The sequence below is a fragment of the Monodelphis domestica genome, chromosome 1 (assembly GCF_027887165.1).
Source record: "Monodelphis domestica isolate mMonDom1 chromosome 1, mMonDom1.pri, whole genome shotgun sequence".
NCBI classification, from domain to species: Eukaryota; Metazoa; Chordata; class Mammalia; order Didelphimorphia; family Didelphidae; genus Monodelphis; species Monodelphis domestica.
The window spans coordinates 352,198,038-352,470,279 of record NC_077227.1 but is presented as its reverse complement, the minus strand read 5'-3'; the positions used below and the strand labels follow the sequence as shown (position 1 = coordinate 352,470,279).

General features: G+C 40.6%; 2 protein-coding genes and 1 pseudogene across 4 annotated transcripts; 1 reads left to right on the top strand and 2 right to left on the bottom strand.

The window, feature by feature from the left end:
* Positions 1-41,768: 41,768 nt before the first annotated feature.
* FAT2 (FAT atypical cadherin 2) lies at positions 41,769-170,563 on the top strand. Of its 2 annotated transcripts, none has more exons than XM_003339561.4 (24): positions 41,769-42,364; positions 70,793-74,052; positions 74,515-74,829; positions 85,963-86,021; positions 87,905-88,216; positions 96,711-96,921; positions 97,430-97,569; positions 106,027-106,305; positions 111,398-111,608; positions 114,540-118,595; positions 121,057-121,253; positions 126,629-126,782; positions 129,808-130,041; positions 132,673-133,056; positions 144,154-144,368; positions 151,169-151,306; positions 151,729-151,872; positions 153,312-153,509; positions 156,725-157,535; positions 159,512-159,657; positions 163,193-163,637; positions 165,048-165,201; positions 166,861-167,345; positions 168,921-170,563. In XM_003339561.4, the coding sequence occupies exons 2-24, from the start codon at positions 70,803-70,805 to the stop codon at positions 169,439-169,441; spliced, it is 13,059 nt and encodes a 4,352-aa protein (XP_003339609.3). In that variant the 5' UTR covers positions 41,769-42,364; positions 70,793-70,802; the 3' UTR covers positions 169,442-170,563. The 2 variants fall into 2 exon arrangements, with proteins under 2 accessions (XP_003339609.3, XP_056667468.1); XM_056811490.1 differs by having other exon boundaries at positions 41,769-42,368.
* Positions 75,131-75,459, bottom strand: LOC100024736 (protein S100-A1-like; annotated as a pseudogene).
* A 3,856-nt stretch (positions 170,564-174,419) lies between the features above and the next one.
* On the bottom strand, positions 174,420-242,516 carry LOC100024692 (proton-coupled amino acid transporter 1). Of its 2 annotated transcripts, XM_007473909.2 has the most exons (12): positions 242,394-242,460; positions 227,281-227,399; positions 214,024-214,171; positions 212,216-212,306; positions 210,524-210,612; positions 209,659-209,754; positions 208,202-208,286; positions 206,910-207,128; positions 201,022-201,120; positions 197,292-197,458; positions 194,970-195,139; positions 174,420-179,100 (listed from the first exon to the last, which is right to left on the bottom strand). In XM_007473909.2, exons 3-12 carry the CDS (start codon positions 214,164-214,166, stop codon positions 178,826-178,828), a joined length of 1,434 nt encoding a protein of 477 aa, XP_007473971.1. In that variant the 5' UTR covers positions 214,167-214,171; positions 227,281-227,399; positions 242,394-242,460; the 3' UTR covers positions 174,420-178,825. The 2 variants fall into 2 exon arrangements, with proteins under 2 accessions (XP_007473971.1, XP_007473970.1); XM_007473908.2 differs by lacking the exon at positions 227,281-227,399 and having other exon boundaries at positions 242,394-242,516.
* Positions 242,517-272,242: the final 29,726 nt, after the last annotated feature.

The window sequence follows — 272,242 nt, the reverse complement described above, 5'->3', positions numbered from 1 at the left end:
TTTCTAATCAAATATGGGTCCAGTTTATTGTCCCTATGAAGGCATTTGTCTAAGATATGTTTATTGATCAGTCAGGTCTATGGATTGTTCATCACAAACAATAAGCTGGAATCTTGTATTCTGTTGTAATTAACCTTTCAGTCAATTAAAAATCTGTAAAGATATGGTCTACTAAAAACATTACTTGTAAAACATTTCTTCCCATACTTTCATTAAATATATCCTCCATATGTATGGAGATTATTCCCACATAAGATTTTACAAGCAATAATTAACTACTTACCATGTGCCAGTCACTGTGCTAAGCACTGAGGTTGCAAAGAATGGCAAAAACACAGGGACTTTGACCACCTGGTAACCTCCAAAGGAAGGCATTAGCAGTGATTGGGACCAAGAAAGGCTATATGAGTCAATAGTTATTAATATTGCCATAACAGCCTTTTGTGGGGAGTGGGTAACAAAAAAGGTTTGTGATGTTTTCCAAGCATTTTTTCATATATCTTGAAAATCAATGTCTCAATGATTTTTCACCTTCAGAATAGATGTTAGCTGTGTATATACTTGGTTTGGTTCCATTGTTCTTCTCACATTTGTTTTAGGGTCATTTCTATTGCATGAGAAGATAAATTTGTTTTCTAAATCAGTGTTGCCTTTTATAGCGGGCTTGTCTAGGGTCCTGTTCAAGGTCAGGGGCAATGTAACATGAAAGGGTTTAGAGAAATGACACCTGTCACCAGTAGGCTTCTCAGTCTTTATTCTGTAGTGTTCTCCAACAGGCTTCAAGCTTCTACTTGCTCTCTCAGGCTTATGCTCTTCCATCCCCTCAGCCAGAAGCAATGTGTATATGTATATGTATACTCTCTACAAAAGGTGGCTCATTAAGGGAAGCAAATGGTCAACAAAAATAATTTTGACCTCTGGAGCCAGGGAAGGAGTTTTCTCTCTGCTTTCACATCATTATAATCAAGGTTACATTGCTTTTTTCTCTGCACTAGTGTCCTCTTTGTGAACTTACAGATAAAGGAGGTAGAGTTCAGGGGGGATCTAACCCCTTGGTCCTCCACAGCCCTTCATTGCCAGATTTTTCTTTTTGCAAGAATCAAAAATGTGTGCTGGCTAAACTGGTTTCTATTTTCTCTTGGTCACTTGATAGTTTTGGATCAGTTAAATTTCCTTTAAAAATAGCTATGGGGCACTAGGTGGTAGAGTGGATCAAGCCCTTCTGACGTCAAGTCTGAGTCAGAAAGACTTAGTTTCAAATCTGACCTCAGGTGCTTTCTAGTTTTGTGACCCTGAACAAGTCACTTGCCCCCATTTGCCTAGCCTTGCCTGTCTGTCTTAGAGTTGTTAGTAGGATAGAAGGTAAAAGCTTAAAAAGGAAAGAAAACAGCTATATTCTTTGTCAATGTTTGTTTTTTAATACATCGCTCTTTTTTTTTCTGGATTAGAATCCTGTTTAAATAGGTCAGATTGGAATTCTCTCCATTTGGTGTCATAGCTACTTCTCATTTTTTTTGTTCTAATTTAGCATTGATTTGGATCTTTTTTCTAACAAGTGCTTGATTACACAGACAGCTGATGTGAAAATGACTCCACATCAGCAACCAGTCATTTCCTATCTGTTAAAATAGTATCAGTTTATTTTCCAGTGATGTTTTTCAGTGTTTACTATATCTGGTATTGCCCAACTCTTCGGAAAGAAAATATTCACTATATGTAGGCATAAGGTTTCTTCTGTAGAGTATAAAGGCCTTTGGTCTCTCTGATTTTTATTTCTGAACCGTTTCCCAAAATATTTGATGCACTCCTTTGCACTGAAGTAATTAAATATTAAAGTTCCTTTTGATTTAATTTAGGGTGTTCTCTCTAAGAGATCAGGGAAAAAGGAAAAGAATTTGTATGTTCTAAAATATTTATAGTAGTTCTCTTTGCTATGGCAAAGAACTGGAAATTGAGGGAATATCCATCAATTGGGGGAATGGCTGAACAAGTTGTGGCATGTGATTGTGATTGAATACTACTATGTTGTAAGAAATAATGAGCAGATTAATTTTTTTAAAAATGTGGAAAGACCTACATGAAATTTTGAAAAACAAAACAAGTAGAACCAAGAGAACATTTTATGCAGCTATAGAAACTAATGTTTGAAGAATACCATGTGAATTTCTATCTCTAGAGAAAGAACAGATAAATGTAAACATGAAAAAAAAACATAGTTCATGTATACTTTTTGCCTTCTCCAGTGCAGGGAGGAGAAAGAAGCAGAGGCCTGGAAATTTTGATGTAGCCAATAAATAAATAAACGAATAAAATGTTTAAAAGTATAATTTGGAGCATCATATCAAATTCTTTATAAAATTTATTTGCCTTATCTGCAACAAATATTGATTTGGGAGAATGAATGAATTAAAAACATTTATTAAGTACTTAATATGTACCAAGTAAACCCTGGGGAAACAAATACAATAGCAAGACTAGTAGAAGCAGACCATACATAAAAGGGAGTGGTGACCAGAGGAAGACATTTTGGTATGAGCATGGGAAGTCACTAGCCTGGTGAAAAGAGCCATAGGACAGTTTGTTGACAACTCCTTTCTAGAAATAATGGTAGTTTTGATGTGATTGATATTCCCAGAGCAATGGGTGGAAGGTGGGAGAAGGTGGGAGGATGGCACTCATTGCAACAGGCCAAATGACTGGAGTAGATAACTGGATGAAGTGAAGCATGGTATGAGATCTAGGCTGTCTATATATAGAGGACCATGAATTTTTCTTAGCTAACTCACTAGTCGAATAACTCCGGGAATATGAAGAAGTGTAAAATCAGTCCCTTCCCTCCAAGAGCTCATATTCGAATGGGGGAGAAAACATGTAAACAGCTGTGCACATGCAAGATAGCAACAGTATATATAAGAGGGAATCTCAGAGGGAAGACCAATCAGGAAAGGCCTCTTGCAGAAAGGAGGATTTCAACTGTCTTGAAAAAAAGCCTGGAAGCCAAGAGGTGGAGCTGTTGGTTAACCGATGAAAGAAAAAAATGCAGCTATCAATGATCAATAATCAAATGAGTTTTTATATATGTAGTATATGTATTTTATATATGTAAAGTGTTCTGTAAATTTTAAAATGCATATAAATACTAATAGTTTTTATTTGTTAGGTGGTACAGTGGATAGAGTGCCAGGCTAGAAGTCAGGAGCACCTGAGTTCAAATGTGGTCTCAGACACTTACTAGCTGTGTGACTTCAGGCACTTAATCTCTTGGTTTAAGAGGTGAAATCAACTAAACTCTGAATGCCTTGGTCTCCCCATCTGTAAAATAGAGATAATAATAGCACCTATCCCCTAGAGTTGTGAGGATCAAAGGAAACATGATTTGTCAAATTTGTGCAGTGCCTGGCACATAGTAAGTGCTACTTATTCAGTTGTTTCAGGTGTGTCTGACTCTCTATTTGAGGTTTTCTTGGAAAAATATTGGAATGGTTTGCTATTTTCTTCTGTAGCTCATTTTTACAGATGAGGAAATTGAGGCAACCAGGGTTAAATGACTTGCTTAGTATCACACAGCTAGTAAGGGTCTGTGGCCAGATTTGAACTCTGGAAGAGAAGTCTTTCTGATTCTACCTCCACCCCTCTATCCTCTGTTTCACCCAGCTGTTTACATAAATGTTAGCTATTAGCTATTATTATTTTCATTATCATCATCATTACAGGAATCTTTCTGCAAATGCTTATCATGAGTAGTGCAATAGAAGATGACCACTAATCCCATGAAATGAGTTTTCTTTTCTTCTTCTTCTTCCTCTTCCTCTTCCTCTTCTTCTTCTTCTTCTTCTTCTTCTTCTTCTTCTTCTTCTTCTTCTTCTTCTTCTTCTTCTTCTTCTTCTTCTTCTTCTTCTTCTTCTTCTTCTTCTTCTTCTTCTTCTTCTTCTTCTTCTTCTTCTTCTTCTTCTTCTTCTTCTTCTTTTTCTTCTTCCTCTTCCTCTTCCTCTTCCTCTTCCTCCTCCTCCTCCTCTTCTTCTTCTTCTTCTTCTTCTTCTTCTTCTTCTTCTTCTTCTTCCTCTTCCTCTTCCTCTTCTTCTTCTGCCTTTCTAAGGAAAATATGTGAACTAGTTCTCCAACTCCCTTCTGTCTTCTAGATGAATGTAAAGGTTGATAGAGTTTAGACCCATTGCCTCATTAGTATATCCACTCATTGATCACTGGCCAAAAGTCTCACATTTAGGGTACCGTCATCTATAATGTGTGCAGATGGTCTAAAAGCTGTCCATTTTAGTATCTTTTGTGCCTTTAACACTCTACCACTCTTACTGTTCAACACTCTACCACTTTTATAGCAGTGGAGGAGGATGCAACCCAGGACTGAAGGCTGGTTTGAACTGTCCTTTGTTTCATAGTTTGCTATCATTAAAGATTTAATCTCTAAGTGACCAGCTGACTGTCAATGGGTTTAGATAGGTTGGTCCTTGAAAAGCAGAAATAACTGGCTATTGTAGCTGGACTAGAGGCCTTTCCAGGATGGCAGAATCAACCAGAACTTACATTCTGATGTCACAGCCTTCAAAGGTTCAGAATCACTTCTACATCACACTCAGGCATCAAATAGAACCTGATGGAAGGGAACAGATATTATAGAAGTAAAAGTGACAAGATTTGGGAGCTGTCTGCAATAAAAGAAAGCAAAGACAGAGATGATGGAGGTTCCCAGGTTAGCCAACTCAAAAGACAGTGATGACACAGTAGAAAGAGGAAAGTTGAGAACAGAAGAGTTCTGAGGAAAAATGATGAATCTATTGGTAGCATGTCGAGGTTCAGGTACTTATGGGACAGTTATCTCTCAATGCTTCCATCCCTAGGGGTATTTTCAGGGGATGCCTGTTGTAGGCAAAAAAACAGGTCTTGCAAATAAAACGCTAATAGAATTTTATCAACGGAATAGAGAAAATACAGACATACAGGGCACTGGGAGACTCCTTCAAGAAATCCCACAACCTCCCTTCCCCCTTCAATTTTCAATGCTCAAAAAAGATTTAGAAAGTCCTTAGGAACAATAGTTAACTTTTATTAACATTGGTCTTGCAGATGTACTAATCTACATTTCTGGAAATAGCTGTTGGTTTTGGTAGCAGAGTAGCAAGGACAAAAGTAGAAAGCTTTTTAAAATACAAGGACAGGGGCAGCAGGGTAGCTCAGTGGATGGAGAGCCAGGTCTAGAGATGGGAGGTCCTGGGTTCAAATTTGATGTCAGACACTTCTTAGCTATGTGACCCTGGGCAAGTCATTTAACTCCAGTTGTCTAGGCCTTTACTACTCTTCTGCCTTGGAATCAATATGTAGTATCACATTCTAAGACAGAAGATAAGGATTTAACAATAAAGAAAGTGTGAACAATCAAGGAGTTACATGCTTCTTCACTTTAGGCTAAAGGGAAGATAGTTTCCAAGAAGATGCCCCCTCCACAGGGGGTAGAGCAATTTGAATGCTTCAAAATGTAAATATCAGTGTAGCTTTATAAAAATAATAGTCTCTTTCTCTCTCTCTCTTTCTCTCTTTCTCTCTCTCTCTCTCTCTCTCTCTCTCTCTTTCTCTCTCTCTCTCTCTCTCTCTCTCTGCCTAACTCTCTGAATAAGAACTGGATCTATGCTTTCATATAGAGAATCTCCCTTTACCAATGCACATCAGCAACTTTTTTGCAACTTATAGGCTTAAAGAGTTTTGCAGATCTCCCTGAAGTTAAATGACTTGTCCAAGGTCACAATGTCCAGTCACAAGACCAATATATGTCAAAGACAGAACTTGAACCCAGGACTTCTTATTTCCAAGGCTAGTTTTCTATATCATATGATACACATATACATATTATATATAGATATACTTATCTATGATATACATATATAATATATACACAAGTAACTCCATTTGGAAGATATCCTCCATTTTATAAATTTTAATATATTATATATAAATATATATAACCTTCATGCATAAAAATACCTATGTGTATGTCTGTATATGTATATATATACAAAAATTATACATACACATAGATATACCTAATATATAACTGTAAAGCTTGCAAACTTTACAAATATCTCATTTGCATTTTTTGGTTTTGTTTTATTTTTTGCAAACAAGATTTAGTAACTTACCCAGAGTCATACAGCTAAGAAGTGTCTGAGGTCAGATTTGAACCCAGGATCTCCAGATTCTTGGTCTGGTTCTTTATCCACTGTACCACTTAGCTGCCCCTCATTTGTTCTTTCCCCATTTTATGGCTGAGGAGGCAGAAGTTTAGAGAAGTTAGTTGATTTGCCCTTTGGCACACAGCAATACGTATGTTCGGAGACATTCACACCCAGGCTTCTCCTGTCTCTCAGTTCAGTACTCTTTCCAATATCCCATGCTGTTTCTCTTTGTTCCGTACTTGCACAACTCAGTGACAGGGCAGGTGCACACAAACCCATCTTAACTTTATCTTAATCTGCCCTACATTAATTGTCACTGCCAGGACACTTAACATGTCTTCTCTTCCTTTCCCTTTTGTCTTATCCCTCCATCAGATCTAATCTCCTCACAAAAGTCAGAGTTTCTTGCAAAGATGCAGTTAGACAATGAGTGCAAATTTTTTTGTCTCTCTGATCCTTAAGATTAAATTTCATTGTAAACAGGCAAGGAAGACAAGCTGTGCCTTCACTGTCATCCTGTTTAATTTATTTCCTTGAAACCCTTCCCTGTGTACCTATCAGCACCTGAGATTCTCTGAGATTCCTCAGTCCTATTCAGGATTAAAACTCATACTGCTCCATGAGACTGTGGATCCTAATCCTATCCCAACACTAAAAAACCATGACTGCCCCTTACTCTGTCCCAATAACTGTACAGTCACATATACGACATGTATGTACATGTATGTGTATGTATATACACACACCTTATATATGACTGTACAGTTATTGGCGTGACTTGTATAGAATGTATGTGTATATAACAACACACACATAAACATAACTACATATGCTACCTGGTAAGCCATTTGAAATGTAGGCATGGGACCATATATTCAGTATCCTACCCCATGGTCTCTTAGTTCTGCAAAATGTCATATATCTTTTCGGGGGGCCAAGGTTGGTCATCATAATTCTGCAGTATGCAATTCCTATTATTTTAGTGTTCTTTGCTCTCTTTACGTTGCTTTAGTTATTGTGTATATTATTTTTCCAGCGGCTTACTCTGCTTTGCATCAGTTCACATAAGTTGTCCTGTGTTTCTCTGCATTCATCCTATTTTCTATTTTTTAAAATAAAGAATTCTTTATGAATTTGCCTGGTAGTCTTGCATGTTAATTTTCTCTGTATTGTTCCAATTTTAGCATGTGTTGCAAAAGCAAGCAGTCCTATTTCCTTTTTAAAGAGTTAATTTAATTATTACCAGTTATATGTAATAAATTTCCACATAAGTTTTCCAAAGTTATGTGATATACATTGTCTCCCTCCTTTCCTTCCTTCCCCTTTCCCAGAGCTGGCGAGCAGTTTGATCAGAGTTATATATGTCTTATGCAAAACACATTTCCATATTGTTCTTTTTTGTAAGTGAATAATCATATAAAACCAAAACCCACCTATTTCACATAGTATAGTAATATTCTGTTATATTCAGGTTTCCACAATTTGTTTAGCCATTTCCCAACTGATAGGCATTTACTTTGTTTTTATTTTGTTGTTATTAAAATAAAAGTGTCCCCATAAGTAATTTGTGTCTGTGGGGATTTTCTTTCTATCCCTGAAGTTTTACTCTTTTAATTAGACTGGAGTCTTCTTGTGGTCAGGGATTGTGCCTTTGATGTTTTCCTGACTCAATATTGTCTGATACACTTTACATATAATATATTAATTTAACATATTAACACATATTATATAAATTAATATATATTTAATAAATTAAATGCTACTCCTGGGAAGGGAAAGATCAGAGAGCTGTTATAGACTTTATGGACTCTCATCTCATTCCTGATAGGGATTAGATTGCCCTGCAAGGAACTAGGCTTCCCCCAGGAAGGACAGTGAAAATCAATTGTATTATAATGAGCAATATGGAAAATAAGCCCAATAAAAGTGTGAAGGAGAGATAGATCCCTGTGGATTAGACTGCCCAGAAAAGGATTAAAGGGCAGACAGGATTTGAATAGACAGGAAAGCTCATAAACCAAAACTGAAGCTAGAGCCCAGCTGTTACCTATGTGAATAGGTAAGATTTGGCCTTTTGTTGACATGGTTCACTCTTGTCTGACTCTTTGTGATCCCATTTGGGGTTTTCTTGGCAAAGATACTGGAGCAGTTTGCCATTCTTTGTCCATTTTATGGATGAGGAACTGAGGCAGAGTTAAGTGATTTGCCCAGGATCACACAGAGAGGAAATGTCTGAGACTGGATTTGAACTCAGGAAAATGAGTCGTCCCGACTTCAGGTCCAGCACTCTACCCACTGCACCACCCAGCTGCCCCTGGTTTTAGGTGAGACTAGAGAAGGTCTCAGAAGCCAAGCAGAAGAGCTAGTATTTTGGAGAGTTTCATCTTTCTACACAGGGCAGGGCAGGGTCCTGTCGGAAGGCTGATCAATGGATGTGCTCATTTCTCCCACTGTCCTTAGTGCTATCTATTCTCAGTGTGGCCAGCAGAGGTCAGTGGAAAGCAGGAATTAGGAACAAGGTCTTCATGAGCTCACAGGTTGGAGAAAACCTTGGCCTGGAACATCCGACACAGTCTAAGGTACCTGCCCGCTGACATTCCATGCTCTGTATTCCAAGATCCCTTCCAGCTCTGTTGTACTATCCTGAGAACACATTCGTAATAAGAATCCACATTTACACAGCATTCCAAAGCTCATAAAGCATTTTCCTCATAACAAGGATGGAAGAAGGCACAAGTAATTGCCTTCCCCCATTTTATAGGCAAAGAAACTGAGGATAAGAGGGCTTAAGTGGTTTGCCCATGGTTGTAAAAATTAGTAACTATGCAAGTCCCAACTCAAATTCAAATCTTCTGGATCAGGGATTTCTTTCTTTTTAAGTTTATTGTCATGTAAAACCCACTTCCACATTGGTCATTGTTATAAGAACACACTCAGACAAGACCAGAACCCCAAAATAAAAGCAAAGCTACACTGATGTGAAAGATGACTCCAGCAGTTCTTTCTCTGGAGGTAGAGAGCAATCCCTGTAATGAGTCTTTCAGGATTGTCCCAGAGCAGTGCATTAGTCAGGGATTTCTTAACATTATTAGCCAGTCAATAAATATTTATTAAGTTCCTACTATGTGCCAGGCACTGGGGTTACAAAGAAAGGTAAAAGATATAACAAATCAAATGGGAGAGGATGTGCAAACAATTATGTAAAAACCAGACATTAGCAATGGGAGGCATCAGAAACCTAGAAAAGATAGAAAACTATCCCAAGGTCCCTTCCAGCTTGAATATTCTGGGATTCTGTGAGGCTAAATTCTTTGATTTCTAAGAGGGAAGATGGAGAGGAGGAACAATCCCATAATCCTGTCTTAGAGACAGAATGGGAAAGGGGGGAGGTAGTGGTGAGGAAGATAGAAAGACAGAGGAAGAGAGACAGATAAAGAAAAGGAGATAGAGACATAAGGAGAGAAACAGAAAAACGTGAAGAAAAAGAGAGACAGTGGAGGGCAAGAGACACGAGGGAGAGAGAATAAGAGAGAGAGAGAAAGAGAGAGAGATATTGGGAGAGAAAGAGAAAGTTAGAGAAACATAAGGAAGGAAAAAGAGGTGTCAGGAAAGAGAAAGTGAAAGAGAGAAAAAAGACAGCGAAAGAGAAAGATATAATAAGTAAGAGACAGAGAAAATGGGGGAGAAGACAAAAAGATACAAAAAGAGAGCAACAAAAGGGGAAAGAGGGACAGATGGAGAAAAAGAGACATAAGGAGGGAAACAGAGACAGAGACAGACAAAGAGAACATAGTGAGGGACAGAGAAATGGAGATATTGGGAGAGAAAGAGAAAGACACTAATACATAAAGAGAGCTAAAGAGAGAGAAGCAGAGAGAGTCATAGGGAGAGAAAGAGAAACAGAGATACAAATAGAAAGACAGAGGAGACACATACAGACAAGCAGTAAATGTGAGAGCTGGGGAGATGCAATAATACTATGCTCTGGCTTAAAGATCACCCAGAGATTCAGACCTCAATAGCTGTACCAGAAGAAGAAAGGCTCGAGCTTTCTCCATGGCATCTGTTAGCTAGGCTTCCCTGAAAGGCTGTGAGGACATCCAGAATTTCATTCCACAAGGCCCAACCACATTCTTGTGGGAACTAGGGAAGAAAGCCTGCCTAATAGTTCCCTGCCTGCCTCGTGCCCTGGCCTGTGCCTGCCTGTTTCCAGTTGAAGGGAGGTTGTGTCACAGCCAAGGAAGTAGAGGAAAAAACTCTTTCTAGTTGTCCCAGCCTGCCGCCCAGGCCATAAAATCCCTGCTTGCTCATGAGCCTCTTGTAATTTGCTCTCATTAACTGGCCAGCTAGAGGTGAAGGAAAGGTGGTAGATGACAGGCCAGGTCATGTCCTGCTAGGTTCTCCTTCTCCGTGCTTGCTCCAGGGCTCAGGACTTGACGTTTTGAAGTTCATGGAGATCCAGGCTCTCTGAAATGAGACCAATTTAGTGTCTTCAGACTCAGGCCAGAGGAGGAGGGACCATCATGAAAGAGTGCCATTACCCTGGGAATGTCGATAAAGTATAATAGGCTGGCAACCACTTCAGGGCTGATTGCTTTGTGATCTGGGGGTGAGTCACTTGGCATCTTTGTTCCATCTAAAATGACAATAGCTCACAACCACCTGGAGAGGTAAGCAGAATACGATTTCTATTGCCTAATTTTAAAAAAGGGACAGCAAGGTGCACAGGGAACAGAGTGCTGGGCATGGAGACAGGAAGAGTTCAAATCTTGTCTTTTACTACCTTACGAGTGAGTGTGACACTTATCAGCTGTGTGACTCTGGGCAAATCACTTAAGCCTATTTGCCTCAGTTCTTTATCTGTAAAATAAGCTGGCGAAGTAAAGGGCAAACCACCCCAATATCTTTGCCAAGAAAACCCCAAATGTGATCACAAAGAGTCAGACATGACTGGACAGCAATGACAAAATTCTTAAAAGGGGAAACAGGCTCATTGAGAGCAAATGCTTGTATCTAGTGCTCCTTTTTCAAAATTAGTTTTTAATTGTCCTAATCTGTGGTTTCAACACTCAGTGAGGAACTTCCCTTTATTAAGGAAGATAAGAGAATTGCCCCCGGCATTGAGATGTTCCATGACTAGCCAAGGGTCACATAGCCAGCATGTGTTAAATTTGGGACTTGAACCCAGGTCCTCTTGGCTTCAAGGCACCTTCTCTATCTACTATCCCACAATTCCTCTCATGAGGCTATTCTACCATATTGATTCTCAATAGTAATTCATGTGACTTTTCTTTTCCTAACCACTTAGAGGAGGTAGCATAAATGTTATTGTCTATATTTCACAAATGAAGAATATGAGACTCAGAGAGAAGAAATGACTTACTCAGTCACAGAACCAGTAAATGGCATTTATCTGGAACTCCAATTCAAATCTAGTCCTAATCTGTAAATTATATATGGGGAAAGAATGTTCTATCCCAAGAGGATTAAAACACCGACTTGCTAATGAAGATGGTTAATAACATCAAGATAGCATTGGTAGGAGCAGTGAAATGACACACCAGGCCTGGAGTTGGGAGGACCTGGGTTCAAATCTAGCTTCAGACACTTTTTAGCTATGTGACTCTGGGCAGGTCACTTAGCCTCATTGCCTACATTTTACTCTTCTGTCTTGGAGCTGTTACTAAGATAGATGGTAAGGGTTAAACAATAGCATCTATAATCTAATAATAAATAATTCAGTAATGTTAGTGGGTCAAGGCCAAGACCTCTATGATCCCATGGAATCCTTTGGTAAGGAGACAATGCTAAGTATTAAAGTTTACTTGACATTTTGTTTGTTGTGGTTATTCAGTCATTTTTGACTCTTCATGATCCCATTGGGGTTTTCTTGGTAAAGATCCTAGAGTGGTTTGCCATTTCCTTCTCCAGTTTATTTATAGATGAGGAAACTGAGGCAAATAGGATTAAATAATTTGCTCAGGGTCACAAAATAAGTGTTTGAGGTTGGATTTAAACTCAAGGCAATAAATGATTCCTGATTCCTGATCCAAAGTCCAGTGCTCTGTCCACTAATCTACTTCACTGCCCTTGCCTGGTATTAAAATGAAGAAAGCACACTCTCCTAAAACCCCATGGGGCACAGACTCTTTCTTGAATGAATTTTGGATCTTCTCCATTAACTTTAGTATATTCTATCTATCTATAAAAATGATGGATATTTCTTGATGAGCACAAACAATGCTGGAAAAGTTTTTTATGTGTTTCTAGGAAGGAAAGAAACATGTATTTATTAAGTGCTTACTATGTGCTGGGAACTGCACTAAGCACTTTGCCAGTATCTGATTAGCACCTCACAACAACCCTGGGAGGTAGGTGCTATTGTAATTCCCATTTTACTGTTGAGGAAAGTGAGGCAGACAGTTAAATGACTTGCCCAGGGCTGGTCACAGCTAGTAAGAGTCTGAAGTTGTATTTGAACTCGGGTTTTCCTCAATCTAGGCCCAGTACTCTCTTCCCCCTCTCTATGTGCCTCCTGCCTGCTAAGAGGCAGAGAACCTAAGAGCCTTGTACTTGGGGACTCAAAAGACCCTTCTCTGAATCTTCCTTCTTAGGGCCAATCAAAGAATCAATAAATAAATATTTATTTTTTAAAATAATATTTTATTTTTCCTCTGATTACATGAGAAAACAAATTTTAACCTTTTTTTTTTTAAATTTGAGCAAAATTCTCCCTCTCCTTTCCCCTTTCCTCCTACCTCCCTGAGACAGCAAGCAATATGGTAAAGATTTTACATGTGCAATAATGGAAAACAATTTTCCATATTAGCCATTTTATGGAAGAGAACTCCAACCAATAAAAAAAGAAGAAAGAAAGTGAAATATCACCTGTTTCAGTCTATATTCAGACTCCATCAATCTTTTCTCTGGAGGTGGATGGTATTTTTCATCACGAGTCTTTGGAAATTGCCTTAGATCTTCACAATTGCTCATTATGCAATATTGCTGTCAACAAATATTTATTAAATGCCTGCTAAGTGCCAGGCACTGTGCTAAGTACGAGGGATACAAATGAGATAAGAAAGCTAGTCTCTGCCCTCTAGGAGCTCACAATCTAATGAGTTTAATGAGTCACAGAACTCAGAGCTCAAAGGGACCTCCGGGACCAATTTCCCCAATACCAACCTGAGCAATAATCCTTTCTACATCATCCTCAGCAAGTGATCATCCAGCCTCTGCTAGGACACCTCTAGACATGGATAACTCGTTACCTGCTGATTCAATCCATTTCACTTTTCCCCGGTTCTGATTCTGAGGCTTGTACTGCAACTGGTCTTTGTTTTGCAAGTTTTGCAGCTGCTTTTGACCCAAAGCGTTAATGATTTGACCTTATCTGAATGACTTGTGTAGACCAGTCAACCTTCCTCTCTAAAGCACACTTCCTCCTCCCTCTCTCCGAATCCTTAGCTGTGACATTTTGGGTTCTAAGGACACTTTTAACTCTGCCACTGAAGAGAAAAGGGTTCATCCTAAGGGAAAATGTCTAAAGACATGGGATATCTAAAAGTTGCCTTGGGAGGTGGCATCATCGAATCCTTAGAGAACTTCAGTTAAGAGTTGACTAAGCACTATTAGGAAATGTTATGGAGGGGATTTCTGTTAGGCTGGGGTCAAATTAGACAGCATTTGGGGTCCTTTTTGTCTCTGTGATGTCCTAAAGTCCATCCAGCTCAGATGATCTAGGTTTCAAGTCTCCTCATTCCTTTCTCCATCTCCAGCTCTCAGATTCCATTTCCTAAGTCCCTTTCTAGTCCAGACATTCTCTGATTCTTTAGAAAGAACATCAGGTCCCCAATAAAAAGCCTGATGTCCATGTCCCCTGCTCCAAAGAGTCCCTCTAAATTTTCCTCCTCCTTCTCCTCCTCTTCCTCCTCACTACCACCCTTTCCCTTCCCCCTCTCTGCCCCCCCCCCCCCAGACATGTGGGAGCAAAGCTGTGGTGTAATTACTGGCTTTCTGATTGTTTACTCTTCATTAACCACTGTCTTTTCTCACTTAATTGGGCCCAAAGCTTGGGCATGAGTAACTGTGCAGTGAGTTGGCAGAAGGTTAGCAGGCAGTAACTCCCCACAATTATTTTGCAGGCAAGACTTCCCTGCTTGTTCACCTTGATATTAAAACTATTTGCACTGCTGGTAGAGTGATGATGGAGAGCTAGACAATATTATTGCATGGCAGGCCTTTGATATTGTTCATTGTGTCCCAGCAAAAAGTCCACTGTGTGGTAGGTGTCAATCCAGGAGCAAGGCTTCAGAACTTCCTTTGGAGAAGGGTTCAGAAACACTAGAGTGCTCAAAGGACCTCCCCACTTCATCTCTGCTTTCTTTAAACTATCCTGTACAGATATACAAGCATCTGTCTAGTGCATAGGTTTGATGTTACTCCCCTGCTTGAGAACTTCTCTCACTCCCTATTGAATGAAATCCAAACTTCTCACTGGTATTCATATCCCTCCATGGCCTGATGGGACCCTGCCACTTGGACACCTGTACAGAATGCCTATTCCTGCTTCTGTATTGTCATAATTCATTTTGTTCCTCCCAGAATCCCTTTAGTACTGGAAAGGGTCTTAATGCATAGAATGCTGGGATTGGAAAGGACTTCAGATCATAGAATGTGAGAGCTAGAAGGAGCCTCAGAATATGTAAGTGACATATCAGAACTGGATGGGAGAGCAGAGAGCATCTCTATCCTCTGATTTTAGAGATGAGGAAAACAAGAATAAAAGGCATAGAAATAACTCATTCAAAGTCATGTAGGTTGTTCGTAATGGTTGCTAGGACGGAAGCATAAATAGCTCTTCAGTCTCACACACCAGTCCTTTCTTCCCCACACTAGGCAGTTTCCCAGACCTCTTGGTGCCCAAGATGGTGAATACTGGAGAGGATAAGGATCTCTCCCTAGGATCCCTGGGATCATTGGTTCCTGGAATCCTTGGGCCTATTCCTATGGAGGCAGAGTGCAAATATATGAGGTTTTGTGTGATAACTTTAACAGCAGGTTTGATCCCTCAATTTTGAAGGAATTAGTTGCATATTAAAGTCATGAATTTGTTAGCAGGTTGAGACAGAATGTGTTGGAAATTAGGATTTGGGGAACCCAGGCAAGTTGTTAGCTGTTAGGGATCTAGGCTCCCCCTGAGAGAATTGGTTTGGATACAGCTCTGTTGCATTCTCCTTTGGGAGATCAGGAGTGGGGGATGCTTTTCTCAGGAGCCTTTGCTTCCAAGGTGTCCAGTCCCTTTCCTTAATGTCTCTCCACCAAACAGCTCCCACATGTTCGCTGCTTTTCCCAGGATGGATTCTGATCGCTTTCTGCCTGGGTATAGGTTGCTGGACTGGCAAGAAAGAATTTCCCTGCCCCTGTAACTAAGTCAGCATTCTTTGGCTACAGCCCCCACCCCTCAGTGGCTTCTCCTAAGTTTGGTTCCCAGGGCTGTTCACTGCCTGCTCAGGTTAGGTGAGCCTTCCTTTCTTTGTGTGTGTGGAAAGAGCTAAACTGTAGCAACATGCCCTGGCTCTTCCCTAGGGCAAGAAACCTGAAGCTGCTATACTTGGTAGGGGTGGGGGAATGGGGGGTAGAGGGAAAGGAGGGTGGGCGGGCATCCCCAAGCTATAGAACTGGAAGGAACTTGAGAACACAGGACTGTTAGAAAACAGAGTTTGAACACAAAAAATTAAACCGAAGGTCTGTGCCCTCCCTCTGCCCTTAGCAGATAGGAACCTTGACTCTTACATATGCATAGAGCCTGGGTCAGATCAGACCAAGGCCAAATCTCCTGGTCTGCCATCTAGGAGAGCTGCCTCTGATGAAGGGAAGTATGAGGGTCATTGGCCAGGAGAACCATCCCCTAATTGCTCTCTGGGTTGGGAGTGAGCACCCGATCTCCGTTCTCCCTGAGGTTAGAGCGATCATGCCCAGGAAGCCGCTTTGGTTTTGTTTGAGGAGTTGAAGCTGAAGAGGAAGGAAGAAGCAACAGTCCTTGAGCCCTGGAATGGTGAGAATTATCCTTAAGAATTCTAGCATCTTGAAGCAGGGCTGACTTGGGCCAGGGCTCATCCTGCTCTCCTTCCTCCTCCTCTTCCAAAAGGCTTTGCTGTTTTTCATCAGCAAGCGTGCACACATGCACATACGCACACACAGAAGTGTATTCTGTACGTGGACATGTGTATGCTCATATACACAAATAAGATATACTCAGGTATACACAAAAGAGCAAGCACTATATATGTGATTATATACACAAATGGGGGTGCAAATGAACAAATATGTAGCACATAAAACACTTGGGCTGTGCACACATGTCCAGACATACAACATACACATGTATGCATGTCCATATACATGGATCAGTCATGTACCACATCTGCACATAAAGAGCTATATTCTGTCAGAGTACCTTCCCTTCCTCCACTTCAACCCCTACTACCCAATTCCTACTAGACAGTAGGTTAGCCATTCTTTTTTATCTTCCTCTTGGAATCCATACTAAGTATCAGTTCCAGGGCAGTAAGGGCTAGCAAGTTGGGGTTTATTAACTTGCCCAGGGTCACACAGCCAGGAAGTATCTGAGGTCAGATTTGAACCTAGAACCTCCCATCTCTAGGCCTGGTTTTCCAGATAGTGAGTCACCTGGCTACCCCTAGATGACCCATTCTGACTGGATGCTGAGACTCCATGTCTATCCTCAAGGAGGTAATCCAGGACTCCAGCATCCCTCTGGCCTTTGGGAGTGCTTACCCTCTCTCAAAAGTCATACCACTTGGATGAGCAGAAAGTCACCATTTACAATCCTTCTTATAAGACTGCGAATGACTAGACTTTTCTTCTCATCTGCCCTGCCTCTACAACCCAAGACCATCAGACCTTCCAAACTGCTCTGGAGCTGAACCCTGTTATGTGTTTTCTCTCCCAATTAGAATATGAGCTCCTTGAGAGTAAGGATTGTCTCAACTCTCTCGTTCTATCCCCACAAAGAAAGTATTTAATGACAATTTAAAACTAATTTATCCCCATGTATGCACAGAACATAGTGCTGATGTATTCATAATTATTCATATTTATTATTATCCATTTATTTATATCTGTGCTTGCAGATACACTCTATTGCTCTGTCTGTCTTCTTTCTCTCCTTCCCTTTCTTCTTGCTTCCTCCCTTACACCTTCTCTCTCTCTCCAGACACACGTTGACATACTACATATATAAGTATATTCAAACATGTATAGATACAAAGTACCCATGCTTGTAAATACATAATGCATACATGTCATTCTAAATGAAGGTGTCATTCCCCATAAGTAAATGCTATTTTTTAAACCATTACCTTCCATTTTAAAATCAATACTGTGTATCGGTTCCAAGGAATGCAATAAAGTCTAGGCAACGGGGGTTAAGTGACTTGCCCAGGGTCACACAGCTAGGAAGTGTCTGAGGACACACTCAAACCCAGGACTTCTTGTCTCTAGGCCTGACTCTCAATTCACTAAGCCAGGGGTCCCCAAACTTTTTACACAGGGGGCCAGTTCACTGTCCCTCAGACTGTTGGAGGGCTGGACTATAAAAACAAAACAAAACTATGAACAAATCTCTATGCACACTGCACATATTTTATTTTAAAGTAAAACAAAACAAAACAAAATGGGAATAAATACAATATTTAAAATAAAGAACAAGTAAATTTAAATCAACAAACTGACCAGTATTTCTTTTTTTTATTATATTTTATTTGATCATTTCCAAGCATTATTCATTAAAGACATAGATCATTTTCTTTTCCTCCCCCCCCAACCCCCCATAGCCGACGCGTAAATCCACTGGGCATTACATGTTTTCTTGATTTGAACCCATTGCTATGTTGATAATATTTGCATTAGAGTGTTCATTTAGAGTCTCTCCTCTGTCATGTCCCCTCAACCGCTGTATACTAACCAGTATTTCAATGGGAACTATGGGCCTGCTTTTGGCTAATGAGATGGTCAATGCCTGGTTCCACATTTGTCACTGCTAGCCATAACAAGTGATGCAAATGTGCATCAGTTGGAGATTTCAGATGTTTCATTCTGGAAAAAGTCTGTTCACAGACATAAGTGCTGCCAAAGATGGTTACCATTTTGAGTGCATGGTTTCTGAGATTAGGATATGTCTCAGAGGGAAGAGATGCATAGAAATTCGGCAAGCTGCTTGACTTGAATGTGTCTTTCAGAGTCACAATTCTGCAGTTCAGCCAGTTCCATTTGGTAAATTGTATCCACATTTTCAATGTCAATAGAAAATGGGTTACAGAAAAGCTGTATGACCTGTTCATGGAGATGAAGCTCTTTAAATATGAATTGGAAATCCTTTTGCAAGTATTCCAGTGAATTCACACATGTTTCTTTTGGAAATGCAATCAAAGGTTTTTCCACTACCAGATTTTGAGTTAAGGGGAGATGGCAGAAATTTTACTCCTTCACTTGTTTGATAAGGAGGTCTAATTTTACTTCAAATGCTTTCACATGTGATTGCATATCACAGATGAGCTTTCCTTTTCCTTGAAGTTGCACATCAAAACTGTTGAGTAGCTCTGTTACATCTGTCAGAAAGGCGAGGTGCCATTTCTATTCTGTATCATTGAGCTCTGGTACTTCTTTGTTTTTTGAAAGCATAAAAGCTGTAATCTGTGGAAGTAAGTCATAGAAATGTCTCAAAACTCTCCCCCAACTCAGCCAGCAGACTTCTGTGTGGTACAGAACATTTTCAGAGGCAACATTTAGCTCAGACAGAAATTCCTGAAATTGTCTGTGGTTTAGTGCATTTAGTGGTTTAGTAACACAAGATACCACAATTTTCATAGCAGAGTGTTCAGTGATTTACTATATAGCAGTGCTTGTTGGATGAGGCAGTGTATGGCTATTGGATGAACATGGTTACATTTTTCCATCTCTTGGTTAATGCGAGCAATTACTCCTTTCTTAGACCCCACCATGCTAGGAGCACCATCAGTTGTCACACTGGCTAGTTTAGCCCAGTCAAGCTCCAAATCCTTTACAGTTTGGGAAACCTTTTGATAGATATCCTCTCCTGTAGTTGTTCCTTTGATGCTTTGCAGTGCAGCAAGCTCTTCTGTGACTTTGAAATTGTCGTTTGTCCCATGAATAAAAATTAGAAGTTGTGCAGAATCACAAACATCATTGCTCTTGTCAAGGAAAAATAGGAAAGTTTTCTTGCGGAGTTTTGCAAATGCTGATGCAAATTGTCTCCTATTTTTTCAATGCTTTGTGTAATTGCAGATCCTGAAAGACTAACTGTACTAAATAAGTCTGCCTTTTCTGGACACATCTCTTTGGCAACAGAAAGAAGGCACTCTAACAAATTCTCCCTCCATATATGGTCTGCCAGTGCATGCTATTAGCTTCACAACTTGAAAACTTCTTGAAGTGATGAAATATTTAGCTGCTTCTGCTTCACAAAAGTATTTTGCTGAGTTGTCAATGTATTTTTCAGTTTTAATATTTTATTTTTTCTCACATCTCCAACCAAACAATCATATTTACCTTTATGTTGAGTTTGATAGTGTCTATGCAAATTGTATTCTTTGAACACAGACACTATATTCTGGCATAGCAAACACACAGCTCTTTCCTTGTACTGCATGAAAAAGTAACCATAAGTCCACTGTTCTTTGAATATCCTATGCTCTGAGTCAATTTTTCTCTTTCTTGAGGTCATTGTTTCCTAGGGATTCCAAATTGCTATTAGTGAAATATCTATCTATCTATCTATCTATCTATCTATCTATCTATCTATCTATCTACACAGCCCTACAAAAACAATACACCAACAATAATTTTGCCCACACAGAGGCATACAGACTGCACTGCCCATCAATACAGTCTAATCTGTGTCCATCAATGCAGCCTTCCCAGTCCACATCATTTCAGTCTCACCAGTGGCTATATTGGTGGAACTCCACTTTTACCTCAGGCTCACACTGGTGTGGTGCGGGAACTGGCATGATTACAGAGTCGGTTCCTCCATCACCTTTCCATTTCACACTACCCTGTGAGAACTGTACTGCAATCTATGAACTCATACAAGAATCTGATCGCATGGGTAAAATCCATGTGATCAGATTCCACAGCAGGAAAACAGAAGCACGACACTAGTGTGTGTTCTCTTGCAGTCCATATTTATGGATATGTAATTGTAGACCATAATACAAAAAACACATGCCTCACTTCCCCCACATAGTACAATGGCAGCCATACTATAACCTCTCTTTGTCCAAAAGTCTCTCCACATTACTACACAGTACGATGGCCCTCATACTCCCCCAGGTGCACAACATAATGGCCCCTATGATAGGGGCATCTAGGGGAGTATGAGGGCCATTGTACTACAGTGTTTCCCTGAAAATAAGACTCTGTCTTATATTAATCTGACCCCCCCAAAACAGGGGGTGTCTTATAAAACACTCAGTGGCAGTGGTGGGTTTCTCTCAGTAGAGGCCCACCGCTGATGTCACAGGCCAGATCACTGCTATCTGATGCCTGTATACAGTAGTGGAGGTCGTGCTGGGCCTGTGACACTGTATACTGCTGTCTGGGATAGCGGAGGCTGCAGCACTGGCTGTGATGGGCCTGTCACACCTTGCACAGGCCCATCACTGCCACCACTGTACCGGGCAGCAGTATACACAGTGCGGAATCCCTTCCCCCAGATTGCCTCACCATGCTGATGTCTTCCATTGTGCAGCCACATAATCCTTTATGAGGCTCCTCGTTCTGGTTCAGTTACTCTCAGAACAAGATGCCACACAAAGGATTATGTCACCGGAAGTGGTATTGTATGTGAGCAACGCTGTGCTTTGAGGTGCTGCCACATACAGTGCTTCTCTCACTAACCACCAATGAAAGAGGTGCCCCTTCCTGAAGTACAGTGGGGGCCAGAGAAATGGCCTTAGGGGGCCGCATGTGGCCATAGTTTGGGGACTGCTGCACTGAGCCATCTAGCTGCCTCCAAGTAAATGCTATTCTTGAGGAAATGAGAGAAACCAAACTTGTTTTCCCTTTCCTTAAAAATGGCTCTTTTCACTGGGATAGGAGCTTGGCCAGAGCTTCTCAATCTCGGTATAGCTGAAGTTGCTGACTTGGGTCAAATGGTAAGTAGAAGGAGCTACTATGGTGGGCCGCAGGTCCACTCTGGTCCCTCTCAGAGGAACCCAACTGCTTACTTGGATCCATGAGGGAAGGGACTGGGTGTAGCTGGGATTCGGAGGCTTGAATTTAGCCTATGATGATTTGAAGCGACACAGAGCCGGGCTGCAGCAGGTTGGAAACCTACCGATGCGGGGAAGTCACTCATTGGGCTGAGAGCCCAGAAAAAGGTATGAATCAGGAGCTGAAGGGATTCTGGGAATTTGGGTCACGGACTCAGACTGAGGCAACCAAGAAAAGTACCAAGCAACCAGCAGAAAAAGGGGCAAAATATGGGGAGGAAATGGGTAACCCAAGTCTGTACAAAATAATAATGCTCTCAGATTCCACCCCAAAGTTCAAGGACTCAGAATGCCAAGCTGTGTTTTCTAGGCATGGGTTAGTAGAAAGAGGACTGAATTAAATCCAAGTTCTACTTCTATCACTTACTGTGACAAAGTTACTTCTTACCAATCTTAGTTTCCTTATCTATAAAATGGGTAGAATAATGATTGCTTTTTTGACCTCATGGGGATGTCCAGAAAATCAAATAACATAATGAGTATTATAACAACTGTGAGCTATTATTGGTAAAGTATAAGATGTTATATAGTAAATTGGGGTGAATAGGGAGGTAGCCTGTTATAGTAGAAAGAACATTGGAAAGAATGTCAAGACACCTGGGTTTTCTGTTCACTACTAACTGATTGTATGATTATGAACAAGATTTAGTTTCCTTCTCTGTAAAATTAGAACTTTGATTTCTGGACCTCAGTTTATAGTTCTGTAAAATTAATCAGTTGTATTCTATGGTTTCTAAAGTCCCCCTTTTAGCTCTGGAAGTCTATGTTCTATATTTTAACATGAGAAGACCTAGCTTTCCCACCTACTACCTGAGGAAATTTAGGCAGGTCACTACTACCTCCCTGCAATTCAGTTTACTCATCTGTAAAATGGGGATAATTATATCTGCATTGACTATCTTGAGGGCTTTTGGGGACATCCACTGAAATTATACTAAAGCACTTCATAAACATGCATGTGCTATTTAAATGTGGACTCTTGTTATTCTCCCATATAGCTCTGAAATTCTTTGCTGGGGCTTCTTAGGCCATTTCTCGGTTCCACGAACCATCTGAGTCATTAAAGTGAACTCAGATTATATTAAGGAATGTAGCCCCCATGTGAGCCAAGCCCCAATTGGGATTCCAAGTCTTGACTCATCCACGGATATTACAAGGAGAGTATTCAGAACTGGGCTCAGGATTGCCAGTGGGAAGAGGGATCAGGCTTCTGCATCTTCCTCCTTCCCAGAATGATCCCCACATGTTGGTATTAGCACAGGAATACATACCTCCAGATTAGTAGTATGTAAAACTATTGCCCATTCCTCTCTTCTCTTCCCCCAATTCCTATGCTCTGACTACACTTAACTTGTACCATCTCTCCATCCAGCTCAAGTTTTACATCTTCTAGGAAGCCTTCAGTAATACAAGGTAGCCTCTAAGGGATATAGATTAATATTAGTCCATGATTCTTCAGGTTGGAGTGTGTAAGACCACCTCATTCCCAACCCCACCTCTTAATTTACTTAGGAAAGGGGAGAGGCTGGAGGCCAGTGGCCAGCTAGGAGTCTGAAGAAAGCTAGGAGAGTATTGCTGTTGTGTTTGTCCTTTGTTTTTGAAGAGGACCAACAACATCTCAAAGGAGATATCCTGACTTTCAAGTGAGTTGGATTTAAGTAAAGATTTAAGTCCTCAGCCTCATTTTCTCTTCCAGTCATCAATGTCCAAGTGCATGACAAAAGTCAAGATGACTGGCAATGACCTGGGATTCAGTGGATGGCCTTGGTGTCTCTGATGTCTGACCAAGCTCTAATGGCCCCACGCACAGTGCCTACATCAGCTATCTTCATGGTCATTGAAACAAATTGTCTCTCCCCTGCCCCAATCCACCAGGGGAAGTCTTCACATGCCTCGGTAGACATTCTGGGTGAATATAAGGGAAAGGACATTTCCATTCGTCTATCATGTTTCCCATCAAGTCTGTTGGGGGAAAAAGGGCAAAGAGTATTTCCCGAAACTCAAGTCAGCTGCCAGGTCAAGCCTCAGTTTGGGAGCAGCAAGATGCCTCAGGCACCTTAATCTGAGATCAGCTGCCCCAATAAATACTTCTTAACCTCCACCTAAGCCTGGCTCTCCTTAACTGACCTGGAATCCCTTATCTAACCAAGTCATGTAGGCGCACAGAACCTACTCATGGAAAAATATACCCCAATCACCTGGAACTGAGACTGAGCTTTGAGAGGATGAGGTAGGAACTGGGAGATGTCAGGTGTGCTGGGGGAAGGTGACCACAGGGCAAGAATTTCAGAGAACTCATTCTGTACCAAAGAGCTGGGCCTGAGTCTGTACAGACATATTGAAGGCTGAGGTTGAGGTCTTTACACAAAAGATTCAAAGTTTAAAGATAGAAAGTTATAAGGGAAATGTTGTATGAAATCCAAGGGGGAGGAGGGTCATTAATAACTAAGGGCCTGAGCAAACCTTCATACAGGAGATGGCATTTGAGTTGGGCAGGAATTCAGCATGCCAAGAGGAAGAGGGAGAACATCCTAGTCCCAGAACAGTCCATGTCAGGGCTCTAAGGCAGAAGAGCAGAGTACACTCTGAAGGCAGAGAGTTGTCCAATTTGCCTGAGTAAAAGGGAATAATAAGAGATAAGGCTAGAAAGTTGCATGGCATGAGATTGTGGAAGGCCTTAAATGGAGAGCGAGTTTAGGACTGGCTAGAACAAAGTGAAAGCCAGGGTTTTTGTTTTGTTTTGTTTTTGCTTTGCATAAGAGAGGACTCTGGGCTGGAAGGCCAATAATTTTTCCCTTTTTTGCTCAAATTATTTTTTATGCCAATCAGAGAGGATCTTGGGAATAAGGAAGATTTAGTGCCCCTAGGCTCCACACACAGCTCTTGGGGGCATTGAGAAGCAGGGAACAGAATCCTCAAAATAGGTTTTTGGGGGCACAGGAACCCCATAAGGGACTTTCTACTCTAATACCTAGAGTTGTCTAGATTATATATTTTGAATCAGCACCAGGGACAAACACTTAAAAAAAAGTTAACTCTCATCTGGTGTGCTGTGGTTGGCTTTTTGGGCAAGGTTCTTAGCTAGAAGTGTTGGTCCATAAGCTCAGCTGTAGACTAGAGAACTGTTAGCTGACACTTTTCAAAGAGGAGCTGTCTTCCCATTGCAGCTTAGCTAATGAGAGTGAAAATGATCATGGCATCTATAGAGAGGCCCATTCACTTTTTTTAAAACTCATACCTCCTTATCTTAGAATCAGTTCCAAGACAGAAGAGTAGCAAGGGCTAGATAGTTGGGGTTAGATGACTTGTCCATGATCACAAAACTAGAAAGTGTCAGATTTGAACCAGATCTTCCTAACTTTAGGTCTCACCTTCTATCCAGTGTATTAGCCAGCTGTATCACTCTCATTTACTTTCAAGAGCAGAGATACAACATTCAGGAGAGAAGCCTTAGCTGTGAAGCTGAGGTGTGAATTGACTGTCACTATGTGTGGCCCATATTTGTGTGTGTGTGTGTGTGTGTGTGTGTGTGTGTTTTCCAGCCACAAGTCCTGGCTACATAGTTTGTGATGTGTGCCTCTCCCTACATGTTCCTTGACCACACTTATTACCTATATGTGCCTTCTGTGTATGCTCTATGATCACAAGTGTTTTGCTTTTTGAAATTGTTTTTATTTTGAAATTTAATGACTAAATAAATGGGCATTGCTATATTCACTATGAAACAGGAGGGGATTGGACCTGGAATTGTGAATCTCTATTACATGTCAGTTGCTTTTCTTTTTAAGTATATGATAAATTCAACATGCAAACTACAAAGATATTTGATTCCCTGATTCCTTATGGCACCCTTTGTTCTCTTCTCTTTTCTGAGAAGGAACCCTAGCCCCTTACTTCCACCTCACCCTACCCAAACCCACTTCACTGAATGGACAAAGCAAACAAAAACTCTCATACCAAATATGCATAGTCAAGCAAAACAAATTTCCACACTGGCTATGTCTAAAAAACATGTCTTCTGCATCTTGGGTCCATTGCCTCTATCTCAGTAAGTAGGTAGCAAGCTTCCTTTGGAACCATGTCTGGTCACTGGATTGATCAGAGTTTCGAAATCTTTCAAAGTGCAGGGAAAGCTAGCTGGCAAAGTAGACAGAACACCAGGCCTGGAGCTGGGAGGACCTGGGTTCAAATCTGAACTCAGATACTTCCTAGCTGTGTGACCATGGGGAAATCACTTAACTGCATTTGCCTAGCCCTTGCTTACCCTTCTGTCTTGGAGTTGTGACCAAGACAGAAAGTAAAAATTAAAAAAATATCTTTCTGAGTGTCACCATCTTTTCCCATGAGGGTATCCTCCTTCATGAGTGGTATGATAATTTAAGAGAAAGTCTATTACCTATGTGAGTGTATGTATGGGGAGAGGAGAGGAGTTAGGATCTCATCACTTTACTTGCTATGTTGTTTGAATAAATGCTGATAATTTGAACATGTAATGGGATATTTCATAAAAGTAAGCATGCAGTTAGGGGATTGGGGGGCTATGTTTCTTTCATGAATGCCTTGAACCTAGATTAGCTTCTCTGAGAACTGACATGAGATGAGGGTGCTTCAGGTGCTACACTGAGTAGAGGAAACTGACCCTCATTTGGCAGGCAACTGAGGAAAGAGGTCAGCCCTATCTCCTCTCTCCCAAGCACCATGTTGTTGGAAGCTGACAGCAGGGCCTGTGGGGTCTGCTACAGGGGGTTGTTTTTCTTCAGTGCCTCAGAAGATCTTCGTGCTGATGCCAGAACACCCAGACTCCTATCTCCGCCCCAATATTTATCCCCACCAGTCTCAGAGATAATCCTTTAATGAATTAAATGGAACAATTAGAGGCAAGTTGTGGGGATTTTGTTATATTCTTATTTTAACCAACTTGGCATCAATGTGTAGTCTTCATACTTACTGCCAATTGTGTGCTTACCCCAAAGCCTCTTTTCAAAATCCTCTCCATGTGTCTCTGGATCACTGATAGGATATCTTATCACTTTTTCTTGATCCAAAAGGGGTAATCAGTTAGGTCAGGAGGGAGTCAGTCAGCCAATAAGCATTGAATAAGCATCTTGTGTGTGTCAGGCATTGTGCTAAATAATGAGGATACAAAGAAAAAAACAACAACAAAAAAGTCTGATTTTTTTTCCCCTCAAGGAGTTTACATTCCAAGGGATGAGACAACATGTAAAAAACTAGATGCACACAAGAAATATACAGAGAAGAGATGGAAGGTAGTCTCAGAAGTTGCTGTGGTAGTTATTGTTTAGATGTGTCTGATTCTTTATGATCCCATTTGGGGTTTTCTTGGAAAAGATACTGTTACTATTTTCTTCTCCAACTCATTTTACTGATGAAGAAATTTAGGCAAACAGGGCTAAATGACTTGCCCAGGGTCACACAGATAGTAAGTGTCTGAGACTGAATTTGAACTCAGGTCTTCCTCCTGAGTCCAAGCCCAGTCCTCTATCCAATGTGCCACCTATCTGCCCCTAGGAAATCTCAAAGAGGAAGGCATTAGTGGTGGTGGTGGTGTGTGAAGGTGGGCTTGGGAAAGGCAAAACAGAAAGGAAATAAGGAGATCAAAATGTGCTGATTTTAGCTCTGCCATTAACTGGTTCTATGAATACTTCTGGGCCTCAGTTTCTTCATGTGTAAAATAGAAAGAATAATGCTTATACTACCTATTTCAGAGGGTTTTTGAGGAAAGTGCTTTGTAGACCTTAAAGTGCTCCAAAAATTGGAGTTGGAGTATAATTTTCTTCTTTGTAAAATGAGGGGAATGGACTTAAAAACCTCTAGGGCTCTCCTAGCTTTGATATTATGCATCTTCTAAGGTCCCTCTCTTACTTAGCTTAATGCTATAAGAGCAGCAATATCATATGTTTTTATATCCCTTCCAGTTCTAAGATTTTATGTTCTAAGGTGTGTATCTCATTTGATTCTACCAGCAATTTATTTTTCAATTTATTTATTTATTTCAAACATTTATTTTAAAAGTTTTGAGTGCCTTCCCTCAAATTCCTCCCCTCACCCACTGAGAAAGTAGGTAATATGATACCTATTCTACATATGAAGTTCTATATAACATTTCTATTTTAGCCATAAGGGCAATTTTTGAGATTAATTGGACAGAGGTTGCTATCACTATTCCAGAGGAGAGAAAATTGGGATTTAGAGATGAAATGACTTGTGGGAGATTATACAGCCAGTGGGGGATAGAGGAGGTATGTGTACGGGTGGGGTGCTTAAACTTTGCTCACCTGATTCCAAATCCAATCCTCTTTCCACTCTCAAGGAATCAATTAACTATTTGTTAAATGTTTCTATTCACTGTGCTATGTGCTGGTTATAAAAAGAAACAATTGTTACCCTCAAAGATACATTCTATTGGAGGAAATAATATGGATACAGATAAATATACTGTATACAAAGTTTGTTATTGTTAAGGCTTTTCAGTTGTGTCCAACTCTTCTTGATCCCATTTTAAGTTTTCTTAGCAAAGACATTGCAATAGTTTGCCATTTCCTTTTCCAGCTCATTTAACAGATCAGAAAACTGAGGCAAGCAGGGTTAAATGGCCTGCCCAGGATCACACAGCTAGTATCTGAGGCTGAATTTGAACTCAGATCTTCCTGACTCTAGGCCCAGCAGTCTATCCGTTTTGCTACCTAGCTGCCACACCATGTTAAAAAAAAGACATACTAGAAAAGGAACTTTATGAGGAGGCACTAGGAATCTCTTAGAAGAAATCACAAAAGGCCTCATGTAGAAGGTAGTACTTAAATCAAGCTTAGAATCAAATGCAAGATTTTAAAGACCTGGAAATGAAGAGGGAGTGGGTTTTAGACATGGGGATAGGTTGTACAGAGGCACAGGGACAGAGGATGGAATATGATATGTGAAGAAGAGAAAAGCTAATTTGGTTGGATCTTAGCGAGAACAAAGGAGAATAATGTAAAATAAGTCTGGAGAGGTAGGTCAGTGCCAGGCTGTGAAGGGCTTTAAATACTTGAGGAGTTGGTATTTGATCTTAGAAAAATGAAGGAGCTATTGGAGTTTAGAGGCAACTCAGTAGATTTAGAAATATCACTATGCCAACTGTGTGGATATGGGCTTAGAAATATAAGAATCATTCCCCCAACAGAAAGACAAAGGCTATGAAGAGAGAAGCTTCCCCCCTCCCCCCACGCTCCTACCCCATAAGAAATCCAAGTAATTAGTAGCCCTCTGAAAAATACTCTAAAACACCATCAAAGAAAGAAATGCCCATTAGAACAACTCTAAGGTTCTATCTCTCACACCCCGTGGGCTAGTGAAGTTGACCAAAAAGAGAAAATGACAGATTCTGGAAGGTCAGTGGACAAACGTGTATTATTGCACTATTGGTAGAGCTATGAACTGCTCCAGCCATTCTAGAAAGCAGTTTGGAATTATTTCCCCCAGAATGTTAGACTGTGAATATCCTTTGATTCAGGGATATCACTACTAGGTCTGTATCCAAAGAGATCAAAGGAAAAGGAAAAGGACCCCATATGTAACAAAAATATTTATAGCAGCTCTTTTTGTGGTAGCAAAGAATTGGAGTCTGAGGAGGTGCATGTAAATTAGGAAATGACTAAACAGGTTAAGGTATAGGAATGGGCTAGAACATTATTGTTCTAGGATGAATGATGGAGATGGCTAGGATGGAGAAACCTGGGAAGACTTGTATAATGCAGAGGGAGGTAAGAAGAACAAGGAGGACCATTTATGCAATGAAAATGTAATGTATTTTACAACAATATAAAGACAACTTTAAAAGACTTGGGAACTCTAATCAATATAATGATCAACCATAGTTTGGGAGGACTCATGAAACATGCTATGCATGAGAGAGGTGATTGACTCAGAGCGAAGTCCGAGACATTTTTTTTTATCAATTCTTTCAGAATTGAAAATTTTTATTTAATTAATTGATTTAGAATATTTTCCCATGGTTACACGTTCTTCCCCTCCTCCCATAGCCAATGAGTAATTCCACTGGGTTTTACATATGTGAAACATATTTTTCTGGACATAGTTAAATCTGGGAATTTATTTTGCTTGATTTTATATTTTGTAATGGGAGCATTTGATTTCTCAATTGGGGGAAGAGAAAAAAAGGATGATGGGAAGGAAAGAAGGTGGCCCTTCTTTTGAAAATAAAATAAAATTTAATTGAAAATAAAGAAAGCTATAGATGATTTTAGGACAAATAAAAGAAACCCATATCTGATTGCTGTGGTAGGAATATGACTATGACCATATAATAAAACAACACTAAAGGCTATTAGAATTCAGATTAAATATAATGCCTAATCTTGGTTTTAGAGATTTGATGATGAAACACACCTTTCTCTTCAAAGTAATTCAAGGGATTTTTATTTATGCAAAAAAGCACCTCTTAAGGGAGTTTGGTTTTTATCTTTGTAGCACCAGGGGATAGTATATAGTAGGTGCCTACTTAATGCTTGTTAATTGAAAGGAAAAAAGTTATGTAGAGTGATTTGACAAGATTTCATAACTAATATTAGAGGCAGCTAGATGGTACAGTGGATAGAGCACTTGGGCCTGAAATCAGAAAGACTTGATGTGTGACCCTGGGCAAATCACTTAATCTTTGCCCCAGTTTTCTCAAGTGAAAATCAAATAAAATCTTATTTATATCATGCTTAGCACACTGACTGGCATATAGTAGATGATTAATAATTTTTTTCCTTTCCCAATTATTCATTTTCCTAATTGGATATGAGGGAGAGTCAGGAATCAAGAATGACTCTGAACAGGGACAGCTAGGTAGCGCAGTGGATAAAAAGGTAGGCCTGGAGACAAGAGGTCCTGGATTCAAATCTTTCCTCAAATCTTTCCTAGCTGTGGGGTCCTGGGCAAGTCACTTAACTCCCATTGTCTAGCCCTCATCAATCTTCTGCCTTGGAACCAGTACTTCTTTTTTTTTTTTAAACCCTTACCTTCCATTTTGGAGTCAATACTGTGTATTGGCTCCAAGGCAGAAGAGTGGTAAGGGCTAGGCAATGGGGGTCAAGTGACTTGCCCAGAGACACACAGCTGGGAAGTGGCTGAGGCCAGGTTTGAACCTACGACCTCCCGTCTCTAGGCCTGATTCTCAATCCACTGAGCTACCCAGCTGCCCTGGGAACCAGTACTTCTAAGACAGAAGATGAGGGTTTAAAAAATGCCTCTGAGGTTGAGAATATGGGAAACTGGAAAGATGATAGTAGCTCTAGATGGTTCAGAAAAGGACCAAGTCTTGGAGAAATGAAATTTATGTTTTAAATATATTAAATTATAGATACATATAGGACAACCAATTTACCCCAGTAAAGCTGTCTGGGTAGGCAGGTTAAATCAGATTGAGGGTAATTGACTGGCCTCAAACCCATTGATGAGTTAGGCAGATGTCTACCCCAAGCATGTGAAGACTTCCCTCATCAGAACGTGTGGATGAGAACAAATTGTTCCAATAGCCATAAAGGTTGCTGAAGCAAATACTGTGGAGAGCTTAGAGCTTAGTCAGACATGGAAGATGCCAAGGTTATCCACTTCATCCTAAGCTGTTGCCAGCTATCTTGACTTTTGTCCTGCCATTGGACTTGAAGCTTGAATCAAGACCTCACTCCAGAATGTCATAGGACCTCTTTGAAATGAAGGACAAACAACAGTTTAAAGTGTTTAACAGAGAGATAATATGAGAGAAGCTCAGGGGAGAGGCTAGTGGGGTGCATAGATAGGATTGGGAGTCATCTGTAGAAAGATTGATAATTAAGTAACTGACTGATAAGGTATCCAAGAAAGAAAATAAGGCTTAGGATAAAGCTTTAGGATAAAAATTCGATTAGAAAGTAGGATATAGCTGATTATAAAGCAAAAGAGACTGATAAGGAATGGTCAGACATATAGGAGAACTGAGAAGGAGAAGTGGAAAAAGGAAGTAGTATCTAGGAGGGAGACTTGGCCAACAATATCAAAAATCACCGATAGGTCAAGAAGAATGAAGACTACAGTGAAATGGGATATGGCAATTAAGAGATCACTGGTGGTTTTGGAGAGAATTGTTTCATTTGAGGGATGAGGTTGAAAGGGCTTGAGAATAGAGGGGAGAAGAGTGGAGGTAAGGAGAATAGATAGTTTTCCCTAGAAGTTTAACTGTGAAAGGAAGGAGAAATACAGAGCAATACCTTAAAAGAATGTAGTGATGTAGTGAGGGTTTTTAAAGACAGAAGATACTTGAGCAAATTTGTAGAGAGCAGAGAATGAGTCAGTAGACAGGGAGAGATAAAATTTAAAGAGGTTCAGCTATATGGCACTGGACTTAGAATCAAGAAGACTCATCTTCATGTATTCAAATTTGGCCCCAGAAACTTATCTGGGAAAGTTACTTAACCTAGTTTGCCTCAATTTCCTCATCGGCAAAGTGATCTCGAGAAAGATATGGCAAATTCTAGTATTTTCGCCAAGAAAACACCAAACGGAGTCTCAACGTGTGAGACATGACTGAGAAACTACTGAACAACAAAAAGACTAGAAAGTGGAGGGAGAATTTTGAGGGCAATATGCTGGAAGAGACCAGATGGGTTTGCTTTGTCAAGGGAGAAGGACTGTGAGAGGCTAAAGTAGGAGAAAGTGGAGGAAGATGTCAGAGAATTTTGATGTAAAGTAGGGGAGAAGGATAAATGACCTTGGTAAATGACCTCTTTCTCCCTCTGTAAATATGAGACAAAGTCCTCTTTTGAGAGATTGGGGAAGGACTGTTGTTATGGTAGGCTTTAGGAGCAATGAGAAGATTTGGAATAGTTACTGTGGGCAGTGCGATGTGATTCAATTCATACCAGAAAGGAGCCATTTTGGACACACTGAGCCTGAGGTTTCAGATATTTAGAGATTATATTAGGGAGGAAATTAGGGACAATGATCCCCTAAGGCAAGTCTGAAAAATGACCTTGTTCTTCTTGCTTCCCCTGAGAACATTCTCAGTCTTGGATTTCTTACCACCCACCGTGGTTTGGCTCAGCTCCCAATTCCCTCAGTTTATTTGTTCATTTGTAGGCTTATAATCAGCACCGCACCCCCTAAACAATCACGAAACCACCATTATATTTGCTGAGACCCTGGTACACTTGACTGTACACTCCTGTGATCCCTAATCAAAGTGTCAACTAGTCTTAATTCATAGGATCTAGAGTCTAAGGGGACCCTGGAGATCATCTAGTCCAATAATCTTAATTTTACAGATGAGGGGAAATAAGATCCAAAAAGGACATGCCCAAGGTCACACAAGTAACAAATAGCAGAGCCATGGTTTAAATCCAAATCCTCTGGCTCCAAGGCCTGCGCTTTTTCCACCAAAAATGTTTTAACAGACAGTTGTTCAAGACCAAAATTAGGACAAGCAATACCTGGCACCAATTTCACTTCTCAAGTTCATAAAGGGAACTTCTTCATAGGGATTATCGTTATCATCACTTAAATAATTAGAAAGATTTGTGTGGTTCATCTGTGTGAGGGCTCTACTCATCACTGGATCTGCCCTCTATTCTTTAGTAAACTACCTTAAAAAAACCCAAAACAACCCTACCTTCTGTCTTAGAATCAATACTAAGTATCGATTCTGAGAAGAGTGGCAAGGGCTAGGCAATTGGGCTTAAATGACTTGCCCAGGGTCATACAGCTAGGAAGTGGCTGAGGCCAGATTTAAACCTAGTTCCTCCTGACTCCAGGCCTGGTGCTCTTATCTACTGAGCTACCTGGCTGCCCCAGTAAGGAAAGTAATTCATCACCTGTGTGGTCAGCCTTCTATAAGCCTTTCTCTCAATAATGCATTCTCTCAATGCAGAAAGACAACTGGTTGAAGTTTCGATCTTACTAGGGCTCCACTGGGACAAGCTTTGAGAACCCCGAGTTACCACTCTACCATAGAGGGCCATCATAGGTGACACTGGAGGCAGCTAGGTATCACAAGTGTATAGAGTAAAGGACTTGAGAGTCAGAAAGACCCAAGTTCAAATTCTTCCTCAGATACTTATTAGTTGTGAGTCCCTGGGCAAGGCATGTAACCTCTTTTTGCCCAAGTTTACTCATCTATAAAATGGGAATAATAATGGTATGATATCTCAGCAGGTCATCTGCAGTGATCTATATAAGTTGCTTTGTGAACCCTAAAGTATTATGTATATGTTAACTATTCTTATTATTAGAGGAGGACTTATGGTAAGTCATTATCATCATGGCTTGTATCATATTACCCTATTTGCCCTGAGATGCCAAATGGTTAGAATGGAAGTAGCATGGTGGTTGATTTCAGCTCAACAGGAAGAAGAATTTCTCAACAAAGTCCATCAAATTTGGGATGGGCTTCCTTGAATTTTCCCATCATTGGAAGTCCTCCAGTAGAGACAGGATAACCATTTATTGGGGAATTCATGAAGGTGATTTTTGCTTGGATAGAGGTTGTGTCCTTGAAGATCCTTCTTATTCTGATAATCTGATTTTATGTGTTTCTTTCCTGGTCCAGCTAGTCCATAGTTTCAAGGGAAGGGTTCTGTTCCACAGCACAACAGGATAGAGGCCCAGAAACTTTTTACAGTTGGCTTGAAAGAAATGGAATTGCTTCCAGGGAGGTGGAGAAAACAATCTCTCCAAAGCACCCCGTTTTTTTCTGTAGGAAATTATTAGCCCTGGGACTCCTCCAAGATTTGCTACCTCTGGCTAGGTGTCAGTAACAGAGCTGCTATCACTTGAGTCTGGAGCCAACTCCACAGAAGAGTGAGAATCTTATTAGATGTAAATGATCCCCTAATTCTGAAAGAATCTCTTAACCAGCCTTATATAAGCCAGACAGCTTAGCCTGAAATCCCCAGGCAATTTGGAAGACTTGCTCAGGAATTTTCCATCTAATTCAATTAAATAAATGCTTACTAAGTACCTACTGTGTGCAAGGAGTGCAAGAAAAAATAGAATTCTAGATCTAGAAAGAGTCTCATGATGCAAGGGGTAAATTCTAGCATCTCCCTGCCTTTGGACACAGAGAGAATTTGGAGATGAGTCCCTGATTCTAGTTCTGGTTCTGTCATGGATACATTATGTGATCTTGGCCAAGTCACTGTATCTCTCTGGCCTCAGTTTCCTTTTCTGTAAAATGAAATTTGGTTGGATTATATAGTCTCTAACATCCCTTCTTTCTTTAACATTCTGTGTTCTGTGTTATAGTAGTCTACATTCTAAAACCTCTCTCCCCTCCATATAGCCTATGGTCAGCACTTTCTCTAGACCAGCCCACACTAATCTCTCTCCTCTAATTCCTATAGTGCTTACTTTGTATTATCCAATTTCAACTTTAATCTCACCATGCCTGGCTCTCTAATTGTACGAGATTCGTAAGTTTTCATTTCCTACCAGCCAGTGAGCTTCTTTTTGACAGGAGCCTCATCTTCTCTTGTTTCCTCCAAGCTTCTAATATGGGATTGGGTATGTGCAGTAGAATCATCACTCCATATAGTGTCAGAGCAAGATCCAATTTGATCCAATAACTTGATTTTCACCAATGAGGTGTAGAGAGGGAGGAGGAGAAAAGAACAAAAAGAAAATTAACATATTTTCCTATTACTCTGTGTCCATTTCTTTAAGAAAGCTCCCACACTCCTAGTCCTCTATATCAGTTCCAAGTTAGAAGAATGGTAGGAGCTAGGAAACTGAGGTTATTAAGTGACTTGCGCAGGGTCACATAGCTAGGAAATATCTGAGGCCTTTACCTTCTTTTTCAATGAACACAGAGTCAGTATCCCTAAGAGCTCTTGTTTAAATGTATTAAGATTGGAGTTGCTTAAATTCAAGGGCTACCTCACCAGTTAGATCAACCAAGCTCCGTGTTGGGCCTGAGGGAACTCACCTTCCAAGGAATCAAGGAAGCTAGTTAGTGAGTCAGTTCTCCCCTGAATGACATCAGGCTAGCCAGCTACTTGCTGGGACTGAGTTAAGGAGTGGCCCTGATAATTAATTATAGGGGCAGGGAGTAGAAGGGGGCCATCCAATTTTCAGGGGAGCACTTTGGCCAGGAAAATGAATCCTAGGAAAGTGAACGCACAGGCCAGGCTGCCAGGAGGGTATTCTAATGACTGACCAGGACAGGAGTTAAATTCACATAATCACAAAATCTTAAAGCTGAAAGTGAATTTCAGTGGTTATCTAGGCAACTCATCCATGAACAAGAATGTTCTCTATCACACCCCGACAAGTGGTCATCTAATCTTCACTTTCAGCGATAGGGAACTCCCTATGTCAGAAGGTAGATGGTCTAGGTTTTCCCATAGGAAACACCTTTGGCTGGATGTTCAGCCTAAGAGAAGGGTTTTCTAGGAATGGGTCCTAAATCCAGCACAAAGAGAGAACTGGAACATTTTAGCGAAGAGCAAAATGACCACAAGATCCTTGGGAAAGTATATTGCCCCTAATTCTATCACTGGATATTTATTCCTATGAATTAAGATGTTTTTGCTCAGTTAAGATGTAAGTAGTTGGGGGAAATGATGCTCTTATTAAGCTATAGAAGCAAAACAAGAAGGGATTTTAAGACAAGGGTTATAGAATGTTAAAATTGCAAGAGAGCCTGAAAGATAAAACAATGTCAGGTTGAGAGGAGGCTCTGGAATACAGAAAGATAGGGATAAAACAAGGCCAGGTCTAGAAGGGACCTTAGAAACTAAAATATGAATGGTTAATACTGGAAGAACCTTTGAGAATTTGTTTTCAATTTTTGAAAAAGTTGTTATATTTAAAAACAAGTATTTTACAATAGGACAGTACAGAACAAATACTACTTGCTGAGAGGAAAGGTTCCCAAAGTCTTGCCTTAGGGCACTACAAGATCTGAATCTGTCATTGCCCTCACTGGAACCAATTGAGACCCTGGATGTACACTGTGTACCTGTTACCACTGACCTGGATATATCTGGTTTCCTCCCACATGCTCACCACTGTAGCAGAGTGGCCTGTGGGTAGATGAAACTCCTTTCCCTGAAATTGAAGCCAATAAAGAAGAGTCCCAAATCCTTAGCCAATCTCTGCTATAGCCATAGCAGCCATGGCTATGGTGGTTACTATAGCTTTCCTTTCTAGGATCTGTCTCAGCCACTTGATACCTGCTTGGTGGTCACCAAACTGCTGTTTCAGAAGCAGCCCACCTTCTTTGGGGCAAAAAGACATGCTTGGAGTTGGAAAGAGTTGGTCTGCGGGAGACTGGGAAATGGAGCCATTGGATTGGTCAAAAGTGAGCTCATTAGAGAATCAAGCCAGCGGATACTGGGTTCCTGGGCCCAGCCTTGCTCCTTCTGGCACATGACAGCCTGTCCTGTCAGATATGCCAGTTGGGGGTCCGGATGAGATGGAAGGATGGAAGGTGCCCAGATGCCCACAGCCAGCAGGTCTGCTGAGTGGTTGATTACATTCCTGGCCTCCCCCCGGGGCCTTCTGTTAGCCTGAGTGCTGACATCCCCCTTCCCTGGCCCCTGCTGCCCACCTTCTGCTCACCCCGCTTTGGTTAAGCCAAATGGCCTCAAGCCTTGATTACTTCATCTCCCTTAAAGGCATACCATTTCTCTAGCAGCCAGCCTAAAGTCTTCCCAGCCTTGCACCTCCAGGGAATTTGTCCCTTGGGGCATTGTGGGTCTTCCTAGGGATGCCCACTTCTAAAGCTTCCTTGCAAATAGCCACTAGCCCATTCACCTAAAATTACACTTAGAACTACAGTGTTTCCTTCCAGTTCTTTCTTACAGGTTTGAAGCCCTGTTCTAGGTTGGAGGAGCTCTCTTTGTCCTGGATCACCCTTTGGGCTGGGGAATCCCCTTTGCTCCTAAGCATCCCTTTGTTCCCCTCCTGGTTCTTCCCTCAAGTAGGATTCAGCTCCGTGTTAACATTTTTCCTTTCATATGTTTAATGGTGGATTTGACAACAAACTCAAATTCATCAGAAAGTCAACCCATCTTTTTCTAATATGTTTACAGCTCTGCTGGACATTGATGAAGCGACAAAAGAAAAGACATGGTTCCTGCCCTTCAGACAGTTCACTGTCCAACTGAAGAAATAAGATTGAGATATGAAAGAGTTAGTTAAGCAATAATACCAGGCAGTATTTTCTCAGTGCCAAGAAGGAGTGCGGATATCATAGAAATATGGACTATCAGGATGAGAACACGACACAGAATGTCAGAGTTGGAAGGGAGCTTAGAACATGTTAGAATGTTAGACTCAGAGAAACAGGTTTTTTAAAAGTAATTTTCTAGGTATTGGAGTTTTTCCATAAGAGAATAGTCTTTCCCTGGAGGTAGTGAGCTCTCTGTCACTGAAAGTTTTGAAGTGCAGTTTGGATGCCCTTATCAGAGATGTTGCAGTAGGCATACTTGCTTTAGGTAGCACCTCTGAAGTCCCTGTAAATCCTTGCTATCCTATGGCTTAAGCTCTAGGGAACATATTAGGTCTTTTCCAGTTGGAATATCTTAAAATTCTACAAAGTACACCCTAATTCCATTAACCATCTCTACACCACATTCAACAAACACCTACAAGGGAGCAGACAGTCCCAGGGATCTATACTAGAATCAGACAAAGGCCAGCCCAGAAGGAAAACTGTCTCCAGTCTGCACATGAATAGTCAAAGGCCCACTGGGTTTGCACCATGACACTTGGGGCATGCAGGTTAATCATTCATCAGACAATCATCCAGGGACCTCAGTAGGTAGGCTCAGTGGAGCAGGTAATTGCCTGTATGCAGCAACTTCATTAGCTGCTGCATATGAGGGGCTGCATCCCTATTGGCTCTTAGCCAAGTTATTCCTTGGCCAAGCCTGGGACCACTATGACTCTCCTGCCCTAGTCTGTCTCCTACTGTGCAAATTCATCCAGCCTTCTGGCTTTGGTAACACCCAACTTCACCTGGACATCAGCTTCTCTCCTTCCTCTCTAGATGGCAAAGCTTGGTCACAAATATGCTTGTAGCTTCTTGGGCAAGTCACTCGACCTTACTGAATCTCCCTTCTCTATAAAGGAGGGACAATAATACCTGCCTTATGAATTTCACAAGGCTGATGTAATCAGCAGCTGAATAAAGGTATATGAAAGATAGATTCATTTAAGGCCCCAATGACCCTTCTGAACTCCACTTTGGCATTTCCATTTACTTGCTTTTATATCTTTATGGTAACAACTGCTAACAACTCAAACTCAACATACTTCAATTGCTGAATTCATCATTTTCCTCCCCAAGCTGCCCTTTCTTCTCCACTTCTGTTTATGCCATCATCATTCTTGGCACCTCCAGCTCCCTAGGCTGGAAACCTCAGAATTACCTTTGGATCTTCTCTCTCCCTCACCCTCTACATCCAAATAGTTGCCAAGTCCTACTGATTATACCTTCACAGAATCTCTCTTTTTGTTGTTCAGTCGTGTCTGACCCTTCATAACCCACTCAGAGTTTTCTGGGCAAAGATACTGGAGTCATTTGTCATTCCTTCTCCTGTTCATTTTAAAGATGAGGAAACTGAAGCAAACAGGGTTAAGTGACTTGCCCAGAGCCACACAGCTATTAAGTATCTGAGGTCACATTTGAACTCAGATCTTCATGACTCCAAGCTTGGCAGTCTATGCACTATGCTATCTAGCTGTCCCAATATCTAGTCCCCTTTTTTTCCATGCACACTGCTATCACCTTAGTACAGCCCCTCTTCACCTGAGAGATTGAAGTAATCTGATTTCCTGCCTATCCATTCTTATAAAAATAGTTCATGTTTATAAAGCATTTTAAGTTTGCAAAACACTCCATATGCACAATATTCACTGTTCACAGCTTTGCGAGCTAGCTGCTGTTGTCAATCCCATTTTACAGATGAAAAATTGAAGTTTGGAGATATTAAATGATTTGCCTATGGTGTCACAGCTAATAAGTATATCATGCAGGATTTGAAGCCAAGTATTTAAGTCTGTAAACCAGCACTCTATCCACTATCCCTATCTATCTATCTATCTATCTATCTATCTATCTATCTATCTATCTATCTATCTATCTATCTATCTATCCATCCATCCATCCATCCATCCATCCATCCATCTATCTATCTATCTATCTATCTATCTATCTATCTATCTATCTATCTATCTATCTATCTATCTATCTATCTATCTATCTATTCCCAGAATAATCTTCCAAATGCCCTGACTACTTTGATCATATCCTTTGTCTGCTCAAAATCTTTCACAGGCTTCCTATTGCCAAAGGATAATAGAACTTCATTATGGCATTTAAGGCCCTTAACAATATGTCCAATTTCCCTTTGCACCTTTATTTCAACATATGTCCCCTTATTACTTCTAGGATTAAATGTTATTCTTCTACTTGTCTCTTGAACACTATTCCTGGCACATATTAGGCACTTAATAAATGTTTGCTTTGGTTTTACAACTTGGTCCTAATTTATACACATTTCTAGCCTCATTGTATACTACTAATTCCCATACTCTATGATCCAGCCAAACTGGCCCCTTTTTGTTTCTCACACATGACACTCATCTCCCATCTCTGTGCCTTTGCATTGGCTGTTTCCCATCCCTGGAATGCTCTCCCTCCTCACCTCTGCCTCACAGAATCTATCTCTTTCTTTAAGATGTAGTTTAAGCATGACCTTCTTTATGAAGCCTTTCCTGATCTCACCAACTGCTAGTGCTCTCCTTTCCAGGCTACCTTGTATTTACATTTGCATTTCATTTGTGTTTATTCTTTTTGCTTTTGTTCTGCATATATATATATGTATATATAATACTTGTCACCCCTATTAAAACACAGCCGTAAGCTCTCTCACAGTGAGATTGTTTCATACTCTGTATTTGAAAGGTAGTTGGTGTTATAGTGCTGAGCCTGGAATCGGGAAGATCTGAGTTTAAATCCCATCTCAAACACTTATTTACCTATATGATCCTGGGCAAGTCACTTAACCACTATTTATTTGCCTTAGTCTCCTCAACTGTAGATTGGGGATTATAATAGTACCTACCTTATAAGGCTGTTGTGTATTTATAAAAAGTGATTAGCCCATATCTGGCATATAGTAGGCACACTGTAAGTGCTTATTCCTTCCCTTTTGTATCCACAGTGCCTGGTGCTTTCTAGGTACTCAAGGAATGCTTGTTGTTTGATTTACATACTTTACCTTGATCTAAACTGGCACAAAAGTTATCCCCTAATTCCTTCTTGCCTTATTGGATTCACATAGACCATTTCCCAGGTCTGGAATGTGTTTCCTATTCTTCTTTCCCTTTGGTAATTCTTCTCTTTTCTGCCTTCAAGGCCTAACTAAGGTTCCCCCTCCTCTATGAAGTCTTTTTCCATTTCTGATCTCTCACTCCAATTTTCTTCTGAAGTTTTGTTTAGATTACTTCTCAACCCATACTGCTGGAGCAGTCAGTCTCTCCTTTCCCTCTCCGTATGACTTTCTTGAAATTCCTTCACATTTTTTACCCCTCTCTGCAATAGAACTCTTTGATTGGATTTAGGACATTTCACTGTATCCTAATGAAACTATCCTTCCAGTTCATGTGGCAGTGGATTGTGCTGGATCTGGATTCTAGAACTCCCGTGCCTTCAAATTCAGCCTCAGACACTTATTCTCTGTGTGGAATTGTGGCCTCAGTTTCCTCATCTGTAAAAATGGGGAGAATGATAGCACCTGATAGGGCCGTTGTTCACATAAATGAGATAATATGTATAAAACCCTTTGCAAACCTTACAGTTCTATTTGAACGCTATTTGTTATTCTTTCCTCTTTGATGAGGACAGAACTCAAACTATTGCCCTCCCTCTAAGTCCCCTTCTACAATATCTCTGAGGAAATAGCCCTTCCAGCACCCCTCGGCTAGCACAGTCAAATTTTTCCCAGGGTCTAAATTAACACCACCACTCTCCACCACTCCCCCTTCCCTTGCACAGCACTAAACTGCCCTTCAGAAATGGAGGTAGGGAAGGGTGCTTTGTTGCTGAGTTTGTGGGACACTAGAAAGAGCATTAGATTTGTAATTGGGGCTACTTGCTGGCTGTGTGCCCTTGGGTAGGCTACTTCTGGTCCTCATTTTCCTTATCTGTAAAATCGGGAAAGGGGGAACAGATAACCTCTAGAGCCGTTTCCATTTTGGACAGTTGGGGATCTGTTAGGTCATCTGTGCAGCCCCAGCAGGTGAATGTCCTTCGGGTTGGGGGACAGGTTGTGTCCCCGATCCCAATACCGTCCAGTTGCGGGGCTACCCACCACCCCTCTCCAACCTCAAAGGATCCTTCTTCCCAGTGCAGGTGCCCTACCTAACCCCCTGTCCAGCCCCCCGACGTCTGGGCTGGGGTGTGGGGGTGGAGAACGTGGGCTAGCGGGGGAAGGAACGGTGTCCGGGACCCCAGCGGGCGACAAACCGGTTCGTCTCTCCAGAGAGACAAGGCGGGGAACCGGGAGCAGCCCTGTCTCCTCCTCCTCGCCCTCTCCCTTCCTCCCCTTCCTCCGCCTTCTCCTCCGTGGGGACACACCTCCTCCTCCAACTTTCTCAGCTAGTGCTTTGCTTGTCCCTGCGCTGGCCGCTGCCGCCGCTGCCGCCGCTGCCTGCGCCTCTTTGCCCTCAGCGGCCCCCCACCGCTAGCCCTTACTCCCCTCGGAGCTCGCCTCCCTCCACCCCCATGGAGGCTCCCAGGTCCCCCTTGCTACTCCGGGTTTGAAAGATCTGCGCCGAGTTGCTCCAAGGAAACCCCCTTCCCACGCGGGGCACCCGCCGGTAGGTAATAGCCTCCGATCGGGCATACCTGCGCCATCGAGGTGTGGGCGCGGGTGAGGGGTTGGGGTGGGGGTACCGTGGCGGTGAGGGTGACAAATGGGGCTGGAGGTTGAAACTTGGGAAGGGAGGCAGAAACCTCTACGGGCTCCATGCAGTGTAATGAAAGCTGATTTCTGGAAGGCGTCAGAAAACCGAGTTCTGCTACTAACTAGTCCTATGAACTTATGCAAGGCACTTTCTACCCCTTCTTCGCCTCAGTTTCCTCATCTTTAAAATGAATGAATTGTAGTGTGTCGGCTCTAAATTCTATTCCAGTTCTGATTCTGTGTTCTAAGGGCTCTTCCAGGCCTGACTGGGTTCTGCAGACCCTTTCAACTTTGACATTCTAGGAATCAATGGAGATATGAGGTGAGGATGTGATAGAATAGTCTGGAAGAAGTTTCTGTCTCTTGGAAAATTTTGCACATTTTGCAGGAGAATTGTTTTCTTAAGTGGTTTTTCTGGGCCATAACAATAGTGAATCTGAAATCAGGAAAACCTAGGATCAAATCCTGCCTCATTCACTACTTGTGTAGCCCTGGATAAGTCATTTCTCTTGACTTTAGTCTTCCATTCCTTTCAGATAAATTTGGGGAAGGGGTTGGGAGGAAAGAGAAAATGTTCTTGGAAACTTGAGGCTAAGTTTGGGAACTGGAAGACTTTTGTTTTTGTTTTTTTTGTTTTTGTTTTTCCCTCTGGGGATTGGGATGCCTCCTGGTGGAAAACAAGCAGGGATATTTTAGCTCAATGTGAGCTCCTTGAGGGCATATTATTATGTAAATTATTATATATATTTTTTGGTGGGGGTTGTTCGTTTATATTCAAATTGAATATAATTGACTTGCACAGTATGGAATGGGGTAGTTATGCACTTAGGGATTAGAACGTGGTTCTCTTGATTTCATTGATACAGGGAATTCCCATGAGGAAACCCCAACCAATGCAGATCAGCAGCATCTTGTTGGCAACTTAGAGTCTTGCAGAGTTGCCTGGAGCACCATGAAGTTAAGTGACTTGCCTTGGACCACCCATCCAAGTGAGACTTGGATCCAGGCCTTCTTGACTTTAAAGCCAGCGCTACTGCTATGTCATGTTGTTGATGTCTTTAATAGGCACTCTTTTGGATCAGATTAAGCTTTGCATACCTGGTAGAAAGGAAATTTTAATGTCAGAACTGGAAGAGACTTTAGAACATGGAGGATCAGTGCTTAAGGAATATTTGAACATAGAATGTTAACTTTGGAAAGGATTTTAAAACATAGAACAGAGGCAGATAGGCAGCACAGTGTATAAAGTGCCTGGCCTGAAGTTGGGAGGAACTAGATTCAAATATGGCCAACAGATACTCCCTAGCTATGTGATCCTGAGCAAGTCACTTTACCTTGATTTCCTAGCCCTTGTTGCTCTTCTGTCTTAGAATTGATACTAAGACAGAGGGTAAGGGTTTAATAAATGAAAATATAGAACATAAACTGTTAGACTTGGAAAGGACCTTTGAACATGTAATGCTAGATATGGGTTTGAACATGCATGAAATTACTTGTCTCAACTGAGTGTTGCTGGGCCAGCACTCAGGGTGGGGCTTTATGGGATATGGGGGGGGGGACTGGCAACTAGTGTCCTTAGAGATTCTCTGCAGTGAGTGTGGTGGTGGGGGGAAGTGTCCACCAGGGGTTGTGAGTCAGTGGAGAAATATGCTTTAACTCTAGGTGCTGATAGACAGGTGGGGGCCATATTGGAAATATTGGGGTTTGAAATGCCAATGAATCTAATCAATGTTTGTTGAGTGCCTACTATGTGCAAGATACTATATGTTTGGGGGGGGAGATGCAGAAGGTACGCTTGAGCTTATGATACTAGATAGAGCTGCTTGCTTTGTCCAACTAGACCAAGGATGCTTATGGTTATTGAACACTGATGTAGATCTCCTATATTTCTGAAGGAGGGAAGGGGCAGACAGCCTGTAGCCACAGGATCTGATCAATTTCTTCCCAAGATTGGAGATTCCAGGGAACAAGTTGGGGTATTCAATGAGACCTATTCATTTCTGCTAATACTTGGGCTAGTTGACTGGACTGGTAAGTATTATGTCCTAGAAGAAGCACACCTGCTGTGTTTGCTAATAACTCAAATGGTTTCTCCTCTATCGTGAGCTACTGGACTTAGCAGTCTGTGTTTAGATCTTTGGGAACTGGGGTGGAATGGAGGGCTGGTTATTTATAAAAAGAATGTTAGGGCTAGAAAGGACCTAAGAGATCATCTAATCCATTCACCCAATCCCATTTACAGAAGACGAAACTTCAACCCAGAAAAGTTCTCACAATCATAAAGAATATAAAGTATTATTATTGTTACCACTGTGGGATCACTTTCTCCTTGCCTTCTGATGTACTCATGGCCATCTTTCCCAAGTTTTCCTCTCAGACGTTCTCAGAGTAAGGTTAAGACTTGATTGTGCATCAAGATGCTTGGGCTTCCTTCAGTTCCTTTCTACCTTGCTGAGCTTCCCCAGGACTTACCCATTTCTCAAATAGACTTGGACCATCCTGGAAGTAGTGGCAAGACTGTTTCCCCCTTCTCTATTCCCTGGAGATCCTCTTGAAATGGTTCCGGCATAGTGGGTACTGACTTCTACAGTTCTGAAAGCAACTAATCATTGTTGTTGACCAGTGATTTTTTGGTTGTATATGATTCTTTGTGACCCAATTTGGAATTTTCTTGGCAAAAATACTGGAGTGGTTTGCCATTTCCTTCTCCAGCTGATTTTACAGATGAGGAAATGCAGGCCAATAGGGACTTACCCAAAATCATACAGCTAGTAAGTGTCTGAGGTCAAATTTGAACTCGGGAAGACTCATCTTGACTCTAGGCTTCCTACCAATCCTACAACTAGTCATTATTCTGCAACTTTGAGAGAGAGTTGGCTACTCCTATCCTTAGGCAACTGTAGCTATAGCTATTTGATGCTCTTTGGCCTGGCTCTGTAAGTCTTCTCACTTAGGGTTAGTTGTATTAGAATTGACTCTCAAGGCAAGGTTTGGTTGTGGGCAGGGGTGACAGTAGGAGAAGTGCAAGAGTTGAACTAAGGAAGAAATGGTGAGATTCCAACTGGGATGCTTTACAATGGAAAACGTACTGAATTGGGAGATAGGAGACCAGAGTCTGAATCTAGGCTCTGCTGATAATTTGTGTTAGTTTGTGGAAGCAAGCTGCTTCCCCTCTCTGGGTGTCGCTTCATTTCTTCCTCTGTAAAATGGGTATAATAATACCTACTCCTTCCTCCTCAGGGTAGTCATTTAGCTTAAACAAGATAATGGATGGGAAATCAAGATGGAAAGCATAAAATCCTATAAGATTTTAGTGTCTTACTGCTACTGTCATTGTGGGTTTGCTTTTCCTATGATTCATGCTGAACTTATAGCCACCCTTTCTAGATCTTCTAAGTTATTCTTTTTTTTTTTTAATCCTTACCTTCCGTCTTGGACGTACACAATACACAGACAATACTGTGTATTGGCTCCAAGGCAGAAGAGTGGTAAGGGCTAGGCAATGGGGGTCAAGTGACTTGCCCAGGGTCACACAGCTAGGAAGTGGATGAGGTCAGATTTGAACCTACGACCTCCCGTCTCTAGGCCTGGTTCTCAATCCACTGAGCTACCCAGCTGCCCCCCTTCTAAGTTATTCTTAAAGTGAGCTTAAGATCTGGTGTGTACCAAGGGAACTTGAATTCTCTTTAGTCCATTTCTTCCTAACCCAGCTCCTTCAAGATTTGCCCATTTCTTAAAAGGGCTTGGTTCATCTTGGAGGTGAGTCACCTTACTGTCATTCTACCACAGCCAGGGAAAAGTTTCATCTATCTGATGCCTCTGACTTGCTTGCTGAGGTAAGGGATTCTGTAGAATTGCTTCCTTTTTGTAACATATACTCATCATTATTTTATGAGGTTTTGAACTGGACATGAGTTCAAATTTCCTCAGACATTTATTAGCTGTATGCTTTGGGCAAGTCACTTAACCCTATCTGCCTCAGTTTCCCTGTCTGTAAAATGAGTTGGAGAAGGAAATGGCAAACCACTCCAGGGTTTTTCTCAAGAAAGGCGTGAATGAAAAAATAAGTGAACAACTTTGAAAGAGTCATTTAGGCCTCATTACCATTTATGTGGCTTATTATAGCTCTCTATTAAAAAAATTTTTTTTGCAACAATCTCTTTTTTATATTTTTTAGTTCTAAATTCTCTATCTCCCTCCAGCTCACATTGAGAAGGCAAGAATATGATGCCCCATTATATACATGAAGCCATGCAAAATATATGTCCATATTAGCTATGTTGCAAAAAAATCCAAACCCCCAAAACAGGAAAAATTAAGTGAAAAAAATATGCTTCAGTCTGTACTTGAAGTCCTCAGTTCTGTCTCTGGAGGTGGACAGCATTTTTCATCCTGAGTCCTTTGGAATTACCATGAATCATTGTATTAATATGAGTAGTTGTCTTTCTCATTTGATCATTGTTTGAATATTGCTGTCATTGTTTAGAGTGTTTTCTTGGTTCTGCTCACTTCACTTTGCACCGCTTCATATAGGTGTTTTTCTGAAATCGTCCGGCTCCTCATTTCTTACAGCACAATAGTATTCCATCACAATTATATACCACAGCTTGTTCAACTGTTCCTCAATTTATGGGTACCTCCTCAGTTTCCAATTCTTTGCCATCACAAAAAGAGCTGCTATAAATATTTTTGTCAATATATGCCCTTGGCCTTTTTCTCTGATCTCTTTTGAGTACAGACTTAGTAGTGACATTGTTGGTCAAAGGGCATGCACAGTTTTATAGGGCATTCACTATAGGTCTCCTAACTAGTCTTCCTGTTTCCATAAGGCCCATTTCCATCCTGTCCATCCTATATATGCTACCAAAGTAATTTTCCTAATGCTGCTCTCCTTTACAAACACCATCATTGGCTCCCTGTTCAGCCTATAGGATAAAAGACAAACTCCTTCTTCTGGCCTTCAAGGCCCTAATGATCTGGCTTGAAACTACTTTTCCAAGTTGATCTCATATTAATTACCTTTGCATACTTTATGTGATAGCTAAACTTAACTCCTTACCACTCCTTGGGCTCCTCCTGTTTTCTCCTGCCTGCAAGTTATGTTGTATCCCATTCTTTATCCCTAGACCCGTGTTGGCGAAGCTATGGCATGCAGGCTGGAGGATGCCAGAGAGGGCTCCTCCCTTCCCCGTCTCCACCGACACCTGAGGACATTTCTCATATGACCCATCTCTCTGTCCAGCTGCCCAATGGGAGCGCTTCCTCCATCCCCTGTCTGGGGTAAAGGGGAGGGTCACATATGGCATGAGGGTTGCAGTTTGGGACTCCATCTCTCAGGTCTCTAAAAGGTTCTCCAGCACTGCCCTAGACTATGGTCATTTGACATTTCTATTTGCTGATATCCTTTTCTTTTGAGGTCTAGCTCAGATGCCGGTTCCCTCATGGAACTCTGCTTGATCTCAGTTCCCATGTCTCATCTCAAAGTGCGATTTCTCCAGTCTTTCAGACTTCTCTGCCTCCTCCTGTCACATTCTATGTTGTATGTCTACTTGTCTTTTTTCTATTATTATTATTAGTAGTAGTAGTAGTAATGACAATAATTGTAGCTGACATTTATGTCGCTCTTTAGAATTTACAACATCCTCAAAATCCTGTGAGGAAGGAAGTACAAATTCACATTTTGTGGATGAGAAAACTGAGGTTTGGAGAAGTTTAGTGATTTGCCAGAGTCACATAGCTAGCAAATGGTGAAGCTAAGATTCAGAGCTAGGTCTTTGGACTTCGGTCCTTAGGACAGCATAGTGCTTAGCACATAGTTGGTACTTACTAAATGATTGTTGATTTGACTGGGTGCCGGGTTATTTTTCACCTGTAGATTTCTAGTCCTTTTCACTAAGGGATCTTTTAAATCATTCCAATGCCTTCATTTTGCATACAAAGAAACTGAGACTCAGAGGGAGGGAGGAGTAATAATTGATCATCCCTTTTCTAGATGTAGGAGCTCCACAGAATACAAGAGGCCATATGGCTAATTCCTTATTTGGAGAAATGAGAATGGTTTATTCTCTGTGTGAGTGTATGTGTGAGTTAGTGTGTGAATGTTCGTGTGAGCATATGAATGTGAGTGTGTGAGAAATAGTGTGTGTGTGTGTGTGTGCTTGCACTAGTGCCCTTGTGGTGAGAAAAGGGGGAAAGGCTGAATAGGACTCCCAGGAATGAATTCATGGGAATTCACATTCGACTCCAAAGCCCACGGCAGTTGGCTTCAGTGCAGGTAGAACAGGACTGTTCATGCCAGTTATGTGGTGATGTTCACATGTGCACGTGGGCTGCTGTGTCCATGGGCATCTAAGCAGTTGGGTTCCTCTCAAGTCTCTCCTATTATGTGAATAACCAACAAATCACTGGAGTCTTTCAGAAAGCCAGTTTGCTTTAATCGGGTCCTGGGGTCCCAAGTATGGGAGAAGTAACTGCAAAGGTAGTAGTTGTAGAATCTTAGACTCAAAAGTATTTCAGGGCCATAAGGAACAGTGAAAGACCTTGAATTCAGCATGTACCTGAGCTAGGTGGCTCAGGGGATAGAGAGGCAGGCAAAGAGATGGGAAGTACTGGGTTCAAATGTGGCCTTGGACATATCCTAATTGTGTGACTGTGGGCAAGTTCCATAATCCCCATTGCCTAGCCCTTATTGCCTTTCTGCCTTGGAGCCAATACACAGTATTGATTCTAAGATAGAGGTTAAGGGTTTTAAAAATTAAAACCAAATGAAACGAAACCAAAAACATGTACCTGAGTAGGAATCTTCTTTGCAGTATTCCTCAGAAGTGATCATTTCTCTTCTTGAAAACCTTCACTGATGAGGAGCTCATTACTTTATTAGGCAGTCTATTCCACTTTGGAACATCTTAAATTGTTAAGACACTTTTCATTTTGCCAAACCCAAATCTGCCTCTTTACAAATTTCATTCACTGCATCAGCTTCTCCCTTCTGGGGTCATCAGAACCAAATGAATATTCTTCCATAGGTCAGCTCTTTTGAGCTTGGATCACCTTTCCTTTTCTGGAGTCTTGGTCTGGTTTGGTATGGGCCTATTTTTGGTTCCTAAAACCAAAATGTTTCTTCTTCCTGCTTTTGTAGAGCAGCAGGGCTGTGATCAGAACTCTGTTGTTACATGACTGTGGGATGTTTGTTTCTTGATGAATTTTCATGACCACGAGTATTTATTGCCAGTAATACATGACCACTGGAATGGGCCCAGGGAGATTGGCATCCAAGTCATGGAAAAGATAAAGATCTGCTGGTTGGGTTGAAGATGCTGAGGAATAGAGAGATTACAGAGATAGGTGAGGGATGCCTCCAGAATATCAGAGGAAGGGAAGACCTCACTGACGTATGGTATAATGGGAAATACCCTGAGGATCAGGGTTGTAGTTGTGGTTTGGCTACTCACTTGCTGTGTGTGACCTTAGGCCACTCACTACCTCTGTCTGGACTCTGGTTTCCTTATCTGTAGCATCAGGAGTTTGGATTAGATGATTTTTAATGGCTTTTCCAATGTTAGCATTCTGTGATATGTCACTTTGGGTTTGCATATCCTATCACCCCAACTAGGTGTGAAGTTCTCTGTAGGCATGGGACTTTATATTTCTTTAATGTTTCTCCTCCACGCTGCAACTTTTCTCTAGCTCTGCCTCCGGTGGTGGGGCTGTGAACAGACTGAGCTGTTAATTATTGTCATAGACAGGACGTCTACCACTAGACTCTAAGCTCCATGAAGGCAAGAACTGCATTTTATACAAACTTTATATCTTTCCCCAGTATCTGGTGCTGACTTCCTCATATCATAATGTGCACTCATTGAATGTTTGTCAAAGAGTCAAATAAATGGAAGCAGCTAGATGACTCAGTAGATAGAGAGCCAGGCCTGGAATTAGGAGGTCCCATGTTCAAATCTGGCCTCAGGCACTTCCTAACCATGTGACTCTGGGCAAGTCACTTTTCCCCCTTTGCATAGCCCTTACCACTCTTCCGTCTTGGAACAGATACTTAGTATTGATTTTAAGATGGAAGATAAATGGTTAAAAAAAGAGTCAAATGAACAAAATAATAAACAAGAGGGACTGTAGACAAGGACACCTGTTTCTAGAGTGCTTGACAACATACAGAGTAGTTTCTCATCTAGTAGGCAGGTAATATAAGGATTATACTCTAAATGAACTGAAAAATGGAAATATGGAAGCCATAATCTGTATATATCTATATCTATATCTATATCTATCTATCTATCTATCTATCTATCTATCTATCTATCTATCTATCTATCTATCTATCTATCTGTCTGTCTGTCTCCCAGATGATGCCTTCTATGATTTGGGGAGGGGAGGTTGGGGTTGAGACACTTGTAAATAAATTCTATTAATTAAAAAAAAGAGAATTATACTCTCTGCTTTACCCAAGAGGAAACCATAACTAAAGTGGTTTAGGATTATGGCATTTAGAAGCCGGAAGGTATCCTAAAGATCAGGGAGTCCAACTTTCAGATTAGGAAATGTAGGCCCAGATGAGGGAAGTCATTTGTCCAGTCAGGCCACAGAGATTCACAAGCTATCATGTTTTGGAGCCAAGATTTAAATCTGTGTCTTCTGACTTCAGTTCTTTGTTTATCTCTTTATGCCACTCTGACCTTTTTGAAGGAAAGAACAACTATTTATTCATCTGAAGTCTTGAGATCACTAGAATGGGGTTGAGGATGGTGCTGACAAAGAAGTCTTTGAGAATAATGAGCCAAGTCAACAAGTCAACAAGTATTTATTGTTAATAATAATGTTTCTGTTTTCCAATCGTTTCAGTCATATTCAATTCTTTGTGACCCCATTTGGGGATTTCTTGGCAAAGATATTTCTTGGCAAAGGAGTGGTTTGCCATTTCCTCTTCCAATTCATTTTATAGATGAGTAAACTGAGGCAAACAGTGTTAAGTGACTTGCCCAGGGTCATATAGCTAGTAAATGTTTGAAGCTAGATTTGAACTGCGGAATCTTCCTGACTTGAATCTTCCTGACTTGAAGTCCAGCGCTCTATCCAATGAGCAACCTAGCTGACCCATTAATAATAGTAGGCAGTGTAGATGGCTCAGTAGATAGAATGCCAGGTCTGGAGTCAAGAGGTCCTTGGTTCAGTCTGATCTCAGACACTTCCTGGAAGTGTGACCTTGGGTAAGTCAATTAAATCCACTTGCCTTGCTCTTACTGCTGCTCTTTTGCTTTGGAAATGATACTTAATATTGATTTTAAGAAGAAGGTAAGGACTTAAAAAGAATAGTGATTATAATAATAGCTAACATTTATATTGCACCTATTATGTGCTAGACACTTAAATTCCATCTCATTTGATCCTCATAACAACCCTGGGAGCTAGGTGTTATTATTCTCTCCATTTTACTGTTGAGGAAACCAAGGCAGGCAGAAGTTAAGTGTCTTGCTCAAGGTCACATAACTAGTACATGTCTGAGGTGGGTTTGACCTCAGATCTTCTTTACTCCTGACCTAATGAGCTAACAGTGGACCACTTAGTTGCCACCATTTATTATGTTCCAGGCACTATGCTAAGGGCTGGGGATACAAAGATGCAAAAACATGATCTCTGCCCTCAAGGAGTAGAGATTCCCCTATTCTAATAGGGGAGTCATGAGTAACAGAAATACCAGATTTATACAGTGAAAGTGGGGGTTACTCTGAGCAGGGACGGCATTAATAGCTAAGAAAGCAGAACCATGGAAAGGCTCTTGCAGAAGGTGGGATTTGAGTTAAATCTTGAAGGAAGTCAGGGGAAGGAAGAAGTGATGATGAGTGACTTCCTCCATTCCAGACATAGGGAGTTGGGGAAGAGGGGAGAAAGCCTTCATGATAGAAATAAGCAAGGCATCCTTTTCTATACATATAGATCTTTTAAAATAAAAAAAAATTCAATTACATGTAGAAATAATTTTCGACAATCATTTTCTGACATTTTGTGACTCAGATTCTCTCCCTCCTTCCCTCCCAACTCCCAGAGGCAGTAAATTGTCTGATACAGGCTATACCAGTGCTTTCATGTAATACATATTTCTATGAAAGAAGACACATATCACACATTCAATAAAAAATTCAGCATACATACATCTTTTTGTCAAATAGAGCCTGCTCTAATTGGGGGAGGAGAAGGAGGGAGACACTTGGAAATTTTAATGGAACTAATTATTATTTTTTAAACCCAAAGGCATAGAGACAAGGGATGATATGTCATGTTGGCAAAATGAAAAGTTAGGCTAGTGCTGCTGGCATTTAGCGTTCATGGAAGAGAGGAGAGTTTAAGGAGCTTGAAAAGGTAGGAAGGGGCCAAGTAATAAAGAGTTTTTAGTACCAAATACAGGAGTTTATATTTGATTCTGTAGGTAACAGGGAATGAGTAAAGTCATGGGCTGGAGAGAAGGGAAGGTGTGATTTTTTAAAAAATAGTAAAATCACTTTGGTAGTTGAGTAGAGGAATGATTTAGGGGGAAAGAGATTTAGAAGGAAACTGAGGCAGGGAGCCCAGGTAGAAGGCTTTTGCTAGAGCCCAAGAAAGAGATTATCAAAGTCTGAGTGGAGAGGAGAAGATATAGCAGAGAGATGTGAAGACAGAAACATGTGTCCTGCTGAATTCCTAGATAGAAATCCTAGGAAATGTATCAAACAGGAGAAAACCTTGTAGACTCTCCTAGGCAGGGAGGGTGAAATTTGAGAAAGACCTTGTATAGGCAGTGAGGAAGGAGAAGGGGGTGGCATTCTGAGGGCCAGGGTTGAGAGGGGCTCTTCCCCTCTTCCTTTCCTCTCTCTTTACATTGATGGATCTTGGAATCCAACATGGGGATTGTCTGATTAGAAAGCTGTTCCAGCTTGCCTCAACTTGTTTGTTTGCCTGGGGTTTGCCCTAAGCTGCCCCAACTCTCCTACAACCTGGCACAGGGGAGCCTATAGGCTCCCCTAGAGAAAACCAAAGGGGAAGGGTGGGAAAAGAGAGGGACCTGTTTGAGGAGCTGAAGGACTCCACTTAAACTTTCCTCCTCTTTCCTTCTTCCCTATCTCCCTTCCTGAGAAGTGAAGATACAGGGCAGGGGAGGGAGAAGAAGTAGGGCTTTCAAAGCTCTAACTATAATCTAGTGAAACTAGGCTTAGATTGGGAGTCAAGAGCAGAAAGAACTGTAACTGGGAATCAGAATACTCTAATCCTGAATTTACCACTGACAGGTTGTGTGACTCTGGGCAAGTCATCCACCTCTATGCTTCTCAGTTTCTCCATCTGAAAAGGGAGAAGTGAAGGAATTTGTTTAAAGTGGATCACACAACCTGTCAGTGGCAGAGCTGGGCTTAGAACCTAGTTCTCTTGACTCATAGTCTAGGTTCTTTCTGTTATTCTAGACTGCCTCCTCCCCAGGAACTTTCATAGTCCCTGAGAGAACATTTGAAAATGACTCATGAATGTTCATATTGAGCTCTGGGTCCACTTCTGCCCATCTTTGTCACTGACACATTCTTCCTTCCACTGCCGGAATAATCTTTCCCTGTAGTTGATCATGTCACTTCTCCTTAAAAAACTTCAGCAGAGGGGCAACTTGAGAGCACAGTGGGGAGAGCGCCAGGCCTGGAGTTGGGAGGATCTGAGTTCAAATATGACCCCAAATACTTCCTAGCTGTGTAACTCTAGGCACCTAATCCCATTGCCTAGTCCTTACTGCTCTTCTGCTTTAGAATCAATATCAGACATGACTGAAATTACTAAACAGCCCAAAGGTGATTGGCAGCTCTGAAATTTTAAGGTGAAGAAGGTGGTGTGGGGATAAGACCCTAATCTAGTAGTACTATACAAAAGGAAGGAAGGCACAGTGGATTGATTCCTGAGTAGCCAGGCACCACTGAGTAGTGTGCCTAGAACAGTATTCTCACCTTCCTACTCTTCTCCTTTGCCTAATTTTCCTCTAGACTCTTTTGAGTCAGATGGAACTCCACTCCCTCTCCCACCTTCGTGCCATCAGCCAGCTAGCATGCCATTGTTATTAGGTTCACCTACTCTTTTGGCCTGTGATGATGCATGGGATGGCAGCAAGGCAGACACCCACCTTATCACTCAGCCCCTGCCAGAGTTGACTAGTTCTTAGTTGACTCAGAACATGGTCTTCCTTGATCCATTATGGCCAGGGAAGGTCATAACTATTATTTATAAAGTCAAAAGGAAACTTAGAGGCTAATAGTCCAACCACATTTAGAGATGTCAAGAGGAAGACTTAGAAAGGATGAATCTAAGGTCACACATACTTTGGTGCAATTTCCATTGAAAGTGCTGGGGAGGCAGTCTTGTTTAGTGGCTAGATCTTCAGAATGGGCTTCAAGACACTTGAGTTCTATTCCACACTATGCCGATAATAAGCTAGGTGACATTGTAGTATAATGTGAAGGCTTTGGACTCAGAGAACCTGGGTTCAAATCATGACTCTGATCCTTACTAGCTGTTTAACCTTGAACAGGTCACACAATCTCTCAGGTCCTCAGTTTGCTCATCTGTGAAATGGTGGGATTGGATTAGATCTCTAAGGTAGCTTCTTCTAGAGTCCTGTGACCTTGAGTAAAGTATTTCACTTTTGTGGTTCTCAGCTCCCTTATCTGGGAGCTCTTTCATTTTTTAGCTTTAAAATAGCAGGTAATAATACTTTCATGACCTATAGCCCAGGACTTCAAGGCAAGAACTTTGTGAATTGATTTGTAGAGATTTATAATATTAAAAGTTTCTGTAGCTATCCTTATACAACCTCTTGAGTTCGGCGATGTATAAGGATCATTTTGTTGAGACCTGTACTTTCATTGCTATAAGAAGGTCCCAGTGTGGTTGCATCCAGTGATGAAATTTGATAACTGGTCTCAATCAATCAATAAACATTTATTAAACACCTACTATGTGCCAGCCAGTGCTAAACATTGGAGTGACAAAAAGAGGCAAAAGACAGCTCCTGCCCTCAAGGAGCTTACAATATGAGACAGACAGCATGCAAACAAATATGGACAAACAAGCTATATACAGGATGACTAGTAAATAATTAACAGAGGGAAAGCACCAGAATTAAGAAGGGGAAAGCTTCCTGTAGAAGTGGGATTTTATTTGGGACTTAAAGGAAGCCAGAGAGGTCAGTAGTAGTAGGAGATGAAGAGGGAGAGCATTCCAGGCCTGGAGAACAGCCACAGAAAATGCCCAGAGTCAAGAGATCTTATTCATGGAACTGCCAGGAGACCAGTGTCACTGGCTCAGAGTCTGTGTCAGAGAGTAAGGTGTAAGAAGACTGGAAAGGTAGGAGGGAGCTAGGTTTTGAAGGTTTTTGAATACCACACAGAATATTTTATATTTGCTCCTGGAGGCAACAGGAAGCCACTAGAATTTATAGAGCAGAGGAGTGACTTGGCCAGACTTTAGGAAAATCACTTTTGTGGCTGGAAGGAGCCTGGATTGGAGGACAGAGAGACTTAAGACAGAAGAGACCCACAGCAGGCTTTTATAATAATCCCAGGCTTAAATTGATGAGGACCTATACTGTATTAGTGTTAGTAGTAGGGTAGTGTTAGTCTCAGGGGGTATATTCAAGAGAAATTAGAAAGGTAAAATCAACAGACCTGTACACAACTTAGAGTCTTCAAGACTGACCCAAAGTACTGACAAGTTAGGTGACTTGTTCATGGTCACATAGCTCTTATGTGTCTGAGGCAGGATTTGAATTCAGGTTTTCCGAGTTCTAGTTCTTGACCTCTATCAGGGTATGATACTTCTCCTGTAAATATTATTATACCTGTTATATTGAAGAGGAAACCAAGGCTTAGAAGGTGAAACAACTTGCCCATGGTGACAATGGGCAGTATCAAGGACAGGGACTATAAATGTGAGCTTATTGCTGGCTCAAGAAGAAGGAATTTTCTCCCCCTTAAGTGACATTTCCCATTGTTAGCAGGTCGGTGACTGAGCTGATTGGAGGCGGGGGCTCTAGCCCATTGACTTAGGTGCCATTCTATTCCATGACATTTTTTCACCCAACCCTCCCTCCCTCTCCCTTGAGGTGTGAGTGAGGTCATGTCTGTTACCTTTCTGAACTCATTTGGAAGGAAGGAGTGAGAAGAATAGAAATTATTCTCATTATTTTAATATTGCCTCAAGTTGGAGCATGAGTTTTGCCTTCACTACCTCTATGGAAGCAAAGAAAAGGGAGGAAATCTTTTGTTCCTTGGAGCACGAGTTGTTTGGGGCTCAGGGACACAAGCAGGCCTGAGGAGGGTATATAGAAAGAGGAGCATTCTGTGTTCTGTGTTCTAAGGGCATTTCCTACTCTGCCATCATGTTGTGCAGTATCTAGCTTCCTGCTGTGTTCTAAGGTCCCTTCCAGCTCTGACATCCTATGATTCAATGAGCATAAACTAATTTTTATTGAGAGCAGCCTGGCATTTGGCTGGTCATTGCTAGCCCTTACTCTTCCTGAAGTTTGTTGACATCTCTTCCATCTCCATATTCTCATCAAATTTCCCTTTTGGGACTAATTTAACTCTTTAATATTGCCTTTGTATAAAGAAGGAAAAGCAGGGGCAGCTAGCTAGATGGCACAGTGGATAGAGTATCAGACCTTGGAATTGGGAGGTCCTGGGTTCAAATGTAGCCTCAAATCCTTCTACCCATGTAACTTTGGGCAAGTCACTTTATCTATCTCTTGACTTTTTATTTAAGTTTAATTAATTAATTAAGAATATTTTCCCATGGTTACGTGATTCAGGTTCTTTCACTCCCCTCCTTCCCCTTCCAACCCCCTCCTGTAGCCAATGAGCAATTCCACTGAATTTTACATGTGTCACACTGATCAAGACCTATTTCCATATTATTAATATTTGCACTAGGGTGACCATTTAGAACCTTGACCTTTTATCTTAGAGTTATTACTAGGACAGAAAATGAGGATTAAAAAAAACAAATAAATAAGAAGTAAGGGCAACACACTTTGTATTTGGCTCCAGTATCACCACACCTCACCCCAATGATATATGGGATGGCATTTAGCAATCTGGTCCTCCTTTATACTTATGACCATCTAGCACACTTGGCTGGGCACTGTCATAGCCAGAGTAAATCCTTCATCTTTCTGGAGCTCTCTGGCTAAAAGTATATTTCAAAAGATTGCACCCCTTTGGCTTTTAGGCCCTTGCCATAAATAACCTTCATAAAAACCAACCTTGTCTTTGGCAACTTGAGAAAAGAAATTTCCCAGCTTTCATCTTCTGTCTCTGAAAACCTAGAATAGCCAACTACAGCAGGATAGTGGGTTTGAGATGAGAGAAGAGCTCCCTAGAGTGACACAGATGAGATAGTATGCAGGTAGGACTGGAGTGAGTACAGAATTAGCTAAAAGGTCAAACTCAAAGACTGTTAATTAATGTATGGATGTCAATCTAGAGGAACGTTTCTAATGGCAACCACAAGGTTCTACTCTTGGTCCAGTGTTGGTCAACATTTTCATCAGTGCCTTAGATGAAAGCATTAATACCAGAATTCTCAGATTTCCAATGACAAGAAGCTAGATGGGATATCTAATGTCTTACCTGATGGGATTAGGTATCTCAAAGAGCTCAAAGTATATGTGACAATGAGCGCTGAGTCTTAATTTAGGAATATTCATCTGTGTGAATTCAAATTCAGTCTGAGATACTTAGTAGCTATGTGACTTAACCCTATTTTTCTCAATTTCCTCTTCTGTAAAATGAATTAGAGAAGGAAGTTGGAGACTACTCAGTATCTTGCTGAGAAAATCCCAAATAGGGGCATGAAAAGTCAACCACGACTGAAATGATTGTACAACAAAAAGGAATGCAAGCCTAGAAAGAAGTTCATATAAAAAAGATATGGGTTGGGAGTTTTGGTGACTCCAAACTCAGAATGAATCAGTAGTGGTGGTGGGGGGCAGTCAGGAAAGGGTGGTAAGGATCTTAGGCTGCATTAGTTGAAATTCAAGGTCTAGTATGAGGTAGCTGACAGATCCACTGACCTCTGCCTAGGAAGGACATTGACAAACTGAAGTAAGAGAATATGAAGATCAGAATGGTGAGAGAACTAAAACTTATCTTTCAGATGTTGAGTAGCATTCTTCATTATAAGTTCTAGGTAATCATAGTTGATCATTGCACTGAGCAGCATCCTTAAGTCTTTAAAATCTTTAAATTATATAAAATCTTTAAAATATTCATGTTTATAATATTGTTGTAGTATGATTTGTTCCTGGTTTTGTTCATTTCTCTTTACATCATTTCATACAAGTCTTCCCAGGTTTCTTTGAAACCATCTATTTTTATTATTTCTTATGGCAAAGTAATATTCCATATTTGTACAAAAATAGTCATAGAAGTGCCCTTTGTGGTGGCAAAAAATTTTGGAAAATGAGGGGGTGTTCCTCGATTGGGGAATGACTGAACAAATTGTGGTATCTGATGGTGATGGAATACTATTGTGCTTGATTTCTATACGAACTGAAAAGACTTCCATGAACTGATGTGGAGCAAAATGAGCAGAACTAGGAGATCATTGTACACAGAAAATGAAACATTGTGTAATGATCAAATGTAATCGACTTTGATACTAATAGCAATGCAATGATACAGGACAATCCTGAGGAACTTATGAGAAAGAACGCTATCCACATCCAGAGAAAGAACTGTGGGAGTAGAAACACAGAAGAAAAAACATATGATTCATCACTTCTTTATATGGGTATAGGATTTGGAGTTTTGGTTTTTAATAGACTACTCTATTACAAAGATGAATAATATGGAAATATGTTTTGAACAATGATACATGTATAGCCCAGTGGAATTGCTTCTTGGCTCCAGGAGTGTGTGTGTGGGGAAGGGTAGAGAAAGAACATAAATCATGTAACTATGGAAAAATATTTAAAAAAATAAAATAAATAAAGTAGTATTCCATTATATTAAAATGTCATAATTTGTTCATTCTTTCCCCAAATGATAGCTACCTTCTTGGTTTCCAGTTCTTTGTCAGTACAAAAAAAAATTCTTTTTTAGACATATAGGACCTTTTCTCTCTTTGAGTTCTTTTGGGGGTATAACAGTAGTATCACTGAGTCACAGAGTAACATTTTCTATACCAGTTTAGTAACTTTGGAGTCATAGTTCCAAACTATACTAATTCAGAACTCCACCAGTGTAGTGTGCATCAGTGTGCTTGATTTTCCATAGACCCTCCAACAACTATCATTTTCCTTTTCATTCAATTTTGCCAATCTAATGGGCAAGAGTGGGTAACTGCAAAGTTGTTTTAATTTGCATTTTTCTAATTATTAGTGACTAAATGATTTTTTCATGTGGCTATTTAGAAATTGGATTTCTTCCTTTGAAAACTGCCTATTCATACCCTTTTTTATTAGTTGGGGAAATGATTCTTATGACTAATTTACAAATGAGAACTTTATTAGGCAAACTTACTCAGTGCTCTACCCTTCTAGTTAGCTATTTCCTTCCTAATCTCATCTGTATTGGTTTTGTTTGTGTGAAATTTTAAGAAAATTTAATTTAATCAGAATTGTCTTATTTTATCTTTTGTGAGTCTCCCTATCCCTTGCTTGGGCATAAACTCATTCCCTTGATAGAGATCTGAAAGCAATTTCTTCCCTGTTTCTCTACTGTGATTATGATTACATCATGCTTTTTACATACGGTATGTTGTTTGAGCTTCACAATGCATTCCTCCTGTTATTATCCCCATTTTACAGATGAGGAAAATGAATTAAGCTTAGAGAGGTTCATGGTTTCCTAGTTTGTAAATATCTGAGGCAAGATCTAAACCTAAGTGTTCCTGGATCCAAGTTCAGTGCTCTTGCCATCAGCCCATATTGCTTTTCTCCTGGAGAAGAGATGATTTAGGGAAATATAATAATTGCTTTAAAAAATTCTTAGATCAGATATGTGGAAAGGGATTTGACTTATTCTACCACAGGAGAGAATCAGAGACAATGGTGGGAAGTTTCAAGGATGCATATTTCACTCAGCATAATAATAATAATAACGATGATGATGATAATAACCAACATTTACATAGTGCTTACTATGTGCTAGGCACTGTGCTAAGTGCTTCGCAATTATTATCTTCTTATTAATAATGATAGCTAACATTTACATAGTGCTTATGATATGCTGGGCACTGTGCTAAGTGGTTTACAATTATTATCTTATTTTTATTATTAATAATAATAGCTAACATTTACATAGTGCTTACTATGTTAAGTGCTTTACAATTATTATCTTATTAATAATAATAATAGCTAACATTTATTGTGCTTACTATATGCCAGGCATTGTGCTAAGTGTTAACAATTATTTCATTTGATGCTCATAATAGCTTTGGGAGGTATGTGCTCTGATTATACTCATTTTACAGATGAGGAAACTGAGGCAAACAAGGTTTAAGGAACTTGTCCAGGGTCTTACAGCCAGTAAGTTTCTGAGGCCAAATTTGAAGTTGAATCTTCCCCTCCAAGCCTGGTGTATGGAAGAATTTTCTAACATTCAAAGCTATCTAAAAGTAAATGACTTGCTTTGGGACATATTTAAGCAGAAGTTACATGATGAATTGTTGGGGTGCTATGGAGAAGATTTTTACTTTGGTGAGGAGGTCAGACTTTGTGATCACTGAGGTATGTTTGAATTCCTTGATTTTGGTGCCCAAAACTAACAGGCAGTATGGATGCTGATAAACTAGGGAGGCTTAGCTGAGAGAGGCAAGTTTACTTGGAAACTCAAGATTCTCAACTTTGACACCTAGTGAGGTGACCTGTGTTTGCCTCTGGAAAGAGTAGCCCGATGGGATGCTCTCTTCGGCTGGAGGGGTGGAGCTATCCCCTCCCAGCCAGGGAGCCCAGTACAGAAGAAATTTGAGCCTGGCTAGATCTGGAAGCTCTATCAAATGGTTTATCAAAGACAGAAATGTGGGCAGAGGTATCAACAGGGCCTAGGCGTAGCCCCATTCAGGGTAGGATTTAAGGGTCTAGGAAATTTCCTGGAAAGTGTCTTCCACCTACCCACACAATCTGATTTAAAGGTTTGAGAATTCTCCCCCCTCTACATTTGAGATTGTACTGAGAACTTTGTTCTTCTCTTTATTTGCTAGGGGAAAAAAAACCAAATATATTACACACCACTATTTAAATGATGATTTGTTAGAGTTCTAAGATCCCTGGACTTGGAGTCAGAAACTGGACTTGGTTCCAGTTAGGGCTCAGATACTTACTAACTACAAAACCATGAACTCCCCCCTAATTTCTTTGTGGCCCAGTTTCTTCCTACTTAAAATGAGGAATGAAATATTTGTACTACTCACCTCATGAAAGTTGTGAGAAGGCTCTGAAATGCCCTAGAAATGTAAGATATTATCGTGTTTCAGTCTTTGATTCTCATTAAAATGCATATGCATCTCTCCCACTTGTGCTAGAAGCTATTCTTAGTCATCCACACCTTAGTGTGATTGACTAATGGAACTTTTTGTGAAAATAGTATTTGTTGGGGGAAGCTAAATGGCTCAGTGGACAGAGAGCAGGTTTGGAGAAGGGAGGTCCTGGGATCAAATCTATCCTCCGAACTGTGTGACTCTGGGCAATTCACTTAACCTCCATGCCTAGCCCTTGACCACACTCTTCTGCCTTAGAACCATACATAGCATTGATTCTAAGAAGGATGGTTAAGTGTTTTAAAAAAAAGAAAAGAAAAGAGTATTTGGTGGAGGAAAAGGAGGGCAGAGCAGAGCAGAGCAACTGATGAGGCAAAGGCAGAGGCAACTTCTACCAAAGAGGTGGAAGGACTTTTTCAAGGGAATGTGTAATTTTCAGTTCTGCATATGAGGGAGAAGAGTCAATAGAAGTGGGTTCTAGGGACATCAAAGACAAGCGGTACCTCTCTTGAGACTTTATTAGGTCTAGCCTAATGTTGGGGATATCTTCTGGTCTTCTGATCAGGGCAGAAGACCTGCCTAATTTAAGCAAGGAGCTCAGAAGCCATGGTTGTTCCATTTCTAGGATTCACAGCTGATTTTCCTCCTCAGGCGTTTTCCCAGAGTTATGGCAGTTCTCCTCCACCTTCTCCCTTAGGAAAATGTAACCTGGTAGTAGATGGTTATGAATGGCTGGATGGCATAGTGGATAGAGTGCGAGGACTAGTGTCGAGACGACAAGTTCAAATCCAGTTTCAGACATTTACTAGCTGTGTGACCCTGGGCAGTCACTTAACCCAGTTTGCCTCAATTTCCTCATCTGTAAAATGAGCTAGAGAAGGAAATGGCAAATCACTCCAGCATCTTTGCCAAGAAGATCCCAAATGAGAAGGATACAGTTAGTTGAACATTCCTAAATAACAAGGCAGACAGTGATTGCTTGGCTCTGAGCTGGACAGGGTCAGTCTTACTCTTGAACAGAGAATGCAACTACTTAGTTTTGAGGATTTTAGGTACACTAAGAAGGACACCTTGCCTAAAAATAATTGGGGGCAAGCTCTTCAGGTATGCTATTAAAATTCAGTTCTTCAATTATTTCAGAAAGTGTCTCCTCTAGTATCTGTAAAGCAGTACTTTCATCGTTGGGAATGCAAAGATGAAAAAAGTGTCTCCTTTGAAGGAGTTTATAGTCTTTAGAAGGGATATACGATATATACAGATAATCAAGATACATGGCAGACTGATGGGTTCAAAGAAGCCCAGGCAAAGGGCTATAAGAAATTTAAGATAAGCAGAACCAGGAGAACATTGCAGAGTAACAGCAATATTGTATGATGACCAACTGTGAAAACTTGGCTACTCTCAGCAATGCGGTGATCTAGGGACAATCCTGAAACACTTTGACAGGGAATGGTACCCACCTCCAGAGAAAGAACTGTTTGAGTCATCAGTGTATTTTGAGGTTTTGGTTATGTATAAGTTTGCTCTTACAACAATGACCAGTGTTGAAGTGGATTTTATATGAAAAAAATTTAAAAAAAGAGAAATTGAAGAATAATATTCCTTACCATCATAAAATATAGTTTTTAAGCACTTTAAGGTCAACATTTTCTTAACAAAAATCAGGTAAGGTAATATAATTTTGAGCAGCAAGATGACTCAGTGGATAGAGTGCCTGGCCTGAAATCAGGAAGACTCCTCTTTGTGAGTTCTAATTCAGCCTCAGATATTTATTAGCTTTATGATTCTGGATAAGTCACTAAACCCTGTTTGCCTCAGTTTCCTCTTTTATAAAATGAGCTGGAGGAGGAAATAACAAATTACTCTAGTATCTTTGCCAAGAAAACTCAAATGGAGTCACAAAGATTTGGACATGACTGAAAACAACTGAACAAAAAAAATATAGTTTTACAGGTGATAAAACTGAGGCTCAGAGTCAGGTGTCTTGCTCCTGGTCACACAGAGAACAATTCCAGCTATGTGTGTTTATTTGTGGCTGAGTGGGGGGTTGGGGGAGGTAAGATGGATTAGGAAGTAGTAGTCAGGGAAGGCATCAAGAAGGAGACATCGGCTTCCTTGCTGGGTGACCCTGGGTAAATCACTTAACCCCCATTGCCTAGCCCTTACCACTCTTCTGCCTTAGAACCAATACCCAGTACTGATTCTAAGACAGAAGGTAAGGGTTAAAAAAAAAGAGGCAGCAACTGAGTAGGGAATGAAGGAAGGGATTTCAACAGTAGAACTACTATTGGCCCTAAGCAGCTGGGGCATTGGATTAATTTAACTGACCACAAAAAAGAAGCCTGTTTATGGTGTATGCACGTATTTGGTAATCACCAGGTTCAATCCTGGGGAAGCTTCTATGAAAACCTGGCTCATTAAACTCCTACTTCATTATCTTGAGTATTTCAGTCTAGGCTGGGATGACAGGAAGCTTGGAATAAAAAGGTATTTAATGAACAATTTCAATTAGGTATGGGACAGATATTTATTTCCTCTGTACCAAGAAATGCTAAAAGAGACATAGATTTCACACATTGACAGAATGCCTTAAAACTGGATTTAGTAACTTGATTTATAACAACTGTTATAATCTACTGAGAGAAGAGGTTGTTTGATTGCATTTAAACATGAAGCAGTTTGCAGAACTGCTGATAAGGCATTTACTTTTCACATCTCCATTCTGCATTCTTTCCTCTTTAAAGTATATGCCTTTGGCCAAACCACACCAAAGGTTTGGCCTCTTCCCCTTGTTGGAGATTATTTTCTCCAGCGCAGAAGTTTGGCTTGTTTCCAGTGAGCTCTGCTCATTAGACCCACAATCTCTGGAACTCATGAGGTCACCAGTGTCATGGGGCAAGTGAAGACCAAGTGATCACTCAGATTTTCAGCACCATACCAAAAGGACAAGTCTGGTGCTATGCCACGACATGGCCAAAAACAGCCAGGAAGTTTGTTGTCCCCAAAGGCCCAACAACTGAGTCATTCCCAGCAGGATATGGTCAGAATATATGTGTATGCTCCACATAACCTACCTTATGTGGATTATGTGAGCAAAGGCAGAGAGATGGCAGAGGACACACTAAGATCTGGATGATGAGCAGCTCAATTTAGTTGAAGCATAAAGTATTGTTACTCCTATTTTTAAAACTTGAATGTTTACAACACTCTTCTTAATGACCTTGGGAGGCCTTAGGGAGTATAAATATAATAATTTCCCCTGGAGCAATGTCCTTTGGCTTTACAGATGAAGAAACTGAAGCTCAGAGAGAAAAAAAAAACCCAACACATTTGCTCAAGGTTACACAATAAATGGCTGAGCCAAGATTGAAATTTTAGCTTTCTAACTCCAACTCTGATAGTCTTTCCAATATATACCACAATGGACCTCTACTAAAGGAAAAGCAGTGAGCTAAGATGGGAAAAGGACACTGGAGTCAGATTGTAGAGAACTTTGAATGCCCAGAAGAGATTCTCATTTAGCTATTATCTGTCACTGAAAGAAGTAGATGAGCAGTCCTGAAAAGGGCTCATCATGCCCTCACACTAGAGGTGCTAGTCCTCCGTGAATACCCCATATGCCCCTGCTCATCCCTGTTGGTGTCTACCTTTCACTCACCTGTGGCTCTAAGAAGCTGTAAGAGTGCTCAGTGGCTACAGCCTGGTAAAACTATCTTGGTAGATGGGCTAAACCAGGTTGACCTCAAACCAGTCAGCAAGTTAGGAGGTGTCTACCCCAAACATTTGAAGACTTTTTGTGGTGGAATAATGGATGAGAACAGTTTGTTCCAGCAACCACGAAGCTATGAAGGTGACTGGCTAAAGCAGGTCCTGTGGAGTGCTTAGAACTTGGTCAGATATCACAGTCTCTAAGAATATCCACTGCATCCCTGGCCATTGCCAGGGTTAGTTACCTGATTTTTCTTTTACCTCTGAACTCTGATGATGTGGGAAGAGAAAGTAAGGCTGATGACTTTATGCAACTCTGCCTCGCTTTAGTTCAATTCACTCAAAAGCTAAGACATCACCTCTTAGGGTCATTGGTCCTCTTAGAAAACTGAGGATGAGCAAGTCTGCCATAGATATCTCAGTGTGAATAGATTTATCAGCTATTTTCCTGAGGCAAGATTCACTGGGTGTTGCATGATAGAGAGTATAGGAGGGACCTAGACCTGTGGGATGGCCTGAAGGAGAAGAAGGGGCACCAAAAGGGATGTTTGGGGTCATGGACAACCAACTTTGCCCTTATTGAGGGAGGAGGGCATAGATTTTTCCTGATTCATTGGGCAGGCAAACAGGCCCAATAATGTATTTGGTCCTTCAGGTACTTTCATGACAGTATCACCAAGTCTCAAATATTTTATCTCAATGATACTACAGCCTGGGAAACTTGGAGGAACCCAGGTTTCAGGAACCTCTAAGTGTCTGATCTTAGTGACTCTATGGGTGGCCTTGGGCAAGCCATTCAAATCACAGTTTTCTTATCTATGAAATGGGCATAGAAGGGCAGATGTTTCCCAGAGGTATTGTGTGGGTTACTAATTAATGCCTGGGAAATAGGAAGCTCTGATGATGGAAGAAAGGCTATTATTACTGGTGAAGCTGAGAATGGCCCAGCTGTTCTTTAGAATTCATGTGAGTGATGGATAAGGATGTCTTTCCTTGAATTCAAGATTTCTAAAACATTTCATCAGGAGCATCTCTAATGTAAGCATAGTTTGATCTTTAATCAAGTACATTCCATTTGAAATCTTTGGACTTGTTTCAAATCCTGGCTCCACTTTTTACTAACTGGGTGATTTTGGGAGAGTTATTCAATGAGTTTGGGCCTCAGTTTCTTCCTCTCTGCAGAATAAAGGAATTGGGTTCAATATTTCTTAAGGCTCTTTCCAGTGCTAATGGAGTCCTATCATCCTGTATCCTTTCTGGCAGACTTAATAGGCCAAGGTATTTTGGCAAGACACATGGCTGGCCAATAAGAAAGGATTCAGGATTCATAGTGGACAGCATGAATTCCTGTCTTCTACAGGACAGACTGTGGTCACTCAGTTATTTCAAGTCTTTGTGACCTTATGGGCCACAGCTATCTTCTTGGCAAGGATACTGGAGTGGTTTGCCATTTCCTTCTCCAGTGGATCCTCTTGTCAGTCAATCAGAGGTTAAGTGATTTCCCCAGGATCATATAGCTAGGGAGTATCTGGATCTGAATTTGAACTCGGGCCCAGTGCTCTTAACTACCGAGCCACAGCTGTATCTACTGTCCAGGAATTATTTTGAAAAACAAACATATTCAACTAAAATTTTTCTAAGCTTTTAATTGGTTGATATGCCATGTTCAACCAAACATTGACTTACTAAACTATCAGAGACCAGTAAAGATGTTTTAAAGGCAAAGAGAAGGCTCAGTAGAAAAGATTAGGAATGAGGACACTGGGTTTAAGTACTGTCTCTGTCACTTAAGGTCACCATGTGACCTTGAGCAAGTCTCTCTGCCCCTTTGGGTCTCAGTTTCTCCATCTATAAAATGAAAGGGCCGGATCAAGTATTCTCTGAGCTCCTTTCAACCTCTAATTCTTTAATTTTTTTGAATCCTTATCTTCTGTCTTAGACATTCTACTAAATATTAGTTCTAAGGCAGAAGAGAGGTAAGGGCTAGTCAATTGCTGTTAAGTGACTTGCCCAGGGGCACATAACTAAGAAGTGCTGAGACCAGATTTGAACTCAGGACCTCCCCACTCCAGGTCTAGCTCTCTATCCTTGGAGTCATCTAGCTGCCTCATATCCTATAATTCTTTGAATATGCATATTTACATGTGGGTGTTCTTAAAGCCTTCAGCTGTACATGATTTTATGTAGATATATATTAACACACATATATAGGGTCATACACAAACACCTCCACACATGTGTATACACAAATACTTACATACTTGCATAAAGGTACATGTATTCACCTAAGCTCACCTTTCTTTCTGGGTCTGAAAAGCCAACAGAGCGTTTTGCAAAGCCCCTGAGAAGCTTTAGAGTGTTGCTGGGTGGGTATTGCCTCCCTCTATTGCTAGTGGCTAGGTGAGGGCCATTTGCCAACTTAAATTGTGGCCATTAGCCTGGCCCTGTCCCTTGTTCAAGGCTCAGATAAGCCTGGAGTTGCCCCAAGTTTCCAGCTCTGATATGTTCTAGTCACGGGGTGGGCTCCATGTGCCATACAGAGAGAGAGTCAGAGAGGTATACCTGCCTGTTCACATTCAGTGGGCTTAGATATGGTGGTTAAAGGGTAGTGCACACTTATTCACAGAGGCAGGCTTATATGTACGTGCGGCGCTGCAATCCCAGGCACTGGGTCCTCTCCTCCTCCCATCTCCTACTGAGCCCCTCTCCCTGTCCCTGCCTCCCTACACCACCATCCTCATAGGAACTGCTCAGCAAGGTGCGTTTGTTGCAGCAGCAGCTGGAAGGCTGAGCCTGTTGAAGCCTGCCCAGTAGGGCTGATGACCTGGGCGAGGGGGAAGATTTTCTGCATACCAGGGGAGGCAAAGAACTCTAGGGGAGGCTGTTCTTGGGCCAAGTTCTATCCTGAGTTATTGAGAGTGTGCCTAAGACTTTGAGGAGCAGAGAGATGGTGCCCAAAGGCTAAGGACCTTACCCCCAGAATCTGCTTCCATACTGCGATGAGATAGGATAGTAATTCCAACTGGGGGAGGGTCTCCTCCCTTCCTTGTGCCCAGAGAATAGGCAGTGCTGCTCTCAGTTTAATTTGGGCCATGTAGAGGGTAGTATGAATTTGACTTTGTCCCTATTGATTCTCTTGAGGTTGGGGGTTCCCTAAGTATGTGTGGTGATGGTGGTATGTATTTGAGTGGGAGGGGAAGGTATGTGTAAGAAATTCAGCTCTGCCACAGTCTCTAGGGCATCTTTGTAGGACAGTCTCTACCTTTACCCCCACCCTCATTCTCTGTGGCATGCTCCTGGGAAGATGGTCGTTGCTGGCAGCCTCTTGGATTTGAGGCTCGCCATTCCCTCTACCTTGGAAATTAACTCTTCCTGGTCTCTGAAGACAAGAGGCACCTGGAGAAACAAGTCCTTCCTGTTTTACCCAGGAATGCATTTAACACCTGGAAGGCCACTCTGTGCCAACCTGGATAAATGTCAGACCATACTCAGAGGCAGCACCCACTTTGGGACTCCCATTGAAAATACCCCCCCAACACTGCCCCAGGGATATTTAATCCCATTCTCACACTCAACTGCCAAGGACTGGAGACCTAGATCCTAATCTTGTTTCTATCTCTTACTGGTTGTGTGACCTTGGCCAGATGGTAACAATAGCACCTTATACTGGGATACTTTGTCAAAACAGTTTCGTTATCATAGTTGACTCTCACAGCACTCTGCAAGGTTGGTGGGGCAGATATTTTTATTTCCTTTTTATAGGAGAGGCAATAGGTGCTGAGACTGCGATTTATCACAGATTACCCAGAGGAAGCAATAGATCCAGGACTAGAACTCATGGTCCATGGCTCCTTTCCATTATACTGAAGGAAAATATTTCAGAGATAGAGATGTGAAGGACACACCAGGAAGCTGAAATTTCTGTCCCTGAGTTCTTTTCAACCCAGGATTAGGTGTAGTCTTGTCTCGAAGACAGAAACAGGATAACTTCCAAATATTCCAGCCCCAGGATTCTGCCATGTAAAGATTTGCCAGGTTTCCCTTAAGACTTTGATTTTATTTAGGGAGTAGGTTTAAGTGGCATTGTTCAGGAATTCAATTCCGCAGATATTAATTAAATGCTTACCATTTGCCAAGCCTATTCTAGACAGTGGGAGATACAAAATTGTTTTGTTTTGTTTTTTCTTAAAGCTCAACAAACGACTCAGCCACTTCCTTTATAATTTAATAAGGGGGAGGGAGAATACCATCCATACAAATTAGAATGTTACCAAGTAGAAAGTGATGGAAGAGGGGAAAAAAGAATTAGACAATTTGAGGAGAGATCCTTTTTGGTTGTAGTGATCAGGGAATGTTTCCTGGAGGAGGTGGCACTTTGGAGGAAAAGATGAATGTGAACAGTTGAAGATGGGGGCAGGGCATTTTAGGCACCTACATGCTTAAAGTATATGCAAATGAAAGCACACTGGAGTGTCTTCACAGAATTGTAGACTGAGATTGAAAGGAGCTTAGTGGACATTTGATTCAACCCCTTCCTTTTACAGACATGGGGAAACTGAAACCCATAGAGGGAGAGAGACTTGCCCAGGGTCACATAAAGATTAAGTGACAGGACCATTACTTAGATCCAGGTTTCCTAATTCCTGGTCCTCTTGCTCCTCTGTAGCTTCTCTTTGCCTTTAAAGCATCCTTAACTGGCTTCTGATAGTTTAGCAAGTGAATGTTTGGTTTAACAACTCATTAAAAACTGAGGGATTTTTGTTGTTGTTGTTGTTGTTGAATAGAGTTGCTTCTCATGGTTATTCTTTACAGATTCTAAGAGGCAGGACATTGCAGAACAGGATCGAGAAACATCTAGTATTGTCCAGTGTGGCTAGAGCAAAGTCCATGAAGAGTAGTGGGAGATAAGTTTGGATAGGTAGATGGGAAGCAGATTGTGGAGGGTTTTGAATGCTAAACTGAAGAGTTTATATTTTATCCTGTAAATTATGGAGCCAAATTATTCAAATGAATTTTGTAATGTCAAATATTGAATGTTCTTGTCCATTACATCTTTCTCTCCTTTTATTGCATTTGATTTCATGCTAATTTTTTTCCCACTGGGGCTTTTCTCCCTTAACTCATATCTATTTCTATTTCTACTCAGGTGACTCCTCATGATGGCCATCATAGAGTTAGGTTTTGCACTTCTCCTGCTTTGCTGCTTGTCCTTTCAGAGGCTCCAGGAGGGCCCCAGTCCATCATCTTTGCACTTCACTCACCCTCTGTACAATGCCACTATCTTTGAGAACTCAGCCCCTAAGACCTACGTGGAGAGTCTTGGCAAGATGGGTGTCTACTTGGCAGAGCCCCAGCTAGTGGTGAGATACCGCATAATCTCAGGAGATCTGGCTGGTGTCTTTAAAACTGAGGAGTACGTAGTGGGCAATTTCTGCTTTCTGAGGATAAGGACCAAAAGTGGCAACACAGCAATTCTGAACCGGGAGGTACGTGACAGCTACACTCTTGTCATTCAAGCCACAGAACAGACTTTGGGGTATGAAGCATCAACTCATGTGCTGATCCACATCTTAGATCAAAATGACTTAAAACCATTGTTCTCTCCCCCATCCTATAAAGTTGCCATTACTGAAGATACTCCTCTCAAAAGTGCCATCTGCATGGTAAGTGCTACTGATGCTGACCTAGGCCAGAATGCTGACTTCTATTATGCCTTCAATGCCCGGTCAGAGCTGTTCACAGTCCATCCAACCAGTGGTGTAGTGACTGTGACCCGAAAACTCAATGCTACCTGGAAAGGGAGGCATGAGCTTCAGGTTCTGGCTGTGGATCGCATGCGAAAGATCTCTGAAGGCAATGGATTTGGCAATTTGGCCTCACTGGTAATCCAGGTGGATCCATCTCCCAAGAAGCCACCAGCTATTTCTTCAGTGGTGATGACATCACAGGATGATGCTGGGGACAATGCCCATGCCACACTCTTGGTGGATGCAAATGGCTCAGAAGCTGGGGTTGAAACAGTGAACATTGTGGATGGAGATCCAGGGAAGCATTTCAAAGTTATCAGATCATATGTTGGGAGCAACAAGTTTACATTAGTATCCATCAAAGACATTGATTGGTTAGAATATCGTCATGGATTCAACCTTAGTCTTCAGGCCAAAGGTTCCGGAAAGCCACCTTTGTATTCTCAAATCAGAGGCATCCACTTACCTCCTTCCAAGTTAACCTCAGCCAGGTTTGAGAAGGCCATTTATAGAGTCCAACTCAGTGAAGTTTCTCCTCCAGGCAGTCGTGTTGTGATGGTTAAAGTCACTCCAACCTTCCCAAGTCTGCAATACATTCTGAAGCCTACCTCAGAGAGCTCAGGATTCAAGATTAATTCTCGAACTGGCCTGATAACCACCACAAGGTTGATGGACTTCCATGATCGAGCCAGATACCAACTACACATTGGAACTACTTTGGGTCAGGCTTCCACTACTGTGGTCATTGATATCATTGACTGTAACAATCATGCCCCTGTATTTTCTCAGTCTTCTTACCATGGCACATTTGATGAAAATCTTCCTCCTGGAACCAGCATCCTAACTGTTACTGCCACAGATCAAGACCATGGGGAGAATGGCTTTGTCACTTATTCTATCACTAGCCCAAGAGCTGTCCCTTTTAGTATAGACCCCTACTTGGGGGTCATCTCCATCACCAAACTGATGGATTATGAGCTCATGCAGAGGCTTTATACTTTCCGGGTCTGGGCATCAGACTGGGGATCCCCATTCCATCGGGAGAGTGAAGTTTCCATCTCACTCATGCTCAACAATCTAAATGACAACCAACCAATGTTTGAGAATGCCAACTGCAGTGGTACCATCCCTTGGGACTTACGGGTGGGAGAAACAGTAGTGACCCTCTCAGCCATAGACATGGATGAACTTCTGAACCTGAGGTATAAGATTGTGTCTGGCAATGAGTTGGAGTATTTTGATCTGAACCATTTCTCTGGAGTGGTTTCCCTCAAACGTTCTTTTAAGGGCCTTCCTCCTGGTCAGCGTTATTTCTTGGAAATAACTGCCTCAGATGGGGATAATTATGCCTTGCCCACATCTTTAAATGTCACTGTGGTGGCCTCAGGCTCTCCAGTCCATGTGCAATGTGAGGAAACAGGTGTGCTGAAGCATCTCACAGAGACCATCATCCACTCTGTTGGATCTCAGATCCAGGAGCCTAGTTCTGAGGAGTTTACCTTCTTAAGCACGTATCACATCAACCACTACAGCCCTCAATTTGAGGACCACTTCCCCCAGTCCATCGACATCTTGGAAGGTGTCCCTGTTAATACTACTCTTGCATACCTGGCTGCTTCTGACCTTGACACTGGCTTCAATGGAAAACTAGTCTATGTCCTTGCAGGGGGAAATGAAGAGAGCCGTTTTAATGTAGAATTGGAAACGGGACTGCTCAAGGTGGCTGCTCCCTTGGATCATGAGACCACCAGTTTCTATATCCTCAATGTGACTGTGTATGACCTTGGCACTCCCCAGAAATCAACTTGGAAGCATCTGGCAGTGAATGTTGGGGATGAAAATGATAACACACCTAGATTCCCTCCTGGTGGATACCAGGTAGAGATCCGAGAGGATATTGAAGTGGGAACCACAATTGCCCAGATGAAAGCAGAAGATGCTGACAGTGATGATAATGGAAGAGTCTGCTACACTCTGCTGAGCCCCACAGATAAATTTTCTGTTCATGCTCTCACTGGTGAGGTGGTGGTCACAGGGTCTTTGGATAGGGAATCACAGCCTCAATATGTGCTCAAGGTAGAGGCACGAGACCAGGCAAAGGTGGGTCATCAGCTCTTTTCTATCACTAACCTAGTGGTGACACTAAGTGATGTCAATGACAATACTCCACAATGCATCCCAGAACTGAGTCAAGTGAAAGTCCCTGAGGATCTGCCCCTGGGGACTGTCCTGACCTTTCTGGAGGCCTTTGACCCAGACCTGGGCCCTGGGGGAGAGGTGAAGTATACATTGGTGGATAATGCTCAGGGAACTTTCGGCTTGGATCCACTAACAGGAGCGTTGAGCCTGGAGCGAGAGCTGGACTTTGAAAAGAGGACCTGGTACAATTTGAGCCTATGGGCTAGTGATGGTGGAAAACCCATGGCCCGTGGGGCATCTTGCCATGTACAAGTAACAGTTTTGGATGTGAATGAGAACTTGCATCCTCCTCGATTTGCCTCCTTTGTGTACCAGGGCCAAGTAGAAGAGAACAGCCTCCCTGGAACACTAGTGATGTCAGTCACTGCTCAGGATGCTGACTTTGGTCAGGATGGGGTAATCCAGTACTTCTTACGTGATGGCACTGACCTTGACACTTTCAGCATTGATCGGGACACAGGTAGGCATCACAACATAATAGAAAGGGTCCTGGGCTGGCAGTTAGGAGGCCTGGCCTTGCCAGGTCACTTCCAAACTGTGGGTCTTAGTTTCCTAGTCTTGAGATGGGAGGGGATTGGAATAGATTTGTTTCTAAGGACCCTTTCAGTTCTATTGATCTCTACTTTCTAAGTTCTACCCCAGCTCTATTGTTGTGTTTTCAAAGGCCCCTCTCAGCTCTGATTCCATGTTTTATACTCCAAGTTTCCTGCTAGTTCTAGCAGCCTGTATTCTGTATTCTAAAGACTCTTTCAGCATTGACGTTCTATTACATAAAGTTTCTCTTCGACTTAGCATTCTATATTCCATATTCTAAGGTTCCTTTCTACTCTGATATTTTATAATCTTTGTGATATAGCTTTGTGATTCCATGACACCTAATGCAAGTCTAGGTCCTGGTTGAAGACTTTCACTTATTTCCTAGGGATGATCCAAACCATGATGCCTCTGGACAGAGAGTTCTCCCCTCACTACTGGCTGACAGTATTAGCTGTGGATCAAGGATCTGTGCCCCTCTCCTCTGTGACTGAAGTCTATATTGAAGTCATGGATACTAATGACAACCCACCCCAGATGTCAAGGCCTGTCTACTACCCTTCGGTCAAAGAAGATGCCCCCATGAACACTTCTGTCCTTCAGCTTGATGCCTGGGATCCAGACCCTGTCTCTCAAGGGAAGCTGACATTCCATATCACCAGTGGGAATAATTTAGGATTCTTTGTCATTAACTCTCTGACAGGTAAGGACTATATACAATTTGACCAACCTAGCTAAGAATTTTGGGATCCTCAAGGCACACTTCTCCCTGGGGTAGGATAAGGTGGCACATTGCCTTATTCTCTTTGGGAACTCAGCAAAATGAAGTAAATTAAAAAAATTATTGGGAGAGGAGCCTTTAACGAATAATGGAGCAGTACACCTCAAATGCTATGGCTGATCCTGGGACATGAATTGAGGGAGTCTGAGGGTTAGAGGGAGGGCCATGTGGAGAGAGATGATGGGAACAAGGGAGAGGGAAAGGGCTTTTTGGAGCTGGCTAGGGCTATGTTGCTTGCTCAACTGTTCTCCCAGAAGAAGTTGTTGCAGGTCACAGTGAGTGCAGCCACCAGCACCACGTACTCCTAGAAGTCAACTTTACCATCACCGCTCTTATCTAACTCCTTCATCACTTTGTCTACTGCATCGGCATCCTTCTGGGTATCCAGGAAGCCAGAAAGTTCAGCTTGCAGTAGCTCCTTCAGCTCCTTCTTGCTCAGTTTATACTTATCCCCTTCCTTGCCAGAGTGGGCGTGGAACACATTGATGAGGGATTCCATGGCAGTCTCCAACTCCGAGCCCATGGCTGCAATACATGGGTGGGTTTGGGGCAGAAGGGAGGGTGCAGATGACAGGAATGAAGCTGTGTGTCCTGTGGCCAGAGCCTGAGTCAAATTTAAAAAATTTAAATGAACTAAACCCAGTGAATTAGTCAAACCCTTGCCTCAGGTTCCTTATCCCAGCCTGAATTCCAAGCCCTGGCCCCATATTGAGCCCTAACCCTTATTCAAGCATGAACCTTAACCCTTGCTTCAAAATGAGCCCTAACCCTTGTCTCAGAATGAACCCAAACTCTTGCTTTAGATTGAGTCCTAAATCCAGCCAAAGATTACCTTAATCCTGGCCATATGCTCACATGTCAGTAATAGTTCAGAAACAGATTCGAGAGTATGGATGACTCATTGTACCTATCCCTACTGTTAGAGATGACTAAAAGCTTAGTGAGGGCAGGTTATTGTAGCAAAGAGAATAAATGTATGTGGTTTTCTTCCTCATCATGTTCATGATCATCCTCACCATCCCTCATCATTTTATAGCACTTTACAAAGTACTTTCTTCACAACAGCTCTATACAGGAGATGCGGCAAATTCTGTCCCTAGTTCACAGATGAAGAAACTGAGGCTAATTGAGAAGTGACATGTCCAATTTTATATGGCGAGTAAATCACAGATCATGAGATTATATCACAGGAGTATAGATTTAGAGCTGGCAGGGGAGAGGTCACCTCGTCCAACCCACTCATTTTGCAGATGAGAAAGCTTAAAAGCCATTACAAGTTTATTTACCATCCCGTGGGCACACAGGTAGTCAGTAGGAGAGCCTGGATTTGAACTAAGATCTCCTGGTTCCAAATCTAGACCCTCTTTCTCCTCTGCCATGCTTCCTCCTGAAGGGCAGCACAGCCCCAAAGGAGTCCCTCTACCCTCCTGCAGCTTTTCCTGGGCTCTGTCATTTCAGGGATTGAATTAGTGTCCTGTCTTGGTCTTGGTCTTCCTCTAGAGGAACATAAAAGAGTAGTATGAGAGAAGGACCAAACATATTGGTAGAAATTAGGCAACCAGTCTTTTAGCCTGGCAAACATTTGTTAATTTTACTCAGTAGGCAATAGGGAGCTAATGGAGATTTCTGAGCAGAAGAGTAACATGACTAGACATATGATTAAGGAAGATTATTCTGTCAGCAGTTCAAAAGGTAATTTTAAAGAAGGGAGGGTGGGGGGAAGCCTACAGGCAATAAGATCTATAAAGGAGGTTCTTGCAATAGTTAAGGCAAGTAGCCAAGAGGGCCCATGCCAGGGTGGTGGCAGGAGCAATGCATGGAGGAAATAGACATTAGAAATAGAATTACTACAACTCGGTAACTGGCTGGATACTAGGCGTTCAATGAAGAAAAGGTTCCAAAAAACGTAGATTTTGAACATTGGAAACCTGGTGAACAGTGCCACCATAGACAGAAATGAGAAATTCGAAAGGAAAAATGAATGAGTTTTGGAAAGGAACATCAGTTCGGTTTGGAATGGGCCCTTTAGGGTCTTCCAGGCTTCTTGATAGTCTTACCCTACACCTCCTCTTCCTTCCACGGGGTGGGGAAGATTTCTTACTTGTGAAACTGGGGACCGTTCATTCTCCCCAGCTCCCCCAGGGCCAAGTTCTGTTTACTGTCAACAGCTCCTTGACAGGGGTGTTTGGCACAGCTCCCTGCAGGGCAGTGATGTTCCTGGTCTTCTTCCCACCCAACTGAAATGAGAAGGGGTAATCTTCAGGACATTACCAAAGGGTGTGTGTTTCAAAATGCAATAGAATCTGCCCTGAACAAAAACTCCAACGTGCCATCAGAAATGGATTTGGAAGATTCGTTGCCTACCCCTAGGGGCTGACATAAAAGAACATGTTCCCATCCATCTTTGCTATCATCATAATTATTCCAAATCCTTTATTGACTATCCATCAAGCTTATGTCAGACACTTACTATGTGTAAGCCCTGTGCTCTGGGGTGAGGGGGATATCATGATCAGCTGGACATGGTCCTTCATCTTGAGGAGCTTAATGGGTCAGGACAGGGTTTATTTACCCTTTTCTGCATCATGGGCTTCTTTGGCAGAATGATGAAATCCCCAGCACCCTCCTTAAAATACTACTTTTTTTTTAAGCCCTTACCTTCTGTCTTGGAGTCAATACTGTGTATTGGTTCCAAGGCAGAAGAGTGGTAAGGGCTAGGCAATGGGGGTCAAATGACTTGCCCAGGGTCACACAGCTGGGAAGTGTCTGAGGCCAGATTTGAACCTAGGTTCTCAATCTATTGAGCTACCCAGTAGCCCCCTAAAATACTGTTTTTAAATGTATAAGATAAAGCAAGTGTCCAAGATAACCATAAGGGACTCAGGATGAAAATTTGATTCATAGCCAAAGAAGGAACTATTGAAGACTGAGTACAGAATCAAAGCATGCCACCTTCTGCTTTATTTCTCTCATGAGATTTTTATTGTGTGTGTTATATGTGTCTAATATCATGACATGAACGATAAGGAAATACGTATTGCAGGAGAATACTGGTATAACCTATATTGGACTATTGACTACCTCAAGGAGGGGTGGGGAAGGGAGGGAGAAAAACTGAATCCTAAAATGTCAGAAAACAATTATCAAAAATTGCTTCTACATGTGACTGAAAAAATAAAGCAACAACAAAAAAATTAAAAATGTGTAATATAAAAACTAAGATTGCAAAGGAATCTAATGATGTTAAAATATAGTTATAAAAATAATTTTTCAAAATCCATAGCTCCCGAACTATGTGATCCTAGCAAGTCACCCATTCCCATTTGTTTAGGCCTTGCCCTTCTGTCTTACAGTTGTTATGAAGACAGAAAGCAAGGGTTTATAAAACAATCATGGATCCCCTCTTAAGAATCCTTGGTCTAAAAAGAAGGACAAGCTGTGCATAAAATAACTGTAATACAAGATAGTGAGCTAGAACACTTAGGCAGGACATGATCACTGGCTTTGGCAGTAGAAGTACTACCATGAGTAAGGGAAACTAGATGTTTTCTCTTTGGCCTGAGAAGGCAGCTCTTTGGACTAATTGGTAAAAGTTGAGGTGAAGCAAATTTAGGCTTAGAATTAGGAGAAAAAATTACCTAACCATTAAAACTGTTCCAAAGTGGAACTAGATAATTTCAAGGTCCTTAGTGTAGGCCTTCAAGTCAAAGCCTGAACCACTTACTTGTTAGAAGTGTTACTGGATGGGGGCAGTTGGGTAACTAACTCAGTGGATTGAGAGCCAGGCCTAGAGATGGGAAGTCCTAGGTTCAAATCTGACCTCAGACACTTCCCAGCTGTGTGACCCTGGGCAAGTCACAGACCCCCATTGCCTAGCCCTTGCCACTCTTCTGCCTTGGAGCCAATACACAGTATTGACTCCAAGACGGAAGGTAAGGGTTTAAAAAAAAAAAAGGAGTGTTACTGGAGGGATAGTTCTTAAATTGTGGGATGAGCTACATGGCCCCTGAGGTCTCTTCCAACCTGAGATTCTGTGTTTTTGTGATTCTAAAGTACCATTAAAGGAATGAAATCAAAATGTTTTGGAAGTCATGAAATTGTAGGGATCTTCTAAGCCACATTGCTTAATTAATTTGTGCCTGGGCTGTTACTTCTTCACATACCAGTAAATAGCTATCTATCCTTTGGTGACCAGCAGTTTGCTAACCCTTGGGATGGATGAACCATTCTACTTTTCGATATTTATGTTAGGAGCTTTTTCCTCTAAAAGCACCATAGTAATGCAGTGCTGCATAGTAACTTTGCCTATGTAAACATGGGCAAATCATTCCTTTCCTTAGTACCTCGTGTATAAAATGAGGGGCTTAGACTAAGTGGCATCCTAGTCTTTCCATCTGAGACCCCAAAACCCAAGTCAAATCTCTTTTGCAGATGAGAGCTCTTTAGACAGTCCTAGTTCTAATTGGATGATTTTGGCCACTTCGCTTGACCTCTTTCCTTTTCTCTTCTGTAGAAAAGAGGATAGAACTTGATGCCTTTGAAGGTTTTTGGGGGTCCTGACTTGCTATGATTCTGTGTGTGTTTGTAGGGGGCAGGTTAGTGTATAGATTTGTATGTGAGTGTGTCCCTTTGTGTTTGTATATGATGCAATTAAACATGGAGGTGGAATAAATGGACAGTTGAGTCGTTGTTTGGAGGATCAGGCAGTGGCATAGACTGTGGTCTTTGCCCTTTGCCTATCTCATGCCATAAACCATTAGACCCTCAATGCAGACCAAGGCTTGGGGATTTTTGATGGTGTTGGTGAAAGTATATATGTTCCAGGTGCATATATGTCAGACACCATCTCTTCAGAGTATACTTTATCCTTGTACCTGTGATTAAGGAGACATCAAGCAATTCCTCTGTCTTCCAACTGACAATGGCCCCGCTTCTGGCTTAGGGACCAAGAAAACATCTCATAAAATATCAAATGTCACATTACTGCAGGATGGTTTTAGTAGAAAGATCAGCAGGCTGGGAGTCAGGAGACCTGGATTCTTAGTCCCAACTTTGCAGCTAATGTACTTGTGCCTGAAAATTAGCTCATCTGGGTGGACTTGTTTGCTCATCTGCCTCAAGGAAAGCATGAGCCTTTGGTGGATTCTAGAGATGCAGAGGATTCTTGTGGGTGTGAATATCGTTCTGATGTGATTTAAGGAAACAGACCTCATGACCTCTACATGTTCCATGAAGGTGGTCACACTGGTCCTGAAGTCACTCCCTTCCCATGAGAAACAGGAAGCATAGGGTTTTCAACTGGGAGTCTGAGGACTGAGGAGGGTAAAACTGAAGAGAGAGGAGTATGGTGAAGATGGGGCTCTTTGGATCCCTGTTCTAGGGGCCAAGTGGGCTGGGAGGAAGTTCTACCTGGGCTTTGCAGGCTATTCCCCAAAAGCAGAGAGTTCTCAAGGAGCAGGCATCCTGCTGCTTTTAGCCTAACTTCTTTTCTCTGTTCCCATTCCCTGCAAAAGACAGTCTTTTTCCCTCCATGGGGTGACCATGGACGTGCCCCTTTCTGGGAGTTGGAAGCAAGTCTAGATGGTGGCACCTGAGTGACAGATAAAAATTGTGAGTGAAGTAATTGTGGAGAAAGAGAGTGAAGAAAGGAGAATGGGCAGAAAGAGAAGGGGAAAAGGCTAGATGAAGATAAGGAAGGAGAAGAAAAGAGATGAAAAGGAGGAGGAAGGACCAACAGTGGCCCCACTGGACAATTGAGTAGCTACTTTGAGGGTCAGAGGGTGGCTGTAGGCTTTGGTCTTTGCCCCTCGCTCATCCAATGCCATAGACTATTAGACCTCTGTACAGAAGTTACAGAGAACAGAGGGAGATGAAGGGAAAGAGATAAAATAGGAAGGAGGAGAGAGAAAGGTGGGAAGAGAGCTATAGGAGCAATCATTAGGCCCTGGAAAGGATGAAGACATATGTGTCCATCCTGTGGAGCTCTTCCATGCCGCACTCCTCAGGCCATAACTGCAGAACTTCCACAATCCATCCTTCCGTCAGCCTTCCCCTCCTCCTCTCTGTCTCCTCCCCCTGTGCTCTGAGATGGGCTGGGCTGGGTAAGGTGATCTGGGAACAATGGGCCCGATCTGTTTCAACTTGATATGTTCTTCCTTTTCCTTACTTCTTCCTCCTCTCTAACAGCGACCCCAAAGCCTTGGAGCTGGCAGGGAGACAGGAGCTACGTGCCTCTCCCACTGCCTTTTTCACCTTGGACTTAAGTATGCAGGATCCAGGCCCCCACCCCATCTGGAAATGATGGTGGTAATGGGCTCTGTCAGTCTTGAGGGCAGAAAGAATGAGAAGAATGCCATTTTAAGATATAAATAAATCGTATCCTAAATACTTAATCTCATGGACTGGCATTGAGCCCTCCATCACCCCCTTTTAGTGAACCTTTATTATTGTGGCTTGGTGACCAGAGTGCTGAACTCAAGAGTCAAGAAGCCCTGGGTTTGAAGTCTACCTCAGACGTGAAGTAGCTGTGTGACCCTGGCCAAGTCTCTTAACCTCTCTGCCCCAGTTTCTTCATCTATAAAATGGAGCTAATAATATCATTTCCTGCATATGACTGCTTTGAGGATCAAATCAGATGAAGCATATAAAGTACTTTGCAAACTTTAATGTGCTATATAAACCTGAGCTTCTCTTGTTATTATTCACTGAGCCTCCTTTCTCCCCCTGAACCTCCACACCTCTGCTATCATCTCTGTTCTATGGTGGAGGTGGAGGGGGGAATTCTCTTTTCTTAGCATCTAATCCCAACAGCCTTGATACCTGCTCTTAAGACCCTGGACTCTGTAAAAAAGTAGTGGAGGGGGCAGTGAGGTGGCTCAGTGGATTGAGAGTCAAACACAGAGACAGGAGGTCCTGGGTTCAAATTTGGCCTCAGATACTTTCTAGCTACATAAGTAACCTAGGCAAGTCCTTTAACCCCCATTGCCTAGCCCTTACCATTCTTCTGCCTTGGACCCAATACACAGTATTGATTCCAAGACAGAAGACAAGGGTTCAAAAAAATTAGATAATAAATATAAAAATAAAGAGTCTTTGAATGGTTAGCACTTAAAGATGAAGTTCATTCTCATACTCGCATTTTATTACCTTCCTGCTTTCTTGCCCCTTCTCAGGCATGGGGTCACTGTTCCTCCTACCCATTCGCAGCTTCACTGACCACTTTTGTTCAGCAGGGAAGTTAAGGTTAGTTGTAAAACACAGGGTGGTAGGGTGGGAGGATACTTCCTATTACATCTGTGTTGAGAGATAGTATCAACTCTGCTTGGAACCAAAAGAGCTCCTTGGATTCCAGAATTGATCAAATACGGAATCTCAGCCCCGGAATTCAGGAAGAACTCATTCTAAGCTCTACCCAGACTGCGAATTGTTTAGTTCTGTCAAAGTCCTCCTTGAAGGACAGTCAGCCACAGACAGATTGCCCAGAAGCACCCTGATGTTTTCCCCTCATCTTCACCAACTGAGATAACACTTCCCAGTTCAACCCGCTCTTAGAGGCTTAGCTTGCTGCTGGGGGTCGGGGTGAGGGGGGCACTTGAATGGGGTTGCAAATTGCCTGGGCTGGTTGTAGTGAAAACAGGCCAAGATGGGAAGCTTTGAGCCAACCTCCCCCGGGCCTTTACCCTGGGTGTCTGATGCTGCCTGAGCAAGTACGTGCATGCACTAACATTTACACTCACAGTTACATACACCCAGGCACACAAAGCGTGCTCAGAGACAGGGATGAAGCGGTTTGGGCTGTGTCAGGTGGAGAAATAAGAAAGTGGTCTCACTTATTTACAGACTCAGCACTTTCAGGCTGAAGGTAGGAGAGGGCACCCCTTGATACAGAAGTGCTAGATGTGCTTGTAGAACTCTGTTTGTCCCTTTGTACATGAGCTCTACCCCGAGAGCTCACCCAGACTCTATGATCCCAAAGCCATTAGAAATTAAGTGAATGGTCCAGTGGAGACAGTGGTGCATTTGGAGTCAGGAAGACCTGAATTCAGATCCTATTTTGGATAAGGATCTAGCTATGTGACCTTGTAACATGACCTCTCTCAGCCTCAGTTTCCTTATCTGTAAATGAGAAAATTTGCAAGACCTCTTAGGTCCCTTCTAGCTTTAAATCTATGATCTTTTATATATATATGTATATATATACATGTGCACATATATATATGTATATATAGGATTTTTATATATCTGCTGTATATATACATATGTGCATAGGATATATATGTAGATGAGAGAGATGGAGACAGAGACAGAGAGAAAAGAAAGGAGGGAGGAGAGGGAATGTTGGAGAGAGAGGGAGGGAAAGAGGAAGGAAGTAGGAGAGAAAGAGAGAAAGGGAGAGAAAGAGGGAGGGAATGGAGAGAGGGAGGAAGAAAGAGAAAGAGAGAAGAAGGGGAGAGAGAGAGGGAGGAAGAAGGAGAAAGAGGGAGGGGAGAGAGGGAGAGAAAGAGGGAGGGGAGGGAAGAAGGGAGGGAGGAAGGGAAAGAGGAAAGAATTAGGAGAGAGAGAGAAAGAGAGAGAGAGAGAGAAAGAGAAAGAGAGAGAGAGAGAGAGAGAGAGAGAGAGAGAGAGAGAGAGAGAGAGAGAGAGAGAGAGAGTGAGAGTGTTAGGCCTTGAGTCAGGAAAACTTATCTTCCTGAGTTCAAATTTGATCTCAGACACTTACTAGTTATGTGACCCTAAACAAGTTACCTAACCTTATTTACCTCTGTTTCCTCATTTGTCAAATGAACTTGGAAAAGGAAATGGCAAACCAGTCCAGTATCTTTGCCAGGAAAACCCCAAATAGGGTCATGAAGAGTCAGACACAATTGGACCACAACGACATATATATGTATATAAAATCTATGGTCACATATATATGTATATATATATAAAACTCATCCCTTCTTTCTGTTCTGGGGAATAGATTGGGACGGGGCAGAGATATGTTTGAGTCCTTGTTGGGAATTGTCTGTTATATCAAAACAAAATGTATCAGTAAATTTATAATAGAAGGAAGACATCTAAGAACTCCCATTCGCAGGCCTGCTTTCTCATGGATAGAAAACGTTTATGGGGAAAATGACTTCCATGAAAATACAAGTTGGGGATCTGTAGGCTTTCACAGGTGATTTTCTATAGCTGACCGTATCCTTTAGGACAAATAACAAATTGAGAGGACATATGGAATGGGGCTGTCTTTCTTTTGTGAACTTTGAAAGATGCCTGGCTTAGGTTTCAATATTTTGGTTTTGAGGTCATGGGAAATGGCTTTGAAAATAAAATTCTCATTTGCATTTCCTCCTTTGTCTTTTGGTAGGGCAGCTGCAGTTAGCTTTCTAGTTAGCTAAGGGTTTACATAAAAATAATGGGGTGGATTCACACACCCTTCTTGAGTGGCTAAGCATCAGCCTGCAATTGGAAGAATTAGTCATTGGACTAAGGACGTGGCTTTTGAGAGCCTAATTGGGTGAATCCTAAAATCACTTTAGGGGAGAAGATATACATGTCACAGTGACTTAACCCTGGTCTAGGGGAAATCAAGATGTCCAAGCTAAGCCTTGAGAAATGTTGGCAGAGGATCTTTAGGAAGTTTGGGGCTGCGTGGTCTGAGACTCATAGCTATTTTAATATGTATATTCTAATGACCTCCTGGTTTGTCCATTATGAACTTATGTATTCTTTTCTCCTCTGACTAAAATCTAGAGAATGAAAACAAGGAATGATTGGTTGTTAGGAAAAGGAACCTAGTGGGGTCAATAAAAGAGGAAGAAAAAGTTATGGTCAGGGATGCAATAGATCACTTAAATCAAAGGACTGAGTCGATTCTGGGATCAGGAAGATCTGTCTGGGAGGCTTGGAATCTCTAGGTGGATTTCAAGGATCTGTGGAATCTGAGGAGACAGAGCCCTAGCCCTGAGGGCAAGTCCTCAGGATGGGCTCTGAGAAGAACTGGGGCCCCTGAATTGCTAGCTACAGGAGAAGCTACAGTCCTCACTAAGTTGAAGGAAGAACTCAAAGGTTTGGGAAGTCACATGCCAACTCTGACTAAAAAAGGAGGTGAGCTCATCATGGAGCTAGAATGCAAAGATGAATAGTTCATGTTGTGAGAGAGAGCAGATGGGCAGCAAAGTGTTTGACTGGTAACCCAGAGACAGTAATGACTATTATGTGTGTGTGTGTGTGTGTGTGTGTGTAGCTAAGAGTCCATCCATGTAGCTAAGATAAGACCATCATCTTATCTTGTTGGGTGGATCCTTTGTGGAGCATAGGTGGGAAAACATGGAAAAGAACTAGACAGAATGAGATGGTATGAAGGGATTGCAACCTATACCAGTAGAGGGATATCTAAGGAAAGTGGGTATCTTTTTTAATACAATTTAAAATATTTTCAGTTCTGAATTCTCAATTTCTTCCCGCTTGCTGCCCTAACCATTGCAAAAGCAAGAAAGACAAGACCCATTACAAATATGTATCATCAAGCAAAACAAATTCTTAGGGAGCTTTCAAAGCCTACGTATCTATAAGTATAGATACATATGCTTGTATTCAAATAAAACATGTATATTAAATATTCATAGGCATGCACATATGTACCCATAATTATGCTTTCAGGTTTCTTTGCTCCTTCTTTGATGATGGGATATCATCAGTAATGAGGGATCACCAAAGAGGTTTAGTCACTATGGCTTCTGGATTCTATGGTCCCTGGCTTGTTAATGCTTTTCACTTTCATGGCCCAGAATCCAAAGCCTCAACCCTTTGCCTTCCTTCCAATGTATTGTTTAGTGAGAAGTGCACTCCTGATAAAGGGGCAGAGCAGCTATTTCTAGAACCTGATTCCTTGGGGAGTTTTCCCTTCCCCCTTTTCCTTCTTTTTTTCTCTGCCTCCTGCCAGCTCTGGCATACCAGCAGAATTCCTCCTCAGAGCTTGGTCTGGCTTTCCCAGCAGTACCTCTAAGAAGGGAGTCCCAGTGCTCACAGGATTACTTTCTATCTCCACCTCTTCTTCCCCACCAGGTCTCCTTTCCACAGCTCGACAGCTGGATCGTGAGAACAAGGCTGAACATATCCTGGAGGTGGGTAATAACAAGGAGAGTAATTAAGTAGGATTGATTTGTAGAATTCTTCAGGGGATGGGAAAGAAGAGGCCAGGCTAGGACATGTTGGAACTCTGAGTGGGGTCAGGCAGGTCCTGAATCATCACAACTAGGTTAGATCCTCGGGTACCTCTGGATTGGAGGAGGGGGAAGATTGGGACCAGGCACCCTGGAGGCTAAGGAAATCAGCAGAAATTGAATCTCTTGGGAGGGAATCTAACCCAGCAGAATTTTGGGAAGGAAACAACCCATCCCCATTCAATCTCTACTGATATTCTTTCCCCTCTCTATCTATAATGACCTTTATCTTTGACATGTCCTGGGATCCCTTTAGCAAGTGGAATTCTCTTTCCTCCTTATTCTTTACTCTCCATCCAATTGTCTTTTAGAATCATAAAATCACACAGTTGGAAGGGTTCTCAGAGGTCATCTAGTGCAACTCCTGTGTGCAAAACTTGCTGCAAAAGCAGGACAAAGAATCTATACTTGAATACATGTAGTGATGGGGAGTTTACCATTTCAAAAGACATCGAATGAACAAATTAATATAGGTAATAGTGTCATTTTTATTTTATTGACTTGCCCTATTTATGAGCCATTAATTTTAAATGCATACTTATTATAAGACATTTGCTTTTATTTTTTTTTTCAGTGGGGTAGAGGGTAGGAAGGAGAGAAAATAGATTTCTGCTAATTAAGAAAATTGAGAGGTGGGGAAATGGTACTGCAGATGTGATGCTTTGCATATACTTTCAGATGAAAATACTGATTTTTATAGAAAAGATATTGATAAACTGGGGTGTATTCAGAGCAGAGCAGTCAGGATGGCCAAATCAGCAAGTATTAATTAAGGGTCTGGTATTATCCATGTGGTACCATGTACCATTCATCATACTAAGTGCTGGATGGTGAAGAGACTGAAAACCACATTCTATGAGAATATTATTCTGTTAAAAAGAATAGATAAATTATTTGCCTGGAGAAGACTTGGGATGGGCAAGGAACATGTTAACTTGTCTTTAAGTATTTAAAAAATTTTAACATAGAAGAGAGATTGAATTTTAGGAGAGACCTTAGGTGTCATTCAGCCCAACTCTTTCATTTTGTAGGTAAGAAAATTAAGTGAGAGGTTAAGGGCCTTGTCTGAGGTCATACAGATGAGACATAGCCAGTACTTGAATCCAGATCCTCTGACTCCAAAACCAGTATGCATTCTATGGTACCATCCTACATTTTAAAAAAATGTTTTTTTTTCTGCTTGATTCCAAAAAGTAGAATTAGGGGCAAAGGGGCTTATTTGTACTCAATACAAGGAAAGCCTTCTTAAACCTATTAATAAGACTAAACAAAAAAAGGCAAAAACTAATCACTGAGGAGACTAAAAAAAAAATGAATGGTAAGCAACCTTTTCTCCTGTAGGTCTGCTTTGTTAGAAAATTCTTCCTTGTGGTTGAAGCACAGACTAGCAGCACAGACCTTGGAAGTGGCATGTTTTCCATCATTGGATTTCTTCCAGTGAATCAGAGAGGCTCAGTAAGAGGATAGACTTCCTAAAAATAAAGCTCCTATCAATGGAATGCTTTATGATATAAGGCAGTGAGATCTCCATCACTAAAGTTTTTCGAATGGAAATGAGGATTCATTCATAGGCTAGAAGTTGGACCTCAAAGCCTCTATCCATGTCTAGGAATCTTTGATTCTATGTAGTTCCTTCTATGCCTCATCCTGCTTTCTTTCCTGTTTCCCTGCTACCTAATTGCAAGTTGTCAAAAATAGTCATTGCAGATTTGAGAAAGATACAAGATAAGCCTACTGCTTTTGAACCATAGGTACTGAGTAATTCCATGCCTATCTGCTTCCAGGTGGCTGTACAAGATAATGGCAAGCCCAGCCTGCAGTCTACTTCTAGAGTAGTAGTGCGTGTCTTGGATGTCAATGACAACTCACCCACCTTCTCCCACAAACGCTTCAAAATCCGTCTCCCAGAGCGGCAAGACTCTTCTGTACCACGGCCTGTGTATAGACTAGTGGCCTCTGACCGTGATGAAGGCCCCAATGGCAAAGTATCCTATAGCATTGAGGAGAACTATGAAGAAGCCTTCACCATCGATGCTGAGACAGGCTTGGTGTCTGCCAGTGTTAACTTCCCTGCTGGCGAGTACAACATCCTCACGGTGAGAGGGCAGGAGTGATGGTTAGAGCAGGGCAGGAGGGATGGTTAGAGGAAGGCAGGAGTGATGGTTGGAGGAGGGCAGGAGTGATGGTTGGAGGAGGGCAGGAGGAATGTTTGGAGGAGGGCAGGAGGGATGGTTAGAGCAGGGCAGGAGGGATGGTTGGAGGAAGGCAGGACAGATGGTTAGAGCAGGGCAGGAGGGATGGTTGGAGGAAAGCAGGAGGGATGGTTGGAGGAGGGCAGGAGGGATGGTTGGAGGAAAGCAGGAGGGATGGTTAGAGCAGGGCAGGAGGTATGATTGGAGGAAGGCAGGAGGGATGGTTAGAGCAGGGCAGGAGGGATGGTTGGAGGAGGGCAGGAGGAATGTTTGGAGGAGGGCAGGAGGGATGGTTAGAGCAGGGCAGGAGGGATGGTTGGAGGAAGGCAGGACAGATGGTTAGAGCAGGGCAGGAGGGATGGTTGGAGGAAAGCAGGAGGGATGGTTGGAGGAGGGCAGGAGGGATGGTTGGAGGAAAGCAGGAGGGATGGTTAGAGCAGGGCAGGAGGTATGATTGGAGGAAGGCAGGAGGGATGGTTAGAGCAGGGCAGGAGGGATGGTTGGAGGAGGGCAGGAGGAATGGTTGGAGGAGGGCAGGAGGGATGGTTGGAGGAGGGCAGGAGGGATGGTTGGAGGAGGGTAGGAAGGATGGTTGGAGGTGGGCAGGAGGGATGGTACCATTCCCATTTTTACTCTACCCATAAGGAACCTCAGAGGTTGGGGTGGACAAGGAGGGGAGGAAGAAGCCTAAAAATCAAACCCCAAAGGAGATTTAAAAGTGGGAGAAAAAAGCCATGTGCATAGACCAAATTCAACTCCCACCCTTGCCTGCACAAACATTTTCCTTTGAGCCTATCTCAAGGTCTGCAATGACATTTTTTAAGCTTTCTCCTTTGGGTTAAGGCAGGAGTTGGCATGCTTTTTTTTATGAGATAAGATTCATTTTGTGTAATATTCTTAGAATTTACTTTTCAAAGAGACATGTTTTACTTTAGACATTAGTTTTTCTTGGATTACCAAAGAGATCTCATACAGATTACATTTATACCAGTTCATCTATTATTTTATTTCATTATACAAGTTGGTACTTAACATATGTTTTGGGGGTTTACAGTGATATAGTAGAAAGAACAGATAGCAATTATTGAAGCTTAAAGGAGGGGAAATGACCTGCCCAGGTTCACGTAGTTGGTAAATGTTGGAGCCAGGCCTGGAATTCAGATCTTTTCATTTTAATACAGCTGAAGCTCCTTTGTGGCCTAGAAAGTGAAGAGAGGGAACAGGGAGCTCCTACCACCTTTCTCATTAGTAGGTTTGTATAGTAAGTGGAACAGATTAGCTATTTATCGCCTTGGAAGGCTGAAAGAACTTGGCCCTGGGGGGAGGAGGGAGGAGGAGAGAGGAGGAAGCATTCAGCCATAAACCCTGGGGGAATGGTTGCTGAATGCTGGGAAAAGCCTACAGAGAAGAAGCCCAAATCAGGATCTGTGTTTTGGCCAGGGCTCCTTGGCAAAGGGCGTTAGATCTCTGGGCCTGGGCGAGCATTTTATCGCATGTTTGTGTGTTAGTGAAATGAATCAACAGACTGGTAAAGACTCATTCAAATATGTATTTTGGCTAAAGGCAGTATGAATGGTTAAAGCCAGTCAGCTAACATTTTTTTAAACCCTTGCCTTCTGTCTCAGAATTGATACTATTGATTCCAAGGAAAGAGAGCAGTAAGGGCCAGGCAACTGGATTTAGTGATTTACCCAGGGTCCTACAGCCAGGAAGAACCTGAGGTTAAATTTGAACTCAGGCCCTCCCAACTTCAGGCCTGACTCTCTATACACCCAGCCACCTAGCTATCTCAAGAAGCTAGCATTTGTTAGGTAGTAGGGATGAAAAGAAAGACAAAAACAATATTTGCTTTCAAGTTGGCACTCTTCTGGGGGAGACAGCATGCAAACAAATGGACATAAACAAGGTTTATACCGAGCAATTTGGAGTTAGTCTAAGTGTATTTAAAGAATCTCATGTGATTTTCAAGTTTGTCTTTGCTGACCCTGGGGTTCAGGCCTTATTCCTGGCTAAAATCTTGGCTCTGTCACCAGTTAGTTGTGTAACATTTGGCAGATCTCTTAAATACTCAAAAAAATGGGAACGCTAATAATAACAGGTACTTCACCAACTCATAGGTTTGTTTTTTGTTTTGTTTGTTTTTTGTTTTGTTTTTATTTTTTTCCCACTTGAAAAAGTTTATTTAGTCAATTTAGAACATTATTCCTTGGTTACAATAATCACATTATTTCCCTCCCTCCCCTCCACCCACTCTTCCCGCATCATAGGTTTGTTATAGGAAAAGTGCTTTGCAAAACTTCCAAGTGCCATATGAATAAGGTGATTCATTGTTGTTAAGACAGAGATAGGGACTGGACCTGGGATTGCACTGGTCTAGGTCAGATGCCTCAAACACTCAGCCTAGGTAGCATGGGCCAGTCTCACTGTGGAATTCATCCCTGAACTATAGGCGTCAAATGCAGCAATAACATTCCCAATATGATTTGAACAAGATGCAAATGCCATTGGGAAACATTTCACACACACACAAAAAGAAAGATACCATAGAATATAGTTAATGCCAACATATGGTTTTTGAAATCAATATGTTGCTCCCAGGGTTCCTTACGTACAGTTTAGTGATCCCTATTTCTGTCTGAGTTGAACACTAATTGATCTAGAAAATTCTAGTAAGGAAATTCTTATTACCAATACCGATCAGCATCTTCCATGTAACTTATAACCTTAGAGAACTGCCAAGAGCAATGAAGAATTAAATGACCTCCCCAGGGTCACCCAGACTGTGCAGCAGAAGCTGGACCTGTCTAAATCTTTCTGGGTTCAAGGCCAGCTGCTCAGTGAATTGTTAAAGTGCATAAGCCCTTGGGAATGCTGACTTTTGGGAACACAACTCGAGGTCCATTGACAAGTGAGAAGCCTTCTGCCTCCAGCTTTAATAATGCACCTTTCATTCTGGGCTCACAGGAGGAAGCAAAAGATTTGGATTCCAGTCATTATTTTGTGACTAACTTGCTTTGTGATCACGGTTAAGTCTCGATCTATCTCCAGGTGTCGACTTTCTTCTCTAAAAATCAGAAAAGGGTAGAGTAGCTGCTTTGCAACTACCTTTTAGCAGTGAGAGTTTTTGATGGTCTTTGAGTTGATCATCATTCTGGGAGTTCTAAGTCTAAATCCATTCAAGGGAAGAGGAGTAGAAACTAAATGAGTAAAGGTATCAATATGGGACAGGTCTAGAGTACAATGAGGGGAAAGGAGTACTTTGGTTTTAGAATGTCAGTAAGGCAACTGTAACAGTTAAAATTTAGGGGAGACTGAGGCAGGTAGAAATTAGTTTCTCTCTGCAAGGAGTATTATATTTTTTAGAGGTTTATTGAAGGTTAAGGATTAAAGGAAATACAGAATAAGAAAAAACACGTGCCTAGGCCAGAGGCCTAGGCAAGATAACCTCACATCACGGAAGAGACGCATCTGCTCCAAAATGGAAGTCCAAAAGAGCCAAAAACCTTTGCCATCAGCTTAAATACCTTCCTCGATCTTGGCCCACCTCAGAATTGTGTGAGATTACAAAGCATTCTGGGGAAGTGGAGCAAGGGCTTGTGGGGATTGAAGTCCAGAGTTCAAATCTCAATTTTACACAACCAACATTTACTCAATAAATACAGAGAGGGAAAAGAATAAGAGACAAGACCAGAAAGGCAGACTGGAACCAGATTGTAGAAGGGATTAGGAGCTAGGTGGTACATCCACAGTCAGCCAGTAAACCTCCTATGTGTCAGGCACTAGAATAAGCACCAGGGATACAAAAGGCAAAAGATAGTCTCTGTCCTCAGGGAATATACAATCGAATGGGGGGAGACAACATGCAAACAAATCTGTACAAACAAGCTATATACAGGCTAAAGAGGAAATAATTGAGAGAAGGAAGGCACCAGAATTAAGAGGGACTGGGAAAGGCTTCCTAGAAGATGATGTTTTAGTTGGGACTTAAAGAAAGCCAGGGAAGCAGAAATGGGGAGGGGAAAATACTCTAGCCATGGGGGTTAGCCAGAGAAAATCCCCAGAGCCTAGAGACAGAGTTCCTTGTTTGTGGAATAGCCAGGGGTCTGGTGTTACTGGATCCTAGAGTGTGTGGTGCCAGATAAGGTACAAGAAGACTAGAAAGGTAAGAGAAGTGGGGCTAGGTTATGAAGGACTTTGAATGCCACAGAGATTTTTTTTGTTTGATCCTGTTAGGTGATAGGGAATCATTGGAATTTTTTGAGTAAGAGGTGACATGATCAGACCTGCCCTTTAGAAAATCACTTCAGTGGCTGAATGGAGGATGGATTGGACTAGAGGGATACTTGAGGCAGACAAACTGATGAGCAGGTTATAGCAATAACCTGGATGTGAGGTGATGATGGCCTTTATCCAAATGGTAGAAGTGTCAGAGGAGAAAGGTGTGTGTGTGTGTAAGAGAGGGAGGGGGAGGGAGAAGGATGAAGAGGGAGACTGAGAAATACAGGATGACTCTTAGGTTGTGAGTCTGAAAAATGGGAGGATAGTGTTGCAGTAACAGGGAAGGCAGGAGGCTGGGAGAGATTTAGGGGGAAAGAGAATGAATTCTTAATTGAATATTTATAGTTTAAAAAAGCTACTGAAAATCCACTAGGCAGCACATAGAGAGCTGGACTCAAAGCCAGGAAGACCTAAATTTGGCCTGCTACTTATGTGACCCTGGTAAAGTCAGTTAAACTTTTTTGATCTCAGTTTCTTCAACTGTAAAATGTGAATATTGATAGTACCAACTTTCCAAGCTTATTCTGAGGATCAAACCATACACTGTAGGATTCTACAGTGTATGGTTTGATCCTCAAAGTGTGTGGTTTGACCCCTGGCTGTTCCACAAACAAGATACTTTGTCTCTTGGCTCTGGGAATTTTCTCAGGTTGACCCCCATGTCTAGAGTATTTTCCCTCCCCATTTCTGCTTCCCTGGCTTTGAAGTCCTTTGAAGTCCTCCTATGTGTCAGGCACTAGACTAAGCCCTGGGGATACAAGAGGCAAAAGACAGTCCCTGTCCTCAGGGAACTCACAATCGAATGGGGGAGACAACATGCAAACAAATCTGTACAAACAAGCTATATACAGGATAAAGAGGAAACAATTGAGAGAAGGAAGGCACCAGAATTAAGAGGGACTGGGACAGGCTACCCAGAAAATGATATTTTCATTGGGACATGCTTTCTTTTGTAGGAAGTAAAGAGCCACTGAGAATTTTTGCCTGGGGTCACATTCTCAGAGCCATGTGTTAGAAACATTACTCTAGCAGTGGAATGTGGAATAAACTAGAGAGAGGATAAAGTAGGGGCAGAAAGTCAGGTTAGGAGAGGAATTGTAATGAAAGCAGAAAGGAAGGGATGGATGTGAGAGATGGTGTGGTGTTACAATCGACTGCATGTTTGAGGTGAAAGTTGGGGAAGAGCCCAAAATAATTCTAAGATATTTGAGCTTAGGAGACCAAGTGGATAGTGATGCAGAAATAAGGAACAGAAAACAGGAACTTGAGAGAAGGGATAAGTTTTTTGGTAGGAAGATAATGAGTTCAGTTTGCAATATGCTGACCTTAAAAGATATGGGGGGAAATCCCACTTTTTATTATCAGGCAGTTAGAGTTATGGAAACTCAGCTCAGGAATGTTCTGGGCTAGAGTTATTCATTTGGAAGTTATTTACATTGAGGTGATAATTGGATCTATATGAGTGGATGAGATCACTAAAGAAAGGATTATATAGAGACAAAAGCCAAGAACTAAACCTTGGAGGGATCCATGTCCAGGTGTAAGAGTAATATGAGGTGCCAGCAAAAGAGAAGATGAGCAGTCAGAGGGAGGAGAACCCTGATGACGGACTGCTTCTGAAGCCAAGAGAAAAGAGGGTATCAAGAATCTGGAGGGGTGGCTCTAAGTGTTGAATGTTGAAGAGAGTTAAAAGAAAAGGAGGGCAGAAGAATGCCATTGGGAAGGTCATTGGTGACTGAAGAGAGCAGTTTTCGTCGTATGGTTGGGATAATTGCCAGACTGCAAATGTTGAGAAATGAATGGGGGGTGTGGAAGTACACAGCAACAAGTATAGACTACTCTTTTTAGAAGTTTGACAGTGAAGGTGAAGAGAGAAATAGCATACTAGCTTAAAGCAATACTGTCAAATTCAAATAAAAATGGAGGCCACAAAACTTTATAGAAGGCTTCCTTTGGATTGCATATTGACTTAGAAAACTATGTTTATATATTTCTCTTTTTAATATAAATACATCCACACATTAAAATCAGTTAGGGACTACATTTTAATCTGCTTTGGGCTACACTCACAAGTTTCATGGGCTGTGGGTTTGACTCCTTTGCTTTAAAGAACTGGTGGAGTCAAAGGAAAATAATTTTCAGATGGGGAGGCCAGAAGATTTTTTTTTTTAAACCCTTACCTTCCATCTTGGAGTCAATACTATGTATTGGCTCCAAGGCAGAAGAGTGGTAAGGGTTAGGCAATGGGGGTTAAGTGACTTGCCCAGGGTCACACAGCTGGGAAGTGTCTGAGGCCAGATTTGAACCTAGGACCTCCCATCTCTAGGCCTGACTCTCAATCCACTGAGCTACCCAGCTGCCCCCCAGAAGATTTTTAACACAAGGTTAGAAGGATGGAGCTGAGAGGAAGAGATTGAAGATGCAGAGTAGAAGGGATAATTGATTAAGGAAGATCACAGAACAGGCAGGAGAGAATGTGCTTCAGGGGATATCATTGTGATACAATTGAAGGAACAACTAACTTTGCATCTTAGGATCTGAGTTTGAATCCCAGTTATTCCACTCGCTGTGTAGTAACCTTTGGCAAGTTGGTTGACCTCTCTCGGCTTCAATTTACTCCCCCACAAAATGAGAGGGATGGACTAGATGATGTCTGAGGTCCCTTGTAGCTCTAAATCTGATCCTATGATTCCTGACCACAGTCTCTGAAACTGGATAGGAGAGGAAGAATGAGGACAGAGAGTTGATGAGAATGGGAGGAAACAAGTTGAGGAAGATAATTTCTGATGTATCACCTATGAATAAAATAGATGATAATGAGAGTGAAGGGTAAAGGAATCAAATGGGGAGCTTTGGGGAGAGAAGAGAAGGTTAGGAACTTCCATGGTGGAAATGTGCTGGTGTCAATAAGAGATGAGCAAAAATATAATTGTACAGCAGTGAGAGGCGAGTTGAGGTTAGACTGCAGCCATTTGTAGTGGAGTGGGAAGGTACTATTTCATGATTGATTTCATCAGTAATACTTACCTTGAGAGAGGAAGTGTAGGAGTTTGGTGATTAGAATTGGCCAGGTTGGAAGATTGGAAATGGTAAAGACTAGTTATAAAAGAGACTGAGGTCAGATCAGGCTTGATAGATTGGGAAAATGAAGGAATCACAGCAGCAAACATCCCAATAAAGGTGATTCTGGTATTGAAGATTGACACATCTGGTTCTTTCAGCTGTCCTGACATTCTTCTGGAGAATAATAACCCATTCAGCTTCTGATTAGTCCCATGTTGCCAATAAAGAAACAGAGAGAGAAAAATAAGGGTCATGGGTAGCAGGATTAGACAGAGGCATAAGGGCTCTCACTTTCTGTCAGGAATTCAGGAACCCTCCCCTTGCCTTCCCTGTAGGTTCTGGTTGCTTTTTGTGTTTTCTACATTCAACAACTCCAGTGGCTTTCAATTGCCTGTAGGAAAAAATATAGTTTTTAAAGCCTTCCACAACCCAACTTTCCAGCCTCATTGGACATTATTTCCTTTTCTGCACTCTACAATCCAGGCAAATTGGCCATCTCTGTTCCTCACACATGATACTCCATCTCCATACCTTTGCACGGGCTTTGCCAAATGCCTGGAACACACTCCTTTTTTTCACTCTGTCTCACAAAAAATCCCTTTTCCTTTTAGGTGCAGCTATTGTACCATCTTCTGCAAGAAGTCTGTCTTTGCTGATTCCCTCAACCCCAAGTGCTAATGCCTTCCCTCCCCAACTACCTTGTATTTAACTATTTTGTATATATTTGTACTTGCTAGTTTTATTCCTGTTGCTTGCATTTTTAAAAAATTCTTACCTCCTGTCTTAGAATTGATACTCAGTGTTAGTTCCAAAGCAGAAGAATGGCAAAGGGGATTAAGTGACTTGCCCAATCTAGGAAGTGTCTGAGACCAGATTTGAAACCAGGACCTAGGCTTGGCTCTTTATCCACTGAACCCCCTAGGCATTGCCATTCTCACCATTAGAACATGAGCTCCTTTCAATTAGGGACTTTTGTCACTCTTTGGACTCATATCCTCTACACTTGGCGTATGCGAGAAACTTAATAAAATTTGTTGATTGATGGTTTGATTTGCAGATCCAGGCAGTAGACAGTGGGCAGCCCCCACGCTCCTCCAGCGTCAGACTGCATATAGAGTGGATCCCTCGACCTAACCCTTCAGGAAAACTGTGGGTCTTTGATGAGCCCCACTACAACTTTGATGCTGTGGAGACTGACCCGGTGAACCACATGGTGGGCATGGTCAGTGTTGAGGATCCACCTGGCCTGTTGTGGTTCAACATCTCTGGTGAGGTGGGATCTGGGACCCCTTTCTACAGGCTGATCCCAAACTTCTTGGGGCAACTCCTTTCTACTACATCCTAGGTGTGGCTGAACTAACCCCACTGAAGGAAGGTCTTCATAGGTTTTAGAGTTGGGAGGGAAGGATTTGTCTCTCTCATTCACAAGGGATACTAGTGGGTTTGACTTATCTTTGTCTCATTATCCGAGTCTCAGTTTGACAGACTTACAGGATAAATTTGCTTCCTCCTGGATGCTAGGGAAGAGTACTTGGGTAATACAATGTCTCCTTAGGGGCATTTAGAATTTCTATCAAGGCTTCTTTAAAAGTTGTATTACTTCCTTTTCTTACTCTACTCTTTACTTCCACATTTTTACAACAACCTCCTCACCCCCTCCCCCCCACTGGGAGCTTGTTGGTTGGAGTTCCATGGTAGTGAAGAGTCTAGTTTTCTGCTGACCAGAGCCCATGTATCTTGTTTCTGTCTTACTCCCCACTCCTTCTCTATTCTCAGGTGGTGATGAGAACATGGACTTTGACATTGAGATGACCACAGGCAGTATGGTTATTGCCAGGCAACTAGACTCCAGGAGGAAGGCAAATTATAATCTGACAGTGGAGGCGACGGATGGCTCCCGCACGATCACTACCCAGGTGAGAGCTGGCTAGATCCTTTGACAGTCAAGGCTAGGTAATCCAGGGAGAGGGAGAGGATTGAAAATTGGACTGGTCATACCTGAGGAAGTGACAGGTTAGGCAAGCATGCCTCAGATTGTTCTTGCTGCCTTACAAGATCATAGAATCTTTTATTTTAAAAAGTCTTTTTTTATATAGCACCAAAAATTTCCTTATTATCCATTTCCTCCACAGAGAGCCATTCCATATAAAATATAATTTTAATATTATCAAACTTTCCATTTTTTCTTTCAGATTATCCTCTACTTCTGTGAATTTGTTTCTTAATCAATTGTTCTCCTTTTGGTTTCTTTGTTGAGGTTTTCCATCATGGATACAAGTTTTTCTATTTTGCTAATAATTTCTCCTGTTTTAGAGTTTCTGTTAGTGTTCTGTTTTCACAATTCTTATTTATCTCATGAACCATTTGGGAACATCATATGTGGTTACATATTCTCTGGAGGTTTCTTGGTCCTCTACCTTATCATGTATTGAATCTTTTTTTTTTTGTCTTACAATATTTATTCTTGAATGTCTGGACTTGAATGTCTTAGACGATCTAGAGGCAATATTCCCTTTTGTTTTTAATATCTAACCTGATGCTCATGTAAATCTTTCCATCAATCTCGTCATCATATTGATTGTTTTTTAATAGCATAGAAATTTTTCATTACATTCAAGAGTAGTCACTTTCTAATCATTAGATGCCTAATTTGTTTCCAATTCTTTGCTCTCACAAAAAGTGCTATTATAAATATTTCACTCTTTATAGATATTTTCTTCTTATCAAAGACCTCCATGGGATATAAACCTACTAGAGGAATACCTAGGCTCTAGGGTATGAATATATTAGTCACTTTATTTGCATAATTTCAAATTGCTTTCCAAGAGGTTATACTGTGTAAACCTTAAAATTTCTTAGACTTATAAATGTTGGAAATTTCACCATTGGGAAATTTCATACTTGAAAAATTTCCTACTGATAGTCTATTGGAATGTTAACCCCCTTGGCATGGGAGGGTCTTTCTCCTCCCTACTTAAGATTACTTTAGGACAGAAACCTTTTGCTGAACAATGGAAAGGGCTTTGACCTATGCTTAAGCATAGAGCAGGAAGTTCTTTGAGTCATGATTGATTTTAGAATTGATACAATAGAGATACTTGGAATGACAGAACCAGGTCTTGGAAAATACAATTTCCACCCTACTCAGTCCTAACAGGATTTAGGAAGGGCTGCAGCATAGATCAAAATTTAATTATTTGAGAATATGACCTTCAACAGACATGTGCAAAGGGGCAGACCTCTGGGCGGTCCTGGGTTAAGCTAGAGCCACCATTGGCACAGGGAAGACATGGACAGTGATTGGTAGATGTGAGAACTGAGGGGAGGGAACTTAGATGGGTTCCTTAAAGATAGCGAGGTCTGAGGACTGGAGGAGGTTTTGCTCTGAGTGAGGTGGCTCTGGAGGAGGTTGGAGAGGTTTTGCTCTGAGAGGTTGTGCTCTGAGAAGCTTGCTCTGAAGGAAGCTGGAAGTGGAGGCCCCTGAGACTGTTTCTCCATTTTGGTCACGTGAGTGATAGGGACTGATCTCTTTTCTTTGCCTCAGCTATCTAAGGGCTTGGGCCTTTTGGCCCAGCCTAAACAGAAGGGGTATTTAAGCCCTATTCCCTTCTCTCCCCTTTCTCTCTCTCTCTCTCTCTCTCTCTCTCTCTCTCTCTCTCTCTCTAATACCTTTCTTCCTCCTGTTTGTAATTAAACTCCATAAAAGGTTGACTGCTGACTTGAGTTTTCATTAAGGAATTACATAGCTGAATTCCTTGGCGACCTTAAATTAATATATATCAGTCTTTTAAAGTGATTTCCTTGTCACATTGTGGCGACCACGAAGGGACCCGAACCCTCAGTCTTCTGATTTATAGCTTTACCAACAATGAACTAGTGTGTCTATCTTCCCATAACCCCTCCAACATCAATAACTCCCATCTTCTGTCATCTTTAATAATAGTTAACATTTTACCATTTTTGCCAATTTTCTGGGAGTGAGGTAGAAATTTCAGGGTTGTTTTGATTTGCCTTTTTCTTATGATAGTGATATGGGGCACTCTTTCTTATGGTTGTTAATAGTTTGCAGGTTTTTTTGAGTCATATTTGTGCATATACTTTGACCACTTATATATTGTGGAATGGCTTTTGTTTTACACACACACACACATTAATTTTTTATATAACTTTGATTAGAAATCCTTCAGAGAAATTTGATTCAAAGATTTTTTTTTCCACCTGATTGCTTCCCTTCTTGTCCAGGTGCATTAAGTTTATGTGTGTGGAAGCTTTTCAATTTCATGGAATCAAAGTTATCTGTTTCATCTTTTATAATTGCCTATATTCCTTATTTGATTAAGAATATATCTCTCACCTATAGGTGAATATCCATTTAGAATGTATTATGGAATAGAGACCAGAGAATCCTTTTCTAGAGATTATTGTGTATTTCTATAAATGTTGTTTTGTATTATTTTCCTTTCTCTCCCACCTGCCCCCTCTAATTATGAAGGCAAGAAATGTGATATAAATTAAACATGTGAAATAATGCAAAACATTTCCCTATTAGCCATATTTGAAAAAAAAAAGCAAGAAGAACAAAGAAAGTGAAAAAGTTATGCTTCAATCTGCACTCAGACTCCATCAGTTCTTTCTCTGGAGATGGATAGCATTTTTCATCTTAAATACTTCAGAACTGTCTTGGATCTTTGTATTGCTGAGGATAGCTAAGTTATTCAGAGTTGATTATTGTAGAATATTGCTCTCACTATGTATAATGTTCTGGCTCTGCTCATTTCACTCTGCATCAATTCATATAGGTCTTTTTGAAATCCTCTTGCTTATCATTTCTTAAAGCTTAGTAGTACTTATGTCACAATTTATTTGGCTGTTTGCCAATTGATGGACATTCCCCCCCCCCCCAATTTTCAATTCTTTGCCACCACAAAAAAGAGCTGCTATAAATATTTTTGTATATGTAGGTCCTTTTCCTTTTCCTTTGATCTTTGTGGGATAAAGAGCTAGATACCTAGTAATAGTAGTAGTATTGAGACCATAGACTCTAGTGATAACCTGGGAAATCAGCAGCAGCAGCAGTAGCAGCATTTTCATCATGAAAGCTAGCATTTATATAGCACCTACTATATGTCAGGCACTAGGCTAAGTGCTTTATAAATATGATCTTATTTGATCCTCACATAACCCTGGAAAGACAGGTGCTATTATTATCTCTAATTTATAGATGAGGAGACTGAAGTTAAATGACTTGCTCAGGGTCACACAGCTAAGAAGTATCTGAGATTGGATTTGAACTCAGGTCTTCCTGATCTTCAGATTCTATGCTACCAAGATGCCTGTGAGCTATCCAAGTCATCTAACTAAAACCACCCTTAAGCAGGAACTCTCTATGGAATAGTCAGCGTGTAGCCATCTAGCTTGTATATGAAGACCTTTAAAGAGGGAAAGCTTCCTTTCTCCAGAGTCAGCCCATTCTGCATTGGGGCCAATTATTGGGAAGGTTTTTGTGTTTGAAATAGAAATATGCTTTGTTTCCACTTCCACCTAGTATTTCTATTTCTGTCCTCCAGGGTCAAACAAGACTCGTCTAAGGCTAGAGTAGAGACAGCATGAGGTGATAGAAAGAGAGGTGTCAATAGACCAAGATTTGAATCCTGCTTCTGCCATTTCGCTAGCTGTGTTGTTAGAATCTTCTCTCTAAAATGATTCAATTGGACTCAATGACCTCTAAGGTCTCTTCTAGCTCAAATCTATAATCCCTAAAGTCCAGCCCATCAGATTGGGGAAGACATCAATGCACAGTATTGATTCCAAGATGGAAGGTAAGAGTTAAAAAAAAAAGATTGCTTCTAAAAGTCACAATAACTTCCTGGCCATTAGGACTAACTGAGGTCTGAAGGGGTAAGAGGGCCTGCCCCTTTATCCCATAAAATATTGCCTCTTGGCCCAGAGCAGTGACGTGGCACAGCAGATAGAGTGCCGTGCCTGGAGTCAGGGAAACCTGAATTCAAATTTAACCTGAGACACTTATTAGCTGTGTGACCCTGGGGAAATCACTTCACTTCTGTCTGCTTCATCTTCCTCATCTATAAAATAGAGATAATGATAGTGCCTACCTCCCAGGGTTATGAGGATAAAAGAAAATGCTATTTGGAAAGCACTTTGCAGACATTAAAGAGCTATATAAATGCTAATTATTATTATTATTGTTGTTACCACTAGATATTCCTTCTTTGAGTAGAGGAGGCTTTGTTCTCTTTTAAAACTCTAATTTCTTGGGCAGCCTGTCTCACACATTAAGTAGTTATTAGTCATTTGCACTTAAGTGTAAATGTATTATGTCAGAGAGAAATCTCTAGTGGTGTGTCCTAAAGAAATGGGGAAAGGCAGAGAATAAGCATTTGAATAGCAACCTACTATGTGCCAAGTTTGTTTTATAAATATTATCTCATTTGATTCTTACAGCAACCCTACAAGGTAGATGCTGTTACGATCCTCATTTTATAGTTGGGGAAATTGAGGCAAGCAGAAGTTGTCACTTGCTCAGGATTTGTCTTGAGTCAGGCACTTGGGAACACTTTTATCAATGACTTGCATAAAAGCAAAGATCACATATGCTTATCAGGTGCACCGAGTATGTATTTGCATTTAAGAGTGATACATTGGGGGGGGGGGGGCGGGGAAGCTGGGTGGCTCACTGGATTGAGAGCCAGGCCTAGAGATGGGAGGTCCTAGGTTCAAATCTGACCTCAGATGCTTCCTAGCTGTGTGACCCTGGGCAAGTCACTTAACCCTCATTGCCTAGCCCTTACCACTCTTCTGCCTTGGAGCCAATACACAGTATTGACTCCAAGACAGAAGGTAAGGGTTTAAAAAAAAAAAGAGTGATACATTGGAGGACAAATTTAGGACCCTAAAAGAGCAAATGAGCAGTTCAAAACAATCGATTGAATTCTGATAAGATGGGATTTAATAGGGACAAATAATAAATAAATAAATAGGGACAAATGTAATGTCGATATTGAAAAAAAATCTACTGGGAGGGGCAGTTAGGTGGCTCAGTAGTTGAGAGTCAGAAGGACCTGGGTTCAAATCTGACCTCTGATACTTTCTAGCTGGATGACCCTGGGGCAAGTCACTTCCTCCTAATTGCCTAGCCCATACTTCTCTTCTGCCTTGAAATCCATACTTTGTATCTAGTTTAAGACAGAAGACAAGTTTAAAAAAAGTTTTTAAAGAGTTTTTTTTTTAATCTACTTGGGCAAGTACAAGATATATATGTGAAAAAAAATGGGTATTTGGACCACCAACTCTGGGCAGCTAGGTGGTGGAGTGGATAGAACACTGGGCCTGGAGACGAGTTGGAGTTCAAATGTGACTTCAGAAACTTACTAGCTATGTGATCCTGGGCAAGTCACTTAATCTCTGTTTGCCTTGGTCTGTAAAAAGGGGATAATAAGAGCATTTACTCTTTGGGGTTGCTCTGAGAATCAAATAAGATAGTCATTGTAAAGTGAACAGTGTCTGGCATGTAGTAAGTTCTATATAAATGTTAGCTATATAATAAATAATAATAATAATTATTTTTTCAGCTTGAGTCAACAATGTGGTACAGTAGCCAATAAAAACACCCTCCTCAAAAAAACCCCAACAACAACCCAATGAAGAGGCGATATTAATAGAGGCACACAAAAAGGGACATAGTAATTTGGCCAGTCCATTCTGTAATGCAATATGTTTTTTTCCTGTATGAAAAACTGACAAAATGGGGGCAAGTCCCTAGAAGTATGTGACCAGGAGAGTGAGAGGGCTGGATGCCATGTTCTAGGAAGACTGAAGAAACCAAGAATATCTAGAATGGTGAAGAGAAAATGTGTGGGGAACATGGTTGCCGTCTTTCGGTATCCAGAGGGTTGTCACGTGCGAGAAGTAGAATCATTTTGCTCAGTCATAGGGAGCAGAACCAGGGGGAAAAGGGTGGCTGATGCAGAAGCAGATTTCTGCTCAAGATTAGGAAAACCTTTCTAATGACCAGAAACATTCACATTATAGAGTGGATTTTTGCACAAGAAGGAGCTGGATTTGCTGATCTCTGATATCTTTTCTTGCTCTGAGGTTCTTTGGTTTCTCAGGGGGTTTTCCTGAGAAGAGGGTTTGATTGGAAGAAGGGAGAGAATATGAGGGTCCAGGGCACCCATTGGGAAGGAGAATGGGAACAAAAACAGTGGATGGCACTGAAAACTAGGAGCCAAGGCCTCTGGTTGGCCCTGCACCTCTTCCAACTTGTAGCTCAGGCCACACTTTCTTACCTGTCTGTGGGCATCACTCCAGTATGCGGATTGTGGATGTGACTCATTAGGCTAGAATTCACAGCTGTAACAAATCTCTGGCCACAAATGGAAACTCCCAGGAGGAGACTAGTGGGAGAATGGGGAGTGTCAGCATGAGGAAGAATGTGGTTAATAATGGATTCTCCCAAGTGCACAGGTACCACCAAAGGGGTCATCGAGTTCAACCCCTTGCTTCTGGGTGAGTGAACTCTAAAATCATCAACATATATGGTGGCGGTTGGAGGAACCATTACCAGACCACCAAGGAGGAGACAGGTGCTAGTTTCAGGGTTAGGGCTTACTTTTGCCCTTAAGTGTTGGAATCTCCAACTCATGAAGGACTTGACTTTTATCCTGGGAGTTCTAGAAGGCAAAAATATGACTTAAAGGAAACACATTACTGAGTCATTTTTCAATTCAACTTAAGATACCCTATACCAAGATAAGTTCAAAATGGATATATGATTTAAATATAAAGTGATATTATAAGTAAATTAGGTGAATATGAAATAGTTTACCTGTCAAATCTATGGGAAAGGAAAGACTTTAAGTCCAAGCAAGAGATAGAGAACATTACAAGATGTAAAATGAATAATTTTGATTATATTAAATTTAAAAGGTTTTGTACTAATAATCAATGCAACCAAAATTAGAAGGGGAGGAACAAACAGGGGGGAAAAATTTATAAACAAAATTCTCTGACAAAGGTCTAATTTCTCAAATATACAAAGAATTAAATCAAATTTTAAGAAATAAAATCATTTTTGTTTGTCCAAATTGTCCAATTGACAAATGATCAAGAGATATGAACAGGCAGTTTTCAGATGAAGAAAGCAAAACTATCAACAATCATATGAAAAAATGTTCAAAATTCCTCCTGATCCTCTGATCAAATGCAGATCAAAAGAACTCTGAGGTACCACCTTACACTTAGCAGAGTGGTTGATATGACAATAAAAGAAAATAATAAATGTTGAAGGGGATGTGACAAATTTGGGACACTAATGCATTGCTGGTGGAGTTGTGAATTGATACAACCATTCTGGAGGGCAATTTGGAATCACACCCAAAGGTCTTTAACAGAATGCATGCCCTTTGATCCAGCAATACCACTCCTGGGTTTATGTCCCAAAGAGAGAAAAAAAAAACTGTGCAAGGGCCTGTTCATACAAAAATATTTATAGCTATGCAATTTGTGGTAGCAAAAATTTGGAAAATGAGGGGATGTCCTCCGATTGGGGAATGGCTGAACAAATTGTTGTATCTGATGGTGATGGAATATTATAAAGAATAAATTGTGCTATAAACAATGATGAATTGATGGATTTCTATAAGAACCGGAAGGACCTACGTGAACTGATATGCAGTGAAATAAGCAGAACCAGGCGAACATTATACATGGTAACTGAAACATTGTGGGAAGATCAAATGTAATTGACTTTGCTACTAATAGCAATACAAATGATTCAGGACAATTCTGTGGAACTTATGAGAAAGAACAGTATCCACATCTAGAGAAAGAACTGTGGGAGTAGAAATTCAGAAGAAAACATATATGATTTATCTCTTGCTTATATGGATATGTGATTTGGGGTTTTGGTTTTAAAGGATTATTACAAAAATGAATAATATGGAAATGAGTTTGAGTGATATTATATATCTATATATCTATTATATCTATATATGTAAAACCCAGTGGAATTGCTTGTCAACTCCAGGAAGGGGGATGTATAAGAGGAGGGAGAAAATATGAATCATGTAACCATGGAAAAATTTAAAAATAATAAAAATAAAATCAATTCAACTTAAGGAAGAACTTTACAATAGAGCCTCTGAACAGTGAAATGGGCTCCCTTGGTAGGTAGTGAATTGTCTATCTTTGAAAGTTTTCAGGCAGAGGTGAGATGGTCAGCCTGCCAGGGAGACTGTAGGGAAATTCCTAAATTGTTTGGGAGGTTGGGCTAGAGAGTGTGTAAAGTCTCTTTTGGCACCTAAGATTCTATAATGAATGTTTGTCTCTATTTCTTACCCTACCACATTTTCCAGGTTTTTATACAGCTGATCATTATCAACCAGCACCGACCCCAGTTCCTGGAAGCTCAGTATGAGGTGAAGGTACCCCAAGGCACTCCCCCTGGGCTAGAGCTCCTCAGAGTTCAGGCCACAGACCAGGACAAGGGCAAGAATCTTGTGTACACAATCCAAGGAAGTTTGGATGCCCGTAGTACCAAGCTTTTCCAGCTCGATCCAAATAGTGGCTCATTGGTGACTGTGGGAAAACTGGACATGGACTCAGGGCTTAGCCGCCACATACTGACTGTCATGGTGAGTCCTTTGAGACAAGTGGGCATACTTTTAAGGACATGTTTATTTGAAAGTATGACTAGATGGAGCCTCTTGGAAAATTGTTGACACATGAAGGATGCATTTCCTGATAACAACAGCAATAACTGAGTTTTATTTTTTCAAGTATGTGTAGAAATAATTTTTGACAATTGTTTCTGACATTCTGCTATTCAGATTCTCTTTGTCCTCTCCCTCCCCAAGGCAGTAAATAGTTTGATTTGGTTATATCAGGATAGCAGCAATAATTATAATAATACTATAAAATTTCTATATTTTCTATATTTCTTTGTCCTTTACAAAGTGTTTTTACCTCTATTATCTCATTTAATCTTTATGCTACCTCCATAAGGGAGAAGAATAGGTGTGATTGTTCTCATTTTAGTAATAAGGACACTGAAGCACAGTAAGGTAAAATCACACTCTAGTGGTAGATCCAGGATGGGAGCCTGGGTCATCTATCCCATAGTTTGATTCTCTTTCTATACATATTATCTTTCATGTGAATAGTAGAACTCTGAAACAATTGAACCTAGAGCCCTAATCCAGGCACAGTTTGAGGCAGTGGGTCTTGGAATGATAATCTTTCATTTTCATGAAAAATTAATAGAAATAGGTTTTGAGTGATAATATATGTATAACCCAGTGGAATTGCTTGTCAACTCTGGGAGGGGGCAGAAAGAGGGGAAGAAGAACAAAAGCCTCTTTAAAAAGTAGAGAAATCTTACCATTTACAAAGATGTACTCTTAAGCAGCTAAGTGGTACAGTGGATAGGGCATTGGGCCTGGAGTCAAGAAGACCCAAGTTCAGTTTCAGATACTGGCTATGTGATCCTGGATAGGACACTTAACCTCTGTCTGCCTCTGTTTCCTTATCTGTAAAATAGGAATAATAATAACATCTACCTTCTGGGGTTGTTGTGAGGATCAAATGAAATAATATTTACATAGTGTTTTGTAAACCTTAAAGTGCTATTATTATTGTCTGAGGTGCAGTGGAAAGAGCACAGGACCTGAAGTAAGACTCATCTTCCTGAGTTTAATTAAATCTGGCCTCAGATTTACTAGCTGTGTGATACTAGGTATACTAAACCCTGTTTGCCTCAGTTACCTTATCTTTAAAATGAGCTGGAGAAGGAAATGGCCAACCACCCTATTATCTTTGCTGAGAAAAACCCAAATGAGGTCATGAAGAGTCAGACATGACTGAAAAATGACTGAACAAAACCACAAATTATTATTGTCTACTATTGTTTCTGTCAAATGAAACAGACTCAATATTAGCACACACCACCCCCTGGAACTTTCTACCTGAAAGAGAAAGAAAAAGACCAAGGAGATTCTAGGATAGTGATGGTGAACCTGTGGCACAGGTGCCAAAGATGGCACACAGAACATTCTCTATGGGCCTGCTCCCCCCATCCCCTGAGTTTGTTACTAAAAAGGCAGAAGGACTCGAGAGGAGCTGCTCCCTTCCCTCTCTCCACCATGCCTGATGACATTTTTTTACATGCTGTGCCCTCCTGCCCAGCAGCCAAAGAGAGCACACAGGGTGTAACGGAGGTGGCTCAAAGGCAGCAGAGCTGGAGGGGAACAGAGCAGTGGAGCCACTCCTCTCCTCTCTCCACTCCTTGGGGGCATTCCTCACTTCAACCATCCTTCTGCCCAGCAGCTCAATGGGAGCTCTTTCTCCCTCCCTATGTATAGGTGTATGTGTTGGGGGGGGGCAGGGCATACCTAGCATGTGTGTGTGAGGGACATGGCACTCAGTCTCTAGTGGGGTGAACATGGCACTTTATCTCTAAAAGGTTCACCATCAATGTTCTAGGATATGGTGATGTTTGCTGTCATTTTCCATATTAAGGACAAATTTTCCAGTGTTTTTTCCAAGTTACAATGCCTGCAATTTGGGCATGTCACCACAAGGTGGACAGTTATAATTAAACATCACAGCACATTTCAGCTTTTTAAAATATAAATTTTTATTCATATTTAAATTTTTAAAATTAAATTTTATTTCTAAACCCATCAGTATTCTCTACAAATAAGCAAACAAGGGAGCATAGAAGCTACAGTGATTAAAAATAGATGCCTAACAGTCTAGTAGGCCAAATGACAATACCCTTTTGGCCACTTCTTATGAAAATTTCAGTTGTGTTAGCATTTATTTCCCTAGGAACCAGAAAAAGTTTACTCCAGACTGTTTAGGCAGTGGTGGCAATAGTGACTCTACCTTAGACTTTCAATGATATTCCCCAGTTTCAAGAATCCCCTATGGGGCAGCTAGGTGACTCAGTGGCTAGAGAGCCAGACCTAGAGATAAGAGGTCTTGAGTTTTAATGTGACCTCAGACACTTCCTAGCTGTGTGACCCTGGGCAAGTCACTTAATCCCTGTTGCCTAGCCTTTACCATTCTTCTGCCTTTTAAGAGGGAAGGTAAGGGTTTAAAAAAAAAGAAAAGAGTTCTCCATGAGCTGTCAGCTCTGATGATTCACTTAGTTGGGACTCCTCTGGCATCAAAAACATCTATTATAGGGGATAGCTGGGTGGCTCAGTGGATTGAGAGCCAGGCCCAGAAATGGGAGGTCCTGGTTTCAAATCTGGCTTTAGATACTTCCTAGCTGTGTGACCCTGGGCAAGTCACAACCCCCATTGCCTAGCCCTTACCACTCTTCTGTCTTGGAACCAATATACAGTATTGATTCTAAGATGGAAGGTAAGGGTTTAAAAACAAAAACAAAAACATCTACTGTATGTTAGATAGAACCAGTCACAACCCTTATCTCATGCCTTCTAAGCCATGAAGCAGCAGAGTGTATGGGAAAGATAATTAAGTTTGAGTTAAAAAACCTGGGCTTAAATCATGGGCACGTTACCATTCTTGCCTACTCTCTTTCCTAAAACCTAACCTTGGTCATCAGTTTTCTCATCTGTAAAATTAAGAGGTGGAGATCAATGATTTGTAAAGTCTTTTCCAGTTTGAAATACTTAAGCAAGACCAAAACTTGTGAGCCAACTTACAGATCCACATAGAGGGAAAAAAAAATACAGAAAAAACTAGAATTTCTGTTAGGCAACAGTCTGTCTTTACCCCACCGTCCTTCCCTACCCCCAAACCTCTAAGCCTAAACTATATATCAGTCCCCAAAAGAAATTCCCAGATATCACAGACACTGCTTGCTGTCTTTCTCCCCCAAAGCCTTCGATAACACAATGTGCCAAGCTGTGTTGCATGAGGAAAGCAAGTTCTGTCTTTTAATCAGTCAGTCTACCTCTGACTATATTTCCAAGTCAAACACAAATAGTTCTGATCTGTTCTCTTTTTAAAAATTTTTTGAAAATCATTTGTTTGTTACATTAAAATTCCTAGATATCTCCCTCCTTCTATCCCCTCCCTGTACTAGAGAAGGCATCATTTGACAAAAAGATGTCTGTATATATAAAACTCTGTTGTTCTCTGGAGGTAAATATATACAAGTCATTCTTCAAATATTATTTCTATTGATGTATAGAATGTTCTCTTGGTCCTGCTTGTTTCACTCTTCATCATTGCATGTAGGTCTTTCTTTCCATGTTTTTTAGAAATTAACCTGCTTGTCACTTTTTACAACACAGTAGTATTCCATCCCAATCATATGCCATAATTTGTTTAGCCATTCCTCAATTGATAGGCATCCCCTCAATTTCCAATTCTTTGCCACAATAAAAAGAGCTGCTATAAATATTTTAGAGCATAGAAGTTCTTTTCATTTTTCCCTGATTACTTTAGGGAATAAATGTTTTCTTTTTTTCTTTGACATAGAAATGTACAATGTTGGGGTTAGAATATTAGACAACTAAACATTTAACATAGAATTTAGAGACTAAGATGAAGAGCAGAGAGTGTCTCTCTTTCTCTCTCTCTCTCTGTCTGTCTCTCCCATGTCTCAGGTATGGAAGACAGTATGAAGAAAGGCACATAGATAGAACAAGGCAATATGAAAAGGGGTAGGTAATGTGGGCAGCTAGGTGATGCAATGGCTAGAGCATCAGGTCTGGAGTCAGGAAGACCTGAGTTCAAATGTGGCCTCAAACATTTACTAGCTGTATGTCCTTGGGCAAGTCACTTAACCATGCTTACTTAAGTTTCTTCACTCTAAAATGAGCTGGAGAAGAAAATGGCAAACCACTTGAGTATCTTTGCCAAGAAAACTTCCATCACAAAAAGTTGGACATGACTGAAATGACTCAACAACACCAAGGATGGTAAATACTAGTTTGACTGGATTATAGAATATGTGAAGATGAATAGAAAATGAAAGTAAGATTAGAAAGGCAAGCTGGATCCAAATGATGGAGGGCCTCGAACATTAGGAAAAGACAATTAGGCAATGGTGAACCACTAAATGTTTCCAAGCACAGAAATTATATGATCAGAGCAGTGTAGAACAGTGATTAGAGTAAGTCATGAAGAGATTTTTTAAAAACCATCAAACTTTCACTGTTGTTAATCAATGTTTAATTTAATCCCACTTTTCACTTAGATGTAATTACTCAAATTCACTATGTACTTAATGCATTGGAGTCCCTTTTGGATGTGTTCACTGCTATTTTGGGAACTCCTTAAGACAACATGGCAACATCACATACTCTCAAAAGTGGTTTCTATCCAGCCTTTGCCCTCTCTCTAGTAAAACATGCATTCATTTCATTTCAGAGGGAAAGCTCCTTTCATTTCTTTGCTTTGCTTTCCTTTCTTTTTTATTTTGTTTTTTACAAGTTGAACTTATATGTCTTTTTAAAAAATATTTCCCCATGTTTACATATTTCATCATCCTCCCTCTATTGCAATAGAGCAATCTTTTAAAACAAAAACAAAAACACCAAATCACACATCCATATAAACAAATAAGAAGTCATTTGTTTTTCTTCTGGGTTTCTACTCCCACAGTTCCTCCTCTGTTGGATAGCATTCTTTCTCATAAGTCCCTTGGTATTGCCTTGTAGTATCTGCTTCCCTTTCTTATGGTCCAGCAGAAAGAGATATCTCCTTGTCTTCTGCTATTAATCAGATCCTCCTTCTTTGGACTTACAGGTTCGAGATCAGGAAATACCTATCAAGAGGAATTTTGTATGGGTGACTATCCAAATAGAAGATCGTAACCTCCATTCACCTAGTTTCATCCAGCTCCACTATGAGACAACTACTTCCACCATAGCCGCCCTGGGCACAGAACTGTTGCAAGTCAGAGCCCTGGATGCGGACCGAGGATTTAATGGCCAAGTTCAGTACTCTCTCCAGGCAGGTGAGCAGCTTAGTGAGAGGCTTAAGAGTGAATGGATCATGGGGCAGCTAGGTGGTTTTGTGGTTAGAGCCACACCTAGAGATGAGAGGTTTTGGGTTCAAATCTGGTCTCAGACACTCCCTAGCAGTATATCTGTGGGCAAGTCATTTAACTCCCATTGCCTAGCCCTTACTGATCTTCTGCTTTGGAACCAATAAACATAGCATTGATTCTAAGATGGAAGGTAAGCATTTTTTTTAAAAAGCACTATATAATGTTAGTTGTCATCATCATTGTTAATGATGATGATGATGTAGATAAGAATATCTACCCCAGGGGGCAGCTGGGTAGCTCAGTGGATTGAGAACCAGGCCTAGAGGCAGGAGGTCCTAGGTTCAAATCTGGCCTCAGACACTTCCCAGCTGTGTGACCCTGGGCAAGTCACTTGACCCCCATTGCCTAGCCCTTACCGCTCTTCTGCCTTGGAGCCAATACACAGTATTGACTCCAAGATGGAAGGTAAGGGTTTAAAAAAAAAAAAGAATATCTACCCCAGTCCATACTGATTTCTTTGCTTCTATGATTTCCCATCATACTTAATTCTTACACAACTTATACAACTAATATTGCAAGTTAGTAATTGATTTTTGCATTCCTCTTATCTCCCCAGCTAGTCTTGTGGGTTCCATGAGGGGAGAGACCGTGTCTTATGTATCTGTTCTCCTCATAGCATTGTGGACATTCTAGGTACTAAAAAAACACCCAAGGGGCAGCTAGGTGGCTCAGTGGATAGAGAGCCCAGGCCTAGAGCTGGAAGGTCCTGGGTTCAAATCTTACTTTATATACTTTCTGTGTGTCCTGGGGTGAGTCACTTAACCCCAAATGCCTAGAACCCTTACTGCTCTTCTGCCTTAGAACCAATACTTAGTATCAATTCTAAGAAGGAAGCTAAGGGTTATTTTTTTTTTTTAAAGCATGGATGGATTCCTGGAAAATCAGCTAAGTTCTTGCTCCAGAATCTCAGACTTAGAAGCAAGTCTAGAATTAACTTGAGCTAAAGGGAACCACAGGTGCTTGAGTCAGTCAATACACTTCTGAGCCAATAGTAAATGACAGCACCAAGGCAGTCTTTGGAATCAATAGGGACTTGAATGAATACTCCTACGCCAATAAAAATCCACAAATCCTCGAAGTATTAAAATAGGCATCCACTGCCTCTTTGTGGCATGCTGCTGTGCCAGTGCAGCTGAGGGTCTGGTGGGTTCCAAAAGGAAGGGCTAGCAAGGCTGTGAGTATGGGCCTGCCCACAAAAACCCTACCAGTTGTCTGAGGGACAAGGCCAGATAAGTTCAGAGGAGTTATGTGCTGCCTTGGTGGAGGGGGAATACCTCACTGACAAATCCACAAAACCACAGACCCTTGAAGTATTTGAAATTCAAGTACAAAAAGTGAATACACACACATACATATTCATATATACACTGGAGTGCTTCCAAAGGTGGGCACCATTGAGACAGCAGGGTGATGCTGAGAATAGAGCACTGGACCTGGAGTCAGGAAGACCTGAATTCAAATCTGAATTCAGATATTTCTTAGTTGTATGATCCTGGGCAAGTCACTTAACCTTTGTTTGCCTCAGTTTCTTCAGCTGTACATTGGCAATAATAATTGTACCTATCTCTCAAGGTTATTGTGAGGATTAAATGAGATAATATTTGTAAAGCATTTAGCACATTGCCTGGGCTTTAAAAATACTTAATCCCTTCTCATTGAAATGCCTTTGTGATTGTGATTTTCATGCTAATTAATTCCCTATCGTTACTGCAAAGATTCATGACAGCTCTGGTTCTTCAATATTACTTAATTAATTCAGGACTTTATATCCCAGCTCCATACAGGGACCCGGGACAGGCACTGGGGGTGCTATAAGTAAAAGTCAGATTCCTTAGGCTAGCATTCAAAGCCCTCCATAGTTTGGTAGCCTTTGACCATTTCCAGCCAGACTTCCTTTTTCTTTTCTTTGTTTACTTTGCCTCCTAGCCAAAGGAAATGATCCTGTCTCCAGACATGCTCTGGCCCTTTCCCATTTTCCACCTTTGCTTATGCTGTTACTTATGCTTGGAATGTCCACTGCCTTCCTCTTCTCCTGTTGGATACGTCCTCATTTTTTAGCAGCCTTCTCATACTTTTTGATCTCTCCAATGCTCTTATCATGTACTGTTTGGCATATGATAGGCCCTATCATTTGTGGGCATGATGGATATCTAGGATCATGCCTTGCCCCTCTAGTAAGCTTTGTATTTCTCCTAACACTAAGGAGGGGAGGAAGGGAACAAGCATTTATATAGCGCCTATTCTATATCAGATATTATGCTAAAATGCTTTACAAATACTTCATTAGATCCTCACAACATCCTTGGGACACAGCAGCTATCATTATTCTCAGCAGCTTCACTCAGACAGTGTCCTCAACACATAATAGATACTTAGCAAACATATATCAAATATTTTTTGAAGGGGTAAAACACATAGGGTACTGGTCTTAGAGAGTAGTTAGAGAGAAGAGTTTTCACAGATATATATATATATATATATACAAATTAGAATATGGTAAATGCATACAAGAAATGTGAAAGGCTTTCAGAAGAGGTCTTGCTTGAGTTGAATTTTGAAAGAAAGGTTAGTTGACCCCAGCCAGAGATGTTAAAAAGGAGAAGATGTTCTTGGAATAGGGAACAGTTTTTATTAAAGGTATGGAGGCTGTCAAATGTAAGACATATTTACAGGGGTAGGGGAAATCTTGGAAGCCTTAAGGAACTGGGAATGATTCGATATTATTTACCCTGGGAATGCTCAATGGCCCAGTTTACTTATGGCGTCTTCTGTAAAGAGAAGTCACGATTGCCATTTGAAGGCACAGCAAGTTTCATGTGGTCTTATCTTTTATTTTAGGGAACAGTGAAAGTCTCTTCACCATTGATCCCCACCTGGGAATCATCACAGTGGCTCAAAAACTTGACCTGATGCAGCAAGACCAATACATGCTAACAGTGAGGGCTGAAGACCAAGGGTCCCCTCCACTGCATGATGTGGCCACAGTGACCATTCACATCCACCCCTCTGACTACAGTGCCCCTATCTTCTCTATGGCTGAGTATTTTGCAGAGATCCCTGAATCAGTTGCCATCGGCTCTCCTCTCCTCTTAGTTTCAGCCTTAAGTACCTCTGAAGTCACCTATGAAATGAGGGAGGGAAACAAAGATGGTGTGTTTTCCATAAACTCCTATTCTGGCCTCATTTCTACCCAGAAGAATCTGGACCATGAGAAGGTCTCTTCTTATCAGCTAAAAGTCCGTGGCAGTAACATGGCAGGGGCCTTTGCCGATGTCATGGTGCTTGTGTACATAATCGATGAGAATGACAATGCTCCCGTGTTCATAAATTCTTCTTTTGTGGGCCAGATCAGTGAAGCTGCTCCAATCCACAGCATGATTCTGGGTGAATACCACCACCCTCTTGTAGTCCGTGCAACTGATGCTGACACAGATGCCAATGCCTTGTTGGTCTATGAGATTTTAGAGCGGGAAGCCTTAAAGTTTTTCAAAATTGATCCCAGCATGGGGACCCTCACTACTGTGATGGAGATGGATTATGAGCACATCCCTTCTTTCAGCTTCAGTATCCACGTCCATGACCAAGGAAGCCCCATTTTATTTGCCTCTAAGCCTGCCAGAGTCACAATTCATGTTAAGGATGTGAACGATTCTCCGCCAGTGTTTTCAGAAGATGCGTATGAGGTAATGGTCTTGTTGCCCATCCATCCAGGGATGGAGCTCCTCCAAGTGCAAGCCACTGATGCTGACTCAGTGGTCACTTATAGTATCATTGCTGGAAATGCTGATGATGCTGTCTTTATTCACCCACTCACTGGTCTTATCTCTGTGGTGGATGTGGCCCTTCTAGGTCATTCTCGTGACTTCACTGTGAAGGCTTTTGATGGCTTACACTACGATACCTCAGTGGTAAAAATTAACCTGACTGAAGCTCTTGTTACCACATTAAAATTTGACCAGGATGTCTACACAGTAACTGTGAAAGAGAACTCCTGGGACACACAAGCTTTGATCATCATGGGTGTTCAGGGCAGCCAACTGAATGATACCCTCTCTTACTCTGTTTTGAATGGAACAGACATGTTTCAAATGATCCAGTCAGTGGGTGTGCTTCAAACAAAGGGTGTAGCATTTGACCGTGAGCAACAAGATGCTTATGTAGTGGCCGTTGAAGTGAGGGATGATCGACACCCCCCAAGGGTGGCCCAAGCTGCAGTTAAGATCTCCATTGAAGATGTCAATGATAACCCTCCAGAGTTCAGGCATTTGCCATATTATACAGCTATTCAAGATGGTACAGAACCAGGGGATGTCCTTTTCCAAGTGTCTGCCATAGACCTGGATATAGGAGCCAATGGGGCCATCACATATGCATTTGCAGAGGATTACATGTATTTCTGGATTGATCCCTATCTTGGAGACATTTCACTCAAGAAACCTTTTGATTATAGAGCCTTAAATAAATATACCCTAAGAGTCATTGCTCAGGATGGTGGTAACCCATCCCTAAAGGTTGAAGAAAATGTGCTTGTCACAGTGAGGAATAAATCTAACCCACTGTTCCAGAGCCTTCATTATAAAGTTCGAGTACCTGAGAACATCGCACTCTATACTCCCATCCTTCACACCCAAGCTCGGAGCCCAGAGGGACTACGACTGATCTACAATATCATGGAAGAAGAATCCTTGACACTGTTTACTGCAGACTTCAAGACTGGTGTACTGACTGTGACAGGTCCATTGGACTATGAATCCCAGACCAAGCATATATTTACAGTCAGAGCCACTGATACAGCTCTGGGGTCCTTCTCTGAAGCTACAGTGGAAGTCCAGGTAGAAGACATCAATGACAACCCTCCTGTTTTTTCCCAATTGGTCTACAGTGCTTTGGTCTCAGAGGGCTTGCCTCCTCAGACCCCTGTGATCCAACTATTGGCTTCTGACCAGGACTCTGGTAGGAACAAAGATGTCTCTTACTGGATCTTGGAGGATGACTCTGAGGATTCCTCATTCTTTCAGATTGATGAAAGTTCAGGGGAGATGTCCACAACTCAGGAACTGGATTATGAAACTCAGCAACAGTTCTATGTGAAGGTAAGAGCTGTGGATAATGGGGTACCCCCGCTCAGTGCAGAAACTCTCGTCATTGTCAATGTGTCAGATGTCAATGACAACCCACCTGCTTTCAGACAACCTCAATATGAGGCCAACGTAAGTGAGCTGGCAACCTGTGGGCAACTGGTGATTAAAGTTCAGGCTCTGGACCCTGACAGTGGGGACACCACCCGACTAGAGTATTTGATTCTCTCAGGCAATGAAGACCGTCACTTTACCATAAACAGCACATCTGGAATTATTTCCATGTTTAACTTCTGTAGGAAGCACCTAGACTCTGCTTACCTCCTGAGGGTGGCTGCTTCAGATGGGGTCTTCAGAACTGCTGTGCCAGTGTATATCAACACTACAAATGCTAACAAGTACAGTCCAGAGTTTCGTCAGCATATCTATGAGGTTGAATTAGCAGAAAATGCTGAGATAGGAACTAAAGTGATAGAGCTGTTGGCTGTTGACCCAGATGATGGGCCCTATGGCACCATAGATTACACCATCATCAACAAACTGGCTAGTGAAAAGTTCTCTATCAACTCCAGGGGCCAGATAGCTACCCTTCAGAAATTAGATAGAGAAAACCCAACAGAAAAACTCATGCCCATTAAGGTCATGGCCCGGGATGGTGGGGGCAGAGTGGCTTTCTGCTCTGTGAAGACAATCCTCACAGATGAAAATGATAACCCACCACAGTTTAAGGCCTCCGAATATACTGTGTCTGTTCAGTCCAATGTCAGCAAGGGCTCCCCAGTCATTCAGGTGCTGGCATATGATGCAGATGAAGGTGCTAATGCAGATGTCACCTATTCGGTGGATTCAGTGGAGGACTTGGCCGACGAAGTCATTGAGGTCAATTCAGCCACTGGTGTAGTCAAGGTCAAAGAGAGCCTGGTTGGATTGGAAAATCAGGCATTTAACTTTAAAATCAAAGCCCAAGATGGTGGACCTCCTCACTGGGATTCTCTTATCCCTGTAAGACTTCAAGTAGTTCCTAATGAAGTAACTTTGCCCAAATTTTCTGAGCCTTCCTATACTTTCTCAGTATCTGAAGATCTTCCTGAGGGGTCTGAGGTTGGGCTAGTTAAAGCAGTTGCTGAAGATCCTATCATATATAGTCTGGTGAAAGGTACAACCCCTGAAAGTAATAAAGATGGTGTCTTCTCCTTGGACCAGGAAACAGGAGCTCTAACGGTAAAGAAGGCTATTGATTATGAGACAACAAAATGGTACCAGATCGATGTGATGGCTAATTGTTCCCACCAGGAGACTGGCTTAATCTCCTTGGTTTCTGTCAACATCCAAGTGAAAGATGTCAATGATAATAAGCCTGTCTTTGAAGCTGATCCATACAAGGCTTTCCTTACAGAGAATATGCCAGTGGGAACCACAGTCATTCAGGTTACTGCCAATGACCAAGATACGGGTGTCAATGGTGAGGTAACATATAGCCTGGCTCTTGAACAGGGAAATGCTGCTGCTGAACTATTTGCCATCAACAGTGAGAATGGCTGGATCACCACACTCCGGGAACTGGACTGTGAAGTGCAAGAAATGTATAGCTTTTATGTGGTGGCCTCAGATCATGGTCGGACTATACAGCTGTCATCCAAAGCCCTGGTGGAAGTCACCATTACAGATGAGAATGACAATGCCCCTCAGTTTGCCTCTGAGGTCTACAGAGGGTCAGTGATTGAGAATGGTGAACCTGGAGAACATGTGGCCACCCTAAGGACTCTTGATGCAGATATTTCAGAACAGAACAGACAGGTCACTTGTTACATCACAGGTAAGGTCACCATGCCTGACTCTGAAATTGGGCAGTGTGGTGGAGAGAGCCTGGGGTTAGGAGGCAGATGATCTGGGTTCTAGTCCTGCTATTGCTACTAATTCATCATGGGACAAAGGAGTGGGGCAAGTCTCTGAGCCTCAGTTTCTTCCCCTATGAAATAGGATAATGATCTTTGCTCTGGCCATGTTATAGGTGTGTAATGGAGGATATAATCAGAAAGTAGGGGCAGCTAGGTGGCACAATGGATAGAGTGCTGAGCTTGGAGTCAGGAAGATTCATCTTCCCAAGTTTAAATCTGGCCTCAGACACTTACTACCTGCATGACTCTGGGTAAGTTACTTAACCCTGTTGGCCTCAGTTTCCTCATCTGTAAAATGAGCTGGATAAGGAAATGGAAAATCATTCCAGTATCTCTGCCAAGAAGACCCTAAATGAGGTCCTAGGGAGTCTAACATGGCTGAAAAATGACTGAACAACAAACAACAATCAACTAGTGGAAGAGATGGCATTTTTATTGCTTTATTCTACCTAGGACAGATGCTATGCACATAGCACATTGCCCCCTCTCTACATGGCCATTACTGTTTTTACTTGTGATACTTCTCCTGCTTGAAATCCTCTCTTCTCTCCTTTCTTCTTCTGTTTTTCTCTCCTCTCCTTACTTTGCCCTTCTTTCCTCTCTGCCCTAAGTACTTTGCAGCTGTTGTCCAGGCATTTTTCAGTCCTGTATGACTCTTTGTGACCCCATTTGGGGTTTTATTGGCAGAGATACTCGAGTGATTTGCTATTTCCTTATCCAGCTCATTTTTACAGATGAGAAAACTGAATCAACCAGGGTTAAGTGTCATGCTCAGGATCACACAGTAAGTGTCTGAGGCCAGATTTGAAGTCAGGAAGAGTAAGTCAGAAAGCTGACTCTTGGTTGGCACTTTATCTACTGTGCCACCTAGTTGCTCATCCTAATTTTGTAGGTCCTTTTTTCCTCTGATTTCCTAGAGACCTTTCTGTCTATACCTCATGGTGTGCCTCATAACAAAAATGGCTGTATTCTCAGAATATAAGCTACATGAGGACAGGAACCATTTCTTCCTCAGTATCTTTTAACAGACCAGCAAAAGGCTAGTCACATAATAGATGCTTAATTAACATGACAGAAATCCTTAAGATTTAAAGGCATGACTCCCTAACAATGGAATCTTGTTTTACATGATTTGCATAGGTTTTTTTTTTCACTCATGGTCTCATTTATCCTTACAACACTTACATGAGTCAAGTAGAACAGAGATTATTATCCTCCCTCTTCATGTAAAGATTCGGAGGGGGAAGTGGTTTGCCTAAGGTTACACAGTGAGTGATTCTAACTCAAACCGAGTTCTCCTGAATTCCTAGATCATGACTTTTTCTATACCTCTGAACCATACTGCCTTAGTTAAAATGCTTATTTCCCCTCCCATCCCTACCACCTTAATGATTCCACTGAGGATATTCTTCCTCCAGTGTAGAACCCCAGTCTCCCCAGTAGTGGAAAATATCCTTCTAGCACTGAGCCTGATTACGAAACATCAATTAGAGTTGTTCTACTTGGTTTTTCTCCCACCTTTTTCTACCATTACTTAGGCTTTGAAGGAAGGGCCACATTCAGTGCTCAGGCAACCTCAGACTGGCCTGACTCTGTCTAGACCTGGGTTAAGGCTACTTTGCTTCTATCTCCATCAGCCCCAAATGGTACAGCCTTCTCTGATTTAGAATTTCCTCCCTTCAGATCCATCTCAGAGATTAGACACAGGACAGGGCAGAGGTATCTGTCTTCATAAGGAGGAGGGGACCCTGGCTAGGAACTTGATTTTTCTCTTGAGACCTCCCATTAGCAAGAATTTATTTGTCACAACCAGTCACACATAAACTGAGCAAAATTAACCTGTCATATTCTTGTAACCTTGTTATAAAATGACCAGAATGTCTACATGGTAACTGAAAAGAATGTATGTATCTTGAATGTATCCTAAGAGAAAATTCCCAGGATACACAAAGCTAAAGCTGAACGAGACCTCAGAAGCCATCTAGACCATCTTCCTTAATTTAAAGTCGAAGAAACTAAAATTCACAGAAATCAATTTGCTCAAAGTCATACAGTGAGCTTTGTAGGTGGTATTTGAATCCAGTCAATTTGGGCTCTGACTCCAGTCAATACTCTTCATTGCTTCACATTGATCATCCTTGGTATTCAGAGTTGTTAGATGAATAACTCTTTTTTTCTCCTTAGTCTTGAACAGAAAGTCTTGAAACTGGAAAGGACTTAGACTCAAATGAATGAAACTAATGGTAGAAATTTGGGCACATTGACACACTCCTAAAAATGGCAATGGGCAATTGAGCACCTTCATAAAGTGAGCTTAGTCTCTTCTCTTTCCTCCAAGCATTGCTGCCTGGTTCATGAGGTCCTCTCTTGTCTCTTCAGAGGGAGATCCGTTGGGCCAATTTGGCATTAGCCAAACTGGGGATGAGTGGAAGATCACCACCAAGAAGACTCTAGACCGGGAACATATTGCCAAGTATTTGCTCAAGGTGACAGCATCTGATGGCAAGTTCCAGGCCTCTACTCCAGTGGAGGTGTTTGTTCTGGACATCAATGACAACAGCCCCCAATGCACAAAGGTAAGAACCTCCAGAAGGAAGAGAAGATGGGCAGAGGAAGAGTCAAGGGTGAAGGGAAAGGATGGGGATTGGTAAAAAAAAAGTAGGAAGAGGGAGGAGGAGTAGGGAAGAAGATATTCTTGAGTGGAATTCCAGGTTCTGTCCCTTTTTTTAAACAATGACTTGGATGAAGACTGGTATGTTATGGTTATTAGATTTGCAGATGACATGAAGCTGAGAGGGCTGGCTAACATGCTGAATGATATAATCTGGTCCAAAAAAGCTTGAGAGCTTAGAATGATGGATCAGATCAAAAAGATGAAATTTAGTAGAGAGTATTTTAGGTCCTCACTTTGTTGTTTTTTTAAAAATAATATTTTATTTGATCATTTCCAAGCATTATTCATTAGAGACAAAGATAATTTTCTTTTCCTCCCCCCGCCCCCATAGCTGACGCGTGATTCCACTGGGTATCACATGTGTTCTTGATTCAAACCCATTGCCATGTTGTTAGTATTTGCATTAGAGTGTTTGTTTAGAGTCTCTCCTCTGTCATGTCCCCTCAACCCCTGTAGTCAGGCTGTTGCTTTTCCTCGGTGTTTCTACTCCCACAGCTTGTCCTCTGCTTATGGATAGTGTTTTTCTCCTAGATCCCTGCAGATTGTTCAGGGACATTACACCACCACTAATGGAGAATTCCATTACGTTCAATTGAACCACAGTGTATTAGACTCTGTGTACAATGTTCTCCTGGTTCTGCTCCTCTCGCTCTGCATCACTTCCTGGAGGTCGTTCCAGTCTCCATGGAATTCTTCCACTTTATTATTCCTTTGAGCACAATAGTATTCCATCACCAACATATACCACAATTTGTTCAGCCATTCCCCAATTGATGAGCATCCCCTCGTTTTCCAATTTTTGGCCACCACAAAGAGCTCAGCTATGAATATTCTTGTACAAGTCTTTTTCCCCATTATCTCTTTGGGGTACAAACCCAGCAGTTCTATGGCTGGATCAAAGGGTAGACATTCTTTTATCATGGTTTCTTTTTTTAAATCACTACAAGATGAGAAAAGTATGGCTAGACAACAATTCATATGGAAAGATTGTGGGCAGTCTGAAAAACTGTGAGCCCAAATAAAAGAACATGGAGACCAAAATGTTAACAAAGTAGACTTTATTAAAAATATCTATATCTATATCAATATCTATGTCTATATATATACCCAGAAATAGCAAGGTGGCTCAGTGAATTGAGAGCAAGACTGAGATGGAAGGTCTTGGGTTCAAATGTGGACTCAGACATGTCCTAGCTTTATGACCTTGGGCAAATGACTTGACCTTAATTGCCTAGCTCTTACCACTTTTCTGCCTTGGAACCAATACTTATTATTGATTCTAAGTCATAAAGTAAGGTTTGTTTGTTTGTTTTTTAAGATATGGGGGGCAGCTGAGTGGCTCAGTGAATTGAGACCCAGGCCTAGAGATGGGAGGTCCTAGGTTAAAATCTGGCCTCAGACTCTTCCCAGCTATATAACCCCCATTGCCTAGCCTTACCACTCTTCTGCCTTGAAACCAATACACAGTATTGATTCCAAGATGGAAAGTAAGGATTTAAAAAATATATATATGTATATATATATATATATATATATATATATATATATATATATATATATATATATATATATATATATATATATATATATATATATATGTGTGTGTGTGTGTGTATATATCCAGAACAAGTGATATGATTATCCCTCTGCTTTGGTCCCTGGTTGTACCATGCCTAAAAATTCTGGGTTCCCACATTTTGTGTTCAGTTCTGGGTACCACACTTTCAGAAAGAATTTGATAAGTTGGAATGGGTCCAGAGAAAGGCGACCAGGATGGTTAGAGGTCTGGACACCCAAATGGTGAGAGGACTGGGCACCAAGGGATACAAAGGTAGGTTGAGGGAACTTGACATTAGGGAATAAGGGGAGATCTGACAGCTGTCTTGAAATATTTTGAGGGCTATCATGTATAAGAGAAATCACAATCATTCCATTGTGATAGAGAAATCACTTTAAAAGACTGATATATATTAATTTAAGGTCGCCAAGGAATTCAGCTATGTAATTCCTAAATGAAAACTCAAGTCAGCAGTCAACCTTTTTATGGTGTTTTAATTACAAACAGGAGGAAGAAAAGTATTAGAGGGAAAGAGAGAGAGGGGGGAAAGGGAGAGAAGGAAATAGGGCTTAAATACCCCCTCTGTTTAGGCTGGGCCAAAGGCCCAAGGCCCTGGATAGCCGAGGCAAAGAAAAGAGATCAGTCCCTATCACTCACCTGACCAAAATGGAGAAACAGTCTGAGGGCTCCTCCACTCCAAGCACCAGGCTCCAACAACCTCCTTTCCTCCACACAGGAAGTCCCCAGACTCCTCAGCTGTCCTCTACCTCACTTCCTGTGTTTCCCCTGTGCCAATGGTGGCTCTAGCTTAACCCAGGACCGCCCAGAGGTCTGTCCCCTTTGCACATGTCTGTTGAAGGCCATATTCTCAAATAATTAAATCTTGAGCTTTGCTGCAACCCTTCCTAAATCCTGTTACCCTGAGTAGGGTGGAGATTGTAGTTTCCAAGACCTGATTCTGTCATTCCAAGTATCTCTATTGTTATTGATCAGGAAATAGCCAAATCCCGTCCTCTAAGGAATGGTTTGAACAGGGTTGAGTAGTTTTGAAATTCACACCACTTGGCCCCAAAGAACGGAACTGGGACTTACAGTTGGAAGTTTCCTAGAGATATTGTGACTGAATAGAAGGAAAAACTTGCCCTTATGATATTTTGTCAAGAGAAGTAGATCTAACAGTTTGGTTTGGGGAACCCATTATACTATTAAAAATTATCGAGGACTTCAAAGACCTTTTGTTCATCTGGGTTATATTTGCTGATATTTACTATATTGGAAATTAAAACTGATACTTTAAAATGTTTATTAATTCACTTAAAAATAATGGTAATAAACCCATTACATGTTACTAGAAGCTAGTGAAAAATAATTATATTTTCCATGAACCAAAAAATAATGATAATAAATTCATTACATGTTAACAGAAACATTTCTAATGAAAAATATGTTTTCCATGAACCAAAAATTTTTGTGAAAGAAGTGGCTTTTTTACCTTTCTTGCATATGTTTAATGTTTGGCTTTCTAGAAGACAGCTAGATTCTCATACCTACTTATGCATTCATTCTGTTGGGATATGTTGTGGTTGAAGTAAATGAAGAAAATCTGACCTAACAAAGATTAGTAATTGGAAAAAAAGTAGTTTAATAGGGGCATAATTTATTATTATGAAAAGCTGTACTCCTTGGACTTCCTGAGTCTTGAAGATCCCCTGAATGGGTCCTAAAGACTTCCAGTGGTCCAAAGACCACACTTTGAGAAGTGAGAAGAGAAGAGCTCTAGCAAGAGACAAAAGCAAGAGAGAGAAGAGGAAAGGATGGGAAGAAAGGAGAAGGGGGACACAGGAGAGGAGAAAAGTAAGAGGAAATGGTTAGAGGGAAAGGGGTAAAGGGAGAGATTAGGAGTAGAACAGAAAGTAAAGAAGGTAAGATAGAGAGGAAGAACAAAACAATCAACTAGACCTCCTTCCTTAGAGCCAAGTGATCATTCATTCTCTCCCCCTACTATTCCTTAATCTCATCTGACCTAGTGGGGCATCTTAGCTTCTTGGACACTTTGGTATCCATGAGAGCCTCTCCCTAGTCATCCATCTGCTGATCCGTTGTCCTGAGGGCTTTATCTATTTCCTCCTTTGCTCAAGATTTATTCCTTCACAAACCATCGAAAACTACTTCCTAGTTCCTCAGTCAGACTCTGTCTGGGACGCAGCTGGGAACTGGTCAGGATACTTCAGTGATGGGAGCAGAGTAAGGTGGAGAGTAAGGAAACCCAATGCACTAGCCTAGCCCCTATCTAGCTTTCTACTGGTCAAATCATTCATCTGTTTGTGATGTACCTCTCAGAATTCCTTACTCATCCTCAACCTGGGCCTTTAAGCCCATGTTAAATAAGACTTCCATACTTGCCTTACCTTGAGTGCCTCTCCTTCTCTCTCCCAATCCCACCCTTTCCTGAATATGGAATATTTTGTAATTGAAGGATGGGGAGGTTCCAAGGCCACCCATCCAGCCATCCCTGAGAAAAACAAACACTGTGTATTTTGGGTGAAAGGGAATGGAACTTGGGGAAGACATCCAACCTTTCCTTTGAGAAAGGAGGCCCCATGGACTTGTTGATTTATTTATTGAGTTATTGTTGATGAGCATTCTCTACCTCCAGCCCGTCTAGGCATGGAATTGCCAACCACAGGGCATGTGAAGGCAGTGGTGGTGTCCACCTTGTGCTCACCCAATGCCTACCAGGTGGAAGAAAAGCCTGGCTGGCAGGCTATTTGTGCCAGGGGAATGATGTCCAAGAGAAAAAATTGGGTTCTGTCCAAGCTTGGCATCCATCCCATACTGATGTCACCCAAATCTCCCTGGGCAGTGCCAATTCCTAGTGTTCATTGAGCATGAATTTAGGACCAGTCAGCCAAGTGTTTGGTTTTGCCATATTGGCATGGCTTAGGACCAGTTCTGGGGAAAGCTGTAGGCCTGAGCACTTGAGGTTCAGCTAGGCAATGAGGATGGATTGGGGGGATGGAGACTAACTCTTTGATGGAAAAGACCATTGTTTGGTTTGGAATATCTTTGTCTCCATACCTGGAGGTATAGTTCCACGTTATTGCCCTGTCTACCTTATAAGTATTACCTATGTTCCCTTCCTCTTTCCCTAACTCTCAGTGGGCCTTTTGTGGGGTTGGATAGTGTTTCTCCCACACTTGGATAAAGCATTCTGTCATGTGTTCATCACAATATGTTGACTGGACCAGTAATAAATGCCTTTCTATCTCCCTCTGTCCTCCTCTTCTCCTTCTCTTCTCTGTTCTCTACTCCTGTCTTTATTCTCTATTTCTCTTCTTCCTCCTCTATATCTCTAATTTTCTCTTTCTGTCTCTACTCTTTCTCCTCCTGACTCTTTTTCTCTGCCATGTTTCTCTTCATTCTCTGATTCTTCCTTCTCTCCTCTTCTCTCTTCTTTTCACTCTCCCTTCATTTTCTTTTTCTTTTTGGTCTTTTGCTTTCTTTTCTTTCCCCTCCTCTTATATTTTTCTCCCTTTCTTCTCTTTCTTTCTATCCTCTCCTTTTTCTCTATTCTTTCCTTATTCTTCTTTTTCCTTGCCTTCTCTCCTCTTATTTTACCTCTCCATTTCCTTTCCTTTTTTTATTCTTTCTTTTTTCTCCTCTTCCTCCTCCTCCTTTTCCTTCTCCTCTTCCATTTTCTTTATCTATCTTTATTTCAGATTCTCTACTCTAGCAAAGTTCCAGAAGATGTGCTCCCAGGACACTTTATTTTGCAAGTTACTGCGACAGACCTGGATACTGGTGTTAATGCCCTGGTTACATACTCTCTTCATGGCCCTGGTGCTGATGAGTTCAAGCTGGATCCTTATACAGGTGGGATCCCTGTGTTAGAAGGAAGAAATCTGAACCAACACTTATTGAACACATACCATGTACTTAGAAACCATAAGATGGTTTCATTGTCTTTCAGTAAGTGCAGCCCAGATTTATCCCCAGATTTATTCTGTTACTCTTCTGTTCAGTGGTTTCCTCTTGTTGACCATGGAAAGTTCAGAATCTTTTGCTTGGCATTCAAGGCCCTCCATATCTGTTACTACCTTACCTTTCTAGCTTTATCTCATAAACTCCATCTATGTCACTGGCAAACCAAACTATTCATTTTTTCCAGTAATTTTTCCATATCTTCTCACCTTCATGCCTTTACTCATACTAGATCTTATACCTAGAATGTTTGTGCCTCATCCTCCCTCTTTTTCCCAACCTCTTGATATCCTTCCCTTCCTCCTAAAGTTCAGCTCATATATTATCTCTTCTTTGTGGCTACCCCTCCCCCTGACCCACTGCTGTCCTAGTCAGTCATGATTTTTCTTTGCTTCTATTTCTTGTAATAATGATTGTACAAAGAATAGCCAATATTCACATTGCACTTTAAAGTTTGCAAAGAATTTTCCATATATTATCTCATGCGATCCTCAGAACAATCTTGTGAGGTAGGTTCTATAATTATCCCCACTTTACAGATGGCAATAAATGAGGCTGAGAGGGGTAAAGTGACTTCCTTAGGATCAAGTAGTTAATCAATATCAGAGCAAGGATTCAAATCTAGATCTTCTTGACTTCAGTTCTAGCACACTATCTGCTAACACCATCTTGTTAACTAATACATTTATCATGTACTATTTTTCATCATAATTGCATGCAAATATATTTTTGTCCAGACCTAAGATTTTATTGCTACCTTATATATTTGCTGTATTTTATTTTGCATTATAATTATTTGTCAAAAATAGTCCGGACCTATGATTTTCTCATTCTGGGGAACTACTGTCATAGCAACTCTGTCCCTTGATACAGATGCATGAAATTAATATGAATAACAATAGCTAGTATTTCTATAATACTTCAAGATTGCAAATTGACTTCTATGCGTTGTGAGCTCCTTGAAGGCAAGGAGCATTTCTGATCCAAACTTTTGTACTCTACCCTTGCCCCAAGCCTCGTACCCAAAACAATGCAGAGTCATTGGAGTAGGTGCTTAATAAATATTTGTTTTAATTGGACAGATGAAAAAATGCACATGAAGCAAGGGTGTTTAATTAATGATTAATAATAATAATACATAGCATCTATTATGTGTCAGGTATGCTAATAAGCATTTTTTACAAATATTATCTTATTTGAGCCTAACAACCCTTCGCTATAGGTGCTCTTATTATTCCCATTTTTATAGATGAGGAAACAGAGGTAAACAAACAGAGGTAAAGTAACTTGCCCACACAACTAGTAAGTGGCTGAGGCCATATTTGAATTCAAGTCTTTCTTCTGGTTTCAGGCTTAGCACTCTCTCCACCAAACTGCCTAACAGTATGAGATCATACAAAGATAATGTATTATTAAGAGCTGAATGCTATGAACGTTATATTTGATAGGAGTTCAGTAGAGTGAGAGGTAAATGCAGGTGGGAAAAATAAGAGAGGCCTCCACTGAAATGATGGCCTTTTACATTTTTTTATTCAATAATGTTTTATTTTCCCGATTACATGCAACAATACTTTTCAACATATACTTTCCAAAATTATGAGATCCAAACCATCTCTCCCTCTCACTTTCTTCCCCCTTCTCAGAGATGGGAAGCAATTTGATCTGGGCCATACATGTATTATCATGCAAAACCCACTTCCATATTGGCCATTGTTGTAAAAGCCCACACTCAAACACAACCCAAACCCCAAAATAGAACTGCAAATTCACTGATGTGAACAATCATATGCTTTGATCTGCATCTGACTCCAACAGTTTTTTCTCTGGAGGTGGATAGCGTTCCCCATTATAGTTCTTCAGAATTGTCCCAGATCATTTAATTGCTGAGAGTAGTTAAATCTTTTAAAGTTGATCATTGCAACTCCAAATCTCTGCTTCTTTGAACTAGATAACCTCTAAGCTTCTCACCAGCTCTAACATTCTATGATTAGGACAGGCAGAAAATGGTACGGTAAGAAATGGAATCTCTTAACCATGATTCTTCCTCTTCCCCTTCCCCTCCAATGAATGTGTGGACTTTTAACCTATACTAATTGAGATACCTTTGCTGTGCTATTATTTCTTCAGCTAGCTAGAGCTTAATAATTTCCATTTTTAAATTTTTTTAAAATTTAATTCATTTTTTAGAAAGAAAATTTTCTCCCTCTCATTTCTTCCCCTTTGATTAAAAAAGAAAGAAAACCATCATAACAAATTTAGTCAAGTAAAACTAATTCTTGAGTTGGCCATGTCTAAAAATAAAATAAAAGACATTTCTCATTCTATGCCCTGAGTCCATATTCTCTTATCCTTTCTTACAGATGAGGAAAATGAGGCATCATTTCATGCTTATACACCTCCTATACTTATCTTGCATTACTTTTATTATAGATATTGATTTAATAATATTGATGGTTGCTGACCTTGATGTAGTGCTTTAAGGTGGGTCAGCAGGATTTTTGAGATGGTGAGTGGAGAGAGAATGTTCTCCTCAAAACTATCCAAGCCTAAGGCAACCAGATAGTGTAAAGGATAGGGTATCAGGACTGAAGCTGGGAGAAGCTGGGTTCAAATGTGGCCTCAGAGATTTCTTAACTGTGTGACCCTGGGCAAGTCACTTAACCCTCATTGCTCAGCCTTTACTGCTCTTCTGCCTTGGAACCAATACTTAGTATTGATGCTAAGAAAGAAGGTAAGTTTTTTTGTTTTTAAACCAACTATCAAGGCCCATTCCCCAGGAGGCAAGCTCTCTGGGATTTTAGCCATTCTATCCTGAACAAAGACCAGTAGGACTGGTTATCATTTTCTCCCCAGACTTTTGTGGCACAAACCCTGTTGACCTCTGGGAAAGTTCACCAGTTCCAATTTTGCCTGCCAGGGGAGCTGACCACCCTAATGCTTCTGGACCGAGAAGAGAAGGATGTGTACTATCTGGTGGCCAAAGCCACAGATGGAGGGGGGCGGTCCTGTCAAGCAGATGTGACCATCCGGGTAGAGGATGTGAATGACAACGCACCCAGGTTCTTCCCCAGCCACTGCTCAGTGGCTGTCTTTGACAACACCACTGTGAAGACACCCGTAGCTGTTGTTTTTGCCCGGGATCCAGATGAAGGTAAGTTACAATGGAGCTGAAGGCCAATTCTTTTGGGGTACACCATCAGCCCCAACCATGGAGGACAGCCAGAGACCCACATTTAGATACTTTATAAATAGCATGGATAAGTAGCAGCTTTCCTTCTTATACAAAAGAGGCAGTGATAACTTTGGCACTAATTGTATTATTAAAAATATGGACAATTTAGAAAAAAAAGCCAGAAGTGTGTACTTAACACTGTACTAGATTGATACCAAGAAAATAAAATCTTTGCCCACAAGAGACTTACAGTATACTTGAAGTGACACAGATACAGGTGGGCACACACACAATCTAACTTACATCTAGGGGAAAACCATGTTTACAACCTGAGCACACATCGTTAAAGGGCTGCAGAGTAAAGGAATGATAAGGAAGTTGGTAGGATTAATCTACGACGGCTTCTCAGAGGAGGTATTTGAGCTATTTAAAAAAAAAAACTATTATCTTCCACCTTAGAATCAATACTAAGTTCCAAGGCAGAACAGTGGTAAGGGCTAGGCAATGGGGGTTAAGTGACTTTCCCAGGGTCACACAGCTGGGAAGTGTATTTTTTTTTAATAATCCTTATTTTATGTCCTAGTAACAACTCTAACAGAAAGGCAAGTCCTGGACCATTTGGATTAAGTGACTTGTCCAAGGTCATACAGCTAGAAAGTGTCTAAAGACCAGATTTGAACCCAGGACCTACCAGGTCCAGGCCTGATTCTATCCACTTTGCCACCCAGCTGCCTCTTGAGCTAGGTTTTTAAGGAGGGTGGGGGTGTGGATTATCATGTATTGTAATAGGGTACCTGGCTAGTGTAAAGGCAAGGACACAGGAAACACCTTGTGTGGGAGATGCCAAGCAGATTGGCTTGGAATGGAAGGACTTTAGTGAGAAGGAAGGAGAAGATTAAATGGGAATCATCTGGTAGGGGTGGGGAGTAGGGAGGAGAACTCTGATTGTATGATGAAATGATCCAGAAGGAAAGAGAGAGTTCTCATAGCTGAATTTTAGACCTTATTCTCTAGGATGCCTAAATCAGAGCTGCTAGGTGATGCAGTGGATGGAGTGCCAGGTCTAGAGTCAGGAAAACTCATCTTCCTTATTTCAAATCTGGCCTCAGACACTTACTAGCCATGTAACTCTGGACAAGCCACTTAACCTTGTTTGCCTCAGTTTCCTAATCTATAAAATGAATTTGAGAAAGAAATGACAAAATATCTTTGCCAAGAAAACCCCAAATGAAGGATTGGATATGACTAAAATGACTAAACAACAACAAATACCTGTACCAAAGAGGCAGCGTGGAATAGTAAATAGAGATCCAGCCTTGGAGTCAGAAAAACCTATATTCAAATTTTGCCTTTGATACGTAACTATTGTGTGACTTGAGAGTGTATTTAAAAGGCTTTTGTTCCAGAGAGGGATTAAGCTTTTTCTGCTCATATACTTGTAAGCAGAAATAGGACCAAATAGGTAGAAGTTAAGAAAAGAATGATTCTTTGGTTCACTTTAAGGAAAACTTTTTCTTAAATTTATTTATTTATTTAATTGATTTAGAATATTTTTCAATAGTTACATGAATAGATACATGGTGATCTTTCCCTTCCCTCCTCCCACCCCCCTCTAATAGCCAAAAGCACAATTACACTGGGTTTTACATGTGTCATTGATCCAGGGTGATCATTTAGAGTCTACATCCCCAGTCATATATCCCCATCAAACCATGTGATCCATATGTTTTTCTTCTGTGTTTTTGCTCCCACAGTTCTTCCTCTGGATGTGGATAGTGTTCTTTCTCATAAGTCCCTCAGAATTGTCCTGGGTCATTGCATTGCTGTTAGTAGAGAGTCCATCTCTGTGTACAATGTTCTCCTGGTTCTGCTCCTCTCACTCTGCATCACTTCCTGGAGGTCGTTCCAGTTCCCATGGAATTCCTCCAGTTCATTATTCCTTTGAGCACAATAGTATTCCATCACCAACATATACCACAATTTGTTCAGCCATTCCCCAATTGAAGGGCATCCCCTCATTTTCCAATTTTTGGCCACCACAAAGAACGAAGCTATGAATATTTTTGTACAAATATTTTTTTAAACCCTTACCTTCTGACTTGGAATGAGTACTATGTATTGGTTCCAAGGTAGAAGAGTGGAAAGGGCTAGGCAATGGGGGTTAAGTGACTTGCCCAGGGTCATACAGCTGGGAAGTGTCTGAGATCAGATTTGAACCTAGGACCTCCTGTCTCTAGGCTTGGCTCTCAATCCATTGAGCTACCCAGCTGCCCCCACAAGTATTTTTTAAGGAAAACTTTCTAACAAATTCTCACTGTTCAAAAGTGAAGTGGGTTGTTTTTCCAAGTTCTCCAATGCTATAAGTCTTAAAGTAGAGGCCTGATGATTGATTATTGGAGATCTTTTAGAAGAGATTTTTGCTTCACACAGGAGTTGAGCCAGATGGCCTTACAGGTCACTTTCAACCCCAAGAGTCTTATCTTTCATAGAGTCACTACATAAGAATTTTCTCCATTCCACAAACCTAGGAAGAGTGATTTTTTTTTTTTGCAGAGTATATTGAAGGCCAGCCCTAGGAGCTTGATGTAAATATTGTTTCCCTCCCAACAGGTATTAATGCCCAGGTGTCCTATTCCCTGGTGGGTTCAGCTGATGGTCACTTTTCCATAGAGGCCACCACAGGAGTGGTCCGTCTGGAGAAGCCACTGCAGGCAATGCAGCAGGAGGTCTTGGAACTGATAGTAAGGGCTTCAGACCAAGGGACTCCAACCCCACTGTCCACACTGGGCACAATCACGGTCTCTGTGGTGGACTTGGCTGACTACCTGCCTGTGTTCCTAAACACCGAGCACAATGTGCAGGTTCCTGAAGATGCCCAACCAGGCACTGAAGTCTTGAGGTTGAGCCCACTCACCCGTGAAGGTGCTGAGAAGATGGGGTACCAGATTGTCAGTGGAAATGAGCGGGAGAAATTCCGACTGGACTACCATACAGGTGAGGATATAGGATGGAAGCACTTTCCAGGGATCTGGAGATCTGTCCCCCTGGGGACTTAGTGTTCAATGGCAGGGACATTTTGAAAAAACAAAAAACAACAACAATAACAACAACAGACAGTAGGAATCAAGAGATCTGATTTCCAGCCTGGGCTCTGAGTCTGATGATCCCTTCTCTTCCACTGACATAGAGAGAGGATAAGGATAAGGATTGAGAAAGGAGAAAGAACAAGAAAAGAGAAAGATGGAAAGGAGGAGGGATAAAGGAAAGGCAGAGGAGAGAGAGTTAGAAAGAAGATCAGAGGGAAAATGGAAGAAGAACGTTGAGGAAGAAAAAGAAAGGGTCAAGGGAGAGGCAAGGGAAAGGAAAGAGAAATTCTAGGCATAGGTGTCCTAGGGCTAGATAGCCCTTGGGTGGTGGGAGGAGATCACATCCTTCCCCCAGCCCTAGCCCAGTGTTTCTCAGCCATCCTTTGTCACTGATCATCATCTCTGCTGATGTGAAAGCCTCTTGCTAGGCTGTTGTTTTCCTTTATGGTGTGGGGTGGGGCGGCGTGGTGTGTGTGGCCAGTGGGCGGTAATTCATGAGCTGGAGAACCACCTTCCCCTCCCTTCTAGGGCTGTTCCCAGCACTAATATGACTTTGTTGTCAGATCAACAAGAAAGTGAGCATAAGGAGGTGAGGGCAAGTGTATCTGATTGAGGAAAAGTTAGAGATAAGAGGGAGGTTGGGGAAAGGAGGTGAGAGAGAAATCAGCAGGTTCCTATAGAAGTTTCCGACTACAGAACATTTCACAACAAATGCAGGCCTCTATAGGTATCATTCAGGTACAGATTGGGCACAGCAGAGAGTAGAGAAGGGGTCCTCATTTAAAGGAACATAGTTTTAGAGCAGCATCCTTTATCCCAACCTACCCTCCCCATTCTCCGCCATTTTACTGATGAGGAAATGAATCCCAGAGAGGTAAATGACTTGCCTGATCTTAGCCAGGGAGTAAGTGATAATGAAGATTCAAATACAGGGTGTCTTGTCTCCAAATCTAATGTGCATACAACAGTAGCACATTCTCCTGATGCCACAGCTATTGTTTACCCATCCCTGTCCTAAGGAGAAAGGTGAAAAGCTATCTTGTGGGGCATAGAGAGGTTGTGCCATCAGCCAGAGAGGTCCTGGATGGCTCCCTAAGGAAATAGGTGGCCCCTTGGCTTCATGTTGTGTTTTCTTATCCTAAAGAGGTTGAGGAAGAGGCTTGGGGTGGGGTGGAGAAGGAGGAGAGATTTCTGGGACTTTGAGAGGAGAGAAAAGGAGGCAACTCTCTTGTAGACTTGAGACAACTTCTTGGCAGGCCTGATGGCCTTCTTAGCTATGGGATCTTCTGGGAACGGAGCCATGAGGGATGTGTGTGGAAGAGCAGGTTAGAACAGGGAAGTAAGTGAGGAGCCTTCTGCCTACATTTGAGGGTGGTGGGGAAATTGGGGGACGGGCAGAGAAAGGGTACAATGGTCTAGAAACTCTTGTTAGTCTCCCTCAAAGAAATGGGGTTGGGGGACTGAGGGAAATGAAAAACGAGCATCTGGCAGCCCCTCACTCAAGCCTGGCCTCTTAGCTTCTTCCCATGCCCCTTCTTTAAGAGCACCGCGATTCTTGTTCCTTTCCTGCAGCTTGAACTTGGGGCCTCTCCTAGCACCTCAGTATTGATTGTCAAATGCTCTGACCTACTGTTGTATAAATCTGTGCTGGGTGTCACGGGGTGGCAAACAAAGAAACAGTCTCTCCCTGAAGGAACTCACAATCTTCTCTATGCTAAGATACTGAAATCATTCCACTGGTTAGGCGAGACACATTCGTCTTTCCATAGGAATGCTACCCAGATATCCTCCCATCCCCACTATATGTCTCACTTCTTTGCCCTTGTTATATACGTATGTGTACTATTTTTATTATTAATTTAATTATTGATTATTAATATTTAATTAATTATTAAACCAACATAGTATTAATTATTAATCATTATTTAATATTAATGCTGTCACCCCATCAGAGAGATAAAGGGTTTTTCTTCCCGGAGCACACAATCTGTGTCCCCTGTCCTCTCAGCTAACCATTTAGAGTTTATATTCCATATTAATCCTTAAAAAAGGATTCTCAAGGTACAGGCAGTTGTGCTGTAACAATTTATGTGTTCCCCAGAATGAGTATGCTATGCAAAATTGTCCAATAAAAACCATTGGGCTTATGGAAAAAATGGTGTTGGGGCACAATTCATCAATAATATATAAAAAAAGATAAGATCCCCAAGATGATAGCACAGTTTTATACATATTAAATCAGGGGTCCCCAAACTTTTTACACAGGAGGCCAATTCACTGTCCCTCGGACCGTTGGAGGGCCAGACTATAAAACAAACTAAGAACCAATCTGTATACCGCTGTCTGGGATAGCAGAGGATGCAGCACTGGCTGTAATGGGCCTGTCACACCTTGCACAGGCCCATCACTGCCACCACTATACTGGGCAGCAGTATACACAGTGCGGAATCCCCTCCTCCAGATTGCTGCTCATCATGCTGACGTCTTCCATTGTGCAGCCACATAATCCTTTGCCTGGCACCTCGTTCTTGTTCAGTTACTCTCAGAACACAGTGCCATGCAAAGGATTATGTCACCGGAAGTAGTACTTTACATGAGTGATGCTGCACTTTGTGGCACTGCCATATACAGTGCTCCTCTCACTGACCATCCATGAAAGAGGTGCCCCTTCCAGAAGTGCAGTGGGGGCCAGGTAAATGGCCTCAGGGGGCTACATGTGGCCCGCAGGCCATAGTTTGGGGATTGTGTTAAATGGTTAAAAATAGGCAGGTGGCTCAGTGGATAGAACGCCAGTCTCAGAGACACAATGCCTTAGGTCCAAATCTGGTCTCAGATCCTTCATGGCAGTGTGACTCTGGGCAAATCACTCATTGGTTCTAAGACAGAAGGTAAGGGTTAAAAAAAAAAGAAAGGAAACCCTTAAATACTACAATAGCATTTTATTTTATTTAAAGTATTTAATTTAGTAGTAATTAAATAGTAGCTATGTCTGTAGTCTTCAATTGTTGCTCATCTTTGCCTACACCCCAAGCATGTTGGGCAGGCTTAAATTCTGGGCTTGTGGGAGGACAAGGAAGAAGGTGCTTGGGGTAGGAGCTGGATCCTTTCCCCACCCTCATTTCACAGCTCTGATTGCATTGGAAGATAGTCGGTGTGAAACTTTACCTGGATAGAGACTCAAAGTTTACTTGTAGAAGTGGCCATTGGAAGGGTTACAGCCACTGAATTAAGTCGTGCAATTTTCTGCATCCTTGCTATTTCTGGAGAAGAAATTTACAGAAGAAGCAAACTAAAAATTTGTGTCAAACTCAAAATGTCCCCAAATATATCAATCACTTTAGAACAAATTCATGTTTTTAAAACACACATTAGAACAGAACTGATTGTATGGTCTTTCTCCACAAACAACATGAAAGGGTGAAACTAGCCCTCAATTCTATAGTCTAGGTACTTCCTAGAACTGCCATTCTATGGTTCTATAAAGCACAACTACTCATATCAGTCACAGAATCCACCTTTGTGTGCCGAGACATATGTCCGGCTCTCAGTTCCAGTGTTACCCTTTTGGCAATTTCTCTTAGCCTTCAGGACTTGAGGGATGACTTTCTGTTTGGCTGGGCTTTTTTTCCAGTGGTCGCTTCACTACCCTGAATCTTTCATCCAGAAATCTTTCCACAAGTCCCCCTTCTCTAGTCCCTCCTTACCTCAGGTAAAATTCTATAATAGATTCCTCTTTCTTGACATTTTATCATGTGCTTTTCCTGTTTCTTTTTTAAGTTAATTTAATTCTTATGGTTACATTTTGAGTTCCAAATTATTTCCCTCCTCTCTCAACCCTGCATTAGGAAAGGCCATTATCTGATAAAGATATATATATATATATATATATATATATATATATATACATATATATAATTATACAATATATACTTTCATATATTAGTTCTTTCTCTGGAAGTGAAGAGCATTTTCATAAATCCTATATAATTGATTTGAATAGTCATATTCCTTAGAATAACTGTCTTTTACTCCAGTTACTCTTTGAATAGCCTTCCCCATTTCTAAGACTATTCTTTGTCTCCTCATCTATTCCCCCACCAATTTGTACTCTCTGACCTTCAGTTCGAAAAGAATCCTAGAATTTCAGAGTTGGAAAGCACCTTAGAGGTAGGTCTTAGTCCAACCTATCCGGAGGCAAGAATCCCACTGATAATATCCTGTCTTCTAGCTTCCAATTAAAACCTCCATATATTGGGAACTCATAATCTAATGAGGAGATTGATCCCATTTTGGGATGCTTTATAATGTAGTCATATTTAACCACTGGGGATGTTGTAGACCATTTCCCTGATTTTGCTCAACAATAGGGATCAAAGTAGCTAGCTTAAGAATGAAGGGTGCCATTTGTATAGCAATGAAGCCTCTGAGAGAATAACGAGATCCCGAAAAAAGGCTAGAACATGTCAGTGTGGTGATATATGTATAAATTTATTTTTAAATTAGTTTCTTACTTTAAAATTTTCAGGTAACTCCCTTTCTTCCTCTCCTCCCCACATTTGAGGAAGCATCATTTAACAAGTATGTACATATAAATGTATATATAAAACTATATCTTGCTTATTTCTATTTATTAGTTCTTTACCTGAAGGTGGACACACACAAGCCATTCTTCAAACAATATTTCTGTTGCTGTATATAGTGTTCTCTTGGTTCTACTCATTTCACTCTTAATAATTCATGTAGGTATTTCCATGTTTCTAAAAAATTAACCTGCTTGGGGGCTGGTAGGTGGCTCAGTGGATTGAGAGCCAGTCCTAGAAAGGAGACGTCCTGGGTTCAAATGTGGTCTCAGACACGTCCTAGCCATGTGACCCTGGGCAAGTCACTTAACCCTTGCCTAGTCTTTACCACTCTTCTGCCTTGGAACCAAAACACAATATTGATTCTAAGATGGAAAGTAAGGATTAAAAAAAATTAAGTTGCTCATCATTTTTTACAACACAGTAGTATTCTATCACACACCTATGCCAAAACTTGTTTAGTCATTCCCCAAATGATGGGCATCCCCTCAATCTCCAGTTCTTTACCACCATCAGGAGAGCTGCTCTAAATATTTTAGAACATAGATTCTTTTCTTTTTCCCTTGATTGTCTTAGGAAATAAACCTAAAAGTGGCATTGCCGGGTTAAAAGATGTATCTGGTTTTAGAAATCATCGGACATAATTCCAGGTTACCCTCCAAAATGGTTGAATCAATCCACAGTTCCATCAATGATGTGTTAGTGTTCCCATTTTTCCACATTCCCATCAACATTTGTCAACTTGCCATTTTATTGTTTTATCCCTATAAGATCAGTAGTGAAACAAAGATGCCATTTATCACCAATATTATTTAATGCTGTGTTGCAAATGCTAACAATAGCAACAAGAGAAGAAAAATGAATTGGGCAAAGAGGTAATAAAACTATGTCTTTCTGCAGACAATATGATGGTACATATTGAAAATCCTAGAGATTTCACTAAAAAAATTAGTCAAAACTATCAAAATTTGAGCAAAGTAGCAGAATATAAAATAAATCCACATAAATCATTAGCATTTGTATATTTGTAAATTCGTTAGTGTTTATTAGTTGAATTGGGGGAATTGACTTTGAGAAGGAGCAGCATCAGGACAAAGTTATGGACCCTGCACTTGTCCTGGCCAGGCCAGGTATTTTACAGAAACAGAACAAAGAAGACATAGAGCTAGGGATGGCCCATGGTCACATATAAAAATTTCCAGGAGTTTCTCTTGCTGTTTACATGTACTCAAGGTAGTTTATATGCTCTCTGGAGTCATAGATCACATTCTCATACTTTGATTCCCACTATACAACTAGGTAGTGTGGTGTGTAAGACACAGGGACTAGGGCCAGGAATATTTATCTTCTTGACTTGCCCCCAACAATTACAAGCTGTGTGACCCTTGGCAAGTCATTTCACCTCTGTTTGATTCAGTTTCCTTATCTACAAAATGGGGCAAATAGGGGGCAGCTGGGAGGTTCAGTGAATTGAGAGCCAGGCTTAGAGATGGGAGATCCTGAGTTCAAATGTGACCTCAGACACTTCCCAGCTGTGTGACCCTGGGCAAGTCACTTAACCCCCATTGCCTAACTCTTACCATTCTTCTGCCTTGGAACCAATACACAGTATTGATTCTAAGATGGAGAGGTTTAAAAAAAATAAATAAAATGGGGCAAATAAAAGCACCTAATTATGAGGATTGTTATACAGATCAAATGAGATGATAATTGCAAAATGCTTAGCATGGTATCTGACACATAGTAAGAGCTATATAAATGTTAGATATTGTTATGATTTATTATTATTATTATTGACAGTATCTTGATGTTTAATCATGGATCTTCCACCCAATACCAAAAGGCTTGGGAAGGAGAGAAATGCCAAGCTTTCCCTGGTTCTCAGAGAACTGGTGACCTCTTCCCCCTAGCTCTGCCTCTTTCAGTGGTAATAGGGTTTGTCATTTTAGTCTAGGGACATTGTTTGTAATGAATTTATCCACTGAGTCTTGGCTCACTCCTCAACTACTGGGAAAGCCTCCCCTTCTTCCCTTCATAGCTGTTTTTCCATTCAATTACATTAGAAAAGCATAATAAATCAATCACGTAAGCTTGTCAGAACTCAATAGCCCTTTAGTCATAACCATAGAAGCAAAAGAAAGAAAGTAAAATATATTCAAATAACCACTCCACTGGGGAAGGTGCCTACAACTCTTCTCAGACTTGCGCAGCCCAAGCAAATCAATAGGTTTATGGAAAAGAGTCCAGGTGCTTAGACAAAGATCTTCTCACCAGCTAGAGCCATGGGAAGCTCAAAATCCTCCCCCAAAGTCCTTCACTCATGCCAGGTTTGCAGAGGATCTCAGAACTCAAGGCATCTCCCTACTATTTTTCCTTGGGACGTCCTGATCCTGGCTCCTGGGATCTGGCTGCTGGGCTGTGTGGCTGGCTCATTGAATGGACAGTAAAAGCTCCTTGCTGCATAATTATCAATCACTACTGGTGCTGCGGAGGGGAGCTTAAGGGTAGGTATGGACTTCTCTCTCACCTACCATTTCTCTTGGAGTAAACTGTGCCCTGGCTATCTCCTAGCTTTCTTCAGTCCTAGGCTCTTTTGTTCTTCTGAAGCTTCTGCCATTCTTCTCTCCTCTTTTTTTTCCACTTATCAGTCTAAGCAGTTCCTTCTCTGTTAGGGCTAGGAGGAAGCAGAAGGAGGATTATATACACATATGATGCATTTGTACACTTCAAAGGTTTTTTAAAGTGGTGCAATGGATAGAGCTTTGTTTTTCAGTTGTGTTCAACTCTCTATGAATCTATTTGGGGTTTTCTTGGCAGAAATGCTGTGGTGATTTGCCATCTGAAGAAATTGAGGCAAATAGGGTCAAGGGAATTGTCCAGGGTCACATAGTTAGTAAATGTCTGAAGTGAGATTTGAACTAATCTTCCTGACTCCAGGCCAGGAACTCTATGGATAGAACACTGGACTTGGAATCAGGAAAACTCTTCTTCATGAGTTCAAATTCTGGCCTCTCACATTCACTGTGTGACCCTGGGCAAATCACTTGATCCTGTTTGTTTCAGTCTTTCATTTGTAAAATGAATTGGAGAAGGCAATGGAAAAGTACTCTAGTATCTTTTGCCAAGACAACCCCAAATTGGGTCATGGAAAATTGGACATGACTGAAATGATTGAACCATAACAAAAGGTTTACAAAAAAATTTTTCTTTTAATAACCCATGTAGTAGTACAAGGAATATTATTCCCATTTTACAAATGAGAAAACTGACTGAAGTGATTTGGTCAAGATTCCTACAGCTAGATTAAGTAGTAGAACCTCAGTTCTCCAAGTCCAGTACTCTTTCCACTATGCTTCATTTGTCAAGGAGGTTTTCCCCTCTAAAGTGAAGAAAAAAATGAATTCCTCATTCTCAAGACAGTCCTTCAAATATTTAAAGACTACTGTCATGTGTCCCCCAAGACTTCCCTTTTCCAAGTTAAAGAGAGAGAAAACAATTAAACAAAACTGATTAATCAATTGGAAAAAAACCCTGACATTGTATGCAGTGTTCAACTGGGGGGGACCCTTAGATCCTTGACTTTGCAAAGGAATTGGGGGGAGATATTATCCTAGGACCCTTCACTATCTGAGTCTTTCCCTGGATGAACTCTAGTTTGTCAATGTCCTACCTAAAATATGGTGGTCACATTTGAATGTAATCGTCTGGATGTTGTTTGGCAGGACAGGGGACAACAGGACGATTACCTCCTCACTCTGGGTACTAGCCTTTGGTCCAGGCACCTTAAGGTCCAATCAGCCTGGACAAAATTAGGGATGACTGATTCCTGATTACAGGAAATTTATTTTAATTTGTAGTAATGACTACAGCTTTCCATTGCCCTAAAGTGAGGGATACTTAACAACAACAACAACAACAACTAACATTTATATAGCTCTTACTATGTTCCAGGCACTGTGCTAAGTGCTTCACGATTATTAGTCCCTTTGATTCTCACAACAACCCTGTGAGGTAGGTGCTTTTATTACCCCCGTTTTATAGTTGAGGAAACTGAGGCAAACAGATGTTAAACAACTGCCCGGGGCACCTAGCCAGTAGGTGGCTGAGGATGGATTTGAATGCAGGTCTTCCATATTCCAGGCCTGGTGCTCTTTATCCACTGGGCAACCAAGGTTAATTTCAAGAAGGAAATATTAAAAGAATGAATCTGAGTGTATCTTTAGCCCTTTCAAGAGTTATAGCCATGAAAACAGATTTGCAAGGATTGGGATAGGAACTGGCCCTGTGATTTCATTGGTTTAAGGAACTCATGGTGAAAGAACTCCTTCTCCCAATGCAGGTCAGGTCTCTATAGTCCTTTAAAAAACCCCCACCTTCTGTTTAAAAAAACCCTTACCTTCTGTTTTAGTATCAACTCTAAGGCAGAAGAGTAGCAAGGGCTGGGCAGACAGGGTTAAGTGACTCGCTCAGGGTCACACAGCCAGGAAGTGTCTAAGGCCATGTTTGAACCCAGGACCTCCCAAATCCAGGTCTGGCATTATCCTCCCCCCTCATTCCCCCCTTCACTGCCTCCCTACACTCCCTAGCTGCCGCTACTACCTATGGTCTTAGGAAGTTTGCTTAAGCATTCACCCAGCCAGTATGTATCAGAGATGTGGCACAGTGGACAAAGAACACATAGAGAAAGCATTTTAATATTTACAAAGATTTTTTTCTCAGTATGGCTTGAGATGGAAGTAGTGCAGGCCTTCTTTTCTACATTTTACAGCAGAAGAAACTAAGGTTCCTCAAGGACTTGCTCAAGATCTCCTAGTGAGTAAGTGATGGAGCAGAGACTTGAACCCAGGTCTTCCAACTCCATGTCTGGACCTCTCTCTGTTGGAATGTGCTGCTTGTTTTTGATTTCCTATTTAAATGAGAAGAGGAGAGATTTGATGCAGACATGGGGACCATTTTCTGTACCTTAGAGGAAATAACCAAAGACAATGGAGAGATATTTGGGGAGGGGGGCATAAATAGACCATGGCCTATTGCCACCATGACAATGTGCATATAGGAAATGGCACTAAGACTATTATCACCCAGGGAGATACCAGTGTAGGAATGTAAGTAAGGGATAGAGTAAATTTCATAGATTGTCTTTAAGAGGAAAGGAGGAGAATTTGTATACAAGTCCTGAGGGGAAGGATTCTGGAAAGAGAGGAGGATCTCCAGATTTGATTGGTTTTAACTGGCACTCCTGATTCTGGCTGAGCTGGAAGGAGGTTCTTTGCTCTGGCATTCCCCTGGAAATCCTGATCTTGTGGAAAGATTTGGATATTCCAGAGTGGGAGACCTGCCTCGGAGGAGACCTGCTTTTCCTTGGAGGACTGAGATTCACCTGTCTGAGAGCTACTGGTCAAAGACCACTTGGCCAAGGTAATCCCAAGGTTTTGTCACCTGGGACTCTGGGTTACCTAGGAAGCCAACCCCAGACTTGAGAGGGGATTCAGGCTGCTAGTGAGTCCTGACTTCTTAGCCTTCTTAAAGACATTCTGGGTAGTTAGGTTAGCAGCTAGTCAGATCGCGTTTTGGGCTTTTAGGTAAAAGCAGGGAGTAAGCAATGAAGAGTACCGCTCTCGAGGTGCATAGAAGGTGGGTCTGAGTTTAGATCTGTAGTTTAGGACCCTTCCCCTTTTCCCCAGTTATCCAAATAAACTTGGTTTCCAAAGCCCACAGGTTTTGTGCTTTGCTGGCCCTGGGGAGTTCCCTAGGTGGGTGTTTCTCATCTCATCTCCCATCTAGACTTTTCCCCAAACAATCTACCTCTCTTTGGGGGAAGATTTTATTTCACCTGTCTGGTAAAGGAGGTGGATCAGCCACCTAGAAAGAGTAAGCAACAGCAGATAGCCAGATTGCTTGCCTACATCATGTTAAAGGACTTTGAGGGGAATAGCTAGGTGGCTTAGTATATTGAGAGCCAGGCCCTGGAGACAGAAGGTCCTGGGTTCAACTGTAGCCTCAGACATTTCCTAGCTGTGTGACACTGGGCAAGTCACTTCCCCCATTTCTTAGCCCTTACTGCCCTTCTGCCTTGGAACCAATATACACTATTGGTCTAAGATGGGAGGCAATGGTTTAAAGAAAACAAACAAAAAAGACCTTTTAGGAAATTTCTCCCTTTGAAGGACTTAAAGGAAGATTTGGACAAGTACTTTCCAGCGGTCTCATCTGCAAAATGGGGAAATATCCTTTGAAAGTTTTTCAGGTTGGGAGAGATACACCTATATGTAAACCACTTATTTGAAGCTATCTGGTCAGAGTGACTTTCTGGAGGTTCTTTGCATCTACAGGTTGCTGGTTTGTACCTGAGAGGGGAATCCCTCCCTTGCTTCTGTATAATTCCATTTGTCTCATCACTCTTGTTTCCTCTTGCCCCTAAACAGGGATCCTGTACGTCAATGGGAGCCTGGACTTTGAAACCAGTCAAGAGTACTACCTGTCCATCGAGTGCAGCCGAAAGGGCTCCCCCTCCCTCAATGATGGGACCATGGTTGTAGTCAATGTTACTGATGTCAATGATCATCCACCCAAGTTTCCCCAGGATGTGTATAGTGTGGAGGTTAAGGAAGATGTGGCTGTGGGCGAGACCATCCTCACGGTAAGCCCACCCTGACCCTCTACTCCTGACTGCTGACCTAGGAGGCATAGATTCAGGGCCAGGTTCAAGGCAACAAGGTAGATCACCACATCAGAGGGCAAGATTAGGGAATGGGACTGGTCTGGGTGGCAGGTCTCAGGGTCTTCGGTCCATGTCTGGCACTTTGTGGGCTCTGGTAACTTCTTTGCATTGGTTCTGCCAACACCAACCTGACTGTAGTTCAGAGCACCAGGAAGTGAGTAAGTAAGTGAGTAAGTAAGTAAGTAAGTAGGTAAGTAAGTAGGTAAGTAAGAGGTCAAGGATGGTGATGTTCTGTAGGGAAAGGGGAGAAGCAAGAGGCAGACATAAAAGGGCAGTGGGACCTTCTGGGCAGAAATGGGTGGTCCTGGACAAGGCACAGTCTCTCTCAACCTCATGTAAGAGCATCAACTTCACAATGTTGTTTTGTGAGATGACATGTGTGAAGCCTTTTGTAAACCCTGGCATGCTGCACAAATGCTAGCTGCTGCGAGACTACATGTGCATATTCATTGTATAACTTGTAATTAGTGTCATCCATCTGTACTTGGATATACACAATAGCTAACAGGATACAAGAAGAACAGGAAGGAGTACAGTGCTTCATAAGATAATAACAATCTTAAGAATGCTTTATTATTTCTAAAATACTTCCTCACAATACTCCCTGTTAGGGCAATTAGGATCCCCACTTTACAGATGAAGAAACTGAGGCTCCAGGGGGTTAAATGTGACTTACCCATAGTCAAAGAGTCAGCAGGAAAAGGATTCAGGACTTGAATCTAGGTCTTCTATTGCTTAGTCCAGTGTTTTATTCCCCTCTGTACGAGGACTATATTAGCCGATAGTTTCAGTGCCTAGGGACCACAAAATATTTTTCAATTCTGCACTAAAAACAATTGTATTATGTAAACACCAGATCTTTTCTTGAAAGTTGTGTGTTTGAACACATGTAGCAAGGCTGTAAGAAAGGTAACTACACAAAGAGCCGTTAGATCTATTTTTATTTTCATAAAGTGAAATAAGTTGATAGTGTACTAACCTTTCTTTCTTTTCAAAAAAATGTTTTACTGAGGCAGCTGGGTGGCTTAGCAAATTGAGTCAGGCCTAGAGACAGGAGATCCCAAGTTCAAATCTGGCCTCAGACACTTTCTAGCTGTGTGACCCTGGGCAAGTCACTTAACCCCCATTGCCCAGCCCTTACTGCTCTTCTGCCTTGGAACCAATACACAGTATTGAGTATAAGATGGAAAGTAAGGATTTTTAAAAATGTTTTACCAATCCTTTTTAAACATTCATGACTGATTGTTGGAGTTGGCCTGGAAGGAAAAAAAACATCCTAGTTAGGCATTCTACAGCAATGTTCTTTTTCTTGCTTTAAATATACATACATATATGTGTATTTGTATATATAAAAATTTATTATTCTTAACTTATCCCCCCTCTCCCCAGGATTTAAACATATACACAGCAGAATACAAAAGGATTGTATATGGAATTTTATTTCCATATGGCTTGCTTTTTTGGAGTTTATAGTAAATTCAAAAGGTTTCAGAAAACCAAAATTAAACATTGATGACTAGAGTAGCCAGGTAGTACAGTGGATAGAGCACCAGGTCTGGAGTCAGGAGGACTTGGGTTCCAATCTGTCCTCAGACATTTTCTAGCTATGTGAGCCTGGGAAAGTCATTAATGCTCTCTGCCTAACCCTTGCCACTCTTCTGTCTTAGAATTTCTATGCTTCTAAGACAGAAGGTACAGGCTTTTAAAAAAGTAAAAAATAAACATTGATGACATGGCCCATTAACTGCTTCTCCTCCTCATAAAATTCTCCCTTATAACAAAAGAAGAGAGTTAAGCAGAAAGACACTGATCATATGTCATCACATATTCGTTCCATGCTGGTAGTCCCTGCCTCTGCACTGAGAGGGGGGAGGGAGGCATTGCTCAATTGGAGTTAAGGCTCACTGTGGCATGGATCGGAGTTCTGAGGTCCTTTGCTTTTGTTTTCACATTATTTCCCATTATATGCCCATTGTAGATGTTATTCTTTTGATTCTGCTTAAGACTGCATCAGTTTGTACAAATCTTCCCAAGTTCCTTTATGTTCATGATGTCCATCGTTTCTTACAGTGAAGTACCACAGTGAGGTCAGTAACAAACAAGGGGTAGCTGAGTGTCCTCTTTGTGTCCAGATTTTTGGTTTCTTAGCAGGTGCTGCTATAAACATTTTGGTATATACATATGTATATATGCATGTATGTGTATAGATGTGTTATTGGTACGTAGACATTGGAATATAGACATAAATAACACTAAATATTTTATATATGTATATGTGTGTATTTATGCATAAACAATGTCATTTTTTCTAGCATAACTCCAAAATGTTTTCTAGAACACCAATTCACACATCAACCAGTAGTGTATTAGTATATCTGTCTTCCCATAGCCCTGTGAAAAGGGAATTTGTGTTTTGATTTAATTAATCAGGGATTTGGCCTTCCCTTCCCTTTGTTTTAAATTTATATCAATTAGTAACCTTTTCAGTCAGAAACTTGAAGACTCTTTACCCTGGATTACAAGTACAAACACACCCCTGGAGACAGGAAATTGATCCCACAGGCACTGTCCCCTGGGTGGTACCAGGCAAATTGAGGAACTGTGATTGGTTCCTGGGAGGTGATGTGGGAGAGCTAGTGGGTGAAAAAAACTGCTTATAAGTAGAGACCCAGCAGGAGGGAGAGGATGAGAGGACTGAGACTTAGATTCAGATACAGACTCTGACATTGGTGACTTTTATTTACTTTTTCTAGGGTGTTCTTTCTAGGCAATTCTTTACCTTCTTCCTGTGTTTCTCTCTTTTTACTATATCTCCATTTTAATTAAATTAAATTTTTAAAGCTACTAACAGCCTCATGAATTTATTTTTAAATTGGCGATCACTCTTTTAACTATTATAGCCCTTAAACATCAGTTACTTCCATGGAGATGAATTTTTCAAGATTTTTTCATTATTCAATCAGACACTTTAAAAATGGCCGGCTCGGTGGATTGAGAGTCAGACCCAGAGATGAGAGGTCCTGGGTTCAAATATGGCCTCAGACTCTTCCCAGCTGGGTGACCCTGGGAAAGTCACTTAACCCCCATTGTCTAGCCCATACCACACTTCTGCCTTGGAACCAATACACAGTATTGATTCCAAGACAGAAGGTAAGGGTTTAAAAAAAATGGCGTCCACCAAAGAATGTATGGAATAGATGTGCCTAGGATCTACCTGGCCCAGAGTCATACCATTCTAGGAGGATTCACATGGTATTATATAGCCTAGGTCCAACTCAGGCCCTTCTAGTACTTCAGGTTCAGACATAGACCATTTGACAGGTAATAAAGGGTCTTTCTTCAGCCACTAAGAGGAGAGGATCCTCAACAAGGCTACAGCACCGAGTTAGGAAGACTCAGCCCCAGGTATATCCATATAGAAACTTGTTTGTTTAGAAAGTTGAGTTGACTCATACAGTAAGGGAATATCCTTCAGATCTGAAGGACTTTATCTCCTCTGGGACTGGCCTTTTATGCCCAATGTGCCTGGGAAACCATATCAAAGGTTTGAGCCTTAGAAGCCTAGGACATTCAAATCTCAGGAATAGTGTCCTAGCCCAGCTTCCATAGCAGGGGCTTAGGAAGAGGAAAAGGAAAGGAATGTGTAGATTCTGTAGTGCCTGCTATGTGCCAGGCACTCTGCTAAGAGCTTTACAAATACTCTTTCATTTGATCTTCACAAAAACTCTGCAAGATAAGTACTGTTATGATCTCCATTTTATGGGTGAGGAAACTGAGGCAACCAGAGGTTTAGTGATTTGCCCAGGGTTACACCAGTTAGTAGGTGTTGAAGGAAGTTTTGAACTTAGGTCTTCTTAACTCCAGGTCCATCACTCTATCTGTACTGTGCTACCAGCTGCCTTGGGTGACTGAGAAGCCATGCTAATGGCTTGATCCTTACTTAGCCCCCAAGACCCATCAAATCTCAGGGACAAATTCCCTTATAGGAAGGGAAAAAACCCCAACTATACTAGTTTACATGTCAGATAGGTTCCTACCACACATGGGGACTAACTAGTAAGGAAGCTTTCATTCATGTGAAGCCCTTTGGTACAAAATGGTAGTGTAGTTTAGTGAGAAGGGCTGAGTAATTGGTGTCAGAAGACCTGAGTTAGAATCTCAGCTGAGCTCCTTACTTTGTGTTTATTTTTGGAAATTTGCTTCTACCTTCTTGAGCCTCAGTTTCCCCAACTGTAAAATGTAAAAAGTAATTTGGGGGTAAGAAAGACTTTGGAGGCAATACTGGGGTATGTAAAGAACAAAAGACCTGAGTTCATTCTGATTTGCCATTTACTAGCTGAGTGACCTTGGGCAAATCATTTAACTATTTTGGGCCTCAGTTTTCATGCATGTACAATGCAATAATTAGTTAGGCATTAATTAGTTAATTACCTTAATTAAAGAATAGTTTCTGTTTAGAAGAAGAGTTTCCAGCTTAGGGAAAGAGTTTTAAAGTTCATCTTAAGAGAGAGAAGAATGTTCAGGGGTGTTCCTTAAGAAGAATTCCCAGAAACTCCTAGGAAAGGACTGTTGGAAAATGGATCACTCTCTGGAGCTTCTCACTGGGAGTAGGTGTCTAGGGAGTTGGCTCTTATCAATCTTTGAAGATTTTGGTGGTAGATAGTGTGAAATTTAGATTACTCCACCCTACTTAGATCTTACTTTATGGAGAAGATGAAATTATAATCTCCTGATTGAAGAATGAAGGTACTTATTTCTTACTTTATAGTGAAGCTAGAACTTTAAACTAAGTCTATTTTTAGATCTTAATACAAAAAGGTTTTAAGTACTTATAAAAGGGTAAATTAATCATAAGAAGGTTAAGTAACTAACAAAGGTGAACTCAACAAAGAAGTGTTAAGTAACTCAAAAGATATAATCCAATCAAAGGAGACGAGAACTAAAAAATGGGCAGTCCTAGAGAAAAAAGCCTCTGATGTGATTGGTAGACATGAAAATTTAGAGGAGGGAACACAAGAGTAAAAGCTCTATATATTTGGCTCACTTCCTGTCTCTGGTACCTTTGGTGGTGGAGAGGTGGCTGGTGGCAGCGTGCTGGGCCTTTCAGCATCTTGGCGTGGCTACAGCTATTGTCCGGTTCAGTGGTGAGTTTCTGGCTAAGTTTTTCCTCCTTTACTTTCCAAACTTTATCCTCTTAGAAGCCTCAAATCTCTTTCAGAGACCTAGTAGCAGAGATCTTGAACTCCCCCTGGCACAGGCCAGGCGGGAGAAATCCTATACCCTCTTCCCTCTTTCTCCTTAAATCCTTCCCTCTATATTAATCAAAATTACCATAAATTTCCAGACTGACTTGGGTATTTTATTTGGGATTTTCCCCTGGTGACCAATTAATTTAGATTTTAAGTCACAACCCTAAAATTATCTTTACAATAACTTTGGAAAACATCTTTATAACTGAGAAGACTGTGAGAGTAATTCAATTGAATAATTAGTGGCTGAGGCTGTTTCCTGGAACACCACAGGGGGCAGAAGACAGCAACATATGTGAAACCTGTCAGGAGTTGAATCTCTGAGTCTGGGCAGATAGAGAGTTACTTTCAATCTGCCAATATCTAATATACAAGGGAAGAAGTTTAAGGAGATTTATAAGTAGATTAGCTTAGTAAGTTAGATATTATATTTATTAGATAGTAAGGGAGTCAAGTTAGGTTTGATTTTCATCAGGCATGAAGAAGTCCCTTGAGGGACAGAGGGGTTTGGGGTTTGGTTAGAAATCTTAGTTTTAGGGTAATATATCTCTTAATCAATTTCTGTTTCCTTATACTGTCCCTGATACTTCTTGTAGTTATTAATAAATAGGTTTTTGTAGTAATCTGTCTCCAGCCAGTTTCATCTATCTCCAGAACCAGCTAGGCCCCTAACAACTTTAACGGAATCTATACCACCTAATCAATACCAAATGACAATTAACTGGCCATAATCAATATCAAGATCAAATATAATCATAACAACAATGAAGTTAGAACAGATGATTGCCAAGCTCCCTTTGAGTTCCAAAACCCGTGATCTTATTAGACCTAAATAATCTCTAAGATCTCTTCCAATCCCAAGACTGTATGATCTTTTCTAATTTAGTCTAAAAAACAAGGTGCTGGTTTCTATTGCTAGACTTTAGTATCTTATGACAAGCTCTCTCAATGATTTGGCAACTTCGGAAGTTTATTTTTTGCCTTCTTTCCTTTAGCTGAAGGGAAAATTCACTTTGAGTTCAGTGGTGAGGGAAAACAGGGATTGAGTGAGTGGCAAGATAAGTTCTGGAGTCAACCATAGAGAGTGCAACAGAATTCAGAGGATGGACATTTGTAGAGCATTTCATTCTGAAAAGGGTTTTGCATATATTGGTTCATTTGAGCCTCATGACAACTCTGTGAGGTAGGTACTACTATTATTCTCATTTTATAGATGAGGAAACTGAGGCATAGAAAAGTTAGGTGACTTTGCCCACGGTCACACTGCTAGTAAGAATTAAAGTTAGGATCCAATATATCATGATTCTTCTTCAACTGACAAGGGCCATATCCCTTCAAGGGTTTGGGGGAGTTCTAGGGAGTTTGGGGGGCTTCAGAAAATGGAGAGAATAGCAGCCCCAACCTTTATAATCCAGGGTAGTGGAATGTGGTTAGTCTCTTCCTTCCTAGAAGGTCATTTCTCTTTTACAGGTATCAGCAGTTGATGGGGATGGACCCTTAAACAGTGCCATTACCTACAGCCTAGTGGCAGGTGACCAACTGGGCCACTTCACCATTCATCCTAAGAAAGGAGAACTCCAAATTGCCAAGCACTTGGACTGGGAGGAGGTGAGTCCCATGGTGAAATAGAAGACTATTTAGGAAAATTGAAAAAAGAGTTATTACCATTATACCTTCTGAGTTAGGCTATAAAAGTATCAGGACTGGGGCCAGTGCTTTTGCTCCCTAAAATCAAGGCCATGTTCAATTCATCATCATGCCTCCTCGGAATGCTAATGTGGAGGTAGGGGGATAGACTAAATGATGTCTAAGGAGATCTCTCCTTTGATGGAATCACCAAATGATCCTGATGAAGCTCCATATCCCAGGTGCTCTGGGTCCCAGTTCTGGGAGTCTACCCAGCATGAAAGCCCCAGAAGCTGGTCACCTCTCTAAATAGTTAAATCCTTTAAAAAATAATAAAAAGAGGACTCATCAGGGCATCCTTCTCCACTGCTGACACCCTCTGTTCTATACCTGCATTGGGCCAGACTTCCAGCTACTCCCTGACACTTCGGGCCACAGATAGCGGGCAGCCGGTACTGTACCAGGATGCTGTTGTGAACGTGGAGGTGGCAGATGTCAACGACAATCCCCCTCGCTTCTTCCAGCTGAACTATAGCATTGTGGTCCAGGTAAAGATGAACTTCTGAGTTACCCTGAGCCCAGAACCCCATCAGCCTCAGCTCCTAGGAGAAGCACAGGATCTCTGACCTGGAAGGCTTCTCTGAGGTAATCTCTCTAACCCTTCCCTATCTGAAGCAGGAGTAAATCCCTTAAAGCTGTGTTGGTGAACCTATGGCATGCAGGGGGCAGTTCCTCTCCTCCTCCCTACTGCACCTGAGGACATTTTTCATATCCCTCACCCTTCTGCCCAGCAGCCCAATGGGTAAGGGGGCAGCTTACATGCAGTGTGAGGGTGGCAGTTTGGGCACTTGGTCTCTAAAAGGTTTGCCATCACTGTCTTAAGAGTATCTTTAATATGTCTGGACCCTGCTGTAAAAATCTCCAATAACAGGAATTTACTGCTGCTTCCCAATGTCTTAGTGGAACCCTTCCCACTTTTGGACAGATCTAATTGTTAGGATATGAAGCTGAAATCTGCCTCCCTTCATTCTCCCCCATTGCTCCTACTTTTTGCCCTCTGGGGTCAAAATAAATGGAGTCAATTTCTTCATATGACAAATCTTCAGATTACTGAAGACCGGGATGATGTTCCCCTTAAGTTTTCTTCCTTCCTTCCTTCCTCCCTCCCTCCCTCCCTCCCTCCCTCCCTCCCTCCCTCCCTCCCTCCCTCCCTCCCTCCCTCCCTCCCTTTCTTCCTTTCTTTCTTTCTTTCTTTCTTTCTTTCTTTCTTTCTTTCTTTCTTTCTTTCTTTCTTTCTTTCTTTCTTTCTTTCTTTCTTTCTTTCTTTCTTTCTTTCTTTCTTTCTTTCTTTCTTTCTTTCTTTCTTTCTTTCTTTCTAAAACCCTTACCTTCTATCTTGGAGTCAATATTGTGTATTGGCTCCAAGGCAGAAGAGCGGTAAGGGCTAGGCAATGGGGGTCAAGTGACTTGCCCAGGGTCACACAGCTGGGAAGTGTCTGAGGCCAGATTTGAACCTAGGACCTCCCATCTCTAGGCCTGGCTCTTAATCCACTGAGCTACCCAGCTGCCCCCTAAGTTTTCTCTTCTTAAATGAAGTATTAACTTTCCCCCCCTCTCACTGTCTTCCTTTTTCCCCACATTACTTATTGTTTGCCCTCTGGTAAGTCACTTCCCCTATCCTTAAAGTTCCTTAAAGTTTCTATGATACATGCAATGAATGAATAATTATCAACTCTATTGATTTAACAATATAATGATTAAACCCCTAACCTTCATTAGGAGTCTCCCCAACACTGTGAGCTGTACCTAAGAGAAGCACCTTATAATTTTATTTTATATAGTTTTAAGTGCTCTTTGAGCTTCTAGTAATCATAAACTCATTGACCTTTGGGCAGCCAGAAGATAAGTATCAGTGTCCAAACTGAGGTTCAAAAAAGAATTTTGACAAGGAAGTCCCCACTCTCTTAATCATGTCTCCAAATATCAGGAAAATGCTCCACTTGGCAGCAGAGTCCTGGAGCTGGTTCTGAGTGACCGAGATTCCACAAAGAATGGGCCGCCATACTCATTCCATATCACTGAAGGCAATGATGGGTCTGCCTTTCGGGTCACAGATGATGGATGGCTAGTGACGGCAGCAGTTTTGAACCGAAAATTCAAAGAACAGTATCTGCTTCAGATCCAGGTGAGAGTCCTTTAGGGGTGTGTGTGGGTGTGTATGTGTGTATGGTTGTGTGTGTGTGTGTGTGTGTGTGTGTGTGTGTGTGTGTGTGTGTGTGTGTAATTTCTATTGTTTCCCAGTGTCCTAATGGAGTCTATTCCTCTTTTGGACAAATTTAATTGTTAGTATATGAAGCTAAAATCTTCCTCCCTGCATTCTCCCCATTGCACTTACTTTTTGCCCTCTGGTGTCAGAATAAATGGGATACTTTCTTCACACAAACAACAAGTTTTCAAGGGAAACAGAAGACAGGGATGATGGTGCCCTTAAGTTTTCTCTTCTTAAGATTAACCCTAGTTAGTTCCTTCAGCTGATCTTCATAGAATGTGGTATCCCATCCCTTCATCATCCCTCCTTTGATGCATCCCAGTTTGTCAATGAAATGTGGTCCTTAGAACTAGATACAATCATCCAGATATGGCCTGCCCAGATGTTGTTGTTCAGTTGTGCCTGACCCTTGATGATCCCATTTAGGATTTTCTTGGCAAAGATACTGTAGCAGTTTGCCATTTTCCTTTCTGGCTCATTTTACAGATGAGGAAAATGAGGCAATTGGGGTTAAGTCATTTAAGTGACCTGCCCAGGGTTACACAGCTAATAAGTGTCTGAAGTCAGATTTGAAATCAAGTCTTCCTGACACTGCAGAAGAAACAGTCTGAATAGAGGTTGAGACTCACCATTCTTCACTTTATTTCCTCCTGAATTTTTTTCTAGTGTAAGCAATATTTGTCTCTTTTTACAACATAGCAAAGAAATATGTATTATATGATAATATATGTATGACCTACATCATATTATCTGCCTTCTTGGGGAGGAGGGAGAGGTGGGAGGGAGTGGAAAAAGGAAAAAAAATGGAATGAGAGATTTTTGGACATAGCTAATGTGAGAATTTGTCTTGGATAAGCATACTTGTTACAATGTATTACATATTTGTAACAAATCATACGTATTATATTATTGTTCTGTTACACATTATATTATATTATATATTTTTAAATTGTAGCAAAAAAAAAAGCAAGAAACCAGATCTTCCTAACTCCCTAGTCACTACGTCACCTAGTTGCCTAGATTAAGAATAGAAGGAGCCAAGAAAAGAAAATGCAGCCTTTAGATAACCAGGTGGATAACCAGGAGAGTGTGGTGGTATTTCTAAAGTTAAGAAAGAAGTCAAGAGGAGAGTGTGATCAGCAATGTCTGACACTACAGAGGGGCATCAGATTCAAGGAAGCCAGGTTATAAGAACTCAGGTGGGAGTAAATGCTATGGAAGCAGCATAAATAACATTTTAAAGAAATTTGACAGTAAAGGTAAAGGTGGGAGATAGTCTAGTGGTTAGATGGAGCAGAAGGGTCAAAGGTAGGCTTTCCTCAGTTTGGTTAAACCTAAGAATGCTTGTGGATACATGGGTGCAATAGCAAGGTGGAGAGTGAAGGTGCATGAGAGAAAAACAATCCAATAGTTCTGGATCAAGGTTCTGGTGGAACCCAAAAGACTGCAATCAAGTACAAAAGGTGACAAGATTAGCCTTATGGGAGAGTTAGTGATACCTCCTTTTCTGTGACCAAGAGGTTCGATCCAGAGATTGGATGAGTAAGCTGAAAAATGTTGAGGAATGTAGGAAGGCAGTTGAGGAAGCCAATGGCAGATGAATTTTTACTGGCTAGAAATGTGAAGTTGTCTGCTATAAGAATGGGGAATTGAGGCTAAAATGAATTAGAAAAAAGTTTTGAACTGTAGAACATTTATTTGTTGTGGACAAAATGAGTTTGATGTTCCAAATACCCCCTTGATTCTAGTGCCTTCCTTCTATTGATTATTTCCCATTTATCTTGTATATCATTTTTTGGGGTACATAGTTATTGGCATTTTTTGTTTCTCTCTTTTGGACTATGAGCTTCTTGAGAACAGAAATTGTCTTTTGACTTTCTTTGTATCCTCAGTGCTTAGAACAGTGCCTGAAATGAAGGATTTAATAAATGTTTACTGACTGACTGATTTCAGGGCTTTATCCATCAATATTCAACAGCATGTGAGCAGGAGAAGTTGGATGATAGTGTGTGGAGAGGGGGATATTCAGAAATGAGGAACAGCAGAAGCAAAAGGCAAGAAATTACAGTAGCTAGTGAGACTGGGTGGACCATGGGGCCAGGACTGAGTATGGAGACAAATGTACTTAGAGTTGTTAAGATGGACTTGGAGAAGAGGAACGACAGTGGTAAGGGTGAGGTGTAGGTTAACTGGGTCAATGAGTGAGGTAGAAGGAAAGAGAAGAAGTTGTGGCTAGAGAATGGAATTTCAAAGTTCTAGATTTGGTAAGAGGTATGTGAAGTTCTTTTTTTTTTTTAGCCTTTACCTTCCATCTTAGAATCAACACTAAGGTAAGGGCTAGGCAATGGGGGTCAAGTGACTTGCCCAGGGTCACCCAGCTAGGAGGTGTCTAATGTCACATTTGAATCCAGGACCTCCCTTCTCTAGGACTGGCTCTCAATTCACTGAGCCACCCAGTTGCAGGTTGTCTCCTTACCCCAGCCCCCAGCATGTGAAATTCTAAGAGATAATGAGATCAAAGGTGGGCCCATGCTGGGTATATTGCAGAAATGGATGGAAAAAGAAGTCACCTCAGTAGAAGAAATTGAGGGATTGTGTAAGAGCAGAGACTATGTATTCATCTTTGTGTCTGTGCTAGCATAGAACAAAGGTACTTGGATGTTCATGAAGTATTAATTGTTTTGTTGAAAAATAAAAATAAAACTTTATTCATATATGTTCTTTTTCATAGCACTTATATTTTTGAATGTATTCCTTCCCCTCCAAGAGAGCCATCCCTCGTAATAAAGAAAAAGAGAAATAAAAAGAACTTGAACAATTTAGCAAAATGAATTGACCCTTCAAAAAAGTCTGATATTCTGCAGGGTTCCATGCCCATAGTTTACAATGTCTGCAAAGAGAGAACTACTTTCTTAATGTGTTCTTTTTGGACAAACTCAATCATTTAATAGTATCCAGTTTCAATTATTTTGCTGTCATTCTTTCCATTTACATCATTGAAGGCATTCTGCATATTGTTTACTTGGCTCTAGTTTCTAATTTCTACATTTCATCCAAGCCTTCCCATGCTTCTTTGCTTCTGTTGTATCCATGAGATCCAATCCTAATGTGTGGTTGTTCTTTCCTGACAGGTAACAGACAGTGGAGTTCCTCCTCTCTCTTCTTCGGCTTTTGTCAATGCCCAAGTCACAGAGCAGAGTCAATACCCACCTTCTGCTCTCCCTCTAGAGATCTTCATCACCACTGGGGAGCAGATATTTCAGGGAGGCGTGGTGGGGAAGATTCATGCCACTGACCAGGATCCCCGTGATACTCTGACATACAGGTTAATGGAGAAAAAGCCCATCCGTAGCCATTTTTCAGTGGGTATTGCTGATGGCAAGATCATTGCCAATGAGGGGCTACCCCATGGCCACTATAACCTCAACATCAATGTCAGTGATGGGACCTTTGTGGCACTGGCTGGAGTCCATGTCCATGTGTGGCATGCAGCTCCAGAAGCCCAGGCTCGGGCTGTCCTACTGCAGTTCCGTCATCTCTCTCCAGAGGAGTTTGTGGGTGACCACTGGCGCAACCTCCAGAGGTTCCTGGGCAGTGCCTTGGGTTTTGAGCGTCAGCACATCTACCCTGTGAGCCTGCAACCTGCAGAGGAGATGGTGGGAATAGACATCCTCCTTGCCTTCGAGGAAGCACTTGGCTCTTTCCATGAGCCCCGAAGCCTTTCAGATTCCATTGCCCGCCTGGCCAGAGAGATAGAGCACTCTGTGGGAATCCACATGACCAAAGTGGCACCTGTGGCATTATGCCAGGGCCCTGGCTGCCAGGAGCACATCTGCACAGAGACCCTCCAGCTGGACTCAGGAGCTATGTCCACCTATAGCACAGCCAGGATTAGCATCTTGACCCCCAAGTACAGCCTGAGAGTGAACTGTTCTTGCAATGGTGAGAGACTCTCCTTCACCTTGGGGCAACACCTTGGAGTTGGCCTAACACCTTAGGATTAGAAACCAGACAATTTGCTCCCATTGTTGCATCTGTGTTCTAGAGTTTAGACTAAGTGTTAATTGAGTGGAACCCATTTGAATTTGATCACTTTTTAGTTAGTTGTTACTGGATATAAAGCACTGAATGGGATATTGGAAGAGAGTCCTCCCATACTAATGGAAGCCAAAATTGTATTCAGTGGATATGAGACTTACAAAGATAATGATAAAACAAGCATGTTAGAAAAGTGTATGGCTTAGTGATTTGAGATCTAGGTTCTGAGACAGGAGTTCCTGGCTTCAAATCTGGCCTCAGACACTTCCTAGCTGTGTGACCCTGGGCAAGTCACTTAACCCCCATTGCCTAGCCCTTACCGCTCTTCTGCCTTGGAGCCAATACATAGTATTATTCTAAGATGGAAGATAAGGGTTTTAATTTTTAAAGATAAAGAAAAGTACAGAAAATAGAACTATGTGGGGGTCTAGACTAAGAAGGGAAAAGTTACTTTTGAGAAGAATCAGAAAAGGCTACTTTGGTTACTTTGGTGAAGGTGGCTTTTGAGTTGGACTTTTAAGGATGTCTAGAAATTGGAGAAAGCAAAGAATGGGATGGAGATATTCCAGGTAGAGGAAACAGTGTGAGCAAAGGCATGAATACAGGAAAAATTGATGATATATAGAATATGACAATCCTGTGCTCTACTGAAACTGCTCTCAACAAGGCAGCCATTAGTTGGTTCAAGATCAGAGACTTTTTTTTTTTTATTGTGTGTGTGTGTGCCCCATACTTATTACTTCCCACTCTTTTCCTTAGTGATCTCATCTACTCCCCTGGGTTCAGTGATCTCTGTACAGACACCTTCCAAATCATATATTTAGCCCTAATTGCTCCCCTGAACTCTAGTCCCTGTTACTAGCTAGAAGCCCTGCTGGATATCCCATTGGCATCTCACAATCAGTATGTCCAAAAATGTGTCCTAGATGGAGATATATTGTGCTGGGGTACAATCGGTAACAGATTGAATGGGGAAAAGAGGAAGGGGCATGAGGAAGAGAAAGGGATCAATGATGATGCCCAGCCTAGGCATCTGGGAAGATAGTGGCAATATAAACAGAAAGGGAAGAAGGTAGGAGGAAGGGTGGATATTTTGAAGGGGGAAAGTTGAATAGTTCCATTTGAGACATGTCCAATTTTAAGTACCAGTAGATTATCTGAGTTAAGATGTCTAGCTGGCAATTGGAAATATAGCACTAGAGCTCAGGGGAAAGGGGATGGGTTGAGATATAGCTTTAAGAATTCTCTAAAACATATGAAGTTGAATCCATGGGAGTGAGATCATCTAGGGGAGAAGTATGGAGAAAGAGAAGACCAAGTATAGAATGCTGGAAAAGAACTCTCTCTAAGGGTTGGGAAGGAGATGAGAAGCAAGCAAAGGATATAAATGGAGTGGCTAATGAGATAAGAGAATAAGGAGAAAAGAGGTTTCTAGGAGAGGGGAAGCAAATTATATAGAAGGGGAAGAAAATCATAGAGAGGAGTCAGGAAGGATGAATACAGAAAATGTCCTTGGATCTGCTGTTTAGGACATTGATGAAAGCAATTTTAGTTCAGTGGTAGTAATGGAAGTCAACTTAACAGGAGTCTGAAGAGAGATACAGAGGTAATGAAATGGAGACAGCAAGTGTAGACATTTTTTCCCTGTAGAAAAGGCCACCGTTCTGCGCTAGTATGGAATGCTTTTCTCTAACCACGGCCCCTGATTAACCCCCATCTCTGTTTCTGAAGTCTTGCTATGAACCCCCCCCCCAACAGTCCCTCATTGAGCTTTGGTCCATGCCTATGCTCCCCCTAACAGGGGTCCCTACTTCCCTGAGGAAAGAAAAAAGTCCTGATTCACCTGACTGGTATTAAGGTAACAAAGCTTGTTGTTGCAGACACAGCCGCCAGGTTTAGCAGTCAGAGCTCAGTGCAGTATCAACGCCCTTTTGCCCGGGACTGGCATATACGTTTCCAGCTGAAAACTCAACAGCCTGATGCCTCGTTGCTATTCCTCAACTGGTCTACAGTGGCCTTCCTGGAGGTAGGAGCTTATTTTTTGTGAATTAAGGGGAAAAGGGGCCTGTCCTGTTGGGCTATTAGCTTTCTGGCAAAGGGATCCTTACAAAGACTGTTTAGAGCTAGAAAGTTAATTAGAATATAGGGCATGAGAGTTAGAAGGAACTAGGTGGCACAGTAGATAGAACACCAGGCCTGGAGATGGGAGGACCTGGGTTCCTATACTTCTTAGCTGTGTGACCCTGGGCAAGTCATTTAACCCCATCTGTCTTACAGGTACTACTAAGAAAAGTAAGATTTTTGTTGTTTTTTACAACAAAACTTTAGAATGGAAAATGCAATGTCAGGGATGGAAGGGATTCAGAGTACAGCATGTAAGAGCAAGAAGGTGGCTCCAACATTATCTCATTCAACCATCTTATTGTGCAGTGAAGGAAACTGAGGCCTAGAGAAACTAAGGGACTAGATCAAGAGCCCCCAGAGAGTGAGAGCTGAGTCTTGAACAGAGGTCATCTATCTCCCAATCTAGGGTTCTTTGTGCTTTACCACGACACCTAGGAGAAATAAATTCAGATGCTCATTATGACGTTGTTCAGTCCTGTCCGACTCTTGGTGACCCTGTAGTTGGGATTTTCTTGGTAAAGATGCAGAAGCGGTTTGGTATTTCCTTCTCATGCTATTTTACAGATGAGGAAACCGAGGCAAAGAGGGTGAAGTAACTTGCCCAGGGTCACACAGCTAGTGTCTGAGGTCAAATTTGAACTCAGGTCTTCCTGACTCTAGGCCAAGCCCTGTACCCACTGTGCCACCTAGCTGCCTTTAAGATAATTAGATCATAAATAATTATTGACTCTACACAGGTAAGACCTACAAGCTGGTGAGGTTACAGGGGTAACTAAACCTTGGTTCTGCCTGCAGAGTGTATATGATCAGGGCTTGCCCTAAGCAAACTGGTAAAGCCAACAGAGCCCATATCCCCTAGTGACTAACTTAGGTGCACAGAACCCAAGTCCAGACCTTTCCTCTTGAATTTACTATCCATGTCTGCTCTCTGAACATCTTTTGTATTGTCTCATCTCTTCCCACCAAGCAAGGTACCTAATAGGTCCTGGCTTCTCAGGATGCTTCAGGGTATTTGAAGACAATTAACTGTTTCACACCAAGTTATTACTGGCTGAGGGTAATAACATTTCCTGCCAGATGGTAATTTCTTTATGTTTCCTGTGTTTCTTCTTGGATATGCTTTTGCTCCTCTTTTTTGCCAATCTAAATGCTATCCATTCTTCATGGCTTGGTTTCAAAGTCACTTCCTCTAGGAGACTTCCCAGTGCAAGAGACTCCTCCCTTCTCCCCTATAACTCCTTGAGCCCTTATTATTTCTTTTTGTGTTCCATGTCATTTTACTCAGATCTCTTGTGGTCTCATGGGTAACATTCCTATCTCACAAAGTATGTAATATTTAAAGGGATTGTAGGGATATTGAAGAGGTACAGGGGATATGGAAGGTTTTGTAGCAGGGAATGGATGAGTTGAAGGGAGAGAGGGAATATGACTGCCAGTGAGGTAAAAGGAGATACCCCCTTCTAAGAGGCTATCTTTGAAAATTGGGGTTCCCAAGAAATGGGCCACAGCCTGAGGGGATGTCTTCTCTATTGATTGATGTTGAAGATACCCAGAGCAGTTAAGCATGGACCCCCCCTGAGGGGAAAGCCTTCCCCCAGACCGAGGTCACCCAGCAGGGGTCCGATAAGGACCATTTATGGTTGAATGGCTGTCCTTCAGTTCAGCTCCCTCTATGTCCCCTGAAATGACAGTCCTCTTATCTGACTGTGGGTTATTTAACTCGAGATAAATTTAATAACAAGTTTGGATTGGGAGGTATCAGGGAAGAGGGAATCGGGATTTCCCTAGATTAGGTTTGAGTCTCTCTCAGCTTTTGAGCTAAGGCCAGGCCTTGCAGGCTGGTGCAGGGTTTCTTTTATTCCTGTCTAAGCTAATCTATGCTAGTTTTCTAAAGTTCAAGTCTTAGCAGTAGACAGCAAGAGGAAGAAAAAGTTCTGATTTTCAGAGCTGGTTGGGCCTATCTCTTCAGGCTGACACCCCTGAAGAGCCGCCTTACAGTTCAAACTGCTCCCCTTAAATCCTTTTGTTTGATGACATGATCACAGGAATCCAGGTAGAGCACACAATTGGAAAAATCAGGAATAGAGAGAATTCTTTCCAGAGACAGGGAGAGAGAGCACCTTCCAGTCCGAGGGCCAGGAAAGAGAGTCTCACGAGACCAACTGTCATTCTCCAAGTTCCCCTCCCCCCACCAACTGTCATTCTTGTCAATATCTTCTCTCTAACATTCCAACTGCTGTTTGTCCACCTGAGTGGCAGAAATTCTAAAACTTGCTTCAGTTTTCCTTTCCACAGGTAAAAGCTCCTGAAGATGCTTCCCTCTTCCACTGACAAATATCCCAACCCATTCATCTTCTCACCTTCCTTATCTTGCATGATTTGCATCCCATGTTTCTCCCATGAATCCTTCTCAAATGACTAACTTGGTGCTTCAAGCAATGCTTTGAGCATTCAAATGAAATAATAACATATACTTCACATTTATATATATATATGTACATATATATATATATACACACATATATATATGACTTTGTTTCATCCTGTTTGCTTCTTGTCCATATCTTTCTATAAAACCCTCCCCAGAGAATTCATTTAATATGCTGGAAGCCCTTCTCTGGTTCCTCTGTGAACCTGGGTACTTGGGCTGTCTGATTTTCTTGCCTCTCATTGTTGTTACATGACCAACCCATTTCCTTTTCTGGTCATACCTGTCCTGTTTCTGATGTCTTTTCTGGATTGTCCTATATGCATACTATGCTATAGCTTGTGTACACCCACCATGAAGCATTCCATCACTGTTTGGGTTACTTGTACTTGTGGCTATTCAGAAATTATGGTGTTTGATGATTCATAGCCATATAGATGGCACCAACAGGAGACCACTGGGTTTAAGGGGTTGGGCTTTTGCAACAGGAAAGTGCTTGGGGCCATTTAATGCTATTTCTTAAATGAGGAGGAGCGACTAGGTGGATTGGTGGTTAGAGAGCCAAACTTAGAAATAGAACTTGGGTTCAAATCTGGCCTCAGACACTTTCTAGCTGCATGTCTGTGGGCAAGTCATTTAACCTCTATTGCCTAGCCCTTACTTCTGCCTTGGAACCAATAAACACAGTATTGATTCTAAGATGGAAGGTAAGGGTTTAAATATTTTAAAAGTTCATTCCTATTACATACAAATTGAGGATATAAAATAACTTAGAAAACTGGTTAGGAAAAATCAGTTATGCCTACCCTAAGGTTTCAATCAATCAGAAAGCATTAAGCACCTATTATGTGTCATTTCCCTTCCAGCTCTTACTCCCAGTCCAAGGGAAGAAAGGCAATCATTCAGTCTGCTCTCTTCTCATTACATGGCTGGTGGCTATTTGCAGAGGTGAACTGTAGGGCCAGCTGTTGTTGTTCTCCACTGATGGCTTTCTGGGTTTGCTTTGCAGCTGACTGACGGGATGCCACATCTGGAGTACCATTGTCCAGGTGGTTTCCAAGGAAACCTCTCCTCCATGTACTTTGTGAGTGACCAAGAGTGGCATTTGGTTCTGCTGGTGGTGACAGGGGCATCTATTCGTTTGCTTATTGACGGCAAGGGCAATGCCTCCACTGTTCTCCCAGAGCATTGTTGGAGCCCTCAGTTTGGGGGAGATCTTTTTCTGGGTGGCCGTATCCGTCCTCACCTGCTTCAGCAGACATCCAGGGCTTTTCGAGGGTGTGTGAATGATATCACAGTCAATGGAGAAGAACTGGAGCTGCTGTCCAATAAACAGAAGAAGGGAGCAGGCTTTCTGAAAGCGAAAGCTCTTACCCAGTGCTGCCCTCAGAGCAGTGTCTGCATGCAGAATCCCTGCCTTAATGGTGGCCAGTGCTCAGAAACCTATAGAGGAGGTAAGGAGTTGCCCTCTCACTATTTTTCCCCGTATATAATAGTAACCTAAATCTCCCAGGTTTCTTCTAAATCAGAGTTCTTGATGTGGGGACTGTGGATTTAAATTTTTATTCTGTACATTTAAAAACATTATCCTTGGAGAACAATCTGGAATTCTGCCCAGCGAGTTCTAAAACTGTATACACCCTTACACCCGGAAAAACCACTATTGGGTCTTTATCACGGTGATCAAGATCAAGGAAAATGGAAAAGAACTTATATGTTCTAAAACATTTATAGCAGTTCTCTTTGTGGTGGCAAAGAATGGGAAATTGAAGGAATGCCCATCAACTGGGAATGACTGAACAATTTGTGGCATGTGATTGTGATGGATGACAAGTAGGTTAATTTAGAAAAACAGACAAACAAAACCATGGAAAGATCTACATGAAATTATGAAAAGTAAAATGAATAGAATCAAAAGAACATTATATACAGCTACAGAATTAATACTGGAAGAATAACTTATGAATGTCTACCTCCAAAGAAAGAATGGATAACTAAAAACATAAAAGACATGGTTTATATATACATACATTTTTTTTTGTCAAGTGATGTCTTCTCTAGTATGGGGAAGAGGGGAGAGAAACACTTGGGAATTGTAATATAACCAACAAGCAAATAAATCAACAAAAATAAAAAAAACAACAACATTATCCTAAGAAGGAGACTTCATCAGATAGACAAAAAAAGTCCAAGACACAGAGAAGACCCCCTAACAGACTAAAAGAACAGGGGTAGTCTTCCTTCCTGGGAAGGCTTCACTTCATATGCATGTTTAACTTTTCTCTCTCAATTAATCCCTCTTATTTTAAGACAAAAAAAAAGACTAAAGAACATAGAATGTTAGAACTAGAAGGGATCTCTAAACAGAAAATGTCAACACTTTCAGGGACTTTGGAAAAGAAAACTTAGAATGTCAAAGTTATACGAAGACTTGGTTTCACAGATAGAAGGGAGGACAGGGGTCAGAAAGACCTAAATTTGAATCCCTTTTCACACAGTTACTAGCTGTGTGACCCTGGGCAGGTCACTTAGTCACTGTGGGCCTCAGTTTCCTCATTTATAAAATGAGGTGTTTGGACTCAATGACCTCTAAGTTTCTTTTCAGTTCTAAAAAGGTATGGTCTTATGGTCTAGTCATAACTTCTTATTGTACAAATGAGGAAACTGAGGCAAAGAGAGTTGAAGGGACATATAGGAGAGACCAAGTACAGGGCAATAGGGGACAAGCTCTCTGCATATGGCCATGGCTCCATGAATTAAATGCAGAGGGAGCCCTGACTGGGAGAGGCAATATAGAGGGTTCTCAGAAGAGTCAATAGTCAGTCTTGGGCTGCTTGGCCATTGAGCTGTTTCTCTCCATCCAGGCTATAAGTGCTTGTGTCCAGCATCTTTCTCTGGGGATCACTGTGAGCTGGGCAGAGGGAGCTGTGAGTCCAGACCTTGTCTGAATGAGGGAAAGTGTCTCCTCAAGCCTGGAGGAGCCTTCTGCAGTTGTGTCTATCCATATACAGGAGAAAGGTAAGGCCAGTGGAGTTGGATCCCCTCTCTCCCCTCTAACTCCCCAGGGAAAGGGGGTTCAGTGCCAGTCTTTGGATCCCTTGACTGGCACCAAAGGCAACTTAGAGGTTGAAAGAATCTGCTGTGAGGTCAGACACATGAAGAAAATCTGTCATATTGGCCAATTCTTGTGAAATGGCAGGGGTTCTTTGCTGAGCCTTTGCTGGGCTCCCTGGGCTGGCCTTCTTGGAGAAGGTGCTTCTACCCTGACACTACCTAGATAGGGCGGCCCCCAGCACTCTCTGAGCATCTCCTGTGTGGCTAGCATTGTGTTAGGATGTGGAAAACAAGAGAGCAAAAACAGAATGTTAAAACTGTGGCCTTTAGAACGTAGGATTTAAAAAAAAAAGATGAAAATGATCTTAGAATATGAACCATGAAAGCTGGAAGGGACTTTAGAGACAATTTAGTCCAACCCTCTCAGCTTCCAAATGGGAAAACTGAGGTCACACAATGGTAGAATTGGTAGAATTGGGACATTCGGCTCCATGGCCAACGTTCTTTCCACCTTTCCTGATTCTTGGACTCTAGTGGAGGCAGGCACTACTTCATAGAGGTACAAAAGGGAGTTCAGTGGACAAAGTTCTAGACTCAGGAAGTGAGGACTCAGATCTCCATTCTCTAGGAGAACTCTAGCCTCATTTGTGGAATGTTAAGTGCTTATTATAGGTGCAAAGCAGCAGAGGATGGTGGAAAAATAAATGAGATGATCACTGCCCTTAAGGAGTTCATAGTCTGGTTGGGAGAGATAAGATAAGTACCTAGAATGGGATAAGGATCAGACCTGGGATTTCCTCCTAGTATGGTACTTCCCGCACCAGGGCAGGTTGCTGCTATCTTCTCTAAGCTTGGAGTCCTGGAGAACTGTCCAGAGCACTGAGTGGTTAAGTGCCAAGGGTCACACACACAGCCAATATGTGTCAGAGCTTCAAGAGAAATGTAAAGCCAACTCGGATGAGTATGTAAAAAGAGAAAAAGTCAGTATGAAAGAATGGATAACACTGGCCTCAAAATAAAGCCCAAGTCTGCTGGGCAGGTGGGTGCTTCAGTGGATGGAGTCAGGAATATTCTTCTTCCTGAGTTCAAATCTAACCTCATACACTTGCTAATTGCATGACCCTGGGCACGACACTAAACCCTGCTGGCCTCAGTTTCCTCATCTGTAAAATGAGCTAGAGCAGGAAATGCAAACCACTTCAGTATCTTTGCCAAGAAAACCCCAAATGGGGTCACCAGGAGTCAGACATGACGGAACAGGGATCCAAGTCCTATTTCTGAAATACATCCTGTCTGTATGATCCCAAATGGGCCACTTAATACTACTCAACGCTCTAGGCAGTGCTCTGAGACCAGAGTGCAGAGAAGGCCTGCATTGATGGAACATTTCCTTTTAGGAATTCTCTATCCCAGTGAAATCACAGGCCCATACCCCATGCCTATCTATAACAAGGTCAGAAAGTACAGTGAGATCAGACGAAGCAGAGCTCACTTCCCTGGGAAGGATCAGGGTGGGCTTCACAGAGGAGGTAACTTCTCTTTTGAGAGCACAGAACATAGCAGGTGAGGACATGAAGTCTGCTCAAGGGAAGTCCCCTGACCGCACTTTTCCTTTCTCCCAAGGTGTGAGGAGATGGCCGAGTGCCCAAATGGGCCCTGTGAGACCACGACCCAGACCACGGCCCACCAGGAGCGGGGCTATGGGCAGCAGGAGATCAAGGTGATAGCCGTCGGGGTAGCGTGCGCCGTGCTGATCATCATCGTCTTCATGGTGCTTTGCTACTACTGCCACCCAGATAAGACCCACAGGCCTGTGGCCAAGGATGACCCCGACCTCTTTGCCAAGAGCGTCGGGGTGGACACTCAGACCATGCCCATTGAGCTTAACCCTCTGGACACCGGCTCCCACAACAACCTGGACTGCGCAGGGCCCGAGGCCCACAAGGCGTCGGTGGCCCCCGAGTTCCTCACCTTTGGGCCTGGCCCTGGCCAGAGGCAGCGAAGCATGATTGTGTGCAGTGTGGCCCCCAACCTCCCCCCTGCTGCACCCCCTTCCAACTCAGACAATGAGTCCATCATCAAGAGCACCTGGGCCGGAGAAGAGATGGGTCAGTGGCTCCCCGCCCTGCTGTGCAGTCCTTTCTCTAGGGAGGGTTGGGAGGAGGACCACAGTGGGCTCCTCCAAGGGCCTGGCAGCTTTGTTTGCTTGGAGGAGTTTCATGGGGGTTGGCATTCTCCATTTCCCAAAGAGCATGAAGGCCTATGGGTGGCTGGGGTGGGGTCAGGGTGTCTCTTTCCCCACTCGAAAATGCTGGGCTTGTGGTGGTCATCCTTGTAGTCTTCCTTGCTACCATCCCCTCCCTCTATCCTGGACACCTCATTTCCCCGTCCCTCCTTGGGCAAGGCCGGGCTTCTCCCTTATCTCCTGCAGGTCTTTGCTCCAAAGGGAAGTGCAGAGTTAGAGTAATATTGGGGAATGGGGGAACTATGCCAGGAGCCCAGGCTGTTCTGGTCCTCCATGGAATGTGGCCTGGATCTTTCTTGCCTCCAGCCCTGCTCCCAGATGCCGCCCTGCCTCTGTGACATGGAAGCTGGAGTTGGCTCTAGGCCTCTGGCCAAGGCGGATTTGACTGGAAAAGCCAGTGTCTCAGCCCTCTGAAAACCAGTTTCCCAAACATCCCTAAGGGGAAGTGGGCTGTGACAGGGCCCAGCCCCCCTCATCCCTCTTCTATCCCTCTGGCCTTGGGTGTAGGAGCCCTGACTGGAACACAGATAAAAACGCAGCTTGTATCCTGTAGCCCAGGGGTCCCCAAATTTTACACAGGGGTCCAGTTCACTGTCCCTCAGACCATTGGAGGGCCGGACTATAAAAAAATCTATGAACAAATCTGTATACGCTGTCTGGGATAGTGGAGGCTGCAGCACTGGCTGTGATGGGCCTGTCACACCTTGCACAGGCCCAGCACTGCCACCACTATACCGGGCAGCAGTACACATAGTGTGGAATCCCCTCCCCCAGATCACACTCACCATGCTGACATCTTCCATTGTGCAGCCACATAATCCTTTGTGCAGCGCCTCCTTCTTGTTCAGTTACTCTCAGAATAAGGCACCACAAAGGATTATGTCACCGGAAGTAGTACTGTATATGCGCGACTCCACACTTTGCAGTGCTGCCACACACAGTGCTCCTCTCACTGACCACCCATGAAAGAGGTGCCCCTTCCGGAAGTGCGGTGGGGGCCGGATACATGGCCTCAGGGGGCTGCATGTGGCCTGAGGGCTGTATTTTGGGGACCCCTGCTGTAGTGGAAAGGACACTTCGGTTTGGACCCTGTCTCTCCTCCTTACTCATTTTGAGATGGAGAAGCCTCTCTCTGGGACTCAGTTTCCTCATCTCTAAAATGTGGGTCTCTTCTAGTCTATGATCCGTTCTGAACCCTGATTCCCAAGTAGATTCAATAACATCAAACTCTCGGATCCACCTGCCACATGAGCACTCCGCTTCATCACTGCCCAGACCTTGCCATCCCTAGCACATGCCCTCCTGCATCTTCTGCCCTTCTCCGCTGTGCTCTCCTCATCTTTATCTCCCATCCCATCTTTCGTGGTCACTTGTTGGTCGGAGTTCGTGAGGAGATCCTGCAGGGCTTGGTACTGACTCTCTTGCCTTTTCCTTCCAGTGTACCCGGCAGAAGCCACCTTCTGGGCCCCTTCCTATGCACCAGCTGAGCTTCAGGAGTACTCCCGTTACGAGGTGATGCAAGGCCCAATGCCAGCTTCTCCCCATCGTGGTCCGCCTCCTCCTGCGGACCCCGAGCCACCTGCTCTATATGGAGGCTTCCCCTTCCCACTGGAGTCAGCTAACAAGCGGGCCCCCATACCACCCCGATACAGCAACCAGAACCTGGAGGACTTCCTGCCCCTGCAGCCCCCCAGCCCAGACCCGAGAGAACGTCCACATAGCCCTTGCCCCAATGAGTACACGGCCATCAGCTACTACCCTTCTCACCTCCTGCAGCCCGGGGGCCCCCTCTACCCCACCGAAGGGGCCTACAAACGGGTGAGCGTTCGGCTCAGTGTGGCCCAGCCCTCCTACGCAGACTGTGAGGTGGTCCCCTGCCCGCCGGGTCGCCCGCTGCACTACGAGGGCTCGGACATGGTGGAGAGTGATTACGGCAGCTGCGAGGAGGTCATGTTTTAGTGGCAGGGCTGCAGAGGAGGCCAAGAGCAGGGCAGGAAGGGGGACGGGGACGCGGCCCTCTGGACGCTTTCCTTCCTTTCTCAAGGGAGCCCTGCCTCCTCCCGATAGCACCTACCCAGGGGCGTTAGGCGTTACAGCTCCAGAGGCGGCCCCCGCCCCTAGAGCACCGGGAGCGCACCGACCGGCTGGGTTGGAGGAACAAGTGTTGGACTCAGGCTGAGGAGGCAATGCTTTTTTCGGTTTTTCTCCTCAGCCCTTAAGGCAGATGAGTTTGGCCCCGAGTCTCCCGTTTAGCTCTTCCTTTTTAGATGCTCCACGGCCCTAACTAATATCCTTCCTCCAGGATTGTGGCAAAGCCAGGTGCCAAGGAGGCCTACAAATACTAGTGTGTAAGGAGGGCACTGGCCCCGCTCCCAGGCCCAGGAATGATATGAAAACCTGTCCTGCCTTTCTGGCGCGGATGAAAAGATGGAGGGATGGGGATGGCCCAGCTCTTACATCCCTTGCAGCTATACCCGAAGGGTCCATCTCTTCAGGAAGCCACGAAGCCAAAAAGACAGCCTGGTTTTGAGGCACCTTTCTGTGCCCTTAGACTCTCGGGCCTGCTGCATTCATGAAGGCGGGGTCGAGGACACCCGTTTGGGACAGGGATGGCCACAGAGGCCCGGCCAGTAGTCTCCCTCCCGCCCACTGCTCTAAGGCCTCACGGGGCTCTCCAGGGCTGCCTGCTATTTCCAGACCCCTCCTCTAGGCCTGCCAATCCCAGTATTCTGTGCGGTGATGGCACACTCATGCATGGAGGTGTCAGAGTGGGTGTGCACGTGTACACATGTCCATTTGTGTCTAGTCGATGTGTATAGCTGGGAGAAGGAGTGGGGATGGGGACTTGGGCCCCTGGCTGCCCCCCACCTCCCATCCCTCACTAGGGTCCGCTGCCTTTTCGTGTGTTGTCTCTGGAGGCGAAGAACATAGGGGCTTCCACAGAGCATCTTGCGTTGATTGCTGTGTCGCTGTGGAAGTCTACCTTGGAATGCAATAAGTGGGATGTGTGGGAGTGTGTCTGCTGATGTGTGTGAATGGGTTTATTTTTTTTTTTTACAATAAAAGAGAACTTTTATTTTACTTTCTGAAATTTCTTGGCTTTTCTTGCCTGGCTTGAGTTAGGCGAGTGGGAGAGTATATGAAGGGCTCTGACAAGCATGATGGCGCCTCCTTGGTTGGCTCTGGAGGCCATGATGCAGATTCCAGTGGACCACACCGTCCGCCTTCAGTCTGACACGCATCCATTTAGTCCTTGTGCGGGCCCAGCCCTGGGCCAGGTTCCGTGGCAAGAGGGAAAGACAGTTTGTGGTCTCAGGGAGCCCGTAGTCTCTCTAGGGAGGTGAGTGCATAAGCCCATGAAAAGGCAACAACAGCAGGCAGTGCCTGATGACTGAGCCAGAGGGGAGTGGTGGAAAGGGTGCTGCCTTTGGAGTTAGAATCCTGGTTGTGCACCACTGTGAAATTGAGGATGCCATTTTTTTTAACCCTTACCTTCTGTCTTGGAGTCAATAAAGCAGAAGAGCGGTAAGGGCTAGGCAATGGGGGTTAAGTGACTTGCCCAGGGTCACGCAGCTGGGAAGTGTCTGAGGCCAGATTTGAACCCAGGACCTCCCATCTCTAGGCCTGACTCTCAATCCATTGAGTCACCCAGCTGCCCCTGAGGATGCCATTTTTTACTTCACTGGGCCCCAGTTTTCTCATCTATAAAATGGGGGTAATAACACAATTTTTATATTCATAAACCTTAAAGTGCTATAGAGAAATGTGAACTTTTCTTTGGTTTGACTTGATTTACACTTTGAATGGCAGGCAGGATTTAGTGATGGAGGAATACTTCCGTAGAGGGAATGGAATGATGGAGCAGAGGCCTACATTTCTCTGGACCAGATCTGGAGAAATGAATGAGACTCAGGGTGTGCCTGGGAAGGAGTAAGGACAAGAGGAAGGAGGCTGGTCTTGTTGGAGTGGACAACAATGGGTATATTGAGGGAAAAAAAGTTAATCCTATTACTATACTTTGCAATTTAGGTTAGTCTGCCAGAAGCAGTTTAACTTATTTTTAATTTTAGCCTGGAGTCAGGAGGACCTGGGTTCAAATGTGGTCTCAGACCCTTCCTAGCTGTGTGACCCTGGGCAAGTCACTTAACCCCCATTGCCTAGCTTTTACCACTCTTTTTGGAAACCACACTTAGCATGCAATCTGAGATAGAAGGTAAGGGTTAAAAATTTTTTTATTAATATATACCTAGGTCATTTCTAAACTGGAGAGAGAAATGTTCAAATTGGAAGAGTCTCTCCCTTCTGCCCCGCTTCCTTCTTTCCCTCATTACATGTCTAACCCAAGATAGTTTTAGATAACATTTATAAGAATCTTGAACAAAGAAAAGTCAAGTCAAAGAGCATTTACTATGCACCTACTATGTGCCAGGTAAAAGTGCTGGAAATACAAAAAAGGAATAAAAGGGCAAAAACAGTCCTTGCCCTCAAAGAACTTACAACCTGACAGGGGGAGACAACACGCAAGCAACTGCCTACCAAGGAGATACAGACAGAATAAATTGGAGGTGATTTCAGAGACAGCACTGGCTTTAAGAGGGATGGCAGAAAGGACCCCCATCCTTATCTAAGGGACCCCTATGGCAGCCACACCCCTAAGATTTTTTTAAAGCCAACTTCAGGGAGCATTTCCTCTTCTAAGCCCCAGGGCTTAGATGGAAGACGAGAGTCCAAGCCTTCTGGAGTCAGAAGTGGCCTATGTAGCCTTATGAACACAAGACACTCCTTCGGGAGCCACTGAGGCAAAAGGCAGCCTCTAAGACCTATGTGCCAGGGTCAATCTGTCATATTGGCTGCTGTAGTATGGCAATTCTGCCTTTGGTTATCCTCACAACCTCCATCCACTTTCTGTGTGCCCTGATCCTACCCACCAACACCTCCAGTCTCTGACCTAAGAACATGCTCCACTCTCCAACTTTACCATAATCAAGGATAATGTTTCTGTTTGGCCCCCTAAATACATTGAGAATCAATGAGCAGGAGATACGAGAAGACTGTTTCAACTCAATAAGGAAGAACTTTCTAATGCTTATGCTATCTATTGATGACACAAGCTCCTTAGAGAGGTTTGCTCCCTACTGGAGGGAGGAGTAGCCCCAATCAGGGATGCTGTAAGAGTACAGGAGAAGGTCTTATGGACGTGAATTCCAGTTCTGAAGTTCTAACAGCTTATTGGTGGTCACAATCGCCTCCCAAAAGTCAGCGATAGATTTAGACCATTGTGTCTCTACCTCAACCCTCCACCCCCACATCCTTTTAGAGTTAACCAAAGAGCCTGGCCAACAGAGGACATTTGGATCACATTTGGAATATTGTGTTCAGTTCCGAGCTTTACTTTTAAAGGAGGACACTGATAAATTGAACTCTGTGCCCAGAATGGAGCAATCAGGGTGACAGGCTTGGTAACCATGACATATTCTTGTTGACCTGGAAATTTTTATCCTAAAGAGGAAAAGACTTTGGGGAAACTCAGCCTGCTGTCTTCAAGTAATTGAAGGAGTCATACGGGGGAAACATTAAACTGATTCTGCCTGACTCAGAGGACAGAACTAAGAATAAAGGGTGGAAGTTGCTGGGAGGCATATGGTTATAGAAAGGAAAAGCTTTATAAAATGTGGAGCCCTTCAACAATATAATGGATTGCCTCAGGAGGCACTGAGATATTTGTCCACTGCTGGAGATATTCAAGTGGAGACTAATTAGTGGGGAAACTATAAAGGGAATTCCCAAAGGGGAGAAATTTGGCCCAGCCTACCTCTGAGGTCCCTTTTCCCTTTGGGACTCTTGGAACCTGGAGACCTCCCACTGTGGACAGAGAAAGAGTCCATAGACAAAGAAGAAGAGACGAAAGAGGCCTGAGGAAAAGAATGGTAGTCTAACCCAAGCATATGCTCTCTCTTTGACCTGGCTTTACTTTGTTTAAGTCATATTTCTGGGATGCTATAATTAGAGAGCATTCTCACATATATCATCTTAGATTGATTTCCTTGCTCTTAGTCTCTCCCTTTTCTAATCATCTCCCAAAAAGCTGCCCTGATAATCCTCCTAAAAGTATGTGTCTTATGTAATACTCAGTGGAATTGTGGGTCGACTACAGGGGGGGGGGGAGGGAGGGAAAGAATATGATTCTTGTAAACAAGGAATAATGTTCTAAATTGACTAAATTTAAAAAAAGTATGTATCTTACCATGTTACTTAAGAATTTTCAGTGGCTCCCTCCTGTCTTTAGGATAAAAAAAAAACACCTTGTCATTTAAGGCCTTTCATAATTTGGTTCTATTTCATCTTTGCAGATTTATTTCACATTGCTCCTCTTCTCATATACTAGATCCCATCCAAAGTGGAACCACTTGCTGTTCTCCAAAGTTAGTCCATTTATTTAGTCTCCTGGCTCCCTGTCTTGGCCTTGTCCATTTCTCGTTGGCTAGAATGCATTCTCTGCTTTGCCATTACCTTCTGGAATCTTTAGTTTCCTGTGAGGCTCAGCTCAGGTGCCACCTCCTACAGGCAGCCTTCTCAAATCTTCCTCTAGTTGGCAGTGCTCTCCCTCTTTCAATGGCTTTGCATTTACTTCTCTGTGTCACTACCAGAATGATGTAACCTCTTTTAGGTCAAGAACCGGTCTTCATTCTGTTTTTATCCCCAATGTCTAGTACGTGCTTTAGGTGCTTATGGTACCAAAATAGGAAATGTGATTTGATTCCCAAACTCATGTTTTTCCTATTGTCCCACATTCAGTTCCATTTTCACATCTAGCTCCCTACAATCAGTATTTCCTCTGGTGACATTAAAAAGAAGCCAAGCTTGGTAAGGGATTTGCACTAGGAAAAAAAACAAAAACAAAAAACCACAAACACAAAGCCAAAGACCGAAACTTCTCAAACTTAAAAAAAATATCTCATTTATTGAAAGGAAAAACAATAAATTGCAGAATCAAGTTTAAACACAAGATCTCCCACAAGCTCCCACGTGAGACACATCTGTACTTATTCATAAACATACAAGGCACAAAACATTCACAAGATCATTAGCTCCTGGTGGTGCATTGTTCAGTGGTGTCCTGGCTACTGCAATCTGCCATATGGTGATTTTCCATTGGTTTAGGTTGGACAGTGATAAACATGATTGATTTTTCAGTTCAGTCATTGTCAGACATCAGATTTAATCCTCTGATATTTCCTTCCCCAGCCTCTCTTCTTGATGTTAACAAAACCCAATTATTTCTGACTGTGCTCCCTGACTCTTATCCTAGTCCCAAGCCCGGTACAAATCCAATAAGGGACTTTGACGGCACCATGATTTAGAAAAACCAAAGCTATTAGACCACTTTGGAGCAAGAGATAAACTGCCTACACCTTTCTGCCCAAGGATTCAAAGGCAAAACACCCTTCCTACTCCCTTCTCTCCCTCTGCCAGCACAACAGTCTGAAATGTTTTTCTTTGTGCTTGTAACAGTCATTAGATCCTTCCTGCAAAATTCATATGTGTGGAAATTTGGTTGTCATCAAATCAGACCACTTTTACTTTACAGCTAGCTCTCTTGAGAGAAAGTGGCAAATGTGTGACTCTTTGTAGAGTGAGTAGCATAATGTTCTGCCCAGGAAGCAACACCAAACGCTGACCCTCTACTACCTTATTATACAGACTAGACATTGAGACCAATTTATTTACAGTAATGAATAAGAAAAAAAAAGCTGTAAACAATGAGTTTGAGATTTAACTGCTATACTTGAAGAAAGTATGAGCACATAGTGTTATATAAAGAAGGCATTCTTCTACCTAACCGGTGTCTGGAGGAGTGGGAGAAAGAGGAAAGAGGTTTCTCTCAATCTACCAGCCCAGTTTTACTACCTTAAGAGTTTCACGAAACTAGAAGGTTTTCTGATGGGGAAGATCATATAGAGTTTTAAAGGATGGGATTTGGGGACTAAGCATATCCATTACTAACTAGGGTAGGGAAGTTAGATCACAGAATGGGAGGCTATAGACTACAGGGTCTAGGCTAGCATTGGCAAAGGTTTTCAAGTTCATGTGGCCAAACTGCAACTTCAAGCTGTCTGTGAGCCCTCCTCCCCTGCCTCCTCCCCCCATTACCTCAGAGAGCAAAGGAAGGAAGTGCTTACTTTGGGCAGCTGGACAAAGGGGCAGGGTATGCAAAAAATGTCCTTGGATGCTGGGAATAGGGGGAATGGAGCAGCTCCCCCAATGTGCCGCCTTAGCACACATGCTAATATTTGGCCAATGCTGGTCTAGTCTAACATAAATAAAACCATTTCTGCTCAGGGTTTGTGCGTATAAAGCAGTGCTTACCAGCTCAACAGCTGGATGGTGCTAAATAAAAATAATGCCCTTGTGCAGAGAAATGTTACTAGGGATTGGGGGCCTGAATTCAGCATACTAGGATAGACCTGCTCCCAGTAGATTTAGGAATTTGCCTGTGCCCGCTACCCAGATCAGTAGGAGTGTACTTTTGTTCTGTGAGATTAGGAAACCCAAGCTTCTAATTCTAGTGTCACATGATGAAACCCAACATACATCAGTGTACCCTTGGCTAAGATCAGCCCAACTTAGGCAGTCTAGGGAATAGGCAGAAACTGAGTTCCTTGAAGTTAAAACCCTGGAATATTTTCAAACAAGGAGATGCCAAAGGGAGGAAGAAGTGATAGGAACATTATGGAGGTGGGTGGAGAGCCACTCCCTAGAGGGTCTTCGGGGCTCTGGTTCTCTACTCAGAGGACAAAGGGGTAAAAAAAGTTCCTCTTGCCTTTAGGCCTTATGTCTTCTAGCTGAGAGAACTCATGGAACTATTTCTCAGGAAAGCCAAGCACAGGCAGGGCTCTTGTTAGAGAAGGTCACAGAAAACTTCTGCAGCCTCAGCAAGGTGATCCCATGAGACATGAGATGCCTACTCAGGACCCTTCAGAGAACAGAGCTTCTACGCCAACTTTTACAAAGTACAAAGTTGAGGCACTGGTCCCTTAAGAGATCTCTAAGCCAAAAGCTGGTATTATGACCTGCCCTTTGCCCCATAGCTAGGAGGTTTGGGGTCTCCGTCACAGAGTTCTAGGCCCTGGGGGTACAGCCTAGTCAGACAGAGCACTGATGCAGAAAGTGTACCATAGAGTTCAGAGGAACTGAGGACTATTCTGGATAGACCACTAGGCTAACATATGGATGGCTACATAAATTCTAGCAGCTTGGACAGCAGAAGGGGAAAAAGTCCCATTAAATTTCCTTCAGAAATTTAAGAGCAGATGAACCAGAGGCAGCTCCTTGTCCATTCCAGTTTGTATTAATTTTTCAAGCTCCTTGACTATCCCTAACAGCAGAACAGTTTGGGATGGAAAACAAAATTCCCGTCAACAGGAATCAAGTTATAAATGGTTATATGCTAGAGTTTTTAGGCATCTCTTATGCATCATTGTACATTATAACAAACAAAACCCTTTTTCAGCTCCTTCATCTGGTATTCAGCTGTATTTAGCTTTGAAACAAGAAGGGAAGTGGAACTCCAAACAACCTGCAGATTCCAGATGCACAGGGTGGTCACTCCTGATGCCTTTCTCCTTGGTCACTGCATTGACCTAAGCACCGAGTGCTCACATAGAAACCAGAGCCCTCCTTGAAGTTAAAAAGGCAAAGCAAAGATAAAGAGATGGACTTCCCTTACTCTTCAAGGCACCTGAATTTCCAGGGCCACAAAGCACTTAGTGAGGGAATAGAGAGGTGTGAGAAGCACCAGACAGACCTTTTCTGGAACCCTCTGGTCAACACATACAGCTGAAGAATTTGTTAATGCCCTTTTGAATCACTTCTGAATCACTGATCTAGAAGGGCGAGGAGACATTAAAGTTAGATGAGTGAAATTCATCTAATATACAATAGTTCAGCTCCTTCTCAAGTTCAGGGCTTGGGACGTGGTCCAACGTGGCTTCAGATCCATAACAACTAATGTCCCTAGCATATAATGAAACTTCATAGGGAGAAAATGATACAGACATCCTCATAATAGTGTTACCAGTGTCCCAAGTAAGCATGCCCCTTAATAGGCGACATGAAATATGTGTGTCAGGAGAGTGCTGTGAAGCTAATGAAGATTATACTTCCCAGAGCTCTATGACTTAATCCTTAAACTATCAATTGCCATATACAACTTCATCTTACATCGTAGAAATTCCTCAATTGTTTTGTTTCTATACAACCTCAAGGAGTAGGTTTGTTGACTCTGACTTCTCATTATGTCAACGGGACGCATATCCCCCAGCCAGGGAGGAAAATGAGGCAGGGACACATGCTGCTAATTTCACTATACATGATATCAACAAGGACACTGTTGTACCTTTCAATTCATTCTCATAGAGAATGGGGAACCTGGCTTACTTCTAGTGAATCATTTTCAAACCCATTGTCTTTTAGTCTCATGCTGGCCTCAAGTCTTGTCCCAAGTGCATTAATCTTCTCTTAGAAGATGATCACAAGAGCAGTAGACTGTTTTCCCCATCTTTATGCCAAATGTGCAATAAATGCTGAGAATCATTAGTTTAAATCAAGTCACGTTCCTCATAGTGGGAACAAGGGTAAGGTTACATGAGAAGAAGGTGGCTTTGATGACCCCAGCTACTGTAGATAGACTCAGAGGGATTTCAGGAGCCAAAACCTAACTCAAAAGAAAATAGAAATGTTCTGAACTTAGGTAATACTTAACATGTTCAAAGTGCTAAGTGATGAGGAATGTGCTCACATTTGTCACCCTGATGTCATAGTTTCTGAGGGGAAGATGCTGGCTAAGGTGCTTTAGAAAATAACCTGGATCAAGCCAGGATCAATTCTGTCACCTGAATTCCTCTGCTGAAACCAATTTAAGGCGCAAGTCCCCTTGAAGAGTCTAAAAGGCAAGAAAATCAGAGGTAAAAGAGTAGGGGTACTAGTCACACAGACTGACCATGATCTTGTTTTGTGGAAGCTTAGCCTAGAGGTCAGGAAACTATCCAGGTAAAGCACTGAAAAAATGAAGAGAGCTGTGCTGCACTATGATCAAAGCCACAAAAAGTAGGAGGGGAGGGAAGAGGTGGGAAAGTGTTGGGTTAATCAAGTACAGAGGAAGTACCATCACTATTGGGATTGTCTTTAGTCTAACCTGTTCCACTGGCCTGCCTATTTACTAGTCCCCGATCGACAGGGAAGACCATTCCCCCTACCCAGCCTGCTCAATCCCAGGCCTCACCCGGGACCCTGGTGACAGACATATGATAGGGAGATCTTGATGTAGAGAACGTACTCCACAGGTCATTGAACAAAGGCACTAGTAACATTGGAAAAGGTGGGAGATACATTTGGCTGTATCAGCTCATAGATTGCTTGGTAGGTGCCCACCACGAACCCAACAAAGCCAAAGAGGCTGATCAAGATGTCTTTAGTAATGATGATGGGGCTCATGCCTTCTGAGTAATACGTAGTGATGTCCAGGAGTGGAGGGATGATCAGAGCCAGTGCACTGCTGCTCACAGAGCCCACCAAGGAGATGACAAGGTCTAACCGCGGGATCAAAATGGCCAAGGCACCTGCAGAAGGAGAAGAAACTTCTATTTATGATCAGCCTATAAAAGAATAAGGAAACAGTATTTGCCCCCTTTCCTTGCCATCATCCCTCACCTTCTCTCCTATCTCCTTTAAGTAGATTGTTCCTGCTATCATCCTCTTCTTCTCTTTCTCATCTTTTGTCTCTACCTTTCTACTGATTCCTTCCCTATGCCCATCCCCACTTCCATCTTTGAAAACTCTCAATAGACACTACCCTTCCAGTGACTGCCTTATCTTTCTCCTATTTTCCTTAGCCAAATTCCCTAAAAGTGTTGTTGCTATTGTTACCTTTACTTTCTTTCCCTCTCTTCTAACTCCCCTATAATATAGTTCCCAGTCTTATCACTCAGCTGAAACAACCTTTTCCAAAATCACCTGGGATTTCTTAATTTCTAAATCTGATGGCCTTAATCTCAGACTTCACCTTTCTTGACCTCTTAATGGGCAGCATTTTACCTCAGCCATCATCCTCTCTTCTTGGATACTCTTTCTTCTCTGGATCTTTGTGATCCTGTTCTCTTTTGGTTCTCCTCCCAGCCATCTGATTTTTCTTTCTAAGCTTTTTTTGGTGAATTGTCAGTCACAACTATACCTCCTAAGTATATGTACATCCAAAGGCTTTAGATTTGGTCCTCTTATCTCTCTATACTTCCCCATCAGCTCACATCACAGCTTTATGCTGATGACTCTCAGCCCTAGACACTTACTAACTGTGATCATGGACAAGTCATTTAACCCTATTGGCTTCAGTTTCCTCATCTGTAAAATGAGCTGGAGAAGGAAACGGCAAACTATTCCACCATCTCTGCCAAGAAAACCCCAAATGGGGTCATAAGAGTTGGACACAACTGAAACAGCTGAACAAGAACAATTCTGCTTTAGATACAATACTAGGCACTAAGATAATGATACAAAAGTGAAATAAATCTTGTCCTCAAGGAACTTACATCCTACTGAAGGGAAATAATATATACACAGATGAGTCAATACAAAATTATATACAAAGTAATTTGAGGGTGAAGGCATTAATCGTTGTGTGAAAGAGAATTCTTTACTGTCTATCCTGAGTTAGCATTAACTTAAGAACCTCACTAGATTGTGAAGACAGGATTAACTCTTTTGTCTATCTTCTGATTGAATCAACACAATCTGAATCACAGAAACTGTGAACCCTTTCGATGAGTATTCACTCCTCCAGAAGGTGCGAATTGGTTCCCACAATTACAATTTGGAAGCTGTGATTGACTCCTGTGAAGACAGGAGGAGACAAGAAGCCACTATAAAAGGCCCTAAATTTCTGAGGCTAAAGGTTCAAGAAGGAGCTGGACTTCAAGAAGTAAGTCAGCTCAAGGAAGAAGGTCGGCTCAAGGGAAATAGTCGGCCTTAGGAGTCACCTTCAGCTCAAGTCATTGTCTTGACCTGCCTCTTGGAGGGAACTTGGGTGAGTGGATAGCTGGCTTTCCCTTCCTGTCTTCTGGATAGAATTTAATTCTGGTTGAAGGTCAAGAAGTCCTGGTTGAGCCAAGCATTGGAACATTAGTTAGATAGGTTAATGTTTTCTCTACCTTTTTGTATTTCTCTACTTTCACTCTTTCCATCTTTATATTTTAGTCAAACCCTTAATTTTAACCCTTACAGTTGGGAATATCAGGAAAGGCCTCAAATAGAAGGTGGCACCGAACCTGGGCGTGGGAAGGAAGATATGAATTCTCAGCACTGAAGGTGAAGAGGGAGTTGTCCTAAGTGTTCAAAGGTCCTTTCTAGCTCTGAAATTCTCTGATCCCAAGAAAACCAAAAGGAGGAAGGAGGAACAAGGAATATGATGTTTTTTCTCCTATGTTTTCATTCTCCTGCAACATTACAACTTGCCTCAATAAAGAGAGAGAAAACACAAAGTTCTTTCAGGGAGACAGGCTACAAGCCTCATTTCCCAAAAAGCTTCCATGGTCCCTGATGGGGATGTCATTTATAGGGAAGGAAGGTGCCTCTAATGGAAGATCAGAGAGAATTGCATTCCTGGATCACAATAACCTTACTGTTTATTGCCTGGTTGCATTTGAGACCCAGCTGAGGTCATCTGAAGGAGGTACAACTCATTTCTCCTTGAATCATTTTGATTTAATTAAGATTCTCTGCCAACCCTGTTATGTTTCCATATCAAACCTAATACTACACAAATTTTCAAGGAAAATGTTATTAATGTTAAATGGGAATAGTGGCAATATCTGTTGTAGACATACAAGGTAGACTTCCTACTTTTGATTATGCTTAGACCTCTGTTGATTCTTTTTAAAAAATTAAATTTTATTTAATTTTTATGAAGATGTACTTTTCCTACTTTCCTTTTCCCTCCATGCCACCATTCCTGCTGTCCTCCAATATAGAATGCAAGAATAACAAAACTCCAGTCACAAACATATATAATCAAATAGAGTTGGTGGCAGCTAGATGATGCAATTTTGGTCTTAAAGTCAGGAAGACCTGAGTTCAAATGCAGCCACAGACACTAACCAGATGCAAGACTTTGGATAAGTTACTTTACCTCTATTTGCTTCATTTCCTCAACTTTAAAATAAGGATAATAATAGTACCTATCACCTATGGTGGTAGTGAGGATTAAATAAGATATTTGTGAAATACTTAGCACAGTGCTTAGGACATGGTGGGTGCTATATAAATGCTAACTATTGTTATTATTATTAAAGCAAATTCTTGTACTGGCCATGGTCCCCTGCCCCCCAAAGTGTCTTAATTTGTGATGTGAATCTACTCTATCTGGAGCTTGGTAACATGTTTCATCATGAATCCTCTAGAATTGTGGAAGGTCACTGCTGTTGATTAGGGTTCTTAAATCTTTCAAAATTGTTGAGTCTTTTCCAATATTGTTGTTATTTTATAAATTATCCCCCCAGTTCTGCTCAGTTCATGTAAGTCTCCTCAGATTTCTCTGAAACCAAGACTCATCATTTCTATCACATTTATATACCATAAACTGTTTAACCATTACACAATTGATAGACATTCTTCAATTTCAAATTTCTTGCCACCACAAAAAAAGAGCTGCTATAATCACTTTGGTACAAATAGGTCATTTTCTCTTCCTTTGATCTCTTTAAAGGTATAAATAACTCTGTCTATCTTCCTGAGTCCAACTTCGGAGCTTATATGTTAGATAAATCCTTACACTCTCCCAAGGGCTCCTAACTGGTAAGTACCGTGTTGTCTGGGAAGACGAAATAATTTCTTAGATAGCAACTTGGTGCAAAAGAGAGAGCCTTGGACTTAATGTCAGAAGACCTGAGTTTGAGTCCTAGTTCTAAAATTATTAGTGTGTTACATACATGGGGCAATCACTTCCTCTCTTAATTTTCTGTTCTGTAAAGTGTGGATAACCACAAACATGAACTTGGATAGACTTCAAGAGGCAGTAGGGGATTGAAGGACCTGGCATGTGATGGTTCTGGGAGCCATGAAGAGTTGGTCACAACTGAATGACTGAACAACAATGGGTAACAGCACTTGCATTACCAAGGTAAAAGACTGTTGTAAGAATCAAATTTGGTGACATGTATAAAATGTTTTGGAAACATAAAGGTACAAAAATAATGGATTATAACAATAACTAAATGGGCTGGTTTGATTTGCCTGTTCCCCTCCTTAAATATCCTCAGGTGGAGAGCCTAGAATCCAGAATGTCAGTGACAGAAAGGCCTTCAAAACACAGAAAATGTAGACAGGACTTTTAATTCAACATTTTAAGAGTGGGGGAAATAGGCCCAGAGAAGATCTTAAAGTCATATTACCAAACAAGTCAAAGAGGTGAGAGACTAAAGCAGGTTTTGTTACTTGGTTCAGCATTCTTTTCCTGTTTCATGCTGGGTGGAAAGAGGGTCTCTAAATATTTTCCCCAACAGTTTGTCCCTAGATCCTCTGGTTCTTATTCCCTATTAGGTTCAGAAAGTGTAAAATGCAGGAGATGGAGCAAAGATCAGCTTCTGGAAAGCCAAGAAGTTGGCCTAAAGGCCTTTTTACTAGAGATGTTCTCACTTAGCAGAAAGTTCCTTAGATGAATACTCCTACCTATTCTGCTGTGGTAAAGGATTCAAAACCAACTTCAAGGTCTGAGAATTAAAAGGGAGTGCAGAAACTTATATAAATGCTCAGATCTGCCATGGGCACATCTGTCCCCTTAGGCAAATTCCCTCTTTTCTTAGTCTATTTAGTAGACATAGTGGTATTGGTCCTCTTTTTATTAGCTGAAATGGGAATGCATTAATATCTTTAAAAGGTTCTGAGGCTCCAGGGTAAAGCTTCAGAAAGAAAAAGGTGTACCTTGATCTGCTGTTTCAGCCTTCCACTTTTATAAAACCTGAGCATTAGTCACAGAATATCAGAGTTCTTAAAGGTAAGTCAGTTCAAGCACTTCCTTTTAGGACAGAAGAAAATGAAGCTCATAAAGGGGGAAGTATTTTGCCCACAGTCATATAGCAAGCTAGTGGTTAGTGGCTGAGATTAAATTTCCATGTTTCTAATACACTTTCTTCCTTTCTTTTTTGTGATAATCCTTTCTTTCTTAGTATCTGTTCTAAGCCAGAAGAGCATCAAAGACTAGGAAACAAGGTTAAGTGACTTGTCCAGGGTCACCCAGTTAAGAAGTGTCAGAGACCAGATTTGAATCCAGGTCCTCTCAACTCTGGGCCAGGTGCTCAATCCACTGTGCTACCTAATGGCCCTTACAATGCACTTTCCATTTTATTATATGACATCCAGTCTCTAAGGTTGGATCCAGAGAAGAATGAAAGAATGAAATAATTGACGATCAATTAAGCCAGTCTTATCATTTGATGGCATGATGGCATTATTGAGAGGCTGCTGGCCAGGGAATTAGATTTTAGTCCCAAACCTAATTAGTCATTCCGGCTTTGGTAAAGAAGGGCCTTTTGCTCATTCTGGTGCTTCAGCTTCCAGTTGTCCAATGTCTACCTAACATTGGAATTGTGAGGCCATCAGTTTTCTGTAAGTAGAGTTGATGAATTAGGAGCAGGAAAGAGAATTAAATTTGGAAGCAGAGGACCTGAATTCAAATTCTTATTTTGCTACTGTGAAACCTCAAGGAAGCCAGTCAGGGTCTTCGAACCTCAGTTTCTATGCTGTAAAATTAAGTTGTTGGGATTACATATGGCTCTAAATCTTATGTTTCCAGGTGGAGATAATTGTTTCTGTCAAGGATAATTCCAGACAGAACCAGTTTGGGCCACATTCCCAAAATAGTATGCCTTCTGAAATAACCAAGCTCAGTTAAGTAGTTAATGTTGTAGTTATGGAGGGCACTGAGAGAGAACTTGAAAAGGGCACACTCCATTCTATTTGGTTTTCTAGGGTTAAAAGGATAACAAGTAGAATCTCTTTGCACCTTTTACCAAGTAGAGTTAACTTCCGAGAAGGCAAAAAGAGAGTGGATTTATGGATGAGATGGACTCTATGACAACTCCCAATTCTCTCCAGTTCTACAAAATGCTTTCTCATTTCCTCTTCCATTAGCTGAATGAATAGTTGCTTCATTGTGACCCTTATTTTAAAGCTACTAGGATCTTTGATTTAGAGCCAGAAGGAACCTTAGATTTTGTTTAGTCCAGGGCTCTTTTTTTCTAGTTGAGGAAACATTGGCCCATAGAACTTGTGCTCCAGGTCACACAGGTACTAAATTGCATAGCTAGAATCTATTTTTTAAAAATTATTTAAAACCCTTACCTTCTGTCTAATGAATTGGTTCCAAGGCAGAAGAGCCATAAAAGGGTAGGTAATGGGAATTAAGTGATTTGTCAAAAGTTACATAGCTAAGGAAGTGTCTGAAGTAAAATTTGAACCCAGAACCTCTTAAATTCAGATCTTGTGACTCCAAATTAAATCCCTCTCTAACTGCATAGTAGTAAACCATTGCTGTGCTCTCTAATAGAAATGGACTTGCAGTACTGTGAAAATAGCCCAAGAATTTAGGGATATTATTCATTTAATTTCAACAAACATTCATTTATTTCCTAGGATGTGCCAGACATGACCTAAATGCTGAGGATACAAAAACAAAAATGACAAAGTCTCTGCCTTTATGAAGTTTATGTGGAGTTATATGGCAACTAGATAGTGTGCAGCTAAAAAGCTGGGGTGAATTCAAAGCCAGCCTCAGATACTTACTAGCTGTGTGTGACCCTGGGCAAGTCACTTAATCTATTTGCTTCAGGTTTCCTATCTATAAAATGGGAATAATAGCACCCACACTCTAGAGTTGCTGCAGGGATCAAATGAGATAATTGTAAAACACTAGGCATAGTGTCTGGCCCAGAGTAAGCATTATATACACTTTGGCTCTTCTTAATACTTAATACTCTTCTTAATCTTAGCTCTACCACAATTCTCTGTATAATATGGGGTATGACATTTTAATTAGGACTATAACATGAAAAGATTGGGCCAGATGGCCATTGAGGTCCCTTTCACCTTCAATATTCTATACTCAAAGTCCCCTTACAACTCTAACATTCTATGATTTAGAGATATACAAATCTAGAATACTTAGGAGAAACAAATCTTTCTTTGAGACCTAAACTCCAAAAGGAGATTAAGAGGCATGTTTCCTTCCCTATGGTTTTTGGGATTTACATATAAAATCAGCATAAAGCTTAGCTACAGAAACTTTTTTCATTCCAAATTTATACAGTTCACAAACTGGTTCAAGAGAGTCCATTTAGAAATCTAAATCTGGCTGCGCTGTTATCTGTTTTTTTTTTCTCTTTTCCTTTTGTAAGATAGGGGTAACACTACAGATCTTGCATGACTTGGTTTCTGCCAAAGATAAAAGACAAGAAGGAAAGGATGACTCAAGGAACTGGTTAGTTGGGAAAATCCATTACATGAGGAAGGATAGGAAAGAAGCAACTTCCTACTTGTCTTTATTTTAACCACAAAATTCTGCAGCAGTTAGCTTGGTAACTAAATGCAGAGCCTGTAACAACTTCAATTGGTTCAAAGGATTAGCCAAGGGACTTCAAGATATTACAAAATGCTTCTCCTTTAGGTTAGTAGTCATTAAGAATGTGACCTTTTATAACTTCTGAAGCAATACAGGGTAACCTGCAACTCCTTAAAAGAGGAACCAGTTAGGAAACCAGGAATAGGAAATAGCTGAGTTTTGTACTCATAAAAAGAAAGATGTGTGTAAGACTAGACAATTATCAAATAAAGGAAAAACACTGGAAATTTAAGATCTAATCTTCCTAATGTATACTGATAGATGCCATCAAAGAACTGAATGATGGGAAGGAATGATAAGTTGGTCACATAGCAGGCATAAGAGATAAAACAGGTGGAGAGCCAGAATGCTCTACTGGGCTGGAGTAATGTTAAAAAAACTATTTCTAAAACTAGAAACACTTATGCTTTATCACTCATGGTATTCTGTTCCTCAACAGAGTAGTGAAGGCATTAATGGTATGAAAAGGAGAAGAAAATACCAAAACTATGGGGAAAATTATTGGACTATATGGGAAAAAATTATTAATACTGAAAAAAGTAACTGAGAATATCAATAACTATGAACAATATCAATAACTACAAACCCTACTCCAATTAAGACAAAATCTTTATGGGTCATTTATACATGAGGACAACCTCAGTAAGAGTAGTAGTAGAGAACATGCTGGTTTTGGAAGTGATATTCAGCAATGGGCCACATTTACCATTTCATATTGTAAGAAAAAGATGTAGAGATATAAGGAATATAACATCCTACTCAGTTTGATTCAGGAGAAGAAAATACTCCCCAATAAGCTCTTTTACAAAGTGTCATCCATCCATAAATAAAAATAATTCAAGACTCCTATGGTGAAAAAAACAATCCTATTCAACAATTCTCTGATAATAAATACCAGGTAAGGAATAAAATAGGAAGATGTATGCTCACCCAACGATATGTACCACTATGAAGGAAGAGTCCTAGAACAGAGTCCAGATTGAAGAGGGATTCCTGTTTGCATATGGTATCAAACTGGTTGCAACAAGCCCCGATCGGTACCTTGAATATATGTATAAACACTCAAAGAAGTTTGGCTGGTCCATCCTCAAATGGAAGACCAAAGGGACAAAGAATGCTTATTGTACATATTTCAACTTGCACTTGGATGGACTCTCTAGAGAACCTTCCATTAAGATGTATAACTGGGACAGACATGGCAAATAGACAATGAGTTGGGCCCAAAGGTGAATAAGAGGGAGAGATCTGGCCATGCTGCCTTTGCCAAATTCCAAAGCTCCTGTATTGACCCTCAAGCTTTCCAAGAAGTCAGAGGTTCATCTTTTTAAAATACAAACATTCTACCAGTGAGACACAAAATGCAACCATGTCCAAAAAAATAAAAAATTAGTATCAGAAAATAATGGAGCAGTGCAACACAAATATGAGCAGGCTGCAGCAGATAACCAATGAGGAATTCCAAAGAAGACTAGGAATAAAATATGCCATTAAGAAAATGAATGATATGAAGAAACAACAGGTTGGTCACACAGCAGGCATAAAAGATAACAACAGGTAGAGAACCAGAGTGCTCCACTAGTAACCCTGAAATGTCAGGAAAAAGCAAAGAAGGCTTCCAGTACATTAGTTGGATCCTGTGTGGTGACCTTATGAGAGGATATGGTCAAGAGCTACACAAGATGGACAGAAATGGATGTTTTTTATTTGCATTGTTGAAAGAATTCCTGAATCGATGAGATCACAGATTCATCAGAATGTGAGTACTGACTTATTTTGCCTCCTTCAGATAGAGGAGTGAAGATGCCTCTAGGTTTTAAGGAAGTAACTGTCAGTGGATTGCAAGCTCTTCCAAAGCTGGGAAGGCCTGGAATATAGAACAGAGACCAACAGGGTGTTCAAACTAAATAAAAAACTCCAGGTTCTTATTTTTGATAGAGTTTATTAATAATCACTTGAAATAAAGGAAGCAAATAGGTAGAGTTTTAAAGCATATTCTAACCTAACTCTGACCACATGTTTCTCTACATGGCCATCTCTCTCAGCCATGGTCCTCCACCACTGCTGTCCAAGAGAATAGAGAGACCTTCGTGTGTCCTGCACCACCCCTCTATCCTCTCTCTTAACCTGGGCCCATAACCTTTAGTTCCAGGTCATATTCCTAGGGCTCTTCACCTGTGACCTCTGTTTGGAGGATATGTGTGACATCCAACCATGCAGCGGGGTCAAACGAGCTGGGGGAAGGAATTCCCTTTACACAAAAGCCATGACTAGAGAAGCTCATGACAGTATTTTAGTAGCTAGTGTAATTTAAGAGCAAAAGCCTCTGAATCAAAAGTGTGGAAGGACTGTAAGTTTTGTTAGTGAAAGGAATACTCTCACGGATGAATTTACAGATTCCCCTTGAGCAGGGGTTGTTAACCTGGGATCATTGAAAAAAAAAAATATATATATGTATACACACACCACACAAACACATGAATGATATGTTTAGAAGCCAGACTGTAGAAAGTTAAGAAGTGGAGGCATCTATAGTATCTATTGTATTGCATGATATTTTTCATCTTTACCATAGACATTTTCCATTGCCCACAAGACAGAATAGTATCTGCAGAGGTCAAGACTTGTAAACCTTAAAATTTCCCAGACCCTACTTTATAAGATTGGATTAAGACCATTCCCCATTTGGGCAGTGAACTCTACTTAAAGCAGGAATGTGAGAATTCTACTTACCACTCTTCTGCCTTGGAGCCAATACACAGTATTGACTCCAAGACGGAAGGTAAGGGTTTAAAAAAAAAATAAGAGCTTGGTTCTCATTCAAGAATCTCGATTTCTGACTCTCATTCTGAAGGAGAATTCCTTGAGGAGCTCCTCTGAGGGGCTTCTAAGTAAGAAACAAAGTGGATAACTAAAGATAAAATGAACAATTTAATTTATATACAATAAAAATATTCTTAAACAAACAAGCCCTATACAGCTAAAATTAGAAAGCAAGAATTAGAATTAACTGGGGAAAAATATTTTGCAAGAAGTTTGTCTGATAAACATCTCATTTCTAAAATATACGAGGAAATGATTTAAATTTACAAGAATAAAGTTATTTAACAATTGACATATGATCTAAGGATATGAAGAGGCAGATTTCAAGGGAAGAAACCCAAGCTATTTATAGCAATATGGAAAAATGCTCCAAATCACTAATAATTCAGAGAAAATTAAAGCAATTATGAGGTTCCTTCTCAGAAGCCACCAGAGTAGCAAAGTTGAATCAAAAAAAGAAAATGGCAAAAGTTGAAGGGACTTCAGGACAAAAAAAGACCACTGATACACTGTTGGTGGAACTCTGAAACTGCTTGGCTTGATGTGCCAAATAATTTGGAATAATGCCCCTCAAAGTTACTGACACAGTGCATGTCTAGGACCTAGTCACACCACTGTTAGGCCTAGACACCAAAGCAAACAAAGAAAGAGGAAAAGTACTCATGAATGCAGAAATATTTATGGCATTCCATTTTATGGTGCCAAAGAACTGGAAACTCAGGGGTTACCCAACAATTGGAGAAAGTTTGAATAATTTATGGTATAGGAATGCAATGGAAAATTATGCTGTTGTATGGATGACAAAATGAATACTTTCAGAGAAACCAGAGAACTTTTAGGAACTGATGTGGAATGAAATAAGCAGAACCAGAAGAAAAATTTATATTATAAAATCCATGCTGAAAAAAACGAACAATTAAAAAAGACTGAAGAACTGAGTAGTCAAATGATCAAATATAATTCCAAACGACCAATGATAATAATAGCCCACTTTTACATAGTATCTGCTTTGTACCAGGCACTGTGCTAAGTGTTTTACAATTATTATTTCATTTGATCCTTACAACAACCCTGGGAAGTAGGTGCAATTATCCCCATTTTACAGATGAGGAAACTGAACAAACAGGCTAAGCAACTTGCCCATCATAATCCTTATGATCCTTATCATAATATCATAATAGGTATATTATTAAGTATCTGAGGCAAGATTTGAACTTGGGTCTGACTCCAAGCCCAGGGATCTATCCATGGCAACAGTGAGCTGCTCCTAGGACTGATAAAGAAGAATGTTGCCTCCCCTCATGAGAGATAGCTACATTAATTACAGCATAAAAAATTATTTTTGGATGTGGCTAACTTGAGAATTTATTTTACTTGACTATACTAATATGACACAAGGGTTCTTTCTCTTTTTTTCAGTAAGTGGGAGAGAGAGAAGAAAATTAATATCTGAAAACTGAATTTAAAAAAAAAGAGGTAAATAAAAATTTAAAAGACCCACTACACAGAAGATGGAGGAGAAAGAAATCATCAATGGGGGCAAGAATCAGGAAAACTGGGTCCTAATTCACAGCTGGAGCACCAGTTGTGTGATCCTAAATAGGTCACATACATTCTCTGTCTTCAGGTCCTTATGTATATAAATATTTGGGAGTTTAGATGGGCTAGATCAGTAGTGTCAAACTCAAAATAGGAATGGGGGTGTGTGTCATTAAACCATATATAAGGATCCCTATAGGGGGAATATTGGCTTATGTTTTACTGTTTTTATTTATTTTGTTAAATATCTCCCAATCATATCTTAATCTGGTTCAGGCCGTACTTGGGAGTATGATAGATTCATCTGAATGCTCTGGAATAGATGATTTTCAAAGTCTCTCCCAGTTCTAACATATTCTGTTCTATGTTCTAAAGGTCATTCCACTGTGGACATTTTATGTTGACACAGATTCCATGGTTACTGCTAACTGACTTCATTCTAATGCCCATTCCTGCTCTGACATTCTAAACTGTATTGATTCCTTTGGTTTTAATATTCTATGAACTATTTGGCATCTTATAGATTCTCTTTAATATTTAATAAATATTTAGACCCTCTATATGCAAAGCACTGTGTTCTACACTAACTAGTAGGGAAAACAAGCTTTATTTTATTTTTAAATCCTTACTTTCTGTCTTAAAATCAATTCTAAGCATTGGTTACAAGATAGAAGGATGATAAGGACTAGGCAATGGAAGTTAAGTGACTTGCCCAGAGTCACACAGCTAAGAAATAACTGAGGCCATATTTTAACTTAGGATCTCCCGCCTCTAAGCAAGCCTTTCTATCCACTAAGCCTCTTAGTTGCCCCCAAAACATACATACAAAATAAATATACTTACTCTAGCTTAGACTCAGAGTACTGACTACATCCTTTCAAGTCCCTGATAAAAGCCCCTGAATAAAAGGTAGAATACTTGGAAAGAAGCAGACAGACATTTGGAAAAGGAAAAAAAAATGCATTTTCCTTGTTCTTTGTAGAAAAGAGGACTTTGAAAAGCATAATCACAAAGATCACAGAAGAACTTAGTGGATTTGTTGATCAAAGGTCAATAATTCTGAATATCATTAAATGGAAACGAATATGAAAGAGCTGATGAAGATGAGAAATAAAAATTGCAACTGGGATTATTTTAGTTCTGCATAGTGTTTATTAATCAAACTTCAGGTTTGTGGGGGTCAAGGAGCAAAGAAATTTGGTAGGAGTCAGGACATAGTCTGTAGGCTTGATCTATCTATCTATCTATCTATCTATCTATCTATCTATCTATCTATATCTCACTCTTCTGTTCAAGAAGCCTTGATGACTTCCTATAGCCTCTAGAATGAAATACACACCCTTTATTTAGCATGTAAAGCCATCAACAAAAATTGTTTTCCATTTCTTACTTATTAAAAAAAAGTGGAGATTTTAGTGGGAATAAAAGATCCATTTAATCAACACTGTGACATGGCAGCCACAAAAGTTAATGACATCTCAGGCTCTCGGAAGAGAATCAATGTCCATAACAAAGCCCGCCACCCTGTGCCTTCATCATATCCTATTGGGAAAAGTGTGCCACATTTTAGGCAAGACACCAGAAGAGAGTTAATGTGTTGGGGCTAGGAAAAATGCCACAGAAGGTTCAACTTGAAGGAAATGGAGACTATTAGTCTGAGAAGAAATTACTTAGAGAAAAAGCGTATCTGTCTTAGACTATTTGAAGGATTATCCTGTGAAAGACACCTTAGCTTTGTTTTGCTTCTCTTTAGAGGGAGCAAGTAGTGTAACCTACAGAAAGATAGACTGCAGCTTAACAGAAGGCTTTAGAGCTATCCTTAAATCGAATAGAGTATCTTTGGCAGTGCTGAACTCCCCCTAGTTAATACAGGTCTGTAAGCTGTATGGTCTCAGGTAGAGAATACTATAAAGGGATTATTATTCAGGAATGAATTCTGATTCTGATACTCTGTGATTCCAGAAAGCCTATTCACACTGCTTTAGCACAATTTGGAAAAGAGTTCACCTTCTTTCCTCTATCCTGCTATCTCAGAAATAGTCACTGCCTTTCAATGACTCTAAGCAGGATGGGAATTGGTACTGTGCCTTTGAGGATAGGTTTTCTAGGCCAGTTCTCAGGGCCTGACTCCACAGCCTAGGCATGGAGGAAGAAACAGCCATAAAGTGTATACAGGATTTATGATTTATGATTACAAATAAGCCTCTAGTTAGCAACCTTCCTTAATGAAATCATTAGAACATCCTTCTAGGAAACATTTACTTTAATAGCCTAAGAATCTGTGATTTTAACCCTAGGGTACTCCTACCAATGTAGATCACAGTCATACATTTCCACTTCCTTCACTTTATCCTCATAAGTCAGTGATGGCAAACCTTTTAGAGACAGAGTGCCAGACCCTACCCCCACCCAACCTCCAGACAAGTGCTGTGCCTGCCCCCCAAACACCGACCACGTGCCAAGCCCCTCTCCCGTACCAAGGGTCAGATGCTCCCTGTTCCTCCATTATTCCACATAGGGGAGGGAGGAAATTCTCCCACTGGGCTGCTGGGTGGGAGGGGTGGGTGAAGTGAGGAAGGTCATCAGCAAGTGTAGAGAGAGGGATGGGAGTGGCCCAAGGGTTCTGCTCTCCTCTAGCTCTGCTGTCTGTGAACTACCCACCTTATTCCCTGTGCGTTCCCATTAGTTGCTGGGCAGAGGGGTAGGGGGAAGGGAGCAGCTGCGCTCAAGTCCCTCTGCCTTTCTAGTAATGACCTGGGGGGGGGGGGGGAGGGTGGCTCTCACAATCTTTGTCCCTTCCTTGTGAATGTTATCTAGCTAATGAATGTCTTTCTTATTATGTACCCCCCACATATAATCCAAGAAGGTCCAAGACCCAAAATACTCATAGCTGAACTTTTGTTGTAGCAAAACACCGGAACCTAAGTTGGTACCTACTGATTGGGAAACAACTGAACAAATTGTGGTATATGATTGTAATAGGACACTAATGTACCACAAGATCTAATGAATATAAGGAATACAGAGAAACTGAAAAAGACTTACTTATATTGATATAGTGTGAAATCAGCAGAATTGGGTGAATATACAAAATGATCACAATCATGTGAATGAAAGAAGGCTAAAAGGCATTCAAACTTAGATGAATTACCATTGACTAGTATCTTGGTTCTGGAGAATAGATAGTGAAATGTATTTTCCTCCTCTTGGGGGGAATACATCTCTTGGAGCCATAGAATGTTGAATGTCCTGTCAGATGGTTCTTCTACAAAATTGCTTTTCTTGGTTACCATAAAAGATCTGAGAGAGTGAAGGGTTGCTGAATAGAAGTGTATGTGTGAGTGATGTGAGTTATATATACCACATTCTTCTCTTGTGTTTTTTTATACCAGTTATTTCCCTGTATGTATATATACATATATATACACACACATGGTGAATATATAGATGAACGCATAATACACACGTGCATATATGTACATATTTCTTATAGATATGATATAATATATAATATAATATAGATATAGATATAATATATATAATATATAATATGATATAAAAAGAAATAAATAAGAGAAGTTGCTAGAGGGGAAGAATTAAGGATCAGGAAGGACTGTCTGGATTCAAGCCCTGCCTCTGAAGACTCTGATTTGTGACTGGCTAGGCAGTTATTTACCCTCTCAGTGTCCCTAAATGGCCAAGACTGAAGTATAGAGGAGTTACTAGTCTGAATTAAGAATTCCCCATACTGATGAAATCACAAGTCAGGACCACTAAAATGCAAGACATATAGAAGATAAGTTTTTAAATGCCTAGAACTGAACTAGGAGAACAATGTATATGCTAACATTAGTATAAAAATGAAAAACTCTGAAAGCCTTCAGAATTCTGATCAGCATACTAAATGGTCAGTCAATGAGGAAACAGGCTGCCTCTGATCCTAGTAGAGGGAGAGGGACTAATACACTCAAGGAGAAGCATCTTTTGGGGCATGGCCAATGTGGAAATCTGTTTTATATGATTATGCTCTTTTGTTAAAAAAGGGTGGTGGTTGTGATAGGGAGAGAAAATTAAGGCTTATTAGAAAAAAAATACTGAAGCACAACTTTGAGCAGAAAAGAAGCCAGCAGTGCAATAACCATATTTGCTGGGTATCATATTTTCTATTCATACAGTGTATGACCATATTAGTTTTGGGACTATATCTGATATGGAAGTACAATTCCCTGGCTCCTGCTCCCCTAAGCAGACCCTGGGCTGTGGTTTCAGGCACCAGATTTTAAAACATTTTACTTATTTTTATCTTTTTTGTGTTTTCTGGTCAAGATCTGTAATTTTCTTCTTGCAGGGAACTCTTGATATGGAAATTCACACATCCCACCCCACACTCATTACCTGATGGCCTTTGGGGACCAGATGCTCTGTTGAAGATAGAAAACAAAAGTCACTGTGCCTTCTACTCACATGTTAGAGAGGCCATGACTATGCGGACAGACAAGTCAACCACCAACGCCCAACGCTCAGTCACACGGGAGACGAAAAAGGGGTTGATGATTTCTGCAGGGACATAGAACTGCAGGGAATAGGTGAAAAAGATTCCAATGGAATAAAGCAGCTTGACAGACTGGTACAGCCTACAAAAAGAAGCAAAACATCTTGGTTATCTTGGGAAGTTTCATCAACTTAGTTTTGCTAATCTAACTTTGTGATTTTTGGAGAAGTTACTTAAACTCACTTGGCATATATTTCTTTATCTACAGAATGAGAGAATTGGACTAGATGGTTTCTAAGGTTCCTTCTAGTTCTAATTCTATGATACTATGAATCCAACTTTGAATTCCTTAGAAATATCTTTGGGGCAGCTAGGTGACACAGAGGATAGAGTGGCCAGGTCTGGAGTCAGGAGGACCTGGGTTCAAATGTGACTTCATATACTTCCTAGCTATGTGATTCTGGGCAAGTCACATAACCCCATTTGACAGCCCTTGACTTTCATCTTAGAGTTGTTACTAAGACAGAAAGAAAGGATCTTTAAAAAAACAAAACAAAAAAACACCATCTGCTGATCTAGGCCTATTGGTGCACACCTATAATATGGGCTACCTGAGAGGATGAGTTGGAGGAGCTCTGAAACTTGGGAGATCTGAGCTGCAGAGTAAACTGGTCTTGTGTTTTCACTGAGTTGAGCATTAATATGATTAACCCCTGGGAATAAAGTGGGGAACAAAGATTGCCTAAGGAGGGATAAATCAGCCCAGGAGGGAAAATAGAGCAAGTCAAAACTCCTAAACTGATCAGAATAGGACTGGAGCCCTGAGGAGCCCCTGTACTATAGCTTGAGCAAGATAGAGGGAAAAGGGAAAGAAGGTAGGGAGTAGAGAGGAAAGGAAGGAAAAAGGAATGTTAATCATATAGTACTAAGAAGTAAAGACAGTTGAAGACATCATAAGATGTTAGAGCTGGAAGGGACCTGCTATCATCAAGGACAATCTATTCATACTAGACGGGGCACAAGCATCTGGAAATTAACAATGGGACTTGGGAAATAGAAGAAAAGGTTCTTTCTCAGATTGATAGATGATAGAAGCAGTCACTTACTTTAGCGCCTCAAGACTAGTCATCAGAAACAATAAGCAAATCAAGCAAATACAGACATTGGCTAGCCTGTGTTATATGTCAGCAGCATCTGTGATGTATGGCACATTCTTTCCTTAATTTTTTCCTGACCTCTCCACTCTTACTCCCAGGCTCAGAACAAAGCTCTTAAGTACAGAAACATTGCCCATCTGCCAAACTAGAACTAAAGGTTACTTTTCTCTTCAAGCATTTTCTGTTAAATGCTTCTCAAAAATGTAATCATCTCTTCTTAAAACAGAACAGTTGTGAGGTCAGACTTTGGGTCTAGTATTAATACCATCTACTTTTTTAGAAAGCATTTCAAAGTTTCCTGAAAGTGAGATAGAAAAAGATCCAGTGACTTGCATGGAATTTTTTTTTTTTAGCAAGATCCTGCTCAAAGTAGAACACTTCATTTTTTAGTCCTAGCCTCCAGTTTGTTAGGCGGGGAAGTGATAAATCAGATGAAGGTCATTAATTCCACTCTCTCTCTCTTACCTATCTTTTTGACTTCTGGAATGGTTTTAGGTAAGGAAAGCTGGATAAACTCTCCAAGTTCTTCATCATTATCACTTTAATAACAAATAGCTTGTCTATTTTATGGCCATTGAGTGAATCCTCTAAGGGCGATTTACTCAAAGATAATGACAAAAAATCATAAAGGACAAGAAGGGCACAGAGGGAGTGTTCTGAGGAGGAAATCACAGATCAATTGTGGTATCAAACAAACATGAGTGCATTTATAGATCTATATATGGCTTCTATAACATCTCATTTTAACCTCAAAATAAATCTGAGGTAGACAATGCAAGTATAACATGGTCCCACTTTATAGAAGAAGACATTGACAGTCAGTGAAGATGAGTTTCCTACAGTCATATGGCCAGTGATAGAGCAGACTTCTGGTTTCAAGCCTAATGCTCTTTCTACTTCACTGGAAGCTTAGTCACTGACTCTCTTCTTCCCTGTCCCAACATCCCTAAGATCTCCTGGGAATTACTACATGCAAGCAAAGAACAAAGCTCAGCATGCTCTCTTATTGCCAGGCGGATTACTGTCTATTCATGACTTAGCTCTCGTCCAGTTCAACCTTTTGCTCTAACTTCTGAAAACACTCAAAAGTCACAGCCACAGCCAATGGGTTTCTGTTCCCTTTTATCAATTACATACCAGCAATTGGGCAGATTGAGGGTTATGCTGCCTTGTATAGCTGCTCCATACTGCAGGTAGCCCAGGGACCCCAGGGTGATGTAGAGAAGGGTAATGATAGTCATCCCCAGATACAAGATGCCTGGAAAATGCCGGGGATCCTTCATTTTATTTTCCAGGGGAAGCACCTGAGGACAAGATGAAAATAAATATTAAGAGAGACAAAAAGAGGCAATGTTTTGATCTTCAAAATATCTGCTCCCCAAATGTACCTTTGATTTTAAAAATAGGTTGATTCTCAGTCTGCTTTCTGTTTCCTATAGAAAATAAGGAAAGCAATCACCTTCATTCCTATAGGATAGAAATGATCTATTCTAACCCTCTTTTATTTCTATATAGGGTAGAAATTACCTCTCTTCCTAAGATCCTTTGCTCTAGGCAACTTATGATTTGTTTGTTTGTTTTCCCAGAACACCTGATGAGAAGAAATCTAAGTGAAGAAAAAGAGAAACCCTTTGACTACTTGATTTGGAGTCAGTTCTCTAATATCCATGAAATATGACAGGTAGCTGAGTGAGGATTATAACTTTCACCCTTAGTTTTCCATTTATAGGAGAGGGACAGAAGCCATAAGGGAAATCCTCATGTTTATAAAACCAGGACTAGGAGAGAGGGACCTAATACGGGTTTCTCACTGGGAATTTGTGTTTCTGGATTCCTGCTTGAATCCCCTGGATCATGCTGCCTCCTTTGCCTCAATGGACATTATGATACTAGAAAGTCCTAGAAGATGTGGGCTATAATCTCAGCCCTTCAGCTTGGAAGCCACATGATCTGAGGTTAGTCACAACTTCTCTGGGCCTCAGTTACCCCATTAGCCAAACGGGGATAAAATACTTGCCATGCTCTCTCCTTCACTAAGTCCTACTCTGATGCTTCATCACAGAGTGGAAGAGACCCTGGATGCTCAATGATTGTCAGCTTAAATCCTAGTTAAAATTCTACAAAGTTTGAAAAGAATTCAACATGTCCTGGAGAGATACTACATGTCTGATGTCTGAAGACCAGGAAAGCTAAAGATGCAAAAGGAATAAGATGATTGGCCACCAGAAGGTAATTGTTTCTTTGTGGTCACAGCTGTCCTCACACTGATGAAATCATAGATCTCTTGAAACACCACTTCTCTCACAGGGTAACTGCAAAGGAAATACTTTGTAAAACTCAAAGTTGTACAAAAATATGAGTCTTTAACCACAAAAGGAACAGACATCAGTTGACCTATGTAAAATAAATATTCTCAGGAAGAGGAAGCCACAGTAGGCATGACCTTGCCAATTTTCACAAACTGTCCATTACATCTGTCTCAGAGGGCAATGAAAATCAACTGAAAGCAATTATCTCTCTTCCAGGAGATTGTTTGATCTTATCAGAATACTCATTTTCCATGAGTGCCTGAGGGCATAAAAATGAGCAGGGCTATGCATTGGGCTTGGATTCTTCTTTCAGGTTTTCTTTTTGGGCATTAACCCTAGGCTTCTCAGCTTCAATTTATGCCTTGCCCTGGTCTTGAAAACAAGGCTGCTAAATGAAGGGTTCTTAAGCCTTCTACATCATGGACTCATTTGACAGTCTGGTGAAACCTTCTCAGAATAATGTTTTTCAAGTAGCAAAGAAATGCTAAATTTGTTAGAAGTTATCAAAAAATAAAGATGTGATTATTCCCCACCCTCACTCAAGTTCATTAGATTTTCCAAAATCTAGGGCCAACTGAACTAAACCCTCCATCTTCTTTAACATACTATTGTTAATATAACAGAATATACAATTTGTTCCTAAGACATCTGAAGGCAGTAGCCCTACTTTTTTTATGTTCTTGGGCCATAGTATCAGTGAACACTAAGGGAATAGGTCACTATCAATTAGAAAACAACTACAACAGGACAGCAGGATAACAGGACAAACTGAGACAGAGATCCAGGTCACACAACTAGTAAGTATCTAAGGTTAGTTTTTATTTCAGATATTCTTGACTCCAGATCTGGGACTCTATCTGCTGCATCATCTAGCTGATGCTAATGCTGACTTGGGTATCATTATCATCATCACCATCATTATTATTTTATCTATGTTTTAGATGAGATTCCCACTTAGTTATACATTGGTCTAGATCTGAAGACCCTTTTTCTAGTTGTGATGTTCTATGATTCTATACCAAAATGTGAATGTGGTAGAGAAGGGTGACAGAATGACTACAGACTGAAGGATTAAGATTTAGCTTCAACAACAGAAATCTGGATCAATGGGAGAAAGTACATGAATAACTACTATACTCATCTCTCTTCAACACATCCTGCACTCACACATAGCTTCTAAAAGGATCTGACTTCCTAAGCCAGCATTGGAGAATATTTTTGAGTCTGAGTGCCCAGAGGGCAAATTCAAGCTGTCTGTGAGCCCTCCCTCTTCCCCCCACCCCAACATTACCAGAGAGAGACTGGAGAGAGGAAGTGCTTGCTTTGGGTGGCTGGACAGAGGGGTGAGCCATGCAAAAAAATGTCCTCAGGTGCTGGGGAGGGAGGGAAGGGAGCAGCTCCCTGTGTGCCAGCTAGGCATGTGTGCTAATACTTCACCAACACTGTCCTAGGCTCTTTCAGGTGCAGAGTATTGAAATCATTTTGCCCACTTGCTGGAGAGATATTTTTGTAATGTCAGTCTCCTAGTTCTCCTGTTGATCAATTTATTCTTCATATCAGAGTGAATTGTATGGTAGCAGGGTCTAGGTCTTATCTAAATTTTATCAAATCTCCCCAAAGCCTGGGAATTCAGTCAGTACTTAATAAATGCATTCTGAATTGAACTGATTAGAAGGTTGGTAACTTATGTATAGTGCTTTAAAATTTACAATGCTCATTCATATGATTAATTTTAATTGATCCTTATAACAGGTTTTTGAGGTAGGCAGAACAAGAATTATGATGTCCATTTAACAGATGAAGAAATGGGCCCAGAGAGGTTAAGCAACTTGCCCAGGGTCATATAGCTACTAATAAATGTAGAATCAAGACAAACTCAGGTCTTCTGACTCCATACCTGGGCTTCCCACCATATTTCTTAGCCTCTCATCACCCTCCTCATCAATACTATCCACTGAACCTCTGGCTTTCTAGCTTGCAATACAATTTTTCTAACTTCCAGTTTATTGTAATAAAAATGGGACACTGAAATTATCAGAGATTTAAATCCATAAAACTGAAAACCCTTTGCCCTTCTTATGCTCTCTACACAAGCAACAATATTTTTAAGGTAGAAAATTCTGCATCTTCTTTAAAAGGCACAATTCATATAAAACCAAAGGGCAGCAGATCTCCCCCAGGAGAAGAATATGGAAATGGTAGGATTGTAAGGATTGTAAATCAGAAAGGAGTATGTTTATTTCCTTAAGAAACCTGCTGTATTATCTTTTTCCTCAGTGCTAATAGAGAAGCACTTGATACATATTAGTTATCAAGTAGATAGGAAAGGAGGTAAAACCTAAAGTGTTTTTAAATCAATATACACTTTGTCTTCAAAGACTTACTAGATTCAATACTAGAGAAATGGTGACTCTTGAACAGATATAATACAGAAGATCATTTCCAACAGGGATATTCTAGTATTTCCCTCATTTGGTCTCTGGAGTACTGTATTCCTCACTAGAAAGCTATAACATGTTCAGGGGAACATTCAACTTTAATTTGAATTCAAACCTTACCACTCCAATGCCTTCAAAGGCAAATATGGCTGTACCAAAGAACAGAGGATAGGTCTTCCAATTTGCTGCCAATGGCAAGTTTCTGGGGTCTGGGATTCCCTAAAAGAAACATAGATAAAGAAATTACTTGTTATCATAAGAGTAAATCAAGATTTCTGAAGGGAAAAAGTAGGACATCAAAACATATTTCAGTAAGATCAAAGTTCAAGTAAAACAGTCCCCTCTCTCACAGAATGTACAGCTACCTCCCTGGGGTTTTGTGAGGATAAAGTGAGAGAAAGTTTGTAAAGTTCTTCACACAGAGCCTGACGCATATTAAGTACTATATAAAAGGTAGCTAATATTACTGTTAAGACTTGTATCAACTGACATAAAGTGAAATGATAGGAACCAGGAGAAAAATTTATAGAATGACTTAAAAAAATATAAAAGAAGAAAACAACTGTGACCATAAACTCTGATCAATGTAATGACAGATCTAGACACCAGAAGATCAATGATGAAGCAACCCTACCACCTCTGATGGGGAGGCGATGGATTAGAGATACAGAATGAAACATACATTTTTTGTGCTTGACTATTATTATTTGTTATAAATTAATTACAATTTGGTGATGGTGGTGGTGGAAACACAGAGAGAGGCATTCAGTAGTAGTAGAAACTATGTTTAAAAAAAGAAAATAGAAAAGTCAATGTTAAAAATACACAGAAAAATGCAGAAAGGGTCTCAGGCAAGCAAGGCAACTTTATTACTATTATAATTGTTACTAATATGTAATTTAAACCAAAATTAAAAGCAAAAGATAACTTGACTACTTTAGCAATCTAAGTAGAAAGCACAACCCAAAAAAAATCCCAAATGAGCACTGTGAAACTAATAAAACGGAGTTCTAGCCCAAAGAAGAGGAGAAAATGCATAAGAGCTCAAAGATGCATATTCTGTCAAATTTGGTTGATGCATTCATTAGTTTGCTTTGATTTCTTTCTTTTCTATGCTTTGTTAAAAAGGAATTGTGCCGGATCAAAGAAAGAAATATATTTGGAAACAAATGTGATAAAAAAACAAAATTGGAAAGAATGAGTGATCACCGTAAGAGCTAGAAGTTCCACACATTTAGGTCCTATCTTTGTACTTTGCCTCTAGGAAGGGGCCAGTCATGTAATGAGAACAGAACAGAACATGTGAACAGCCTGAGCACTACATAAGTGTCCATTAAATACTTAAATATCCTGAAGATGAGCATTGCATAAATTTTTTATGTAGGATTTATGGGAGGACAAAGGCAAGAACATCATAGGATGTGAAGTCACAGTTAAGATGCTCACACCAATGGGATCATAGATCCACTGAAGTATATTTTTTCTAAACCTTACCTTCCAACTTAGAATCAATACTGTGCATCAATTTCAAGGCAGAAGAGTGATAAGGGCTAGGAAACAGAGATTAAGTGACTTGCCCAAGATCACACATCTAGGAAGTAACTGAGGTCATATCTGAATCCAGGACCTCCTCTCTTTAAGACCTAGTTCTCAATCCACTGAGCTACCTAGCTACCTCCCACTGAAGTATTAAGCAGAGAGAATCTCATCAGTCTGTAAAGTCGGAGTTCTTAACCTTGAGTCTTTGAACATGATTTTGATATTTTGATTTTTCAAGTTAACTGATTTTAATATTTTGATTTTTCAAGTTAACTCATTTCCTCTGTAACCTTATGTATTTGGGAGGGGTATTTTTAAAAGACTGGGTCTTCCTATCTTCCCTGGGCTGTAACTGAAGGAACTACTCACAGGTCCAACCTCACTCCTGCCTAGAATGGGAGATTTAATTAGCCTGATATTTTTATAACCTGGGTTGATGCCCCTCCTTAGACAAAGGTTAGGGAAGTTAGGGCATCCCAAACTTCAACAGCTGAATTTAGTGTAGGCACATAATTGGTACAATCTACTATGGCTTGGAATTCCCAAGTTTAAGAGATCTGTCTATCTCTACCTGCCAGGTATCTGGGATTATAAGGCATGCATTACCAAGCCCACCAATGTATTTTATTTCATGCATTTAAAAATATTATTCTGAAAAATAATACACAGGTTTCACCAGGCTGGCAAAGGTGTCTGGGGCATGAAAACAATTAAGAACCCTAAGTGCAAGGGAGAGGCACCAAGACTGTCTAAAGGACAAAATGCAAAGAGAGAGCAAGTCTAAATCACCAATAGAGAAATGAAAATCAGAACAACTCCGAAGTTCCACCTTACACCATCAGGTTGGCAAAGCTGATTAAAAAAAGGAAAACAACAAGCTGGAGGAAAACAGATACAATAATATACTATTAGTGGAGTTTCAAACCATTCTATAACCAATTTAGAACTATGTCCAAAGGGTAGCTAGGTGGCTCAGTAGATAGAGCACCAGGCCTACAGACAGGATCCAGTTCAAAGGTGGCCTGAGACACTTCCTAGTGGTGTAACCCTGGGCAAATCACTTAACCCCAATAGCCTAGCCTTTACGACTCTTCTGTCTTAGAATTGATACTAAGTCACAAGGTAAGGGTTTTAAAAATAATTTTCTTTAAAAAGGTAAACTATGATCAACAGCTTAAGAAAACAATATTAGACGAAGGAAAGCTACTATAGGCACAGTCCACATAATGTTGCCCTCACAATCTTTTTACTGTAGTATCATTAGTATCAGTATGTTAATAATCAAACCCCATGCTAACATCCTTAAACCTTGTTGTAATATTCAGTTAATTGAATATTTGTAATGTTCCTATGGAACTAAATTCCCCATTCTACCCAATATGTTTTTGTAGAATCAGTTAGTAATGCTGAGAGGAGTTATAATCAAGATGTCCTAATCAGGGAATCTCCTGAGGATTGCACCCTGTATGCAAGGATTCCCTCTGCAAAATATTTGACAATAGTTATTCTGCCTCTGATTAATACCTCCAGAGATGAAATTCATTACTCTCTGACACAGCCCATTTATACTGACAAAGTAACTACAGTAGAGATTCATTATAACACTATCTTCTGAGTCTATACCATGAGAATATTTCAAAAGTGAGACCACCTGAAGATAAGCATTTTAGTACATTAGGGGACCAAGATAAATTTAAGAATCTTCCTTTTTTGGGGCAGCTGGGTAGCTCAGTGGATTGAGAACCAGACCTAGAGATGGGAGGTCCTCAGTTCAAATCTGGATTCAGATATTTACTAGCTGTGTGACCTGAGCAAGTCACTTGACCCCCATTGCCTAGCCCTTACCACTCTTCTGCCTTGGAGCCAATACACAGTATTGACTCCAAGATGGAAGGTAAGGGTTTTAATTAAAAAAAAAAAAAGAATCTTCCTTTTTTGGTTTTAAGTCTTTATTTGTTTACCAAGGATATATGTTGAAAGTGAATCAGCCCTTTATATAAAATGTAGCTAATTCAAAAGGCATTCAAATAAACAATCATTTATTTAGGATCTACTAGGTGCCAGTCTCTTTACTCTAGAGGGGGAAAAATTAGTGAATAGTCTAAGGAATTACAAAAGAACTTGACTCAGCTCAAAGACATTTTGATAGTACAATATGACTTATTTATTGATTTTTAAACCATTATCTTCTGTCTTAGGATCAATATCAAGTATTGGTTCCAAGGCAAAAGAATGGTAAAGGTTAGGCAATTGGGGTTAAGTGACTTGCCCAAGGTCACACAGCCTGCAAGGGAGGGAAAAGAGAATTATCCTCATTGGACAGATTTAAAAAATAAGGCTTAGAGAGACTGTAGACACATGGCTTCATGAGGGAAGACCTAAAACAAAGTCTTTTTAATTTAATCTAGGCTCTTTTCACCTTACCATGATCACCTCTGATTCTTTTTTTTTTTTTTAATATATTTTATTTGATCATTTCCAAGCATTATTCGTTAAAGACATAGATCATTTTCTTTTCCTCCCCCTCCCACCCCCCATAGCCAACGCGTAAGTCCACTGGGCATTAGATGTTTTCTTGATTTGAACCCATTGCTTTGTTGATAGTATTTGCATTAGAGTGTTCATTTAGAGTCTATCCTCTGTCATGTCCCCTCAACCTCTGTATTCAGGCAGTTGCTTTTTCTCGGTGTTTCCACTCCCATAGTTTATCCTTTGCTTATGAATGGTGTTTTTTTCTCCTGGATCCCTGCAAGTTGTTCAGGGACATTACACCACCACTAATGGAGAAGTCCATTACGTTCGATTATACCACAGTGTGTTAGTCTCTGTGTACAATGTTCTCCTGGTTCTGCTCCTCTCGCTCTGCATCACTTCCTGGAGGTTGTTCCAGTCTCCATGGAACTCCTCCACTTTATTATTCCTTTTAGCACAATAGTACTCCATCACCAACATATACCACAGTTTGTTCAGCCATTCCCCAATTGATGGGCATCCCCTCATTTTCCAGTTTTGGGCCACCACAAAGAGCGCAGCTATGAATATTTTTGTACAAGTCTTTGATCACCTCTGATTCTTAAGAATCTACCCAAGACTGAGAAAGTAGTTAAAATCATCCTACATGAGGCTTTTCCTGGTCCTTCCCCCAGTGGCTAATGTGTCTCTTCTGCAAAATGAAGCTATACATATTGTCTCTCCTTTTAGAACTTTAGCTTCTTTACTGTGGGGACTGACTAATTTTCATCTTGTGTCCCCAATGCTGAGTACAGAGCCTGTAATAGTAAGTGCTTGATGGCTATTACAAGCACAGCAAGGAGAAGCCATCCTATAGTTCAATTCAGTACATCTGACTTAGTCAGAAGTTCCTTGGTAGGCAGCTAGGAAGCACAAGTGATAGAGCTCTAGGTCTGGAGTCAGGATGTCCTGCATTCAAATTTGACTGTAGATACTTCCTAGTTGTGTGACCCTGGGATAGTCCCTTAACCCCAATTATCTAGCCCTTAATATTCTTCTGCTTTAGAATTGAGACTAAGACAGATGATGAAGATTTTTTAAAAAGTTCCTTGGAAAGGCTCAAGAGAAATGGCAATATAAAATAAGGCTGGAAAGGTAGGTACCTGAGGTGGGGCAGTTGGTAGATGAAAAGTAGATAGAGCATTGGGCCTGGAATCAGTTAGACTTGAGTTCTGTCTCAGACACTCATTGTTCAACCCTGGGCAAGTCACTTAACCCTGTTGGCCTCAGTTTCCCCATCTGTAAAATGAGCTGGAAAAGGAAATAGCAAACCACTCCAGCATCTTTGCCATGAAAACCCTCAAAATGGGGATCAGAAGAGTCAGACATGATTGAAATGATTGAACGATAACAACAAAGTATCTTTCTATGGGTTTCCAATCCAGGTATTGGTGCTCTTTCCATTATATCACATGGCCTCTTTCTCTACTAAGAGTACTTGGCTTATTTTGGGTCTCAACCACAAGTAAGAATTTTGTACTAACAGAGGCTCAGATATAGACATGGGAACCTTAAAAATGTACAAGGAAAAGATAACTCCCTTCTTTTTTCTATCAAGCTTCCTGGGTAGCTGAGCTTTCAATCAGCATCAGGTCAGTCTCCTCAGTACAGTAACCAATTAAAAGTGGTATGACAACCAGTTACAGTTGGCACTAACAGGTTTGCTACAGGAAGCTCAATCAGCCAGAGAGAGAATATAGGGAGCATTTTTTCCCTCATACTTCCCACCTTCTGATTCAACCAGGAAAACACCAAGCAGCCATCTAAGGAAGCAAAGTGGATACTTTGCTCCAGAAATGCTGGGTGCCCCCAAATTGTCAGACTGCTGCTTTGTGTTTCCTGTACCACAAAGCAGTGAACAAGTGGGAAACTAAGAATAACAAGTGGAAAGAAATTCTACCCAAGATCTCCATGTCAAATGCCTTGGGCAGTGGCCTTGGGCCTGGGCGAATACACACCTGGACAATGTGCTGATAGATCATGATAAGGCTGGCCAGCATGGTGATGTTGGCCAACACTGAGATGAGGGTTAGGGCTTTGAGGTTTCGGATGAAAACCAGTAGCACCACGAAGGGCAGGAAGGTGAGCATGTAGAGTCGGGAGTCCATGGTAGGTATCGGCAACACTGTTTCATTGTTATGGCAGTTGTTGGTTGTCCCATTGGCTGCTTCTACCACCTTAAGTTTTGGAAGAGAAAAAGGAAAAAATGGGAAAAGTCTTTAAATCAAGTGGGGTAAAGCTAGGTGGCTCAGTAGATAGAAAGACTGTCCTAGAGTCAGAAGGTCCTGGGTTTGAATCTGACCTCATATACTTTTGAGCTGTGTGATCCTGGGCAAGTCACTTAACCCCCTTTTCCTAGCCCTTACCACCCTTCTGCCTTGGAACCACAGTATTGATTCTAAGATGGAAGGTAAGAGTTTGAAAAAAAATTAATCAAGTGGAATTCAGTGAAAAGAACTTCGTGAATTAAGAGTTAGGAACCTACAAAGCATTAAAGGAATTTATGGAATCTCTAGAAGATAGAATCTACATAAAGGGGTATTGTTTTATCTAATCACTCCATCTCTTCCAACGTAGCAGAAGGCATTTCATAAAACAGACAATTAATGAGTCTCCACCCCACTAAATTGTAACCTTTGAAGAGTTTTGAGAATAGCACAGACTTCCTCTGCCTGTGAGGGTCTACTGCAATCTTTTCTGGAGATAGGAGGACCACACCTGGGGAAATTCCTTCAGGTCCTAACCCCAAAGGACAACAGTTATGTAAAAGGCTTAGTGTTTTGTCCTTTTTGTTTACTGAGGTCAGTTAGAAAGGAGTTAGTCAACTCTGAGAGACTTATGCTATCCACATCTAGAGAAAGAACTGTTGGTGTAAAATACAGAAGAAAACATGTAATTTATCACTTGTTTGTATGGGTATATGATTTGGGGTTTTGGTTTTAAAAGATTACTCTATCACAAAAATGAACAATATGGAAATAGATTTTAAGTGATAATACATATATATATATATATATATATATATATATATATATATATATACACACATACATACATACAATATACATACAATAATATAAGTCAGTGAAATTGCTTGTCAACTCCAGAAGGGGAAAAGAACAGAGGGAGACAACAAGAATCAAGTAATAGTGGGAAAAATTATAAAAATAAAATAGTTAAAAAAAAAAAGTCCAAGTGCAGAAGGTCCACTTGCTTGCCTGCCACCCACCTTTATCTACTTTTACCCTACCTGTTTAAAGTTGTCAGCCATAAATACAAAATATACAGAGCAAAAGCCCAGCTGAGTGACAACCAGGAAGAAGCTCACAATACGCCTACAGATGAGAGAGAATAAAAAGATAATTCATTTTAAAAATGAAGCACTTCAAAGGGAGAAAGAAAAAAGCTTATCAACTTATATCTTTCATTTATAAAACAAAGTCAAATCAACAAGAATTTATTAAGTTCTTACTATGTACTAAACACTAGGCATATAATTATAATTAGAATCTGTTCCCCAGGACTCTAAATCCCAGCATCCTATTTACATGTTTACCTAGTGGGGAGCAGATTCTAATTATACAGGATGCATTCTAAAGGAGAAGACAGCATGCAAACAACTATATATGTACAAGAGCTCAACATGCAAACCATTATGTACACATAAAATATATACATATATTTCTGTGTGTACACATGTATAACATGTACATATTACACACACACACACACACACACACACACACACACACACACGGTAAATCAGAAGTAATATCAGAGGGAAGGCACCACCACTGAGACGAACTGGCAAAGGCTTCTTGTAGTAGGTAGGATTTTATCAGAGACTTTAAGGAATTCTAGAAGAGCCAATGAAAATACATTGAATGGGAAGATGGATTATCTTGTGAGACCAACAGTAAGAGGATAATTTTACTGAATTCTAGGGTATATGGAGGGGAATAAGGTGAAAAGACTAGAAAGATAAGAAGAAGCCAGGTAATGGAGAGTTTTAAAAGGTCGCAGATTTTATATTTGATCCTGGAAGTAACAGTCACTGAAAATATTGAGGCATGAAGGACATGGGAAGATCCTAAATATCAAATCATGCTTCTTTTCACAAATTACATGGTGTTTATAAACCCTCATCTTGTTAATTTCAAACTCCTATTTTTGTCTGGTTAAAAGTAAAAATCTTTTTAAAAACTAAAGGAAGGTATATATAAGGTAGAAGATACAGAAAGGGGGAAAAATCTTCCCATATCTATAGTTAGAACTGTTAAAAGAGGGGGGTAGTGGCAGTGAGAAATTCTTTTTGTGAGGGGTTGAGAAGGAAGGAAGGAGAATCTTCTGTAATTTAGATTATATACACTCTCTCCCTTGAAGATAAATCTGAAACATAACACAAAACCTTTCTGGATCCTCCAAATAAACTACCTTGTATTTAACTATTTTATTTTCATTTGTCTTTATTCCTTTTTTCGGTATTCACTCATGTGTACTTACTATATAACCCTATTAAAATGAAAGATTTTTTAAGATAAGGAATGTCTTTTGCTTTTCTTTTGTCCTTCAGAGTACACAGCACTTTGCACATAGTAGGCAATTAATAAGAGCATTAGAAAAGAAGTCACACACAAATGCATGCATACTCAAAAAAATTTTATATTGCATCAAACAATATAACAATCAAAAGGATTTATTAATTACCTTCCCCATAGGGAATGAGTTCGAAGCCAAGAGCTGGGACTAGCTTCCAACCCGTACATCACTGTATCTCCATAGTCCAGAAAGGGTTTATGTAGCCTGTGGAGAAGGAAAAAAACCAAGAACTGATTTAGCCCAATTACAGGGAACTGTAAAATCAGGAGATGGAGAATGACAGTGGCAAAGCAGACCCAGGACAGTGGATAGTTTTTTATGAGTAACAGCATTATCAGACTCTTAAAATCTGGACCAGTTGTAATGTGATAGTAAGAGTCAGTCAGAGATACCTCTTGAAAAGCATCTTATCTTGGGGGATGGAAAAATTAGGATTCTAAACACCATTCTGATATGGTCATAGTTCATCCTTTCTGACTTTTCTCCTAAACAAATTGGGAAATATTAAGAGAAAGCCCATTTACTTAAGGTGAAAAAGCACCAAGTTTACAAGAATACCTGGACAAGAACCTATAAAAGGAACAGTAAAATCACTATTTTCTATTACTAATCATTAGTAATAGAGAAATATCACACAGACCCCCTAGCTGGATTATCCTCCTGTTCAATTACTAAAAATCAGGCCGCCACTAATCAGCCTCAATATTCCAGGCATTATTACAGAACAAAGAATTAGGATATGGTCTTGAGCCAGAACCTTAACTAAAAGATCCCAAAACAAAGAATATGAAACACAGAAGAAGAGATAGACGTAACAACAAAGGTGCAAGTTGTGCATTGGTATAAGCTATATAAGAGCAATAAGTATGAGTTAAGAGAAGAGACAATTTTAATGAAGTTTAATAGAACTAAGGTTGGTAATTAAACCCCAAAGGACAGATGTTCATCCAAGACCAGAGACAAAATGTCTTACCTACGACAAAAGTGATGAGCACACTTCACCAGGATGCCCATACAGTGTGTAGCCACAATGCCCATCACAATCAGACTAAGAGGGCCCAGCTGGAGAATGGTAGTGAAGGAGAGAATAGAGAAAAAATGATTTTAAAAGGTTAGTCATATAACTGATTGAAATGTCACTGGGGAACCTTCTACTTTGAAGAGGGTTTGGGTTCACAGCTGTGGAACACTGCATATAACTTCAGAGTGTTTTTATTTTTCAATATGTCACTTGGTTTTGTTGAATTTTTTTCCCTTCTTCCTCTTTTTCTTTTTCTCTTGTTTGAAAAAAAATCTTTGTTACAAGGAATGGCTCTCCAAGAAGGAGGGATACAGGGGAAAATCTGGGCAAAGTAAAAGTAAAAGTTGTCAATAAAAAGAATTTTCAAAAAAAGTGATTAATTCCAAGTTCCAAGGAGAAAGTTTTTAGGCAGTCTTGGTGAGCAGAACATGATAAAGATTCATTCTATAAATTGGAAACTGCCCTGAATTTTAAGCACTCTTTCAAGAATATCTAATCTTTTAGAGAAAAAGAAGCTAGAAGATAGCCATGTTCAGAGATGATAGAGGATATTAATAAGCAAAAATCTCTGATGACTTGAGCAGAAATAGAAAGAGAGTTTTTAAGGGTCAGCTTAAGAGGAATCACTGGATAATCTGAGTTTGCGAACATTCTAAAGAAAGGAAATGAGGTTACCTCTGAACACAAATATCTACTCAAAGGATAACTTTAAAAACAATGAGTCCAAGTTAATAATTTAAGAGATAGAGTAGCCTTCTCTACAGACTACACAAACCCTTTGTGGACCATGGAGATGGATACAGTGATGTATGGGTTGGAAGCTAGTCCCAGCTCTTGGCTTCAAACTCATTCTCTATGGGGAAGATAATTAATACATGCTTTTGATTGCTTTATTGTTTGATGCAATAAGAAAAAGAACAGAGAACCTAGCCAAGAGCTTTCCTAGAAATTATAAAAAAGGGGGCAGCTAGATGGCTCAGTGGATTGAGTGCCTGGCCTGGAGACAAGAGGGCCTGTGTTCAAATATGACCTTCGACACTTATAAGTTGTGTGACCCTGGTTAAATTACTTAAGCCCCATTGCTTAGTCTTACCACTGTCTGCCTTGGAACCAATACTCAGTGTTGATTCTAAGATGGAAGGCAAGGATTTAAAAAGGAAAAAAAAAATATATGTATATATATAAAAAACACACCCAGAATATTGAATTGTTATTAAAGAATCAGTAGTCTTGGTATAAATTATGGGCCCTACCCAATATATGCAGAATTTGTTTTCTAGCAAAGAGATAGTCTTCCTAATCAGCTATAAAAATTATTTGAAATTAAATTTAAAATACTATGAAAACAATAGAAAAGTAATACAATATAGCAAATAGAAGGCTACCCAGGCAGTCATGAAGACCTGGGATTGCATCCTGAATTTGATATATGAGGATAAATTTTCACCTCTCAGTATTTTAGGTAACAAGCCTCTTAAGATTTAAGATAAAAAAAGAAAAAAAGATTTAAGATGAGTTACTTTCTATATTATGAGTTCTAAATGAAACAATAGTTTCAAACAAACAAAAAAGGCATAAAGGCAATCAATATATATTCTCCCACATGTTGGGGCATTCCTCCCTCCATCCTCCAGTGCCTCTTACCAAGATGCCTGCATTCTTCACTGCCAGAGGCAGCCCCAGGAGACCTGTGCCGATATTCCCTTTCAGTAGGTGGATCAAGGTTTGGAGCCGTCTGCAGTAATGAAAAGGGACAATGGAGGGTTAGAGTGGAGAGATGGGACCCCATGCCATATTTGCCCCCTGGCTGCAGCTCCAGCACTGGGCAGACAAAAACAAAGCAGCAGGTTAGGGTATCCCTTGTGTGCTCTCTCAGCACCACTGTCCTATATTAAATGACTAAACTGTGGCTTGTAGAGGCCTATCAGCACAGCACCAATTATCCAGTAAAAGTACCTGAAATCTCTCTGGGAAGGGCAGTCCTAAGAACAAAAAAATGAACAGAAAATCTGTAAATAAACAAACAAAAAAAGAAAATGCTCCAAAAGCTAATAAAGAATTCGTCTTGAATAATGAAGAACAATAGCAGTCTCTGCAAAAGATAAAAAACCTTAGTGGGGCAGCCGGGAGGTTTAGTGGATTGAGAGTCAGGCCCAGAGATGGGAGGTTCTGGATTCAAATCTGGCCTCAGAAAGTTCCTAGTTCTGTGACCCTGGGCAAGTCACTTAACCCCCATTGCCTATCCCTTATCACTTTTCTGCCTTGGAACCAATATACAGTATTGATTCCAAGACAGAAGGTAAGGGTTAAAACAAAACAAAACATAAAAACCCCAACCTTTAGGGATCTTGGAATATTTCATAGAAACCAAAGGCTGAAAGATACCTTCAAAGAAGATCTGAGTTCAAATGTTGGTTCTAACACATTAGTGAAGTTGCATGTTGTCCTAAGTAAAAAACTTTACTTCCTCTCTCTGAGCCACAGGTTCCTTACCTACTCCATTGGAGCTACAGTAAGGAATGGGAAGGCATATCCAAATATCATTTATCTTTGTTCCCTCTCCAAGCCCAGACCCCAAACCTTTCTACTTGAAGGAAATAGCAAGAGCAAGGTGGGAATATTTTCATTGATACTATTGTTGTTCTATTTGTCTCCAATTTTTAAGCTGTAAATGTATAGTGGTCAATTGTATAGAGAGGGATAACAAATAATTCAAATGTTTTGATGTTATTTATATGATAATAAAAGAACCATACATTCATAGTTGCTTTCTTTTTTTCCCTAGCAGGACCAGTAATGTCATTCTCCTACTGAATCAAATCCAGGGGCTCTCTATTGCCTTTAGGATAAAATATAGCCTCCAGGCTTTAAAAGTCCTTCATAACAAGACTCTAAATCTTTCTTTCTAGTCTTAATGAATATGGCTCACCCTCCAGTACAATACTTTTTGTGATGAGGACCAGCCTTCTCTTTGTTCCTCTGGGCATTTTTCACTGAATGTGTCCCCTGCTGAGGATGCTCTCCTTCTTCCCCTTTGCCTTCTGGCTTTTCTGGTCTTCTTCAAGACAAAATTCAAATCTCATCTTCTCCAACAGGCTTTTCCCAGTCCTCCCACTACTAATTCATGGTATAAGGAGTTTCCTCATTCCTTATGCCAGTTAAATAAGAGGACCAGTTTAATTTTTTGAAAAGTATCCAGAGCATCACAGGACCATCAGGTCTGGGAAGAACAAAGCCTAAGAAGCAAATTAGATTTTCAAGAACAAAGTGCTCGAAACTTAACTGTCACTAATATAACCTCCCCAGACCTCAAAGTTATGATATATAAAACAGAGAATAAAACAAATACCACTTAGGGTTACTGATAAAGAGAAGAAAAATAATCTAAAGTTGTCTTTGCAAATCCAGAACCTCAGGAACAAAAGCCACCACAAAGTAAGAGTGCCACTTACGTTGTTCCATTGACTTCCCCAAATCGTTGGTAGGAGCTTGAGTTGGAGAAGTTGTCTAGCCCATTGGAAGGGGTCTCAGTGGGGCTCACCTCTGTAGAACTATAGTCATTGTAGTCTTCATTCCGCAGTCGCTGAGTAGACATAGTGGCTGGGGGAATAGGAGCAGAATTAAGGCCTTCAGGAGCCATGACTTTTAACTCTACCCCCTTGGTAGGCTCTTGGGTAGGAGAATCCATGGCTGCAGTTCCTAACAAGAACCACTAATACATGCATTAAGTACAACACAGTGTCCTGGCACTATATAAAACTGAGAAGGTACAAAGTACACAGGGTCGGGCAAAGCTCACTGCTTTTGTGCTATACTTTACAATGTTTTCTTCTGAGAATATTCATATATTTCTAAATTTACCACAACACACCTAGAGGTGGGGGAACTACTTAAAATGAGAATAGGAATGCTGCCAAACAGGAAAAAAAAAGAACTTTCTACTGGGATTCATAGAGGGGTACCAAACTCTTTCCTCACTATGTTTCAGTTTTAAATAGGGGCAACAGGGACCCCACTGCCCTGAATGTATAGAGCTTTCTGCTTCCATAAACTCCAGCAGGTCTGAAGAAGTAATAGCAGATAGCTATATGTTTTGCATGGCTTAACATGCCAAATTGATATCAAATTATCTGCTTTCTCAAGGATGGAGGGAGGGATAAGAGGCAGGAGAGAATAAGAGACAGGAGAGAAATTGAAACTAAAACATCTTTTAAATGATTGTCCAAAAATTTTAAAACTGTGATTGGAAAATATTTAACAAAATAGAATTTTAAAATATGCATATTTTAAAGAAGAAATGACAAAAACAGCAAATCATCCCAGAAGCACTAATGTCCTAAAAAAACTGAAATGCAGAGGCACCACTATCATTCTCTCTCACACTTCTCCATTTCTTTTTTGTTTTTTAGTTTGTAGGAATAAAGGGGGAGCATTATTTTGTCAGAGTAGGGAACTAGGGAAAGGGAAAAACAATTGTGTCTACTAGAGTTAGGAAGGTAAAAGAGAAGGGAGATGTAGTTCCTTTGAGAGCTATCTTAGTCAATCTACAAGGGAGAGAAAGAAAGGCAACTATTTCTCTAAACTCTATCACAACTTAGTACTCATTCCCCTTCATTCTTGCCAAAGGATGGCTTGAAACACATGAGGAGGGCCACTGAAGCACCTAAGTGGGAAGAACTGCCTTATCAGGCTCCTTCAAAGTATATAATAAGGCCTTTGCTCACCTATATAGGGTAACACTCTAATCTACCTGCCTGACAAGATACTATGGAAGGAGGGTAGCTGGGAAGCTCAGTGGGTTAAGAGTCACGCCTAGAGAAAGGAGGTCCTAAGTTCAAAGCTGGCCTGAGACATATCCTAGCTATGTGAGTCTAGACATGTCACTTACCCCCCATTGCCTAGTGTGAAAAGGGAATTTATCCTTTTCCCCTTTTCAACTATGGGTATGTGGTATGTTTGAACTTAGACCGAAAGTGAAGAACTCTGTTAGGAAAATCATTGGATAAATTAAGTCTCAAGGGCAGAACAACAGCCAGAAAAATGGAGCAAGGCAACCAAGAATATGTTAAGACAGCAGAGCAATTTCCCAGGTACTGCCCCCTGGGCAGCCCAGACAAATTAGAAAACTATGGTTGGTTCCTGAGATGTGACATGTGAAAGTGAATGGAGAAAAGACTTTATAAAGATGAAGCAAGGAGGAAGTAGGCTCTTGGCATGTATGTTGAGGATGCTGACTGGATTCATGACGAGTGTAGTAAGGAGGCCCAAAATGGTGGCCACAGATTAACCAACTAAGTACCTTTTATATTCCTCTCCTATTTTCCCCTCTTTTTATCCTACTACTTTTGATTTAATAAAATTATTAATCTATAGCCAATCTCCTAATTTTAAACCTTACATTTTTGGTGAACCACAAAGGCTGGTGAGAACTCTTATTTTCTTCACTCTTTACTTTCTCTAAAGCTATTCTTAAGAGCAGTTTGTTAGAAATTAAGTCAGATTGGCCCAAATATCAGGACACCAGAACCTGCCATCAGAGCAACCACAAACTAACCACAGCCACAGCTATGAGGACCAGAGTTCCAAACCAAGGGACTGGTGAGAAGACTTCTCTAGGAAGTGTGGTCCAGTGTTGGGAGAGGGTATTAAGCTAGGCTTTGAGGACTAACAAGCTCTGGTTGCTAAACAGTAACCATGAAGCACTGCTGGCCCAAGCCTGATGCACCCAAATCCCAACAGGGTTTTTTCCCCCCACTTCACTTTGGCAAACTGGCTCTGGTCACACCCACTGCTGCTGATATAGCCATGTGGGTCCAGGTTTGGGGTAGAGCACTAGGCAAGATTTCTCTGCCCTACCCTACTGCATGCCCTGTTCCCCATCACCCTGCTGAGCCTGGCCTCTAGAAATGATCAGCAAGCCCAGCTAACCCACTCCAGTTGCCACTCTGGAGGCCAGATCTCTTTGTCAGCTCTGCTCAATTGAGGTTGTTGGTCAGGAGCCCTGATAATTAGAAGTCTCCTACCACCACCCAAGCTTTTTTCCTCTCCCAGGTCATTTTTTCTGTTTATGTCTTTGTTTTTTTACCTCCCAGTCAGCTTGCTGAGGCAGCTCTGCTAGTGCCCCAGCCCCCACCTGGTAAGCCTGGCTATAAGCACATGGTCACTGGCTTTTTATCCCTAGCAGAATCAGCTAGCTCTCTGGCCTGGGGGGAAGAGAGGGGAGATCCTTCCCACAGGCTTGGAACTAAGTCCCAGACTGTGCAAGGAGGGGTGGGCTGCCACTGTAAGGAGGCTTTTTTTTTTTTACCCTGAGTAAAAAAGTCTTTGCCTTTTTTTGGGGGGGTGTGTGGCTTTTTTCACCCTTCCTTGCCTCCTTTTGACCCTAAGTAAAAAAGCCTGTTTTTCCTTTGGGCTTTTCCTAAAAGAACTAGAACTAGCCATTGGCAATAAGAAGTCTAAAGAATATTGTTATTGGCTTCTTTGGGCACATCTCCTTGACAGTTCAACCAAACCCACTGCCTCTGAAAATAGCTTGGTTGATTCTGAAAAACCTGACATACTGCCTTCACTGCCCTCTAGCCATAAGGTTATTCATTCTCTAGATCCAGGCCATTCCAACTTGACTTCTTCGGCACCTTCCCCTACCATGCCCCTTTCACCTCCCAGCCCATCTTTGATATCATCTCTCTATCCTACCTGACCAGCAAAACCCTGCTGTGCCCAACCTTGCTCTTGCTGTGCCCAGCCTGTGCCTTTCCCTGCCCACCTTCTCTCTTGCCTTGTCCAGATTTTCCCTCCCCCTCCCCAGTGACTCTCCCTTTCTCCCTTCCCACCCTAACCAAGCCCTCCCGTTCCCTGCACATTCTTAGAATCCTCTCCTCACCCTTTCTCCACCTACTCAGCCTGAACCTAAAAAACAAACCAGGAATCAGTAATCACAGATAACTCAAATACTTTCCTTTTCCCTCTAAGGGATGTTCTTACTTATGATAAATGAGGGAATTTAGTAAATATTACACATCAAACACCTTTTTCTCTGCAAGACATTGAAAGGTTCAGGGGAAAAAACTCCTTCCTTTGATGAGGCGTCTATAGTGGTGATTAAAAAGTTTGATTGTATACATAGGATGTATAATCCCAAATGGATAGACATCATGTAATTATCATATGCTTTATTAACAGAAGATGAGAGAAATGTGACACTATTGTATTCTATTGTAAACAGGTTCCAGAATGAGGTTGCAGTATGCTGGCCCCTTGAAAATTCTAATTGGGATCCTAATTCAGTTGAAGGTTATGTACGTCTATGTGAGGCTAGGGATGCTTTATTAAATGGAATGAGAACTTGCTCTGACAGGCCAAATAACTGGACTAAATTTAAAGACTTGAGACAAGGTGAGAATGAGAAACCATCTCAGTTCATGGATAAACTTGTTGAACTAGGATCTAGTTATCTTGACCTAGTCCTCTCTAGAAAGATGCTAGACACATAAGGATGCATTTTGTAAAGCACTATTCCCAAGATATTTTTTTTAAACCCTTACCTTCCATCTTGGAGTCAATAGTGGTAAGGGCTAGGCAATGGGGGTCAAGTGACTTGCCCAGGGTCACACAGCTAAGAAGTGTCTGAGGCCAGATTTGAACCTAGGACCTCCCATCTCTAGGCCTGGCTCTCAATCCACTGAGCTATCCAGCTGCCCCCTATTCCCAAGATATTAAGAAATATTTTAAGGAAAACTGCCCTGATTGGTTGGCCATGGACATAGAAAAGTTAAAGAGGATAGCAGTATATGTTACTGAGAGCTGTGACAAGTGAGATAGAAAGGAAGCTAGGAAGTTGATAATGTGGTTTTATTCTATTTTATTAATCTGGTTTTATTTTATTTCCATTTAATTCAATATTATCAATATTATTTTTTATTAATTTTCTATTATGAAATATGATTTATTTAATTACATCTAATTTTATTTAATAATTAAAAAAATTTAAATTGACTGATGTTTTCCTTATGTTGTTATACTGACATGTACTAGCTCCTTGGCCAGGGGGCAGGGTCTCTCAGAACTAGGGGGTGGGGCTGAGGAGGCCCCTATTGGGCATGTGTGGATTCAGAAGGGAGAGAAGGTAATTGTGTATGTACAGAAGCAAGAGCTGAGGGAAAAAACCCACAAAAACATACATTTAAAAAACTTCAGCTGCCTACTGGGAGCCTGGCACAGGGACCCTTGGTGTGGGCTAGGCCCTCACAGTCTGGAGTATGGAAAGGCCCCCTGGACTGGGTACCCTAGTGGGGTTGTGAGTCAGTGAGCCAGGGTTGCTCTTGGGGCTTTCTGGCCAGGACCACAAGTGGGGAGCAAGCTTGGCCTCAGACCAGAGCTGGATTTGGGGCACAAGTCTTGAGCCCCCTGCTGGGAGGCCAAAGAGTGGGGAAGCAGGATAAGAAGCTGCTGTGACCTGGCTAGTAGTGGAGCTTTGCTGGACACGATCCTATGAGATGCTCAGCAGGGAGCCAGGAGTTGGGAAAAAGGTTTGGGTAGTGGTGGGGGCCAGTGGAAGGCTGAACTGATTGTTGCTAGAGGCCTGGCTCACCAGGAGGGGTCCTGATGGCCAGGGGTAGGAAAGCTTGTTGTTCTACCCATGGGAGGGTGAATGGGTCAGGGTTGGCAGCTCAGTTATTCCAAGTAGCTACTTAGCATGGGAGCTGGGTTGAAATTGGGAGGAGTGATTTCTCACCCATCTGGGGAAGATCAGAGGCAGCAGAAGCAAAGGCAGCAGAGACAGGGATCCCAAGCAGGCATGGCAGCAATAACAGCAGTAGTAGTGAGGTGGGGCTGGGAGGAAAGTGGCAAGATTAACCTGTCCTATTTCCTATTCTAAAACTGCTATAAAATGCTTTAAAAAGGAGAAGTGAGGGTCCTTTTTCCAGAACTTCTGGTCACCAAAAAACTATAAGAACTAAATTAAACTCCGGTCCTTAGTTTCCATAGAGTTTATTAATATTTACTTGAACAGAAAAAAGGTAGAGAGAAAAAGCCTAATTTTATCCTGCCATGTGGTTAGTCTCCCAATGGACACCTTAGCCACCTTCCTTTGGTCACACACCCAAGAGAATAGAGAGCCCACTTCCTGGATTTCCCCACTTTATTTTCTCCATTTATACCTGAATCAATTTCCTAATCATTTCCGGGTCAAGTGCCTAGGTCACTGTTCAGTGACCAAGCCCACTAACATGATGTAGCTTTAGCAGTACTGGGACATAGGGAGGACCCCAGTATGTGATCCTAGGAGGGGGTTCCCTTCATACACTCCTAGGTTCTTACCCATGTATTCTTCACCATCTCACCTGCATCCAACACCAATTTGTAAGGGGAAAAGTTTACCATTTATTTGGGAAGTCACATCTGTAGTAATGTGTTTAACAACATGGACCACATGTTAGAAGGAACATTGACAAGTTGAGGTATATTTCAAGGATGAAGACTATGACAGTGAGAGGAAAAATGCATGCTACATAAGGAACACATGAGGATGGTTAAGAAAATGGAGAAGAAAATATTTAGGAAGGGAATGAGTTTTTTCTTCGAGTATCTGAATGGCTTTTTTGTATCTTTATAGTACTCAGACATAGAACATAAGAAACCTGAATATAAGATTTTGTCAGAGGTTCCAGGAAAGATAATATGAGGTCATACTAGCCTGCTGATATTGTATACAAGAAAACAAGGTTCTAAAAGAGATAGAGATGTATAAAAGGTACATAGGAAGTAAGAGGATGAAAGGTGGATTGAAAGCCAGGCCTACAGATGGGAGGTCCTGATTTCAAATCTGACTTTGAACACTTCCTAGCTGTATGACCTTGGGCAAGTCACCTGACCCCCATTGCCCAGCCCTTTTTGCTCTTCTGCCTTGGAACCAATACACAATATTGATTCTAAGACAGAGGATAAAGGTTTTTGGGGAAATATACCATAAAATACTTAACTACATCTTGATAGGTCAAGATTATGGATTACTTGAAGGTCTTAAAACTGTTGGGAATATTTTTTTCTTCTAAGTTGTAGTTAACCTATAATAAACACAAGGGCATAGAAGGTACTGCTCAAGAGGGCCTAGGGAACTTACAGTACCCCTAGTTACCATTGAACTCTCGTTCACAAGTCACTTACTAGAGTAAATGACAACTCCAAAGGCCCCTGCCAACCCCGCTTGGGCAGTGCTAGTAAAATTGAAAGACTGTCAGTAGTTTCTGTGAAGCAGGAAGAGTGACAGGAAGTGACATAGTAAAAAGGAGGATAAAAGAGGAAAAGAGCATAGTCTAGAGGCATTCCTCTCCTGGCTTCTGGAGAGATTGGTTCTGGAGATTCATTCCCTTCCTCGCATTTGGAGAGATTGGTTCTGGAGATTCCTTTCCTGTCTTGAAGGAAACCTTTTTCCTGGATCCTATATCGGCTTACTGGGTGAGTGACTGAGATTCTTGCTTTGGCTTTGGAGGAGGCTGTATTGGTGGAACCCTGACTGAAGACACCATTGGGACTTCTGACTGAGGATTACCAGGAAATCCATATGGAGACAGAGTCTTGGGGAAGCCCTAACAGGGCTGAGCCTGACTTCTCAGGAGAAGGGCTGGTAGGCTTATTAGAATCTGTATCTTTATCTACATTTTTCCACTTTCACTTTTTCTACCTCTTTGTAAATAAAGCTGTTAAAAGTCATTTTGACTTAAACTATATTTTTAAATTGGTGACCACAATATTACTTTAGAATTCTCATATTTAGCATAAAACCTAAATTTAAACTCTTACAGAAGGTACAATGCTCAATTTAATATCTTTGGCTTCTTATCTAGTTTATTCATCTCACCATCCTTAGTTCCTGAACTAGGGCTTTGTGCCAGGTCTGGGACCTCCACTCCTCTGTGCTTTTGGTCAATCCCACTTGATTTCACTATGGATTGCCAGTATTCCTATTCTAGGGAATAACATTCCTTTGCATCTTGGAGGCTCAAAACAATATATGAAACTCCTGCAGGGGTCTCAAGTTAGAGCAAAAAGCAGAAACTGGCACTAGACCAAATAATGATCAAAAACTTTGGAGTAGGTGCCTTCTTTTATCCCAGAATGGCACCAAAAAAGTCAGCCAGAAGTTCATGGGCAATAAGAAAGGAAGCCTCTGGCCAAGGTAAACAAGCAACAAATGGTAGGCCAGGAATGCATTTAGTTTGTAGGGCTCTTTGTTAACAAGAACAGAAGAAAAAAACAGGTTTCCTGAAAACTAGAAGAAATCAAACAGATATAAATGACTCCAACTAAATGCTAAGCCTTTTATGCTGTTATCTTTTTGGAGAGTTATAGATAGAAATTTGATTCTAAAATTTTAGATTTAGAAGAAATTGCCCCAAATCTAGTCAATTCTCTGACCTCTGAGGAAGAATTTGTGTCAGGGTATTCACAAAGCTCCAGAAAGGTTCCAGTTTAGTTCAGTGGGCATTTACTAATTGCAGTTGTGTGCAAAGTTGAAGTGATTAAAGAAAACATTACCCTTTCCTTTAAGAAGATTACTATTTACTAGAAATTCCACAAATTTTTCCATGTTGTGTTTTGCAGGTTATAGCTCTGACAAAAAAAAAAAATTCAGTTCCTGAACCGCTCAAATTAGATGCAGAACCTGTCAGCTCTTTCAGAATTAAAACAAGCTATTCTGTCTGCCTGTGCTCTAGGCATTCCAGATTACAAAAAGCCATTTACCTTGTATGTACTTGAAGGAGGGTAGGGAAGCTTCAGGTGTTTTAACTCAAACTTTGGGGCCTGTTCAGCATTATTCTGCCCATCTGGACCTGGTAGCTTCAGGAGCCCTACCCTGTCATAGAGGTGTAGCTGCCACAGCTTTGTTAGTAACTAAATCTGCTGATTTAATATTGGGGTGCTCATTAACCATAATGTAACTACATGAGGTCAAGGCATTGTTGTTAAGGCATAGAACACAGGCATTTTCAGATCAAAGACTTGCTAGGTATGAAATAATCTTGTTGGGAGAATGAAAATATTACATTGAAATGCTGTACAGTCTTTAATCCTGCCACCTTGCTTACAGATTTACCAGTTTCAGGAGAACTATTGCACAATTGCGAATCTTTAGGGTCTATGGCTGAAAAGCCTTGAGATAATTTCCTATACACTCCTTTAGACAACCCAGACTTAGTTCCAGTCACTGATGGTTCTTCTTTCATGTGGGCTGGCATATGCTACACTGGAGCTGCTATAGTCACAGAATTTGCCACTCTTTGGTCAGCTTCACTGCCCTCCAATATTAGTGCTCAAGGTACAGAACTGATAGATCTAAAACATGTCTGCATACTTGCCAAGGATAAGAAAGCAACAATTTACACAGATTCTAGGTATGCCTTTGTAATATGCCATGCAGTGGGCATGCTATGGCTCCAAAGAGAGTTTCTAACCTTGGCTGGAAAATGTATTACAAATGCAGATTATTAATGAGGTTCTTTCTGCTCTTCAGCTACCTGAAGCTGTAGTTCATTGTTCTGCTCATACAAGTTGTAGTGACCCTGTCTCTTGAGGGAACCACCAGGCAGATAACTGTAGCAAAGCTTGTTGCCTTAGAAGGACCTGGGTTGCTTTGACAACTAGTAATGACTCAAATTTCTCTCTCTCTTATAATGAACAGGAAGTGGAAAAATGGTAAGAAAAAGTTTAAAGCGAAACAGATCGATGGGGCATGGGTGTCATTTGAAGGAAAACCCCCACTCCCTAGAAGCTTCTATCAGCAAATATGCTTATCTGTTCACAAGAGCCATCACTTCGGCACTTGGGGTTTTGTAGACTTTGTTAAAAAAGGTCTGGATAGTCCCTTGTATAACTACCATACCATCCAAAGTGTGTGCAGCCCGTTACACTTTCCAGGTATACAATAAACCTGTTTTTGTGACAAAGCTTTTGGTAGGCATCCTCTGGCCTACAAAACCTTTGAGCATTTACAAATTGATTTTATTACTATGCCATAGACTGGACATTATAAAGTTTGTCTGGTCATAATAGATCAGTTGATCAGATGGATAGAAGATTCTCCTAGTTCCTGGGCCACAGCTAAGGTGCTCTTGGGGGAGACTGTCCCTTGCCTTGGCCCACCAGCACACATTGATTCAGACAGGTGGACCCATTTTACTGACTCTGTTTTGTCTCAGGTTTATTCTTGTTTGGGGATTACTTCCCAATTCCACATACCCTATTCACCCCCATGGCTCAAGTGGAGAGAATGAATAGAGATATTAAGAATATGATTGGAAAATTGAATCGTGCACTGAGACTCACTTGAAATGGCCTGAGGTTCTTCCCTTAGTACTGTTTTATCTTTGTAGCAGGCCCAGGGGAGAGCTACATGTCTCATCATTTGAGATGCTTTTTGGACATACCCCCATAAAGACTAAGCTTTTTCTTCTGCATACACATCATTACTAAGGGGGAACACTTCTGTTGCTTCTTATATACAGGATTTACAGTTCAAATTGTGAGAACGCCACGAATCTGGAGCTGCGGTACATGCAGGACCTCTAAACTTCTCGCTCTATGACCTACTCCCAGGAGACATGGTGTACATAAAGAACTTCCAACTCACTGGAGGAACTCAGCCTGCATGAGAAGATTTGTTTCAGTTATTATTAACCACTCCAACAGCTATCAAAATTGAAGAAAAGGACTCTTGGATTCATTGCTCACATGTAAAATGGGTACCCTTTTCTGAATTGATTGACTGTATCCTGTCACATATATTGTATTTGCTGCTTGCTTGTTTTAAGATTTATTTGTTTTTAAAGTTTACATATTAATCTAATATAAAATGTTCCATCATACAATGTCACTTTCAGTTAGTATATTTTGGCTATTAGCTATGGGTTCTGTTACATTGTTTTTATTTGTATCCTCTTCCTATGGCTGGATTGAAGATAATACCATTATGAAGTCCATAGACAAGTTGGACAAACTCTTTCACGTGGCAAAGTCATAGGTCCTTATGGATACTGGGTCTGTCACCAGATCCATCAGAGCTCTATTTTGTCATGGGCAACAATTCTAGTCCACAGTAATGAGATGTTATCATAGTTTGCAACACAAGGAGGTCACATATTGCCTAAACAGCCTTTTTCTCCTTTTGCCTTTGTTAACAATCACATAGATGATGAGGCATGGACTCCATCAAAATGGTTACAACCTATATCAGTGACCTTTGAAGAATTTAATGAGCTAAAAATAGCAATTGATTTCAACAGGTCTTCAGAAGTGATTTTTAGCTATCTAGGAGCACTACTACCTCTGACTGATCATTTGCCTACCTTTGACTTGTGTGTGACAAGAGGTAAGGGTCTATTGAGTAGTAGTAAGTACATGGGTGACAAAGTAAAGAGCAACCACACCATTCCATTCCCTACCTCCACATTTATCTGTGCTAGTGTACAGCTTAGAAATGCAATGGATAGGGTGTATAAATACATGCCTTTTACAGCCGTTACAGTCTCAACCCAAAGGAGGGAAGATTTCCCATGGGGCTTGGTGACCCCCCTGGATAGTTCTATATTCGTAATGAATGGTATGGTACTTGTGGTTTAGCCTATGTTATTCTACCTGTATCAGTGCATGATCACTATATTGGCCAGATAGACAAGTCCAAGGACAGAAATCAGTGTTCTTGGTGGCATTCTAGACTGAAGAGATCAAGGTCAAATTCGGTAGCATCTTCATCAGTAGTACAGAGGTTTTTCTGTACTGCCAAATTTTGGAATGATGGCAGTGATTGATGCTGTTAGAAATATCTCAGTTGAGGTTCAAAGATTGGCTCAAGACACAGCTCAAGCCATCTCCCAAACTACTAAGGCCATCTCTTTCCTACAGGAAGAGACTGACTCCTTAGCAAAAACAGTTCTCCAAAATTGGCTGGCCCTTGATATGCTTACAGGAGGTGCATGTGTCTTTATTAATCAATCTTGTTGTTCTTATATAAATAGATCTGGAGGAATTTTGACAAATATACATGAGCTTCAAAGGATTTTAAATGACACACAACAAGTGGTTATAGAGACTCATGGGGCTCCTAATGAGAACTGGTGGAACCTCTCATAGATGTAGGGAACTGGTTTGCTTGCAATTGTCATCAAATGGGCTATTATAATTTTGGGGATTGTGGTACTTCTTAGAATCTACATTAGATTTGTACTACTGTTTATAACAAGCCTGGTGAAAAAATTATGTACACTCACACTGTGGATCATGACCAAGTCAGAAAGGAAATAGAGCTCACTTTTGAGCGAGAAACCTTTGTGTTGTGCCTCTGTTTGACTGATCCACTGTTACATGGAATATGTACTACGGATTCCTGATTTTTTATTATTATTATTGTTTTTCTTTATATTTACAATAAGATATTTTTTCTTTCTTATTTTTTGTATTTGAGTACATTGAATCAATATTAATTTTTTTTTTATTTTGAAGGATAACTTTACAATATCTATTAGCCCTAATACCAATGCATACCCCAAAGCTTTAGATTATGGAAACCTGCCATTGATTGTTAAGTATTATGTGACTTTAACTAATAATTGTGTCTGATTTCAGAAGAAGAGATCATAAAAGAGCCATTGCACAGTGCAAAGAATCACGTCAAGGAGACCAATAATCCCTGTGGGATTGATGAGGATCTGCACCAAAACAGAGGACTTGTTTTAAGGTTCAAGGAAGCAGCTGTTTTGACAAATTCAGATGTTGAACTTCTCCATGCCAAGTTCCTACAAGGACCTCCATTTGGCTTCATTTTGTCTCCCCATTCCCTGAGATTGAAGGTAAAATCAAACCAGGGAATCACATTTCCCTTTTGCCTGGAACTCTAGTCCCCTTCTCTTTTATAGTATGGCAATTTTCTATACTCCTAGCTGCTGATGGGTAAGTGTAATATTGCTGCAATTGTCTTGCATGCTTGTAGGACATATGTCACTTTAATTGACCTTAATGGTGATTCAAGGACCTGTTATGGTTTTCCTTTTTTACTCATAATTTTTCTTTTCTATTTGATTTTTGGGTTTTTAGTTTTCTTTTGAGAATTGATTCATATACCCCATAACTCAGCCATGTATCCTGGGGTGATTGTAGTGTTGGTCAACACCCTCCTCAGGGAGGATTGTAGAATCATCCTCAATTCCAAGGTTTAAAATCTTTTAAAGCAATTTTAGGGAAAAAAAAATTGCCAATACCCTGAATCAAGAAAGAGAATCTTTTGGAGAAGGTGCCATAAGGATGCCTACAGAAGCCATACACTACATCAAGAGATACAGAGTGAACTTTGGGATATAATGAACTGAACTGAAGGAGGTTGAACAAATAATTTATTCTGAATATAAACTCTTATGTCAAAGGGGAGTGTTCCCTAACTGGCATTTTGTCAATGTGTCTATCAATTATTTTTGTTTTCTTTCTCTTTTCTTTCCCTCTTATCCTCAAATTGTTTTAATTCCCTCTTTGCAAAGTGCAATATTTTATACACCTCTAGTAAGAGAAGCTTTAGAGATATAAGCTACATGTGTGGAGTGATTAATTGGGGAGACCTGACATGTTAATCTTCTAGAAAATCTGAATAAGGAGATTTTAATATGCTGGTCTCCCAGAGAATCAAAGGAAGGATGGGTGAAAGGAATCCCTTGGAATCTTACCTGTGTTCTCAGAAAACTAGTTTTATGTCACGTGAATGTACAGCACATGAGTACGCTCCAAACATAGGTCATGGGAGAGTGACCTAGGCACAATGACCCAGAAAGGATCAGGTTAGGATCTGGGGATAAAGGAGAAGAAATAAAAGAAGGGGTTCCAGGAAGTGGGCTCTCTCCATTCTCTTGGACAAGTGGGGAGAAGATGGTGGCTGAGATAGATAGCCATGTGGAGAAGCGCCCACATGGAGAGATTAGAATAGACTTAAATCTCTTTATAATCTCTATTTCAAGTAAATATTAATACATTCTGGAAATTAAGGACCAGAGTTTTAATTGTAACACTTCACAACAAGTCTTGTGACACTGCTGCAACCCAGGGTAGGGCCTTATTACTATGATCATACTTAGACTATTGCAATAACCTTCTGGTTGGTATATCTGATTTAAGTCACTCCTTCCCATCCTCTATTCAGACTCCATATTGATTTTCTGAAATTATGGTTCATTCCTCCTAGGCAATAAAATGTTCCCTATTATCTCCAAGATAAAATATGAATTCCTCTGTTTGGCTTTCAAAACTCTCTATAACCTAGCTCCTTCCTTCAATTCCAATTTTCTTAAACTTCATTTCTCTTCATATAGGATCTAGTAACACTAGCTTTTTTACTGTTTCTCAAAGATGATTCATCCATTTTCTGTAGGTTCTTCTGGGTGCTTTCAATGCTTTTTTTCTTTACTACCATCTTCTGGTTTCCTTGGATTCCTTAAAGACCTAGCTAAAATCTCATATTCTGCAAGAATTCTTCCGCAGGTCCCCTTCATGCTGGTACTTTTCTCTGAGACTACTTCCAGTTTACTCCATACATGTTTTGTATGTACATATTTGATTCCATGTTCTTTTCTCTTTTAGAATCTGAGCTCCCTGAAGGCAGGAACTGATTTTTCCTTTCCAGCTCGTGTAGTGGGCATTTAATAAAGCTAAATGAATATGAATTAAGAGATCCATGGTTTCATAAATAAATCTCTATTTGTGTTCTGTTACATATATATGCATTATATTTGTGTATATGTAATATATAATATATATAATATAAAATTTTATTCTGAAATATTAAATAAAATATAAATAAAAATTAAATAAAAATACCACTCCATGGGGGAGTTAAGTTCAGAATAAAAAATTTAGATGGGGAGGGTTAAGTTCAGAATAAAAATTTAGCTAAAAAATGTCTCTGGGAAGATACCCTCTATCTATTTTGTTCTTGAACCCACCCTTCTTTAATCTTTTCCAATATTTTGAAAACTTGATCCTCCCTACTAGCTCTGCTTATGACTCTTAGGATTTTACCACCATACTCAGTTGCATTCTCATCCTAGAATATTCCTTTGTTATGCTGTCCCCTTCTTCCATGGATGAATTCCTTCTGAGGCTTCCATTATAGAGAGGGCCCAGATTAGCTTTCCTTCATTCTCTTCCCAGCTCTACTTCTGATTCTCTGGCCTTTAACACCATACCCCAAGCAGGTATCTTATCTGCCCCACTGTATCCCCCCACCCTTAAAAAATTCTCACATTCAAATTATCCCAGCTATCATTCTCTCTCTCTCCTCTTGCTTGTGACTAAATTCCTTGAGAAAGTTACATACAATCAATGCTTCTGCTGCCTCTCCTATCACTTGCTTCTAAATCTCTGCAGTGTGCCTTCAAATCTCATCATTCAGGCAGGTGAGCAATGGGCATTCATTAAGTATTTACTATATGAATACAAATAAAGTGGAAAACAGTCTAATGGGGGAAGACAATACATAAAGGTTGCTAAAAAAAAATCAGAGGGAGAGGAAAGAAGGAAAAGGTACTTACTGGAAGTATGGTGACTGAAGGTCCAAGAGTCAAAAGTAAAGCTATCAGGCGAATGGAACATGGTCAGCCTGGACCCAACTCAAAAATGGAGACAATGGAAAGAATCCACCAATGAAGAAGGTGGGGTGGCATGAAGGAGGGACGTTCAATGAGGTGAGAAGGTGCAAGTCTTAGAGAGAACTGCTCTCACCAAAGTTACCAATGATTTTTTTAAAAGTCAAAGGTTCTAAGCCAGGTTCTAAATTTAATGAGCTAATGAGAATGTTGTAGCCTGCAGCACACTAAACCACAGGCAAAGCTAACACTGTTTTTAATAGCAGAATCATCTATCTTAAGGAAAACAGAAACAATAAGATAACTTTCCTAACAGAGGGGGGAAATGAACTAAAGCCCTACACTGGACTTCTTTCCAACTCAAGCATTATGTAAAAGAACACTACCCCATCATATACATTATTACATGATTTCTAATTGTGATAATTAAAATAGTTGGTGTCATAAACTGTAGTGATTAAAATAGTGGAAGAATTAAATTGTAGTAGATATAAAGAGTGGATGAGCAAATTGTAACCGCAGAAAATATGTTTTCACTAGTGTCTTGTTTTTAAATCAATATATAAGGTGGTCGCCAGGGAAATATTCCCAATTATGAAATATACCCAAGTTAACTGGGTTTTATAGAGATTTTAATTAATAATACAATGAGGAATTAAAGAGAGAAAAAGAGGGAATAATGAGAAAGGGATAAGCCAGCCCTGGCCAGTCCTGGCCAACCCAGGCCTAAGCCCTAAGAGAAAAGATCAGTCAGTCCTTAATCACTCACCACAAGATCTGTCCAAGCAAGGATTCTAGTGACACTAGGCCAGCTTCATCTCAGCTGCCTCCACCAGCTCAATCCTCAATCTGAATGTCTTCTGAATGAATCTGAGCTCCTATTTAAAAGGCATTTTCTCCTATGTCACCTCCCCTAAGTCCTTATATCTACCAATCACAGTAGACGTTTTTCAAAGGACAGACCATTCTTAGTTCACACCTGAGTTGCTCCAGTACGCTTGAAATTCTTAATATACATTTTGTCTCCTGGGTTCAGGTCATGCAGAGAAAAGTCTAGTCGTCTGGCTTGTACTGCAGCTCCGGATTCATGAAGTTCACGTAGTTTGTGCTGTAACTCCTGTATATAGGAAGTAATAGTAATATCTCCCCCTAATAGCAATGTATAAGCCGGGGAGAAAGGCTTAGCCTGTATAGGCGGATGTCCAAAAAGCATCTCAAACAGTGAGATGTGTAGGTCTCCTCTAGGCCTGCTTCTAAGATAAAATAGGGCCAGAGGGAGGATTTCAGGCCATGTTAATTCCTCATTGTATTATTAATTAAAATTTCTATAAACCCAGTTAACTTGGGTATATTTCATAATTGGGAATATTTCCCTGGCAACCACCTTATATATTGATTTAAAAACAAGACACTGTAGTGAAAACATATTTTCTGCGGTCACAATTTACTCATCCACTCTTTATATCTACTACAATTTAATTCCTCCACTATTTTAATCACTACAGTTTATGACACCAACTATTTTAATTATCACATAATCTAACCAGTGTATAAGGTTCCATCATTCCATAACACTACGTGAAGACAGAGGGCATTTATGAACATCTAGATATGAACTCTCCAATATCTGATCTCATTCCACTTTGCACTTCTATGCAATATGATTAATATTTTTTGCAAGACAAGGTCCTAAAAATGATAGATATACAAAATATACCTATCAAGTAACAGTCTGGATTTCTAGTGATAGGAAATGTATTTTATCAGCAACCCATCACCAATTATGGTTATCATAACTTGTTAAGGCAAACACTGGTATAGTCTCAGAATCATTGAGGAAGCAATTATTATCTCATTTTTATTCCAAATTTAGTATATTGAACAAAGTCAATTGTAATCACACAAGAAGAGGTATCTATCTTATAAGTCTTCTCAGACACTGAGAGATGGATGAATGCACACCTCTGTTCTTATACCTATCAAGAGCCACCATAGCCAATTTTATATAATAGTTATAACATTGGGGGGCCAGTCTATTATTTAAGTAGATTTCATAGGCTAAGACTGCTTGATTGGATATCTCAAACCTATTAGGAATGAGGAAGGGAAGAAGAAAGGAAAAGGGAAGGGAAAGAGGAAAAGGAAGTGGAAGGATATCAGAACATATAATGCCCTAGAATATAAAATGTTAGTGCTAAAAGTAACCTCAGATCATTTAGTCCAACCCCATCATTTTGCAGATGACAAATAAGAAGCCAAGGCAGCTTATTTGAGTTGTATATGGTCACGTAGATAATAGACCTGAAACTAAAGAACCCAGGCTTTCTAATTTCTAGATTAGTATGCTCAGTGTGAATAAATCTAGAGAAATCATAAACTGAGGATACAGAATGATTTCAGCTGGATTTGGCAGAGAAGAAATCCAACGTACAAATATACACTATTTATCTCTGCTGAACTTTCCCCCTTTAATACTTTTTAGCCTTAAGTTAGGCCTTAAACCATGACTTGGTTATCTAATGAGAATCCGTAATAGCCTGAAGCCCACTAAACCACAGGCAATGCTAAAATTGATTTTACTGGACAAAATCTTCTACCTTAAAAAGTAAAAGAGGGAACTGACAGTCCAGTAAAAAATTATTTAATGGGGGCAGCTGGGTAGCTCAGTGGATTGAGAGCCAGGCCTTCAGATGGGAGGTCTTAGGTTCAAATCTGACCTCAGACACTTCCCAGCTGTGTGACAAATCACTTAACCCCCATTGCCTAGCCCTTATCACTCTTCTGCCTTGGAACCAATACACAGTATTGATTCCAAGATGGAAGGCAAGGGTTTAAAAATGTGTGTGTGTGTGTCTGTGTGTGTGTCTGTGTGTGTGTGTGTGTGTGTGTGTGTGTGTTTTAATTAAGCATCTACTACATAAATATGAGAAAAAAATAAAATATATATTTGATGAACTGAAAGAAAAGCATTCACATTAAGGGGTACTGGGAAAGGATTCTTAGCTGAGTCTCAAGAAATCTAGGAAAGTCAGGAGGCAGAAGTGATGGGGAAAAGGAGTTCAAATAATGATATATGGATTTGCAAGATGATATATCTAGCGAGGAACAGCAAAGATGTCAGTACTGAAGACTAAATGGGGGGAGGGGACCAGATTATGAAGGACTTTAAACAGAGAATCTTAATCCTTCTAGTGTCAAACTTTACAAAAAAAGAGGAAAACACTATCACATGTATCATCATCAAGTTTCTAATCTGATATATGTGTATATAAAGAGTTCCAACATATTGTACCACTCATTAGACAGAGGGCAGTGATGGGGTCTAGCATCTAGAAGTGAACTCTCCAATATTTGATCCCACAGCATTCTGTACTCCTCCTACTGATGATTAATACTGTTTACCGAAGGACAAGGTCCTAAAAGTAACTAAATTACTTTAGTTGCATAAAAGGTATCTACCAAGTAAAACAATCTGCATTTTTTGGTGATAGGAATGCATTTTATCAGCAACCTTTCACTAATTACAACTACTGAAGCTTGTTGAGTTTGGCAAAGATTGGTATGGTCTCAAGGTCATTCAAGGAGCAATTACTATACCAATTTTGTTCTAAATTTAGCACACTGAACAAAGTCAACTTTGATCACAGGTGAAAAGAATGGAAACCAAATTATGCAATTAATAGTTAGGAACACAAAGGGCTTAGAACCTTTTTATGTTGTATTTTTTTAAAAAATTATTTGACTTTGGAAGGAATTCCAACACATACTCGCCTTATCACCTCTGCCAAATTGTAGCCCCCTGAAGGTAGGGACCATGTCTTTCTTATCACATCCAGTACACTGCATGTGCCTTGAAAGTAGAAGATGCTTATCAAATGCTGGCTTAATTATCAAATATTCATTATTTATCAAATCTATGAATGACATGAAACTGGGAGTAATCTTTAATATGTTAGACAACAGAACTGGGATCTTAAAAGATCAAGATAGGTAAGATCTAGCCAAACTTAATGAGCCAATAATAAAATGAACTTTAAGACAAATATAAAGCTCCAGAATTACACTTTGGGTTCAAAGAGTCAAATGCAAAAGGATAGATAGAAAGCAAGCAAGCAATTCATATGTAAATGATGTGGAGGTTCAAACTGACTGCAAGGTCAATATAATGAAACAGTATGTTAGGGAAGTGAAAAATCTAGTATGAATTAAAGCTGTATTAAGAAAACAATAGTGTTCAGCACCAGGGACTCTTGTTTGAGTCCGACTACTCTTGATAAACTGTGTTTGGTCTGGGCCACTACACTTTAGAAGGGGAACTGGCAAACAAATTTAGAAATGTAGAAGATAACTAAAATGATCAGAGGATTTGACTCATATGGCACAATTCAAACAGCAGGGATGATTGGCATGAACAAGAGAAAACATGTGAGCAGGGGAGGGCAGCTGGAGTGAGAGTAAAGAGATACAATTATTTCCAAATATCATGGGGCCTATAGTAAGGAAGGGCTATTGATTTTAGTTTGGGCCTTGTGAAGCAGAACTAGGTCTAATGTATGCCACATATGTATGGATCCAAATAAATATATATACATGTACATATACATATATATGCATACACACAAATATACATGTATATTATATAACTTAGATAGTAGAATTTATTCAAAAATAAAATGGGTTATTTCAAAAGGTAATGAATTCTTAATCACTGGATAACCACTTGTCAAGGAGGTTGTAGAAGGAACTCCTGCTCAGCTTTGGTTTAGTTCTCTTGAATTTCTTGCTGCTCAGAGATTGCATGAAGACAACCAGGCTATCAAACTTTCTCTCTGATAAAACTAGGAATAAGAGACGAGGAATTAAGTAGACAGATGTCTCTTGAAGGTATTCAAGTATGGTTACATGATAAAAACTAAACTACTGAGTACCCATTTACTCAATTCAGTCTTGAATCTTGAAGTCAATGTGAGAACAGAAAAGAAACATTATCAGCAATAACTTTTCTATGTCTAAGCCAAACAGGAGTGTCATATAGGTCTTCCTTTAGTCAACAACTATTTCCTAAGTGCCAACACTGTGCTGGGGCTAGGGGGGGTGCAAAGATAATAAAATTTGAGTCTTTATAATACTTAAAATCTATAATGGGAGATACCACACTCATACAAGTATGGAATACTATATAATATTCAACAAATAGAGTAAGACTTCAAGAACAATACAGGTAGCTATGTAAAACTGAAGGAATGAAAATTATTTCTTCTTTGGTCTGTGTAGAGATTGGGGAGGGGAGGGAATCAGGGAAGAATTCCTTTTTAAAAAAATTTAATTTAATTAATTAATTTAGAATATTTTTCCATGGTTACATGATTCATGTTCTTTTCCCCCCACCCCCCATTGCTAACTCACAATTCCATTGGGTTTTACATGTATCATTGATCAAGACCTATTTCCCTTATTATTGATAATTGCACCAGGGTGATCATTTAGAGTCTACATCCCCAATCATATCCCCATTGAACCATGTGATCAAGCAGTTGTTTTTCTTCTGTATTTCTACTCTTAGGGAAGAATTTTTAAAGAATCAATACAATGAATTTTAAGACTGGATTTGGGGTCATAGGGACTAAATATCATAGAAGCTGGAAGATGCTGGATTTGTATCATGGGAAAGGAGTAGTTTAATTTAACTGGGGCAAAATACTGGTAGATGGGTACCCCTTCCAATGCCTGTTCCATAGTCAACAAACCTGTTCTCCTCTTAAATCATTTGCTTTCCCACTACTTGCATCTTCTAGCTGTCACTGACCTAGTTCTATATCTTTCACCCCTTGATGACCAGCCTGCCTGGTCCCCATTTTCAGCACTGGCTATACTTTGGAAGTGGGAAAATACCCCTATCTCCTTATACATGATTAGATTTTAATGTTAGTAAGATTTTTCAGATAATCATAATTATAATTTTAAGCTAATTCGTATTGAGTCATGATTTTAGAAGGCTTTTTCACTTATATTTTAGTAATATAAATATTACTATTTATAAATAGTAAAATTGCTTTAACTTAGACCTTAGAGTCAGCCCCACCCTTCCAAGTTGATGTATCATGCACCTAATTTGTGATTAGGTATACTTCGTTGACTTTGACCTTAGTTTCATAACCAGATATGGTGTTATCCATCACTACACATCCTTATCCAAAGTAGGCCCAGAGAACATCCTTCTTCCCCCACCCCACCCCCAAAAACCATTAAGTGACTCTTAGGTCACAGTCAGAAGATCTCTCTCACCAAATAAGGGATACTTCCTAGCTGACCTAACCCATGGGCAAATGAGGGTTGTTTCCTAGTTGAACTAACCAATGAACAGTGTTGCTGTGTGTCTTCATCCTTTAAAGGGTATGACTATTCTTATATTTTTCTTTGTATTTGCATGGAAAACTTGGTTGTTACTTTAAGGTTATAAAAGGTCTCTTCCAGTGCGCTGGGTCTTCTGCTATTAATCAGGTGTTCTGGCTATGTTGGAGGATTGGCTCTCTTCCAATAAACCTAAATAATTACCTGGCTTGGAGAATTTTACTCTATTTATCTAAAATGACTATTCTTAGGAAAAATTTGTATAATTTTCACTGACTAGAGAAATGGGGGCATTGGATTGCTCCTTGTTCCCCACTGCCACTTCCAGGCTCTCCTTCTTTCTCTATCTCTCCTCCTTTGAGGTTCACTCAATCCATATCTACCACCCAATCAAAATTCCGGTAGCTATTATCCACTGACCTCCAGGATACTCTTCTTCTTTCCTCAATAAATTCACTACTGGTCCAACAGTGTTTCCTCCCTAATTCCTGCTCTCATACTGGAGGACTTCAACATCTATATCGATACTTCCTCAAATAACCTAACTTCACAGTTCCTCAGCTTACTCATTTTAGATAACCTCCTTACCCCTACTTCAGCCACAGAGAAAGATGATCATACCCTTGATCTTACCATCACCCATAAATATTCCACTTCTATGTTCATAAACTCTGAAAGTCCCTATATCTGATGACAATCTATGGTCATTCCTCTCCTCTTTCTGCCTTGCAATCCCAAACTTGTTCTTGGTCTCACTGTGATCTTCAGTCCCTCAATTCTTCAGTTCTCTCCCAGATCATCAACCCTGTACTAACTAAACTCTTTTCCTTTCCTAATTTTGACTCCTTAGTAAACCAGCTTAACTCTACACTGTCCTCTTTTCTTGGGTCTCTAGCTCCTTTGTGGTCTTCCTGACCTTCCCTGCCAAGCATCAGTCTTGGATCACTCTCATCATACCTTTGCTCCTACATATCTGCTATTACTGAATGAAGCTGGAGAAAAATCATGAAATCATGCTAACTGGGTTCATTATAAATATATAGTGAAAATCTCAACTGAGTCCTCACTGCCTCAGGGCAATCCTCCAATACCTCTCTTATCAGCTTACTATAGTGACTCTTTCAAATCTTTTCATCTCTCCTCAAATCTCCCATGGCTCTCCCTGCCCTTTCAGCTGAGATCTTGCCTTATATTTTACTAAAAAAATTAAGGCCATTTGTCCAGAGCTCCTTCTTCTCCCTTCCTCTTCATTTCAGATGCCTTCTGCCACTATATGTCACAAAGAGGTAGCCTTTCTCCTTGCTGATGCAAACCTCTCTACATGCACAAGTGATTCCATTCCATTCTGTCTTCTCCAGCAGACTATCCTCATCTATCATTTCCATTCTCTCAAGTATCTTCAATCTTTCTCTAACTATTGGCTGCTTCCCTAGTACCTACAAATATGTCTATGTCTCCCCCACCCTTAAAAGACCATCACTTGATCTATCCATTTTCACCAGTGATTGTCCCTATCTCTTTTGATCTTTGTGGCTTTTGGACAATCCTGCTACTTCAATTGGTGAACTCATAAGCTCTCATTGATTTAATTACTGTCTCTGATGATTCTGAAATCTCACAGTCTCACATCACCAACTACTCAAGATATCCCACAGACATCTTAAACTCATCATGTCCCAAATTGAACTCCTTATATTTCCCCACTTCCTTCCAAATGTTCCTAGTACAATCAAAGGCACTATACCACCATCCAGTCATCCAGGCTTAAATCCTAGGTGTTGCTTTCAACTTCTTGCTCTCTCATCCCCACATCTAATCTGTTGCCAAGTTCTGTCAATTTTGCTTCTGGGCCATTTCTCCTTTCCTTGCACTATCCTGCTACAGATTGTTAATATCTCACACCTATATTTTTACAATAATTTGCTAACTGGACCCTACACCAAGATAAATTCAGAATGGGTAAATGGCTTACAGATAAAGAAGGAAACTATAAGTAAATTAAGTAAACATAGAATAGTATCAGTGTCATAGAATAGTGTCAAATCTATGGGAAAGTAAAGAATTTAAGATCAAGCAAGAGATAGAGAATATTACAAAATGTGAAATGAATAATTCTGATTACATTAAATTAAAAAAATTTGTACAAGCAAAAGCAATGCAATCAAAATTAGAAGGGAAGCAACAAATTGTGAAAAAATCTTTATAACAAAAATCTCTGACAAAGGGCTAATTTCTCAAATCTATAAGGAGCTAAATCAATTGTACAAAAAAAAATCAAGCCATAAAGAAATTAAAACTATCAAAAACACATGATAAAAGTCTTCTAAATCTCTCATAATCAGAGAAATGCAAATCAAAATAACTCCAAGATACCACCTTATATCTAGCAGATTGGTTAATATGACAGAAAAGGAAAGTAATAAATGTTGGAGGGGACACTAATGTACTGCTGGTGGAGTTATAAATTGATCCAACCATTCTAGAAGACAATTTGGAACTATACCCAAAGAGCTTTAAAAGACTGCCTGCCCTTCGATCCAACCATACCATTGCTAGGTTTGTACCCCAAAGAGATAATAAGGAAAAATAATTGTACGAAAATATTTATAGCTGCACTCTTTGTGGTATCAAAAAAAATTGGAAAATGAGGGGGTGCTCATCAGTTGGAGAATGCCTGAACAAATTGTATCTGATGGTGATGGAATACTATTGTGCTGAAAGGAACAATGAACTGGAGGATTTCTATGTGAACTGGAATGACTTCCAGGAACTGATGCAGAGTGAAAGGAGCAGAATCAGGAGAATGTTGTACACAGAGAGTGATACACTGTGGCACAATCAAATGTAATGTACTTCTCTACTGGCAGCAATGCAATGATCTAGGACAATTCTGAGGGATTTATGGGAAATAACACTATTCACATCAAAAGAATTGTGGGAGTAGAAATGCAGAAGGATCACATGGTTCGATGGGGATATGGTTGGGAATGTTGACTTTAAATGATCACTCTACTGCAAATAGTAATAATATGGAAATAGGTTTTGAACAAAGACACATGTAGGTAATGAACAAAGATACAGTGGAATTACTCATTGGGTCTGGGAGGGGAGAGGAGAGGGAAAGAACATGAATCATGTAACTATGGAAAAATATTCTTAATTAATTAATTTTATTTTAAAAATAATTTGCTAATTGGTCTCCCTGCTACATGTATCTCCCCACTCCCGGCAATTCTCCTTTAAGCTGTCAAAATGATCTTTCTAAAGAGCAAATTTGATCATATCACCCCCTTCCTCAATCAACTCCAGTGATTCCCTATCTCCTACTAGATCAAATATAAAATCCTCTCATTCAAAGCCCTTAGTAATCCCCCTAACCTTTTCAATTTTTTTTTAATAACTTACTCACCCCTGACCACTCCACATACTCTGCAAACTAGTGACACTGGCCTCCTTGTTTTTCCCAGAACAAAGCATTCTATCTTCTACTCCATGGAGGGAATGTTCTCTCTTCTCATCTTCTCTGGCTTCCTTCATATTGCAGCTAAAATTCTTCCTTCTACAGGAAGACTTTCCTTCTCCCCTCTAAAATCTGCCCTCAGTTGATTATTTTCAGTTTATATTGTATATAGCCCCTTTGTATATTACATGTAGACCAGGAGCTCCCTTAGAACTGGGTCTATCTTTTGCTTTTCTGTGTAGTTCTCAGAGTTTAGCACAGTGCCTGGCACATAACAGGCACATAACTTACTGATAGCCAGATTGCTGAGGATCTTTCATGACAAGATAAGAAGCATAGGCTTAAATGGTAGGCAAAAGGGGACCAATGAAGGATTCTGAACAGAGAAGTAAAATGTTTAGAGTTGTATCTAAGGATAATTAATCTATTAGCATTTGTAGGACAGATTAGATGGAAAAGGACTAAAAGTAGGGAGAAATGTTAAGAAGTTATTACAGAAGTATAAACTTAAACTAGAGTGATGAGGTTGCCATAAAAAGAAGGGATCAATAAGATCACATCAAGATAGAATTAACAGGATATGCTAACTCAATATAAATAACTGTTTCTTAATAATAGTGGGATCAGAACAACAAATTTGTGGGGGATGGGGTGGGGAGTAGGTTAAAGGGCAGCAGTGGCAATGGTTAGGGAGAAAGAGGTTAACCTGGGATGGGTTATCTCAAGATGAGGCAAAAAAATAATAAAAATCTTACAAGCTAAAGTCAGACCTTAAAAATCCCATCTTTTAAATGAACATGATAGAAAAATAACAACTAAAGGGAGAGATACCTGGTTATTTGTTGTGAGGGCAACCTCTGCAATACCCAGCACCAAACATAGAAATCCATTTTATTACCAGATTATTAATTTTCTCTATCTGAGGCTTTCCCCAAGGTTTTTGGCTTTAGGCCAAAGCAAAGCAGTTTTTAAATGCAAAAAGCTTACTAATCATTGCTAACTGGATCTATAAAATTTCTAAATAGCATCCTGATTATGTTTGACTTGCAAGAACCATACAAAGTAATATCTATCTATTGTTATCTCTTACATTAGAAATAACAAGGAGCTTTTCTCCTTGTTTTATATATATACAGATATATATATATAAATATATATATATTAAAGTACTCTTTTAGTACTTAGGAAAAGCATTGTATTCAAAGTCTGTAGAGACTCCAAATGCACTTTAGTTTCTGCAAATAATTTGGTATATAATGTTGGACATTTCACTTCTCTAAATCTGTTTCTTCAACTGTAAAAGAAGAGGGTTAGAAATGATCAATTCTAAGGTCCATTCCCCTCCAGTGATTTTATGACTATCCAGATAAAAGAATTGTTTGTTGGACAACTGGCTCTAAAAGTCTATTGCTGAGCCCTGCTTTAGCATGACTAATGTGTAGTACAGCAGAGAGAGTTCCTTGTTTGGACAATGAAACAGACCTCAGCTGGGTGATAAACTCAGTTGTCCTGATGAGTCCTAGTTCTGTACTTTCTCTTTACCAAGCTGCTATGATCTTTTCATTGTCAGATTTTAAGGGAAACCTATCAGCTTAAAACAAGAGGGCAAGTAAAAGCAGTTACAGCTCTTATGATTTTCACCAAAGATTGATTACTGAAGAAACTGAGAAAGAAGTTACTCCTAGTGCCATAAACCATTCATATCCTCAAAGCTAACTGAATATCTTTCCAGACTTACTTGACATTATTCCCTTTCACAAACTTTATGTTGCTACCAAGTTGGGCCCATGAACTATGCATTCTACTTCAGGTTCTTGACATTTGAACTGTACTCCTAGTTGTGAATGCACACATCTTGTAAAACTGGCACAGTGAAATTGCTGTTTTTCTTCAAGGCTCAAATCATATGTTACCTCCTTTAGGAAGTTTTCAATTAATTCCTCCAATTGAGAATTCATTTCAATGGGCATTTTTTGAGCATCTACTATTGTAAAAGCCATTGTAGAAACAAAAATTTTAAAACGGAAAAGCCACTGCCTTTAAGAAGTATATATTCTACAAAGAACTCCAACTTGGACATAAAAGAGTAAAAATATAAGTTTAAGACAGAACAAATGCTGACAACTAAGGAGAAGAGTAAACACTTTCCCTAAGAGGTGGCAACTGAGAAGAGTAAGCTCCTTGAGAAGGAGCTGTTCTATCTTTGTGTTTGTACTCCCAGAGCCTCAAACATGGCAGGGACTGCATACAGATTTGTTAAAATATGCTGTCAACATTGGTGTTATTCTCAAAATGGATTTTCTCTTCCTCACTTTCTGAAATTCATCTTCCTACTCAAAAGGGATTCCCATTACTATTTGGCTTATCAGAAGAAATATCAGGAGTGAGAGAATGAAATCTCCAGAGTGCTGAGTCTATAAGAAATCATGAGCAGTTGCTTCTCTAAACATAATAACACGGAAACCACAAACCAAAATGGTCACAATTCAAACACAGCAAAAAAGGTCTGGAGAGAGAAGATGGGGAAAGAAAGCAATGTTTCCTTCAGGCCACATCCAATAACAAGTTCTTGGGCAGAAAGCAATCTGGTATATAGGCCAGAGCCCCCGGTGACCTAGGTTGTGGTGTCAACACTACCCGGATTCATTGTGTAATCCTGAGTAAGTTATTACCCTTTATTTTTCTCTTTAAAATGAAAGGGTTAGAAGAAACTGTTTTAAAGTCTCAAGGATCCTCAAGTTTTATGACTAATGCAAACAACTTTTGGTTTTGGGGTTGAGGGATGAGGGATGGAGAAATAGACCAAAAAGTCCAGCATGAATGCCTCTTAAGCAATGGGACAGAGCTAAGGGCCCTCTTTCTCTGGGGTTTTCCTTCATTCCTTCTCTACCCTCTCCTATGACAGGGTTAACTCCTCTTTAACCTTCCAGCACCTCAACAGGATCGCTCCTCTCTGGGGATGCTGACTCAACCCTGTTCCCCTCACATGCACAAATAAAATAGTCACTCTATAAACCTAGGGCATAGACAAAGGTCATAACGAGAAACCCATCAACACACTCATCCGACAAAGACAAAACACACAGACAGTAGGATCTCTCAGTGTAATCCGCGTCTGTACAACCCGAGACAGGGACGATCACACAACCACAGACACAGTGTCACAGACACGGATGCAAAGGCAGAATGACAGACAGACACACAAACACATACAAACACACACAAACACACCCTGCTCCCTCCCCCTGGTCTTTCTCCAGCTCCGCCCCAGGAACGCCCCTTGCCTCCACCGCAAGGACCGGTCCCAGGAAGGAGAACCTTGGTCTGATCCCCAGCACCCCCTGGACGGAAGCCAACCAGTGAACCCCTGTTCCATACCACCCTGACTCACCTGCTCCCGCCTCTGGACTCCAGTTCCAGACTCAACTCCCTCCCCCAGAGCCATTCCCGGTACTGCTTCCGGCCCCGTCACGTGACACTCAGCTGCTGGCCTACCCTAGTCACGTGCTCCGGCGTTCAGCTGATCGGACCTATTTTACCAAGCCCAACTCTCCCAGCTTCCTTTTCTTCCCCGCAAGTCATGCCCTTGTTACGCCTCCTGGCGGCTGACTCTTGTAGTGCAGGAGGGTCCTGTGAGGAGGAAGTAAATGGAAGGAGAGGAAAGAGGAGAACCGCGGTGCGGAGGTGGGGTGGGGGGGTGGAAAAAAAGAGAAGGGTGGAGGGAAAGGGAAGAGGGCAAGATGAAAGGTTACACCTTATTCAAGTTTTACCAGAAACAACTGTGGAAAGTGGAGATGCTGAGCCTAAAGAAGATTGGAGATTAAGTTGTGTGTGTGAGGGCTTGCTCTTCTGACAGTTGTCTCCAGTGTCCGAAGGGCTGTAACATGGGAAAAGACTTAAATATAGGCTGTTCAGTTTGTCTCTAGAGCACATAGAACCAGGAACTTTGGACAGACGTTGCCAATGGTCATATTTGGGCTGGATACCAAGGAAATCTTTCTGAACAATTAGCACTGCCTAGAACTGTTGTCTCAGGAGCTAGAAGGTTGTCAAGGAAAGGCTGAATGACTTTGTTAGGGATGTTTTCAGATGGCATTCTTTTTTTTTTTTAAACCCTTACCTTCCGTCTTGGAATCAACACTGTGTATTGGTTTCAAGGCAGAAGAGTGGTAAAGGCTAGGCAATGGGGGTCAAGTGACTTGCCCAGGGTCACACAGCTGGGAAGTGTCTGAGGTCAGATTTGAACCAAGGATCTCCCTTCTCTAGGCCTGGCTCTCAATCCACTGAGCTACCCAGCTGCCCCCTTCTAGATGGCATTCTTATTCAGGTTTGGATTGGAGTAGTTGGACTCTATTAACCTCTTCCATCACTAAGATTCTGTGGGATGGAGTAGGATTCTTCTTCTTATCCTTTGTAGTCAAAAAGGACCCAAATAATATCACTGTGTCAAGGTTAATGTATCTGTCTATGGCTGATCAGACCGATTAGACCGATAAGAGTTCAGAAGGCTTTACTACAGGTCATTCACAAATAGTCCATATGTACATTTGAGATCAAGATGTCTCTAAATTTATGTACCTCTTATTTCTTTTGAGCTACTGTAATTCTGCTTTGCCCATAAGAGTATGGTAACTTCTTTAATGGGGGGCATGCCATGCTATATAGTACTGTGTCTTCCATGCCTCACAAATGATACCAAAATCCTTCAGAGAAACCTTGAGTAAGAGTCTAGGGAAGTAAGAAGGAAGAAGCCTTTAGCAACCTGCTTCAGGCTTTGCAGTGCATTGAACTGTACCCTATTCCCAACAAATACCCACTATATCTTCCTGACTTGTCACATCTCATTCCTGGGTCAGTTTAGAACTTGGTTCTTTTGCTCCCACAATATAGGACTGACTCAGAAAGTTAGTCAGTCAAAAGACATTTTGTATCTATCAATAAGTCACTCAATGCTTTTATTAAGTGCTTATTGGAAGGTAAGTAGAGCAATAGAGTGTCAAGCCTAGAGTCATCTTCCTGAGTTCAAATCTGACCTCAGATACTTCCTACCTATGTGACCCTGAGTAAGTCACTTAATGAGCTGAAAAAGGAAATGTCAAGTGACTCTAGTATCTATGTCAAGAAAATCCTAAACAGGGTCACGAAGAGTTGGACATGAAACTCTTGACTGAACAACAAAATATTTACTATGTAAGCTGTGCTAAATGTTGGAGATACAAAGACAAAAATGAAAATCCCTGCTCTTAACTAGCTCATCTGATATTGGGAGAACCAATTTGTACATATATAGTACAGTTTTACTGGCACGAGAGTACATGAAGTGAAATTCTGTAACCCTTAGGTCAGATGTTTCCAGCTAGGATTATGCTGCAGCCAGTTCCTATCTGCTAGTGAGCAGATTGTTAAATTTTTAAAAAGGAAGCAGATAGCAGAAAAAATTACTCTGGTGTTCTAGCCAGTAGTTTTAGTTCTTTCATAGGCTTGGCCCAGAGTGCTTCTAGTGTTTTGAAATTTCTTCTTTTACATCCATCCTTCACACAAAGTGCCTCTTCTGACAGGCAGTGGGAATGCCTTCTTCTTTGACTGCTCAAAGAGTTTCTTTTCCATTTGGCATTATTAAGGTGTCATAAATTGGTCTTACCTGCATCCATCCATTTTTCCACTGTGCCTAAGCAGTTTTGTCTCACACTTATGTCTCACTATATTTTGGGTTTCAAGGTAAGCACTTGTACTCTTGTCTTTTGGTCTACTGTCTTCCACTGTGGAAGCAGGGCTGGTTTATGGAAATTACTCCAGGCTGTTTCTCCCAAAATCAAGGAGAAAGGAGTGGAGTTGACAGTTCCTGAGGATATGCATAAAGATTTTTGAGGTTCTGTGCTCCAAAGATAGAGTGGGTAGTATTGCTCCAGAGGCAAAGATGTGTGTCTTCCTTATAGAAATTGGGGTAGGGTATAAAATGTTAAGTGTTTGCTTTTTTCTCCTATAGGCAAAAGTAAGCCACTGAAGGTTTTTAACTAGGACAGTGTCATAGTCAGACTTGTGTGTTAGGAGGATTGTTTTGGCAATTGTACCAAGGATGAACTGCCAAAGAAAAAGACTGGAGGCAGGATGACCAATTAGAAGGCTATAACAATAATCTAGGTAAGAGGAAAAGTAAGATAGAGAGAATCAGAGAATAGTATACACAAGTCCAGAGAGAAAGCATCATTCAAAAAGAGGAGGATGGCCAAAAGTAATGTTGAAAATAAATGAATAATGGAAGCAATGATCTGAGTTCAAACTGACATTTATTTGTAGGGTTTTTTACAATTTTTACAATTTACAAAATGTCAGGGGTTCCATCCCAGCTTGGCCAAAGCCAAAGAGATGAGGAAATGACAAGTATATGTAGTCTATGCAAAAGAGTCAGGTTACTCAAACTCCCCACAGAAAGGGGGTGGGGTCAGCTAAGTGTTTCTTCTCAAGGGGGTCAATCAAAGTTTTCATCTTCTAAAAGGCAAAGAAAGCAAAGTTTGGGGGCAGCTAGGTGACTCAGTAGATAGAGAGCTAGGCCTAGGCCTAGAGACAGGAAATCCTGAGTTCAAATCTGGCCTCAGACACTTCCTAGCTGTGTGACCCTGGGCAAGTTATTTAACTCCCATTGCCTAGCCCTTACTACTCTTCTGGAGTAATGGAAATCTTAATGTAGTTGCATAATTTCCTACAGAGGTGCTCAGCAACTAGGAAATTAAACAGAAAAGGTAGATGGTAAGGGTAACTCAGAGCTGAATATTAGCAGTGCTCGAATAGCTGAAGATGAAGGGATTTAATGATAGAGGTTGGTGCCTTCTTAAACTTGTTAACTATAAATTAGAGACTAGGATGGGTATTAAATGGAAATGAGGCCAAAGCAGGGAGGTTGAAGACTTGGAAGTTAAAGATGAAGAGGAGTTTTAAGAGGAAAGTGATAATAGAGTTATAGATTTAAAGGTAGAAGTTTCTTCAGAAGCTGTTTAATTTTCTTATTTTACAGAAAAGGAAACTGAGGCTAAGAAAATTGAAACAAACTTCCCAAGGTCACTGGAACTAAGGATTTTTGTTGTTCTGTCATTTAGTCATGTCCAGTTCTTCATCATCCCATTTGGGTTTTCCTTGGCAAAGATACTGGAATGATTTGCCATTTCCTTCTCTGATGGATGAAGGCAAACAGAGGTTAAGTGCCTTTCCCAGAATCACACAGTAAGTGTCTGAGGCTGAATTGTAATTCAGCCCTTTGTGACTCCAAGACTAGCACTCTATTCACTGAACCACCAGCCACCTCCTATGATGTACTATGAGAGATTAATTTTTAAAAAATATTTTTAGATTCATATCACATTCGTTTCTGAAAAAGAAGTCTGAGCTCTGAGATTGAACTCTCCTTAGGAAAAGGAAAAAAGAAAAACAAGCAAAAACATGCAATACAATGACTGAGTCTGAAAATGCATTAGCCGTTTCATATCCTTCTGTTGACAGGAAGGAGGTATTAGGGGTGGATCTGAAACTGGCATCCTGTTATTTAAGGTTCAAGTTGGGATGAAATGAGACATTTGCTTGTCACTGAACAGTTAACAAAGAAGATTTTCTTAGCTCTAACATGGCAAGTATATTCAACAAAGATACATTGGCACTTAGCTTTGATAAGCCTGGCCCCCTTCAGTTCCATATAGTACCAGATCTGGACAGCAGGGCAGGGTATTGTGACTCTTGTAGCCTATACATCCGTCAAGTTGGAGGAGCCCTTGTATGTAACTGGGAAACCATTTAAGGCACCCAGAAGCCAGAAGGCAAGGCTGAGCCTTGGTCAAACCCTGAGCCAATCTAATCCTGGCTTTGCTGATTTTTCCAAACCATGATAGTGGCTGAGGAGATGTAGAAGAGGGAAATCTTGGTAGATGGTGATCCTTTCCTTGGATCTCTGTGTCATTTTCTGTTCTCTGGAACTCTCACTGGTTTTTCATTTGCTTCGAGTTCAGTTTCTTATCTTTTCATTTACTTTGGAGTCACTTCTTATATATGTATACATATATTTGGTTCTGCTTGCTTCACTTTGCAATCATTCATATAAATATTCCATAGTTTTTTCTTTAAATTCCTTATCATTCATCTTTTCTTATAACAATACTATTCTATTCTTCCCTACTCTAAAGGTTTTTGAGTCATTTACGAGTGAATGGCTACCAATTTTGTTTAACAAAGAATGGTGCTACATTATAGTTTTGTATATGTTGAAATTTTGTTTCCATCTTTGATTTCCTTAAGGAGCATACCCGATAGTGGGATTGCTAGGTTATAAGTATTGAAACGAAGTTATATGATTGGATTTGTGCATAAGGTAAATTATGAGTCATTGTGATGTGGCAAATAAGCAAATAAAATGTTTTAGTCTACTTTAATAAAAATCTGGTATCTCAAAAGAAGAGTAAATGGTAATATTGTACTCTGCCCTGGTCCATTACGTCTGAAATATTGTATTCAGTTTGGAGCAACACATTTTAAGAAGAACATTGACTCTGGACGATCTAGAGAATCAGTCAGTTAACAAGCAAATATTACTCACTTACTACATGCCAAGCATTCTTCAAGATTCTGAGGATACAAAAGCAAAATAAATAATAGACTCTGGAGTATATAAACTCCATAGACTTTTTTTTTTTAACCCTCATCTTCTGTCCTGGAATCTATACCAAATATCAGTTCCAAAGGAGAAGAGAGATCAGGACTAGGCAGTTGGGGTTAAGTGACTTGCCCAGGGTCACATGGCCAGGAAGTATCTGAGGTCATATTTGAATCCAGGACCTCCCATCTCCAGGCCTAGCCCTCTATCTATTGAGTCACCAAGCTGCCCCTTGCAATCTTTTAAGAATGTAAATTCTCAAGGAGTTTATATTTATTGGGGAGGGGACAAGAACCCAACATATATACAAAATAATCACATAAATACAAGGTAATTTGAAGAGAAAGCACTAGCAGCTAGGGATGGGGTGGAGTCAGAAACGGTCTTATTTGAAGGTGGCACTTTAGCTAATGAGAAGGTAGCACTTGAACTGAGTAATAATGTAACATTGAACCTTCATGTTTTCCAAAGACTCTGCATACATTATTTCATTTGACACTAACCATAACAGGTGAGGCAGGTACTACAGGTATTATTATCCTAATTTAACAGATCAGAAAATTGAGGTTCAGAAAAGAAGTAGGGAGATCAAAGGCAGGATTCATACTCAAGTCTCACTTGACTTTGTAAGTATTCTTTCCATTTTTACCATGCTTCCTGAATACAACATTTCAGGCAGAATGTGACCAGGGCAAAGTACCATGTTACTATGAATTCCCTTTGTTAAGATACTATGTTTTCTTGGGGAGGGGAAGGAGGGAGAAAATCTGAATTTTAAAATGTCAAAAAATAATTGTCAAAAATTGTTTCTACATGTAACTAAAAAAAGAAAAACATTTTTTAAAAAGATAACCATGCTTTTCAGAAAAGGGTAAACAAGATAGAGAAGGGAAGCTGTAGCTATGTCACATTCTACAAATTTATCAGTTCATAGACTTAAAGGTGGTACAGTGGATAGAACACCAGGCAAGTCACTTAATCTCTGTCTCAGTTTCCTCATCTGTAAAATGGGTATTATAATAATAGCACCTTCTTCCCAGGGTTATTGAGAGGATCAAATGAGAGAAAATTTATTATAGAATGTTTTGTAAACCATAAAGCATTACATAAATGCTAACTATCTTTATTGTGAATATTATTGTTTGTGTTCAGTCATGTTCAAATCTCTGTGCCCCTACTTGGGGTTTTCTTGGCAAAAAAGACAAGTAGTAGTTTGCCATGTCTTTCTCCAACTCATTTTACAGATGAGGAAACTGAGGCCAATAAGGTTAAGTGGCTTGCCTAGGATCACACAGCTATTAAGTGACTAAGGCTGAATTTAAACTCAGGAAGATGAGTCTTCCTACTTCAGGCCTAGTACTTTATCCACTGTGCCACCTACCTGCCCATTATGATTATTACTTATAAAGTTGTAACTAGGAAGGACCTTAAAGGTTTAGTCCAAGCTCCTCAATCTACCATTGAACATTTTGCAAAGGAAACATGTGGAGGGAAATTAAGTGACTTATCCAAGGACATACAAGTAGAAAGGGGCACAACTCGAATTAGAACTCAATCATTGACTCCAAATTCAACACACATATTACTGCACCATGCTGCAGCCTAGGTAACCTTTTATTGGGGGAACTCCAAGAGGTATTTGTGTTTTGGGTTGAATGAGATAACCTTCCAATTCTGATTCCATTAAGGAGAAATGGCAAAAAGAATAAAAGTAAGCACTCTCATAATCTAAGCATTTTCAAATCAACAAGTATTTTTCCTCCTAATGTAGGAAAGAAAACATTTTCATGTCACCTGACAACTTCATGACTATGGTTCCTACCATTTCTGAGAGTCTATGATTTAGCGAATAGAGAAGCTCCAGAAGGTCACTGAAAATTTCTCTGATGTTCCAAAATTATGATCTGATCAGAACACTGGAACACAGGGCTCCTTCATAAGAGCACCAAGACAATTTCACCCTATTTTTTCAAATTAGGTTGTTTTTTTTAAATTTTTAGATCTGTATTACCTCTACTCCTAGTTCCTCCCTTCTTCCTCCCACCTCAATCTGAGAAAGCTAAAAAAACCCCCAAACCTTTTGAACAAAAAATGTATAGTCAAACAAAACATATTCCCAGCATTGACCATCTCACCCAGTTTCAAAGCCTTCCACATCTACTCTTTTTGATATGAACACAAATTACTCCCAATTGTCTGTTCGCTTGATATCCTAGAAGGGAGAAACAGAAACATATAGTAAATGGAAACTTGATTTAGGGCATTATCTGTGTGATTCCATTCCTGCCAAAAAGGTGTTAGTGCTGGACCAGGCACTGGGTTAGGGTGAAAAGAGGATGAGATTTAGATTCTGAAGAACTTAATACAAATCTCAAGTCTATCACTTCCTACCTATGTGATCTTGAGAAAATCGCTTCATTTCTCTGTACTCAAATTCCTCATCTCTAAAACAGGGAAAAGGGATTGGACTACTAAGAATAGTCCAAGAACTAAGAATTTATATAGTGTTTTAAAGTTTCCTAAGAACTTTTACAAACACAGTATTATCTCATTTGATCCTCACAACAACCTTTTGAAGTAAGTACTATTTTATCCCTATTTTATAGATGAGGAAACTGAGTCAGACAGGCATTAAATGACTTGCCCAGGATCAGTAAATGTCTTCAACTGGATTTAAACTTGGCTCTCCCTGACTTGCAGCTAGGTGGTACAGTGGATAGAGCATTAGGCCTGGAGTCAGAAGGACTAATTTTCTGAGTTCAAATTTGGCCTCAGACACTTATTAGCTGTGTGAACCTGAGCAAGTCAGTTAACCCTGTTGGCCTTAGTTTCCTCATCTGTAAAATAAGCTAGGGAAGGAAATGGCAAATCATTCTAGGATCTTTGCCAAGCAAACTCCAAAGAGTCAGACAGGACTAAAAAAGGACTGAATGTCCTGACTCTTGGTCCTTACTCTAAATTACACCATGCCTCCTTGTAGCTTCTCTAGATATCTTTAATGGTTCCTTCCATCTCGGTGATCCTATTAGATCTAGGATCTAATAGCCCATTTATTTTCCAAATAATGGAGGAAACCTTCCCAAGGATAAAGGACTTGTCCAAGATTACAAAGACCACAAGCAGGAGAGTTATGATTCAAATCCAGGTCTTCCAAATCCAATTCTTTTTTCCATTCTTCAACACTGCCTCCTTATTTAATCTTGAACTTGAGCTCTTTCAATAGCAAAGGGGTCACATTATAAAAAGAAATTCAGGAACTATGGAGGAAGAAAGCAGGAATTAGACCTTATCTCTAAAAAAAACTCTGTTTAAGTTTGACACAGAATTTTTCTCATAGCAACCGTCTGTTTGACATAGGGAGTATAAATATTCTTACCCTTGTTTTGCATATGAGAAGGCAGACCCAGAGACCCTGTTGCTGGGGCAATAAATTGGGTAGTGGGGTGGCAGGGAGGAGTCTGGGTTTCTGACTCCTAGAGCTGGGTTCTTTCTAGTATCTAAGATTTTCTCTTTAACATTGACCTAAATATTGTTCTGAATTAACTCAATAACCAAAAAAAAAAGTGTGATGGAAAGAAAATGGGATCATTAATAACCCAAAAGCACATCTGTTTCCAGGTTTGTTTTCAGTGTCTGTAAAACACATAAGTAGTAATTAAAGCTTTCTCTTGCTTCCAGAAGGGTCTGATGGTAAGAAGCTTACTCATTGTTCACCAGGGGGAGGGAGCAGAAGTGGTGCTGGAGTGTTTTATCTTTGAAAGATGATAGACCCAGGACAGGTCTAGACTCTTCTTATCTTTTGTTGTTGTCAAGCTATTTTCAGTTTTGTCTGACTCTTTCTGATGGCATTTGTGGTTTTCTTGGCAGAGATACTAGAGTAGTTTGCCATTTCCTTCTCTAGTTCATTTTATAGATGAGGAAACTGAGGCAAACAGAGTTGTGACTTGCCCAGAGTCACCTAACTAGTAAGTGTCTGAGGCCAAATTTGAACTCACAAAGATGAATCTTCCTGACTTTAGACTCACTACCCTATCCACTGTGTCACCTAGCTGCCCATGAGATTGTGAGCTGCCTAATTTTGGAAGTTTCCAAATAAAAACTAGATGACACATCTGCCACATTTGATACTGTAGGGAATTCTCTCTCCTTTCTCCCTCTTCTTTTAATTATCTGCTCTCTAAGCTCCATAGAATGTCCTGGTTTGCTTCCTTCTAATTGCCATCTTCTTTTCCATCTCCTCTTCTTCCTCATGAAGGCTAAGTCCCTGATCTTCTCCTTTCAAGGATTCTGCATAGAAATTTCTGCATGGGTCAATCCGTGTGGCCCTTCTAAGTTTAGGATTTGCGATGTGGGAGCTGGATTCAGTTTTTGCATGGAGAATGGGCTTGAACCCTATAAATTCTCATGGAATATCCCAGAAGTGCCTGCTCTGTTTCAGAAGGTGAAAACTCCAAATTTGGCTTTGCCAAAGTCACTGTAGGAGACAGAAGGTTCAGTGAAGTGAGAATGTTGTTGAAGACATAGGAAAGGGATGAGGTGAAGACATTGGCCTAAAGATAGAGGAGCTTGGGGGGCTCCTGGCTTCCCTTCTTTAGGGCTCCTAGCCTGAAATCAAAAAGCATTTCCCCTGGTATCTTCAGGAAGTCAGAATAAGGATCAGGCCAAGCAGTGGAATAGAGCCTTATTTAAGTTCCTGGGGAGAGCTCACAGAGACATAACAGTTGAACTGGGATTGTTCAAGCCCACCTGCACCAAACATCTGCTTGTTTGCATGCTGGGCATTCATTCTGTGCTTTAAGCTCCACCATTGGAGCCTACAGTCATTGCTACTCCAAATAAAGATCCCAATGGGGGCCTAGAACCAAAGGCAAAGGTCACTGTGACCTTTAGTCTTGGTCTTATCACCCCACTGGATAGTTTCAGAAAAAAGGACTGTAACAGCTATAACTCCACAGAAGGGAGACCTTATGATGAACTCCATTTTCCTAACAAGTCTTCAACCAGGATAATATATAAGTATTTCTTTGCGTCTTCCCTCAATCCTTCTTTCTAAAATTTTGTACATGTAAAGCTCCTGCTCAGCTATTCCTACCTCTCTTTTTCCTAATCTTTGAGAGGTGTGTGTCTTATCTCTTAATTTTACAGATAAAAAAATGAAGTGATAGTTACAACTCCATATGTCATCTCCATATGACATTTATATAGCACTTTTTGCTTTTACAGAGGATTTATCTTCTATGATTCTTAAAATCTACCTAAGAAATAGGTGAGCTAAATAGCACAAGGTGATACAGCAATAAATAGTCCTAGATATGGAGTCATGAAGCTCTGAGTTAAAATCCTGCCTTAGATATTCTTTTAAAATATTTATTTTTAATTTTTATTTTACAATATTTTTCCATGTTTACATAATTTGGTTTTTTCCCTCCCCTCTTCCCTCCCCACTCCCAGAGCCGACAAGCAATTCCACTAGGTTGTACAAATGTTATCACTTGATAACCTATTTTTATATTATTTCTTTTTGCTATAGAGCAATTTTAAAAGCCTAAAATCCAAACCACATACCTATATATGCATGTGATAAGTGATGTCATATGTTTTGCTTTTACATTTCCATTCCCATCGTTCTTTCTCTCAGTGTGGATAGCATTCTTTTACATAAGTCTTTCAGGAGTGTCCTGCCTTGTTGTATTGCTACTAATAGTAAAGTCCATTACATTGGATTGTGCCACAATGTTTTACTTTCTGAGTACAATGTTCTTTTGTTTCTGCTCATTTCACTCTGTGTCAATTCCTGGAGGTCTTTTGAGTTCACATAGAAATCCTTCAGATCGTCATTCCTTACAGTATTCCATCACCATCATATACCACAATTTGTTCAGTCATTCCCCATTCAAAGGATACCCCCTTATTTTTCAATTTCTTGCAACCACAGAGTGTGTCTGCCTTAGATACTTAATAGCTGTGTGACTCTGGGCAAATCAACTTAAATATAATCTCAGTTTCTTCATCTTTAAAATGGGGATAATTCTAGCATCTCATAAGATTTTTGTGAGGATTAAATGAAACATTATATGAAAAGCACTTTGCAAACCTTAAACTGCTATAAAAATGTGAAGTATTACAGGATTCAAAAGGGATCTTAGAGATCATTTAGACCTAGGGTAAGAGGATCAGCAACTTAGAGGTGAAAGGTAGAAAAGGCTGCCTAGTCCAATTCCCCCATTTTACAAATGAGGAGACTAAGGCCTAGAGAGGTTATGCAATTTGCCAGTGTTAAGTAGCAGAGACTAGATTAAAATACAGATAGCCTGACTCCAAACCCAGTTCTTTTTCTACTTTATCATGCTAGATTATCCTTTTGTTTAATGAAGAGGAAACCAAGGGCCAAATAGGTTAAATCATTTGCCCAAGACCACACAGTTAGGAAATGTCAGAACAAGGACTTCACCCAAGGCTAAGGTATTAACTCCAATACCCTATACATTAAACCAATGACCAACTAATCTCTGTTGAAAATAAACTTTCCAGAGGAAGTGAGCTCTAGTTGCAGACAAAGGAATTTAGATGACAAATAAGAAAAAATTTCCCAACCAAATGATTGTTTAACCCCAAGAAAGATTTTTTTAAAAGGGAGGAAGAGACTGGTGAAGAGCCAGAACTCTTCAGGAATGACTTAAATAGAATCTTGCCTCCAGGATAAGGAATGATCTTTCATGACCCCTTCTAGCCTTATTATTCTGATTATACATCTCTTTGGTTCCTTTGGTCTCATAAACCAAATGATCTCTGCATATTATAGTTACTCCCATTACTTGAACAGGATCATAAACTTAAGGTTGAAATGAATTGATGAGTTCATATAGTCCAACATTTTCATTTTATAGATCAGGAAATAAGACTAGAGGTGTTAAATTAGTTGCCCAAAATCACACAGGGAGGGTCATGGTGGAAAAAGACCTGGATTTAGGGTCAGATGCCCTGGCCTTGGACCCAGGCTCTGCCATTCATTTGTGACCTGTGTTACTCTGAGCAAATCACCTTATTATCTGTATTTTAGTTTCCTCCTCTATAAAATGAGGAACATGGATGACCTATAAGTGCCTCTCCAACTATAAATCTGTGATCCTAAGGAATAGAGTCAGACTTTGAGCTCAGGTGATTGGACTCTATTTCACCACTCTCCTATGATCATAAAGCCCTCTAGTTTTGAGGATTTATTTTCACTTTTTTACTTTTACCTTCCCTAATCCTATCACCTCCCAATAAATTTTTTTTTATTTATGCAATTTTTATTAGATAAATATTTTACCATATTATGACCTGTTCTACTGGAAAGTATGTTAGAAAGCAAAAGAATATACGTAGCATTTTACATTTATAATTTCACATCATAGATTGGTACATGCCATATTCTTGTTCATTTTTATCTTGGTGAATTCACCATATTTCCTCCAAATTCATCTTCCTTTCTTTTTTTTCCCCCATGACTAAGCAGATTTTCTTTTTTCCCCCTTTCCCATCCTTTATTTTGCTATTTATTTTTTAATTTAATCTATTTAATTTATTTTTTTTCATTTGAATTAGTTCATTTAGCCAATTTAGAACATTATTCCTTGGTTGCAATAATAATCCCTCCCTCCCCTGCACCCATCCTTCTCACAGCTGATGTGCAATTTCAATGGGTATTACTTGTGTCCTTGATCAGGACCTATTTCCATGTTGTTGATGTTTGTACTAGGATGTTCATTTAGAGTCTACGTCCCCAACCATATCCCTTTGACCCATGTATTCAAGCAGTTGTTTTTCTTCAGTGTTTCTACTCCCACAGTGTTTCCTCTGAATGTGGATAGTGGTTTTTCTCGTAGATTTCTCCAAGTTGTTCAGGATCACTGCATTTCCACTAATGGAGAAGTCCATTACATTTGGTTGTCTCCGTGTACAATGTTTTCCTGGTTCTGTTCCTCTCACTCTGCATCACTTCCTGGAGGTCGTTCCAGTTCCCATGGAATTCCTCCACTTTATTATTCCTTTGAGCACAATAGTATTCCATCACCAGCATATACCACAATTTGTTCAGCCATTCCCCAATTGAAGGACATCCCCTCATTTTCCAATTTTTTTCCACCACAAAGGGTGCAGCTATGAATATTCTTGTACCTGTCTTTTTCCTTATTATCTCTTTGGGGTACAAACCCAGCAGTGCTATGGCTGGATCAAAGGGCAGACAGTCTTTTAGCACCCTTTGGGCATAGATCCAAATTGCCCTCCAGAATGGTTGGATCAATTCACAACTCCACCAGCGATGCATTAATGTCCTGACTTTGCCACATCCCCTCCAACATTCATTACTTTCCTTTGCTGTCATGTTAGCCAATCTGCTAGGTGTGAGGTGATACCTCAGAGTTGTTTTGATTTGCATTTCTCTGATTATAAGAGATTTAGAGCACTTTTTCATGTGCTTATTAATAGTTTTGATTTCTTTAACTGAAAGTTGCCTATTCATGTCCCTTGCCCATTTCCAATAAAGTTTTGATTTCCTATGAAGATGGTGACCTCAGTCACCAGCACAACCAAAATGGGATTGAAGAGGACAAAGGTCCAAGAGATTGCCTCAGTGCCATCTAAATTACTTCTGTTACTTTGTTCACCAAGTTCAGGAGCTGAAGTCAGGGGACTGAGCAGGGGACACCCATCTTTCTGCTCTAACCCTCCCTTTTCTCAGATAGTTCTAAACTTTGACTCACTTATTTTTTATTGAGCCTTTACTTTCTGTTTTTAGTATTAATTCTAAGGCAAAAGAGTGACAAGGGCTAGGCAATTGGGTTCAAGTGACTTGCCCAGGTTCACATAGTTAGAAAGTATCTGAAGTGAAATTTGAATCCAGGATCTCCTGACTTCAGGCTCTATCCAGTGAGCCACCTAGCTGCCCTTCTTGATCCACCTATTGAAAAGGAATATTGGCATGGGTTTCCTGAACTGCCCCTGATAGTAAAGAATGCAGGAATCTTGGTAAGAGGGATCTGTGCTGAAGCAGGTTGGGATCCTACAGCCCTCTTTGAGAAAGAGCAAATGATAACTAATTCTATCAGTTTGGGTAATCATGGGTGATACCTTTCATGGGTATTTTAAAATAAGAAATTGTTTCCTTTTAAAATGGGAAATAGAGTACAAGGGGAAGATCCAACACCCCTCCCCAACCTACTTCACTGAGATCCATGGTTGGAATTCTGCTGACTGTGATCCCAGGGTGAAAGCTGCAGCCTAAATGGAGTACCTTGGTACCACCCTGGGAAGGAACTTTCAGGGAGGTGGCTATCAAAAAGGAGTAGAGAGGAGGACTGAGGGTAACTACCTTCAGCCTCCATACCTTCACTTTCACCTTCATCCTCTGATGGCAACTGGAGAAGAGCAGGCCTCAGCGCATATTAATACAACTGGTCAACTGCATCAGCCTAATCCAGTTAATCAGCTGATTATAGAAGAAGCCCCTTTAAGGCAGAATAGCCCAAACTCACAGATCCACCAAATAAACAGAGGAGAAAGAATACAGCTAATAAAGAGGGGGAAAGAAGGAAAACAAATATAAGTAAACAACAGAAAAGGAAAAAAGAAATTACAATTGACACTTTCTATTCAGGTAATGAACAAAGAACAAATAAAACAGAAGAGGACCAAGGAATACCAAGAAAAAACTCAGAAATTTGTAGTAAGCAGAGAAAGATTGCATTTCGATTGACAGAGACATGTGACACAGAATCACATTAGAGCCTGGGTCAAGATTCCAAGGTGGGGTGAGGTCCCAACTGAAAAACATCTTGCTGAGGATTTTGGTGGTATCTGTAATTTCACCTATCTACAAGATATCTGGCCTTGTGAAATACCACCTTGAGGAGAAAGACTGCTTGAACAGGCTGCTGGCAACTAGAGTGAAGATCAAGCAAAGAACCATCAATCTCTACTGGGAACTGATTTGGACTCTACCTATGGGATCTTGGCCCATACCTGGACTCTGTGAGGTTCTGTTTGGGGGAAACTTAACTTATTTGGCTTAAGAAGTTAGCCAATAGGGTAGTTATTAGGGGAATTAATTTTGGGTATAAGATTAAGAAATTTCCCTTCTTGTTACCCTCATTCCTATCCCATTTCCCATTAATAAACTCAAAATATTTAGATGTTACCTCTTGTTTCTTCTCATTAAACATTCCTTACTAACAGTTGGCAGAGCTGGGTAGGTTATATTTATTAATTATTGTTAATTATCTGTTTAATTATAGGATTAAGTGTAGTGAACATACTTAGGGAAAATTCAGTTGAGCCCACATTTTGAAACCTCTCTGAGCTTCCAGGAGCTCAGTGGGAAGGACTAATGGAATCCTGGGGGCTTGGCTTGCCTAGGGGAGCCATTTTGACTGTACCACATGCTCCTGGCATCCATCTTGGGATGGCATCTTGAAGCTGGTCATTTTGAAAAATTCTTTTTGTAATTTTGTATAATTTGTAACAGATTATACATTGTATTTTTATTGGACACTGCAATACCACCTGTACTGTTAATAATTCTATATTAATGGTTGATGTAAACATGTCCTCAGACATGTTAGGCACAATTTTATTGTTAATGTGGGAGTACATATTGTACATCCCTTATGTTATATTTGTTGGTTTCCCAAGCATATGTCACTTGATATTGGAATTTGATTAGATGAAACCAGTCATGGAAGTCAAGCTGATTGATGTATTTGTCATATTCCACCAAGTGTGATCTGTTGTTTTGTCCTATATAAGTCCTGTGCACCTGGGTTTGTTTTTGGAAAATGACTAAAGGTAATAATCACATGGTTCACTAAGAATTCTGAGTTAAAGGCCATGATAATCCATATGAGATACCAACTTGACAATATGGAACATTATATAAACAACTTGCATATAAACCAGAGGTGTGGAAACAATGCTGATAATAATAATAACAGCAATAATAACAATAATATAACATCAACAATAATAAATCATTAAGCAGATTAGAACAAGAAGAGGAATCAGGAAAGGTCAATCTATGTCCCCTTAGAGATCTACCAATAATAACAAAGAATGAAATACACAAAGTAAGAACCCATAAGAGATTTTCCCCAGAGGATCTTGAATCAATAAAGAGAAGAGTCCCAAATTTTAGTGATGAACCTAACAAGGTTATTAAGGAGATGCGATGGACCATAGAACTTTATGACCCAGATTTCAATGATTTTGCACTCCTTATGAAGGAAATACTCACAAAGAGAGAGAGGAATAAGTTTATAGAGGAGACTAGATCAGACCCTCTTTTGAAATCGTGGCCAGAAAATTGTAAACTTGACACCATTGGTGAGGGGGTATATGAAGAGCTTATTGAAGCCAGAGATGCCATATTGGAGGTCATGGGGTGATGTACAAAATGACCTAATGCATGGTCCAAATTTGAGGCCATTAAACAAAAAGTATCAGAAGCACCTACAGTTTTCTTTGAGAGGACAACCAAGGAAGCCAAAACTCTCCTGGGACTGGATGCACATGATGAAGGCACGATTGCCCATATCAAGTGTATTTTTATTAAGAATGCTGTGCCAAAGGTTAGGCAGTTCTTTAAATTCAATTACCCAGACTGGAAAGAGCTCGATTTGGAGGAATTGAGGAGAAAAGCCACACATTTAACTAATGACCCTGAAGAGAAAAATGATGAAAGAGACTACATTGTAGAGAATTTAAAAAGAAAATTGAGGGAAGCTGAATTAAAGGCAAAGGAAAGTGAGATTAAGGAGGTAAAAGCAGTAGCTGCTTTGAGACCTGTGCAGCCAAGAAATAACAATAATAACTATAAGCCTAGTGAAAGAAGATCAGGTCCTAGGACATGTTTTCTTTGTGACAGGATTGGACATTTATACAGGGATTGCAGATTCAGAAACCAATTTAGAAGGCAAATTAATAGGAATGGTGGTTTTAATAGGCAATATAACAATAACTAGAGCAAAAATCATTATAATAATTATAATAATAATAACAACAGGTGGAATAGTAATAATCAAAATAGATATGTAAATCAGTGTGAAAATGCCTGATGTCAGGGGCAACAAGCACCTGATCTGACCACTATGCGGGAGTGGGTAAAATCTGGAGCTAAGCTGAAATATAGCCACATGGTAAAAGGTGATCAGAACAAGGGTGCCTATGTATTATGAAGGTTTCCCCAGGGTACATATGAAAACGAATCAGGAAATAATGAGTGTGGTATAAATGAAAATGAGTTCAGAATAAATAAAATTGAGTGTAATGAAAATAAGGTAGATGGTGATACAAATGAATTAATTAATTTGGAAGATAATATCATTAGTGTAAATAATTGTACAGAGAAAGAACATTGAAATATAAATTTAATAGGAAATTCTAATGAATGTAAAACAATGGAAATTAATGAAGAATATAAACTGAATAATAATAATGAAATTGTAAATGAGAACAATGATACTAAGATGGAGAATATAAGGACCAATGAAAGTAATATAATAGCTGATGATACAAAATCCTGGGAAATTCATGTAATTCAAGTAGATTTAAGCTTGGATGGAGAGGAAATGACTGAGCTTTGTACTGATGTTACTGTGCTTGCACCAGTTCTTGAAACTTTTGTAAGATTTAAAATGGTTGAGGTTATAAACTGTAGTGATTAAAATAGTAGATGATATAAATTGTAGTAGATAGAAGAGTGGATGAGTAAGTTGTGACCACAGGAAATATGTTTTCACTACAGTGTTTTGTTTTTAAATCAAATATAAGGAGGTCGCCAGGGAATATATTCCCAATTATTAAAATATATACCCAAGTCAGCTGGGTTTTATAAAGATTTTAATTAATACAAATGATGAATTAAAGAAAAGGAGAGAAAGAGAGAAAAGGGGGAATAATGAGAAAAGGATAGGCCAGCCCAGGTTAGCCCTGGCCAACCCAGGCCTAAGCCCTTAAGAGAAAAGATCAGTCAGTCCTTAATCACTCACCACAAGATCTGTCCAAGCAAGGATTCTAGTGACACCAGGCCAGCTCCATCTCAGCTGCCTTCACCAGCTCAATCCTCAATCTGAAATGTCCCCGAGAGAGTCTCGAGAGAGACCCTTCAAGGCAGCCTTTCCCAACTGACTGTCTTTAGAGAGAGCTTTTCATCTCCTTTTAAAGGGCATTTTCTCTATGTCACCTCCCCTAAGTTCTTCCCTCTACCAATCACAGTAGACGTTTTCCAAAGGACAGCCCATTCTGAATTCACGCCTGAGTAGGGTAAACTTTTGAATAATCCACACCTGAGTAGACTAAAATCTCTAAGAAAGTTCTCACCTCTTTGTTCCTTGTAAGTTCACACCTTTATAGGTACTTAGCTTTATAGGTACTTTTATAGGTACTTTATAATTTATAGGTACTTAGCTCCCCTTTGTATTAGTTCTAAAAATAGGCATGGCTTAAGTATGGGTTTAAGTATTTTTCATTGTTCAGCAAGGAGTTTTCTCCCCTAAAGCAGGTTTAAATATGGGTGGAGTAGAGGTCTCACATTTCTGATCTAAGTAGAGTTCACTGCCCAAATAGGGAATGGCCTTAATCCAATCTTATGAAGTAGGGTCTGGGAATTTTTAAGGTTCACCCTTTCCAACCTCCAAATAGCACTGAACCCTATGTTTCTGTAACTATAGGGGATCATATATATGATCTTTTGGTGGATACTTGAGCCAGTAAATCAGTTTTGCAAAGTCTTCCTAAAGATTATAAAGCTGTTGGTACTATGGAAGTGATTGGAGGTACTAGAAAACCAGAGAGAGTAGCAAAATTACAACCTAAAATGATAACTTTAGGTCCTTTATCTGTGGAGCATACATTTCTTTGTATGCTAGATTGTCCCATGAACCTTCTTGGTAGGGATTTACTGTGTAATTACAAGCAACAATTCAATGTACTGACACTGGGGATATATTATTACAACTTCCAGAAGAATCTCTGAAAGCTTTTCCATTGCTGTTCTTAGATTCAGTCAGTATAGATAATGAGTTGGATTGCATCTATCCTATTCCTTGGTTCTCACTCTTACTGGAGTAGTTGATTTTAATAGACCTACATCTGTGGAAGACTTTGACCAGAAAATTGGACCCAGGCTCTGGAAGAACTCAAAACACAATTCAAAAAACAATTAAGAGGGGTTGAATAAAATTGGGAAAAGAACTTAAAAAGTAAAATAGGTCATCTAGAAACAAAGGCACAAGAATGAAAACAATAAAATAGTGACTTAAAAGCTAAAATTGACTAGCTTGAAAATGAGGCAAAGAAGTTAAAAGTTAAAAACAATTAATTACAAAGAAAAATAGATCAAAAGGAAAAGGAGGTTCAAAATGTTAGGAATGAAATTCAGTCTTTAATAATTAGAATTGTACAGTTAGAAGTGAATGATTTCACAAGGCAGTAAGAATCTATAAACACAATTAAAAGAATAAAAAAATTGAAGAAAATGTGAAATACCTCATTGATAAAATAATAGACCTGAAAAATAGATCCAGGAGAGATGATTTGAGAATTATTGGTCTACTGGAAAATCATGATCAAAGAAAAAGCCTGGACATCATTCTACAGGAAATTATCCAAGAGAACTGCCCTGATGTTCTTGAATAAGAGGGTAAAGTAGAAATTGAAAGAATCCACAGATCACCTACTGCATCATCTCCCCAAATGACAATGCCCAGTAATGTTATAGTCAAATTCAAGAACTTCCAAATTAAGAAAAAGATATTACAAGCTACTAAAAAGAAACAATTCAGATATCATGGAGTCACAGTCAGAATTAAGCAGGACCAGGCTGTATCTACACTGAAGGACTGAAAGACATGGAATATAATATTCCAGAAAGCATGGGAACTGGGTCTAAAACCAAGAATCAACCACTCAGCAAAATTGACTATATTCTTGCAGGGTAAAGTATGGTAATTTAATAAAATAGAAGATTTCCAAACATTTCTAAAGAAAAGACCATACTTGAACAGAAAATTTGATGCCCAAATACAGAACTCAAGAGAACCAAAAGGTAATTAAGAAAGGGAAAAAACTTAAGGAACCCAATAAGTTGAAATGATTTGTATTCTTATATGAAAAGATGATATTGGTAACTCTTAAAAATTGCTATTATTATTGGATTACTTAGAAGAAGTATACCTAGAGGTTATAGTAATAAACTGTATAGGATGATATGTCAAAAAAAAATCTAAAGGTGCTAAAAGACTGTCTGCCCTTTGATCCAGCCACAGCACTGCTGGGTTTATACCCCAAAGTGATAATAAGGAAAATGACTAGTACAAGAATATTCATAGCTGCACTCTTTGTGGTGGAAAAAAATTGGAAAATGAGGGGATGCCCTTCAATTGGGGAATGGCTGAACAAAATGTCCTATATGTTGGTGATGGAATACTATTGTGCTCAAAGGAATAATAAAGTGGAGGAATTCCATGGAGACTGGAACAACCTCCAGGAATTGATGCAGAGTGAAAGGAGCAGAACCAGGAGAACATTGTACACAGAGACTGATACACTGTAGTACAACCGAATGTAATGGACTTCTCCATTAGTGGCAATGCAGTGATCCTGAACAACTCAGAGGGATTTACAAGAAAGAACACCACATTCAGAGGAAAAACTGTGGGAGTAGAAACACTGAAGAAAAACAACTGCTTGATTACATGGGTCGAGGGGGATATGACTGAGGATGTAGACTCTAAATGATCATCCTAGTGCAAACATCAGCAACATGGAAATAGGTTCTGATCAAGGACACACGTAAAACCCAGTGGTTCCCATAGTCTGTTGGCTATGGGAAGGAGCAGGGGGGCAGGGGAGGGAGGGAAAGCATATGATTCTTGTAACCAAGGAATAATGTTCTAAATTGACGAAATACAATTTTTTTTAAATCTAAAAAACTAGGGGTAAAAAAATGGATAATATTAAGGGTAATGGGAAAAGAGATAAAATGGGGTAAATATATATTTCATAAAGAAGCACATGGGAGTAAGGAAGACCAATACAATGGAAGGGAAGAAGAGGTTGGTGACAGGTAATACTTAAATCATTCATTAGAATTGGCTCAGAAAGGGAAGAACAATCAAATCCATTGGGGCAGAAGACTGTATCATGCCCTTTAGAGAAGTAGAAGGGTTATAAATGGGCTTGTGGGGAGGGGAGCAATACAAGGGAGGGAGAGGTTGGGGAGTTCATTTAAAAGGCACTATAATAAAAGGGGAATAATAAGAAGGGAGGGGTGGGAAGAGGACTAACATTAGGGAGGGGAAAGAGGAGAGACTAAAAGTGAAAAATTGGAGGGGAGGGTAAGAGAGATAAGAGAAAAGGCATAATCAAAGGAGGAAGTCAAAATGGAGGGGAATACACAGAAAGTAATCATAACTGTGAATGTGAATGGGATGAACTCGCACATAAAAAGGAAGCAAATGGTAGAATGGATTAAAAACCAGAACTACTAAATGTATGCAAGAAACATACTTGAGGCAAGGAGATATACTCAGCATAAAGGTAAGAGGGTGGAATAGAATTTACTGGGCTGCAACTGAGACAAAGAAGGCAGGAGTAGCAATTATGATCTCAGACAAAACTAAAGCAAAAATAGATCTCATTTAAAAAGATAAGAAAGGTAATTACATCTTGATGAACAGCAGTATATATAATGAAGAAATATCAGTTCTCAACTTACATGCACCAAATGGTATAGCATTCAGATTTCTAAAGGAGAAATTAAAGGGAGTTTAGGAGGAAATAGATAGTAAAACCATATTAGGGGGTGAACCTCAACCTTCCACTATCAGAACTAGATAAATCTAACTAGAAAATAAATAAGAAAGAAGTAAGAGAAGTGAATGAAATGTTAGAAAAATTAGAGCTAATAGATATCTGGGGAAATATAAATATGGATAAAAAGGAATATACCTTCTTTTCAGCAGTACATGGCACATATACAAAGACTGACCACATACTAGAGCATAAAAATGTTGCAAATAAATGTAGGAAAGCAGAAATAAATATAATTCTTTCCAGACAATAATGCAAAAATAAAAATTGCAATCAATAAGGGCTTATGGAAAGGCAGATTTAAAATTAATTAGAAACTAAATAATCTAATTCTTTAAAACTGGTGGGTTGAAGAACAAATCAAAGAAACAATTACTGGTTTCATTGATGAGACTGACAATGTGGAAACAATATATCAAAATCTATGGGATGCAGCCAAAGAGGTATTCAGGGGAGAATTTATATCCCTGAGTGCATATATTAATAAATCATTTAGGGAAGTGGTCAATGAATTGGACATGCAAGTTAAAAAAACTAGAAAGAGAACAAATTAAAAATCCCCAGATAAAAACCAAGTTGGAAATCTTAAAAATAAAAAAATAAATTAATGAAATTGAAAGCAATAGAACTATTAAACTAATCAATAAGACTAAGAGTTAGTACTTAAAAAACAAATAAAATAGATAAAATATTGGTTAATTATTAAGAACTATTTTGCCCAACTATATGGCAATAAATATGGCAATCTAGGTGAAAAGGGTGAATATTTACAAAAATATAAACTACCTAGATTAACAAAACAGGAAATACAATACTTAAAAAAATCCATATCAGAAGAAGAAAGTGAACAAGCCATCAAGGAACTCCCTAAGGAAAAATCCCCAGGGATGGATTCACAAGTAAATTCTATCAAACATTTAAAGAATATCTAATCACAATACTATGCAAACTATTTGACAAAACAAGCAAAGAAGTAGTTCTACTAAATTCCTTTTATGACACAAATATGGTACTGATTCCAAAGCCAGGCAGGTCAAAAACAGAGAAAGAAAACTACAGACCAATCTCATTAATGAACATAGATGCAAAAATCTTAAATAGAATACTAACAAAAAGACTACAGCAAGTGATCATGATCAGGTGGGAGTTATACCAGGAATGCAAGGATGGCTTAATATTAGGAAAACCATTCACATAATTGACCACATCAACAATCAAACCAACAAAAACCACATGATTATATCAATAAATGCAGAAAAAGTCTTTGAAAAAATATAACACACATTCCTATTGAAAACAGCTGTATTATTTAACATTGTACTAGAAATGTTAGCAGTGGCAATTAGAGATGAAAAGGAAATGGAAGGGATTAAAGTAGGCAATGAGGAGACTAAACTATCACTCTTTGCAGATAATATGATGGTCTATTTAGGGAATCCTGGAAAATCAATTAAAAAGCTAGTGGGAATAGTCAACAACTTTAGCAAAGTTGCAGGCTACAAAATAAACCCACATAAATCATCAGCATTTCTATATATTTACAACACAACTCAGCAGCAAGAGTTAGAAAGAGAAATTCCATTTGAAATCACTCTAGACAAAATAAAATATTGAGGAATCTATTTGCCAAGAGAAACACAGGAATTATATGAACACAATTGCCAAAAACTTTCCACACAATTAAAACTAGATCTAAATAATTGTAAAACAGTAACTACTCATGGATAGGAAGAGCTAATATAATAAAAATTACAATTCTACCTAAATTAATTTACTTATTCAGTGCCATACCTATCAAACTATCAAGAAAATTTTTTTATAGAATTAGAAAAAATTATAACAGTTCATGTTAATGGAATTCATTAAAAAAAAGTGAAGGATGGAGGCCTAGCAGTACCAGATCTTAAACTGTACTATAAAGCAGTGATCATCAAAACAATATGGTACTGGCTAAGAAACATAAAGGTAGATCAATGGAATAGACTTGGGGTTAATGTCCTCAGCAAGATAGTGTATTATATAAGAATTGATATAGTATTTCTACCTAGATATATATTTTATAAAATTTATTATAAAGGGTAGACAATCAGTTTAAATATCATCATTCCTCTAAGTAACCTGACCATGAGGTACCCAACATGCAAATCTCTTCCTCCTTTCCCCTTTACCTCCTGTTCTGTTCCGGCATCTCTTCTCCAGCCAGGAACTCCAGTCAAGACCTCCCCCTCACTTTTTATTCACTTACAGCATGTTCACAGATGTAAAACCTGGATCAACTGTGTTATGTCAGTAATGTTTGATGAATAGATCAAGTTACTGTAAAAAATAGACTCTAATAAGGACTACAATCTCCATGAGCCTTTGCTCCACTTCCCCAGAATGCCTTGTAATCTCACCTGGTCGAGAAGGTATTTAAGCTGATTCAAAGGCTTTTGAGGAGCTTTTGACTCTGGGACTTCCGTTTTGGGGCAGGCCTGGCTTTTTTCATAATGTAGGTGAGGTTGTGTCTAGGCCACTCTATGGCCTGGACACATGTTTCTTATCCTGTATTTTCTTTAATCCTTAATCTTCAATAAACCTCTAAAAAAATATAATACTCCTAGCAGAGAAAAACTAATTTCTACCTGCCTCAGTCTCCCTGTCTCCCCTAAGTTTTAATCTTTACATTACTCAGGAGGGAGAGGAAATGAACTTCCTTGACATAATGATAAACCTAAAGATCCTACCTTTGAGGACAAGAACCCACTATTTGACAAAAAAAAAAAAACGGCTGGGAAAATTGAAAAACAGTATGGGAGAGATTAGGCTTAGATCAGCACCTCACACCCTATATACCAAGATAAATTCAGAATGGACAAATAATTTAAATATAAAGAGGTAAAATTATAAGTAAATTAGGTGAACATAGAATAGTATACCTGTCAGATCTATGGGAAAGGGCAGAATTTAAGACCAAGCAAGAGACAGAGAATATTACAAAATGTAAAATGAATAATTTTGATTACATTAAATTAAAAGGTTTTTGTACAAACAAAACCAATGCAAAAATAATTAGAAGGGAAGCAACAAATTGTGAAAAACTATAACAAAAAACTCTGACATAGGTCTAATTTCTCAAATTTATAAGGAGCTTAGTCAATTGTACAAAAAATCAAGCCATTCTCCAACTGATAAATGGTCAAAGGACATGAATAGTCAGTTTTCAGATAAAAAAAATCAAAACTATCAATAAACATGAAAAAATGTTCTAAATCTCATAATTAGAGAAATATAAATCAAAACAACTGAGGTACCACCTCACACCTAGAAGTTGGCCAATATGACAGTAAAATAAAATAATAAATGTTGAAGGGGATGTGGCAAAATTGGGACACTAATACACTGCTTGTGGAGTTGTGAATTAATCCAACCATTCTGGAGGGCAATTTGGAATTTAGCCCAAAGGGCTTTAAAAGACTGCCTGCCCTTTGATCCAGGCATACCACTGCTGGGTTTGTACCCCAAAGAGACAATCAGGAAAAATACTTGTACAAAAATATTTATAGCCACATTCTTTGTAGTGGCAAAAAAATGGAAAATGAGGGGATAGATACCCTTCAATTGGGGAATGGCTAAACAAATTATGGAATATGATAGTGATGGAATACTATTGTGCTGAAAGGAATAATGAACTGGGGGGTTTCTCTGTGAACTGGAAAGACCTCCAGGAATTGATGCCGAATGAAAGGAGCAGAACCAGAACACTGTACACAGAGATTGATACATTGTGGCATAATTGAACATAATAGACTTTTCTACTAGCAGCAATGCAATGATACAGGATAATCCAAAGGAATTTATGAGAAAGAATGCTATCCACATCCAGATAAAGAACTATGGGAACAGAAAGTCAGAAGAAAAACATATGATCAATAACAAAGTTTGATAAGTATATAATTGGTTTTTTTTATTTGAAAATTTTTATTTAATTAATTGATTTAGAATATTTTTCCATGTTTACATGATCCTATTCTTTCCCTCCCCTCCTCCCACCCCCCCTTCCATAGCCAACAAGCAGTTCCACTGGGTTTTACTTGTGTCATTGATCAAGACCTATTTCCATATTATTGATATTGGCAGTAGGGTGATCATTTAGTCTACTTCCCCCATCCTATCCCCATCGACCCATGTGATCAAGCAGTTGTTTTTCTTCTGTGTTTCTATTCCCACAGTTCTTTCTCTGGATGTGAATAACATTCTTTCTCCTAGATCCCTCAGAATTGTCCTGGATTATTGCATTGCTGCTAGTAGAGAAGTCCATTAAATTTGATTATGCCACAGTGTATCCATTTCTGTGTACAATGTTCTCCTGGTTCTGCTCCTTTCACTCGGCATCAATTCCTGGAGGTCATTCCAGTTCACATGGAATTCTTCCAGTTCATTATTTCTTTTACCACCATAGTATTCCATCATCAAAAGATACCACAGTTTATGATTGGGGTTTTATGTTAAAAGACCACTCTACTGCATATATGAACAACATGGAAATAGGTTTTGAATAATGATACCTTTATAATCCAGTGGAATTGCTTGTCAGCTCCAGGAGTGGGGGAAGGGAAGAGGGGTGGGGGAAATCATGAATCATGTAACTGTGGAAAAATATTCTAAATAAATTAAAAAAGAAGAAATAGTTAAAGCTTACTCAAGTTCTTTTTAAAATTTTATTTATTCATTTATTTTTAAGTATTTTTTGTGATTCATGATTTTCCCTACCCCTCTCTCCTCCCTGGCTCAGGTTTTTTGAAGACTAACCATGCAGCCATTTGTGAAAGGTTTTTCCCAGCCATGTGGCCAAGCCAACCAGAACTACTTATAGATTCTCATATACATTATGTTAGAGCATTCACATTACACCAACGGGTCCATGCATGCTCCATAGTCTCTCCAATTACTTTCTATATATGATTGGCCCAGAAGTAGCTCCCTAATATTGTCCTCATAGAAATATGCCATCTGAGTGTGCAAATGGGATTGTTACATAGGCCAACACCCTCATTGCATTAGCATAATGGTTCATTAGTCAACAACCATTTATTAAGTACTTAATATGTGCCAGGCATTCTGCTAAGTGAAGGGAATGAAAAGTGATTTAAACGTCTCTCCCATCAAAAAGCTCTCATTCTAATGGAGGAAATAACATGTGTATGATTATGTATAGATAACATATATTCAGTATAAATGGGAGATATCAGAGGGAAAGCTCTGGTTTGATTTTGGAGTAGACTGGTAAAGATGTCTATCAAAGACAAGATTTGAACTGGAAGGAAGCCAGGAAAGTCTGGAGGTAGAAGTGAGGAGGGAGAGTATTCCAGACTCCAGGCAAAGGGAATGACCAGTGGGAAGATATGGACTCAGAAAACAGGATATGGATAAGGAATAGCCAGAAGGTCAGTGAAGCTGATTTGTAGAGACCATAAATAGCAGCAAAATGTAAGAGGACAAAAGAAATTAATTAGATGGACTGTGAATGGCTTTAAATGCCAAACAGAGGACTGCATATTTGGATCTATTAGTAATATAAAGCCTCTGGAGTTTATTGAGCAGAGAGGTTAAATGGGCATACCTACATTTTCGGAAAATCACTTTGCCAGTTGAATGGAGGATGGATTCTGGTAGGGAGATAGAGTAGAGAAACTTACAACTATAGAATTAATATTTGAAGAATAACTTGTGAATGTTCACCTCCAGAGACAGAACTTATAAATATAAACACAAAAGACATCATTTATATATACATCATTTTTGTCAGGTGATACCTTCTATGATGTATGTGTGTAAGGCATATGTATGAAAATTTTAGTGGAAGAAGGAGGAGTAGGAAGAAGAGGAGAAGAAGAAGGAGAAATAGAGAAAGCTACGTATAAGGTGATGAGAGCCTGCACCAAGGTGGTAGCTGTGTGAATGCAGAAAAGGGGACATATAAAAGAGATGTTGTAAAGGGAGAAATGCCATGATTTGACAATGGATTATATATGTGGAGTTAGTGAGAACAAGGAGTCAAAAATGACACTGTGGTTGCAAACCTGGTTGATAGGTAGGAGGGCAATATTTTCAAATGTGGTAGAGAAGTACTGAAACAAGCAGAGTTTAGTGGGAAAGATAATGATGGAAAAGTTCTATTTTGGATATGTTGAATTAGAGATGTCCATAGGACATTTAATTTGAAATAACCCAAACAGTTGGTGATGCAGGACTATAGATCAAGAGAGAGAGAGAGTAGGGCTACATGTCATACATCTGGGAATCATCTACATGAATATGGCAATTGTACCCATGGAAACGGATGAGAACACTAAATGATATAATATCCTGGGAAAAGAGAATCAATTCCTCATCTCTGTTCTTACTGTCATCTTCCTATGACAAGTCTTCATTGCCTCCCACCTGGACTATTAAAATGACTTTCTATTAGATTTTCTTATCTCTACCTTCTCCCTATGTCTCCCTTCAATCCATCCTTCATACTTTTCCAGATTTACCTTCTTCATGCAGAGGTCGTATCACATCCCCATCCTAACACACACACCTTAAAAACCTTCCAGCAGTTCTTTGTTGCCTACAAAGTAAAGTTCAAACTAGCCTGACATTCGAGGTCCTCCAAAACCTGGTACTAACCTACATTTCTAGCCTCATTATTCCTTCCCCTGTATCCTATACTTCAGCCAAACTGAAAGTTCGTCTACTCATCATCACCTACTTATCACACAGCCTTCCTCCTTGGATTTTCCCCTCTATGTGGAACTGTCACCTATTCCCCAATTCCTACATGAGCCCAATTAAAATGCTACCTTCTCTAAGAATCTTCCTTGCTCTTTTCTCTCCTCTTCCTCCAGCCTACCAATAGTGAAAAATTACCTGCTTTGCACTAAGATTTTATGTAGCATTTGATCTACACATCTCTTATATACTTAATTTTTATCATTTCAGTGTAATTGTTCATATATATATCATGTTTCTATCAGACTTTAAGATCACTGAGGGTAGGAGCAATGTGTCATCTAAACTTTGTATCTCTTCCATCCCATAGGTAATAGTAATTTAATAAATGTTAACCAAATTGTAAGGTGTATGGCTGAGAAATATCACTAGCATCTTGGCAATAGTACAATTACTATTCATGTCATACACACACACACAAACATATAGATATGCATAACTCTTTCCATTAAAAAAGGTTTTTACTCATGCCTTTTGTTTTGACATCACAATAATTTCCAAATATATCTCTTTTCTACCACCCCCCTCCCAAAGTGAAGTCTTTCTTCATAGGATCATCGTTTTTGAGATGTCATCTGAACTGATACTCTCATTTTATAATTGAGGAAACTGAGGCATAGGAACATTAAATGACTTGTCCAAGGTTACACAGATAGTAAGTGGAAGAGGAAGGACTGAATCCAAGTTATAGGAATCCCAAACCAGCATTATCAACATACTTCTCTTGTAATAAAAATTTAAAAAGGGAAAAAAAGAATTAAGCACAACTATTGAACTCAACTACATCTGATTATTGTCATATGCAATGTTCCATACCCATAATTCCTCAGACTCAATAAAGAGAGGTAACTCTTTAACTTAACTCTCCCCCCAGGGCAACATTTGATCTTTAAATTTACTCAGTATTTTGTTTCATTATATTTTTCTTCTATTTACACTATTATAGTCATTATATATGTATATTGTTTTGCTTATTCTGCTAACAGCTAGATCCCAATCAG

Excerpts from the sequence above, each read along its gene's own strand:
- LOC100024692 (XM_007473908.2), bottom strand. The coding sequence starts at position 214,166 with ATGTCTACTCAGCGACTGCGGAATGAAGACTACAATGACTATAGTTCT. Across the intron at positions 212,307-214,023 it reads GGGGAAGTCAATGGAACAAC|ACGGCTCCAAACCTTGATCC; the intron begins GTAAGTGGCACT and ends TCATTACTGCAG. Across the intron at positions 209,755-210,523 it reads GCTCATCACTTTTGTCGTAG|GCTACATAAACCCTTTCTGG; the intron begins GTAAGACATTTT and ends CCTTCTCCACAG.
- FAT2 (XM_003339561.4), top strand. The coding sequence starts at position 70,803 with ATGATGGCCATCATAGAGTTAGGTTTTGCACTTCTCCTGCTTTGCTGC. Across the intron at positions 111,609-114,539 it reads TCAGTACTCTCTCCAGGCAG|GGAACAGTGAAAGTCTCTTC; the intron begins GTGAGCAGCTTA and ends CTTTTATTTTAG. Across the intron at positions 118,596-121,056 it reads GGTCACTTGTTACATCACAG|AGGGAGATCCGTTGGGCCAA; the intron begins GTAAGGTCACCA and ends TTGTCTCTTCAG.